The following is a 288,358-nucleotide window of genomic DNA, read 5'->3' on the forward strand; positions in this document are numbered from 1 at the left end:
GGGCTGCCCCTCTCCCTGTCCTATAACAGTTTCACAATCAGGAGATACACATCTCTCTAAAAAAACATTTGCAACAACAAAACGCTTCCTTTGAGGGCTCTGGATCTTGGAAAATAGGGATTTGAGACAACTTTGTTCCATTTGCACATACCTTTGAAACAAAAAAAAAAAGCTAACCTAGGATTCGGCATAAGATACACGAGAAAGGTGGCTTCTCTGCGCGGTTTAGCGACCACCCCTCAAGCCCTCGATTGCATATCAAAAGATCTCTAAACATCATGCCACGCTGCAAGGTTGTGCGAATTCACGGTAATGTGCTTTTGCCTTGGGACGTGGCAACAAGAGAGCCGGGTTTCTCGTGGGGTCCAAATAAAGAGGGTGCATTTCATCAGCCTGTCTCTACCTCAAACTAAGTGTTTCCGAATCAGCAGACCCTGGACCGGGGCTCTGGTCCTGCTCCGCGCCCGACACCCGCCCGCAGCTGGACTACTCTTGGGGTCCCGGCGGCGCCCCGGGAGTGGGAACTACAGCTCCCAGGGCGCCCCAGGGCGGAGGGTGCCCACTCGGATTGGCCAGGGGTGGGTGACGCTCAGTGTTTTGGCCGGGACGGTCACATGTTTCCTTTGTTGTGAGCTGCGGCTGCGGCTGGAGCCCGGGGAGCCGCCGGCGCTGCAGAGTGCGCTGCGCCGCGGGCCGCAGAGGGACCGAGCGGGCCGCCGCTGCTGGCCGCGTCCAGCCCTCGCCGCGAGGTACCCGGGGGTGGCAGCTCGGGCCCAGCCGAAAGGCGAGGCGGCGGCCGGAGCCGAGGGCGGGGGGGCGGCCGAGTTCCTGAGCGCCGGGGTGTCTGCGGGAGGGGGGCCAGCGGCGATCGGCCTCTCGGGACAAAACGAGGGGTCGGCGGAGAGATTGCGCCTGGGGCTGCAGGGCCCTTGTCGGAGGCGGGGGGCCTCCCGGCGCCCCTCGGCGGTCTGCACCCCCGCTGGGTGGCGGCAGCCCTGGAGGGAGGGCGCCCCCGCCTCCTGGCACGACCGCCCCGGAACCCTGGCGCTGCCGGCGCGCCCCGCCCGGGCGGGTTGGGAGGGGGTGGCCGCAGGGTGGGGGGAGCAGGTGCGAGTCCCCCGCCGCCTCGGGGGTGGCAGCCGCTGCGGGCGGGCGGGGTGGGGTGGGGTGGGGTGTGGAGACGGTGCCTGCGCGCTGGCGGCGGGCTCGGAAAGGGCGCTGCTCTCTTCGTACTCGGAAGCGCAGCCTGCGAGCGCCTCGAACCAAAAGCCTTCCCGTTTTGTGGGGGCGAACGTTGGTCCAATCGGGAAGGACGGACGGGGTCAAGGTAGGGTCCCCGGGCTGTGGGCCAGAGGAGCCCCATTAAAGCGATTGCGAAATGTCCCCGGCGCCGTCACCTGACCGCTACCCCGCCCCACCCCCCGCGAGCCTTTGTTTACCGCGGAGCGCAGCGGGGCGCGCGCCGGGAACCGGGCCCCGGCGCGTGCGTCCCCGGGGAGGGGCGGGCGCCCGGGCCCGACCTCCCACTTCCGAGCACTCCGGGACTCCATTTCTTAATTTAGGTCCTCATGCCGCCGCCCCCAAGTTCTGGACACTCGGGGCGAAGACTTCACCCGGCGGCGATTGGGCGCCTGAGGCGGCCGCGGGCGGGACGGCCGGGCGGGTCCCGAGCGCACATTGGCGAGCCTGGTCGTGAGGGGGACCTGCCCGCGGCGCTTCCCCGCCCGCTGAAGGTGATCTGGAGGACGCGCGGGGGCGCGCGCCTTCGCGTCTGGCTGCGGCGGCCCGAGCGGAGCCGGCGGCGCGCTCCTGCCCCGAAGGGCCCGGGCTGCAGGCCCCGCGCTGCCCGCTGCCCCTCCGGAGGCGCCGCGCTGCGGGGCGGGCCTGGACCCGCCCCCCGGGGACGGGAAAATCAGGCCCGTCACGGTGTCGCCTTCTCTGCGCGCACGTTGGGAAGGAAATCCTTCGGCGAGTTCGCTGCGCCGGCTCTGTAAATAAACAAGGTTTAAATAGCTAAGTATGGGCCTTAACACCACATTTTACGGTGCTTTACAGTCATCCTTGAGGCGGAGGCTAGTCACTTCCTTGTAGAGAATTTTAATGATTAGTCGCTTGCTTTGTTGAGCGGCTTTTTAAAAGTCACACTTAGTATTCGACACTTAAGAGTGCTCACCCCCCGCTGAAACTGATGCGACATGGATTTAAAATCTGCTTCTTTTCAATGAGGTTAAAGAATGAGAATTATATGAGTTCCTAAGTTACAGGTTTTCTATTTTCCTTGTTTGGGGAATTATAGTTCATGCTTCTATGTATTTAACCCCAGGCTAATTCAAAATCCGTGAGTGGGTTGCAAATGTTGCAAATTTTTTTTTTTTTTTTAAGATTTATTTATTTATGCAAGAAGGGGTACAGGCCAGAGGCTCGGGAGGGTGAGAGGATTCACCAGAGACTGAGTGGGGAGCAGAACAGGTAGACTGACTGAAATACACTGCTGAGGGGAGCAGTGGGCGAGACAGGAGAGGTCTGCCTCGCCATGTGGGTCTCGCCCTAACCGCCCGGGAATCGAACCCGCGCTGCAAAGGCTGTGGACAGCTTCACAGTGCGGCGCTCAACCGCCTACGCCACCAAGGAGGCCCTCAAATGTGTTGTTTTAAACTTCTAAACTGAGAAGGTAGTAATAAAATGTACAAAAATCATTTTGCCTTAGAGCGTTGAAGATGCATTTTTTTCTCATTTTAACAGATTTTCTTTTCCTGTAAATCAGTAGTTCACCCAAGACTTAGTGCGTTTCTGTAAGCAGAAAATTGAGCTCCCTGGATGAAGCAGAAATTGAACAAGAACAGTGCCTTTTTGGTTGTGCATTCTTTATTATTGTTATTATTCATTTGCCATTTACATGTCTATATAACTTAGGGGTTAATTTTTACACCTGATATATACACAAGCTTCACTCATCCTCCACCAAAGGCATTATCCCATCCCTTCCCCACTTCCCTCCTTCCCCTTTCCTCTGGTAACCAATATATTCTTTACAGTTTAAGAATCATTTTTTGCTGTGCTTTGCCAGTGTTAAGTTTTTTGGTTATATTCCACAAATAAGTGAAACCATCCCATATCTGTATTTCACTTTTTCACTTATTTCAGTTAGCATAATCGCCTCAAGGTCCATTCATTCTTTCCCCAAAGGCACTATTTCATTTTTTTTTAATTAGGTGAACAGTACTCTAATACTATTCAGTATTATGAGCTTATATTCCAATACTTGTCCACTCATACTGAGTATATATTACAAGCTATGCACTCTTTTTAAAATTCTAGTGGAGATGACTACACCCAGAAGGAGCAATTTCTGTGATCCTGAACTGCCTCCTCATTTGTGCATTGAGGGCATTTAATATCTCTAAGTACAAAATGCAAACCCCTAACTTTAAAAAAAACAAAAAATGAAATCACTCAAAAGCCTGCTGATTCATGACAAAGCCTGCAACTTAATCTCTGTAAACAAAAGGAAGAAATAATATTCTGAGCTAAGGATGATTATCAGCTTTAATTTAAACTTTCCTGGCTTTTGTCCTAGCTGCTAAAGCCTTAATGCTTTTTCAAATACCTTTGTCTTAACTTCCTTGTTTTTCTACCATTTCATTAAAACCCAAAGCTCAAACCTATGAAAAATAAATACTATTTATTAAATAAGTGGCTGCAGTTATTTTTGTGTATACTTTTATCTACAAATTTGGGACATCTATTTCAATAAATAAGTGTGAACTATGCAGTGATAAATGTAAATAAAATATCCTCATAAGTATACATATGAAAAATACATTTTGTATGCATTTATGTCCCTTGTGACTGTAACATGAGTATGTGGCTTAAAGAGTATGTGGCTACTTGGCAACTGTTCATTATTTACTTACTTATTTCTGTTATACTTTTATATTAGAAAAAAATTATTAATGAAGTACCATTGTTCTGCATCCTTGTTAATATTTTGAAGTATAGAATTTCTCCCGTTGGGTGTGGTCACCATGCTTCTCCCACCACCAAAGCATCCATAGCTCTCCACCATAGTCTATTGTGCTCTCCCCTGCCCCTTCCTCTGTACTTTTGGATGCCTTAAATCTATGGTCTGCTTTCAGGTGTTATTTTTAAAGTTTTTCTTTGTCTGACCCTTTGTTTAATTTCTCTTATTTTGCACACATAGGTGACACCATCTGGTATTTATCTTTTTTCGTTCTGGCTTATTTCACTTAACATAATCCTCCCTTCATGTTAATCACAAAAAATGGCATGATTGCTGAGAAGATGTGTGTGTGTGTGTGTGTGTGTACACGTACCACATCGTCTTGATCTACTTATCTTCCTTCGGATATTTAGGTTGTTTCCATAATCTAGCTATTATAGGTAGTACTGCATTTAACATAGGAGTGCACACTTCCTTTTGAATTAGTGTTTTTGTATTCTTTGGGAAGATTCCGAAGAGTGGAATTGCTGTATTATATATGGCAGATCTGTTTTTAGTCTTTTGCAAAATTTCCACACTGCTTCCCATAGCGGCTGGACCAGTCTATATTCCCACCAACAGTATTAAGAGGGTTCTTTTTTTTTCCACCCTTTCACTAACACCTATTTCTGGGGGGGGGAGGCTTTGGGTTTTTTTGTTTGTTTGTTTGTTTTTTTGTGGCCTGGGATCGAACTGGCACTGCAGAGGCTGTGGGCTGCCTTGCAGCCCAGTGCTCAACCGCTGAGCCACCAGGGGAGGCCCTTTGTTTGTTTGTTTTTAAACTGTGGGCCATTCTTATTGCTGTGAAGTGGTATCTCTTGTGGCTTTGATTTGCATTTCCCTTATAATAAGTAATGATCATTTTTTCATGAACCTCTTGGCCATCTGTCTTCTTTGGAGAAGAGCCTATTTAGCTCTTCTGCCCATTTTTATTGGGTTGTTTATTTCTGCTTGAGTTGTATGAGCTCTCTGTAGGGGTTCTGTGTCGGTCCCTTGTCAAATATATGGTGCGCAAATATTTTCTCCCAGGGAGTAGGGTGTCTCTTCATTTTGGTTAGTGTCTCCTTTGCTGTACAGATGCTTCTCATTTTTATGTAGCCCCGGGTGTTTATATACTCCTTTGTTTTCCTTGCTAATGAGGATGAATCTATAAAAATATTTGTGAAATTTATATCATGGAGTATTTTGCCTATGTTTTTCTTACTTGTATTTTATGGTTTCAGGTCTTATGTCCATGTCTTTTATCCATTTCAAGTTGGTTTTTGTGTATGGTGTGAGATAGTGGTCTAGTTTCATTCTTTTGCATGTGGCAACACCATTTATTGAAGAAGCTTTCCTTGTTCCTGTGTATGTTCTTCACTCCTTTGTCATAAATTGGCTATCCATGTGTGTGTGGCCTTATTTCTGGGCTCTCAATTCTATTCCATTGGTCTGTGTGTATGTTTTGTTCCCGTACTATGCTGTTTTAATTTTTGTAGCTTTATAGTACAGTTTGAAGCCTGGAAGCATAATACTACCATTTTCTCCCTTCTTAATGAGTAGAGCATTGGCTAATCAGGGTCTTCTGTGTTTCCATATGAATTTCAGTAATATTGGTTCCATTTCTTTGAAGAATGCCATTGAGATTTTTTTATTGGGATTGTATTGAATCTGTAAATTGCTTTGGGTAGGATGACCATTTTGACAGTGGAAAACTGTTGGCATTTTAAAATCTTTATTCTTTCTTTTAAGAATATCTTAGTTTTTTTTTTTAATAAAGAGTTTATCACTGCCTAAATTCATCACCCAAACACTGTAGTTTTTTGGCATTTGGTATATTTTAAAGGATACTAAATTGATGTTTAAAAGTGATTAGCCTTTACTTCTTATTGAATGTTTTCTAAGTTATTTCTGAAAATAAGTTGTTACCACTAAGATAAATAAAAATTACTTACTATGAAGTGCTTTTATACATAGAGAAATCATCTAAAATATTGGACAAGTAACTGAGTACCAGATAGTGTCCTTGCAGATATAACTAATTCTTAAGAGAACCAAAACCAGTTTTGCTAACAGAAAAACAACTATTTTATAAACCTATAGGTTTTGCAATTTAAAAATGAAAGAGTATTCAGTATCTAAAAGAAAAATGTTGCCAGCATAAAACCAAATGTTACTAAGTTTGCATGTTAAGTCTAGAGGAAAGCATGAAGTAGACTCAATAGGGCAATTTGATGCCAGGTGTGATGTCTGGTGACTAACAATTCTATTTTCTTCCTTGGGTGTTGGGAACTAATAGTAACAAAAAATTTCAAGAGAGTGGAAACATTGAGTGGATAATTGAGATTTTTTTTGTTGTTCTTGACTTCAGAGAAGATAGTATTCCTTTTAGTTATTGAGCACACTGCTTAAGCACTCCTAAGTTTCTCATCATCAGATATTTCTTATTTCTCTCTCATTATTCAAGGTCATCATGTACTGACCATATGCAGCTCTAGTGAATATGGGATAGTACTATCATTAGTTGCTATAATTCTAGACAAAATAATTAAACTTCTTAGCTAACTTCTAATATCTTATGTTGGGTAAATATTTTCTTGGTGATTCCATTGAAAAATTAGAAATATTGAAAATGCAGTTTAAAGATTAGACTTTACATACTACATTTGTAAAACTACCATCAGAAAACACTACTCCAAGAGTAAAGCTTTAAATTGAAAATTTAGGAGTGCAAATTTATAACATTTGAAATTATAAGTAGAATGGTACAATTAAAACTCTGAAGAATATGCCTAAATGAATTGCCTTGTCTTTCTGATTCTTAAGCTATAATTCTAGACCAGATTAGTTAAGAGTTTGCCACATTTGTATTCTGCTAGAAACACTGAGAAAATGAATCTATTTTAGTGTCAGTTTTGGAGTTTTTGTTCAGTTTTAATCTAAACCAACTTCACAGAATCTAAACTTGAATTTGAATCCATTATTTGCCACTCCAATGACATACAGTAAGTTCTTTATAAACACTTCTTCAGTGGCCGTGAATCCCTATGTTGGTTGAGGATTTTAGTGCATATTGGGAAGAAACACTTAGCTAGCACTAACGATCCCCTAATTTGGCAATATTGAAATATTCTTTATCCAGGGGTACATGTGAGTTACATTCATATCTGAAAATAAGGAATATGCAAGATAACATTCACCTCACAATCACAATATGGGTGTAGAGATGTTTATTTGTGTCTGTATAAAGAAAAAAAATAGGCCATATCATGGCTTCTGGGATAAACTTTCAAATTTGCCTCAACTTGTTAAGAATTTATGAATTCTGCTTATAGATGTGGGGACCAGAATACAGAACCACTAGTGTGTTTAATTACTGTTGCCATTCTGTACATTGTTTAAATTTCTAGTATTTTCTCTTAAGCATTCCTCTCCTCCCCTTCCACTTAAAAAAAAAGGAATTGTGGGCCTCCCCGGTGGCGCAGCGGTTGAGCGCTGGGTTGCGAAGCTGCCTGCAGCCTCTGCAGCGCCGGTTCGATCCCCGGCTGCTCCCCGGCCACCAGAGGAGGGTCCCACATGGCGCGCAGACCTCTCCTGCCGCCCGCTGCTCCCCTCAGCAGTGTACTTCGGTCCTTCTGCCTGCTCTGCTCCCCGCTCTGGCTCTGGTGAATTCTCTCACCCTCCTGCGCTTCTAACTGTACCCAGTGCTTGTATAAATAAATAAATCTTTAAAAAAAAATAAAAAAAAAAATAAAAAAATAAAAAAATAAAAAAAGGAATTGTGGTAAATTCATTGGTTGGTTTCTACAGGTGTTCAGTCTGTAAGGTTCAACAAATCAGAATATGCATTTATATTGTAAAACCTAATAAGATATTTGATAAGCTTGGAGATTTTATATGGATAATCTAGATAACTTAAGTATTAAAAATAAATCTTTTCCTGAATTACCCAGAATGCTTGAGATTTTCTCAAATTGATTCCACAGTAATAGCTAATGATTAAGCTTTGCATTTGGTAATATTGATAGAACAACTCTTAGAATTATTTAATTGGCCCCAAACTCAGATGAAACATCAGTTATCAGATACTCTTCGAATATCTAATGCAGAATAATCACAGGATATATACCTTCTCATCTCAATCCCATTATTATGTTGATGTGAATATTTGTTTACCCATCTTTTCACTCAAGAAACCTTATTGCAGGATAAAGTTATCAAGTAAGGGAGTTAATAAAAAGGGAAACTCACTTGTATGTAAAATAACAGTTATTAATTCGCTTTAAGCAATTATTACTTGGTAATGATTTTCTATCCAAAACTGAACTTTCAGTCAAATTGAAATCTAAAACTAATTATTTAAACAATTAGCAAATGCCAACTCTACAAGAAGTGACTAGTATCTGACTTATATGTTGCTGTTCTCCATTTATTTTAGGTGTGGAAATTAAAACAACACAAATATTTTCACTGGGACTTTGATCAAGCAAATGCTAACAAGGTATTTATAATAATGATTATAAACTCTTAAACATTGTTATTAAAATTACTAAACCATTTTCCTTTCTTGAACAGGAGTCTCTTAAGCCAAACTGAGTAACAGGGAACAATTCTGTTTTCAGTATTATAACGGAAGGCAGCATCACAGTCATTTCTGTTACCAGATGAAATATTTACCCACTTCTTTCTGATCTTCTCCATGCCTTTTCTACATTTTTCTCCAGTCTTAGAGATACTAAAATAAGTTATCTACATTCATTTTTCTGGTGGGACATAGGCCAAAACCACGTAATTTAAAAACTGAGGAATCAGAAACTAGGTCTGCAATGTTTGTAAGTTCTGCAAGTTGGTAATAAACCTTCAAGTACCTTAATCAGAAGAATCTCTCTTTTTTAAAGAATCTCTTTAAGAAAAGCCTTCTTTTAAGCGTAGTTCTAGAAATAAAACTTATAGAGAAATGAAGGAAAAAAAGAAGGGGACACTAGTTTTTCTAGACAAATCATTTGACGGTGGCAGTCAGCAATTGACATGACAGTCTGATCACCCGTGCATCCAGTAACTTGTCTAGATATAGCTTTCAATCCTTATATGCCTTTAGAACAAATATTTTCTTCTTGTTTTGTCTAGAGGTGCCTACTTAGTTGCTTTTCCTAATGGAAATATTTATGTTTTGATATTTGCTGAATTTTTAGAATTCAATTTATAATTTTGTTTGCTTGATTATGAGTAAGTTCACTTATGGTAAATATTAAACCTATATTAGATTTAGTACTGAAGATGTGATTGAACTTTTCTGTATATTTTTAACCATTATAAATTAAAACACTTGAATTAGTGTAAATGGAAAAGTCAAGGCTAGTAAATTATATCCAGAAGCCCAAAAACTACATTTTGGAATGCATCTCATTCTTAAGACCTTGTTGTGTTAAATCATTTACCCTGTCACTAATATTTGGTAATGTATAGACACTGGTTAATGGGAGCAGTTTCACAGAGTGAGCATGTTCTACCAGCCAGGTCAAAGCTGCTTGGAAGGAAACAAGCCAAATTTATAAGATAGTCTCTTTCCATAAAAATAAATGAAGATTTTTGCTGTTGTTGAATACTTTGTAATATGAAGTAATTTTATAGTTGTTCTAATCTAGGATTTTCACTTTTACATGGGGTGAAAAACAATGTCAGTCAACAATCAAGGAACCAGCTAGAAAAATAAGAGGCAAAAATTAGCATAAAGAGACAGACCCTTAACTCCTATAAAGTTTTAATCAGCCTTATGTTGATACTTAATACTTAATATAGTATTCCCAAATTTATCTTACAAATACCAGATACAAAAATGAATAATGAAGCATATTAAACTCAGATGCAATTTTATTCATTTTAGAATTAAAATGATCTGCTACTTAAAACCGCCAAAGTATAATTAGACTACACTTCAAAATCTAACTTGCTTGAGCCAAAACATGTGTAGACAAATGTGTCCACAAATTTAAGAGAAATTAATTTTACTGATTGTGATACTTTGCTGACATTAGCCCAAAACAAACAAACAAAAACACAGCTTTTGTAAGCATTCTTTTGGGTTTATTATTACTTTGTGTGTTCATTTAAGTCGTCCTTCTACACATGCTTCCACTGCCATGTTTTATTACATTAGATACCTTTGTTATGCATTCAGAAAATAAATTGCATGTTTATTTGTATACTTGGCATCTGTTGTTGTTTTCAATTTAGAAATGAGGGAAAAGTTTATCCCTGTCAGTCTTTCACTTCCTTTAATAGTTCCTGCTTATTTAGAAAAATCTCTTAATCCTGTATATAAAGTCCTAAAGCTATAATTCAACTTTTTCATTAATTGTACCATTAACCTCATGGGGTTATTAGGAGGATTAAGTTAAATAATCCATATGAGCAGTTTGGAAAGTTCCAGGCACATGGTAAGTGGTCAAAAAAAAAAAAAAATTAGTGTTGTTGATATTGTTCTGTTTGTGTTTTAATATAAGAAAAGCTAGCCTCCATGGCTTCATCAAACTAGTTCATACACAGATTTGACTCTTTATAGTTTCTAAAGCCTTACCTGGTAGGGTTTTTTTTTTTAATTTTTAATTTTTAAACAATATTTGCTCCCCCCCCCACCAGGTATAGTCCCCATAGAATTTCCTTCACCAGTGCACCCGTGCACCATCACCTCAGTCCCTTGTGCTCCTTCTTCCCTCCCTGTTATTCCTCTCCTTCTTCCGCCCCTTCAGCTTAAGTGGTAGATTTTTAAGAACTTCAACAGTTTTGCCAGGATTTCATCCACAGCAGGCATTTCCATATCAGTTTAGTGCCTCTGAATCCCCATCTAGTGATCCCAGATGAAAATAGAATTTGTTTTACTTAGTCTTTATTCTGTTGGATTGATAAAATTGCCTGAATTTTTTCTGACCATACCTGTAAAACTGGGGGAAAGAGAGGAATTTAAGAGAAAAGATTCTATATGGAATGCAACCTTTTAGATGTCCTTCAGATGTTGTTATAACCTGGTACTTTTCCCTGGGCAATTCAAATTACCTGTACACATACGTCTAGGGAAAATTTTGTCACCTAGAATCGAGCAAAGTAAAGTACTAATTTATGTGAAGAAGTAAAAGTACAGAAAATTAAATAGGAACTCTGCCATGTATACCAGTGTATTATATTGCCTGTGCTATCTTGTGTTATCTTTTCATGAATATGCTTTGTCTCAACTAAATTTTACAAAATCTGAACAGCAAAACATCTCTATAAAATTAGGGCTAGCACAATATCTGACATAGTAGGTACACAATTTTAGTGAAGTATTTTTAATGATGATAGTGATATAAGTGACAAAATTAAGTGAACTCAGTAAGGGAAGTGATAAAAGTTGGTAGTATCTAGAGAATATAGTCACTGACTGATTAGAACTATTGAGAAAACACAACAAAGATAAGAAAAAGATATGAAAAAAATAATATATATAATAAAAGGTGGCTTCTTGATTTTAATGTTTCATAATTGCTTACACATTATGTCATATAAAGACTTAAAATAGGGTACAATTTAATGTGTGATAGGGAATACAAAATCCAATCTTAATTGAGATTGTTAACACTCAAGCCTAGGTTGTGTTTGTGACTTGAATGTGGGATGACTGTCTACATCCTCTGTAGATTATCTGTAATATTCTTAAGCTTTTTCTTTTTGTTGACATAGTTAGGCCTGAATGTCTGACTATTGTAATATTTCAGGAAGAAGTTGAGACATTTAGAAGAAATTGTACATGAGATCCTGAGAGCATGAGAATAGATGAGTTACTCTGAGTGCTCTTAAGCCAATACAAATAAATTTTTGATCACATACTGACATTTGGAGTTTGAATAAAAGATTAGGATCCAAGAAGCCTCTTAAAATCAGAATTTAAGAGCACTGGTAACTGTAGCCAAATGTCTCAATGTATTACCTATTCATAGTCATTTTTGAAGGAGTTTTGGAGATGTTCCCTTTTTTTAATTAATTAAATTTTTTTCTTCCATCATTGTAGTACCAATAGTTCTCCTACCACCATATCACCCATATTCCCTTGTGTTCATTTCTCCCCTGTTTTGCCCCCTCCTGCCCCCTCCTTTGCTGTATGCTTTAGTTGTACCCATCAGTTTGCTAGCTTTGACTTTTTCTTGACCTTTTGTTTGGTTTCACATATAAGTGAGACAATCCAGTGTTGATCTGTTTTCTTCTAATTTTGGCTAGCATAATCCCAGCTCCATCCATGTTCCTGCAAACTGCATGAGTTTGTCTTTTTTGATTGCTGAGTAATATTCCATTGTATAAATGTACCACAACTTTGTGATCCATTTGTCTATTTTGAGGCTTTTTTTTTTTTTTTAAAGATTTATTTATTTATTTATTTATTTATACAAGCACTGGGTACAGTCAGAAGGGAGGAGAGTGAGAGAATTCACCAGAGCCAGAGCAGGGAGCAGAGCAGGCAGAAGGACCGAAGTACACTGCTGAGGGGCGCAGCGGGCGGCAGGAGAGGTCTGCGCGCCATGTGGGACCCTCCTCCGGTGGCCTGGGAGCAGCTGGGGATCGAACCGGCGCTGCAGAGGCTGCGGGCAGCTTCGCAACCAAGCGCTCAACCGCTGCGCCACCGGGGAGGCCCTATTTTGAGGCATTTGGATTGTTTCCATATCTTGGCTACTGCAAACAATGCTGCAATAAACATAGGAGTGCAGGTTTCCTTTCAAATTAGTGTTTTTGTGCCCTTTGTGTAGATTCCTAGAAGTAGAATCACTGGATCATATGGTAGATCCATTGTTAGTTTCTGAAGAATCTCCACACAGCTTTCCATAGTGGCTGGACCAGATTACATTCCCACCAACACTATAAGAGGATTCCTTTATGGAGATGTTTCTTATTAATGACTCCATAGACTATGTTCCACTACTTAAGATGTACTATGGTCTGACTAATCTCCTATTTAGGGGATTTAGGCTGTCTTAAATATTACCTAGTAATGATACAGCATTGAACATATCTATAGATAAATCTTCCCACGTATTCCTGATAATTTCCTTAGGACAGTTGCTAGAAAACGACTTCCTGGTGAAATAATACACATATTAAAAGACTATTGATAGATATAAATTAATTCCACTCTAGCAATACTATATTAAGATAATAACCATTTATATTAGGATTCTGAATCTATCAAATTTCTTGTCTTACAGCATTCTGACTTCACTTCTCTGTCAATAGATGAAACCTAGCTGTGTAAAAGGGGAGACAGGGTTATTAGTAATTCACAGAGTGAATTACTTTGGGGAGGGAGCTTAAGAGGTACTGTTGCAGATTACCCCTAATTTCTATTTGTGCAAGTTCAAAATTTTCGTTTGTAAGTTATTAAAATGAGAAAGAGTTCTAGGCCCTATATGAAATATATGTTATATTGTTGTATTTACAACAAAATGAAATGTACTTTGAATACTGAATTTTTTCATATTCAGATATTTTTGTTTCGTTTTTTGCTTTAGCCACATAAAGAAGATAATTTCTCAACAATTATATAGTCAACTGATGTAACAATGGTACTAATATTGGGACGAAGACTAAACAGAGAGGATCTTGGGGTGCGTGATTCCCCAGCAACTAAGCGTAAAGTTTTTGAAATGGACCCTAAATCTCTGACAGCTCATGAGTTTTTAGAGTTCTCTTCAGAATCATCCCATGCTGAAAACATACTCCAGATATTTAATGAATTCCGAGATAGCCGCTTATTCACAGACGTTATCATTTGTGTGGAAGGAAAGGAATTTCCTTGCCATAGAGCTGTTCTCTCAGCCTGCAGTAGCTACTTCAGAGCAATGTTTTGTAATGACCACAGAGAAAGCCGAGAAATGTTAGTGGAGATCAATGGAATTTTAGCTGAAGCTATGGAATGTTTCTTGCAGTATGTTTATACAGGAAAGGTGAAGATCACTACAGAAAATGTGCAGTATCTCTTTGAGACATCAAGCCTCTTTCAGATCAGTGTTCTCCGTGATGTGTGTGCCAAGTTCTTGGAGGAGCAACTTGATCCTTGTAACTGCTTAGGAATCCAGCGCTTTGCTGACACCCATTCACTCAAGACACTATTCACAAAATGCAAGAATTTTGCATTACAGACTTTTGAGGATGTGTCCCAGCATGAAGAATTTCTTGAGCTTGACAAAGATGAACTTATTGATTATATTTGTAGCGATGAACTTGTTATTGGTAAAGAGGAAATGGTTTTTGAAGCCGTCATGCGTTGGGTCTATCATGCTGTCGATCTGAGAAGACCACTGTTGCATGAGCTCTTAACACATGTGAGACTTCCTCTGTTACATCCCAACTACTTTGTTCAAACAGTTGAGGTGGACCAATTGATCCAGAATTCTCCTGAGTGTTACCAGTTGTTACATGAAGCAAGACGGTACCACATACTTGGAAATGAAATGATGTCCCCACGCACTAGGCCACGAAGGTGAGATGACAGCAAATTAACTACAATTAAAATTAACAAAAACTTTTTCTTTAAAAATACCATTAAACCTCCTGAATGTAATCTCATTGTAGTCATTTATGTATATTGTGTACATGTGTTTTTATATAACTTGATGTTTGTTATGAATTATGCAGTTCATTAGGATGTCTTGCCCAGTGAAGATTAGATTCAATAATAGCATTTTTTATTCTTGTTCTGACTTGTCAGAGGGTGTTGGCAAAGGATCTTCACGACTGTGCATATCTTAATGTATTTCTACTCATTTCTCTTAACCTTTGTAGGGTCCCAGAATATTCTACTTTCTTTTCAAAGGGTCTTTGCATATAAAGTAGCCAAAGACCTTGGTAGAACTCTTTGGACTGCCAGTACTTAGGTACTTATATAAAACAACGTGTGCATTACAGACTTGCCTTCTTCCTATCAGACAACTCGAGATATAAAAGTACAGTAATAAATAAGCTGGTAAATACTGAGTGGATTCTCAGATGTAAAATCCAATTCTCAAATCTTTCCTCATTGCCACAGTTACTATATTTAATGTCAATCTAAATTTTAAATTTTTGTTCTGTTTATAAAAATTATATCATTATTAAAGAGAATTTGGAAAGCATGTTTAGGAGTAGGAATGCAATAAATATAGTACTATATTTATATAACTTCTTAAAATGAGTTACTTCTATAAAACATCTATATACTTTATGATTTATAGAAAAACACTCTCCATGCCTTCAAAATGAAAGGAATAATAGTAAATGTAATTTACCATGAATCATTAAGAAATGGCTAGTGTAAGAAATATTACAGTAACACATCATCTTAATTTTAACAGATACAATCTTTTCTAACAAAGCTTATGTCCTTATTGTGGAAAAAACATAAAATTTACTGTCTTAACCATTTTTTAAGTTCAGTAGTGTTACATTCATTTGTTGTGAAACTAGTGCTTATTTTTATTTTTTCATGCTCTCTAATTTTTCTATAATTTGCTATTGCATAGTTTTCAAAGCACATTTTTTAATTTTAATTTTGATTATTATTTAGGGATGTGATTCAAATACAGCATAGTATGACATTATATGTCTTTTAAGTCAGCACTAGTTTGAATTAGCAAGATGTAGTCTGCTCATCTGAATGGAATGATGAAATTGAAATGAAGATGATGATAAATACTACTTACTTCACAGGTTTTACCATTGAACCTATTAAGTGAAACAATTCTTAAGGTACTCATCATGGAAAGTGGTACATAGAAAGTGGTTAAAAATAACTAGCTATTTAGATAGTATAGTATAGGTACTTAAACTCACACACACACACACACACACACACACACACAGTATAGCTATTATTTATAAAGTCTGACCCACTTTAAGAGAACTCCTAGTACTGAACACTCTGAACTTTTTAAAGTAGAATACAATATTGAGTAACTATTATTACAAAATATTAATGTGATATTTCTGTGTATTGAAATTGGGGTGTTTTTTTTTTCTTAAAATCAGTGACTTTAGTTAAATTTGTTTATAAAAAAGAAATATGAAATATTTTATTCCTAGACTTTAATAAAGGGCAAAAAAATACACTTTTGCTCTATAAATATTCTGATAGCTTCTTTTTAAAATTCTTTTTTTTAATTTACTATAAAGAGACTTGAACTAAGGATAAGAATATGAAAATAACACATTTTTTAAAGTATTAATTAGGAAAGCTAAACAACTTTGGGGCTATTGGAGATCTTTTCTGTATACCCAGTATCCTTTCAAGGGAAAAATCATATATTGTTCCTTATAGCAGATAGTTTTGGAGGCAAATAAGGCTAATAATAACTATCCCATATATCTCATAGATTTAGAATAGGGACCAAGGAATTTGCATTGTAAAATAAAAATAAGTCCTTTATAATTAATGTTACTTATAAATATATAACCTGAATGGAATCAGATTGCAGCCTAAGTTAGGTTTAGAGGATAATTTTCCTGATTCATTTACTGATTTAATTTATAGAAATTTATTGTACATTTAATTTTTAAGGGAATTGATGCATTTCATACACTGAAACATCTATGTATAGGACTGCAATATCACCTTTCCTTAGGAAACAAGTAGGGAAAACAAACTTAGTTATACTGAAATTTTAAAATAACAGTTATACTGTTATTTTAATAGCAGATATTTATATAGGGGTTGCATGAGGAATTTAAAGAGGAAACCTTTATTATGTATACAACTCTGCCATTATCTTTATAGTATGTCTTTTGCTTACCTATTATTGCATGTTAGTACCAACAATCACTAAGTATTTCATTATCTGAACTCTGTCTATTATTTGTACAGGTTCTCATCTTTCTGAAACTCCAAACTTCTTTGAAAAAGGAGTGATGTCTCCACTTCTTCAACTGCAGTTCACTCCTCTGACTTCCGCTCCAGTCATTCACTGAAACTCCTCTCCATCAGGTCATCACTGACCAGATTCTATTTGTAACTTGTAGCCTCTTCTCAGTCTTTGTCCAGCTTGATCTCTCTTGAGTATTTGACATTAATCCCTCTTGAAACTCTCTCTCCATTGGCTTCTGTGGTACTATTTCTTCATGATCCTCTTACTTCTCCAGTTGCTCTTTATCAATTTGATGGTTACGTGTCTGGTCTTTGAAATGTTGATGATCATCTTGGTTCACATCTCTTTGCCTTTCCTTATATATTTTCCTGGATGATCTCATCTGTTCTCATGGTCTTAATTACCATGCATGCTTTTGACTATCAAACCTCTATCCTTAATCCATTCTTTTCTCATTTGTTCATTCAACCAGTGTTTCTGGGTTGTTGTTTTTTAATTTTATGTGTATATATACACATGTTTTCGTATATTTTTTTAACTTGAGGGTGCATATTTTAAAAAGTAATATAGATGAAGTGGCATCAGACATAAATTTCTTTCATATTACCTAATTCCAATCCATATTTAGATTTCCCCAATCTTTTCTAAACTGTTCTTTAATGAACCTGAATCCAATCCAGGACCACTCGCAGTGATCTGGTTATTTACATGAATTCTCTTTTATTCTAAAAAGTTTCTTTTCTTGATTCTGACTTATCGATGGACAAGTTGTTCAGAAAAATATTCCACTTTCTATGTTAGTCTGATTGCTTCCTTACAGTGTCATTCCTATATGTTTCCTGGAAATCAAAAAATGGCTCTCCAAGCTTCATTCAAATTAGTGGAGACAAGTTAAATAACTTTGGCTAGAATTTGTCTTAGGCAATGCTTTAGTTTAGGAAAGACCGTATAGCTGGTCGTCCCACTGTTAGTGATAGAAAGAGTAACTCTGGATTAGAATGTTGACAGTCCTTTCCTACCACTGTACAATTGGATTACATGCCTAGCATCAACCAGTTTTGTTTTTTTTTTTTATTGTTTATCCTGGCCACTTATCCACCAGAGCTCAACCCATACTGGATAATCTGCTTGTATAAACCCACATGTTTTTTAAATGACAGGGAAAATCCCAAGATGCATTCTATTAATTAAAAACAGTGTGTGGGGCCTCCCTGGTGGTGCAGGGGATTGAGCACAGCTCTGTGAAGCTGTCCGCAGCCTCTGCAGCATGGGTTTGATCCCAGGCTGACCAGGGACATACCCACATGGCACGGCAGATCTCTCCTGTCTTGCCTGCTGCTCCCCTCAGTAGTGTTTTCAGTCCCTCTGCCATTCTGCTCCCTACTCTGTCTCTGGTGGATCCTCTCACTCTCCTCACCTCTGGCCTGTACCCCAGTTATTGTATGCATAAATAAATAAATCTTAAAAAAAAATAAAACACTTTGTGATAGCAGTTTCCTGGAAAGAAGATATATATAGAGAGGGAGAGAGAGAGGGAGAGAAAGAGAAAGAGAGAGAGAGACCGACCCAATATAAGAGCATAAGAACTGATAATCTGCACCACCAATTATAACCTGTATCAATCCTCTCTTTGCTATATAGCTCTAGCTTTAGATAAATTAATACCTTGAATTTAGTAACTATATCTTACAGAGTAGAAAGCCATTGGTCTTTTTAGGGCTTAAAATCTCATATCTCTATTTTAATTTATTATTTTTGTTTGATGACTTGGCTTTCAGCTATATTTGCATCTCGGAATGGTGGGTAGACTATATATCACTAACATCTCTCTTCTCTCCCTTAAACTTCTCACCGTGTGGAAACACTTTTTCTATATTTGGTTATTCTTCCCATTTGCCAGGATCACTTTCAACCCCTTTTTGGTGACGAAAGTTAGTTTGGCAGTTCAACTGTCTCTGGCATACTTGGAATTCATAATAAGTAAGTCTGTTATTTCAGCCAACAAATCTTGTATTTCACTTTTTGAGATTCTTAACTGAACCTGGTCATTTTTATACATTTTATTGATTTGATTTAGAATATCTTTTGGATTTTTATTTTTCTTTCACATAAGTCAAAGTATCCAATCTTTTAATTTTGTCTTTTCTCAAATTTGTGACAATGTTTTTTTTTTAACTTACTGTTATGAGAAGATAGTTTGGTCGTCCTACTTTTCTAGGACAAATGGGCAGACTTAATACCAAAGCAGCTGATATTTGTTATATTTTGCCACAGCAGAAAATCAGAATGTTTACTTTAAAAGATTAATAAATTAACATTCACTCTCAAAATTGGTTGTGTGGGTATTCTAAATTTTGTTCATCCCATACTATCACCTTGACTACTACTACCTTTTTGTTCTAGTTTCCATGTCAGCTAGAATTACTTATTTCCTTTAAGGCATTCAGCTCTCTGGCTGAGATGAATATTTTTCCAGATAAATTCCAAATTATTTTTCAAGAAATAAGAATTATGTTTATTGGGTTAACTGTATGGAAACACCAGAACTTTAAAAAGTCATTTGGTCGTCAACCCTTAGTGCAAGCAAAACTACTACAGTAGACTGCCCCCCCCACCCCCGCCCCATCCCCACTTTATTATAGGTCCATTCACCTTACCAGATTCCATCCTATTAAAATATAAGTCACTTTACAATTTAACATTCAGGGCCTCCCTGGTGGTGCAACATTCAGGGCCTCCCTGGTGGTGCAGGCGGTTGAGATGCAACCTATGAAGCTATCCGCAGCCGTTGCAGCACGAGTTTGATCCCCAGCCAGCCAGGGAGCTGCCCACAAGGCGCAGCAGACCTCTCCTGTCTCATCCGGTGCTCCCTTCAACAGTGTATTTCAGTCAGTCTGCCTGTTCTGTTCCCCACGCTGTCTCTGGTGAATCCTCTCAACCCCCACACCTGTGACCTGTACCCCAGCTCTTATATGCATAAATAAATGAATCTTTTTAAAAAAACAATTTAATATTCATATTACCATTGCCACCAATTAGGCCATGTGGGTGGGATATTTGAATAATTTAGTATGTGAACTAATTGTGTTTATCAGTGTGATGATTTGTCACACATGGTCAATAAAAATCATCACAGTAATAAACAAATGTTTTGGTTTTTAATCTATGTATCCTTTCATACAAGTGGTTATTAAATTGTGTAAATATTGTGCTGAATTGTAAATTGGTATAAAGCACATTAAAAAAAATTTCAGTTAAAATAAGTATTAAAAAATAAGTATTGAAAGCACAATTGGAACAAGAATTTGGTTTTTCCTACCCTCTCCATTAGCAAACTAAGTGATTTTGAGATTACTTTTCCAAATTAAGTTACTTGTTTGTTTTTTAAGATTTATTTTTATTTATTTATGCATACAAGAACTGGGGTGTATGCCAGAGGTGTGGGGAGGTGAGAGGACCCACCAGAGACAGAGTGGGGAGCAGAACAGGAATATCCACTGAAATACACTGCTGAAGGGAGCAGCAGGCGAAATAAGAGAGGTCATTTCTGCATGCAGTAACTGCATGCAGTGATACCCTGCATGCAGTGACTGGCAATAGCTTGATAGTGCTTAGACCTTCCCTGTGCCACTAGGGAGGCCTAAGTTACTTGTTTTTTTTTTTTTTTTAATTATGGAAGAAGTACTTTTTTTTTTTTTTTTTTAAGATTTATTTATTTATTTATACAAGCACTGGGTACAGTCAGAAGCGTGGGAGGGTGAGAGAATTCACCAGAGCCAGAGTAGGGAGCAGAACAGGCAGATGGACGAAGTACACTGCTGAGGGGAGCAGCGGGCAGCAGGAGAGGTCTGCGCGCCATGTGGGACCCTCCTCTGGTGGCGGTGGCCGGGGAGCAGCCGGGGATCGAACCGGCGCTGCAGAGGCTGCGGGCAGCTTCATAACGCAGCGCTCAACCGCTGCGCCACCGGGGAGGCCCAAATTACTTGTTTTTAATGTCATCTTTTTTAATGTCAATAGAATGAAATTCTCAGTATTTTTGTTGTTTTATTATCTAAATCACAATGAATTTATTTGTTATAAAATTTTCTAAGTATGCCATCTTAGAACGAATTATGCAATGTCAGTGTATTATTGGGTTCACATTATGACATTTTCTTTTTTAATTGAGTCTGTGGAACCGATTAATATGGTAAATCAGGGTTCTGTAGTAGTTTGCTGATCCTTTCAGGTAAATACACATTCCAGCAAACATTGAAATGATCCTTTATTCTGTTGTTTTCCCACTAATTTTTTGTGCCATTTTCTCTTCTTGTTTCAAGATACCAAAACAAATAATATATTCATTGGACTTGAAAAAGGCAAGCAAGTTAAAGCAAAAGAAAAGTATAAAATAATTAAATGTTGGTGTATAAAGCAAAATTCTCTTATATTTAATAATTGCCTTGATTATCACATGGATTTGTCTTACAGTATTTTAAGTATGATTTTAGGAAGTGGTACTTATATGGAAAGTAGGATGATTTAGACTACTAAGTATCTGGTGCTATTTACTTTTAATATTTTCATTTTGAAATATTTACAAAGTAGAATATACTATTGATATTTGAGTCCTCTCGAAGATAGTATGTCCTACATATACTAGTTAGGCTTATATAATTTGCTGAATTCCTAAAAGTAATTTCATGAACAAAATTATTTTCTACAATTTGTTTTTCTGATTTATAATGGAACGGTATGGCTGGCATAGAATGGTGGTGAGTAATTCAGTTGTAATAGCTGTGAGTAAATGTAGCTAGACTATAGCAGCTCTGTTAAAGGGACATCCCACTTTAATTTTTTTCCCAACTGTAATTGTGAAACATCACACTGTCTAAAACTAAAATCAGTGTTCTGATCTGGTTTTTTTCTCCTCCACATTTAAGTAAGAGAAAATGGATTGTTCTTATTTTTGCTTGTGATACTTAAAATTATAACAACCAGTGCTCACTTCAGCAACACATGTACTGAAATTGGAAAATTATAGCAACCACAAAATGCAGTTTTAAGACTTTTTCATTTAGATTATATTCATGAAAAAATAAAGGCCAAATGAACTTTAAAATTCCAAAACTATCTACTGAGCCTTTTGAACAACAGCAATGGGTTGATAAGCTTTTAGTTTTTCTGCCTCTATCTTAGATTTAAACTACAAATTAAAAGAAGCCAGTGATTATAACATAAATCTCAGTATTCTCTCAGTTCTCATAAAAGTTGATTTTCCACTCTAAAAATTGCCCAGTCTCACTATCATTTTCAAATTTTGTGTTGCTAGGAAGTGGGAAGTCATAGAATCCAGAGGCAAACATCGTTAGTATTTTGATATATTCTTTCCGACCAGTTTTTTACATGTTCATTGTACTTTAGGTACAGTTTTTCATCTTGCTTTTTTTCCTTTGACACTCTTTGTTACAAATTTTGTTGACATATTTAGTGACTATGCAATAGTTTGTGTTGGATTACCTTCATTTACTTAACTTTTTAAAATTTATTTTAAAAAATAATTTCTGAACAAATGCATACACTCCTTTAAAGGGTACTCAGATTACACTATGACTCAGCTTTTTTAGAATTGACAATCTCAGGAAAACACCATTTTCCTACATTTAGAAAAAATGTATTATCTTACCTTGTATGGATATGCGCATTTGAACCACTGCAAAACTGCATTTGAAAGTCATCCTAAATATTTCCAGGTTTACAATTGAGTTAAGTAGGATTTTTGGACTGTTTTGCAATTTATAAGGCAAATATATAAGGCAAAACTCATAGGAAAAAATACAAAGTTTTTGTGGTAAAAAAATGATGTCATTAAATCCCTTATATATGTCTCAAAGTAAGTGATTAGCGTCCTGTATTATTTGGCACATACACAGAGAATAAACTTAACTGTTTATAATAATGGTATGTTTTTAGGATTTTAAACAGTCTTGAGTATATTTTATTATTCATGCATTCTTTTATAATAAATATTTTAGGTCAACTGGCTATTCTGAGGTGATAGTTGTCGTTGGAGGCTGTGAACGAGTTGGAGGGTTTAATCTTCCATACACTGAGTGCTATGATCCTGTGACAGGAGAATGGAAGTCTTTGGCTAAGCTTCCAGAATTTACCAAATCAGAATATGCAGTCTGTGCTCTAAGGAATGACATTCTTGTTTCAGGTAAATAAAGAATTATCATAGTAGCTTCTTTAAATTGAACACAGCTTAGCTGTTTTAAGTGGTAAATTTAAATGTCTTAAAAGAAAACAGTGAAAGTAGAGGTGCCCCCCCCTTTTTTTAAATCAAGGTAATATTAGTTGGCAGTGGTCTGTAGGTCCCAAGACTGTATTTTCCCACTATGTTACCAAATGTACATTCACGATCCCTGACAAACCAGTTGGCCTTCTACCCATTATTACCTCCCTTCTTCCCCTGTGGTAACCAACATTCTGTTTTCAGAGTCTAAAATTTTGTTTTGTTTTCTTTATAGTCCACAATGAGTGAAATCATATACAGTTTTTTTGTTTGTTTTTTAATGGTAAATAGTTTTATTTTTTATTTTTTTCTTATGTGCCAATCTAAAACATACACAGTTTTTGTCTTTCCCCTCCTGACTTTTTTCTGAATGTGCCTATTAGGCAGATTAGTTTATACAACAAATAAAATGGACAGTGACTTTTTTGCTCTTAAAAACAGGCAGAAGATGGTGCAGAACAATTTACAAAAAAAATCTACTAGAAAGTGCCTTTAATCATATCATATTTCAAATGCTCTCAAATGCAAAGAAAATATGGTATAAATTTTAGAACTTTCACCTATTTATTTTAAAAAGATTTTAAAAAGTCTATTTTAAGGAACACAGTTAAGTGTGCAACATCAAAAGTACTCAAAGAATTAAGCACCTCTAATCTGCCCATATTTTCTGAAAATTTCCCCAAAGTTTATTAGATAGGTTTTTCTTGAAAATTCTTTAATTTTTTATATAATATGTGATATCAAAAATCAAACATACTAAAATGACAATCATACCAAATGTAACATACAAATATAACCAAATATGTTCTAAAGTCAGTTAATTGTTTAATTTTACCAATCTTACAAAATTATTACCACACATCAAACAATATATAACAATACATACTTTATTTTGTACAAATGGTATGCTTCTAGAAAGATGACTTTTTAAAATCTTTTTAGAAGATTTTCTGTTGTTTAGGTGCTTCTGATACCCACTCCTAAATCAGCAACCTACACATTTATAAAATTCATGTCCTGCATCTTATTATTTTGAGGCATATAATCATTATTTTTCTGGATAACAATTGTCCAGGTTTAAGTATGATCTATAGAGCTATTTCTAGTAAGTTTTCAGAGGGTCCTTGTTTTATTTATTGAACTGAATTCTCAAGTTCTTATATACTGGGTAAATAAATTCCATGTTTTCATTATTCTATACCTTGGTGGCATATATCCCTTGATGGCATATATCCCTTGATGAGATACATACACATATATATATATAATTGTATGTACTTTATTTTGCATTTAAAGGTGGACGAATCAATGGCCGTGATGTCTGGATTTATAATTCACAATTAAATATTTGGATCAGAGTTGCTTCTCTAAATAAAGGCAGGTGGCGTCACAAAATGGCTGTCCTTCTTGGTAAAGTAAGAGAAACCACTTTTTATTACTATTGGTACATTTCCAAAATAAATACCACATTAAATCCTTCATTTTACTCTCCCTGTGGGTATTTTGAATTCAAATTGTGTATTCCTTCTACATCTAACCTCAATAGATAAGCTGAAAATATAAACAATTTGACACTGTACTCTTCAATGGATATTTTGTTCTCCCACTTTGGAATTTGTGGCAATGTAGCACATTTCTCTTCTCATGCTCCGCTAGGTTTTAAATGCCTAAGAACATTAGGAAATAAGGTTGTTACACCAAGTACAAAAGCAGGCCAATGTCTAATCCAAGCAATCTTTTACCTTTTGCTGACTTTGGCAGCCAGACAGAGATATGTTTATCTAAGTAATGCTATTTTATCTGTTTTATTTGTACAAGTAAAGACAAAATAAATTTTAAAAAAATTAAGATAAACTCACCAGTATGTTTTAAAGAAAACTTACTAATGACTGCAGCTAATAAACATTATAAAATATATATGTAAAATTTGGATTTGAACCCTTCATTGCCATTAGGAATTTTAGAATCTAAAATTTAGAGCAAGAACTATCTAAATTTAGAATAAGAACTATCTCATCTTTTTAAATGTTAAATCTATTATAATACTGCATTACACAGAAACAAATAAAACTATAGCAGCTTTACCAAAGGCTAACTTGGTCTAATAGTTTTTCTTGCCTCCATCTCTTATCACTTCCTCTAAAGCCACCTCATTAATGAACAATTTAAGTAAGAGTTGGATGCATTGCTTGCACATGTATTTTTGACTGGTTCCCTAGTACCCCTCTCTAAAAATATTGCTGTCTTTTAGGTCCTCTAATGGAGATATTTTAGAACCACCAATGAGAAAACAAATCTGCTAATTGAAACAAAGATGGCACTAGGAACCTTCCCAGCCCCCTATTAGTTGTCTTCCCCTTTCCCCATCTCCCCACAAAGGCTTCTTGAAATCTCTATGCTGTAGAATACTAAAGCTTCCCAAAGAACAGTAGAAAGCTGCTATTATTATACCCGAGGATATTCATCTAGTATGCTGCTGTAAACAAGGCCAATGAAGTAAGGAGGACCTTGTGACATATGCAGTGGACATAAAATATTAATAGAATATTTCCCAATAGTTTGTTAGTCCCTGGTTTGTTATATATAGTTTTTGTTCTTTTTGGTTATGTATAGTCTTTTCAATGGTTTGTTATATAGTTTTTGTAGCTATGGCAAAACATTACTGGAAAGGGACAGCAACATTAAGAGACAGGAAGAGATAAGGCCTAATTCAAAATATATAATTATTGTGGACATAGAAAAGCAAATGAAAATGCTATCTCTAATACCATGTATGAGTTAGTGGACACAAATTTATTTGACAAATATTAGTATACTTGATTTGAAAGTATCCAAAAGGGAGATTTTTGTCTAGTTTATGCAAATACTCAATTGACATGGAAGTCACTATCCTAAAAATGATAACAGACTGAATTCGAACTTAGACTATTATTTAAATTTATACTCTGTTAAAAATATCTAGGATAGTTTGGAAAATAGAACTTTAGAACAAAGAGGAATCTTAGAGAATATTTAATGTAGATTTTTCAGCTTATTAAGAAATTAAATCCAAAGATATCAAGTTACTTGCCCAAGCTTATAAAGAAAAATTGATAAGGTGCTTAGAAAGATAATATAATCTGTGCTTTAGAGAACACAAGAGGGAAGACTAGGAGATTAATTGTGAAGTATGAAGTGATAAGGACCCTGAGGTAGGATACTGGCAGTAGGAAACAAAAGGAAGGGACAGATATGAGAGATACTGTTAAAGGAGACACATGAGAATTAATAATTAAGATGTGGAGGGAAGGATTAATCCATTAAAGGAATTGTAAATGTTGAACTGGAGAATTTCTTTACGTTCAAGATTACTTATATAGCTCATGATGCTTAATGGATTACTCTGCACATAAGTCATGTAATAAGTAGCTTGTTACTTCACCTGTCATGTAAAGATGTTAATTTGCCTCACATTTGTGAAAAGAAAATGTACGTGAAAACCCTTTGAAATATATAGTTCATTATGTGTCGGTATTTTGCTAGGTATTTGTAGGGAATAAAATGAGTAAGAAGGTAAGCCCTGACTCCAAAGATCTCACAGTCTGGTAATCTTTACCTAATATTTAAGTTCATGGCTTTATTACTTTGTAATAATCAAATATTTTCATCATCCACGAGTGTGAACATTTAACTTAAATCATGTACAGATCTTCCTTGACTTATGATGAGATTCTATCCCAATAAATCCTTTAGAAGTTAAAAATATCATGAATTCAAACTCCATTAGTACACCTAACCTATCAAACATCAACATCATAGCTTAAGTCTATCTTAAATATGCTCAAAACATTTCTGTTATTATCCTACAATTGAGCAGAATCATCTAACGTCAAGCCTATTTTATAATAAAGTGTCAAGTATCTCAAGTACTTTATTGAATACTGCAATGAAAGTGAAAAATGAAATGGTAGTTTGCCCTCATGACTAACTAGGAGCTTTGGCATCCTCCAGCTGCCCAGCGTCAGAGTATTGTACTGCATATGATTGGCTGGGAAAAGATCAGAATCAAATGTATATCAAAGTGATGCATGTCACTTTGGCACCATCATAAAATCAAAAAACTGTTAGACCATCATAAGTCAGGGACCATCTATAATTCTCAATTTGAGATGTGTCATCATTGAAGAGATGGAAGTTGGTTCTTAGGGGGGTGGAAAAAATTGTACTGTTTCATGTAAAAAGCACATATATATGCATATATTATCTAAACAGATATACAATATCTGTTGTATATATGGCATTACATTTTCTTTGGAGGGGGCTATTATGAAAAAAATGTAGAGAAAGACTCCTTTGTGGTGGTAAGGGCATGATTAAAAAATATTTTCAGAAACTGAGCTAAATCTATTGCAGTTGTAGTTATCAAGAGCTTTTCAAAGGGGAGAGATCCCTTAATTTTTTAGCTCATGTTCAAAAATCCAGACTTTTGATAAAATTAAGATTTTTTTCCCCCATATATTTTATGTATAGGTGTATGTTGTCGGAGGCTATGATGGGCAAAACAGACTTAGCAGCGTAGAATGTTATGACTCCTTTTCAAATCGATGGACTGAAGTTGCTCCCCTTAAGGAAGCAGTGAGTTCTCCTGCTGTGACTAGCTGTGTAGGCAAATTGTTTGTGATTGGTGGAGGACCTGATGATAATACTTGTTCTGATAAGGTAAGCCATGTTCTGTTTTAGAAATTACCACTGATTTATATAGGTACAGAAATACAGAAAGCTTATCATTTAAGGAGCTAAGTTCCTTAATGTTGGGGACTTTTTAAAAATGGTCTGGTACTTTGTATGTCGAGGAAACAGTGAATTTCAAGTTACTAAAGTTCCTAATATATCTGACAATTTGCTATAAAAAACATGATTCAATCTTTTTTGAAACCATTAATAGACTAGTCTCAAAATGTTGAGATCTGGTACTAAATTTTTATCCTTTTATGTTGTAGTCTACAGAGTCAAAAAATTACCCACACAAATCATGGTGGGAATTAAATTTGCAAAGGATAGAACACAGTAACTGATTTTACTGCTTCCAACGAGGTCATTTTCTGCATACTTTAAAAGTATTTTTTAGAACAAAGAAGAGGAAAGAAAATCTCTGTAATGTAAATAGAGCGCTGTTCCTACTTGATGTAGTTCATTGAACTCCTGGGACAAAAGGACATGTGCCATTTTCAGGAAATACCATGTTTATTCTGGAAACAAGTGTCTAATACTTAATTAGTTAAGCTGAATTTTACCCAAATAGTTACCTGAATTTTGTTAATAAATTATTTTTCTAAACTAAATTTTAACATGTTGTCAAATGTAAGATATTTAGAATTCATTTATTCAACATGTGTGGTATTTCAAAGTTTGCTAAATTAAAATTTACATGTGTTCCTTTGAAAAAAGAACTTCCTAAAAATGTAAAAAGAAGTTATATTCAGATTGAGGCATAGTTCTATATGACACAGCTTTAACTGTTAATTTTAATGGAAATAAGTAAAGCAAACCTGGTCATCCTTTTTCCTGGAAGCTATCTGTATTTGGTACTCTATTCTGTTTGATAGAAATAAATTTGTCTGTCTTTTGAGGATTTAGTAATCAAAATATTTCACTATCAAACTAACCTCCCTTAATTCTGTGAATTAATGGGATTTGGTTTTTAATGATGATACTATATATCAGCAGAGTTTAAGTAAATTTGCGTTTTTATTAGAAATTTTAATTAAATATTTCTATATATTATTAGGTTCAATCTTACGATCCAGAAACCAATTCTTGGCTACTTCGTGCAGCTATCCCAATTGCCAAGAGATGTATTACAGCTGTATCCTTAAACAACCTGATATATGTTGCTGGTGGACTGACCAAGGCAATATACTGTTATGACCCAGTTGAAGATTACTGGATGCATGTACAGAATACATTCAGTCGACAGGTAATAACAAAAAATCAGTCCAAAAGAAATTTATCTAGGAGGGGCTAAGAACATGACTATTATGAATATATTGCAATTTCACTATTAAAATATTTCATATATGCTAGAATTATTTCATAATTTTTAAAAACTCCACATAAAGTATATGGTATACCTATTTTGAACTCTTTCCAAAGAATTGTTTTCTTGAAATACCTTACTTTTACCATCCCATGGTGAAGTAGCTGTTACATGTGGACTGTTGTTTTTTTTTTTTGTTGATCTTTTCCAGGATCTTGCAGTCCTTTCCCCTTTTCTTGCCTATTTCAAGAGAAAAAAAGTTGCGTTGGTTTTTGTTATAACAGAAATAACTGTGTTCAGGTATCCTTCATTCACACTTTACACCTGACACTCCGCCCCTCCTAGATTTCTTGACCTCCTTTAAAAGGTCTCCCTGCAGGCTTTTGATTTATAACCTGACTTTCCTCTCTACCATCATTGAATGTTTGGTGGTTCTCATGCTGGAAATCTGACTCTACCTATCGCACTCTGGAGATGCTGTACTCCCCTGGGCGTTATTACTAATTATCTCCTTGATGTCATTCATATTCTCTTATTTTCTCCACCCAGCATTTGAACATGGATATTTCTTGGGTGTCTTTCCCCTACTCTCTTCCCTGCTTAAAAGCTTGTTGACTGATATCATCTACTACTCCGTAGTGATGACTTCAAGTGTTCATATCCATTGAAGCCTCTAGAGTCCTGTGCTCCAGAATCAAATTTCCAACTATCTATGAATGGAATTTGACATTTTCCATGGATGTTCCATGACTTCAAACTTAGAATTTACCTCTTTCCAAACCTACATTTGCTGTTTCTAAACAACCTAATCAATGAAAAAACTCTGTTTCTCCCTTACACTCAACATTTCTGACACCACATATGTGGGTACCTTAGAATTCAATTTGATTCTAACACTATCTATTAAATAGTTATTCAAGTTAAGAATTGTGGTAACATATACACAATGGAATATTCAGCAATCAAAAAGGATAAACTCATGAAATTTGCAGCAACATGGATGGAGCTAGAAGGGATCATGCTCAGTGAAATAAGCCAGAAAGAAAAAGAAAAATACCGGATAGTCTCGCTCATAGCAGGAATTTAGAAAACCTAAATAAAGGACCAGGAAAAAGACTAATTATAATAAAGTAAAAATCAAAATCAACAAGCAACTATAAACCAGAGACACACCTGGGGGGGGTGGGGGAAGGAGGGAATAGGATCAAAACAAGGGGGGTGGGAATTGTATGGGGACTATAACAAAGAAGAAAATGCATACATTGTGCAAAAATGAAAAATGAAGTAAAAAATATAAAAAATTAAAAAAAGTGAAAAAAATGCTAAAAAAAAGAATTATTCAAGTTAAGAATTCAGTTTCACTATAAACCAGAGACACACTGGGGTGGGGGGAAGGGGAGAGGAAAGACTAGGGTCAAAATAAGGGGGGGTGCAATTGTATGGGGAATATAACCAAAACGATAATGCATACATTGTGCAAAAATGAAAAATGATGTAAGAATTATATAAAATATTAATTAAAAAAAAAAGAATTCAGTTTCACAGGACTGCTGCTGCTTCCAACGCCAGTTACATGTCCCAGGTTGTATCCCCAATACTTCTAACCAACAGGCTGTAAATCAGCCTCCCACAACCCTTCCTTGGGTTAGATAATTTGCTAGAGCAGTTCACAGAAGTCAGGGAAACTGCATATGTTTCCATTTATAATACATAAAGCATACAGCCGATGAACAGCCAGATGAAAAGGTACATAGGATGAGGTCCAGAAGGCTCACAAGCACAGGAGCTTCACTACAGAAGATTTCCACATCCCATACTTCTGTGAATTTTATGGTGGTTTGCATTTAATTTATAGATCATCTATGTCCTTGCCTTGACCAGTGCTGTCCTCATAGTCTCCAATGCCTTTTCTCCCTTTCCTTGTAATTCTCTTCTCTTTCAAGGACTAATTCATATTTGTAACAAACTGAGGTTATCCTGTTCAGAATTGATTTCTTTTTTCCTTATCTTTCACTATATTTACATATCTATTTATACCTTGTAGGTATAAATGTTTATTTCTGTACTAGAATGCAATCTTCTTGAAGACAGGGTTTTTTCTCTAATTCATCTCTTATGTAACTTACATTTTTTGATGTTCTGTACATTTTTATTGAGCAATTAAAAAATTAGAAACTGAAGTAAAAGGTTCTAATTTTAAAGTATTCTTATGCAAGATATAAAATGTAAAGGTAATGAATAGAGCTGAATATAATGCCATTTTTCTAAAATTGTTGACATTGAGATATAGTGTCCAATTCATTTTAGAATAACATTGCTTCAGCTGATGAAAGGGGAATGATAGGACCTTCAGCTTCATAGTACAGAGGATATACTGTTCATAGCACATTTAAGTAAACTGAACCACATTTCTCTAGCTCACTGGCCTCTTCTGGAAAGGACAGACTCCAACCCTGTATTGGTGAGAATATGCCCTACCACATAAGATGCACATTATAGTCCAGTGTAGCAAGCATTTACACTTCTAAATGTTTTAGTCTAAGCTAGTCTTTATTATAGTGACTATTTAAATAATTCAAAAAATTTTAATTTAATGAATTAATCTTCATTAGAACTTGTCTCTACTTTATGAAATGGTAACAGCTTAGGAAAGTAATTGCCAACATCTAGTATAATGCAGGGCATACAATGAATATGTTTTTAACTAAATGATGAAGTAAAGCTAAGAAGAAAACAACAAGTTGCACATGACACATTTATTTTTTTTTTTTTATTAGATAATAAATTTTATTGTTATATTCCCCATACAATTGCAGCGCCCCCATTCTGACCCCAATCCCTCCCCTCCCGCCCCTGCCCCCCTAAAAGTGTCTCTGGTTCATAGTTTTTTGTTGATTTTGATTTTCACTTTCTTATAGTTATTCATTTTCCTGGTCCCTTATTTAAGTTTTCTAGATTCCTGCTATGAGTGAGACCATCCAGTATTTTCTTTTTCTTTTTGGCTTATTTCGCTGAGCATGATCCCTTCCAGCGCCATCCATGTTGCTGCAAATTGCATGTGTTTATCTTTTTTGAATGCTGAGTAATATTCCATGGTATATATGTACCACATCTTCTTGATCCAGTCATCTATTTTTGGGCATTTGGGTTGTTTCCAAAGCTTAGCTATTGTAAACAGTGCTGCTATAAACATAGGGGTGCAGGTGTTCTTTGGAATTGATGTTTCTGTGTCCTTTGGGAAAATACCTAGGAGTGGAATTGCTGGATCATATGGAAGCTCTATGTTTAGTAGGTCCAGAAATCTCCACACAGCTTTCCACAGTGGTTGGACCAGTTTGCACTCCCACCAACAGTGCAGAAGAGTTCCTTTTTCTCCACACCCTCGCCAACATTTGTTGTTGCTAGTTTTTTTAATATGTGCCATTCTCACTGGTGTAAGATGGTATCTCATGGTAGTTTTGATTTGCATTTCCCTGATGACAAGTGATGTTGAACATTTTTTCATATGCCTGTTGGCCATTTGCGTTTCCTCTTCAGAGAAGTTTCTTTTTAGCTCTTCTGCCCATTTTTTGACTGGATTATTTTCTTTGTTGTTGTTGAGTCTCATCAGCTCTTTGCAGATTTTTGTGATCAGTCCTTTATCATTAGTGTTGGGTGCAAAAATGTTCTCCCAGTTGGTGGGGTTTCTCTTTGTTTTTTTATTGTCTCTTTTGCTGTGCAGAAGCTCTTTAATTTGATGTAGTCCCAGCTGTTTATCTTCGCCTTCACTATCACTGCTTTGGGTGATGTGTCTGTAAAGATGTCTTTGATGTGCAAATCACGTAGTGTTTCGCCTATATTTCCTTCTATATATTTTATGGTTTCAGGTCTTATGTCTAATTCTTTAATCCATTTTGAGTTGATTTTTGTGTATGGTGTGAGGTAGTGGTCAAGCTTCATTCTTTTGCATGTAGCGACCCAGTTTTCCCAGCACCATTTATTGAACAAACTTTCTTTGCTCCAATGCATAGTGTTTGCTCCTTTGTCAAAGATTAGTTGACCATAAATCTGTGGGTTTATTTCTGGATTTTCTATTCGATTCCATTGGTCTGTATGTCTGTTCTTGTTCCAATACCATGCAGTTTTGATGATTATGGCTTTGTAGTATAGTTTGAAGTCTGGGAGTCTGATGCCTCCATTCCCTTCTTTTTTTTCAGGAGAGCTTTGGCTATTCGGGGTTTTTTGTGATTCCATATGAATTTCATCAATAATTGTTCTATTTCTTTGAAGAATGACATTGAAATTTTGATTGGAATACCATTGAATCTGTATATTGCTTTTGGAAGGATGGCCATTTTAATAATGTTTATTCTTCCAATCCATGAGCAGGGGATGTCTCTCCATTTCTTTGTGTCTTCTTCTATTTCTTTTAACAGTGTTTTATAGTTTTCTTTGTATAGGTCCTTTACCTCTTTTGTTAGATTTATTCCCAAATATTTGATTTTTTTTGTTTCAATAACGAAAGGGATGGTTTTTTTGATTTCTTCTTCTTCAGATTTATTGTTTGTGTATAGGAAGGCTACTGACTTTTGCGTGTTGATTTTGTATCCTGCCACTTTACTGAACTGATTGATGAGTTGAATTAGCTTTTCTGTGGAGTTTTTGGGGTTCTCTATGTATAATATCATATCGTCTGCAAATAGTGATAGTTTGACTTCTTCTTTTCCAATTTGGATTCCTTGGATGTCTTTCTCTTGTCTTATTGCCCTGGCTAGGACTTCCAGTATTATATTGAAAAGCAATGGTGAGAGTGGACATCCTTGTCTTGTTCCAGATCTTAATGGAATTGCTTTCAGCTTTTCACCATTGAGAATGATACTGGCTGTTGGCTTGTCATAGATGGCCTTTATGATGTTGAGGTATGTTCCTTGTATCCCCAGAATTTCAAGGGCTTTTATCATGAATGGGTGTTGCACTTTGTCGAAAGCTTTCTCAGCATCTATTGATATTATCATATGGTTTTTATATTTCTTTTGTTGATGTGTTGGATAACGTTGATTGATTTTCGGATGTTAAACCATCCTTGTGCCCCTGGAATGAATCCAACTTGGTCGTGGTGAATTATCTTATGGATACATTGTTGGATTCTGATAGCTAAAATTTTATTGAGGATTTTTGCATCAGTGTTCATTAGGGAGATTGGCCTGTAGTTTTCTTTTTTTGTGTTGTCCTTGTTCGGTTTTGGTATTAGTGTAATGTTGGCTTCATAAAACGTGTTTGGTATTGTCCCTTCCTTCTCAATTTTTTGGAAGAGTTTGTGAAGGATAGGCACTAATTCGTCTCTGAATGTTTGGTAGAATTCATTTGTAAATCCATCAGGTCCTGGGCTTTTGTTTTTGGGGAGGTTTTTGATTACCATTTCAATTTCGCTAATTGTAATTGGTCTGTTTAGGTGTTCTATTTCTTCTTTATCTAGCTTTGGGTGATTGTAGAGTTGTAGGAATTTGTCCATCTCCTCTAGATTGTTAAACTTGTTTCCATATAACTGTTCATAGTAGTTACTGATTATTCTTTTGATTTCTGCTGTGTCCGTTGTGATTTCTCCTCTTTCATTGATGATCCTGTTTATTTGTGCTTTCTCCCTTTTTTCCTTTGTGAGCCTGGCTAGGGGTTTGTCTATTTTATTGATTTTTTCAAAGAACCAGCTCTTGGTTTCATTGATCTTTTGGATTGTTTTTTTAGTTTCAATTTCATTTATTTCTGCTTTGGTTTTTATTATTTCTTTTCTTCTACTGGTTTTGGGGTTTTTTGTTGTTCTTTTTCTAGATCTTTGAGCTTCGAGATGAGGTTGTTTCTTTGCGTTCTTTCTTGTTTCTTGATGTGAGCTTCTATTGCTATATATTTTCCTCTTATTACTGCTTTTGCTGCATCCCATACATTTAGGATATTAGTGTCCTCCTTGTCGTTCAATTCAAAAAATTTTTTAATTTCTTCTTTGATCTCCTCATTAGTCCAATGGTCTTCCAGTAGTGTGGTTTTTAATCTCCATGAGGTAGGAAAGTTCCTTGCCTTCTTTTTATGGTTTATTTCTAGTTTGATGCCTTCATGGTCAGAAAAGATGGTTGATATGATTTCAATCTTGGTGTATCTGTTGATGTTTGTCTTGTGCCCCAGTATGTGATCGATCCTGGAGAATGATCCGTGTGCGCTTGAGAAAAATGTGTACTCCGTTTTTTGGGGTTTAGTGTTCTATAGATGTCTGTTAAGCCCAATTGCTCTAGGTCCTTATTTAGAGCTTTGGTTTCTTTACTTATTTTTTGTCTTGTTGATCTATCCATTGTTGATAGTGGTGTGTTGAAGTCTCCCACTACGTATGTGTTTTCTCTGATGTCTGTTTTCAGAGAGGACAACAGTTGTCTGATATATTTTGGTGCTCCTTCGTTGGGTGAGTATATGTTAATGAGTGTTATTTCTTCTTGAAGTATTGTCCCCTTGATCATAATGTAGTGACCATTGGGGTCTCTTTTTATCTTTTTGAGTTTGAAATCTGTTTTATCTGATATAAGTATAGCTGTTCCTGCTTTCTTTTTTGGTCCATTTGCTTGTAGGATTGTTTTCCATCCTTTAACTTTGAGCCTATTTTTATCTTTTGTAGCTAAATGTGTTTCCTGGAGACAGCAAAAGGTTGGGTTTTGTTTCTTAATCCAGGCTGCCACTCTGTGTCTTTTTATTGAAGAGTTTAGTCCATTTACATTTAGAGTTAATATCGATATGTTAACATCTGTATTTGCCATTGTGTTTGTCTTTCCTTTGATTTTATTTATTTATTCTTTTAATAACTTTTTTTTTTTTTGGCCTTCTTTCATTGTTATTCGTCCCTCTGAGGTTCTGGCTTTAGGACTCCTTGTAGTATTTTTTGGAGTGGGGGTTTAGTTGCAATGAAATTCCGGAGTTTCTGTTTGTCTGGGAAGGTCCATATTCTTTCTTCAAAGAGGAAGGAGAGCTTTGCGGGATAGAGTATTCTTGGTTGGCATCTGTTTTCTTGGAGTCTGTTGACTATGTCCCTCCACTCTCTCCTTGCCCGTAGTGTTTCTTCGGAGAAGTCTGATGTCAGCCTGATTGGTTTTCCTTTGAATGTTATCTGTTTCTTCCCTCTTGCCAGCTTCATTATTTTTTCCTTGTCCTGGATTCTTGGGAGCTTTACTATTATGTGTCTTGCTGTATTTTTCCTTTCGTCGTGGAAGTTTGGTGTTCTTCTTGCTTCTTGTATATCAATTTTCAGCTCCTTCTTCACATTTGGGAAGTTCTCTTCAATTATCTCTTTGAATATTTTCTCTGTTCCTACATCTCTCTCCTCTCCTTCTGGTATTCCTATAACTCTTATATTTCCTTTCCTCATGGAGTCAGATAGTTCCCGAAGTCTTTCTTCGTTCTTTTTCCTTCGTACTTCTCTTTCCTTTTCTGTTTTGGTTCTTTTTATTTCTGTGTCTTCAAGATTACTTATTCGTTCTTCCATTTCATCTATTCTGCTTTCATTGCTTTTCCCAGAATTCTTTAGTTCTTCCATTAATTCTTTGATCTCCTGCATTTCTTTTACTTCCCTCTTTAGGGACTCAATTTCTTTCTTCTGACCATTGTTTTCCCTCTCTAGGGACTCAATTGCATTCTTCTGATCGTTGATTATTTTTCCCTTATCATTGTTTTCCTTTATGACTTCTGTCAGTTTTTTAATCACGGCAATTTTAAATTCTCTTTCTGGAAGGCTCAGAAATTCTTCCAAGTTATTGTCTTTGCAATCTGGGGGCTGGCTTTCTTTTTGTGGTGTGCTTTTTCTCTGGAGAGTTGCTAGGTTGCGTGTGGTTCTTCTCCTCCCTACTGTCTGTTTTCTAATTTGCCGTATGCGTTGGGACACTGTGTTGTTGGGACTGGCCGGCATCTTGGGTGGGCTTCTCTGTTCCCCTCTGGTTCTTCCAGGAGTCATCTGTCAGTTTCAAGCAGCCTTTAATGGAGAAAGGTCCCTGTTCTAAAATGCCGATGTGGGGACACACTCCCCTGTGCGACTGGTCTGCCCCGGCGGTGGGTTCCTGCTCCCCTCTGGGCTTGGACTGCAGGCCAGAGGGGGTCTGGCGTGGGCGAACTTCCCCCGCTCACCTCTGGCTCCTGAGGAAGCCTTCTGCAGGTAGTCTTTACTGAAGAAATGTCCCTGTTCTAAAATGGTGATGTGGGACACACTCCCTGCGCGTCTGGTCTCAGGCACACTCTTCTGCGCGCCTGGTCTGCCCCGGCTGTGGGTGCTTGCTCTCCCTGTGGGCTCAGACTACTTGTTCGGAAGGAGCCAGGTGTGGGCTCACTCCCCAGCTGGCCACTAGCTCCTTCAGTAGCCTGTGCTGGGGTCAAGTCGCTAGGTGGCGCCAGAGATCTCTCCTAGAGCCCTTGGGGAGCTGATTTTCCACCCCGTGGGACAGGGAGCAGAGCGGGGATGGTAGGGTACACCTCAACGGCTTTGGGGTGCTGTGTCTGCCTTGTGCCCCACCGTCGTGGGGAACCCACGCCCCGAAATTTCGTGCCCCGGGTCTCAGTTCCAAAGCCCTCAGTTCCAGGACTCAGGCTGTAGCCCAGATCAGTGGCGCGGGAATGGCGCCTTTTGAATCCCGCTCCCCTGTCTGGGCGCCTTGTTCCTGCTCACTCTGGGAGGGCCTCCGCCGTCTCCCCGCAAGCCTAGGTCGCAGGCGCGGGGACCTGGGCAGCTGCGATCCGGTCTGGATCCGCGCCACTTTCCGCGCAAGCTTACCGGGCGGCCGGGGCTGTGTGCTGGTGCTGTTCTCCTCCTGGGGGGCGGGGCTCTCTTTAATGGCGCCTGGAGCTCACCTCCGCGGCGGATCCTGCAGGGTTCGCCTCAGCTCCCGTTCACTGGGTGTGGTGGCTGCAATAGTTCCTTTCCACTCACAGTCCCGCTTGCTGTGTCCGTTTTTCTTGTTGGCCGTTTTGGTTTGTTGTTTCCTCCCCTCTGCCGGTCGGAGAGTGCCGCCTCTGTGGGCGGGGGAGGGGAGCAGGGTTCTGCGCTTCCCTCCCTTCTAGTCCTCTTTTATGGCCACTTTCTTCTTCGGGCAGTTTGCTGGAGTCGTCCGTTTATCTTCCGTGTCCCAGTTCTCACTGGGACCTGCCGCTTTTCCTCCCTATTAACTTTTTTTAATGGGAGATCTTACTCGCAGCGTCTCCTCGCCGCCAACATGACACATTTAATGCAGTCAATGAGTAACTGACTTTTAAAATTTCAGAGAAAAATATTTATAGCATATCAAATCTATTATAACAAAGACAAATAATTTATATTCAAATCTATATTAAATGTTTTAAAGCAAAAGTACTGAAATTTTTAGAATTACCTTACTCCCTTGCTCTGTACTTATATAGTATCTCTGAGTGTATCTATGTATGCATTATTAATGACAGTTTTTGAACTGTCTGCACTTGCCCTTTTAATGCTGATCAATGATAAATCAAATATTTAGTTATTTGAATCCAAAGCTGTCTTTTAAATGCTTAGAATATTGATAATTCTGTGGTTTTTTAAAAAGTCAATGATGAAGCATTTTTATTACTTCGGCACCAGACAAGGTATTTAAAATGTCATTAAAGTTAAGAATAATAAATGTAAAGAAACTTGATTCTTTTTATTTATTGGTGGCATTTTAATATGTAAACCTAAAGCATTATAAAAGTAAGAGTTAAGGGAAGTGGTATTTTTTGTGATATTTCAGTGCTTCATTTCAGTCTTGAAAAAAAACATTAAAGCTTCATGTATTGATCAATTATTTTTCTTACTAGTGCCATCACTCTTGAGAGTCATAGAGTACAGTAAACTATATCTAGCAAAGTCACTTCCTAATGAATAAATAACCATTTTCAAGATTGCTTACTTCATTTAATTCTGAGCATTATTACCAGCATCAGTGTGACTGACTTTAAGGTTTAACAGTGTGAGCTAGCTTGTGCCTAAAAGCTAAGGGTACTTTTTTTGTATTCAGAACTTTTGGAATTTATTTTAAAAAATTGATTGTGCTTTAGATGAAAAATGTTATTGTTTGGCCCATAATTGGTACTATTCATGGGTGATATTACGGAGAAGTTTGTCAGAGCCAGGTCATTCTGGATATATACAGACTCTTAATATATACAGGCATCTTAAGTGCTCACTAATTGTTGTAAACCTCTGAAGATACCAAATTCCATTACATCAATTCATCAAGATTTAATTTCTTCTAAAAAAGCAAAAATTATATATAGCAAATCTAATCAAGTAAAAATGCTTATTGTACTTATTGGTAAACCCATCTCATTATTGGCTATAAGGATCCAGGATAATAATATGCAGTAAGTTTCTGAATTAAAGTAAACTATAAATAAAAGAATATTTGACCTGCAGAATAACTAACCAGATGCATATAATAGTGAGACAATTTTAGTATCCTTTTTTTCTTTAAAGAATCACTTTATCCTTGCAAGAATATTTGTCTTGTATAGTATTATATTATATTATTGACAGAGAAGAATCCCACCATGTGGAAAAGTAACTGTAAAATGTTATTTATGGTGTTTCTATGACCCAGCCAAAGTCCCTAATAACAGTGCTTTGTTAATTTGATTATAGTTCTTCCATTCATTCCATATGGGTATTTCAATAAAATGAATATGGGTAATTCCATATAATGAATCATGTCCTGCTTTGTGGTCATGTAATAGCCATTCTCTATAATAAAGGACCTTCCTTAATGGGAGAAGCAAGTCAAGCTCTCAAAAATGTTTTTGTGTAACAATCATTATTAAAACCTTTCTCTCAGTCCACCAAAGGGGAGCTTATTTCCTGTCTCTTTTTTTTTTGACTGTATTATAGTATGTCTCATTTTACTTTTCAGTTTGCTACCAAATCCCTTACCTTCAACAGTTAATTATTTTTTTTTATCTATTTGGTTAAACAGGAAAACTGTGGTATGTCTGTGTGTAATGGTAAAATATACATCCTGGGTGGAAGACGGGAAAATGGAGATGCAACAGACACTATTCTCTGTTATGATCCCTCGACGAGTATCATCACGGGGGTAGCTGCAATGCCCAGGCCAGTGTCCTATCATGGCTGTGTGACTATTCATAGATATAATGAGAAATTCTTTAAGCTCTAAAACCAGGATACCTCACCCAAGAAGCCGCACCAATCCAAGATGGAGAGGTTTTTGAAACTCCAGAGTGGGAACTTGACTTATCTCCTTTGTGCTATAGGCACAAAAAAATAAAATAAAATAAAAATAATAATTGTGGTGCCTTTCTCCCCAAAATATCAATCTTTTAAATGGTAATAAAGCCTTTATTGTATTTGAAAAAATAGTTTGTTCATTGAAGGTGATAGTGGTTGTTGCTTGGGCTTTGAGAGTGTACCTTTGTAAGTATTTGTTAAAAAAAAACCTATGTGGCATCGGAAGTAATGTCTCCCTGCATACCTTTTAGGAATATGTGAATGGTCTCTTTATATATGTATGTGTATCTCTGCAAGACTGTATATTCCTTATTTTCTCATATGTATATAGAAAATTACATGATTTAAGGCTTCATTTAGGTTGAATCTTAAAAAGCTTAGTATGCATCCTAAAATGAAAAATCAGTTTAAAAAATATTTCTCATTAAAAATATGTACAAACTGATTAATTTTATTGAAGGTTATTTCTATAATTGATAAAATTATAATGACAACAATTTGAGTATCATAAAACACTGGATTTTTATGACTTCTTTGAATTGCTGTCTTACATTAAACATTTTTTGGGGAGGAGATTGGGTAGGAGCTATAAATAGCAAGTGCCCTTGAAATGAGGATTAAAATTTTAGATTAGTTCTTAAGAAATAACTATCTAACACCATTGAAGGAAAAATAACCTGTTGTGGCTCTCAAAGTATTTACGTATCATCTCTAAATTATATAGGAAAGCTCCTTGTCTTGAACCTAGCTAAGGAGTTAAATCCATTTTGTAATATTATCTTATGAAAAACAGGGACAGATTTTCTCCCTAGCCCAATAGGATTTGAGCTCATAAATGTGGTGCTTTGGGTGAGGATCTTTTTCCTGGTTATCCTCCTTTCTTGTGAACAGCTGAAAATTCTGGGAGTCTTTACTGTTAGGTTGCCTTTAAAGGATAAAGCAGGGACCACATATCTCAGTGGGTCCATTTTTCTTTTTAAAAGATATAGCTATCTAAAAAAAAAAACTCAACAGCAGTAGTTATAATAGTCTTCTAAGATAAATCTTTCATTTGATATCCATTATGTAAACTATTGATCATTATTCTCAAGCTTCTATCAGCAAATTACCTTTGTCTAGATTTTTCAGTTCCAGTTTATAAAGTTTACTAGTTTTCAGAGAGTAATGTAAAAATTCTTTTTAAGGCAAATGAGATGGCAGTAACTACAGCATACGTGGTTATTGTTATTCCTGGGTGGACAGAGAGAGTTCACATTTTAAGGATGTTCTAGGTAGCCTACATTTCTATTTCCCAGGCACTGTTGTTGTCTCACATTATAATTGTATACTTCTTGTCATAATAGAGATGATGCAGATATTTGATTATCATGTAACCAGGTTTCTGTTTAAACCAAAGTGATTGAACAGAAGACCTAACATTGGTGAATTACTTTTTTTCCTCATCTTAGAGTGATGCAGAGATTTTAAGAAAAACATACAGAATCAACTTTAATGCTTATCTGGAATCTGAATGCTGAGGAAAACTTTGGAAATCTTACAAAGTTTTGGGGAGGTTTTTTTTGAAATCATAATTTAAAAGGGTACGGATACATTTTTGTGACAGTTACCAGAACACTTCAGGAAACAATCTTTTCTCATTTTCGTTGAAAGGTATATTGGGATACTTGTACTTTAAAGTAAACATCTACTTCTGCATTATACTTTTTGTAGATAATGGAACATATTTAGTTCAGAAATTCTTTGCAGTAAATGAGATTATGTATAAGTATAGTGTTTTGTAATGCTGAGAATTATGCAAATGATACTTGTTATTTTCATGTGTATCTGTAAGATCATGCTCATCCATAAATACAGACATCACACAAAAAAAAAACTTTGTTAAGATAACTTGTATTCTTGTATTTTGTTGTTGTAAACTATTAACTATCTACTTGTATTTTAGTATACATTTATCTATGTGTTTATTGTAGTAAATTTGAGTTGAAATTCTATAAAAGAGTTTTGTTTAAACATAGACCTTGTACCAATATTGCTTAATTCTTTTTCCTCTACCTAATTTAAAACTGCATAAATTAAGCAGGCCACCATGAACTTACCTTGAATCCTAGGAAACTAAAGTAACTTTTTAAAGTTACCCAACTGGTATTTTAATTTCATTATCTTCCTTTACTGATTTTTGATAAATAAATTTTAGCCTTGATAAAATAATTTTAGCATATAACTAGTATATCAAAAGAGATATATCAATGAAATTGGTGTTAGAGTATATCCATACTGTCACCACCATACAGTTGACAGATTTTCTTTTGATAGGTCATGTTCATATAAGCCTTTTGTGTCATGTACATATAGATATATGTAGATACATAGTATGGTCATGTACACATACATACAAACACCAAGAATTTTATCAGTTTGTGATGATCAGAGAGAAGCACATTAAGTAAACATTCATAGACCTTATTAAATTCCGTTCCAGAAGGTGTTTTTATTTGGGCATTTCTAGAATTTTTTTTTATGCTTGAAAGTACATGATGAGTATTATTAGTATGATGACTTGTATACAGTCAGACTCTATATAGTACATACAGTTTTATAAGATCAGAAAACAAATTGGAAGTAGACATGAGTTTGCTAAATAAACCCAACTGTGATACCTCAGTGGAAGGAAATTCAAGAGCATATTTTGTGGATCAACAGAAAAGTACCTTTTTTCCTGTGAACTTAAATCCTTCAGGTTTTCCTATATGTGAGTGATCTATAAATTGATTTTTACAACAGAAGACCTTCGTTTCCTACTCTAATCTTCAACTCACTTTACTGCACAGGTATGAATATGGTAGCCTATTGGATTTTCAGTAACCTTTTTTCCTAAATGACTGAAATATAGCTCTTTACTCCATTTAAACCAGGTGTTAAGGGAAAATGATGTAAATACTCAGGGAGGGTATTAACATTTTGCCTATTGGGGGTGTTTAAAGTGCCATAACTAAAACTTCAGTTATGATTCTAGAGTAAATTTAATTTGATAAAGGGGCTTCACACATGAAGGTGTTTGAACATTCATTCTTCTATATTTAGAAAGATGAAAATGTTTTATGGACTGAAACATTTTTCTCTTAGTGAATATGAACTATTTATGTATCTCTACTGTCAAATACCCTTTTGAAACTCAGGAAAGACAAAGGTTCAAATATACAACTTTTGTCACTATGCAAACCAGGTATTTTTTTTTTTCCTGTTGTCTGGACATGACAATAGATTTTTTTTTGATTTTTTTTTTTTTTTTTTTTTAAGAACTGCTGTGAGAACCCATCATGAAAAGAGCAGGGTTGAATTGTTTGTGTGTGCATTTTGTGTCTTGAGACTTAATGTGTGGAAAAGACATCTTTCTACTCTAGACTGATTTTCAAAGAAGAGAGATTGCTACATGGTGTGAAGTGATCAGATAATGTCTCTTGAAGGCTTCCTATGGATTGCCTTATTTTACTAAACTCAAGACACCAGTAAACCTCAATGTAATTTTGGCCTTATTAGGATTTGTTGTGCATTATATTGAAAGCCAGGTTTACATCACCTCAGCCCATTATTCTTTAGTTAAACAATCTCACCATACCGAGTAACCAGAATGGGGCAATTTGGTTGACCTTTGAAGCAGTAGGTTTGACTAGCGAACTATACATATTGTCACATCCAGTCTCAGGCACCAGAAACCACTTGAGCCAGGAGTGTGAACTGATAATTCCAGAGACACTTGCAACAAACTTCAAACATTTTTAAATGTTTTATATGAATGTTTTACATTTGTGTGATTGCCTTAGATATTAAATTTACTTAGTGCTAAAGATGATCATCATAATTTTTTAAAATAGCAATTGTCATAACTTATTTTATATATTGTTCCAAAGAATTTGTTTCAATGTTTTCAAAAAGACATCATCTGAATTTATGTGCCTTAAGTTCTCTAGTGCTATTTCAACTTTTTTTCTGATCTAAATACTCTATTTAGAGTAAATAAAATTCTCTTCTTAAACTTTTTAATGAGCACCAACCATGTGGTTGCTTGGCGGAATGAGAATGCTAAGAGAGGTTGTTGGGTGTTTGGAGTTTTATTACAATGTTTGGTTTGTTTTTGATACCAAGGTGCTTTTTAAGATACTGAGAAAAACACCTATCTTACATTGTAACCATCGTTTGCCATATCTACATCTGATATCAAAAAAGTAAATGTACTTACTTTGTTCTATTTGTATGTACTATTTTTTTTAATTTAACTTTCTTGAAAAAGTTCTTACTCTTTCCCAACACCCTTCCTTGCAGCTTCTTTATTTAAATTTTTGTTGAGTTTCTGGAGCTAAAATAACAGTTACAGAGTTAAACAAAAGTATACTGTTTTACAACTTACATAGACCCTTGGCTGCCAAATGTCATTGGCTTTCAATTAGTCTCCAGAGTTTTCACAGTTAAAAAGAAAATGCTTTGTACTTGTTCCCAATTCAATTTGTAACACATTAACTTAAATGTTTTGTTTAAATATACTCTGTGCATAGTTATCTTTACTTTTTTAAAACTTGTGTCTAATAAAATGTCTTTTAACCGTTATTACTTGACTATATGGTTGTATTAAATTTTGTTTACCAAAAATTTGATGATCTGTTTTATTTTAAATATATTCACTTGATTGTATGAAAAAAGAATGGGGGCAATATATATTAATACATTTGTGGTTATAGGTATGTCAGTAAAGTAACTGGAAGAATAAACAAGAAACCAAAGGCATTGGTGTGTATGAGGAGAGGAATGGGAGACGTGAAAAGGAAACCTCACTGCATAATAATTTATAATTATATATGTGTATATATATGTAGTTATATACAAATATATATAATCAATTTTATAGTGTAAGCTAAACATGGAAATGTTACCTATTTAAAAAATAATAACTAGGACATGATCTATAACACTTGCACTCTAGTGTTCTTTTGATTTGGTTCTCAAAATACCCCTATAATAAAATAATACTGAGGTTAAATCAGTTAGGAAATTCTATTTCAGGTGTCAAAGAGAAGGCAGTTGTCTAATAAAATTTTGAAAACATAAAAGGATTATAGAAGCACAGGCAATGCATAGATTTTTTATACTCGGCTTTTCAATTATGCTACCAAAATTAAATGTGAAGTTAGAGTTCTTAAATAATAAATGTTAAAGCTGTTTGCATTTGGGGCCTCCCCAGTGGCACGGCGGTTGAACGCTGGGTTGCGAAGCTGCCTGTGGCCTCTGCGGCGCCGGTTCGATCCCCGGCTGCTCCCCGGCCCCCGGAGGAGGGTCCCACATGGCGCGCAGACCTCTCCTGCCGCCCGCTGCTCCCCTCAGCAGTGTACTTCGGTCCTTCTGCCTGCTCTGCTCCCCGCTCTGGCTCTGGTGAATTCTCTCACCCTCCCGTGCTTCTGACTGTACCCAGTGCATGTATAAACAAAACAAACAAACAAACAAACAAATAAATAAAAACATGCCTCTGTATATAAAAAAAAAACAAACTTAAAAAAAAAAAAAAAAGCTGTTTGCATTTGACCTAATTCTTCTGCAGCCACACCTGGAAAGTGCATGGGCTTCATCAGACCTGACTCCATTCATCGCTCAGCTGAAAAGCCATTTAACACTGAGTCATGCTTTTCTTCCTTTAGGGAACGCAGTCATAATACTCACCTTACAGGCTTGTTGTAAGGAGGTGAGGTCATGCGATGTATGTTGAAGGTCAACACTATTCTGGCACAGAAGAAAAATCCGTAAATGTTGATTCCTTCTCATGCAGCTGGTTCAAGACAAAATTGCAAGGAAGGACATGAAAGAATTAAACATTTGTTAACATTTGGAAAACAGAAGGCAATGGGGGAAGAATAGGACCCTCTTGTATTTTAAATTTTCTCCCAAAAAAAGCACCTGCACTCTTAATGGAATGTGGGGAGAAATGGGCTATACCTGTCTTGTGTTCCTCTACTCTTTATTAGCTGTTAATGGAGACGGGAAATGAAACGGAATGGTTTCCTCCTAATTATGTTGGGGTCTTTATTTTCTATATTTTATGATTTTTTGTCATCTTTGGGGAACCTTGCTGGCTGAAGAGAGACTGTCCCTTCCAGAATTATTTATTTCTTAGAACAGTAGACAACTTGCCAGTGAACCCACCTTTTTGAGGTAAACCCTTGTCCATACTCCCAACCACCTCGTTTTAAGTCTCACATACCATGCCAGTATTTTCCCTGCCCTATAGTACTTTGAAACCAGGTACCAGATAACTAAGAGCAGCCTCTGTACCCCATGGAATTATTCCCACTAGCCAGTCCTATGCTTTTTACCTTGCCCTACCTTGAGTTTCCCACGGAAAAGTAGAGGCTGTGGCCTATGTTCTCCAGTTATTCCTGTCTGCCTCCTCACTGACACTGGCTCTTCCCCTGCAGCCCTGCACGGCCATGCTGTGTCTCTTGTTTCTAGGAGAATGATAAGTAACAAACTCTTTCAATGGCATTGACCTCTTCATATTCTCAGTAACCTTTAAAAATTCAGACTCCATTCACTTGACCACTCTCATGTTTTAGTACTGCATTCAGTACAGAGGTGTTTAATGTTTCACTGATGAAAGCACCACTTCTGGTTCTTATGACTACAAGAATCTGTTCAAAATAGACCTTAAAACAGGACTTTTGAGTCCTGATTTGATAACTAAAAATCCATACATATGTACTAAGACCAAAATGCTAAAGAAGGAAGCCTCCCTGGTGGCCCAGGGGTTAAAGACACAGTGCGAACAAGCTATCACCAGCCACTGTGACATGAGTTCGATCCCCAGCCAGGGAGCTACCGACATGGCGCAACAGACCTCTCCTGACTCACCTGCTTCTCCCCTCAGCAGTGTATTCAGTAGATCTGCCTGCTCTGCTCCCCACTGTCTCTGGTGAATCCTCTCGCCCTCCCACACCTTTGGCCTACACCCCTGTTCTTATATGCATAAAGAAAACCTTTAAAAATAAAAGGCTATGATAGGAGAAGCAGGCTTTCTAAACAGATAAATTCCACATAGTGCAAAAGAGGAAGTCATAGGCATTCTAGGTACTGAGAACTGTGTAAATGGGAATAAAGCATTACTAGAGATTTTATGGTCTTTTATTTCCAGTTGTTGCCAAGCACTGGGCCAGGTACTGTGGGATGAATACATCAAATGAGACAGGCCCAGATGTCCAAAAGCTTTCTGTCAAGTCAGAAAGTACATAGCAATCAGAGAGGGCTATTTGCTGGAAATACGGAAATAACATTTCACTAATGTCCTAATGCTGCATTTTCTGCTTCTCAACTTGTGGTGTCTTTATACCTACAGTTCACAATGTTGTTTATCAGCAAATTTCACAATCTGACTCATCACCAATTCTTTAATTTTTATTTCTGCCATCATGCCTGGGTCATGTCAGTATACAGGACCCATCCTTTTGCTCTAGTGTCACATTATTTTCAACTCTAGATTACAGACCTCCACCCCTCACTCACTCTAGTAACACATAAAGTCATGCCTTCAATTGTTTCATCACCCAAAATTAGTCTTCCTATAAAACCTTAGCTCTAAACCCTTCTGTCTTTTGCCAACACCTTCCTTTCCTTGCATCTTTCTTTCTTATTCCATGACTTTCCTTGTGACCTTATCCAGGTTTCCTCTCTAACACCTCTTCATGCAGGCCCCTGACTCTCATTATCCCTTCCCAACCTGCATTCCATCATTATAATGTCATTCAGCCACTCTCACCAGCACTCAGACTTTGCTCCTCCTTTGATCTCCCATTCCAGTTATTCTGCTGTCCAGGCAGGTAGCAAACAGATTGTTGACCTTCTCTAAAATTACTGCCAAGCTCTTAAAGAGCAGTAGAGAAAAGAAATTAGCTGCAAATTGACACCTCTAAAAGTTTGTGATCTCCATCCTCAACTAAGCGAGGTGTTCTTGGCAAGCCTTCAGTGTGCTCCTGCTCCTGCCTTTTCCCTTTCTCTATGACAACTTACTCACTGATCTCCAGAAGTGCTCCACTGCCTTCTCTTGTTTTCAGCAGTTTATCTTTTCTTCTCCTTCAAAGGCTTAAAGTAAAAGACTTGAGTAGAATGTCTCTGCACATCTTGCCCTCTCATACTTATGTCTTCTCTCCTCCCTCCTTGGAGATGGAGGTCTCCTTCCTCCATCCAAACTCTAAAACCTGCTCATCCAGCATCTTAGGGACTCTCTTCTCTCTCTGGCTCTGATTTTCAACCTCTCTCTGTCCCATGGCATTTAAACATGCTCCCACCTTTCCATTCTTTAAAATTCATTCTGCAACCTTAAGTTCCCATTTAACTCCACCTTTTTTTAATTATTTGAAATTTTTTCTCCTCTCTCTCCCCTCGCCCCTGCAAACTTAAGATTATTCTGACATATCATGTCTGCTCAGTCAGGAAACACCAAACTTGGAGGAGTTTACTCTGACCATATATGAATAAGATGATTTAAAAGCGTAGATGGAAAAGTATAATGGTCATACAAAGGGGGAGAGTTTGGAGATGTTAGTAAAAATAAAAGTGATTACACACATGGTATGTCTCACTGCCAAAGTCGGCTTATAGAAGCCAACTCTTCCCAGCTAAAATGCCCTTGTTTGCTTGCATTAGAGGAAAGAGATCTGATTACAGGGACAACATCCCATAATCAGCCATTGGATGTCCCATTGTAAGGGCAGAATAAGAAGCCTTCTAACATCAGGTGAACAGGATATACTCTGAGCAGTAGTTAATTCTTGAAACCTGATAGAGGCAACCTTATTTGCTTTGGCTCAGTCCGGGCCACCAGAGAACTCTTCTTATATTTGAGAATAAGTTATATTTACAGTTAGGACTATACATCTGCACTAAGGACATTTGGAGGCCTTTCTAGAGTAGATGGCCCATAAAATAGGATGCCAGGAAGCCATCATGATAAAAGCTGGCAGAAGAAAATAAAGTAAATGCCATAAGGATATTAAAGATTATTTAAAATTCAGTCAGCAAAGAAAGAAACTCAGCATTAATGCCATTATTTATCTTTCACAATAGCTATACTGCAGAGACTCAATTTAAAAACAATAAATAAATGAAAAATCTCAGTGTTGCATTAACTGGACACTTAAAATTTAATTAAGGATATAAGGAAATGTAACCAAATTAAAGTCAGAAGTCTTCAGTCTTTCAAAATTTGGCTGGGAAGTTTAAGTAGAACTATTTTTTTACATTCCTCTTTACATTGTCTAGATTCCTCAACTCATGGTATAGCTAAAGTTTTATATCTAAGTTACTTAACCTTTACAAGTAATTCACAGACATGTTTAGCTTATGCTCAGAAGTTGTTTTTCTTAAACAAGTTTATTTAGACATACGTTTTTGCTGCAAACCTCCATGCACAAATTTTGTGTAAACACGCACATTCATTTCTCCTGAATATTTTTTTAGGAGTGTAACTGCTGGGTAGTATGGGTTGACATGTTGAAGAACTGCCGAGCTATTTGCCAAAGAGACTACATCATTTACATTCTCATCGGCAATGTATGAGAGTTCCAATTTCTCCACATCTAGCGCCTTCCTTTTTATAAGAAACAAAATTCAGAACCCAGTCACACCAGGGACAAAAAGAACAAATATCTATGTTTGCATGTCTTGCATCATTTCTCCCATTCCCAAAGTTTGTAGTCTGTGGTTATTGAATAATCCAAGGGGAAGCATAATGCACCAGTTATTTAGGGTTATAACCGGGACCAATAAGAGCTGCAAGGCTGGAATATGATTTTACCAAAACCTAAACATTCATTTTCTTGTTTGGACTTTGCTGTGAGGTTGAGCAGAAATTTAGCAGAGGCTGCAACGCACCATGCCCGGCCCATCTAACAAGTCTGAAAAAAAAGTTTGCACATTCCAGAGCAAAGCTACCCAAACCCTTTTAGTTTATACCCTTTATCTCACACTGGGTTCCAGTGATTGTAAAACCTCTTCTATCTTACTTAACAGGGAGGGAGGGCTGTTATGGCCCAGTGGTCTTGTTAAACAATACAGGTCAAAACCAGTTCAGGGGCCTCCCCGGTGGGTGGCGCAGCGGTTGAGCGATGGGTTGCGAAGCTGTCCGCAGCCTCTGAGCGCCGGTTCGATCCCTGGCTGCTCCCCGGCCACTGCAGGAGGGTCCCACATGGCGCGCAGACCTCTCCTGCCGCCGCTGCTCCCCTCAGCAGTGTACTTCGGTCTTTCTGCCTGCTCTGCTCCCTGCTCTGGCTTTGGTGAATTCTCTTACCCTCCTGCGCTTCTGACTGTACCCAGTGCTGTATAAAGAAATAAATAAATCTTTAAAAAAAAATAAAAATAAATAAAGTCTCAGCACTATCAAGGAAAATAAAAAGAAAAAAAAACCAAAACCACTTCAGAACCCCATCTGTAAACCCCCACCCACTCTTGCTAAACACACTAATCAGAACCCATCCAGTACTCCAACTCTGAGTCCTTCCCCTTACCCACTCAAAGTAAGCAAGTATTTATGTCAGCAGCCTTAAGACATATGGTGCAATTCTCCTTTGAATCTGCCTGCACACACTCTGAGCATGTACTCTCACCTGCAGTAAAGCTGCACTTTTAAGTCACCTACTCTGACTCCTGCATGAATTCTTTCCTGGGCCTAAGTTAAGAACTCCCCCAGATTCCATCAGTTGGGGACAATTATTCATTTTTAATTGCCTGAGTATAGTTCTAGGCACTAACTAAGAGTTTGTTTGGGACTGTAACATGAGCTTCTCATTTTATAAGTCTAATCAGTATCTGCATCCTGGTGGAGAAAGTCCATCGCCCTAAGGACTCCTTTAATCTTAAGAAGGGTGGCTGGTTTTCCCGAGAGAAAGCCAGACACTTGGGACCTGGGTATCTCTGCACCTGAGATTAGCCACAATTTTCCACCCCCACCCCAGACCAAAGAGATCCAAGACACCAAGAACTACAAATCCCACAATGTCATCACCACAGAAGGGAGGGTTGCTGGGACGTGAGGGTGGACCTAAGCAGCCAGGTTTGGTATATAACCAGACATGTGGGCCTTGGAGGTCCTTGGTTTTTCACCAGCTTTCAGGGTGCTATTGGACTCCCAGCTCAGCATAACTGGTAGGACACATTCACCCATGTATCTCTCTTTCTCCCTGAGTTTTTCTTTTCTCATTTTCCCTTTTTGTAAATAAACCCTTTATTAACCTTTTTGTGTGTGTCTACAGTTGAGTCTCATTATAAGTCCCATTTTAAATGTGCAGGTGATGACCCACAGTCAGGCAACCCATTTCACAAAGGGGTTGCCCTGTAACAATTCTTAATAGGAGAAAGCAGCAGTGTGAGTTAAACAATAAACAGCAACTGAAGCTCAGACTGGGATGAGGGAGATGGGGAAACAACAGAGAGCAGGGAGGGTCCCCTGAAGGCAATGGGACTGCCTTGAGTAGGATGACAGCTTCCTAGCAGCATCCCCAGCCTCCTGGTACAGATCTAAACTTTTAGATCCTGGAGTCAGAATACTTCCATCTGTCACTTCACTCTATCACTTAGCTGTTACTCTACCTTTTTATTGTACTGTACCTTTTTGTAATCAAAGTAATCTTTGTGAAGTGCTTGGAATGCTAGACTGGTACATAGTAAGTGGTAGCTAATATCCAATATTAGCAATTGGGTCCAGATTAACACAGCTCCTGATTTTTCATAGAAAGAAAAGCTGATTATTATGCAAAATTTCTCATTATTTGAAACGTTGGCTTGTTTTTTTAAAGATGTATTTATTATTATTTATTTATTATTTATTAAGTAAATAAATTTATGCATACAAGAATTGGGGTGTAGGCCAGAGGTGTGGGGGGTGAGAGGATTCACTAGAGACAAAGTGGGGAGCAGAACAGACAGATCCACTGAAATGTACTGCTGAGGGGAGCAGGGGGTAAAACAGGAGAGATCTGCTGTGCTATGTGGGTCAGCTCCCTGGCAGGCATCAAACACATCAAACACATGTGGCAGTGGCTGGTGATGGCTTGATAGTGCTGAGACTTTAACCCCTGTGCCACCAGGGATGGCCACGTTGGGTCATGTTTAAAGCAAGGTGGGACTTTGGAGCTTGTGGCCGTACCATCACTCTGATCTGCAGTGTCTTCCACTGTACCCTCACAGCCTTGTTGACAATAGAATGTTGGCCTCACCACCTATCCCTTCTCCTCTGAGCCCCAGAGCCCTGTATACAACGGCTGTATAATCTTTACAGACAAATGTACCAGAGCAACTGCTCGATTTACCCACCCCTCAACTTACAAAATATTCTTCCTTCTGACTCCCTTCTCTCAGGAAATGGCACCACCATACACCATCTTACACCATCTGCTAATGCCAGAGACCTGGCAGTCACCCTCAGTTCTTCTCAACCCTAGTCTCCTTCTTCCAGGGACACCTCCAGTGGTTGTATAGGTGGTTAATGCCCAAGCAGACCTGGTCAAGGAGGGTACTAAAACCCAACTTCTAGTCACCGAGTGCCCCAGTGCAGGGCTGTGTCTGCTTGAAGGATCGGTTGGCTTTTTCTCACTGCCACTTGACTTGCCAGGTCTCAGTCCCTTTCCCTCCTCTCCCCAGTCTACTCCCAGTTCATTACTAAGTCTCTAGGTATCTTCTCTACAATTCTTGCATCTAGCCACATCCTTCCACCTCCACTGTCCTGGCAAAGCCACCCTCATTTTTCATCTGGGTCACTCAAGTTGCTTTCCCAGCTGTCTTGCCGTTTCTTTGTTCACACATACGTCCAGTCATTCCCCACCTATTTTGCCAGGGTAAGTAATCCTTTTAAAAGGGCAAATCATGCACATTATTCCCCTGCTTAAAAACCTTCCATGACTTCCTGTTGTTCTTAGGGTAAAGATAAAAATCTTAACTCATCCCCCTGTGTGCTCTTGCTCCACCTAACTCCTAGCCGCACCCCCAGTCACTCTACTCTTGTTAGGGTGACTATGGGCTTCCCTTGCCTGTCTTAGACTTTACTGTGCCTCAACAGCACCTGCTGCATTCTAATTTCATTCAATATATTTTCAGGGGAGATTTTTCTACCTCCAATTTAAATATGGTCTCCCTGTATTGTGCTTTCTTAGCACCATACCTATTTCCTTCATAGAGTTTGTATCTTTGTTACAGAAATTTACACACTGTGTACATATGTATAAAAATCTGTAGCTATGCTAGTTCTCTTTACGTAATCCAAACTGGGCTCAGTGGTGCTGCCATGGGCACACGATCGTTGAAGGAGACCACTGGCCTTATGGGACTGGACGTATGTGACTCTCCATGGGCTAGGCTATGAATATTGTATGCAAAGATTCTTGATGTTGTTGAGCAAATTCCTTAAGAATGCAGCATAGAGGGGGCCTCCCTGATGGTGTAAGGAGTTAAGATGCAACCTACGAAGCTATCTGCAGCCACTGCACACAAGTTCGATCCGCAGCCAGGGAGCTACCCACATGGTGCAGCAGACCTCTCCTGACTCGCCCACTACTCCCCTCAGCAGTGTATTTCAGTCAATCTGCCTGTTCTGTTTCCCAACTCTGTCTCTGATGAATCCTCTCACTCCCCACACCTCTGGCCTGTACCCCAGTTCTTGTATGCATAAGTAATCTTTAAAAAAAAAAGGAAAGAATGCAGCATATAGGAAGTATATAGAACAGATTACAAATGAAAAGTTGGGCATGGTTAAAGAGGAAACAGATGTTAAAAAATAAGAATATCTTGGGGTAGTGAAATAAAAGCAGTAACTCTTCAGCCTGAAAATGAGCTAAGTCTGGTGAGAAAAATTATACAATGGAAACAATGGGAGCCTTTAGTGGCAAGCCCCTGCCAGCCAATGGAAATAGCCAATATGATGACTTGTGCGCTGATGGGAAACAGATGCAAGTAATGTTCTGTTAAATTTAAAATGTTTCCATGTTATTGACTTTTTATAATAAAAAAATTCAAACGGAAAACATTCAGGAGACATGTTAATGTTGGATATTATGGTAATAGGGACATGAAAATCAATTTTTGATTTGTAAAGTATACATTCAAATTACTTCAAAGATGATATTTCTTTAAGGAGTTTATGGGAAGCTCTGAAAGTTAACTGGAAAAATTCCTATAGATTTTCAATGCAGAGGCCATATTCAAAAGAGGAAGTAACTTTCAGTGGCATCTTCAACACACTTCATTTTTTAATTCTGAATAAAACAGAAAAGGTATTTTATTATTTAAACAAATTTATAGGTCACCGTTTCAAGTTCAAATAGTAAGTAGTAAGAATAAAAGTCATCAAGTTAGAATTCATTGTAACACTTAAGGAACTTGATTTGGTATTTAAAAGAAAGATTTCTTGTTTATAGTGGTAGTTGGGAAAACATTTTGACTCATTTAAGGAAGTTAGCTTTGGGATCCCTAACCCCAATTTTCTTGATTGGTAAAACCGCATCAGGATAGAAGTAGAATTTCTGTAAATAAAAAAAAGTCACATTAAGATTCCTAAAATTTATCAGGTAGACTATATAGAAACATATTATTTGTATAGTTATAACTTCAAAGTAGAATCACTAAGTGGTTTTCACTAAGTCTCCAATATCAGTGCAACTGTGTGTGAAAAAGAAGGTAAATGTTCAAGCAAAGATGCAGTTGGCATGCTCAAGGTTAAGCAAAAAATAAAATTACTTTTCATATGTTCTCAATAAAATAAAATATATTAAAATAAAATCAAATAAATGATCCATACTTTCTCATGGGCTCTCATTCTCACTAGGGACAGGGTTAAACAAACTTGCCAATCAAAGTTACCCGGTTTTAAGCAGTCTCAGTTTGGGTAAATATTTAGTCAATTTCAGTTTACAGTCCCATCAGAACTTTCTTCTCCCCCAGTCTGGATTTCCCAAGATGGCCAATGGGATCAAAGAGAAGTTTTGAGATAGCGGCTGGAGAAGTCACAGACTGTGTGCAGAGCTGTGAGCTGGAGTATGGGTCCTCAGTGCCCTCAGCTGCCATGTCCCTAGTCATCCTAGGTCATCTCGGCCCTGCTGGCATTGTAACCAAACTCAATGGGTCTTTTCTCATGATGGGCATCTGGACTGAATGAAAGATACCACCAAAATGGAGTGCACAAAGGACAAGTATTTACATCCTTGTGACAAGAAAAAGAGACAGCCAGACCAGTGTTTCCAAAGAAACTGTCTCATAGATGAGAAAATGAGGTGGTTATATGGTATTGTTCAGTGTGGGAAGGGGTCTTCAGCAATGTCTTTGTTCCCTATGCTGGATGGTAGCATCATCTGGACCTTATCTTTAGTCAGGGAGATCTGCAAAAATATACTTTCATGCAAACCTGAAAGCTTGTCACATATGATTCTTATCTCAATTAGGTTTTATTTATGATCAAGGAGCTAGTGTACAAGGTGACCTATGCCTGGTGGCTTGGGCCAACAGGGAAAGTTCCCTAATTCTTACTACTGTGTGCTCACAGCATCTGCTGCTGAGGTTGTTGGCTAGCGTGCTCATGATCATTGCTTCAGTACCTTCAGAGTCTGATGTCTCAATTTCGCACTCCCTCCACATCATCCCTGATCCCAGCTGACGTGGGAGCATTCTAACTTTTGCTGGGGTCTTCAGTTCTCCACACCCTTATGTTCTTAGCCACATTCTCCAGCCATTCTCTGAAAACCAATCCAGTACAAAGTCTCTGGTTTAGGATAATCTGCGTCCTGGCATTGTGCCCACTGGCCTAGCTATGGCTTCCTAGCTTGCTACTTTCTGGTTGCCTGGCAGACAGCATACAGAGAAACCCAAGTTTCTGGTATACTAGCTGCAAATTGTGGCTACCCAACAGCATTACCTCAAACTCCTCTTCCTTCCCAATGCCACCACCTCTTCCTGAGCCCTGCTTGATGAGAGAGTCTACCAGACTGGGTCTTTCAAGCTAAGGAAGTGGGCTTCCCACAAGCTTAGCTGGATATTTCTCAGGGTTAGAACCCCAAACTGATAACATTGAGTCACTCATCATGATCTTTTACTCTCCCTCTTTCTCCATGAAATGTACTCCTATCTTTCCAGTGCTTATTCTCTGTTGGCTCGTAGATTTAAGGTTCATGGAAGCTTTTCCTGGTCTTTCAGATTAGATTGACAACAAATTGCACAAGGGAAGGAACTGTTTTATTTCTACACCCTCACTTCCTACCACAGCATTTGGCACACAGTGTCAGAACACAGACTAGAAATGCAATAAAAATTTGTGCAGTAAGTATTGTTAATATCTTTACCTCTAGTAGACCTTAAGGTCAGGAGGCCATGGGTGACATATTATAAATCCCTTGATTCCCTCATCATGCAGGATTTTGGAGTCAGCTCCTGGACCTACTATTTAGTCATTCTTCGTTCAACAAATACTTTTTGAGTGCAAATACTGTGTACAGTGTAAGGCACTTGCTACTGGAGATATAAATAAATCATTTAAAACATTTATATTAAATACATCAAAAAATCATAAAACATAAGCAATTATATATAAAACATAAGCAATTATAAAGTAAGCCTCTTCTAAACCTACCATTAAGCTCCCATGGTAAATCTTTACATAGTGAGAAGAAATGATTAAAGAAGGAGACAAATATATCCTGGGAGACCAGCTGGAGCCTACAACGATATTATACATATGGATGATGGGGTCTGGGGCAAAGTGTTATAGGAAGAAGAGGGAAGACTAGGCTCAAGAGGTGTTTGGGGGCCTCCCCTGGTGGCACAGCGGTTGAGCGCTGGGCTGTGAGGGGTTCGATCCCCGGCCGCTGGCGAAGGTCACACACACACACACAAAAAAAAAAAAAAAAAAAAGCTTTTTGGGGGGAATGCTGGACTTGCTGGCTTGTCACTAAGTAGTTGTGACCTAGGTAAGTCTCAACCTTTCCATGCCTCTGTTTCTGCATCTGCAACATAGATTAGGAACAGTTATTTCTATTCTGAACACCAAGCTTGTTACAAGTTTTCTCTCCCTTTCCCTCCACCCGCCCATCACACACACACACACACACACACACACACACGCACACACACACAGAGTAACTATTGTTATTACGAGGTTGCTTCAGAAATCCAGGAGGAATGAATACTCTGCCACACTTGGGCCAGGACCTCCCCATTTTCTTCCAGGGGGTAACCGACACGTGAAGCGCTCGCCTGGAGACGCCACCGTCCCTCGCAGCTGCAGTAGGTTCGCAACCGCGGCGGCCCGGCCTGGCCCCGCCCACCCTGCGAGCCCCGCCCCCTGCGAGCCCCGCCCCCTGCGAGCCCCGCCCCCGGCCGCGCGCGCCGCCTCCGCCGCTGCGCGCGCCCGCCCCGCCCCCGCTGCTGACGTGAGGGGCCGAGCGGGCCGGGCGGGCTCCGCCGAGCCGTGTGCTTCCGCGGGCTGCGGGGTCGCTGGGGCCTCGTGGCGGGGCGGCTCGGCCGGGCTTCGCCCGTTCCGCCGCCTCCCCCGTGCGCTCCCGCGGCGCCAGGCGGGGCCCGCGCCTCGGCGGGAGATCCGGAGAGCGGGTGAGAGCCGGCGGGAGCGGGATGGGACCGGCAGGGCGCGCGCGCCGCTCTCCGGGGCATTGTCTGGGCGGGGGCGGCGCGGGCACGTGCGCGCCCCTCCCCCCCCCCGGCGCCCCGACCCCCCCCCCCGGGGCCGGCGAGGTGGGGACGGGGCCTGCAGAGGGGAGACGATCGGGAGAGGAGGCTGGGTCGCGGGTGGATGTGTCTGTCGGGGAGTCTCGGAAGCGGGAACCCGGAATTTGGGGGGGGGGGGTGTATTGGGGGGCCTTTTCTAAGCGCTCTCTGAGCGGGGTGCGAGTCCCTTGGGCCTCAGAGCTCAGCTTTCTGCATGTTAGTGAAGCTTGGGGGCCTGTGATGGGATTGGAGGCGAGATTTGGCCCCAGCACCAGCAAGTTGTGGGTTTACCACCAAGAATCCTGGAATCTCCCTCCAACCTGTCGCCATCCCTACCGCCCCTCCCCGGTGGAGGATGAGTCGGATCCAGCAGGTTGGAGGATATTCCAGGAGCAGTGTCCTACCTAATTAAAACACCAGAGGTGTGAGACAGTGTGGGGTCGGAGTGGAAGCTTGGGAAAGTGAGTACTTGGAAGAAAGGCTGGCTGGGTGGATTGTGGCCAGATTGCAGAAGACAATGAGGTTTAAATCATAACCTTGTTATTTCTATCCTGAAAGTAATTATGTTCAAAAATAGAAAGTAGAGGAGGAAAATATCACCAATAACCCTGCAGCCCCGACACATCATTGTTTTAGTGTTTTGCTAGATTTAATTCTAATATTTTTAGGTAAACTTTTAAGATTCTCTGCAGTTTTCCATCCCCTTTCCTCCTCAACATGTAACAGTGCGATGTGATTTGATACAGTATTCAGCAATGTCGTTTCCTCTTAATAAACGAGGAGAAAGTATTCATTAGAGAAAAATGTAAAGAATAGAGGCACGATTAAAAATACCCTTAGTTTTGCTGTCTAGAGATATTATGGAGCGTATATTTTGGTTGTGTACATTCTTTGAAAGATAGGAGCAGCTGATGCCCTGATTAGGAATTTGGAATTTAGTTTTTAAGAGGACCCTTTGAAAGTTTTAAGTAAGGCATGAAGCCTTAAATCGACTGTGTGAAGGAAGGGGGCTGGAGTGGAAGCTGGGAGATCATTAGGATGCTTTTTGCAGGACCTTGGACCAGGACCATGGCCATAGAGATGGAGAAGACTACAAAAGTTAAAATATTTTGGCTATAGCATGAAAAACACTTGGCAGTGAACTGGTGAGGGAAGAACTTTTGATAGTTTGATGCCACTCACTGAGAAGAAGAATGGGAGAGAAATTTGAGGGGGGAATAATCATGAATTCTCTTTTGTATGTTTACATTTGAGATGCACATTAGATGTGAAATGGGTATGTTGAGGAAGTAGTTGGATGTTGTGGATGAGATTTTAGAAACGGAGATTAAAAAAATTGAGAGATTCAGTTCATAGATGATATTTAACAGTATGGGGCTATATGAGATAATTTAGAGAAAGTGTAAATAGAGAAGTGAAAATCAAGGCTCAAGCTCTGGAAGGCAAAGGAAGTGTCAACATAGGAGGGAAGAAACAGCCCGTGAGATGGGAGAAAAAGCAGGAGACTAGGTGTCATGGAAGCCAAGAGAGATACATTTCTGGAAAATGGAGAATTGGATTTGGCAAAGTGGAGGTTACTGTCCAAAGTTCTAGTAGAAGTGGAAGGTGGAAACTGCATTGAAATAGTTGAATGGCACTAAATCTAAATGACCAAGTCAATATGAAGTGAGTATGGATTAGAGAAAAGTAACAGAGTTTCAAGACATCTTATTTCCATCTGCCCCCAAACTAAGTTTGACAGCTGAAAAGTGGTGTCTAGTTTATTTTTCCATTTGTTACTGGCATGTTTGAACCTATTTTATGTTTATTGGCCATCTGTGAATTTATATTCTTGTCCTTTGTGCTTCTTTTTATTTGTGTTTATCATTTTCTGATTGTCAAAAATTCTTTAGATATTAAAAATATGTAGCCTGATATAGAGCTTGCAGAGTTTCCCCCTTTGATTCCTACCCATCTGCTAAGATATGCATGAGTTTATTACAAATACTTTGTCAGAAAGGACATGGTTAATAATGGAAAAACCATGCTTATTTAACTCCTATGTATATTTTGTTTTTCAATTGTGGTAAGATACATGTAACAAAATTTACCACCTTAAGTACTTTTAAGTGTAAATTTTAGTGGTATTAAATACATTCATAACATCGTGCAACCATCTCCACTGTCCATAACTTTTTTCATCTTGTAAAACTGAAACCTTAAAATTCTCAGTTCCTCTTCTCTCTCCACACCCCGCCCCCCAAGCCCCTGGCAGTCTCCATTTTACTATCTCTGATTTTGACTACCTCATATAATTGGCATCATGTGATATTTGTCTTTTTGTGGCTGATGTATTTCATTTAGCATGAAGTCTTCAAGGTTCATCCATGTTGTGGCATGTGTCAAAATTTCCTTCCTTTTAAAGGCTGAATAGTTGTTGCACATAGGTATATGTCACATTTTGTTTATTCATTCATCTGTCAATGAACACTTGGGTTGCATTCATCTTCTGACATGAATAAAGCTAATTCAAATATCTTTTTGAATCCTTGCATTTCTTTGGGGTATGTACCCAGAAATAGAATTGCTGGGCCATATAGTAATTCCATTTATAATTTTTTGAGAAACTGATACACTTTTCCCTAACAACTGCACCATTTTACATCCCCACCAACAGTACACACTGGTTTCAGTTTCTCTGCTGCAGCAGCACTTGTTTTCTGTTTGGGGAATAGTAGACTTCCTAATGGGTGTAAAATTGATAACTCGTAGCAGTTTTGATTTGTCCTTTCCTAATATTGGTGATGTTGAGTATTTTTTCATGTGCTTATATCATCTTTGTATATCATCTTTGAAGAAATGTCTATTCAGATCCTTTGCCCATTTAATTGAGTTGTTTGGCTTTTGTTGAATTTAGGAGTTCTCTCTATTCTAGATATTATCCTTCAGCAGATACATGATTTGCAAATATTTTCTCCATTCTGAGTATGCCTTTTTACTCTGTGGAGCATGTCTTTTGATGCACAAAATTTACAAGTTTTCATCAGGTCCGTTTTGTCTATTTTTTTGATCATCTGTGCCTTTGGTATTATATTTAATAGATCATTGCCAAATCCAATGTTGTGACTCTTTTTGTTACAAGTTTTCTTTTAAGAGTTTTATTATTTTAGGTCTTACATTTAGGTCTTTGATTCATTTTTAGTTAATTTTTGTTCGTGGTTGTTAGTAAGAGTCCAACTTTAATCTTTTGCGTGTCAGCATCTAATTTTTTTAGCACCATTTGGTGAACACTCTCCTTTCATTATTGAATGGTCTTGGCATCCTTGTCAAAAATCATTTAACTCTATGCTGTGATTTATTTCTGGACTCTATTCTAGCTTTTTGGTGAATACATTGTCTTTATGACAGTTCCATATTGTTTTGATTACTGTAGCTCTGAAGTAAGTTTTGAAATCAGGAAGTGTGAGTCCTCCAGTTTAGTTGTTCTTTTTCAGGGTTGTTTTGGTTATTTAGGGTTCCTTGAGATTCTATATGATTTATAGTAGGGGTTTTTTCCTAAATGTTTTTTTCTAAAAGTTTCATTGGGTTTTGACAGGAACTGCACTGAATGTTTCGATGGCTTTGTGATATATTGACCTTTTAATAATACTAGCTTTTACAGTCCATAAACATAGATGCGTTTTATTTATGTCTTTAATTTCTTTCACCAATATTTTGTAGTTTTCATTGTGTAGAACATTCACTTCTCTTGGTCTAAGTTAATCCCTATGTATTTTATTCTTTCTGATGCTATTTTTTTTTTTTTTAAAATTTTTTTTTTTTTTTTAAAGATTTATTTATTTATTTATACAAGCACTGGGTACAGTCAGAAGCGCGGGAGGGTGAGAGAATTCACCGGAGTCAGAGCGGGGAGCAGAGCAGGCAGAAGGACCGAAGAACACTGCTGAGGGGAGCAGCGGGCGGCAGGAGAGGTCTGCGCGCCATGTGGGACCCTCCTCAGGTGGCTGGGGAGCAGCCGGGGATCGAACCGGCGCTGCAGAGGCTGCAGGCAGCTTCGCAACCCAGCGCTCAATCGCTGCGCCACCGGGGAGGCCCTTCTTTCTGATGCTATTATAAGTGGAATTGTTTTTGCCATTTCCTTTTCAGATTGTTTATTGTTTGTATGGAAATGGTAGCGATTTTTGTCTATTTACTTTCTATACTGTTAGTTTGCTGAATTCATTCATTCTAGCATTTGTTTAGCGGACTCTAGGATTTTCTACATATATCACCTCATATTAAAATGCCTTCATTCATTGGATGAATGCATCCATTTGGGTGATTATATAATTTGCTATAGACTACTTCACATTTATAAAGCATATAGGAAGCATAGAATTAATATTTATACTGTAGTTCAGCCCACATGTGATGTGCATCATCCAGTCTTGAGTGTACTTCCTTAGAAATTTTAGAAATGTTTTCTTTTTTTCATTGAACCACAGATTTTCATTTGAGCCTTCACTGCCAGTTTCTCAAGTTGGCCTGCATCTCTCTGCTTTTAACCCTGCCTCCTTTCATTAAGTTTGCTGCACTACTTTCCAATGGAGGGTGAAGGTTGATTTGCTTTTCCCTCGTAAAAAACAAGAGTTATGAGGCAGATTGTTTCTACATCATCTGCTCTGTGGGAGTTTTTGAAGGTTGGAGTGTACTTAATGGATGAGTCAGAATATAATTTGATTCTTGAAGGATAAATAGCAAGCATTTCAGTAAGTAGAGAGAAGGTAGAGGTAAAATGAGAACCATTGGAAGGTAGTTGTGAGATGTTCAGGCATGTGAACTCTGATGACCGCAGACAAGGAGCCATAGAAGAACTAGTTCTCCTCGCCAAAGATTGTTTACTCTGCTTGTCTGAAGAGTGAGCTGTGGGGGTATTTGTGCGGGACACTTGCTATATGGTAATAAAGAAAGCTGTGGATGCATTGGTCATTATCTGTTTTGTTTTTTTAAAGTTACTTTATTTGAGGGCATATATGTATGCTTTTTATTGAGATATAGTCATATAATGTAAAATTCACTATTTAAGAGTGTATATATAATTCATTGGTTTTTAGTATATTCACAGGGCTGTACAACTGTCACTACTGTCTGATTCCATGTTTGCAACGCTTGATAAAGAAGCCCCATACCTTCAATAGTCAATGCCAGCTCCCTTCCCTCTCTCATCTCCTGGAGACCACTTTCCCAATGGATTTTTGGACATTTTCTGTGAATAGAATCATATAATATGAGGCTTTAATATCTGACTTGTTTACTTAGCAAAATACAAAATTCATCCACATTGTTGTGTATATCAGTACTTCATTCCCTTTTATTACTTAATAATTATTCATTTACATGATTATACCACATTTTGTTTTCCAGTCATCAATTAATAGATATTTGCGTTGTTTCTACTTTTCTGAATTTATGAATAATGCTGTTTTAAACATCTGCATGTGAGTTTTTACATGGACATATGTTTTCAATTCTCTTAGATATGTGCCAGGAGTACAATTGCTAGGTCATATAGGAACGACCAAATGGTTTTCCATAGCACCAAGGAGTCCTATTTTGTATTGTTTATACATTTTGGGGGCAGGCTTTATTTAATAGCTATGTGTATATGTTTTTAACAAATGAACTGAGATAAATTGGCATACCACAAACTGCACACATATAAAATACACAGTTTGAAAAGTTTTGACATTGATACCCTCTGAAACCATCACCACAATCAAGATAGTAAACATATCCATCATACTTTCAGATTTTCGTATGTCCTTTCATAATCCCTTCCTGCCTCTCAATTGTTGTGTTCCCCCCCCACCACCACTGATCAGCTTTCTGTCACTATAGACTAGTTTGCCTCTTATGTTAATGGAATCATTGTAGTATATACATTTTTCTTAAGTTGGTTTCTTTCATTTGGCATCATTTTGAGATTAACTTTTATTGTTGCATGTATCATTTTATTCCTTTTTATTAATATCATATGGCTATATTACAACTTTATCCAGTCACCTGTTAATGGGCATTTGGGTTATTTCTTGGTGTTGCCTAGTACAAATAAAGTTGCTGTGAACATTTGTGTACAAGTTTTTTATAAATATCCTTTTTTCTTGAGTAAATACCTAGGGGGTGGGATGACTGGATTAATAGTAAGGTATATTTAACTTTTTAAAAAACTGCTAATCTGTTTTTGAAAGTGGTTGTGCCATATTATATTGAGTATGAAAATTTCAGTTATTCCACATTCTCTGTAGTTCTGTTCTTTTTAACATAAAGAGGAAAAAAAACAGAAAGACACCTATAAACCATCTCCCAGATTAGTCATTTTGGCATTTTCCTCCCTAAAATAATAAATGTATGTGATTAGAAAATTCAAACATTATTGTAAGGAATAAAATGAATGATAACATCTCAACCCAGAAGTGTTAATTTGTTTTAATCATTTCTTCCAAGGAGGCCTACACAAACAACTGAGAACATTCCTTTGGTCTCTTTTCTCTCCTTTAATTTACAAAAGACTCATGTTCTTAACTCTGGGTTGTTTTTATTTGTTTCTTTTTACATTTTATTTTAGAGGTGTCTCTATATTAACACGTTCTTTTTTTCCTCCTTAAATATATCAACACATCCTCTTTCGTGACTGCATTACAGTCTTACAGAAATGTAATCTGTTCTGCTATAAGAAAACACAAATGTGTCCCAATCTGATTGATAAATTAGGGATCTATTTGAGTATAATGTGCGTTTCACATTTGCTCGTGGGTGATTTCTCCTGCAAGAAATACTAGTGAAATACTGAAAACTACCCTGCTGGACTGAACCACAGAAAGAATACACAAGCCACCTAGTCATAAACCTCAGACATCTTCTCGCTACCTCGATTTACTGCTGTGATATGAGCCACACCCTTCCACAGCTTCTCTTGATTTCAGATTGCCTGCCTTCCTTCTGAAACTTGACAGTAACTCACAAACTAACATTTCAGTGCCACTTCCACAAGCAAACTTGGTCTTTTTCAAGAGAAAGTATCATTTGTGTAATTCTTAATCACTTCACATGTGTAACAACTCTGCTACCATTTTTTATTAGATTCCCTTTTTTAAATGTCACTGGTGAAAATTTCAAGTTGTCCCCCAGTCCCATTTCCTGTAGAAGCCTTATGGCTTTTATTATGCAATTTTACACGGCATGGCATGGTGATTTTAAAATGCACACATTATAGCAGAAATTATTTATTCCATAGTATGAATATGTTGTAATTATTTTTACATTTTCTAAGTTGTAAAATACATGGTATATAATAAAGAGCACACATAAGAAGTAGTATTTAAAGAATAATAAAGCAACAAATACCTACTTTGTTACTCCCCATCTTAAGAAATAGAAAATTACCAATACTTTTGAATCTCCTTATATTCTCCTCACTGGTCATTTTATACATTTTTGCATGTCTGAAATATTTGATGTTATAATTAAATTAAATTTAATTTAATTATTAACGACTAATGCCCTCCTCATCCACTAACTGGTCTTTCTAACTGGTTTCCCTGCTAATTGCCCCACTCCGCAAGTATACACAAAGCATGCTATGTATACATACTTGGGGGAGGATAATGTTTAAATAGATTTGCTTAAGATTGCTATAGATTGGATTTATCATTGAGACTTCTTGTAACAGCTTTGTTGAGCTGTAAATCACATACTGTAGAATTCATTCTTTTCAAGTATAAAATTGTGTTTTTTAAAGTATATTCACAAAGTTGTACAACCATCACTATAGCTGATTCCAGAAAAATTTCATCATTGGGTAAATTTTTGTAAATTGGTATATTTTCTAGATTAGATCATGCTGCTCTAAATAAAACAATTTTCTTTTTAAAAATGTTTTATGTTCAAAGGTGCTTACTTCTTTTCTAGACACTCAGCCCAAGATGGAAAGGAAAGTTAGGCCATAGGATTTAATGTCAGTTTAAAAGTGCCCTTTTAGTAAATTGTACAAGATTTTGCCTCAATGTATATATTTTCCCTGACTGTGTTCCAGAGTTTGGCAAAATTGTGATTTGGTCCAATATACCTCTCTTTTCCTTTCCAGTCTGGATTTGTAGACGTTTTGTTTCCTTTTTGCTTCTCTTGGAAAGAGAAATTTTATGGCTTCAACAGCAGAAACAAGAAGACTCATATGAATCAGGTTTGGTTTTAGACAATTGTAGTGGTCTTTGTCTGAAAGTGGCTCCAAGGAAGTCACTGGAAGTTATATGGCACCTCTTCTGCCACTTAGGAAGAATTTATTTTAAATATCTCCAAACCTCTAAATAGCATATAACACTCTGTCCAGAAAAAAGTACATTGAAGTGTTAGGGTAAAAGAAGGGGAAACTTGCCTAAAGTCTGCTTTAGGCAGTTGTTACACTACAGGATAGAAAAGCTGTGGCGTGGATAATTCAGGATAGCTGTTTTTATCCTAAACTTATTTTCATGTTACTTTGCAAGATTGGAGACAGAGTACTGGCTTGAATAGATCCTAGGACTGACCTTATATAGAAACTGTATAATCTTAAGCAATTTTACTTACAAGAGGAAAGTAGGTATTTTTTGGCCTGAATGGTTCCTGGGGCTGATTTTACAGAATACCAACTTGTGTAGTCTTAAGCAATTTTACTTAAGTAGTTTTGTTTGTATGGGAAGTAGGTATGTTTGACTTAGAATATATAATAGTTAATGAAACATTTTTATGAGTTCAGCTTTTCTATCTAGATCTGTTCTTTACAGGTCATTTTGGCATAAAGCGTGATGCCAATGAATAGCCTCTGTCTGCTTCCACCATTCTGGTTCAGTGTAAAATTGTAATTTTTTTTAATTGAAACATAACAGAGGACTTGAAGAAACAGTGATTGACCAGCAAATGAGAGCCTATTTAAATGGTTTGTGTATAACAGCTGACTTAGAATAGTTTTGTTAGTACCAACTTCAATGAAAATAGACCAGAACCTTCTATTTCCCCTTTTAGATTTCCCTTGAGCTAAGTCTTTCTTATAATAGGTTACTTTAAATTGCTTGTACTATTAAAAAAGAAACATAATTTGGGGAGAAAATTAGCTGAGTGTATTTTCAGTTATCTTTATCAGTGGGAGGAATACATGAGTACTCTTCAAATAGAGGGGAAAATTTTAATTGGCTGATATTTTAAAAATTCTTTTGATAGGATTTCTTTATGCCTAATAATGTTATCCAGTATAATATTAAAATGAATATATATTCATAGAGTACATACTGAGTGATCTTTGGGGAGCCTATTTTTAATTTAAAAAATTAATTTATGAAATGGATTACTGAAAATCAGTTGCACCAATATATTCCTAAAGGTTCAGTATTAAATGTATAAATATACAGTGTGAATCACCTTGCTTCTGGATCTCCTCAGTGCTTTTTTATTGCTGGCAGTAAAACTTTCTACTTCTGTTGCACTATTTTAATACCCTGTCAGATTTGATTTGTATCTGTATTCACAGATGAAAACTGGTCTGTCATTTTTCTCTAGGGATACCTTTTGCCACATCTTCATAGGTTTAGATATTATGTTCAATTATTGTTAATTTTTAAGTAGTTTGTTATTTTGAATTGTTTAGAAAGAGTATCATACTTTCCATATCAAAATGAATTTTTGTTTCATATTTCATTTTATTAAGATTGGAATAGGAGTATAACATTTCCACATTTTGCAAAAATTTCTTATCCTATTACAATTTAGAAATGAGTTTTTTATATATATATCTCAAATGGATTCTCTGTTGGGTTCAGAGTTTATGTATCTGTTAAATGTGGCTTCTTAATTGCATCTGTACTTTTATCTGTTGTCTTCTAGGTCTTAAATTTTTCAGAGATGTGTTCAAATTCTCTTACATGCTATTTTCTTAAATTTTTGTATTTCTGGTTTGTTTTGTATTTTGTATATTTTGATGTCTAGTTTCCAACTTTATAATGTGTCTTTTTTAAATAATGTGTCTTTTAACAGTAACAATCTTTATATGTTAAATGTTTTTTTTTAAAAATGTTTTTTTGCCTTATTATGTCTGTTAATGTTATGCTTGCTGTTTATTTGTATCTGTGTATAGTAACTGCATATCTCTTTATTTTATACATTTAGCTATAGTGCCTTTGAATATAGCAAAATCAACATAGATTTTTAAGTATTTTGGAAAAAATGTTGTAAACTAATTGTTATATTCACTTTGGATATTTTGGCTTATATTTTAGTCATTCATTCATTCATTCAGCAGTCATTTATTGATAGCTTCCAGGAACTTTGAAGAGGGAAGTTGGGGATAGCTATGTTGAATAGGGTGATCAAGGAAGGCTTTCTCTGATAAAGTGATATTTGAGCTGGGATCTGATAAAGCTATCTGAGGGGAGGCATTCCATGCATAGGGATTTGTAAGTCCATAAACCCTAAGGAAAGATTGAGGTGTACTTGAGGAACAGAAAGAAAAGCAGTATATCTGGGTCTTAATTATTGAGGATGGAGAGGGAGGTGGGACCTAATTCACCTAAGACTTGTATGTCATTTTAAGGAATGGGATTTTATTGTGTTATGGAAAACAGTTGGAAGATTTCATGCAGGAGATTACATGGTCAGATAGATTTGTGCAATCCTTTTGTAAATTGAAGTAATAGTTTAAATACAGTGAAATACAAAGGTAATAAGTTGGGTGAGTTTTCATAATTGCATATACCCAATGTATTATCTCAAAAAGATCCTTTATTTCCCTTCCCAGTCAGTCCCCACCACCAGCCTCCCCAACCACTATTCATATTTCTTCACCAAAGATTAACTTACCTGTTCTAGACCTTCTATAAATAGAATCATTAGTATGTGTACTTTTTGAGACTCATCCCTGTTGCTTGGATCAGGAGTTCAGTGGGTATACCACACTTTGTTTATCTATTTTCCTGTTTTGTTTTCTGTAGAAGTTTTTGAAATGTTTCTTTGGCTAACAGGAGAATGGATTCTGTCATCCAGATATTTAATAAAGGAACACTGGTTATCCCATTTACAAAAGGGAACTTAGTTTTGTTTGAAAGCAAGATATAGAAAGGACAGGGCAAAAGAATTGACATCTTAGGAACATCTATCTATATGGAAGCAAATGGAAAATAATGTGCTGTCCTCTTCATCTGCCCTGTAAAATTAGATGGGCAAAATTGTCTTGAATGAGAGCACAGAATGCAGTGGTTCTAATGAAATTTAAATGCTGTGAGGGTCATGGAATTTTATATTGAGAAGATACCTCAAATAATACATGGCAGATTGTTCGAGTGCCTTACTTGTCAGATTTTACTTATTCCCCAGCAATTGTCCACATTTTGTAAGATGTGGTATTTGCAAAACAGGATTCTGAATCTTCTTTGTGCACTCAGACCTTTTACCAAGAATTTCTTGTGACTGTATTACTTAATTTTTGGGTTTTTAATTAAGTAATTTCTTTTTTAAATTATTTTTCTTTTGTGGTTCATTTCAATGTTTAAAGCATTAAAAGATTTTGAATTTTGGTTTTTAACATTGTCAAGAACACAGACTTGTTATTTGAACAAAGCAGGTTTTGCTTTCTTACATGATATGTGACAAAACATGTGATTTCTAAATTTGAATCAACAGCATTTACTTTTTTGTAATAAGGCTGTTTTCAGATGAAAACTTTAACTTGGAGGATTTACATTTTTATGTATTTCTGTACTTGAATTTCATCCCACGGAGAAAATCCTTTCTCACGGACAGATTGTAAACAGTAACAGACTTTTAAAAATAGTTTATATTATTACCTCAGTATTTTCAATTTCATCTAATTCAAAATATGAAGTGAATTAGTAGGACATTCTGTTTAAAAGTTTGATATGACAGGACTTAATGACAACTCACATATCTCTTTCATAAATCGCAGATAAGAAGAATCCAAAACTTAACATTATACCATGGGTCTTTGTTACACATTCCATATACTTGTTTATTACATCATGATGAGAGTATGCCTCAGCAGATGTGCTTAGCCTTAGCTAGCATATGCCTAAATGTTCCATGGGTGTACTTTAGAGTTGTTCTTAGTAGACATAAACAAATGTGAATTAGTTTAAAATGCTCAATACAGGACCTCCCTGGTGGCGCAGAGGTTAGAGTCTCAGCACTAACAAGCTATTGCCAGCCACTGTGGCATGAGTTTGATTCCCGGCCAGGGAGCTAACCCATATGGCACAACAGACCTCTCCTATTTCCCTTGCTGTTCTCAGCAGTGTATTTCAGTAGATTTGCCTGTTCTGCTCCCCACTCTGTCTCTGGTGAATCCGCTTACCCCCTGCATCTCTGGCCTACACACCCAGGTCTTGTATGCATAAATAAATAAAAATAATTCTTTGAAAAAGAAATAAAAAAATAAAATGCTCAATACACCTACATCTTCCTATGTTTATCTGAATCTCAAATCTTTAGTCCAAAGGTGACCAAAAAGCATGAAATAAGAATTTTCTTGGCAGCGTAAGTTACCTCATTGATGGTTTCTTCCATTACCCCCACATCCCAATGTACAGCAGATTTCTTTTTTTCCCATTCTGTTTCTTCAGTTATAGAGCCAAAGTCAGAAGAGAGTTTTGCTTCATCCCATAAGTAAGAGTGAAATAAAATGCTGTTCCCTACTAGCATTGTCAACATTTTGGGGGAAGGAACTTACTCATAATCCCCTAAGACTCTTGGAAAACTATAGAGGACAGGTGTGGGCAGGAACAGAGGGCATAGGAATGCATCTGGGTGCAGTCAAAAGAATGTATGTACCTCTGATTCTAATTTTATCTGATAATAGGAGGTAGTTTTTCCCCCCTGCTGCATTAAAGGAAGATTGAGGTTCGTTGATTTTTAAGAATGTGTTCTTTATATAACTGCCCAAGAATTTCTTAAGTTGTCTAAAACTAATTGCAGACCAAATGGAGGTTAAAAGAACAAGACCTTACCTTTCATAAGCTTTATTTTATTTTTTTTAAAGATTTATTTATTTATTTATATAAGCATTGGGTACAGTCAGAAGCGCGGGAGGGTGAGAGAATTCACCAGAGCCAGAGCGGGGAGCAGAGCAGGCAGAAGGACCAAAGTACACTGCTGAGGGGAGCAGCGGGCGGCAGGAGAGGTCTGCGTGCCATGCGGGACCCTCACCCGGTGGCCGGGGAGCAGCCAGGGATCAAACTAGCGCTGCAGAGGCTGAGGGCAGCTTCGCAACCCAGCGCTCAACCGCTGCACCACCTGGGAGGCCCACCTTTCATAAGCTTTAAAAACAGAAAATAGTATTTGAATTTAGAGTCTCTCCAAAATCATGGCAGATAAACGATTATAAACAAACAATACATAGCTTAATTTTGATTAAGAATGCTTATAAATGCTTAGCTTCTTTTAAAAAATTTTTAAGCTTAGGAATATTGTACAAAATAGCAATTATAGGAAAAATGTTCTTTCAGATCTAGGATTTACATATGTCCTTACATGATGAGTCTCTCTCCCAGTTGAGTCAAATAAGTCTTGGAGATGTGAAAGAAGTAAACTAAGAACCAATAGTCTTTTAAATTCTTCCTGTTTTAACTTTGATAAAAAATACTTTGAGTTTACATTTTCATTAATTTTAAAACTTTAACTACCTACCTTTAGGTAGGTAAATAATCTGTCAGTGATAGCAGAGGTTTGGAAATCAGGGAGTACTTCTAGTCTCGTCTGTGTCATACATGAATGCATGTAAATACCCTGGCCAGTGTTTTTCATAGCTGTGTATCAGTATGCCCTCGTGGTGATTGAGTTTTTGAAATGTTGGTATTCCAAATTAAGATATGCTGTAGATATAAAATACCCACTAGATTTCAGTGACTGTACAAAGATAAGGATATGAACTGACTGCTAATTTATTTATATTGATGAATGATAATATTTTGGTTACAGTAATTAAATATATTATGAAAATGAATTTCAACTACTTTTTCCTTTTTAAAAATGTAAAATTTTAAATATACTACATGACTCAAATTATATTTCAGGAACTGCTGGTATGAACAGTGTTTTCTGAATTGCCTCACAAGAAATTAACAGGTGCTCAGTGAGGCATTTTTTGGAAGAGTACTGTGCTGTCCAATATAGTAGCTGCTACCACTGATGGCTGTTAAGTACTTGAAATACAGCTAGCTCTGAAATGTGAAAGATTGAAATATGAAGAAAAGGATCTTTTATTTGATTTTAGCTAACTTTAAATAGCCACAGGTGGAGCAGTGCAGATCTAACGGATTTCTGGGATTGCTTTAGTCAGACATTCATAACTAGGACTTGTTTACCTGTTGCAAATTTGTTTAATATTAATAAAGTTTGTACACTTTGTCTATTATGAATAATAATAAATGATCAGTTGTGATATTTATTGAGTACTTATTAATGTGGTAATATACTATCTGAGTACCAGAGAGATTTGCATAAGTATTTATTGAGACGAACTAATTTGCTTATATTTTGTAATATACTTGATACATTGTGAATTCCAATTCCAATTCTACACTATGTAGACTTACTATGTTTTCATTAAAGTCTGGTTTCTTTCCTTTCCTTAGACAGTCTTTTTTTTTTTTTTTAAAGATTTTATTTATTTATTTATTTATACAAGCACTAGGTACAGTCAGAAGTGCGGGAGGGTGAGAGAATTCACCAGCAACAGAGGAGAGAGCAGAACAGGCAGAAAGGCAAAGTCTGCTGCTGAGGGGAGCAGCGGGAGGCAGAAGAGGTCTGCGTGCCATGTGGGACCCTCGTCCGGTGGCCGGGGATCGAACCGGTGCTGCAGAGGCTGCGGGCAGCTTCGCAACCCAGCGCTCAACTGCTGCGCCACCGGGGAGGCCCTAGACAGTCTTTTCTGAAAAAGCCTGACTCCTTTTCAGACGTATGAACAATGTGCTGTTGCCCTGTTAAAGGATTTTCTTTTGACAGGGAAAGCCATGTTTTTTAACAGGTGGCGGTGGTGGTGGTGGTGGTGGTGATGATTTTTTCTAATAAACATTTGAAGTTAGTACTTTGGTTTTAAAAGGGGTGTGTGCATATTTACACTACTTACAGTATTTTGTAATATTCCCTTTATACATGTGTACACATGAATTTATAATTACTAGTGTCAAGCACTATTATTAATTAATTTCTTGTTGTTTCACAGTGAAAAACAAATGTCACCATGTCTGGAGTCAAGCGAACAATCAAAGAAACTGACCCTGATTATGAGGATGTATCTGTGGCCCTTCCAAATAAACGACATAAAGCAATTGAGAATTCAGGTAGAAATTCACCTGCCTTACGAGATTTTTTTCTTGGTTGACATATTCTTCCCTGTAAGATTTATAAGAACTAATATGAATTATATTTCCCCTATTGTGTGTAATTTTAAGGTTTATCTTAAGTATTTAATGGCGAGGTACCATAAATCACACAAAAGGCAGGTACACAATCAGCGAGTGAAAATGTCAGCAGTGAAAGAGGGTAAAAGTTTTAGCTCTCATTATTTGTTAGGTTTAATCATGAAGTCTGATGTCTGCTTCAGTGTTGTAGCATTGAGGTCATAATAGGTGGTACAAGGATTAGGTTTTCATATTTTAATACTTACATATTATTTTAATGAGTATATAGGAAAAGATAATGATCTTATCAAACTTGTAGTTTCATGACTAGTATTGGGATAAGGTCAGATTATTTAGAAAATTATTATTTAATTGTGTTAATTAGATGTTTCACATGGTTCTCAGATGTTATAGGTATCTTAAGAGGGTGTATGAATGACAGAAATTTGGGAAATAGTGACTTAATTCAGTCCCTGCATTTTGCTCCTGGTGGTTAAGTTGAGGCTCAGAGGAGTTAAATTACTTGCCCAAGATCATATAATTAATTGAAGAGCAAATCATCAACTGTGTCTATAGTTACCAAAGATTATTTTAAGCTAACTCAGAAAAAAAAGTTGCTAAATCTGAGTGTTTTAAGCAAATTATTGTTGAATTCATTACTATTTATTTATAAAACTGTAAATCTTCAGGCTTGTTTATTTAAAAAAATCATTTTCAGGCTTTCAGCTCTTTTCTGTTCTCTGGTATCCAGCTACATTTCATATTGATATTTTTAACTCTTTGAGTTTCATATTACTTTGAGTAATTATCTGAATTATAGCCTCTTCAGAGCCATTTTTTTTCCTGGTGATCAGAAACCACTTATAGCATGGTAAAGAAGGCTTCAAAGTCATGGATAAGATACTGCAGATTAGGATCCTTACAGTTTAAGTGGTGATGAGGAAAATTCCTTTCTGTAAACAGTCAACTCATATATACCCTCCAAAAGTCACTGTGGACTGAAAATTTTCGAGTCCAGTTCCAAATGATAATAGCATTTCACTGCAGCTTTCCCCCTCATTCAGTTGTAATTTTATTTGGTAGGAAGTGTTATTTCCTTTCACTAATAAGCTAAATAAATGTGAAAATATAAAATTTAAATCCATTAATTACTCAAATGCACCACTTGGTATAACTTTTTTTTAAATAAAAATGAGAATGTAGAAAACTGTTCTAATAAACATCATAATTTCAGTTTAAATCTAAGTTCCTAAAGACTCAGCCTAAGTGGGGACAGTTACTGAATGACAATTTGCTATTCTTCCTCTTGGTGTCCATATTGTACCTAACACCAAACCAGATTTTACGTATCAGAATTTTTCTTTTTTTTTTTTTATTTTAAAGATTTATTTACATAAGAACTAGGGTATAGGACAGATGTGCAGGAGGGTGAGAGGATTTACCAGAGAGAGAGTGGGAGCAGAACAGAGGCAGACAGACCAAAGACACTGCTGAGGGGAGCAGCAGACGTGACAGGAGAGGTCTGCCGCGCCATGTGGGTTTCTCCCCAGCTGGCTGGAAATCGAACCAGTGCTGCAGATGCTGCGGACAGCTTCACAGCGCTGTGCTCAACCCACTGCGCCACCTGGGAGGCCCTTATCAGAATTATTCTCAGAGTATATTTGATGAACTGTTTCCCTTGATTTACAGTGTTTGTTGTTTTTACTTATTCCATAACAGATAATTTAAAAATGTATAAGGAAAGTCAGTCTTTTGCCTGTGTGCAGACATATCCATGAGAATGCTTACACCATTACTAGTTTTAATTGTTATTCTAATGGCTTTTTAGCAGGGGAGAACATGGGTGATTAAAGAGTCCAAATTTTCTGTGCAGTTTTTCATATACTCCACAGCATTAGTAGTGATTTTTTTTTTCATATTACAATACAAACACAGGAACATTTTACAGAATCACAGGTTTTTAAAGTAATCATTCTGCTCTTCATTTTTTTATTCTCTTATATCCAGCTCCATTTCATACACTAGATTTGCTGTTTGTGTTGCATATTAATTTGAATAGTTATCATCTGAATTGTATTAACTTCATTGGTATTTTCTTTCCTTTTGAATTAATTCTTTGTCCATTCCTTTTGGTTGTTGTGATCAGAAATGTTGAATTTCTTGCTTGATCCTTTTCTCTCGAAAGAGAACACTTCTCCCTTCTATGAGTTGCTTTCGTGTCGTAGACTACTTCTCCTCAGCTAACTCTTTACCTTCTCCTTGGGGGTGTGGTTTTTGAAAAATCACAATCCTCGTGGATTTCTTTTTTCGTTTTTGGTAATTTAATTTTGATAAAATTTCAATTGGAAAAATTTCAAGGAGCGTACTGGTCATATGTCTACTCTTCGGAGTAGTTCATCATCATCATTTGTTTACATTTTGCCTCATTTCGTTTATCATTCTCCCCTGCCTCCAAATGCACATACACACACCACACAGACACAGATGTGTATGCATGCATGCCTGCAGATTTATGTGCACATTATTCTTTCTAAATTAATACTGAAAAATAAATTGGACACTTATATAAGCATTTCTGATTATTTCCTAAGGACACTGTCTTGTGTAACCACAATGCACTTATCAAAAGCAGGAAACTTTCAACATTTACATTACCTTACCTATGCAAGTTTTACCAGTTGTCCCAGTATTATATTTTATAAGTATTTCCTCCTTTCCATTGCAGTCTAGGATCACACACAGTACATTTAATTGTTATAGCTCTACAGTTTCTTTTAACCTCCTCAACCTTTCTTTGTCATTCTTGACTTCAATACTTCAGTAGTACAGGCCAATTATTTTCAGTTTATGTTTGTCTGATGTTTCTGGTGATTAGAATCTGCATTAATGGCAGGAGTGCTTTGGGGTGATGTAGTCTTCTCTAAACATTATATTAGAAAATTCAAGGTTAGTTTGACCCAGTGTTAGTGATGTTAGCTTCACAGGTTACAGTAATGGCCACTAGGTTTCATCACTTCCCTGAGTTTCTTTTTTTCCTTGTGGACTTCAAGCAAAGTCTAATCCAAGTCTTAATTAGACTTTGAATTATTTTCTATTCTTTGTACAGCTCGAGATGCTGCTGTGCAGAAGATTGAGACTATTATCAAGGAACAATTTGCGCTTGAAATGAAGAATAAGGAACATGAAATTGAAGTCATTGACCAGGTATAATAATAAAATAAAATAAAATAAATTAAAAGGCTTTGAAAAAAATCTGTGCATAATGTAATGAAAAAATATTGACATAGAGTCATGGTTTGTAGTTCCTTCTTTTGCTTTACTTATTTATAAAGAGAGCTTTCTCCTTTTTGGGGGGGAGAACCATGCTTTTTTTTTCTTTAAATGAAATTGCAGAAAAAGAGTGGGAAAAATCACCTAAAACTCCATCTCAGAAGAAAATTCACCTGTGTTGTGTTCAGTGTCTACATTGTGGACATTTCTCAGTACGCATATATATATATACACATAAATAAATATTAATAAATCTATATACTCTTGCAAACATTGATCGATTTCTTTTGTTTTTTCATTTATTATTAGAGAAGTTGAGCTTTGTCATTTGCATTTCTTATTTTGTGAATTGTTTATATCTCGTTAACATTTGTTTTTAGCGACTGATTGAGGCAAGAAGGATGATGGATAAACTTCGTGCCTGTATTGTTGCAAACTACTATGCTTCTGCAGGCCTTCTAAAAGTTACTGAGGTAAGTTTTCTTCAAATGTAGTCATTCTGACCACCCGTATTGATTGTGTGAAAGGGAAATTAGTATTGATATAGAGTCCCCGCCTTTGAAACTTTCTTATAATGGCCTTTTGTACTCAAGAAGCCTACCCTCCTGGGAAGCCTACCTTCCATGAATTTATATTTATCATCATGTTCAACCATAATTCTTACATCATAGCTCTGTAATACTAAGTAGCTTTTTTTCCTTTTTACGTGATCCTCCTCCTGGTTATTAGCATTGTTGCTAAGCTTTGCAGATACAAAGGTGAGTAAGGACCCTGTTGTAATTTGTCATATTCCTTTTTATTTAATTATTGTAGGTTTTTGAGGGAGTTATTATCACTTCTAAACTAAATAGCAGTTGATTTTCCTCTCAAGTTTTAATGTTAATAAATGGCAATTTTTAGTTTAAGATTTAACCTATTAAGAATCCCTGACTTTTTCCCCCTACATTTTATGAAAAATTTCAACTATACAGAAAAGGTGAAATATGCACCTGTTTATGAATCACTTAGATTCACAATTTTGCGCTGCCATATTTACTTTATCTATGTTACTTTTTTCCTAAAACAATTGAAAATAGGTTCTAGCATCATGACACTTCGCCACTAAATACTAATGTATTCCCTAAAAGGATTCCTCTATGTAGTCACAGTACTTAAGAGAATTATTCTTTTATATTGTCTGATAACCACCCCATGTTTAAATTTTCCCAATTGTTTCCAAAATATCTTTTCAGGCTGGTTTGTTTGAAATCAGGACTCTTAGATACCTAGGAGTGGAATTGCTGGATCATATGGAAACTCCATTTTTAGCAGGTTGAGGAAACTCCACACAACTTTCCATAGTGGTTGCACCAGTTTGCACTCCCACCAGCAGTGCAGTAGAGTTCCTTTTTCTCTACATCCTCGCAGACATAACATATCCCTTTTTTAAGCATTATCTAGTTAGAACTGATGCTCCTTTTGTATTCAATGAGTGCTGGCTCAGTAAGAATGGTCGATGATCTTGAGGGAAGGGAGTATGGTGGCCAATTACTTTGCATCATTCCCTGTGGTTTTTGCAGATAAAAGGTACCTGTCATGTTTATTAGGTTTTCCAATCATCTCATCGAGCTTTAGGGTAGTTGGTATTGATTCTCCTCATCTCTTAGAGAAACTGGAGCAATATTTGAGTTGAGTCTTAGATGGTAGATAAATGCTTCTATTGCAAGCGTTTCCAAATACATACTAGAGTCTGACTGCTTTTCTAGAGCTACCTTAACAAATTATCACATCTTGGTAACTTAAAACAATAGGAATTTTCCATCTCATCAATCTGGAGACCAGCGTTCCAAAATCAGGGTGTGGGACTATGAATTCTTCTTCTAGGAATCTTGTCTTCTCTAGCTTCTTGTGGTTGTTGGCGACCTTTGGTCTGTAGCTGCATCACTTTCAGTTTTTGCCTCCATCTGCTGCACCTCCCCCTGCAGTGACCCTCAGGGCTAATGGCTGTTGCCATGGTCCCTGAGGTCCGGCGTGGGCAAGGAACCATGTGCGCAGGGGGAGAACAGCAAACTCCCTAAGATGCAGAGAAGCCGAATGCCTGCCAAGAGATAACGACCACCAGAAGCTGCCACAAAGATGATTAAAAGAAATGCTGACCACCTGGAACCTTATCTCGCTTTCTCAAGGCCCACAAACTTTATTCTGCTACAACTATCTTTCTAAAATCTTTCCTTTTTCTGTCATTGATTGCTAATTAAAAAACATATGTAATTTAATAATTAGGCTAATGCAAATGAAACATTACTAAACACTGTGTTATAATAGAATTATTAGTTTAATAATCTTTCTATTATGTGCTTGACTTTAGTACCTTTGATATTAACTGCATTATAATATAAATTCACCCATGACAATTAATTATGAGTAAACATAAGTAGGTAATAGTAGTAGTAATTAGTACAAGAATATAGAAAGAGTTAATAGCCTGTCTACTTAGGAATGCAGCTAGGTCCAGATGTATTTTGGACATAAATCACTGCCCTGTCAATGATAAGCTAAACCTATGAGCAAACTGATTTCTTTGATGTTCACTGTTCTATGCCTTTAGAAAAAACATATATACTGACCACCGACTCAAATAAAAGTGCACTCAGATTTACACTCTCTCTTGAAGTGTGTCTGTTTGTCATTTCTTTAACCGAATCCCTGACCACCCTGCGCAGTCTCTCAACCCTGAGACGGCCTCATCGTCTACTGCTGTGCTGGTCCGCGGCATCCATCTTCATGTGGACTTTTTCCCTTTAATTTGTTACTTTAATTTTGAAACACACAGCTGGCTCCTTTTTGCTTGCTAAAGCATAGTATTTTAATAGCACAATTTTTAAAAGCTGAGCTTCCTTCTAAGTATAATATATCCTGTTAGAACAGAATACATTTTATTTTGTATGCAAGTTATAAGATACATAAAAACACCCTAGGCTTCAATATTGGACAGGGCAAGCTTTATATATCAGTGTTAATCATTTCTAAGCATATATCCTGCATGTTATAGCTATGTGGGAATCATTTTACATATCTTTAATTTACATTTCCTATAGAAATATTTTGTTTAGAGCAGTTGATGTGTTTGTACAAAGCATGTGAGACATTTTTTAAGTAAAATATTATTTTCCATATGTTTCTACATATTTTTATTTTTCATTTACCTCCATCTTTAGCTTTTAGTGTTAGGACCTTTGCATAATAATTTACCATTTTCTAGTTTTTGTTTTCTTGGATCAGACTACGTTAGGGCATTTAGACTTCATTTTGTGGATGTAGAGAGGTTTGAAATATTTTAAACATGATCCTGAAATAGATACAGGTTTGGGAAAGAAATAATTTTGCCAACTTCCGATGATTTTGATTAAAAGTTTGTTTTTGTTTGTTTGCTTTTTCAGGGATCAAAGACATGTGATACAATGGTTTTTAATCATCCTGCTATCAAGAAATTTTTAGAATCACCATCTAGGTCATCATCTCCTGCTAATCAGAGATCAGAAACACCATCAGCCAATCATTCAGAAAGTGATTCTCTGTCTCAACACAATGACTTCTTGTCTGATAAAGACAATAGTAGCAGTATGGATATAGAGGAAAGACTCTCAAACAACATGGAGCAGAGACCTACCCGAAATACTGGAAGGGTACAGTTGGATTGATGGGAGGGAGTCAAAGGAAAAGGGAACTAATAGTTTTGGGTTTTTTGCTTTTTTTTTTTTTTTTTTTTGCTGTCATAAAATAGTTTTATTAATAACTTTTTTCCTTTTTTTATTTAAATTTTATTTTTATATTCCCCATACAATTACAACCCCCTTATTTTGACCCCTATGTCTCCTTTCCCTGTCCCCCACCCTCCATAGAGTGTCTCTGGTTCATAGTTGTTGGTTGATTTTGATATTTTCTTTCTTATAGTTATTTTTTTTTCCTGGTCCCTTATTTAAGTTTTCTAGATTCCTTCTATGAGTGAGCCCATCCGGTATTTTTCTTTTTCTTTCTGGCTTATTTCGCTGAGCATGATCCCTTCCAGCTCCATCCATGTTGCTGCAAATTGCATGTGTTTATCTTTTTTGAATGCTGAGTAATATTCCATGGTGTATATATACATCTTCTTGATCCAGTTGTTAGGGGGAAAAAAATGCCCTAAAACTAATTCCATACAGGCTTTGTGGACTCCACCCCCACCCCAGGCCAAAGCCAGAGACACTAAAAACTCCAAATCCCATCACCACCAAAAAAAAAGTAACTGAGACCTAAGAGTAAGGTTAAGCAGCCAGGTTGATATAAAAGACAGACACATGAGCTTTAGAGGATCCCCATTTTGGCTCTCCACCAGCTCACAACGTCCGGCCAGCTCTGTGTGTAAAAACCCACAACCAAAAACCCGTTCAATATCAAGACTGTTCTATAACACAGTCATCTATTTTTGGGCATTTGGGTTGTTTCCAAAGCTTAGCTATTGTAAATAGTGCTACTATAAACATAGGCGTGCAGGTGCTCTTTGGAATTGATGTTTCTGTGTCCTTTGGGTAAATACCTAGGAGTGGAATTGCTGGATCATATGGAAGCTCTATGTTTAGTAGGTCAAGAAGTCTCCATGCAGCTCTCCATAGTGGTTGGATCAGTTTGCACTCCCACCAACAGTGCAGGAGAGTTCCTTTTTCTCCACAACCTCGCCAACATTTGTTGTTGCTAGTTTTTTTAATATGTGCCATTCTCATTGGTGTAAGATGGTATCTCATTGTAGTTTTGATTTGCATTTCCCTGATTACAAGTGATGTTGAACATTTTTTCATATGCCTGTTGGCCATTTGCATTTCCTCTTCAGAGAAGTTTCTTTGTAGCTCTTCTGCCCATTTTTTGACAAGATTATTTTCTTTGTTTTTGTTGAGTCTCATCAGCTCTTTGTAGATTTTTGTGATCAGTCCTTTATCATTAGTGTTGGGTGCAAAAATGTTCTCCTAGTCGGTGGGGGGGAACTAATACTTATTAAGTATGCGTATGTTGTCTTGTTTAATCTTTGTAGAAACCTTAGGGAACAAGCTAATTATAGTTCCCTTTTAGAAATGGGGAAAATGGTGCCTCCCTGGTGGTGTACAGGTTAAGTCTCAGTGCCATCACGATTGTGGCCTGAGTTAGTGGCCAGGGAGCAAACCCGCATGTAGCACAACAGACCTCTCCTGTCTCACCTGCTGCTCATCTTGGCAGTGTGTTCCATGGGTCTGCCTGTTCTGCTCCCTACTCTGTCTCTGGTGAATCCTCTCAACCCCTATACTTCTGGCCTACACTCCAGTTCTTCTATGAATAAATAAATCTTATAAAAAAAACGAAATGGGGCAACTTAATCTCAGTGAGTTTATATTTGACCAACAGTATCAGAACCTAGAATTAAATCTGGGCCTTCTCTAATTTCAGGATTCACATCTCTTGTGCATGGCACAACCCTTAAATGCCGTTAATGTAGATATAAAAGACACCTTCACGAGCTGACAGTGCTATGAACTTGCCCAAGCTCTACCTACTCTGTCATGTTTTTTCTCTCAAGGGCAATGGCTTTTTAGCACTTTTTTCTTAAACTTTACATTCTAAAATGCTTTAGTAATTGGTGCAAGTTTGACAAATAATGGAATTAAAAAACATTTATTATTATTCTGTCCTGCCAGTTTGTTGGTTGAGTTTCCATCTCAAGTGAACTTCTTGTTACATTTTGCTATAAACTCCTTTTTGGATGAGACCAGTGTTTTTACTGATAGAGGAAATTGGCAGGTTGCTTGCCACCTACTTGGACATCAAGAATTTGAATTTGATTTACTTTTGATAAATTCCTGATTATAAGTTCATATGTGTTCATTGTTGAAAATTATGAAATACAAAAAATTAAAAGTGATTCATAATGCCACAACCTCCAAAATCAGAACTCAATGTTTGGGTTTACTTATCTCTTTCTAGTGTTATTTCTGGGCAAATACTGCATCTGGTTTTCTTTTTTTTAAATATATAAAGCATTTAGATCATACTGGCCATAGGATTCAGAAACGTGCCATCTCTTATGTAATATGCTTGCTGATGTTTATATCACAAATAATTTAGCACTTACTTTATACGAGGCACTTTTGTAAGAACTGTACAAAACAACAAAACAGATTCTGTGAGATAGGTACTATTATCCTTTTTTTTCTAGATGAGGAAAATGAGACAGAGAAGTTAAGTAATTACCCAAATTACACATGTACTAAATGGAAGAGCCAGGATTTGGACTCTGGCTGTCTGTCTCCATAATGAAACTTTTAATTTATCATCATGTGTTTATAGTCTCACTGAAAAATTTTAAATAGTACAAAAGATTGAGAAAAGAGTAAATTCTTTCAACTCCTTTCCCTATTCCTATTTCCCAGAGATAACCATTATAATAGTTTTTTTTAAATCCTTCCACATTTTGTTTGCATATAAGAAATAGATAGGTGACTATTAAGAGCTCACCCACCTGCAAAGGGAATTGTAGTATACAAGCTCATTATATTAACTAGTATAGAAATTAGAGTAAAATTATTTTTCCATGCTCTGAGACGTACCATAAGGCCAGAGAATTTTGTAATAAAAACAACACATTTCTGAGTTAATCTGTTATACGTAGATGATTTTATGGTATCTGCCTATTGAAAATATTCCAAAATGAAAATGGATTGTGATTTCTTTCAGGACACTTCTAGTATTACCGGCTCCCATAAAACAGAGCAGCGGAATGCTGATCTCACAGGCGATGAGACGTCACGACTTTTTGTAAAGAAAACAATAGTAGTGGGTAATGTGTCTAAGTGAGTATCCTACTGAATTGCCTCATTTTCACTCATACATTTATGTGACTATTTTTGCATACTCTTAACATAGTATTACAGTAAAGTGACCAAAGGGGTTGTTTTCCCCAAACTTTCAGCTGTCGCAAAGATATAGCTAGGTCCAGAGACTTGAGACTCTCTCTCAGTGTTTCTGCTGATTTTTGATGTAGAGTAGAATTGTATTTGATGAGAATATTTTAAGACATGAGCTTTTACACAAATGGTGTATTTCATTAAGCATGTCAGTATGAATAAGTTTGGAGGAGCTGTTTGATTTCTTCTGACCTGGTTCTATTCCTAGGGACCTTACCTAATTTCTAAAAATGTTTATTTGGTTTCCTAAACTGAAAAGTTTTTAATTTGTAATAACAGATTGCAGAGCAGATCTTAAGCAGAATTCCTGCAAGCTAGAGGACTATTTCTTTAATAATATAAACTCATGTCATTTTTGTGGGTACAGCATCATTTTTGTGAAGTGCCTAGGAATGGATAAAGATATTATGTCTTCAAAAAGCACCCAATATTTTCCTCATAGTCTTTATTTGCTTTTTTCCTTCCTCATTAGGTATATTTTCTCTGTTCTTTTGTCATTTTTATCCTATTTTATAGTCATTACCTATTTTCATATATATTTTCCAGATCACACTAGAATCTCTTCAGGGTAGAAAGTGTATCTTGTTTTTGTACCTTACATTGCTTGATATTCAGTAAATATTTGATTGATGAATAAATTGATATATTTATGAAAATTGTAACTAGATCCAATTGTTGAAAATGAAGTTTTGGGATTACAGTATTTATTTGGAGGTATGGTGGAATCAGAATGGAAAAGTAAGCCACAGTTAATGAACAACTAATAACAAACAAGAAATGCATGAAAAATTTCAGGATATTAAAAATAAAGATTCTTAATGGTTTACATGATATATTTAAATAGTAACAAGAAATATGATTAAAGCAATTATTTTTTTCTATAGATTATTTCAGAGTTAGTGTACGTTCTGCTAAAAAGACTAATAGTTCATGTGAAGTATTAGAATATTGGGGTCTTAACTACAGTACAAGACAGGTCAGTCCAGAAAAGGTGCAAAATTAGGTATCCAGGTAGATGCACAAGGGCACAAGATGATTAAGAAGACATAACCATTAATATTTTCAAACCACTTGGCCTAGAGTTTTTTGCTTTTTGGGTTTTTAAAAAAACAAATAGGTCTAAAATATTTGTTAAGCATAGATTTTAAGTGAAGGGGGAATGATTGACTTGACAGTTTTCCAAGGTGTTGTGTTGTGTTTTGTTTTGTTTCATTTTGGGAGGAGTAAATACTGGTTTACTTTAGATTTTAAGAATGCTTATATAGAGATTTTAAGAATGCAATACAGCATATCTGAGATAACTGAGATAGATAGAGATTAAAACTTGCAAGGGGTTACAAATTGAATAAAAATTGATTTCAAAATAAGGTAAGCAGGCACTAAAGGTGAGATTTAGAGAAGAGAAAATAACAAGACAAATACTGTAAAATAATTTAGTAGCAGATCCAAATATATCAACATTGATAAAATTGTATATGAAGTTAACTAGTGAAAGATGAAAATTGTTAGACTGAGATAAGGCAACCTAAAATTCAGCTTCCCATTGTTTGTTCTTGACACATCAAAATGCAAAAAAAGATTAAAAGTAAGCAGAGAGGTAAAAAAAAGAGCTGTCAGACACTAATTTAAAGAAAGTCAAATAATTTTTGTTGAGCATCCTTTCATGAACCTGTTGGCCATCAATAGGAAGACTCAGTATTGTAAAGACAACATTTCTCCCCAAATTGATATGTAGATATTTTAATTCAAATCCCATTAGGGTTCATGAAATTCACAAGTAAGTTCTTATATATGGAAGTTCAAAGGGTCAATATTAGAAAAGAACACACCTGAAGGGCCTCCCTGGTGGTGCAGGCAGTTGAGTGCAACACTGTGAAGCTGTCTGCAGCCTCTGCAGTGCTGGTTTGATCCCTGCCGGCCGCGAAGCAACCCATATGGTGAGGCAGACCTCTCCTGTCTCGCCCGCTGCTCCCCGCAGCAGTGTATTTCAGTCATTCTGCCTTTTCTGTTCCCCACTCTGTCTCTGGTGAATCCTCTCACCCTCCCGCACATCTGGCCTGTACCCCGGTTCCTGTATAAATAAATAAAATAAATCTTAGAAAAAAAGAAAATGTCTCTTTTTCTTAAAAAAATAAATAAAAGAACAACCTGAAGAAGAATACGTTGGGCAGCTTGACCCACTGCATTACAAAGAATGATAATTATAGCCATAGGTGATGTATAGAAGGCCATGGCCATCTTTTCCAAGAGAATGTAATAAGGGAGCTTCATCAAATAAAGTTAGAGCCTTTTAGTTTTTTCATGGTTGGTACTCTTAGAGCTTTTAAAAAGCAAGAGACGAGTTGTGATCTTACTGGCAAAATGAGTAGGACCCAGAAGAGTTCAGAGTTCTAGAACCTTGAAACTTGAATAAATGAAGTCTACCCAAAGGCTGTCATTTCCCTAACTTATGAATAAAATGTTAGCTTATTTCTACCTTCTATATCCACTTGGCTGAAAAAACTAGATTTTTTAAAAAAAAAATTAATTGCATGCTAATAATCAGATAAGAAACTTTAAGGGAAAGTCCCTTAGACCAAATAGAGGTATTAAGAAAAAGGATTAACTGCAAAGACTGGTTAGCTGTTAAGTACTGCTGCAATTTTAATCTTTTTTTAATTAAAAGTTTGTTTTCCATTTTATTTTTGTGTATTTGACAAAACTGTAAGGTCTCTAAAGTAGACATGATGATTTGATATGCTTATACACTATCCCATTAGTGAGTTAACTCATACATTACCTCAATTATTTTTTTGTTTTGATCAGAACATTTTAAGTTTTCCTCTCTTAGCAAGTTTCAGTTGTACAGTATAGTTGTGAATTATAGTTACCATGTCATATATTAGATCCTTAGACCTTACTGAGAAATGTTGTACTGTTACTAGCTCCCTATTTGTCCCATCCTCTGTCCCCTGAAAACCACTTCTTTTTTTTTTTTCAGTCTAAACACTTTTATGGTTATGTAAGCAATTAACAAACATATCCCCAATCTCAAAGAGAGGATAGTCAGGTTCCACATTTTTAAAGGAAGACTGTAAAACATTGTCTATATACTATAAAAACATCTTGCATATACGATCTATCTTTATTGACACAAATTAAGTACAAAAAAGCCCATATTTTCCTCCTTAATTTGTTTTACATAATATATTTTGGATTTAATGCTAAATCAACAATAAGAGATAAATTTGTTTGTTTTGTTTTAGACTGACATAGTACTCCCTTGTAAGGATAAATATACCATTATTTAACTAGCATTATCATTTTGGCTATATTCCCCATACAATTGTACCCCCCCTTATTTTGACCCTAGTCCTTCCTCTTCTCTTCCCTCCCCCTCCCCCACAGTGTGTCTCTGGTTTATAGTTGTGTGTTGATTTTGATTTTTACTTTCTATTAATTAAGTCTTTTGGAAACCACTTCTTTACTCCCTTTTTCTATGGGTTTGGTAGTTTTTAGTAGATTCTATATATACTGATAAAATACAGTATTTGTCTTTTTCTGTTAGGCTTATTTCTCTTAGCATAATTTCCTCAAGGTCCATCCATGTTTTCATGAGTGTGTGTGTGTGTGTGTGTGTGTGTTTTACCTTTATCTATTCATTCATTGACAAACACTTAGGTTGTCTCCATATCTTAACTGCTGTGAATAATGCTGGATTGAACATAGGAATGCAGCTGGTTCCTTCATAATCCTGTTTTCATTTGCTTTGGATATAGGCTCAGTAATGGGGAAGTTCTACTTTTAATTTGTTTTGGAAGTGCTATACTGTTTTTCATATAAACTACACCAATTTTCATTCCCACCAGTTGTATACAAAATGTTCCATTTCCTCCACATCCTATAAACACTTGCTACCTCTTGTCTTGTAGATCATAGCCATTCTAACAGGTATAAGGTGATCTCATTTTAGTTTTGATTTTGCATTTTCCTGGTGATTACTTTTGTTGAGCATCCTTTCATTACCTGCTGGCCATTTGTATGTCTTTGGGAAAATGTCCAGTTTTGGTTTTTTTTATTTAAAGATTTATTCAGGGCCTCCCCGGTGGCGCAGCGGTTGAGCGCTGGGTTGCGAAGCTGCCCGCAGCCTCTGCAGCGCCGGTTTGATCCCCGGATGCTCCCCGGCCACCGGAGGAGGGTCCCACATGGCGCTCAGACCTCTCCTGCCACCCGCTGCTCCCCTCAGCAGTGTACTTCGGTCCTTCTGTCTGCTCTGCTCCCTGCTCTGGCTCTGGTGAATTCTCTCACCCTCCTGCGCTTCTGACTGTACCCAGTGCTTGCATAAATAAATAAATAAATCTTAAAAATAAAATAAAATAAATCTTAAAAAAAAAGATTTATTCATATAAGAGCTGGGGTACAGGCCAGAGGTGCAAGAGAATGAGAGGGTTTACCAGAGACAGAGCCAGGAGCAGAACAGGCAGATGACTGAAAGCGCTGCTGAGGGGAACAGCGGGTGAGATAGGAGAGGTCTGCCGTGCCGTGTGGGTATCTCCCTGGCCGGCTGGGGATCGAACCTGCCCTGCAGAGGCTGCAGACAGCTTCATAGTGCTGTGCTCAACTCCACTGCGCCACCTGGGAGGCCCAAAATGTCCAGTTTTTTTATCATCTCTTAATCCAGTTGTTTTTTTTTTTTTTTCTTTCCTTTATTGCTATTGAATTTTTTTTTTTTTTTTTTTTTTTTTTTGGTGGGACCCTTGCTGGTGGCTGGGGATTGAACTGGCGCTACAGAGGCTGTGGGCAGCCTCGCAACCCAGCGCTCAACCACTGCGCCACTGGGGGAGGCCCTGAATTTTGTTTATTCTTTATATATTTTGGATATTAACCCTTTAATCAGATAAATGTTTTGCAAATATTTTCTCCCATTCCATAGGTTGCCTTTTCATTTTGTTGATGGCTTCCTTTGCTATGCAGAAGCTTTTGAGTTTATGTATTCTCACTTGTCTGTGTTGCCTTTGCTTTTGTTATCAAATCCAAAAAACATTATCAAGACCAACATCAAGTAGCTTATTACTCCCTGTGTTTTCTTCCAGAAGTTTTATGGCTTCAGGTCTTACTTTTAAGCCTTTAATCCATTTTCAGTTATATTTTAATGTGTTTGGTGTAGATAGAGGTGTGATTTCATTCTTGTGTGCGTGTGTTGTCCAGTTTTCTCAGTGCCATTATTAAAGAAACTGTCCTTTCCCCAATATATATTCTTGGCTCCTTTTTTTGTAAATGAATTGACTATATAAATGTGGGTCTATTTCTGAACTCAGTTCTTTTCTACTAATCTGTATGTCTGTTTGTTTTTTAAAGATTTATTTATTTATACAAGCATTGGGTACAGTCAGAAGCGCAGGAGGGTGAGAGAATTCACCAGAGCCAGAGCAGGGAGCAGAACAGGCAGACTGATGAAATACACTGCTGAGGGGAGCGGTGGGTGCCACAGGAGAGGTCTGCACACCATGTGGGACCCTCGCCGGAGCCAGGGATTGAACCGGCTCTGCAGAGGCTGCAGGCAGCTTCACAGCCCAACGCTCAACTGCTGCGCCACTGGGGAGGCCCTATTTGTTTGTTTTTAAGATTTATTTATGTATGCATACAAGAACTGGGGTATAGGCCAGAGGTGTGGGGAGTGAGAAGATTCATCAGAGACAGAGTGGGGAACAGAACTGCTGAGGGGAGCAGTGGACAAGCCAGGAGAGGTCTGCTGCACCATGTGGGTAGCTCCCTGGCTATGGATCAAACTTGTGCTGCAATGGCTGCAGATAGCTTCATAGGTTGCGTCTTAACCCCTTGCGCCACCAGGGAGGCCCTGTATGTCTGTTTTATGTCAATACCATACTGTTTTTGATTTCTCTAGCTTTGTGAAATAGTTTGAAATCAGAAAATATGATGTTTCTACTTTGTTCTTATTTGTCAAGATTGCTTTGGCTGAATTATTCAGTGTTTTGAATTCAGTGTTTTGAATTCCATATTAATTTTAAGGTTCTACATTTGTGGGAAAAAAATACTTTTGGAATCTTGATAGGAATTGCCTTTAAACTGTAGATCACTTTGGGTAATATGGACATTTTAACTAGTCTTCCAATCCATGGACACAGATACCTTTACATTTGTGTTCATCAGTGTCTTGCAGTTTTCTGTGTACAGATCTTTGAGATCCTTGGTTATTTATTCTGAATTATTTTACTCTTTTTGATGCAATTGTAAATAGGATTGTTAAATTTTCCTTCTGATAGCTGATTGTTAATGTATAGAAGCACAACTGAGTTTTGTGTTCAGATTTTATATCCTGCTTCGTTACTGAATTTGCTTCTTCTCAATCTTTTGGTGGGTTTTTCAAGGTTTTCTATATATAATACCCTGTCGTAAGCAAATAGCAACAGTTTTCTGATGTTTTCTCTTCTGATATTGATGCCTTTTCCTTTTCTTGCTGAATAGCTTTGGCCAGGACTTCCAGTACTGTGTTGAATAAAAACGATGAGAGTATGCATCCTTGTCTTGTTCTTGATCTAAAAGGAAAAACTTTCAGCTTTTACCATTGTGTATGATATTAGCTGTGGGCTTGTCATATTTGACCTCTGTTATGTTGGGACATTCTACCCCATTTGTTGACTTTCATCATGAATGATTGTTAAATTTTGTCAGATGCTTTTGTGTGTCTACTGAGATGATAATTTCATTTTCATTGTTTGTTTTGTTAATGTGTTATATCACATCAGTTGGTTTACAGATGTGGAACCATCCTTGTAGCCCTGTAGTGATCCTTCTTGAACATGGTGTGCAGACCTTTTAATGTACTTTTGAATCTCTTAAGATTATGCTGACGGTTTTTGTATCTATGGTCATTGGGGGTATTGGCCTCTATTTTTTTTTCTTGCAGTGTCCTATTTAGTTTTGGTATTATTGTAGTGTTGGCCTCATAAGTTGAATTTGAAAGTGTTCACTCTTTATTTTTTGAAATAGTTTGCAGAGGATTGGTATTAATTTTTCTTTAAATGTTTGATAGACTTCATCAGTGATGCCATCTGGTCCTGGACTTTCATTAGTTGGGAGGCTTTTGATAACTGATTAACTGTCCTTACTAATAGTTGTCCGTTCAGATATGCTATTTTTTGCTAGGTTTTGTGTTTATAAGAATTTATCCCTTTCTTCTGCATTGTCTAATTTGTTGGCATATAGTTACTCAGTCTCTAAGGATCCTTTGCTTTTGTGTGCTATCAGTTGTAATGTCTTCTGTTTCACTTATACTTTTATTTATTTTAAGCCTCTTCTTTTTCTTGGTAAGGCTTGCTGTAGGTTTAACAATTTTATCTTTTTTAAAAAACCAGGTCTCAGTTTCATTGATCTTTTTACTCTTTCATTTATTTCCATTCTGATCTTTTATTTCCTTCCATCATTAACTTTTAGCTTAGTTTGTTCTTTTTCTGTTCCTCAAAGTATAGTTATGTTGCTTGAGAGCTTTCTTTTTTCTTTTTTTAAAGGACATCCTCAGGTTTTTTTTTTTTTGTTTGTTTTGTTATTTTTTAAAGATTTTATTTATTTATTTATACAAGTATTGGGTACAGTCAGAAGCGCAGGAGGGTGAGAGAATTCACCAGAGCCAGAGCGGGGAGCAGAACAGGCAGAAGGACTGAAGTACACTGTTGAGAGGAGCAGCAGGCGGCCTGAGAGGTCTGCGCACCATGTGGGACCCTCCTCCGGTGGCCAGGGAGCAGCCAGGGATCGAACTGGTGCTGCAGAGGCTGCGGGCAGCTTCGCAACCCAGCGCTCAAACGCTGCGCCACTGGGGAGGCCCGCTTTCTTTTTTCTTAACATAGTTATTTACTGATATAAACTTCTCTTTGACAATTGCTTTTGCTGCTTATCATAAGTTTTGGTATGTTGTATTTTCATTTTCATTTGTCACAAGATAATTTTTGATTTCCCTTTTTGATTTCTTCTTTGAGCCATTGTTATTCTGTAGTATGTTGTTTAATCTCCATATATTTGTGAATTTCACAGTTTTGTTCTTATAGTTAATGTTTAATCATCTTAAATAGCAGTTAATTGTTTTTGTTAGGTTTTTTGAAGAAAAAAATAATTCAAGGTTTTTTTTTTTCTCCTCTAGGTATATTCCTCCTGATAAGAGAGAAGAAAATGACCAGTCGACTCATAAGTGGATGGTATATGTCCGAGGGTCTCGTAGAGAACCCAGTATTAATCATTTTGTCAAGAAAGTTTGGTTCTTTCTTCATCCCAGCTATAAACCAAATGACCTTGTAGAAGTTAGGTAAGCACTCTTGAGTTATTTTACCTAAAGAGTAAAGATTTATTGAAGTGGAAAAAAGGTGATTTAAATTAGGAACACTCCTTGGGAATTATTCTATTAATAATTTACCCAGTTTTGGCTCTTAGTCACAATGTAGTTTTAGCTGTGTTTCCCTTTGCTATATTACTATCTCAATGAACAGGTATTGTCCCCCTGTTCAGAGTGTTACCATGTTACCATAAAAAATTATATTTGTTCCTTCTGCTCCTGTCTGGAAATAGCTAAAACTGTTGATGTGGTTAAAGATAAATATTAAAATGTTGTTTCTTTATGAATGAGAACATAACAGAATTATAATATTCCAGAAATATTTAATATTGAGGTTTCCCATGATCTCATTCTCAAAGTAACCCCAAGTGATTTTTTTTTTTTAAAGATTTATTTACTTATGCTTACAAGTACTGGGGTATAGGCCAGAGGTGTGGAGGTGAGAGGATTCACCAGAGACAGAGTGGAGAATAGAACAGGCAGATTTACTGAAATACACTGCTGAGGGGAGCAGTGGGCGAGTCAGGAGAGGTCTGCTGCACCATGTGGGTTGCTCCCTGGCCAGCCAGGAATCGAACTCGTGCTGCAGAGGCTGTGGATTTCTCCACAGTGTGGTGCTCAACCCCTTGCACCACCAGGGAGGCCCCATTCTGTATTTTTCTAGTAAAGTTTTTTAAAGCCCTCTATTATGTGATTTTTTTCTTCTTGGCTGTCATACATTTCACATTCTTTGAGGAATCTAGATGTACAGAAGTCTGTTTAGGGGAGGCAGTCATTTTTTTTGTGTGAAATACATCTCTTGGGGTATAATATTTCCATTGGTGATAGCTTATCTGTTGGTAGACCTTACATTCCTCTTTCACCTCCAAATATATGGTCATAGAAGAATTTCCTGCTGAAAAGCTTCGTTCCTTGTCCTGAATATGGAGTGTATTAGTCTGTCTTCCTGGCAGCAATCTACTATGTCCATTCACTCAAGTTTAGACTATGTACATAAATTGAATACAGCTAATCTGCTATATTCATTGTGAAAGAAATTTAGCATACAAGTAGTATATTTGGTGCATATTGCATAATGAATTCTAGACTATTTATTTAGCTTTACTGGAATTAAAGAAACTAAACTTCTCATCAGTATAATTTCCTTTAATTAAGTGTTCCATACCCATAAACCCCAATGCTTTGGATCCCTTTTCAAATTCCTATCTCAGATTGCCTTTTCATTTGACCCCAAGCCTATTATTTAGTTTCTGCTGAATCTGTGTTAACATCTTCTGGGACCTTCTCTTAGTAACTCAGCCTGGTATTCAACTCTTTCTTGGATCCAGGGCACTCCTAATTTTCTTTTTTCTTTTCTTTTCTTTCTTTTTTTTTTTTTTTTTTTGTTGTTGCTTTCTCTAATTTGCAAGCTACTCTCAAACTCAGGGATGATCACCTCACTCACTAGTCTGTCTTGGTCTTGGGCACTCCTGTAGTCTCTGACTCTGTGTTGTTAGACTTCTCTCTGGCTGTGCTCCTAAACCTGCCATTACTGAATTCATGATTCTCCTTCGTTTTCCAGAAGCATCCTACTGAAAATTCCTTTCTTCCTGCAATCTTGGCTTCTCTCATTACAGTGATTCCAAGGGAATGATTCATATGAACAATTTCATTTTAAAGGCATTCTCTCTTCCCCCATTAGCTTAAACCATATTATTTTGGAGTACTTAAATGTCTTACAGTTAAATGTTAGCAGTATACATTATGGAAAATTTCAAACATGTACAAAAGCCCAGCATATTGAATCCACATGTACCCAGCACCAAATACTAAGTTTGCCAGTCTTTCTTAATCACTTTTCCTTTTCTTCCTTTCTCAAATTACGTTTTGAATGAAATTTTTTCAGTCCAGCTAGCATCTACACACAATCCTCTCTATCCACTAAAATTTTTGTCACTGTTTAGCAAACATCTAACCGTGAATATAAGGTCTTTTAAGTCCTTTAGGCAGACAGTTTCAAATAAATTGTCTCTTTCACATTGAGCAATCACGATTTAGTTTTTTTCCAGATTAGAGGAATATGTATGAGTGTCTGGGACAGGGAATATATACATCACAACATGTATCTGTCAAGTGCCAGTCAAGGATTCTGGCTCTATTACTGTGACAGGCATCCAACTAACATATTCCCTGTCTGAAAATAATGACATTGGATTATGTGGTATAAGTTTCTTAGCTCCAAGTATTAAGAAATTTGAAGTTTAATATAGATTTAAGTTTAATTTTTATAGTTCAGCATTTTACCAAAACTTCAGTATGTTGAGCTTCAAATAAGGAAACCTAAAAGGATTGTAGGAGGGATGTGAATTTCTAACTTACCCATTATAAAGGAACTTTTCCTCTTTAGAATGAGAGAGTGTGGGCTAATGTATAAGTATGTTTTTTCCTAGAGAGCCACCTTTTCACCTGACCAGAAGAGGCTGGGGTGAGTTTCCTGTCAGAGTTCAAGTTCACTTTAAGGACAGCCAGAACAAGCGGATAGATATCATACATAACCTGAAGGTATTGTAACAAAACACTGCTCACCAGAAATGAAGTGTCTCTTTCACATGCTACTGATAGCAGGAGTGTTAGGTGCTCTTAGAGAAGTGGCCAAGGAGAGTGAAGCAGGATAAATCCTTTTGAATGTGTTCTGCATACAGCCATACCACTCCTTTGTCCTTTGAACATTAGCAGAGGGGTCACTTCACAGCACAATGTCTGTTTGCCAGATAATAAGAAAACTTAGATCTGTGGTTAGGCCTTATGGTTGTTGTATACTTGGGGCTATGTAACTGAAATCTTTTATTTTTCACTCTATTTACTTTCCTAAAATATAAATAGATATTAAGAAATACATATATTTCTTAATATAACTAAGACAATTACAAACCTTGTCTGTTTATCTCATGAGGGTGAAGAATTTGTTTATCTCCTAAAGCTAAAGATAGAAGTGAACATGTTTTAGAAAATATTAAGTACTATACAAGGTTGTAATACTGCAGTATTGTAAAAAATTCTTCACTGATTTGTCTACGTGGTTTATTATGTTGCCATTAGTAATTGTATTTTATGAAGTGCTTTCAATGAAGAAAACTACTATTATGCTATTTGAAAAATACAGGATATAAAACTATAATATGAAGTCAACTATGACAGTAAATAGGTGGAAAAGCCAACAGAAGTATACCAAAATGTTAGAGTAATTAAATATTGACATTGTGGGCAATTTTCCCTGTCCTTTTTGTTTGCTTTCTTTTAATATTTTTACAATTTTATATGGTAAACATAATTAACTTCCATAGTTGAACAATTGATTTTTTTTTTAAGTTCCCCTAAACCTTTCTGTAGTGGTCTTATGTACATTTTTCCTATATAAGATAGAATCCTAATATTGAACTTTTCCCAGACTGCCCTTATTTTGTGGATTACTATACTGTTCCCATTAATGGCTTCCAAACTGAACTGAGTACATCTGCAGAATTTTTTTGTTCTCTTTGTCCTGTAGTTGCTCTGTTTCAACCTTAAGGTATGCTGAAATGTGCCCCCCACTGGCAATAGGCAGCACTGCCTATTGAATTCATGTTTGTTATTTTTTAGAGATTACTGTAATGCTATATTGCAATATGACTTCAGAGAAGAACTGAAACCAAATAAAGAACATACAGCTACCTTGTTCAGAGGGGCAGAATATGGTCCCACTTATTTAGAGGAAGATCTAAAATAGTTTCACTTTCCTTTAATTTTACTTCAGCACTACACATCTTATGTTACAGTGGGCCCAGTTCTAATCCCTAAAATAAAGGAAACTATCGATTAAGTTTTTGCATGTCTTTTTATTTATATAACAGGGTTGTTGGTGGAAAATTGAGATAAATTGTTTTTAAATTACAGTATTTAAAATACAGGTTTTCTGGAAAACTTAATATTTCTGTTTTGAACTGGTTGAACCCAAGACTGTAGACACCTGGGCTGTGACCACATGATCTTTATTTGTACTGGAGTATCATTCTCTATTATTTCTATGTTAACTCTCAGGGCCATTTTTGATTCTTACCCCTGTTGTATTCTTTTAGTTGCAAACCATTAATTTTTCTTCATGATCTTTGTAATATTCTACTGCTTGCCCTCGCTCACTCTTTTTAGGCCGTTCTACTCTGTCTCCTCATTACTTTCTTTAGTTCTAACCTGTCACTTTTCCCCTCCATCCAGTCTAATGACCTCAGATTAGTCTTAAAGAAGGACAACCTCACGGCTGTTCCTGTCTGAGAAACCTTGATTGAATTCCTCTTATTCAAATTCAAACTCCTCTTCCTACCTACATTTTGATTCAGCATACTTCCCCCTAAATTACTTTTTACTGATCCACTGTATGAACATCCTCCTCCAGCCAAATCAGTCTGTTCATGTCCCAGAAATTCATGTCCTCCTCTTTATTCATGTTCTTTCCTACCTCAAATCTATATTTGATTTTTTCCATTTGTCAAGTTCCTGTGTAACATTCCCTGACTATGTAACCCTGGCTATGTAACCCCCGCAGTAGTCTCTATATTCTGAAATTCCATTGTATATAACAATTTATATTTGATACTATAATAATTATATTAAATAGTAAATACTCTTAAGTATTAGATTATATGAAATTCAAAGTTACCAGGGTGTATAAAATTCTTGTTTCCAGTTTCCCTGACTCTCAGCTACCACCATGAAGCACAGTAATTCCCCAAACAACTCATTTATCCATTTAGTAAATATCCTTTCAGAAGGTTCTTTCATAAATTTCAATAAATTTACCTAAAACTGCCGCCTCTCCTTCTTTAAGAAAAAAAAACTTGATCTCATTTGTCCTACTTTGAGTTCTGGAATTGAACAGAATAAGATTTTGTTTTGTTCTTAAGGACTGTAAAAGTGTTTAATGGTTGCCTTCACCTCTCTCCTTAAATTGTTTCTTTTCCAAGCAAAACCTGTTGTTGTTTTTTTTTTTTTTTTTTTAGTATTTCCAAACTTTATTAATTAAAATACATAAAGGACATGCAGAGAGAGGATTTTATTTTAATGAACATACAGACTTAATCCTTTGTCATATAGAATCAAATCTATCTGTATCTGGAGTGAAGTATAATTTTGGTTTGCTTTATATGCAGCATGATTCAGGAGTTTTTATTATATACGAATTTTATGGTGATGGAATTAAAATGAAAGTGACTAATCTTTTTTAAACATGGCAACTGATGTTTTGTGCATTATTTTTATTCTTTTTTTAATTTAAATTTTATTTTTATATTCCCCATACAATTACAACCCCCTTATTTTTACCCTAAGCCCTCCTTTCCCCGCCTCCCACCCCCCATATAGTGTCTCTTGTTCATAGTTATTTGTTGATTTTGATATTTTCTTTCTTATAGTTATTCTTTTTCCTGGTCCCTTATTTAAGTTTTCTAGATACCTGCTATGAGTGAGACCATCCGGTATTTTTCTTTTTCTTTCTGGCTTATTTCGCTGAGCATGATCCCTTCCAGCGCCATCCATGTTGCTGCAAATTGCATGTGTTTATCTTTTTTGAATGCTGAGTAATATTCCATGGTATATATGTACCACATCTTCTTGATCCAGTCATCTATTTTGGGGCATTTGGGCTGTTTCCAAAGCTTAGCTATTGTAAATAGTGCTGCTATAAACATAGGGGTGCAGGTGCTCTTTGGAATTGATGTTTCTGTGTCCTTTGGGTAAATACCTAGGAGTGGAATGGCTGGATCCTATGGAAGCTCTATGTTTAGTAGGTCAATAAATCTCCACACAGCTCTCCATAGTGGTTGGACCAGTTTGCACTCCCACCAACAGTGCAGGAGAGTTCCTTTTTCTCCACAACCTCGCCAACATTTGTTGTTGCTATTTTTTTTAATATGTGCCATTCTCACTGGTGTAAGATGGTATCACATAGTAGTTTTGATTTGCATTTCCCTGATTACAAGTGATCAAAACCTGTTCTTATAACATTTCCTGTATATGATGCTTTCCAGTGTCTCTTAATGTTTTGATAATAGTTCTGTTTATCAACATTCCTTGTCTATGTGGTTCTAAGAATGAAAGGTGGGCCGGTACAGGTTACAGAAAAACGTTATTTTTCTGTGCTCTGGAGGATATGAAAATGAATGTGACTGTAAATTACCTTTTTAACAGGTTTCTATTGGCTAGGTTTCTATTGAATAGTAATATTGGCTCAAGTTTCTGTTGAAGTGATGAATTGATAGTTCACATTTGGAAAAAACAGATACTATGTTATGAAGACTTGTGGAGAAAGGGGTGTTAGATAAGGTTGTAGCCTAAGTTTTGTAAGTAGACATTGTGAAACTTACCACTTTTCCTTTTGTCTTTCAATAGCTGGATAGAACTTACACTGGCTTGCAAACTCTTGGAGCAGAAACGGTAGGTTTTTTTCCTATTATTTGGGAACAAGTAGAATGAAAATTGATCTTCATTTTTAATTAGGAAGGGGAAAAAATGCTAAAATTTTTTAGAAGTTTATCTGCACGATTTTTTTTTAAGAATTGTGATAAAGTATACATAATATTTGGCACCTTAGCTATTTTTAAGTATATAGTTAAGTGTATTAAATATATTTTCGTTTGTGTAGCCATTGCTACCATCTATGTCTAGAATTCTTTTCATATTAGAAAACCAAAATTCTATACTTTAACAATAAATAACTCCATTCATATCTGCATTCTTACAAATTTGACTCCTCTAAGTACCATGTAAGTGGAATCACAGTGTTTGTCTCCTTGTGACCGGCATATATTTCACTTAGTATAATGCTGTCAAGGTTTATCAGTGTTGTAGCATGCATCAGGATTTCCTTCCTTAAAAGGCTGAATAATATTCTGTTGCATATATTTATCACATTTTGTTTGTTTATCCATCAGTGAGTACTTGAGTTGCTTACATCTTTTGACTTGTGTAAATAATAATGCTCACATCATAGTTGTGCAAATATCTGTTTGAATTCCAGATTTTAGTTCTTTGGGTATATCCCCAGAAGTGGAATTTATAAATCATGTGTTTTTTTTTTTAATTTTGAGAAGCCGTCACATAACAGCTGAACCATTTTTACATTCCTGTCAGTGGTGCACAAGAGTTCCAATGCCAGGCGCCTCCCAGGTGGCCTAGGGTTAAGTCTTAGCTCTATCACCAATATGGCCTGAGTTCGAAAACCAGACAGGGAGCTAACCCACATATGGCACAGCAGACCTCTACTTTCTTGTCTGCTACTCCCCTCAGCAGTGAATTTCAATCAATCTGCCTGTTCTGCTCCCCACTCTGTCTCTGGTGAATCCTCCCACCCCAACACCTCTGGCCTACACCTTAGTTCTTCTATGCAAAAATTAAAACAATTTAAAAAAAAAAAAACCTTTAAAAAAAAGTTCCAGTGTCTCTACATCTTTGCCAAACACTTGTCACCTTGTTTTGTTTTGTTTTGTTTTGTTTTGTTTTTTCTGATAAGAGCCAGCCTAATGAGTGTGGTGGTTTGGGTTTACATTTCCCTAGTAGTTATTGATGCTGAGCATCTTGTCATTTGTATATCTTCTTTGGAGCAATCAATGTCTGTTTGAATCATTTGCCCATTTTTAAATTGGGTTGTGTGGGGTTTTTGGTTGAGTTATAGTTCTTTCTGTTTTCTCTTTATTAATCCCTTATCAGAGATACTATGAGCAAATTATTTTCTCCCATTTTGTGCCTTGCCTTTTTACTCTGTTGATTGTGTTCTGAGGCACAGAAGTTTTAATTTTTGATGTAGTCCAATTTATCTATTTTTTCCTTTTGTAGCCTGTGCTTTTAGTGTCATATCTAAGAAATCATTGCTGAATCCTGAGTCATGAAGCTTTGCCCTATATCTTCTTCTATGAGTTGTATTGTTTTAGTCTTGGGTTTAGGTCTTTGATTCATTTTGAAAAGTTAAAATTCGTATATGGTATATGGTAATGGTCCAGCTTCATTCTAATGCAAGTGGATATCTAGTTTTCCAGCACCATTTGTTGAACAAACTGTCCTATTCCCATTGAATGGTCTTAGCACCTTTTTCAAAATTAATTTGACCATATATATGAGGACACATGCATTCTGTTCCAGTGGTCTATATTTCTTGGTGCTTCTATCACACAGTTTTGACTACTATAGCTTTGTAATAAGGTTTTGAAACCAGAAAGTGTGAGTCTTTCAACTTTGATGTTCCTCCCCACCCCTTTTTTTAGGGGGGGTGTATTGATGATATATCAGCATTAGTCATTCTTATTAGAATTAGTTAAACTTTACTTGGAGAAATATGATTATACTGTAACTATTAAAGTTATTTATTAAACATATACAATATGCTAGACATTGGTCCAAGTGTTGGGGATAATAAATGAATAAAATTGGGCCTCCCCTGGTGGCACAGGTGGTTGAGCGCCACGCTGTGAAGCTGTCCGCAGCCTCTGCAGCACTGGTTCGATCCCCGCTGGTCAGCAAGGGTCCCACATGGCACGACAGACCTTTCCTCTTGCTCCCGCTGCTCCCCTCAGCAGTGTATTTCATCAGTCTGCCTGTTCTGTTCCCTGCTCTGTCTCTGGTGAATCCTCTCACCCTCCCACACATATGGACTGTACCCTGGTTCTTGTATAAATAAATAAATAAATCTTTAAAAAAATAAATGAATGAATAAAATCGTTACTATACTTAAAGAGTTCATTTCTTGGTTGTGTTGAGAATGAAAAGAAAGATGAACGGTAAACATAAAAGAAAAAAAGGTAATTTCTGTTATAGATAAGAAAGGGGCAGTCAGGCAAAGATTTGAAGTAATGTTCTAAGGTATAGAAGTAGCAAATGAAAAGATCCCAAATTTGTATTGAGTTATCTATTAAGCCAGACTAGATTCCAATTCTAGGATAATTTCTTTAGATTTTGAGATTGAAGTTGCCTTTGGAGAATGATTAGAAATAATTTGTCACATCCCTTAGAGTACCCCATTCTTAGACAGCTTTTAGGCTTTCTCTGACATCAATGATGGATTCATGAGCCCAATTGTTGCCTGGTTGTGTAGGTAGTGGATGTTGAGCTCCACCGGCATTCTCTTGGAGAAGACTCCGTTTATCCTCAGTCCTCTGAGTCAGACATTTCTGATGCCCCGCCATCTTTGCCTTTAACCATTCCAGCACCAGTGAAAGCCTCCTCACCAATAAAGCAGTCACATGAGCCAGTACCTGATACCTCTGTAGAGAAAGGTAATATCCTTTTCCTTGTATGGAAATGCAATTTTTTTTATGGAGGTACGCCATAAAAAATGGAGGCATTCCTTTCTCCCATTTTTATAATATGATACTGAGCTGCTTCCTTCAGAGATTTAGATTATATGGAAAGCAAAGTTTGCTTAAGTAGGCATGTTGCTTCTGCTGCACAGTCCTATTATGAAAATAATCAAATCCTTACTTTTATCAGAAAAAAGGTTTTCTTAAAGTCCTGACATTTTATAGAAAGAAAACTTAGTAAGAGTCATTTCTCATTTTTTTAATGATCGTAATGGTTTTTTACAGTTTACAGGAAGGTTTTCCTAGTTCAATCCTTAAATGTATGAATGAGAAGTTGAATATTATCTAGTCTTATTTAAAATACAATCTAAGATTCATCATCAACACATTATTTGACTATGGCATGTTTTCCATTCAATAAATATACAAGTATAAAATCAGTCTTATATACTTGTAGGTATATAAGATGCAAAACCAATTCTGACTTGTATTAATTTTATATGAGTACCATATAATGTGTTATTAATATCTTAGTTCTTTTAAAAGTCTCAGCTTTATTCCTCTATAAATTTCAATTGCATCTTCTTTATGGACATCTAATAAGATAGGATATCACTAGAGTAAGTGAATGGTATCTTTTGAGGGTCTTCTTTCTTTAAACAGTTTTTCAGTTCATCTATAAAAATGGGAGAGTGTAAGGAACTTGTATACCTTTTAATACTTGGTTAATAGTTTTATGATCTCTAATTTTCTGAAAGAAACATTTTGATAAAATAGGATTCTAGGCATATTTATATTTCACCACCAAAAATCTATAAAGGAGTAAAAACTGCTGTCAATTGTATTTATTTTGTTACTAGTAAATGGTTTAAATGGTTGAGAAATAAGGGATTTTCATTCTTTTCCCACAATGATGAGATTTTATTATTTCAAAGTGATTAATGAATTATCATTTGGCCATTTCATTTCAAGCAGGATTCCCAGCCAACACTGAAGTTGAGAGACATACTACATTTTATTCATTACCATCTTCATTGGAAAGAACACCCACCAAAATAACAGCATCCCAGAAAGTTACCTTTTGTTCTCATGGCAATTCAGCTTTTCAGCCAATAGCATCAAGCTGCAAAATTGTGCCACAAAGTCAGGTTCCTAATCCCGAGTCACCTGGAAAGTCCTTCCAGCCTATCACCATGAGCTGCAAGATTGTTTCAGGTATGATTATGTCTGTGAAGTTGTGTGTAAAAATTGCTGGCTGACGAAATTGCAGTGTGCTTTTTATTCCTCCTTAGCAGAATTTGTTTTGTTTTGCTTTTTTTTTTAATTTAAAAAGATATCAGTGGGCCTCCCCGGTGGCGCAGCGGTTGAGCGCTGGGTTGCGAAGCTGCCCGCGGCCTCTGCGGCGCCGGTTCGATCCCTGGCTGCTCCCCGGCCACCGGAGGAGGGTCCCACATGGTGCGCAGACCCCTCCTGCCGCCCGCTGCTCCCCTCAGCAGTGTACTTCGGTCCTTCTGCCTGCTCTGCTCCCCGCTCTGGCTCTGGTGAATTCTCTCACCCTCCCGCGCTTCTGACTGTACCCAGTGCATGTATAAACAAAACAAACAAACAAACCAGCAAACAAATAAATAAAGCATGCCTCTATAAAAAAAAAAAAATAAAAATAAAAAGATATCAGTATTGGTTAACAAGCAAAGCTGTCACAAAACAAAAACAAAAGTCATTCATATAGAAGCAGTTTTTGAGTAAAGGAGGAAATGAAGTTCAAAGTGGTCAAATTGTGTCACCTAAATCAGCACAGGTAAAATTCCTAAAGTAGAAATTAAGTTTTGGGATTTTATATGAAAACCAGTGTGACTAACAATAGAACAAATTCAGAGGCCTTTTGTTTTGGAGTTAGGTTTCAAGTGTTGGAATTGTTTTGGGAATAAAGTCCCTTTTATACTCTTAACCTACACTAAGAAATTATTCCTGTTTGTTGTAGGTAGTTCTGAACCTTCATTTTCAGTTTGAATTGCCCATTTCCTCACCAACAGTTTTGTGTTTATGTTGAGCATACTTTTATTAAAAATATACTTTCTGGTTTTGGCTGTACTACCTCAAAAAAGACATAAAAGACCGTCAATAAAAGTGGCAAGGGGAGGTTTATATGCAAAACTTAGTAAAGTATTGGGGGAAGTCTTTGATGCTAAAAGTAGACAGTTAAGCAGAAATAGGACCCAGGTGTCTGAAGTTGATAAAAGATGAAGAATGTGTACTTTTACCTACCAGTTAGAAGAGTTTTGGAACTTACCATTTCAGAGGTGGAATAGGCTGAATGTATAAATTGATTTGATATTTATAGAGAAATTTGTGGATGACAGATTTGATCAATAAGACAGTTGATGTTTAATGATACATTGGTAACTCTCTGAGAGTAGTATGTAGGAATGTGAGCCGCTGGATAGTGGCTGACATAATTCTGATAGACTTTGGTTGTGCTAGGTGAATTCCATATTTTTCTATTAGAAATTCATTTCAAATCAAGACTCCTGGTTCCTGAGTCTGGTCATTTACTAGTGTTCCTCCCTAATTTTAGTGTCTATGGACGTACTAGTGTTATAACTCCTGCCTAAATTGTTAGATTTATTATCTAGGTAATCAGATGTTTCATTAATGATGTAAAGCCCTGCTTTTTTGAAATTTCATGTGTCCATTGAAGGATCTTGTTAAAATGCAGATTTATGTTCAGTGGATCTGGGGTGACATCTCAGAATCTGTTGTCTACCAAGCTCCCCAGTGGTGCTGATGCAAATGCTGCCTGTCAGGGGATAAGGGAGTCCCTGTCCTAGCTGCACTGCTGTACTGCTCACACCTGAAACACCCAGTCCTGCTCTCTGCCCTGGTGTCCCTGCCATTCTTTTTCTTCAGTGTCGTCTTAGACAGATTGAATCTATCTATCTTATTTCTCTTTTCTCCTTTTTTAATTAATAAAGGTTCCCCTATATCAACTCCAAGTCCATCACCATTGCCTCGAACCCCAACTTCCACCCCAGTCCATGTGAAGCAAGCCACTACCAGCTCCGTTATTAATAATCCTTATGTCATTATGGACAAGCCTGGACAGGTTATTGGCGCTACTGCTCCCACTACAGGTGTGTACTTGATGATCAACATTTATGCAATCCAAAAGATTTTATCTTTTTTAAATATGAAATCCTAGCATGTTGTAATAGACATGTAGGGGGAAATGAATTCTTTATCCATGAACAAGAGGAGGGAATATGTAAGAATAACCTCGGTGCTTTTTCTCTGAGGGAGGATTTACTCTTCGTAAAAGTTGAGATTTTAGGAATTTACTTTTTTCTTTTTAATGTATAAAGATTAAAAGTGAGTCATTATTTTCTTTTTTAAAAAACTTGATTTTACCTTCATTTGAAATGCATTCTTATGGGATATGTTAGCAATGTGTTTAATTTTCCAAATTAAACTTTAGGGCCAGAATAGCTTTGTGAGCAATTTATACTTCTCCTCAGTCAAATAAAAAGTGATCTTTTCTGTAAATACAATAAATTTTATGTGTGGGAGGAAAATACCCATGCAGTTAAAAAATACTGCTTTGCTAGAAAGAATAAGTCTTTTGGGGGAGCCTCCCAAGTGGTGCTTCATAGCACCGCACTATGAAGCAATCCGTAGCCTCTGCAGCATGAGTTCAATCCCCGGCCAGCCAGGGAGCAACCCACATGGTGCAGCAGACCTCTCCTGTCTATCCTGCTGCTCCCCTTGGCAGTGTATTTCAGTCAGTCTGCCTGTTCCCCACTCTGTCTCTGGTGAATCCTCTCACCCCCAGCACCTCTAACCCTAACCCTAACCCTGTACCTCAGCTCTTGTATGCGTAAATAAATCAATCTTAAAAAAAAAAAAAATTCTTTTGGGCCTCCCTGGTGTCACAGGGGTTAAAGTCTCAGCACTATTAAGCTATCGCCAGCCACTGCGACCTGTGTTCAATCCCCAGCCAGGGAGCTGACCCACCATACTCATAACTGCAGAGTACTTTTAGGTTTGTTGTTCCATTAAGATTATTTTATTTATTCCCTCTCTAAGCACATGCTACTTTAGTGTAGACTTCTCTCACTTGTAATTTAGAGAACTAGCGAAAAGAAATGACAGATGACTTTAAGGTAATTAGATTATTTTTCAGGCACATTAATTTATTTTGGATCTTTCCAAGTATTTTTTGGGAAAAAATATATACTTTAACGATGATTAAAAATGGAAATTTCCTTTAAAATGCTGCTTTCAGAGATTACCTAATAGAATAGCATTTTCGATAGATTTAAGGATGCCATATAGATGTCTTTTGAGTTTTAAGAATCAGCCAAATGCCTTTGTGGACTAGCTTAGTAAATGGAGTATTTGATCAAATACTGTTTTTGGTCTTGACTTACTATAGGTAGGGTGGTTTACCTTCATCAGACCCTAAAGGCAGTTAGTAGTGTACAGTATAAGATGTCTGATGTAGACAGCATTTTAGAATGGATGTAACCTTCTAGTGAAAGTACTTTGGAGGAGCTAGCATTCATTTGAATGCATACATTTTTGGCACATTGTTCAATAACCAATCCCATTATTTTAGTATCTCTTTTGATTTAATTAGCTGAGTTTATAGTGTTTGCTTACTAATTTATTCTTCTGTATTTCCTTACTAGCTTCGTCTCTTTTCAGGTTAATAAAATGGTCAGCTTCTGAATCTTTGACTTTTTTTTTCTATGATAATTTCAGGGTTATGAAGTTTTCAGCCCTTAAAAATGAAAAATGCTTTAGAATTCCATTTTATAAGTTTTATTTTCTATTTTATTTTTAAATTTGTCTTGCTCATTAGGAAGTCCTACAAACAAACTCTCCACTGCCTCTCAGGCCTCCCAAGGAACGGGTTCCCCTATTCCTAAAATTCATGGAAGTAGTTTTGTAACATCTACTGTCAAGGTAAGGTTTGCATTATTGTGCTTTGCTAGTTTCTAAAGACTGTTCAAGCTCAGTAAGAATTTGTAAGTTGACAATGCAAGTTTCATAAAGTATAATCTTCAAGCTAACAAGTACATATAAGATCTAGCCCAGACTTCCTTGATTTCTGCCTAGTGTAGATAATGCTCCTTAACATTTCTATCAGTCTCCCAGAATCTATTTGAAAACTCACTGTTATAAGGAGATGTCTCTTTTGTTGAATAGTTTTGTTATAAATTTTACCTTAAAAACAATTCATATGGCAATACATCCTTTTTTGCCTACATTTGCACCCAAAGAAGTAAATGTAATTTCTTTTCCACATTTAGTTACTTGAAACTATCAGCCATTTAGTTACTTGAAAGTAATTCTTATCTCATCACAATGTTGTTGGGGTTTTTGTTTTTCCTCCTGTAAGGTAAGAAATCCTTTGAAATTTAGAACTCCAAGGTGATCTGACTTGTTCAGATTAGAGTGCTAGATATCCTTTTCACTATTCGGCAGAGATGATCTCTACTGTTTGGTTTGTTATTTGGTGTATTTTATACTATCATGACTGTCTTATGACAAACTTTTGCGTTATAAACTGAAAACTCATGAAATTTCAAAGATCATCTCTTCTGTGATGAGTGCTTAACATAGCATTTCCTATATTTAGGCACTTAGTAGTGGTAAGTTTCCTGATCAAAAGCAAGCCTTGTCTCTAAATTTAGTGCAATATGTATGCACACTGTATTATATGAAAGACTGACTTGTAATAATTCCCTGAAGGTCTTAATTCTCTGTTTACTTAAGCAGTGTTCTTAACTTTGTTTCTTGCCCCTAACAACAATTTATGGCAAATTTCCTCTCAGATTTGCATTTTGTATTTGAAAATGAGAGACAAACAGTAATAATTCTAAATATTGACCTTTGGTATCTTTGTATTTTTAATTTCTTTTTGTTTTGTTTTTTAAATCTGTCTTGAGAATTTTCCTCTGTAACCTGGAATATTTATTCAGCAAAACATGTTTTGAATACTGGTTGGTTTGTTTTAGTTGGTTTGTTTTTGCTTGTTTTAGTGCCCAATATTTTATTTTACTTTTATTTATTTTTCATTTTCTTACAGTATTGTTCATTTTTGTACATATTTGATTTCTCCCTTCAGGTGTAGTCCCCCTAAATACCTACCACCACATCACCTGTGAACCATCACCATGGTCCCTTGTGCTCGTACCACCCCTGTTTTGATCTTCTCTCTCCCCCTCCCCTGCTGTAAACCTCAGATCTAAAGTTGCCTACAAGTTTTGTCTTTTTTTTTAACCCTTTGTTCGATTTCCCTGTATTTCCCCTATAAGTGAAACCGTCTGATTTTTTCCTTTTTCTTTCTGACTTATTTCACTGAGAATAATTCCTTCCAGTGCATGCAAATGGCATGAGTTTATCTTTTTTGATTGCTTAGTAGTGTTCCATTCTGTAAGCAGTGTTCATCTTCTTGATCCAGTGATCTGTTTTGGGGCATTTAGATTGTTTCCATATATTAGCTATTGTAGGTAGTGCTGCAATAAACATACCAGTGCACATTTATGTTTTAAACATCATTAAAGAGGTGTGTACTAAAACACAATAACTGCCTATTTCATTTATTTATTTATCAAGTGCCTAGGCTCTAGGAATATAAAACAAATAAGATACAGTACCTACCCTGTCGTAGCTTTTCATCTGGCAGTGTAGACATGCAAACCAGTGAGTCAACTAAATATTAGAGATAGGATGATAGGAGTCTTTCCAGCATACGGTGGGATAAGGAGAAGTAGGTCCTTCCCAAGCTACAACTTTTGCTTGCATTTTGTTTTTAAACATTAAAATGAAGGTATGATTTGGACAACCCCAAAGAGTTTTGGGCTTTTTTGTTTTGGTTTGGTTTTATGGTTATTTATGTTGCTGAGAATGTCACAAGTTTATATTAAATATAAGTGACTAGACTGCCTGAAGTCACTCATCTTATACTAATTGTATAATATCTTTTTTATTATAGCAGGAGGATTCTCTGTTTGCATCTATGCCACCTCTTTGCCCAATTGGGAGTCATCCTAAGGTTCAGAGTCCCAAACCTATAACTGGAGGACTTGGAGCTTTCACAAAAGTGAGTTTTTATTAGGGGATTACTACAATAGTCAATATGGTATTGTTATATAACTTTTTCTGTAGTGTCATGTAGTTGATTGAACTATCCCCTGATATGTAACTTTTCAGTATATTCAAGTTCTAAAATTAGATCCTACTTCAGAGACATGCTTTTATTTATTTAGTGGTATCTTGTAGGGCAGCCCTTGGAGTCCCACAAGACGGAGACTTCAGAGAACACAAATGTGTTTGTTGCTCTTTGTACCACCTTAGTCACATGTCCAGGTCGAGCTTACAGATAAACAGGATCAAAATCAGATCTTACTTTTTGGTCCCGTTAATAGATGTTTTGGGCTGTATTTTGCTTTCCCCATTCTGGTGGAATCATTCCTTGCAGACCAAGTTTCACTAATTCCTGCAAACAAAAGATTCAGATGTTGATAGTTTTTTTCATGGGGTATTTATTCAGAGTCATTATCATGTTTGTTGCAAGGTAATCATCAAACAGGAGCCTGGCGAAACTTCTCACATACCCACAACAGGAGCTGCCAGCCAGTCACCACTCCCTCAGTATGTGGCTGTAAAAGGAGGTCACATGATAGCTGTATCCCCTCAAAAACAGGTCATAACTGCTGGAGAAGGAACTGCCCAGTCACCAAAGATTCAGCCATCTAAGGTTTGTGTTGGGTAGAGATGGGAAGATCAACATGTAAATGAATACATTTGTCTAAATAATTGACAAGTGCTGACAAGATTCAGGGTGACATGGTTGCTGGTCCCAGAGAAGTCTATAAATTAAAGCCCTTTTGGAAGAGCAGGTCAGTTGATATAAAATTACCATTTGTCCTTGTAGTAATCTTTGACAAGAGCAGGGACATGTAATGGCAAGTCCACAGACAGTCAAAGAGGCAGCAGGATGTGATGTTATCTTATCTCTCTGGCAGTAAATGTGACTGACTTCATGGACACAACTTTCCACTTGATTCAAGTTGGGTAGACTTGAGGTCTTCTGTTTCACTTGTTATTTCTGGTAGAAGAGTGCTGTGGTTTACACCTCTTGATATCCAGGCTTGTGATCTGTTTAATGATTCTTGGTTCTTCAGAGTTTATTTTCTTTTTGTTAGTAAGTGTGGGGAATTAATGTATTGAGAAAACTGTAAAATGGCACATAGCCCTGTGTTTTCCTGTATCAATTCAGTACTTATAAGTGCCTGTGTATGCCATGTTCTTATTTATACATTATTTATAATCTTCAAACAGCCTTTCATAGTGAGAACTTAAGTAGCTTCCTTGAGAGCATGTAGCTAATACGTGACCTGAACCCAGGTCTACTAACTCTAAAACTCTCTGTTCTAGAAATATTTATGTTATGAGCCTTTGTCTATAACTCAGGCCTGCTTTTATAACATCCAGTTAAATGATCTTACTTTTTTGGACAGATATATTCTAAAACTATTAAGAATATTATATAAGGTGTTAATAATTATATTATATAAGGTGTTAATAATTGTTAAGTTATTTAATTTTAAGTTAATAATTTTTTAATTTTTTAGTTTTAAGTTAATAATTTTAAAAATTAACCTGAGAGAGTGCATTGTTATAAGAGAATTAATATAAAAATAGAAGAGGGATTTAGATATTTTGATTAACCTAGATAATTACATAATGATTGAGATAAAAATTCATATATTATGGATGATTTTGCCATCTGTAAGAGTTCATTGACGACTTTCCCAAACTTATCTGATCATAGGAATCGTGATTTAAAATATAAAACTGCCGGGCCTCCATAGTAGTGCAAGGGATTAAGATGTAACTATGAAGCTATCCACAGCCACTGCAGCACGAGTTCTCTTCCCGCCCAGGGAGCTACCCATATGGTGCAGCAGGCCTCTCCTGACTCACCCGCTGCACCCCTCAGCAGTGTATTTCAGTCAATCCACCTGTTCTGTTCCCCACTCTGTCTCTGGTGAATCCTCTCACCCCTCATACTTCTAACCTGTACCCCAGTTCTTATATGTATAAATAAATAAATCTTTAAAATAAAATAAAATAAAACCTGTAACTGCCTAGGCTCCCATCTCAAATTTACCGAATCATCTTGGGGGCCCTGGGAATCAGGATTTTTAACAAGCTCCCCTAGTGTCTCATGATTTGGTAAATTTAGAAACCATAGAGCTATAGCATCAAATTTGACTTTGGGACTTCCATAGCCAGAATCCCTAAGATAGGCACCCCCCACTTGCTTCCTAATGCTCCCTGTGTTGTCTGGTGTCTGTAGTAAGCATTTTATCATTATCAGTGAGTCTTTTAGTGTCATGTGACCTTCATTTTTAGACACATTCTACATGTTCCTCAATATGTCTTGCTTTGCTTTGAAGTACATACTATTGCTGATTTAGGTTTTTGTATCAATATAGCATTGCTGTTTATACTCAGAAGTTCTGTATAACTTAGTTTCCACTTTTTCCCACTTTGCATTTTGTAAATCCTCTCCTCCAGTAATGCAGAGTATTTATATCAGCTTTCTTATCATGCTGCCACCTATGTAGTGGTAATGTAAGACTAAGAGAAGTAAATGGGTTTGTGTTGGAATTCCCTGAATAAAGTTTAATGGCACCCGAACAGGGGCGACAGAAGAACTGCAGGAACTGCAGAGAAGTAGTAGAGCATGAGAAAACGCATTGCTATTTATCCAGGAAATTCAGCACATGCTTTGGATTCAAGATAAGAAGCTGTCTGAAAGTACAAACTGTTCCTACTCAAGTGCATTCCTAGAAACTCTGCCAGAAAACAGGAGGGTGAAAAAAAAGATACTGTTTTATCTTCCATACTATTTTGCCACATTAGAAACACAGCTTATCTATTTCATAAAAGTGGAAAAAGGCACTGCTCTTGACATCAAAAGGGACAACTGAGGAATCAGTGGGCTCATGGAGGAAAGCAGTGTATATAGTGAAAAGAGCATGAGCTTTGGAGTTAGAGCTTGTTACAAACCTCACGTGTCACCCAAGCATTTTTTGTGATTTGGGCAAGTTTATCTCTGTAGACCTTGTTCTTGTTGTTTAATAAAAGGGAATAATGCCCTCTGTCTTTCAGAATTGTAGAGTTAGAAATTATAGTATATAAAGGACCCAGCTAGCACAGAGCAGTTACTCAGTAAATTTGCTACTACTCAGTAGTAGCTAATATTATGTAACTGAGGACAAATCCTTTGTATAAGTGCCTGAGTACCATGGTAACATTTATTATTGAGAGCTAAGTTGTAAATGAATGTTTTTTAGTATGTGGAGAGGGAAATCATATGCTGAATCCGCACCTTCAGGTTGATAATGAAATAAATTCTGACTTGTGCAGGTTTTTCTTTATAGGGCACTGGGAAGGCAGAAATAGAAACATTAAGGCATGAATCAAAGTTAAGTATTTATAGCAATACAGAACAAAAGGTTTCTGTTTTATGAAGCTAGAAAGAAATTAGGGATAGAGAGAAGTACAGAATGGGAAGAGAAGAATTGGTAGTTGAATTCAGGTTCTAGGTCATGTTCTATTCTTAAAAAAGGAAAAACAGTTTAGGGTTACAGTGTCCTACTTAAGAACCTCACTTATGGTGTCCATAGACAGTTGTGCTTGGAGTTTGCCCCAGTAGATGCCACACTTATAAATTCTCAGGGTTGAGGGGTTGGGGAGTTGTTAACTTTGTGAATGGCCTGCTCCTAGAAGATAAGCTCTGCTAATAAAGACTGCCCTCCCGTGGTCAGCTTTGTGATTTGGGCAAGTTTATCTCTGTAGACCTTGTTCTTGTTGTTAAATCTAATAAAAGGGAATAATGCTTTCTGTCTTTCATCTTGTGGAGATTAATGTGTGTCATATTATGGAAATTTTTTCTGTCCCAATCTGGTGACAAGAAAGTACTTCCTACTTTATCTTTATTGCCTTCAAAAGGCATATCTTTTGTATTTCTTACAGCTTTATACAAGTGTTTTTCATCTAATTTCTGCTAAGAAGCAAATGAATATGAGGATATAGAGGGAAAACAGATCTCTTTGGGAAGGAAATTTAAATACATCTAATAATATGTGTTGTGTTTAACTTTGTGAAGTTTCCTTTAAGATTTTTGCTTTTTTGGGGGTTATTTTAGGAATATGGAAATAGATTATATATAACTTAGCTTATGTAATGGGTTATTAAATTTGATATACTTAGGAAGGAAATATGAAGATTTCTTGTCTTGGAAAAAAAAGTTCAACTATTATAAAAGATCCAAACACCAGAGGCTTAAATAAGCTTATTTCCATCACACAAAAAAGACCAATAGGCAGTTCTGTTGTGTTGGTTCTATTAACAGATAGGGGAGAGGATCCAGGGACACCTCAGCCTGACCCCACCCCCACCAACACAAGGTAGAAAAGCTGGGCATGAACCTACCATTGCCCCCTGCTTCACCTGCTGGAAATCAGGGATGGAAAGGACACTTGAGACCTTATGGTTAGGATTGAAAAGAGGATTCCCCAGATATGAGTGAGGGCAGGCAAGGAATCAGTGTTTTTTGATTACCAAAAGAGGCAAGGAGAGAGCTCCAGGGAGACTTCTGCTCCAAGGTGCCAGAGCTAGGGGTTTATATAGGTTTTAGGACTGGGGGTTGAGAACAGCGGTGTTAAGCTTTATTGACTAAGAAAGCGAAGAAAGTGGATTTGGCTAAAGTCCATTTATTATTGCTGATTGTGGGCACCAGGCACTGCAGCTTAGTGGTCATTCAGGGCTTGTGACCGTCTCCAGGTGAACATCTCATGGAACGCCTGTGCCTGCAGCTCCAGGTTGAACTGGTCTGGTCTCAAGGTCTGTAGCTCCCTTCCATGTTGCCTACAGAATGAGGCCCATCTAGTCAGAATAAGGAGATTTAGATAATCATAGGGATTGTTTAAAACAAATGGGATTGGGCCTCACTGGTGGTGCAAGGGGTTAAGCACCACACTGTGAGGCAAATCACAGCCTCTACAGCACGAGTTCGATCCCCGGCTGGCCAGAGAGAAACCCACATGGCAAAACAGACCTCTCCTGTCTCGCCCGCTGCTCTGCTCAGCAGTGTATTTCAGTCAGTCTGCCTATTCTGTTCCCTGCGCTGTCTCTGTTGAATCCTCTCATCCCCGGCATCTCTGGCCTGTAACCCAGCTCTTGTATGCATAAATAAATAAATCTTTAAAAAAAAAAAAAGGATAGCTGGGAGAATTTTTTTTCTTCATTCTAGCTTAACCTGCTTTTTTCCCTTAAATTGATTCTTTGTTTCTTCTTTCCTCCACTACTTCACCTTACATAACAGTGGAAGGAATATTTGAATGACTCCACTGTACTCACTACCTGCTGTTAACAATTATCAGCATTTTGCTAATTTATTTCTAGAATATTATAAAGTAGAAACCAGATGTCATATACTTAAATTTCTATTGAATGACTGAATCTAGGGTTTAAGATCAAGTTCCTCTGCTCTAGCCTAATGCTGATGACAGACATAAATGTTTATCCTTTGACTCTGTCCTTAGGAGTCCGTGTGGCCTGCAGATTACCATTCCTCAGTCCTAGCAAGTGTCGTGGCTGGCAGCGGCCATCACTTACTGTACATATCACATTAGCTGGGCGTTTTTTAAACTTCCTCTCATGTATGACTCATGATCTTATGAGATAAATAATATACATATTTTATAGATGAAGCATCTCTAAAGCTTAAAGAGGTTAGGTTACTAATTGGTAGAACTGAACTGAGGAACCTGTTTCACTGCTTATAAAAGCCCATATTCTTTCCTCTGTATTATACTGTTGTTTTTTAACAGTCGATTAGGAAATCGTTTTCTTTATATCAGCCATATAATGTTTTTGAGTGATCTGAAGATTTACAGAAAAGATACTCGTGTATTTTCCTGCAACTCCTCTTTCACTCAATGTTGGAACTTCCAGTACCAGTTCATATGAAGATCTATAGTTGTAGTGCATTTACTTTTACTCGTTTATGCTATTCCATTGTCTATTTTATACCACAGTTTATTTATTTCTCTATCTTTAGACATGAGGTATGTTATCACATGTTGCAGACATTAAGATTGTTTACAGCACTAAAAATAGTGCTGCTTTGGACATGCTTGTATGTGTATGTTCTCTTGAGCAAATGTCCAAAATCTCTCTAGGACATATTCCTAGCAGCACAATTGTTTTCAGTATGAGGTACATGAATTTTCAAGTTTAATAGATATGCCAGTGTCTCTCTGGATGACTACAAATTTACCTTTCAACCAGCAGTGACCAAAAATACCTGTTTCGGGCCTCCCCAGTGGCGCAGCAGTTGAGCGCTGGGTTGCGAAGCTGCCCGCAGCCTCTGCAGCGCCGGTTCAATCCCCAGCTGCTCCCCGGCCACTGGAGGAGGGTCCCACATGGTGCGCAGACCTCTCCTGCCGTCCGCTGCTCCCCTCTGCCTGCTCTGATCCCCGCTCTGGCTCTGGTGAATTCTCTCACCCTCCCACGCTTCTGACTGTACCCAGTGCTTGTATAAATAAACAAACAAACAAACAAATAAATAAATAAATCTTCAAAAAAAAAAAAAATACCTGTTTCCCCATGTCCTCTAGCTAATTCTTGGTGTTACTGCACTTTAATTTTTTTTCCTTCTCCAATTTGATGGGTAAGTGGTACTTCCTACGTTATCTTTTTTGCCTTTAGGAGGCATTTCTTAATAACCTTATAAAAAGTCTTTTCATGACTGGTGAGCTCTTTTTATAAAATAAAGAACACAACCCCAATTTACCATTAAATTGTTTCTTCTTATTTACCATCCTTATATTGAGTTTATGTTAATAGAGATCCATAGTATTTTCTTCACATTATATTATTTTCAGAGCTAGATATTTCTAACTTTGGTTATTGGAGTCCTTTATTTTTTTTTTATTTAAAAGATTTATTTATTTATGCATACAAGAACTAGGATATAAGCCAGAGGTGCAGGGGAGTGAGAGGATTCACCAGAGAGAATGTGGAGCAGAACAGATCTACTGAAATACACTGCTGAGGGGAGCAGTGAGCGAAGCAGGAGAGGTCTGCTGTGCCATGTGGGTTGCTCCCTGGTGGGCTGGGGATTGAACTTATGCTGCAGTGGCTAGAGATAGCTTGATAGTGCTTTCTTTAACCCCTGTGCCGCCAGGGAGGCCCTGGAGTCTTCTATTTTTAATTCAATTTTTCTTCTTCCTCACGCTTTTTTTTTTTTTTTTTTTTAAAACCAAATAACCCTAGTCAAGGAAAGGAAAGATTAGCAATGTTCAGAAAGAGGTAACTTCTTAAAAAATCAGTTGGAAGAGATGTCACATTATACTAGTAACATCAGTTATTAGAGGTCTAGAGATGAAGGAATAATTGTTTCAAATGGGAAATTATAATGGGGTTTCCTGAAAAGGTGATATTTAAAAGTATATAGTGGAGCTCATAGTTCCTGTATGAGAATGTTTATTGCAGTTTTTCATAATGTAATGTTCCCAGTTGTCTAAATAACCAACAATAGTGAAAATTTATAAAGATTATGTTATGTCTATTCTAATGTATTATTTGGTCATCTAAAGATTTTTTTATATATATATAAGTAACAATGCAAAGGATCTCCTTGGTGGCACACGGGTTAAAGTCTCAGCACTTGAGCTGTCAAGCTATTGCCAGCTGCTGGGCCAAGAATTCTATCCCCTGCTAGGGAACTAACCCACATTGCACAGCAGACCCGCTCCTGTCTTGCCTGCTACTCCCCTCAGCAGTGTATTTCAGTTGATCCGCCTATTCTGCTCCCCACTTTGTCTCTGGTGATTCCTCTCACCTCCCACACCTCTGGCCTACACCCCAGTTGTTATATGCATAAATAAATGAAATAAATCTTTAAAAAAATAATAGCAATGGCAAATGCTTATATATTAGTTGCAAACAATGTGCATTGTAATATGCATTAAATCTAGATAACATTCGTGGATGATTGAATTAGACGCGTATATTTTGTTGAGGCCTTTGATTTATTTTGTGCTAGAACATAGTGCCAGTTCTATTCCAAGAGTTCTGAAAGGGCTATGAGAAGCTGCACTGCTGGACTCTCTTCTGTCTTAAACAGGTTGTTGGTGTGCCAGTTGGGTCTACATTACCTTCGACAGTGAAACAGGCTGTGGCAATCAGTGGGGGCCAAATCCTTGTAGCCAAGGCCAGCTCTTCTGTCGCCAAAGCAGTTGGTCCAAAGCAAGTTGTGACCCAAGGAGTTGCCAAAGCAATTGTGAGTGGAGGTGGAGGAACCATTGTTGCTCAGCCCGTGCAGACCTTAACCAAGGCTCAGGTCACTGCTGCTGGCCCTCAGAAGAGTGGATCCCAGGGCTCAGGTAACAGTGTTAATTGGGGGCCCTTTTAGCAACAGCCCTATACAGAATGTTTTTTGCTGGTTACTTTATTTGGTATTTGGTTTGTCTAGGAAAAAACTAGTTAGTTGGTACTGTAAGAAGGGTATAGAAACATTTGCTATTTTTCATGTAACATTCTATATAGATAAGCTTCAAGTGTGTGTATGTGTGTTAGCAAGAATAATAAAAATAGAGAATATTGCTTGATACTATTTTCAGGTCTGCAAAAGGATTCTCATTTCACCTTCTCTCTGCTTTGGGCTGTATTTCACATTTAAAATCTTGCTATGATTATTTGCCAGGAGCATTTTAAGATACTTGACTAATGAATTCTCTACCAAACAAGATTTTAAACACTTTCACTACATTTCAGGCCTTTTTCTGTGAGGGTATGAAAATGTAAATCATCTAAAGGCATTAGATGTCTGCTAATTTTTGAAGACCTGAAAAGACTAAAGAATTGTTGCAGTGAGTTGGAAGGATAGAACATAGTAGATGTTTCCAGTGAAGATTTCAGAAATGATAGTGCTAGTTGTGACAAAATTCATTTGTGTATTTAAAAATGAGTTCTTGAGATTGATTAGAAATAATCTTTGGCAGTTAGGTGATCATGCAGCTGAGAAGCCAGAGAATTAAGTAAGTTATTTATAGTGCCGTTGCTGAGAATGACGTTCTTTATAACAGAGAGCAAGACTTTGAGTCACGAGTCAGCCTTTAGCAAATAAGGGGAGTGGAAGGGAGCAATGAAGAGAGGGGTAAGATGGGATAGCCATGCAGGAGCCTTAGCATAACCAGGGTTGTTTTGTAGAGTGAGAGGTGATAATGTCCCGGAAACCAAACTGGAGATCAGAAAGGCCCCCGCTCCTAGCCCTGGCCCTCAGATATTGAGGTCAAATAAAATGGCCCAGGATGCCGGGGAAGTCATATCTTCTTCAGAAGACTACAGATTTAATTACCACAAAAAGAAATAACAAAGAAATTGAGGATGTAGAAGGTATTGTGATCACAGAGGAAATTCTTGGGGACCATTGTGAAGCATTTGGGAAGGAGGAAGAAATGTCGGATGGATTAGATGAGGAGCTGTGTAGTGTGGAAGTGGGACTCTGGGGTGGGTTGATGACCGGAAAGGCCTGCTCTTCTGGTGGTGGCTGAGACACACAGAGGACTAGGATAGGGTTAGTTCTAGTAAAAATGGAGAGGAATGGCACTTAATTTTAATATCAGCCCCTGATATTTTGGGGCAGTTTCCAGGGTTCCTCCTTCCCAAAGCTTTTACAGTGATGTGGTAATGAGGAGAAGGACTGCTCCACAGGAGATCCTTTTCCTGCGGGGACTCACTCTGTAGGCTTCATTTCATGGAGATTTGAATTCAAAGTAACTACTGAAAATTTGGTATCTAAGTTCCTTTAAGATGCATTTTAGAATTTTGTAAGTATTAGAGTGCTTTAGAAATCTATTGTAAGGAATAAGTGAAAGCTTTTTGACATAAATAAGACTCAAAGTATTATAGTTTAATATTGTATGTGCCAGTTGTTGACAACTGTTGGTACTTAGAAAAGTGAGGGAGACTAGAAGTTCTGTTTCAAATTAATAGATTCAGCTACTGCTTAAAATTGATTAAAGGGACTTAAAACAAATGAGAGGGTAAGTGCATATTCACCCATAAATAAGATGAGTACTTGTTTGTCTAAATCACAGTACTTTTGAGAGTAAGAGACACTATCAGAAATTACAGTAGGAAATGGGTTAAAACTAGAGCTATTCTGGGTAAATCAGGACATATGGCCACCCTATTTATATACAGATATAAATTATTTTGAGTTGTAGCAGGGTCTTCCGGTGTATAAATTGTTAATTAGTAAAATAAGTGTCAGTCTTTATTGCATTTTATTTCTAGGAAACACAGTAGTATTTACTGTTTGTTCATGTTTTTTTAATAGTATTTTATTACTCTATTTTAATTTTAGAGATAGCATTGCCTTAGTTCCAATGTATCTTACTATTTTTCCACTTTTTTTTTCTTTTTCCCTTTACCATTTTAGTAATGGCAACATTACAGCTACCAGCCACTAATTTGGCCAACTTGGCAAACTTGCCTCCTGGCACTAAACTCTACCTTACAACAAACAGCAAGAACCCTTCAGGAAAAGGCAAACTGCTGCTGATCCCTCAAGGAGCCATCCTGCGAGCTACCAACAATGCCAGTTAGTCTACCATTAAGTCATTGGGCTCTTGGGTGTTGGGGTATGTTCTTTCATCCACCTGAGGGAAAGTTCTTTACTGTTTCAGGTAGCATTTCCGTTGCTCTGTTTGATGATCTAATTTGCCCAAATGGATTTAAAACATACACATAATTTAATTAGAAGTGGATTTAAATAATCACAGTCTTAGGAGGTAGCACTGTTATGTTAGGTTTATCTACTCGATGTTTGGAATCAGGGACAAACTACAGTGGAGAGGTGTGGCTATTGAGGCTGTGTTCAGAGAAAACTGTCCATTGAACTGACAGTTTTCAGTGAACTGAAAATAAAAAAGTCACCTTCCATTCTTCAGTGGTATCTGAAAAGTGGTGACATCTGAGGAGAAGATCTGTGTGCTTCCAATTGACAAAAGCCTGTTTTTATTTTGAAAAGGATTAGACACAAGTATCTCGGCTTACCATTATTTAGATATGCTTCTTAATGAAGTTTACTATATTTGGAGATGGAAAAAGTACTACAGATTGAACCTTAATGTGAAGGTCATAAAGCCCCAAGGAAATTAGATAGCTTATCTAAACTTACATAAAAACTTTTGACATGGGGGCCTCCCTGGTGGCACAAGTCTCAGCACTCTGAAGCAATCCGCAGCTACTGCAGCACTGCTGCACAAGTTCAATCACCAGCAGGGAGGTGACCCACATGGCGCAGCAAACCATTCCCATCTTTTCTGCTGCTCCCCCCAGCAGTGTATTTCCATAGATCCTCCTGTTCTGCTCCCCACTCTGTCTCTGGTGAATCCTCTCACACCTCCCCTCGCCCCCCACACACACACCTCTGGCCTACACCCCAGCTCTTGTATGCATAAATAAATACATCTTTGTAAAAAAAAAAAACTTTTGACATGTAGAGAAAAACCATTTGAGTGGTGTTGGAAAGGAAAGGATAACAGGAATTATTCCCCCTGAATCAGAATCAGAAATATAATTGGTACAGCAATTGCTTTCATTGGAAATTAGCCATGCCCGCCAAAATGCAGTATGTAATGTAATCACTGTTTTGCTTGCTAACTGTAGTAAGACATGGGTCATTTCTTTTTTTTTTTTTAAATAAATTTTATTTTTATATTCCCCATACAACTGCAACCCCCGTATTTTGATTTTGATTTTCACTTTCTTTTTTTTTTTTTTAACTTTTCATACTTCTTCTTCTTCTTTTTTTTTTTTTTTAAATATATATTTATTTATTTATCCAAGCACTGGGTACAGTCAGAAGCGCGGGAGGGTGAGAGAATTCGCCAGAGCAGGGAGCAGAACAGGCAGAAGGACCGAAGTACACTGCTGAGGGGAGCAGCGGGCGGCAGGAGAGGTCTGCGCACCATGCGGTACCCTCCTCCGGTGGCCGGGGAGCAGCGGGGGATTGAACCGGCGCCGCAGAGGCTGAGGGCAGCCTTGCAACCCAGCGCTTAACCGCTGCGCCACCGGGGAGGCCCAGATTTTCACTTTCTTATATTTATTCATTTTCCTGGTCCCTTATTTAAGTTTTCTAGATTCCTGCTATGAGTGAGACCATCCGGTATTTTTCTTTTTCTTTCTGGCTTATTTCGCTGAGCATGATCCCTTCCAGAGCCATCCATGTTGCTGCAAATTGCATGTGTTTATCTTTTTTGAATGCTGAGTAATATTCCATGGTGTATATGTACCACATCTTCTTGATCCAGTCATCTATTTTTGGGCATTTGGGTTGTTTCCAAATCTTAGCTATTGTAAACAGCGCTGCTATAAACATAGGGGTGCAGGTGCTCTTTGGAATTGATGTTTCTGTGTCCTTTGGGTAAATACCTAGGAGTGGAATTGCTGGATCATATGGAAGCTCTATGTTTAGTAGGTCCAGAAATCTCCACACAGCTCCCCATAGTGGTTGGACCAGTTTGCACTCCCACCAACAGTGCAGGAGAGTTCCTTTTTCTCCACACCCTATGTGCCATTCTCACTGGTGTAAGATGGTATGTCATGGTAGTTTTGATTTGCATTTCCCTGATTACAAGTGATGTTGAACATTTTTTCATATACCTGTTGGCCATTTGCATTTCTTCTTCAGAGAAGTTTCTTTTTAGCTCTTCTGCCCATTTTTTCACTGGATTATTTTCTTTGTTGTTGTTGAGTCTCATCAGCTCTTTGCAGATTTTTGTGGTCAGTCCTTTATCATTAGTGTTGTGTGCAAAAATGTTCTCCCAGTCGGTGGGGTTTCTCTTTGTTTTTGTTATTGTCTCTTTTGTTGTGCAGAAGCTCTTTAATTTGATGTAGTCCCAGCTGTTTATCTTTGCCTTCACTATCACTGCTTTGGGTGATGTGTCTGTAAAGATGTCTTTGATGTGCATATCACGTAGTGTTTCGCCTATATTTCCTTCTATGTATTTTATGGTTTCAGGTCTTATGTCCAGTTCTTTAATCCATTTTGAGTTGATTTTTGTGTATGGTGTGAGGTAGTAGTCAAGCTTCATTCTTTTGCATGTAGCGACCCAGTTTTCCCAGCACCATTTATTGAACAAACTTTCTTTGCTCCAATGCATATTCTTTGCTCCTTTGTCAAAGATTAGTTGACCATAAATCTGTGGGTTTATTTCTGGATTTTCTATTTGGTTCCATTGGTCTGTGTGTCTGTTCTTGTTCCAATACCATGCAGTTTTGATGATTATGGCTTTGTATAGTTTGAAGTCTGGGAGTGTGATGCCTCCATTCCCTTCTTTTTCTTTGGGAAGAGCTTTGGCCATTTGGGGTTTTTGGTGATTCCATATGAATTTCATCAATAATTGTTCAATTTCTTTGAAGAATGACATTGAAATTTTGATTGGAATAGCATTGAATCTGTAGATTGCTTTTGGTAGGATGGCCATTTTAATAACATTTATTCTTCCAATCCATGAGCAGGGGATGTCTTTCCATTTTTTTGTGTCTTCTTCTATTTCTTTTAACAGTGTTTTATATTTTCTTTGTATAGGTCCTTTACCTCTTTTGTTAGATTTATTCCCAAGTATTTGATTTTTTTTGTTTTGATAATAAAAGGGATTTTTTTTTTTATTTCTTCTTCTTCATATTTATTGTTTGTGTATAGGAAGGCTACTGACTTTTGCATGTTGATTTTGTATCCTGCCACTTTACTGAACTGATTGATCAGTTGAATTAGTTTTCTGTGGAGTTTTTGGGGTTCTCTCTGTATATTATCATATCATCTGCAAATAGTGATAGTTTGACTTCTTCTTTTCCTATTTGGATTCCTTGTAAGACATGGATCATTTCTGTTCTGTATTGTTTTCTTATACCTAAGCAATGGTATATAAGATGTGTGTGTATATGTGTGAGCAAAGAGAGAAAATAATGATGTAAGTATTCCAAAATTCTTCCAGAGAGTGACATAGATTTTAGTTTATATACATTAATGTCACCACAGGGTAGATACAAAGAGTCCAAATGCTTTAAAGTGGAGTTTGAAAAACAAAGAGGAATGGAACCTTGGAGTCATAAATATAAGAGAAGTCTTAATTTTTCAGGGTGGTGGGAGAGAGTACTGTAAACTTACGCTAGATTCCAGCAGTTTTTCACTGAAATTGAATCAGATGCCAAAGAGTTTGAAAGCACTACCCTGCGCACAATGAAATATTGACTAAAATCAACAATTGGTTAGAAAATGTGTCAGACTCTCTTGATCTACCAGAATTAATTCAAAACACTTGTCAAAGATAAGTTCTGAAGATAAGTTCTTCATTGTAGTCAGAGCTGAATTAGTCAGCTGTCATTCAGTTGAAAGTAAACAGATTTCAGTCTTCAACTCTAGGAAGTCCTCACTTGACAGAGAATAAGTTTATTACAGAAGAAAAGAACAGGAAAGGAAAGGAATGGGGCCATAAAGGAAACCTCTCTCTAGGCTAGACGTTTCTGCTTTTATGATGTTCTGTCTTCATTGTATTTTCAGACCTCCAGTCTGGCTCTGCTGCCAGTGGAGGGGGTGGCAGTGGAGGCAGTGCTGGCAGTGGCAGCGGCAGCAGTGGTGGAGGAGGAGCGGCAGCAGGAACAGCAGCAGGAGGCACCCAAAGCCCTGCGGGCCCTGGAGGAATATCCCAGCACCTGACATACACCTCTTACATCCTCAAACAAACTCCTCAGGTCTGGGCATTTCTACCTGGTATCTTTTTAATCACTTAGTTATATTAACTGGCTTTAATATGTAAAAGTAAATTACAGGATTTAGCTTTACAGCTCTGGGATCAGGGGTCACTACTAACATTTTGCATGTCAAAAGGACTTTTTTTGTGTATTTTGTATTGGAAAGAAAAGGAAATCGAGATTCAAAAAAACTTAAGTGACTTATCCAAGATTTCTCTGCTAAACTTGTGGTAGAGTTTCTATTTAAGCCCAGATCTTTTAGACTCAAAGAAAGACTTTCACTATGCTGTCCCCTTTTTAATCAATGGAGTAATAAATAGTATTAATGTGCAGTTGATATGCATTTATTTATTTTATTTTTTAAAGATTTCTTTATTTATACAAGCACTGGGTACAGTCAGAAGCGCGGGAGGGTGAGAGAATTCACCAGCGCCAGAGCGGGGAGCAGAGCAGGCAGAAGGACCGAGGTACACTGCTGAGGGGAGCAGCGGGCAGCAGGAGAGGTCTGTGCGCCATGTAGGACCCACCTCTGGTGGCCGGGGAGCAGCCGGGGATTGAACCGGCACTGCAGAGGCTGCAGGCAGCTTCGCAACCCAGCACTCAACTGCTGCGCCACCGGGGAGGCCCTGATATGCATTTAGATATATAAGCATTAGTAATCTTGTATAATCTTATAAGAGAGTAACCAAAGAGACAATATCAAGTATTAAGTTACACTGTTTGAAGTTAGGTTGGATTTAAGATTAGGAACAAGTGTCCACCTTCTTTCTCCTTGCCACTAACGTGTTGGCTCTCCTCTAAGGAAGGTAATGAAATTTTGGTCCCAAATTTTATTAAGAAGGATGGACAATTTTCAGCCCAAATGATTAAATCCAGCTTTGAGGAGTAGATTGCACAAGTTGAATTTCAGCAGCCCACTGCAAAGTGTAAGATGTGGGAAAAGCTAGTGGTATCAGAGCTAGCTGATCAGAGCTATTCTTTTCCATTATTCTAATTGAGTCACAGAATTGAAGGAGCTTGTAGCTTGTAATGTGGAACCTTGTGATTTTAAAGAGAGCAGTTCATTTGAGTTTAATAAATTACTGATTAGGTCTTTATTTATTCTAACTTAGGGCACATTTTTAGTTGGCCAGCCATCACCCCAGGCATCTGGAAAACAACTGACTACTGGGTCAGTCGTCCAAGGAACGCTGGGAGTCAGCACATCTTCTGCACAAGGACAGCAAACATTGAAAGTTATCTCTGGACAAAAAACCACTTTGTTTACACAGGTAAACACTGCTCCTCCTCCCTCCCCAAATACATGGTGTGACATTTATTCACATATCTACAGCGGATCTCTTTCCACAAAGAAATTAAGGTTACTTAAGAAAATGAACAATAAAATAATATAGAAAAAATAAGTATGAAATCTTGAGATTAGGTAAAATACAAATAGAATGAGAAGACCAGAGTATCATTTAGATATGCAAACATTAATAATCTTGTTTATTAAATCTGCCAAAACAAAATGTGAAGCATGATCAGTTATGCAGTTCTTTGTGTATAAAATAACCACATGAAAATATTTCCTTAGGCTAAACAAATAATTATTTGACACTTCAATCTAAAATTTCTGTACAGGGACTTTAGATAGTAGATTCTAAACAGCGTGATAGGTGATTATGGCCAGTTTACACACTGTGAGTAAATGATGTGGGAGGTTTGAGCCCATTTCCACAGCATTCTTTGTAGTATAAACCAAAGAAAAATGACAGGAATTTTAACTGGGTGAGGGCTGTCGGCCATCTATAGGGGGATATCTGTAGCTGGATCTCAAGAGTGTAGTTAGTAGAGCAGATAAGGTCCAGAAGGATGCAGAGGGATAAACAATGCATTTTCTATAACTATATATAGATCAGCAGTTCTTAAAATCATGAAATGGGTATTAGGTTTTTGTCAATGCTTTTTCTGTGCCTGTTGATGATCATATTGTTTTTATTTTTTAGTTTTTCAATATAATGAACTATATTGATTTTTCTCAAATATTAAAACAACCCTTAATTCCTAGAATAAACCCCACTTGTTTGTAATATGTTGATTTTTAAGATATGTTCAGTTAAATTTGATAAAATTTTATATAGAATTTTTCAAGGGATATTGGTCAGTTTTCTTTGTAATTTCTGTCTCTGGAATCAGGGTAATGCTGAATTCATAAAATGAGTTGGAAACTTTTGCTTCTTTCTCATTTGGAGGAGTTTATGTAGAATTAGTGTTAATTTCTTCCTTAACTCTTTAGAATATGCTAGTGAAGCCATATGACCTAGGGTTTTCCTAATTTGTAAGGAAATTAGGAAACTACAGTTTCAACTCAGTGAATTTTGACAAATGTACATACTCATGCAGTCTATCCCAATCAAGATACAGACATTGTTGTCACCATAAAACATTGCCTTCATATCCTTTTCTAATTGTTGGGGTTTTTTTTTTTTACTATTTTTCCTATTATCATAGGTTAGTTTTTGTCTGTTCTTAAACTGCCTGTCCATAAAATTACATAGTATATATACACTTTTATGTTTAGTTTCTGTTGTTCAACATGGTTTTTTTTTTTTTTTTTTAAGATTTATTTATTTATTTATACAAGCACTGGGTACAGTCAGAAGCGCGGGAGGGTGAGAGAATTCACCAGAGCCAGAGTGGGGAGCAGAGCAGGCAGAAGGACCGAAGTATACTGCTGAGGGGAGCAGCAGGCGGCAGGAGAGGTCTGCGCGCCATGCGGGACCCTCCTCCCGTGACCAGGGAGCAGCTGGGGATCGAACCCACGCTGCAGTGGCTGCGGGCAGCTTCGCAACCCAGCGCTCAACTGCTGCGCCACTGGGGAGGCCCTGTTCAACATGTTTTTGAGATTTATCCATATATGTATTGGTGGTTTAGTCTTACTTATCCCTGATTGGTATTTTGTTGCATGATTCTATTCTCTTGTTAATGGACATGGATTATTTCCACATTTTGACTTAAGAATGATACTGTTTAAACATTCTTGTAAAGATCGTCTTGTACAGAAGAATAGTGCATGGTTTGTCATAGGGAAAGTATATATTTATAAGAAACCTTGCAAAATAGTTATAACATTTGACTCTCCCATAAGTAATGTGGGAGAATTTCAGTTGTTCCACATTCTCACCAGCATGAAAGATAATCATTCTTTGTTTAGCTGTTATAATGAGTGTGGTGTGACACCTCATTGTGGTTTTAATTTGCATACAAATCCAATGCGTATTATGTCATGGTTACTATTTCTGGATTCTGATTATGGCTCTTCCAGTCACTAGCTGTGTGACTAAACTTAGTCTCTTCATCCATAAACTGGAACTATAATATACCTATAAAAGTTCATGAAATTGATACAAGATATGCAAAAGTGCTTTCTGCCATTCCTGACACATAGTAAACCTGCAGAGACTGATAAATGCATCTACTTTGGGGTGCATTAATTTTGGACACTAAGCAGTCATTTTGGCTGGAGATCAGCCCAAGACATCCTTTCTTTATAAGTAACATTTTATTGGAATACAACCACGCCCATCTCTTGCTTTCACAGTAGCTGTGTTGCTGCAGTAGAGAGACCTGATGTTCTGTGAAGCTGGAAATGCTTACTTAGGACATTTACAGATAAAAATTTGCAGACCCTTTATTTAAACCACTGAAACTCTTAATTTGTTAAGTGATACCAAAATGCTGAGCCTATACTACTCTATGGCACCATGAACTTACCCATTTAAATCTGACCTGTCTCAATTTTTCAGTGTTCAAAGATTATATATATTCATTTAAAAGCACTTTGGATTCAATAATTTTGATAACAATTGGCCTGTCTTTGAAGGCACTGCTGCCAATAGTGATTTGCAAATGCATTCATTTACTTGTTTTGTGTTAGGGGTAAAGGAACATATTTGTAGGTAAAAGGTTGTAAACATGAGAGCTTGTTAGAAAGGTACATAAACACCTCATATAGTTTTGATTAGTAAGACTTTTCATGTATGTGCTCTTAATTCATGGCATAAGTAGTTTGTAAGGAATAAATTATGCCTGTTAAGCAAGGCAGCATTATTATTTCAACCCATTTCCTTATGCAGGCAGCCCCTGGGGGACAGGCGTCTCTAATGAAAATATCTGATAACACATTGAAGTCTGTGCCAGCCACCTCACAACTCTCAAAGCCTGGAACCACAATGCTGAGAGTGGCAGGAGGGGTTATCACAACTTCCACTTCACCAGCTGTGGCCCTCTCAGCAAATGGTCCTGCACAACAGGTGAGAATTTGGCCATTTGTAGAAAATTACAATGAAACATAAAACATTATTTTTAAGATTTTATTGATTTATGCATCAAGAGCTGGGGTGCAGGCCAGAGGTGGAGGGGGGTAAGAGGATTCACCAGAGACAGAGTGAGGAACAGAACAGACAGGTTGACTGAAAAACACTGCTGAGGGGAGCAGCGGGCGAGCCAGGAGAGGTCTGTTGCACCATGTGGGTAGCTCCCTGGCCAGGGATCAAACTCGTGTAGCTTCATAGGCTGCATCTTAACCCCTTGCGCCACCAGGGAGGCCCTGGAGCAGCCTTTTTAAATGGCATGATCTTTTGGTGTTAATCATAGATAATGCAGGTGATAAAGATAATATTTATAGACTATACTATGTGGCAGCTATTTTTCTATATAAGTTACACTGCTTTCTTCTTCATTTTGTTTATTTCTGGTCCTGTGGATGAGCAGTCAGAAGGAGCAGCTCCCAGTTCATCATCTACTATGGGGTCTGTAATGAAAACTTCTGGGCAGCAACAAGTGTGTGTGACCCAGGCCACCATGGGAACCTGCAAAGCTCCCACCCCCTCTGTCATCAGTGCCACATCACTGGTGCCCACACCAGGCCCCATCTCTGGGAAAGCCACAGTATCAGGTCAGTTGTGTCATAATAATAATGTTATTCTCCCTTTGGGCTAGAATATTTTTGGAATGTCTTAAAAAGTATTTTGTATAAATTAAAAATAATTAACCCAGTAACATTTTCCACATAGCTGCTTTTTTAGATAAACTAATTTTTATTTTACATCTATAAATTTTAAGTCTGAGATGGTTTTGTAGTGTGGTTAATAGTTTTTAAATAACACAATAGAACTATAGCCATTTGTTACCAATTGGGCATTTAGCTGTTTCATCGTGTAATTTTGTAGAGAGCTAAGAGTTTATTCTCCTTTTTAAGTACCATTTTTTTTTAAACAGTTTGGAATAGAACTCATAAAACTCATACATTTCTTTTCATAAACAGAATGTATAAAACAGATTAGCCTTGTTGACTCCATGTCTTAAGTTTCAACATTAGTTATCACATTGGGTAGTGTTCAAGCAATGTCCTTGAGATCTGGTAAGATGTGTATCTTTGTACCTATACTAAATGAAACCAAAAAAGTATGCCTTTTACTTCTATAGGTAATATAGAGCCCAGGTTGTCCTAGTTAAAATTAATTTGTTTCATTTTCCTCAGCTGTAAAATGAGGTATATAGGGCCTCCCTCGTGGCACAGGGGTTAAAGTCTCAGCAGTAACAAGCTATAGCCAGCTACTGCAGCATGAGTTCAGTCTCCATCCAGGGAGCAGACCCACATGGCTCAGCAGACCTCTCCTGGCTTGCCCACTGCTCCTCTCAGCAGTGTGTTTCAGTAGATTCACCTGTTCTGCTCCCCACTCTGTCTCTGAATCCTCTTAATCCCCCGCACCTCTGGCCTACACCCCAGTTCTTATACGTATAAAACTAAGCAAATGAAAAAGGAGGAAACTCTTAATACCAAAAAATAAAATGGAGTCATAATATCATATTATTCTTTTGGGGTCAGTGGCTATAGGATTGTCTGTTAGAGTAAATCCAACAAATAGTGAAGCATAGGGAAGAAAAGATATCAGTGCTTCAAAAATGCCTATCTGCCCTAATAGTAGTAAATCATTATGTAACATCAGACTCTTCATCAAAATTGATCAGGACCTGGACTCCCTGGTGGCGCAAGGGGGTAAGACACAACCTATGGAGCTACCCACAGCCTCTGCAGCATGAGTTCGATCCCTGGCCAGGGAGTTAACCCACATGGCACAGCAAACCTCTCCTATCTCACCCGCTGCTCCCCTCAGCAGTGTATTTCAGTCAGTCTGCCTGTTCTGTTCCCTACTCTGTCTCTGGTGAATCCTCTGGCCTGTACCCCAGTTACTGTATGCGTAAATAAATAAATCTTTTTTTTTTTTTTTTTAAAGATTTATTTATTTATTTATTTATTTATTTATTTATACAAGCACTGGGTACAGTCAGAAGCACGGGAGGGTGAGAGAATTCACCAGAGCCAGAGCAGGGAGCAGAACAGGCAGAAGGACCGAAGTACACTGCTGAGGGGAGCAGCGGGCGGCAGGACAGGTCTGCGCGCCATGTGGGACTCTCCGCCAGTGGCTGGGGAGCAGCCGGGGAATCGAACCGGCACTGCAGAGGCTGCGGTCAGCTTCGCAACCCAGCGCTCAACTGCTGCACCACCGAGGAGGCCCCATAAATAAATAAATCTTTAAAAAAAAAACAAGAGCAAAAAAACACAAAATAGGGCGCCAAGATATTTTAAGGTCTTAGGAAGAAGTTGGTTTTAATGAAGGAAAAAACTTTCTAGATCAAAAGTTTAACAAACAATAAAATCTTTCTTTGGAATAGATGAGTGTTACATCAATCAGGCAGTAAGTAATTACTGAGAGTGTCCTTGGGCAGTACGATGGTGATCTGGTGTTTTCATATTTTTATTTTTACCAAAAAATTACATGCTTATCAGTTAAAAAAAAGTACTAGAAGGCTTGTAACTGAAAATAGCCATTTTTTGCCCCACTTCTCTAACCCCACCTCTAACCTTTTTTTTGCCATGTGGGCTTCTCTCTGGCCAGCAAGTGAGGGAGATAGATACGATGTGACCAGATTAAAATGGACTCTGAATTGCTTTGAAACTATCTTTGAAAACAGTTCTTCAGCCAGTCAGGAGCCAGGGAAGGTTTTAAAAGTGACAATTACCAAATCAAAATAAAAAATTTTACATCCAGTTTGTACATATCATAGCTTTATACAAAACAAATAAATTGTCAGAGAGTGAAAATACAGTAAAGAGCTGTATCAAAAGTTAATATTGGTTGTCTCTGTAGTAGGACTTTTTTTTTTTTTTTACATTTATTTATTTATGCATACAAGAACTGGGATTCAGGCTAGAGGTGCAGGGGGTGAGAGGAGTCACCAGAGACAGGGTGGGGAACAGAACAGGCAGATTGACTGAAGTATACTGCTGAGGGGAGCAGTGGGTGAGTCAGGAGAGGTCTGCTGCGCCATGTGGGTTGCTCCCTGTCCGGGGATCGAACTTGTGCTACAGTGACTGCGGACAGCTTCATAGGTTGTGTCTTAACCCCTTGCGCCACCAGGGAGGCCCTGTAGTAGCACTTTGAAAAACCTTTTCTCCTTCCTCTTAGCTCTACTCTACCAAGAGTTTATGGATTGCTTTATGATTTATGATTTTGAGATAAAGACACTTTAAAAATAAATCATTATTGTCACTTCATTGTTTTATTGTGAAATCTGACACATTCATTGTTTCAGGCTTCCAGCTCTTTGTTTCTTGAAAGGGTAAATTTCCCTTCCTCCTGTGAGAAAAGTGAATGCTAAAGAGGGCAGGAATTTTAAGGAAGTGTCCGATTTTCAGCTCAGCCTTCTCTTCCCACTTACTTTAGGATTGTTAAAGATTCACTCCAGTCAGTCCAACCCCCAGCAGGCTGTCCTGACGATCCCCAGCCAGCTCAAGCCACTCAGTGTAAATACATCTGGAGGTGTGCAGACAATACTGATGCCTGTGAATAAGGGTAAGTTCTTCCCCCACCAGCTTGTCATGTGGTTGTCTCCTTGTTTGTCTTGGGGGGAATGTCTCTATTCTGTCCTCCTGTGATTGCTCCTCTTCTGGACAGCCTGCCCTGTAGCTGTCATCATTCTTCCTAGCACCTTGAACTCGAGAGCATTGTTCCTAGTACTGGAAGTACAACCCAGGTTATCCATTACTGACTTCTAAATAGTTGCCCATCAAAGGGGAACATTGTAAACATTGAGAGAGTTCTGGTTAGTTTGACTTTTATTTTCTTCATTTAGTAACAGAGCCCCATTTCTAGCTGGAAGATGGTAGTTCATTTACCCTGATACTAACCACCCACTTTGTCAACTCACTGTTTTAAGGAAAGACCAAGGACCTTATCGTTTCTGTTGCATTGACCTTTTTTTGTTACTAGCCTACTATGGGGCTGTCACCTGGATGTTCGATCATCCTTATTAAAATAATTTCTTTATTTGTTATATTCTCCCCTTCTTTTTCAGTGGTTCAGTCATTTTCTACCAACAAATCACCTACCATTCTGCCTGTGGCTACGCCAGCTCCAGTTGTCCCCAGCTCTGCTCCAGCAGCTGTTGCAAAAGGTATATAGTTTCTTACGGTATTTTTGCCAAAATCTTATGCACTATTACTGTAATCTGAGTCACTTGAATTTTCAGCATCTGAACCAATCAGTGCCTATGTACGGAGTGTTTTATAGTAGGCTTGACATTGCGGGAAATAGATGTATAAAGCATCTTTTCTGTCTTCCAACAACTTATATTCAGTTTGAAGAGAGTTGAAGTCGACAACAATGATTAATAAATGCAAGATAAATCTGGAAAATGAATACCAAAATATTTAGGAAGCCTGATCAGGGTTGGTGGAAATATAGGATAGGACTTTGTGTGGGACATGGAATCAAACCTACACTTTTTTTTTTTTTTAAGATTTATTTATTTATTTATTTATACAAGCACTGGGTATAGTCAGAAGCGCGGGAGGGTGAGAGAATTTACCAGAGCCAGAGTGGGGAACAGAACAGGCAGACTGATGAAGTACACTGCTGAGGGGAGCAGCGGGTGGCAGGAGAGGTCTGTGGGCCATGTGGGACCCTCACCGGCGGCTGCAGAAGGCTCAAACCTGCGCTGTAAAGGCTGTGGGCCGCTTGGCAGCCCAGCGCTCAACTGCTGCACCACCAGGCGAGGCCCCAAACCTGAACTTTAAAATAGTGAAGCGTTTTTACTGTGCAGAAGTGGTGCGGCATGGCTGATTAAGGGAATAGTCAAGACTCAAAGGGCTTGTTTGGAGAAGTAGACCAATAGAGAAACTTATCCAGGGGGTATAGTATTGGTTAAGGAATTTTAAGTAGGATCATACTTTGGCATGTATTAAAAGCCTAAAACGTACCAGGCACCATGCCAGCTGCTTCATAGGTGTATGTACACACACATGCAACTAATTATCACAGTGCTTCGGATGACTATATGCCTGCTTTGTAAATGATGAAACTGAAGAATGGAGATACGGAGTATATATGATTAGTGTCAATCCCCTGTATCTACAGGTTTTGAATCCACAGATTTAAACAGTCATGGATTGAAAATTCATATTATATAGTTAGGCCTACAATGATTGCATCTGTAGTAAACATGTCAGACTTTTTTATTGTCACTATTCCCTAAGCAATACCGTATACCAACTATTTACATAGCATTTACATCAAATAAGTACTCTAGAGATAAAGTACATGAGAGAATTGCAGAGGTGTTAAGCAAATACTGCACCAGTTTACATAAGGAACTTGATTATTTGCAGATTTTGGTATCCTTGGGGGCTGGAGGATATCCTAAAACCAATTCCCCATAGATATTTCCCAGAACTAGAAAGCAATGCACTGGCGTTTGAAATATATCTGCTTTTCCAGGCATGCCAAGATCATCTCTCTAATAGTCTTGAATAGAGGTGGATTTGTAACTTGAATCTAAGGAAGGATTGACTGACTACATTCTCTGCCTATTTTTTAAGTGATGTTTTATTGGCATACACCCATACTCATTCATTTACAAATTTTCTATGGATGCCTCAAAGTTGAGTAGCTCCAACCAAGATCATATGATCATATGATAAAAGCCTAAAATATCTACTGGATAGTTCTTTATAGAAAAAGTTTGCCAACCCCAGATCAAAAGATAATTGATGAAAGAATTGTATTAGTCTGGACCAACATTTCTCCAATAGTAGGTATAAATCATAGACCCTCCTCATTTAGATTCTGATTCAATTAATTTCGAGCCCAAGCATCTCTGTTTTGATTTTTTATTTTTTTATTTTAGTGGAATTAAAATTTTGTGGATGAAATGCAGAGATACTAAGCATACTACATGTTAGATTAGTTGTATCTGTTTTTTAACTTTATATGAGTGGAAGTACATGCATTCTTCTATGACTGATTTCATTCATTTCGTATTTTTGAGATTCATAAGTGTTGTTGCTGAGTAGCATTTTACATTGTACAAATATATCATAATTTGTTTATCCTTTCTCCTTTTGGTGGACATTACAGTTGCTTCTGAGTTTGCTTTCTGTCTTGTGTCTCAGAACATTATGATACTGCTGAAAGTTGATATACTTAGCCAGACCGTTGCTCTCCAAAGAATATTAGAACTTAGAACATAGCAGCACTGTACTTTTACGTGGCATTGATTAACTGTGTGCGTGTGTGCATGTATGTGTGTGCGTGTGTGAGAGGGATCTCACAAAATGGTGTTGTGGCCCCTTAAGAAATATCTGTACAGCCATTTTATTACCCTGAGTTGTCATGAGCCTGGAATTTTCCAGCCTCCACCCCCACCTCCCACTCACCCCCAGGCTACAACTCTTCCCTTGCCTGCTGACCCTTTGATGATAGGCACTCTCTCCATTTCCTGGCTGTGTCCCCACAACAGCTGGAGTGGCAGTTTTCTCACTGAGTTTCGTTGGAAGAGCTTTTGTTTCTGGCTACATGTGTCCTTCCATCACGAACCCTAACAGCTCCCTTTTTTGCCCTTCCCTTTTAGTGAAGACTGAACCAGAAGCTCCTGGGCCAAGCTGCCTCTCTCAGGAGGGTCAGACAGCAGTGAAAACAGAAGAAAGTTCTGAGCTGGGAAACTATGTCATTAAGTAATTATTTCAGTCTTTTTTAAAAACCATATCCATGGCTCCTGAGTGTGTAGAGCTGATGGGTAGAAACCTGTTATCTCTTTGGGGGTTTTTGTTCCTGGGTGGTAAACTGTATTAACATTGATGCACAGCTTGAGTCTTCATTTTATACATCGATGTGGCTCGAGCAGCACAGCCTCACAGTCCTCTGGTGGAACTGTGTACCTCTCTCAGTTCAACTTAGCCACATGTACTTTCTTTGCTGAGTCCTTGGGTATGAAATTTCTCGTGGGAAGTGTTCTGTATGCTTTGAGAGTGGAGACAACCTTCTTCATAAAGTATGAAATAAAATTTGCTTAGATCAAAGGAAAAAAAAAACAAAAAGAAAGTGCTCATGGTTATTCAGGTGTGTACACATTTTGTGTCATACAACCACCTAATCTTACACAGATACCTTCACATGGTACACACATGCTCAGTTGCTTCTTCTACAAATATTCCCTCAGATTTTATAATTTTCATGTTAGGAACTCAACTCTGGCTATATATTTTGAAGTACTTCAAACTGCTGGAAGCAGAGGAATCTCAGACATTTTCACATCATACAGCATGGATTATAATAACCCTAAAATAGGTATTTGTGTGATAGGATTTTTCTGCTCCAGTGGCAATGACACTGCAAAAAAAAAAAAAAATAGATAGCTATTGTATTTTAAAATATAGGAAGGTAAAACAAATGTGACATTTATATAATTTGCTACTCCTGGAAGTCTAATCTGTTTATTTAGTCTTGACACTTTCTTCTTAAGCATAAAATGTGCTTCATTTTTAAAGAAGGCTGTCTATGTATGGAAGGAAAGATACTAAGTTCTGATATCTTTATTAAAAGGAGAGAATGTGCATAAGGTCAGATTGAAACTGCTACATGTATTGACTACCTTGATTTATTTTCTTTTGTCCTTTTTAGGATAGACCATTTAGAGACTATCCAACAGCTCTTAACTGCAGTAGTAAAGAAGATCCCGTTAATCACAGCACAAAGTAAGATGATTATACTAAATATAGGGATGCATTTTTTTTAAGCTGTGAATAGAGATATTGAGTCAACTTAATCACTTGGTATAATAAATTAATACTGATGTGGTAGTTACCTTATGTTTTAGCTGAAGTTCATTTGCAAGGTTTATAATTCACAATATCTTAGTCAACAACCAGTTAGTTTTACTGTTGAGCTGCAGAAGGAAATTTTTACATGTATGTATATATGTTATGTGTATAATTAAAGCTGCATTTGTTTTCAATGTCTATTAATAAGGAAAGACATTTGCCTAGATTGTGCCAGCCACTGTGCAGGCTCATTACATTTTCTGTTTAATTTAATCAGTCTTTTTGTGCTATAGGTCTTTTTTTTGCAAATGAGAAATTTAAAAATAAGCATGGTTAAATAATTTGGCCCAGATTACTAGTTGTGGGTGTTGAGGCAGAAGACAAATCCAGTTCTGTTTGACTCCAAAGATGTTACTCTTCGGTCTGACACTGTCAGTCACTCTGTAGAACTACAGGATTGTAAAGCCCTCCAGCAGTGAAGTCTGCTCTGTCACTACCCATTGTTGGCAGGATGAAATAATTTGCTTCTCAGCTGCAGTTATTCTAACAGAATCCATGGCCCTTACTGGGGGGAGCAGCAGCCTATGGAGACTTAGGTGTCTGCTCTTGGGCAACATCCCAGTGAACATTTAAGAGAGAAGGGATGAAGCAAATTTCATAGCACATTCATGGGAATATGAAGGAAAGGTCAGGTACAGACTACCCCGCTTATTTTTTTTCTCAGCTATAATAGCAAATCAGTTATCTTTTTTTCATAGTTGAATCTCAGGGATTCAGTGTAAGGAACTTCAAAGTATCCTTTTAAGTGATTATTTTCCCAGCCTAGCAGAAAGAATTTCAGAAACTTTGTTTTAAATTTAGATACAAATATAAACTACTTGGACTGGAAGGAAGTTCAGAAAACCATCTTCCCCAATGTTCTCATTTTACAGATGAGGTAACTGAAGCTCAGAGTGGCGGTGGAGTTTGAGACCATTTAGTGAGTTAGTGACGAGGCCGCCTGTCCTGTCCTTGGCTAGGAAACCCCTGGCCCCTAATAGAGCGCCTGTCCCACTTCCCCTACCAAAGAGCTTTATTTCCCAAAGAAGAGTTGTTTTCACTATACTCAAATGAGAGGCCTTCACTTTTAAGGAGAAGCCCTTCTATTTACACTAAATCTGAAGTTGCCCAGTAAGGAATATATATCCAATAAAAGGTTTAAAGAAGCTATTGGCTATGCCTCTACAGATATGGTTTGATTTAAATCATAACATCATTCAGAGAGTACCAAACATGTACATTCTAGGTATAGACGCCAGCTGTTTTTCTGCAAAGTCTGTGGAGCAATATTATGGCTGGAACATTGGAAAAAGGAGAGCTGCTGAGGTAATCTTACGTCTGCCTGCTGAGAACCTGTGGGGAGAAGAGAATCAAAACACGTGTTCTTTCGGGCTACTTTCCTAAACCCATCACATGGAGCAGTGATGCCACTTACAGCATATTAAGTATTTGATGGGGAAATTTTTTCCTCAGTTAAAAATTTCATTCTTCAAAGGCTAGCCTTTGAAAAATCTATTTTATTTTCTTATATTGGTAAAACACCCCTTACATTTTCTAAAAAATAATTTTTAGAATTCCTGTATACTGAACGTGTAGTCATATATTGAATTTCAGTATGTTAGAATTAAATCTATGTTATGGTATAAAGAAAGTATTATATCAACTTGCAGCACTGCTTGTAAATACCATTTTTAAAAAAGGAATTTTGAGATTTTACCTCCTTTCCTACATTAATGCTTGTGCCAGTAATTTTGTTTTTGGGTAAATTAAAATCAAAATTCTAAAACTTGAAAAAATTAAATCAAGTGTTACTGAATGCTAACAGTGTGACAATTTCTATGCCAGACAGAGAGGGATTATGAGAGGAAGTGGGCTGTACAACGGTGTGCTCAGGAAGCTGTGGGAAAGCATGAGGGTTTGGGGAAGACTGGAAAGAAGTGGGGGATCATAGCTTGAGACTGGGTGAAAAACCTGATAGGGCAGACCTTAAGTGGAAGTTGTTCTACTTTGTTTTTAAGTTGAGGAGTAATAGAGATTGTTTTAGATTGGAAAAAATTATTCTAACAATTTAACATGGTGATTGACAATTGGCTGACATGTTTAAACATGCAGCTAAATTGAAGAATTTGATTATGGTTCCAAAATTTCTTTTTTTCAAGTGGCAAAGAGCAATGACAATGAGGAAAGTCTTACAAGAAATACTGGAGAAGAATCCACGATTTCACCACCTGACTCCCCTTAAAACTAAGCACATTGCTCACTGGTGTCGCTGCCATGGCTACACGCCCCCTGATCCTGAGAGCCTGAGGAGCGACGGGGACTCAATTGAGGATGTACTGACCCAGATTGACAGCGAGCCGGGTGAGCCTTCAGAGGGGCTTCCGTGGAGCACACTCCCCTCAGCCTTTCAGCCTCCATGCTTTTGTGACCCTGTCAGCCTTTGCAGTGTCCAGGGTTCCTTCCTTGCTGAGGTCATGGGACCTGAGGATGTGGAAGAAGTTGCCATAGAGAACAAGAACCTCTGGCATGTTGTTCCCTTATGTCCCTGTCAACCCCCATATAAGCTATATTGGACGTCTGTGCCTGAGCATTTCAGGTGTTGTGCCCTGACCAGGAATGTTTGTTCAGGAGCCCCCCTCCTTAGCATCATTCTCTCCAGACCTCTTTAGGAAGTAACTTCCCAGTGTTGGAGGTACAGATGTAAACAACCAATAATGTTGCAGATAAGTGAATTGTTTTATGATAAAGACACAGATGGCTGTGCTGTATGGGAGTAGGGGCATGAAATAGGGAGAAGAATATTTTGAGTTGCACCTTTAACAATGGTTGTTTCATACTCCCAATCCCGTTTTTGGAAGAAAACAGCCTCCTCTTCCCAGCGTGAAGGAACCTGGAATACAACAGAGTGGGGTGTCTTTTAAAGCATTAGCCTCTTGTTTTTTATACTTTGCAGGCATCTCTTCTCCCTGTTCTCCAGGGCCATCTACTATGAGAAGTTTGAGGGTTTGTCTGATTTATATAAGTTCTTAGGAGAGCAGAGACCATATTGACTACTTCTGTGCTCCACTAGTAGTGTATGTACAAAGCATAGGATTTTACATATACTAGACTTTCTGCTAATGTGACTGATTAATTTGTGAGCAGTAGTGGATATGGCAGTAGAAGCCAGGAGCTGGATCTTCCTCCCCCACCCTGCTGGGTGCCTGGTGCCCTTACCCCATCTTGTACCTGGTGTGGACCTCACTAAGTCATCCATAAAGTCAGTACATACACTGAGATGCCCAGAGTCCCTGCTGCCTTTAGAGCTAATAATCTTTTTTTTTTTTTTTCACAATTTATTTATTTATATGTATAAGAACTGGGGTGTAGACCAGAGGTGCAGGGGATGAGAGGATTCACCAGCGAGATTGGGGAGCAGAATAGGCAGATCCACTGAAATACACTGCTGAGGGGAGCAGTGGGCGAGACAGGAGAGGTCTGCAGTGCCATGTGGGTTGCTCCCTGGCCGCTGGGGATCAAACTCGTGCTGCAGTGGTTGGCGATAGCTTGATAGCACTGTCTTTAACCTCTGCGCCACCAGGGAGGCCCTAGAGCTAATACTCTTTGATATGATTTATATAAATCAGCTTATAAGGCTGGATGCACAGTGTACATTAAAATAATGTGAGAATATGGGTAGTTTTATCTTAACACAAAATGCCTGTCTCTGTCAAATGCATGAGTTACTAATTCTCATAATTATAGATCCATAGAATTTTAGAACCAGAAGAAAGGTCCTCCCTTGAAATTTATACATTCTTCTCTGGATCTCAGACTGTTGATCTTATGAGGATGGAAAGTCCTTTTCTGTTGTCATCCCAGCGGTCATAAGACTGATGACCTCTCTTTTAGAGTGCCCGTCGTCGTTCTCCTCTGCTGACAACCTCTGCCGGAAGCTGGAGGACCTGCAGCAGTTTCAGAAAAGAGAGCCGGAGACTGAGGAGGAGGTGGATATCCTCAACCTCTCAGAGCCATTAAAGATAAGCATCAAAAAAGAACAGGAGGAGAAACAGGAAGAAATGAAATTCTACCTGCCACCAACCCCAGGGTCTGAATTTATTGGTGACGTCACACAAAAGGTAGGGGGCTGTGGCCTGAGGTGTTGCTAGACCACAAGCCAGGTGCATGATGGTCAGGTGTTCCCTTCACAAGGTGACACCAGGCTTGTGGAGTGATGTGCGTGTCTGATTTCCTCCTGCTGGTCAACTTGGGGCTCATTCTCTGCTCACCCACCTTCCCACATCAGGGCTTTTGGGCAACAGAATTAATTGCATGTGAAAGGTTGCTGGTTGAACATGGAATTGAAGCAGAAGCAACTCATCCCAGACAGTGTTACTCTCGTGCTTTTTTCTCATTTGCCTCTGTGGTAGCCCCTTTTCCTCATGCGACATACCACAATATTTCCAAGTCATGCTTCAGAGGGTGTGCTCTCCCTGACACTTCTAGGGCTCCCAAGAGCCGTGCCTGTGGTGTGATGTGGCACACACTACCCTTGTCATACAGGAGCGCGTGTGTCCTCCGGTGGAGCTCAGCAGCTCTTAAGCGTCTGCCACCTACATAGCTGCTAAGGACCCAAAGTGAAAGACAGTGTTTTCACTTACAGGAGGAAATGAAAATAGGGCAAGATGAAGATGTATCTTCACCTTCGGCCCGTGGGTACTTAGGAGCTGATTCCACACTTTCCAGTGTGCTCATCCCGCTGTGAGAATTCATGGCAAATCTCCCATGAAGGGGATTTGAGAATAAAAGCAACACTTCAATAGCACTTTTAAGCAATCACTTTGAGAAACATGGAGAAATTGGATAACAGATTCTTTCAGTTGTTATTTTCTGTATTGCTTTCCCATGAATTTTGTAAGAACATTTGTCAAGTTAGTTCATTCACCTGGTCATTTCTCTGGGCATCAGAGAAGTTTGCTTGTTTGGAGAGAGCTTGGTTTTAGCATAGACGGAGAAACAAATGACTTTCTTCTGCTTTTCTAGATTGGCATCACCCTGCAACCAGTGGCACTTCACAAGAATGTGTATGCGTCAGTGGTGGAGGACATGATTTTAAAGGTTGGTACTTGCTGGGAGCAGATGGGTCAGGAGCTGCCTACGGGGCGGAAGAACCGAGGGGCCAGGCAAGCTGGACCTCAGGCTGATTTAAGTAATGAACAGGGGCAGAAAAGGAACAGAAATGACAGGTTTGAAGATTTCTCATCCAGATTTAAAAGTCATCTCCTCTTTTTTCCTTCTGAATTTTAAATGAACCAAATCATGGTTCCTCTGAGTTTTGAAGCATTTACAAGATATCTGTGCTAATGTCACACGAATGATAGTTTTAGTGCCATTTGAAGTGATTTTTAAGTAGTCTGAGATGAAAGTCAGTGCTATCATTGCTTTAGGAGGTGACAGAGTTGTAAGGGTCTGGGTTTTCTCCAGCAGATCACAACAGCAAAAGAAAGTCACAGCTGTCCATCCCTGAGCAAGGGAATGACAAGACCGGCTTCCTTACTCAGACCAATCCTGGATGCTTTACAAATAACCTTATCTTTTTTCATTAAAAACATCTAATTGTTGAAGATTACCCTGATTCATGATTTCTCAGAAACACGACAACTGTGGCCTGTTAGTCATCATCTCCTATTTGGGCCTTTAATTTCTCCTTAAGGACTGTTGATCCCTCAGAGCTGATAAAGTTGTGTCTAAAGTTTCTGATGAAGGATGGGGTCAGATGAATCCCGTCTTGCCAGCAAGCAGGTGGTTTTGTTTTGTTTAGTTTTGTTTTGTTTTGTTTGAGAGTAACAGCATCTTCTGTCATAGGCTACGGAGCAGCTGGTGAATGACATCCTGAGACAGGCGCTGGCAGTTGGATACCAGACAGCACCTCACAACAGGTACCCTCATCTCTTTAGTCAGCATTATCAGGCTTACAGGTATTTCCTAACAGTTTAGCTGCCCGTCGAGATGTTTTATGCTTAATCAGCGCAGTAGGAGATAGAGGTGCTGGTGCTTAGGACATTCTCAATGTGAGGCAAACTCACGGGTAGCTTGGTCATTTTGAACGAATCTCTCGATTGGGAAGACTCAACTTTACCCGGGGACACCGAGGACTCTGTTATGTTAGAATGGAACAAACACCAGCTCTTTGCATTTAAAGATAACAGTAGTGCCTTTTACCTAATTTATTTTTCATTGCAGAATTCTTATTCCCTTTCTAGAAGTTGGGAAGCTGGGATTTTAAAGTTAATGTTACTTGACTTGACCAGCAAATACCTGATAGGACCTCAGTTCACACTCAGATCTCCTTGACCCTAAAACCCATAGCTCTCCACTCACTCCCTTTGCTGCCTCTCTAATTGTCAGTGATTGGGACGCTGAATTTTTTTCTTTTCTTGGGCCCTGAAACTATGGTTAAAGGTCTTTGTTCCAGTTCCTGACATTTTTTTCAATTGCAGCAAATATTTTCTTTCTCCCTTAAAGGCTGTCATAAATTCATAAAGTTGTAACAAAGTATTGGAGGACATGAAGGAGCCTGATTCAGAGAAATGTTTGGTCAGACTTAGCAGGAATATGACACATTGGGCAGTGCAGAAGAGAAAAGGAAGGGAAATTAGTCCAGTGATGCTGTTTCTTGTCCTGTTTGAAAGCCTAGAGCGGGTCAGTTGCCTTCTGTGGCCCCTGCTTGTCTCCGGGGTCCTTATTCTGGAGCCACAGAGTGACCAAAGCCCTTTTGATGAAACATTTACCATCCAGCTTGCCTAGCGACGGGAAATAGAGTCCCAGAGTCCCGTGGTGCTTTGACTCAGCTTTTAGTTGGCTAAGACTGAATCCTAAAAATAACACTATTCTGCCCTCTACGTTACTTCACTTCTCTTTCCTTGATCCTCATAGTCTTTTTTCTTTTTTTAAAGATTTATTTATTTATGCATACAAAACTGGGTGCAGGCCAGAGGTGCAGGGGCCAGGGGTGAGAGGATTCACCACAGACAGAGTGGGGAGCAGAACAGGCAGATTCATTGAAGTACACTGCTGAGGGGAGCAGCGGATGAGACAGGAGAGGTCTGCTGCACCATGTGGGTCATCTCCCTGGCCGGGGATGGAACTCATGCCACAGTGGCTGCGGACAGCTTCATAGTGCTGAGACTTAACCCCTTGCGCCACAAGGGAGTCTCCATAGTCTTTTTTTCCTAATCATGCTACAACTTCTTGAAATTCATCTCATGTCTGTGACTGGGAGTCAGATCTGAGTCCTGAATAGGACTTACTGTGATTGCACGTAGGCCAGATCTCCACCAAAGTTGAAAGGAATTAATGTGAAAAAGAGAAAATCACCTGGCCACTGCCTGTCCCCAGAGTGACCCTGAACCTTGTCACTCATTGTTACCCCTTTCTGTTAGGGCAAGGGGTGGATGGTGCCTCTGATAACTTGATTGATTAAATTATTAGATGCTTGAGAAAATTGCACATGTTAACACCTTTTGTTTTTTTGGACCAGGATTCCTAAGGAAATTACAGTGAGTAATATTCACCAGGCCATTTGCAACATTCCTTTTCTGGACTTCCTCACAAACAAACACATGGGGATATTGAATGAGGACCAGTGAATGGAATGAAGATGCCCCTAGAGAAGCAAGATTTGATGTTGTATCTGAAGCCTTGAACTATGACAGCTCCTGTTTGGAGAAGGAGGTTGTTTTGTGTGCCTCAGAATGTCATGGCTACCAAGTCATTGCCTCCACTTAATTCAGTGTTTAGTCCAGATCAAAGCCCTTTAGGACAGAAGTATCTTGCCCGATGATAGAGTGAAGCTGTGAATGGGTGCATGTGCTCTCGGCTTGCATTTACTTGCCCGCTGTGAAGGCCCCACAAGAGGGTCTCAGAGTTGAGTTGACCAGGCTGTGTATCCTCCTCTCTTGAGTGTGCCCAAGGGGGCACCAGGGACCTAGCCTCCAGGAGGCAGAAAATGAGACCAGCAGCTTTTTGAGATTCTGCCCATTTGTGGGCTAGGCTTACCCAATAGTTACCCACTAGCATGTGGAGGGGGATTGGGCCTCAGCACTCGGCAGGTACCATGGTGTGGAAGAGCCACACTCAGCTCTTGAGGCAGTGAGGCAGCTACGGGAAGTGGTGATGCTGTGCAGAACATCACAGAGGCCTGGGAGGCTGCAAACCGAGCGGAGATCTGAGCACAGGGACATACTGCAGCCAGTGTCAGAGGATTGTCAAAGGATAGACAGATCCCAGCGTAGGTCAGAAAACTTTGTCTACAGCCAAGAAGCTCTTCATGTGTTAGTAACAGGCAGCCTTCACAAAGCCCTGGCACTTGGCAGGCTTAGCAGCTTACTTCGTGTGCTTGCTGGGCAGAGCTGGGTCTGCACCGTCGCATGGTCTGCAGGAACTTCTGCTGAATCCATGCTGAGTGGCCATTGGGGAGCAGCCTCTGGGACAGGCTCTGCTGGGATTATTTGTCCCACCAGTGGACTTAGTGTCCTGTTCTTTGTCAAGTTTTTCCCAAGAAAAGTGTTTCAAAGAAACACTTGTGAGTGCCTTAAAGGTAGAGAGATAACTGCTGAAGCCAAGAGACAGGGATGTCGGTGCTCAGAAGCAATGACAGTGACAGTGGATTGTGTTCATAACCAGAGACCCTCTCCGTGGGAAGGAGAAGTGAATAAACACAGGATGGTTAGCAGTGCCCATGTGATGTCCAATTTCATTAAAGATACTCTGTACCAAGTCTCATAACATAGTCTGTGTGGAAGAAAGAAGACACACTCAGTTAGGAATCTGCTCAAAGAAACTTTGAAACCTATGAGTCATAGAGAAACTTATCCAAGCAGCATAATTCATGTTCTTTACGTGTCCTTCAGAAGTTTGAGTCAGGAAAAGTAGTCAGGGAGGTGATATGAGAAATCTGCCTTTTCTTTATTCAGCATCTGTGGGTTGCAAACACAGAAGAAAGTATTTGGTAAGGCGTAGGGCATGCCCTGGCTTTGTAGTAAAACCATATCGTATGCAAAGGCTCAGATATTCTAGATGGAACTTCTGCAAGCGAGGTTAATAGTGTATAGATTCATTCAGCAGTGGACTGTGACAGATCTACAGGATGGAAGATTCAGTCCAAGTGACAACAGATTCACTTATTTACAGGTATGAACGCTTAAAAGAAATTATCTTTTTGCAAAAGAAATATTAAATGATTTAACAATCCCCATATGTGTTAATGTTTCAGATGTATTTGTATCATAATGTGTAACATAACTGTGTAACAAAAATATCTACAATAAACCTTTTAGTATTTGTGATGTGTTTTGCAGACTTTGAAGCACCACACTCTGGTGGGGTTCCTCATTAGGCCAAAAAGAACTGGCATGGGACAAAGGCATAATATTTATTTGTATATATAAATTGATTCTACTTCTTTCCAAAAAGAATTTGTAGCTGCACAAGATGACAGTTACATAAGGATTACTTTACATAAAAGTCTAAAAAAAATTTGGAAAATACAAGCTGACCCTGAACATGGTTTCGGACCCCTTGAGACCAAGGAACCACATAGTTGAGCACAGAGCTGCTTCAAAGCCCAGCAAGGTGGGAGATAGCTTCTGCCAATAGAGCAGCATGCTGGTTTCTCTCCAGAATAGAAGTGGTCGGTGCTGATGTCCCAAGGAAGGACTCCCGTGACAGTCCTGCTGTGACCATCTGCTGTCACAGTGGCTGAAAAATTAGAAGCATTTCAGAAGTGACTGCTTTTTACATCAGCCCTTCATGAGAGCTAACAGCTTTGAAGGCTTTTGACTCATGAAAGGCAAGAATTTTTGCAAGGAGAAGGAACTGAGCTACCACCCAAGTAACTGCCTCGGGACCCAACTCCACTTCGTGTCAGCCTGTAGGGAGTTGAGTTTGGAAGAAAGAGCGGCGGCGTTGTGTAGACCCCTCTCCTGAATGTTAATTGTCTCAGCCGGGGTTTTGACAGGAGCCCCAGAATGGGCAGTTATCAGAGTCGGGCATTGTGAGTGGGTCCTGTTTGGAGGGAAAGTAACCCCATCTGCTCGGGAGGGGCTGCAGGGATGGGGTTTCCCCAAAAAACATTTTGGAGTTTGGCCTGACACACTGGAGCTGTGCACTGCAGCACACAGTACTGGTACTTGAGTCTGAATGACTACAGGTCACCCCAGGGAAGGGACGGCGTGCGTCCGAGTACAGCGCCGTGGCTGAGGGAGGCAGCTACGGGCAGTGCTGACTCTGGTTACAGAACAACACTGTACTTTCTTTTGACTGAAATCAGTGAACAGATTAAACTGCTTTTTATTTTTTAAAAACTTCTCTTTACAAAATTAATACAAAAATGTTTATTATATAGGAACTTTATCAAATATAGTAAGGTGTAAAACCTTAAACTACCCGTAATTCCCTTCTCAAAGCTCACCGCCGTCAGTATTCCCGGGCATGTCCTTGCGCGTGTCACACACGTGCCGTGTATGGGCTGGGACCTCAAGGCTGAGGCTTGTCTCAGCTGTTTCTTAAGGCCAATAACACGATGGAAGCGTTATTAAGCTCTCGAGAGAGAGGAAAGGTGGTTTCTTCAGAACTCGGCTTTCCCAGGAGGTAATGAAATCTACCAAGGAAGGTTATGACTGGGTTGGCACCTCGTGTGCCATCCAGGGAAGGTTGCTGCCCACCATGCGGTGTGATGCGGGCCTGCTGAGAGCGACCGCAGATGGAGCAGTGCTCAGAGGAGAAGAGAGCCTGTCCCCTGTCCCCTGGGCCGGGCAGGCGGGCCGGGTGGGGAGGGTAATTTTAAGGGCGCGTGGCAGCCAGCACAGAAGCGTGAATCCTCTCAGGGGCGTGGGGGGCGGGGGGGTGTCACCCTCACTTTGCCGAGGAGAAATGGAAGCTCAGCCTGCACACGGCTAGTGAGGGAGGAGGGACCTGAGCCCGACTACCTTCCAACACAGCCCCTTTGCTGTAGGGGAGGAAAGGGGGAGATGCGCCCGGGAACACCATGTGAGCTGCAGCCCAGAGTCAGGACTTCCGCGCCTCCAAGGGATGCGAGCAGCAGCCATGACACAGTTAATCCTCGTTACCAAGAGACAGGATAAAGGAAGACGTAGGAGAAGGCGCTCGTGTTTATAGTTAATTTAAGGAAATAAGTTAACAAATTGAAATAGTACATTTTTGCATTTTAGTAAAATCTGAGCTTGTACCGTTAATCTGTTCATTTCCCACGGAATGCCCAGCAGGCAGCCTCTCTTCCCTCAGAAACATCTAACATGCAAACCAGGGACATCTGAAATAATAGAACCTTTGTGTAAGCATATGGTTTTTGTTTTCCTTTAAATTATTCTCAGAGCATTTTCTTTGCCAGAATGAGGGAAGGTCTGTCTACAGTGCTAGCACCTCTGAGGGGGCGCCCCCTTTGCAGCCTGAGCTGGAAATGTGGCCCTGCCACCTTAAGTGGGTCTGAAGCCAAGAGGCCCCTTTGTTCTCACCAGGCAGGAGCCACTGTGACTGTGAGTTGCAAGCGAGCGAGAAGGATCCAGAGAGATACTGGAATGACCTGATCAAAAACTGCCTAGACCTGTGCCTCTGATTTGTAAAAAGGGACAGAAACTCAACTGTTTGAAGGGCCCTGTGCAGAGTGGTGACCAGGCTTGTTCCACAGACCCCCCCCCCACTGGCCGGAATTGATCGAGAAAGTGGAGAAAGCTTTCCAAAGACAAGTGGGTTGTGCTACCACGGCGGGCAGCGAGGTTCCGGAACAGGCAGGGTGCAGCCCAGGCAGGGTGGTATACAGGACGTTTTAAGATCTTTCAGGGAATGAGGCAAATGCCACCTTCCAAAATACACTCCCAATTCTTAGCCAGGGGGCCTGGGAGCTCCCTTCCAGTCATCTGTATGCTGGGGGTGGGGAGCTGGAATTAGTAATAAAATGGGGACTTCAACACCCACCGAGGTAACCTCACCCATGCACTCAGTACTTGCAGCGCTCACCCCAGGGGACATGTTAAAACAGGTCATTTTGACCATCAGGTGTCTCTGAAATGGAAACCTACGGCTGACATCACTGTTTCCTTGGGACACTTCTTCCTCCTGCTCAGCATCTTGAGTCACATGCAGGTGAGAACCTAAGGTTTCTTGAACATAGACGTGTGGGGCCGTGTGTGTCCAAGGACATGGTCTTGGGCGGGTCACACACTCATCATGCAGCCCGGGAGAACAACAAAGTGGACATCACTGCTTCTTCCAAGGGCCTGTTAGTCCATGTTCAGCCCCGATGCACCTGTACAGTTTACAGCAGAATTCCTCTCCGGGTTCTTCAGCCTTAAAAACTTGAGAGGTGGCCAGAGCGCAATTCCAAAAGCGATCCGAAGCCTCCACACGCTCCTCGAGGAAGAAGTGGACGGTGGGGCGGGGAGTCGAGCAGGGTGGTGCGCGTCCATCTGCCCCTGCTGCGCCAGGCCCCGTGCAGCTAGGAGAGGAGCCCTCAGAGAGCGAAGGGCCCTCTGGCGGCAGGGAACCTCCCTGATCTCACCCCAACCCCCGGCAGTCTCCCCTCTTCGTGGCTGTCACACATTGAGGATCCGCGGAGCTGACGCCTGAAAGATGGCAGAGGGGTTAGGAGCAAACTTCTTTCTCACCTCGGGGACCTGAAAAATGACATTATGGACTATCAGTGGGGCATTTTCCTGAGCTGCTCCCATCCCCCATGTCCAGGAAAGAATTCCCTCCTCCCTTCCTGTCTTCCTGGGGCTGAGACTACTAACCTGAAGGGTCTGGGCGGAGTATCCGCAGGGGGCAGGGTCACTGTACTAGAAGGTCAGATACACAGTGAACCTGCCTTCCAGTCGGCCCCTCGTCCTGCCCCTGCCCTGCCTCCTTTGAAATGGAGTCAGGAAGCTGAACAGCCCCCACCTCCCTCTGTGTTACCACAAAGCCAGGCACACAGGCTGAGTGGTCAAGGGTAAGAGTGGGGCTTATGAGGAAGGACACGCTTTGCTCATCAGAGGAGCCAGCTCTGGGTTGGGGGGTGGGGGGGCAAGCCCACTGGCTAATGACAGCCCCGTAGCTTTCTGTTGAGGGACTTCAGTTTGGGTGCTCAGACGCTGCCGTCCCTGGGCATTTTACACCATCAAAAATCTGGCATCTGGACCCTAACCTGGGGCAAGAGCTCTGCCTCTGCACCCCCATAACCGTGGTCCGGCCCTGTAGGGTAAGGAAAAATGTCAGGCTTTCCTGCCCTCCCGCCATCAGGATAGATGGTGGATCCTTGCGGTCCTGAATGCATGCCTGATGGCGGGCACCTGGAGTAGGGTGTGGGCCTAGGTAGATGGGATTCAGCTGGGCTGAGACTGGGCTTTTTAAGGGCGGCGTCACGGGGACGCCAGGAGAAGCCGAAAGAGAAGCCGAGAGAGAAGCAGAGAGAAGGCCGGAGATCCCAGATAGAGGGAAGACTTGCTGGGGGCTGGGAGGCCCGCCAGCCTCCGGGCCCCCCAGAACCCCTGCCTGCCGTGCACCTGGTAATCTAAATAAAAAACCTGCAAAAGCTACTGAGGACTCTGACGACTCCTTCACCAGGTCTGCTGGATCAGAAAACCTGCACTGTGGTCCTTCCTGCCCCTACCGGCCCTCTGCCCGCAGCACCGCTGACCTGGAAGCTGGCCCCAGGGTTGCTGTCCCATCTGGAGGAATGGGTTGTGATGACGGTGGCGGGTTTCGCCTTTGTGGGTCTCGATGGCTTCACTGCAGTCCAGGCCTGGAATTCCTGCCTGAAACGGAGAACATGGTTGCAGCCTGGCACAGATCAGCTGTCCTGGCCCAGCGCTTCCCACAATGGCCTTGCGTGTCCACCGCTGGAGCCTGCTTCTGCGCCAGGTGCGCCTCTCCCCTTCAAAGGCTGAAACACCGGGGGAAATGCACTCCCCAAAACACCCAGCTCCAGGGAGACCGGGTCTGTCTGCAGCTGACCTGCTCTTCACTTCTGAGCGCCCACTGTGAAGTCAGCTCACCTGAACCCCCGAGGGAGCGGGAGCAGAAACACCTTCAGGTGCAGATGAGCCAGGCCCGGGCTGTGCTGAAAGCAAGGGCCGAGCTCAGTCAGCAGCTGGACCTTGTTCACCCCAAACTACAATCACTTGCTACACAGGTCTCCAGCATCCCGTTTTGTCTCTAGGCCACTTCAAAGGGCCCTAAAGACCTAGTGAAGATCGGCTGCCTCCAGCCCAGGGCACTGGTGACCCTTATGCCCAGAGGACGGGGGTGCCGGCCTGGACAGCTCCCACACAGCAGAGGGCCTTCATGCCTGCTTGACTGAGAAGGAAAAAACAAGGTTCAGTATTGGGTTTTTTTGTTCGTTTGTTTTGTTTTTAAAGATTGATTTATTTATGCATGCAAGAACGGGGTGCAGGCCAGAGGTGTCGGGGTGAGAGGATTCACCAGAGACAGAGTGGGGAACAGAACAGGCAGACTGACTGAAATACACTGCTGAGGGGAGCAGCAGGCAAGTCAGGAGAGGTCTGCTGCGCCGTGTGGGTATCTTCCTGGGTGGGGATGCACTCGTGCTGCAGTGACTGCGGACAGCTTCACAGGCTGCGTCTTAACCCCTTGCGCCACCAGGGAGGCCTGACAAGGTTCAGTATTGTTTAGTTTTTTTATCTTAATTCTGCAAAAGAATCAGTCATGGTAACCGTCTCAAAAACTCCAAGCTGGCCTGCTTTCACGTGGCTCTGTGCCCGTGAGCAAGGGAGTGGGGAGGACCAGTGGTCTGCAGAGGGGAGCTGGCTCCCTGGAGAGAAAGGTGGGCAGCACCCAGTTCCAAGTCCCGGAAGAAGCATTCTTTTGTCAATAAGATTTAATTCCTCTCACTGGTAAAAACCTACTTCTTTTGACTCTGCCAATTCCCCTGCCAGACAGTAGGCTCGGGGAGGCAGATACCTGTGTCCACAGGAGCCCTGCGCCGGGCAGCAGGAGTGTGTCCGCTGCCTGGGGGCACCCACGTGTGGGCTGGGTCCTCTCATCTCATCCTGCTTATCGCACTAGCTGCACATGGCCCGGCCCCAAGCTCAACAAAGCCGTCCTTTCTCCTTGGCGGCAGCACAGCTGGCACCACTGGGCGGGCGGCGTGTGTGGGAGCAGCTGTGTCTGTCCGTGGTCAGCACTCGGTACCAGGAGGCGAGGCAGGCCAGGCCCTAGCAGATCACTTCTGCCCTGACGCTGCAAGGTCCCAGCGACCGGCTGCCCAAACCATCTGCCGCTCCATTTCTCCTGGGGAGGCAGGAGGGCCTCCCTGGGAGTGCCCGTCTGTCCCCAAACTGCCGCTCAGGCCGGAGCCCAGCCTTGCACCTGGCAGCCCGGGCTTGCTGCCCCCAGGATGGCCACAGGGTGCCAGAGCCAGGGCTGAGCAGCACTGGCCGAGGCTGCCCCTGGGACCTCAGGTGATGCCGGAGGGGGCTGTGGGGGGATGGAGTGAGAAGGACCCGGGCACTGCCTGGGAGAGGACAAGGCGGCTTAGCGGTTCTGGCCAAGATCATAAAGATGCAGGACCAGCCAGGTCTACGTGCCTCCCCCTCCACCTCACATGGACCTCAGCTGGACTGGGGCTGCAGTCCCTCCCACCCAGGAGTAGGGGCCGGATTCAAATCCCCAAGCCCTCTGAACCTGTTTCCCCTGCTGAGAAGTGGGCTCCACGGGTTAGGTGCTTTGGGGGGGGTAGGGGGGAGTGGGGAGTGAAGTCTTAATCGTTAACCCTTCTCTGACCACCAGGCAGATGGCTAAGGACAGAGTGGAGAGGGAGGAGCTGGTCAGTGGCGGGCCCGCTGCGCTGCGCACACGACCAAGCCAGGGCTTTTCAGGTTGGTTCTGGAGACCAGGGCCAGGAGAGACTCCTTCGGTAGAGTAGTGGCAGCCACGACTGCGCCCCTATCTTGGCTTCCTCAGATGTGTGCATTTTCTGTGCTTTGTGAATTTCTTTAAACGGGTCACTTAGATAATGTGCCTCTTGCAGGAAGGCAGGCAGGGTAGAGATGCTCGTGCCAAGTCCCAGGACTGGGAGGCGGAGGGCCCAGAGGGCAGGTGGCATGGCACTGGGGGAGCCACAGTCAGCCGCGGGTGCAGGGCCCCAGGCTGCCACGCTGCTGCTGTTTCCCTTACAAATGAGGAAAGGGTCAGAGAAGCGGAGTGAGAAACCAAGTTTCTACCCCAGGAAGTGAGAGCTCCAGAATCCCAACCCCTGTTCCGCCACTGAAGGCAGAACCCAGGTCAAGAGAGTAAGTGGCTGCTAACCTGGGGGGTACAGGTGTGGTCTCTGAAATGAGACAAACAGGCATGTGCAGAAAGGGGACGGCAAGAATTCAGCTGATTCCAGAGGGTGCAGTCCTGGTGGTGTTGGGGGGTGGGGGACAGTGATAATCCCCAGCAAGCCGTGAGCCTAGTTCTTGGTACTTGATAAGCAGGGAGTAGTAACGAGTCCCCTCAACATCGCTAGAGTTGGGAGGACCTAGGAAGACTTCGAAGCAACCACCAGCTCAACATGATGAGGGACAGCTTCTAAGGGCCAGTCTCTGCTAGATCATTCCAGCCAGGAAAGCTCAGCCCCACACATGCAGCTCACTCCTGGCTAGCAGCTCTTCATTACAAAGTGCTCCCTTCCCTGAGCCGTAGCCGCTCCCTGCAAACTCCACCACCGGGCCTGACGGGGCCAGAGCTGTGGCTCAGCCTCTGCCAGGCCCCAGCACGCTGTCCACGGTCAGGCAGCGTGGCCTGAGCACCTGCGTGCTAGACACCCCACAACCAACACCCACTCAGGGTCAAGTGCCGTAAACACCACACACCCATGAAGGAACAGGGGGGGACAGGGGATGTTCTGCGAGTCCTGATCATGGCAGTGGCACCCAGGTACATACAAAAGTCAGCCGCACACACGATGGATGGATTTTACTGTGTGGAAATTATATCTCAATACAGTTGACTTGCAAATAATAAAATTGAGGCAGAACATTCATGCCTTTGGTCCCTTTAATTCCACAGGTAGGAATTTATACTAGAAAAATTATGAGCAAAGATTTAGCTGTAAGGATGATTATCGTAGTTTTCTCTCTATAAATTATGTTTAAATGGTAGCACATGTGCATGGTTTTTTTAAGGCAAATGATCTGAAAGAGTGAAAAGTCGGTGTCCTTCCACATCTATCCCACCCCCTTCTCTCCCCAAAGTTTACCATTTTCTCATCCATCCACGCAGAGATATCCTAACATGTGCTTGTCAGTACCCCTTTTAAAAACACAAGTGGCAGTGTGCTTGCGTGCTTGTGTGTGTGTGTGTGTGTGTGCGTGAGAGAGAGAGAGAGAGAGAGAGAGAGAGAGAGAGAGAGAGAGAGAGAGGGAGGGGTGTAGCTATCAAAGATTATCAGTACATCTGGGCTTCCCAGCAGCCCATCCTACAGCCTGGACAGGTCACCAGTCCTGTCCAGAAGGCCGTGGGACTGTTCCCTCTGCACTGTACAGTGTTGCAGTGAGCCTCACACTCCAGCCAGCTCCCTTCCCTAGTTCACCGCACCTTGTAGGGAAAAATCCTGGAAGTGAAGTAACTGGACCAAAGGAACAATGTTTTTAATGGCCCCAACTCCTGTTAGTACCCAAATTAGAAACAGGGACCCTAAGTATTCAATGCTAGGAGTAATTAATGTCTGGCCATATACTAACATATGAATAAATATCCATAGGATGAAATAAAATGCTGCAAATCTATTAAAATTCACATTGCAAAAGAACATCTAGTAACATGGACACACACCCAAAACAGGTGAAGAAATAACAGCACATGCAAGCCTTAAACCCAGACGCACGCTGCCATAAATCAAGGATTAGGAAGAACCAGCTTGGAGTGGAGTGACAAGGGGACAATCAAATTTTCTGTTGTAATTTCCAATTTTTCTACAGAGTAGCTATCACTTTTGGGATGAGAACAAGGGAGAAAGCACTCAGTTGTCCCGGGGACAGAACTGAGGAAGGGGTGTGCCAGGGGAGGACCCCAAGACCTGTCCGTCCTCAGGAAGGCCGGGTCAGCCGCCCTCAGTCAGGGGGAACCCCAGTGGCCCACCCCCTTGAAGTGCGGCGCTGGGTCCTCCCCACCAAGCCCCCAGCAGGGGTACCCCACCGGAGGGAGGCGGGGCGGTGGGCGTGGGCGTACCCCACCTACGGTTAGGTTAGGCCCCCCTGGAGGAAGCTGACGGGGAGCAGCTTCACCTCAGTGGGAGGCAGCCTTCCGCGCGGGGCTGCCCGGGGGAGCGGCTGTGAGCGAGGGAGTGAGCTCCCCGTCGGCGGAGGCGCTCCTCGCTGAGTCCCGAGCCGCGGAGGGACGCCCCGAAATCAAAGGGGAACCTCCGAAGGCGCCCGCGGCTCTCGAGGGGGTGTGGGGTGGGCGCTCCAGGCGCCTCCCCTGTCCGACCCACCGCGGCCCTCCCGGCTCCGGCCTCAGTTGCCCGCGGCCGCGGGGTCCGGCGCGCGCTCCCCGCCCGCAGCCCGTACCTGTAGGACGTGGTGGCCGCGGCAGGCGCGTCCGCGTCGCCGACGGGGAGCACGGGGAGCACGTAGACCCCGCCGCCCCGCCGCGCCGGGGGCTTGCCCCGCCGGCCCCCGCCCCCGGCCCCGGCCCGCGCCCCGGCCGCGCATCTCTGGGGCCCGCGGGCGCCGTCCACACGCCGAAGTCCCGCTGGTACTGCGTGAGCGGCACGGCCCGGCCCGGGGCCCGCGCGCCTGCGGGGGACGCGCCCCTGCGCGAGGCGGCGCCGCCCGGGCCCGGCTCCTCGCTCTCGAGGTCCGAGTAGCTGTGCAGGGTCAGCGGCACCGCCACGTCGGAGCGGTCCAGCTGGTTCCAGCGCCGCGCCAGGCAGCACAGGCGGCTGATGCAGGGCCACGCCATGCCGGCCCGGCGCCCGCCGCGCGGCTCCCCGCGCTCCCGGCCGCCCGCCCCCGCCCCCGCCCGGCGGCCCCGCCCCCGCGGCCCTCCCCGCGCCGCCGCAGCGCCGCCCCTGGCTTGGGGGTGGCCGTCCGGGAGGGGGGCTGGGGACAGTCCTGAGGCTCAAGGCTGGAGGGGGCGCCGGGCGGGGGAGAGCCGGGGCTGGAGGGGCGCAGAAGCGGGAGTGCCCAGGCGGGGAGGGGGGAGGGTTGGAGCCGCCTAGAGGGATTCACAAGTGTCCAACTTGAAGAATATTTTATTAATTGAATCCAAAGTTCCCTGAATGCTCTTATAAACCGGTTCTGGCTTCGAGAGGCCGAGGGCCGGGCGAGGAGAATTCCTGGCTGATCGCTCTCAGCACCCAGGCGCAGGGGTTGTGCCAGGCTGCACCGCAGGGGCTCGCGCGCACCGGGGGCACAGAGGGGAGGTGCAGTGATGAGGGGGTCAAAGGGATCCCCGAGAACACGTGTTAGAATCTGACTGCGAGTCACAGACTCTCTGCCTTTACTGTGCTAAATTTGTGATAACCAATCCAGTTTTCGTTGAGAATTGGCATTATCTTTCAATCGACTTTCCCCTAATTTTAAAATTTCCAGTTTTAAAGCATGACCACAAAGGCTTTAAAAAGTCACTTGGGGGGGGGGGGAATTCAGTTAGCTTTAGAAAGGTGCTACAAATCTTTGGCCACTGTGCTATGCAAGCCCCCCAGCCTCTGTGCATGCATTTGCATTCACTGCAGAGCAAAGCCTGGTTAATCATCCAGGGAAAGGTCAGTTTAGTGCATGACAAAGCATCAGCAACAACTTCCTGGTTACTGTCAAAAAGCTCCCTGAATATTTGACAAATGTGTTTGGTGTGCTTTGCAGATCAATTACTAATAATGCTGTTGAGACAGCATTAATTATCCAGCGCTCAGTATCAAGCACATTCTTGGCCTCTCCCATCTGCATTTCAGAGGACTGCAGCACAGCTCCCGCCAGTGAGAATCCAGATTCCTCTCCCAAACCATTGCCTGTCTTAGCCAGAGTCACAGCCCCGCACCCACAAAGAATCCCTGATTACATACCTCTGAGGTACCTTTGTGAAAACACCCTGAACCAGGGTCCTGCACCCAGAAAATATGATGACTAAAATATCCTGCAGAAAACAAAATGCAGTTCTCGGTTTTACTTCAAACAACAAAGAAGTAAAACCTCCCTCTGTGCTTGGACATTGCTGGCACGGAGCTGTGAGCTGGAATCGGGAACAGCAGGAAGTAGGAGGCAGACTGCCCACCTGGAGTGAAGGAGGGTGGCTGGGATGGGGAAGGGTACACCAGAGGCAGCAGAGGCTGGACCATGGGGGGCTTTAGTGGCACCACTAAGGAGATTGAAGTTTTCCTAGGCAGCAGCAGAGAATGACTGGTGTTTATAGCACTCTGTGGCCATAAAGAGACATTTTAGAGATCAGCTGGAGAAGAGTCTCACAGACCAGGTTAGAGATGAGGGACTGAAGTAAAGCAGGCACTGGGAGCAGAGAGGAGCTGGATTGTATAAATAAGCCAGGAGTGACATTTGGGGGGCTTACACAGTACCTAAAACCATGCCTAGCATGCCAAAGACACATTTACTAGGTACTGAGATATTCAGTGAGTGCCATGCTCAGAAGACATCTTCTTGAAGGTAACAAGCCCCAAGTGCACTCACTCAAGAAGTGTATATAGAATGAGAGAAAACTGCAACTAGGGGGTGCATTCCAGGGGACCCCACACTTAAGCAGTGGAGATGCACAGCCTGAGAGGCACATGCGCCTGGCAGAGTATTGTGGGGTGATCTGTGTCAGCAGAGAAGTGGAGATGACCAGGTACAATATCCCAGTGGGCAAAGGAGGGAGAACAACCACACAGGATGACACTAATGCTTGGGCTTCCAGAGCTGGGTGGTCTCTGACTTTCAAGGTCCCTCCAGAAAACACTACACTCTTCAAAGTCTCCAGCATCAAGGGGTATTATGAACAAGGAAATGCTTTGGGGATTTGACCTTCTAAATTTTCCTTCCCTAACCACCCCAAAGCAGGCAGAGAAATGTGTCTTCATCTGTTTTCCTGGCCTGCCCACGGTAAGACATGAATTTCATTTTGGACTCCATATGGACGTCCATGTGATCTCAGCCTCCCATCTCTGCAAAACACTTCTTGCCGCATCTGTATGTCACAGGATTAGCATTAGTATTCAGAAATGTGAAAACACATCAGCGTGACCTTGGGCAGCACATGTTCGTGCTCTCTCTCTCTCTCTCTCTCTCTCTCTCTCTCACACACACACACACACACACACACACACACACACACACCTGCCTGCCCTAGATCCTTACTGGCAAAATGAGGGCTGGCTCAAAAAATTCTCTCCCCAAAAGGAAAAAAAAAAAATCCTCTCCTATAAATGACAGTTTAGAATAGAATCCTCTGCCTGTAATAGCTGGTACTTCACAGTAGGAAAATCTGGTTTGGTGGAAAAAGGAACTGCCAGATCCTGGACAGTCCCTGTGGGCCGGGCACAGGGTGAGGGGGCGAGGCTCCGGCTCCTTTCCCTAGAGCTGATGCTCAGTGCCCGCGCCGCCCAGCCAGAGCCTCCCCAGAGCAGAGGCTTGAGATTTCGCAAAAACTTTTGAAATGACCATAAGACTAAAATCTCTTCTGGAAATCCTTTCAAGAAAAACTTAATTCTCAATTACGTTTCCTAGAATTTCAACTACAAGGTTAAGAAGTGGGCGGCGCCCTGACGCTGGCCACTATCTGTTTCAGCAAGACGCTTCGATTCCTAAGATGCAATTAGGCTCAGACTCCAGTCTGAATTTATCCAAGATACTTCCTTCTGACTCTTAATTTAGCTACAATTTTAACCTAGAAAGCAAATCCTAAAAATAGCTTGTTGTATATGCCACTCACTGCCAGAAAACATTACCTTTCTTGGGAAAATTTAGAAAATACCGCAGTTATTTCAGGCCATGCCAGAGAGGAGATGTTCTCAGCGTTTATCTGTCAGCGGAGGAAAGCCAGGGGTGGGCAAGTCAGTAAAAGGAGCAGAGACGCGCGAGCCAACGCACAACACAAGCAGGTCTCTCCCCATGGGCCCTGCCCTGGCTCCCGGCTCTGACCGTGTAGGCGTAACGGCAGCAAGGTGCTCTTCAAAACAAGATGCACACCCTTTGTTTACAAACTAGAGATATAAACCTTTATTTCACAACTTTGTCATAATTCACTTTCGAGAAAGACATGCAGGGGAGACTGGGTGCTGGCTATCTTCCAGGCAGGAGCGAAGATGAGGTCGCTCCGGGGCTGAGGCTTCCGGGGTTTCAGGCCGCGCAAAGCAGATGCGCAGGTGCTGACCAACTCCAGTTACTTAGAGCCGCCACCTCCTTTTTTGGGGCCATTCGTTCTCATTTCATGCCAAATTTTCACTAGAGGCTCCCTGTTCTTCCAGATGAGTTCATGACCATAAGTAATATACCATCTGGGGGAAAGAAAAACAAACCAACATTCAAACAGTATGACATACAAATTGGAGTGCTGTGGTGAAATCAGGTTGACATTTTAAAAATGGAATGCCACTGCCAATTACTATCTACCTTATTATAATAGCTGGCTAACTGATTTAATGTAACTCAATGATTTACAGAGTACGGCTTACCTCTCACATACATAGTATGTAAAGGGACAAAGTCAGATGGGCCCGCCTGTGAACGCTGACAGGTGTGGGTACTTCACACACGCTACACTTTTGACTCACATGGGTTACCACAGACTTGAAGAACCCAAGTCTGAGAGGAAGTCATTTGCCTGAGGTGCTAACAGCTTCTAAGTGGTCAATTAAGGACTCACGAGTCTGAGTGATGCTATACTCTGACTCCTTTTACTAAGGATAAGAAATGTCAGCATGAGAGACTACTGAGGATGGCTATCATAGCTTAAATGCCATTTGTCATCTCTTGCAGGGCTATACCAAGGTGGTCTGCTGATCCCAAGCTCTGCCCGCCCTTTAAAATACAGCTCAAATCCCCACCTTCCTGTTAAAAACGGCCTAAAAGTTACCAGCAGTAATGAGGTGAGGAAGCTGAATCACTGAGAGATTTATAACTTAACTTGCTCAGCGTGCACAACTAGGAACTGCCAGAACAGAGACTAGAACCCAAATCTGATCCCAAAGCCTGTACTCTGAGCAGCAACCACAGGCAAGGAAAAGAGCGAGCACAAATGAGAGCAGCCCACAGGTCCCAGCTACTGAGGCCGGGTGCGCTACTCAAAGGGCCGCACAGACCCCAAGGAGAACTCAGAGAAGGCACCTAGCTCCCCCTTCCAGGGCTGGCGGAAGGCTGGGAGGGTTTCTGGAGGAGGTAGGGGTGATTTGGAATGTCTGTTAATCAAAATTTTTATTATTGAAACCTTTATTTTGGCCCTGATTGTTCCCAAACAGATTTCATGTTCCCTGAGGCAGAGACCATATTTTGTTGATCTTTGCATCTCCCAGACACCTAACTAAAAAAAACCAAAACACAAAACGAACAAACAAAAAAATCACTGCTCTATCTGGCTCCAATTCACATAAGAATAGCAGTTTAGTGTTTTAACATATTTAACGTTCTTAACGTGTGTTTTTCTATAATAAAGGGCTTGAATTATACCTGAATCTAAATATTCACCACAGTTAATCTATACATGTATACAGTTAAATTTTAGTTAAAATCAGAGTCACCTTTAAAATTTTAAAAGTTAAAGAAAAAACAGTAAATTTATAGAAAATGGCTTTTTAAAAGCATGCAAATTCATAGGCATCTAACAAAATTCTTTTGAGTTAAATTCTCTGGTGAACTTAGAACAAGAGATTCAAATGCAATTGTAAAACTCTCACAAGAAATGAATCACTTGTTGGGAACTGCCCATTAATAAAGAGACTCTGAAATAAGCTGATTTAAAAGATCTGGGGAGACACTTTATTTTACAGGTACACTGTTCTGAGTATACTCATCAGTCCAAATGTAACTGGTCATTGGGCTAAATTAAAATTAGAACACCTCAAAGTGACCACTTCTGAGGTATTGTTTTGCTGCTGCAGCAGCCGCACAGTTAGTGCTCTGTCTGCAACTCCAGGGCTCATGTGAGCTCTGTGACCTTGGACAAGTTCCCTTCTTTTAAACAGTTTCCTTTGTGTAAAAGTATTAAATTTTAAGAGGACTTTAAGAGTATTAGTCCAGAAAGTGCAAACTTTCAGTTGAAAGAGAGTAAGTGCCAGGAAGGCGCTGTACAGCTGGTGATCATAACAATACTGTATCACACACTTGAAAGTTATGAGTAAATCTTAAAAGATTTCATCACGAGAATAAAAACTGTAGCTGTGCGGTGATGGATGCTGCCTAGACTTGTGGTGATCCTTCACAACCATAGATCATTATGCCAAACACCTAAGATGAATACAATGTCATGTTGTCAGTTAGACAGCAAATAAATCAAATCCTTAGAAGAATATTACAAGGGACAGAAGCAGGGGCAGCCCTTAGCTTAGTTAGGCACAGAGAAAATATCCAGTGTATGTTTACGTTAGCTACAAACATTGTCGCAGGCCAGCATGAAGACTGTACAGCTTGGTTGAGGATATTAAGTCAAGGATATGTGCAGTAGGACACCAGTGGGAGCTTTACCATCAGCAAAAACTAAAAAAATAAAAGTTCAGATTACTAAATCTATATTAAAGATGTTAGAAAAGATGAAGTCTGGGTTTGACTGCGATCTAGAGTAAAGGAAAAATAGCTGAAATCAGAAATAGCAAAGAGAAATGATACCTGTTAGATCCTAAACTTCAAAATTCATTTGATCCAATTATTTTCAAAATGGAAAAAGGTCATCTAACTATAGTTCAGAAGAATAAAATCCCGCTGGGGAGAAGACCCTTTATACTTGGAAGGAGCCAGATAAATTTAGAGTTCATAAAACAGAACCCCTTTTCGTAAGTCTTTGTGTTTCTCATACTGTAATATCAGGTCAGTTTCTACTATTTATAATGTGCTGCTGTTAAAGCTAGAACTCACATATGCTATTCTTTAATCATCACTGAAAATTATAAAAGGCATAATGGCATTTAGTTCCACCGCCTACTGGGCAAAACTGCTCCATTTAGAATAGATTTTTCTACCTTTTTTTTAAAATTAAGAAACTTAAGTTTTCATTGTCATTAAACAAAGCAAAAACCAAGTGAGGGCAAAGGCAACATCTATGGAAGAAGAAACAAGTCACCACAGGACCTAGCACGTCAGAGGAGTGAAAACTCTGCTGAAGGGACACTGTGGTCAGCTGGGCTCTAGGCGTCCTGAGGACGTGCCATGACAGAACTGCGAGGGCACTGAACAACCACAATGCAGCTAGTTATACTCAATATAGTGTGACGGGGGCAGGAAGGGCTTTGGATGTGGGTTTAAATCTCTGCTCTAGCAGCTTTTCTGCCCACCTGCGACTATGCAGGTGCCTCTCTCTTTCTCTCTCCTTTTCCTAATAAACCTGTCCTTTTAAAATGTAAAAAAAAAAATCTCTGTTCTGCTACTTAAGAGCTGTTTGAGCTGGGAAAGATCATTTCCTATCAGTAATCAGAGGTGATGATAGTATAATGTAAGATCATTGCCTGTGTGGGCCTACCTGGCGGTGCAAGGGGTTAAGACACAACCTACGGGGCCTCCCTGGTAGCACAAGGGCTTAGTTAAGACACAACCTATGAAGCCGTCCGCAGCCTCTGCAGTATGAGTTCAACCCCCGGCTGGCCAGGGAGCAACCCACATGGTGCAGTAGACCTCCCCTGTCTCGTCCACTGCTCCCCTTAGCAGTGTACTTCAGTCAATCTGCCTGTTCTGTTCCCCACTCTGTCTCTGGTGAATCCTCTCACCCCCCCCACACCTCTGGTCTGTAAAAAAAAGATTATTGGCAGTGTGGCATATAACAGATGTTTGGGAAGTGGTCACTACTGGTTGTTGGCCATACTCTAGTCCCACAGCGAAGATGCACATTCACTGTGCACACTCGCTATGTGCAGGGAACAGCTCCGCCCAACAGCTCTGGTATATCTGCCTGGTGAGTTGGAGGTCAGTGAAGTAGTTGGGTAGAGGACGGCAATAAGGCCTGAAAGGAGGGACAGAACAGATTGGGGTGCTGGGAACCATTTCTAAGAGGGGCTAGGGACCATGTCAGATCAGGTGATGGGGTGACTTGAGGTTAGAGCTAGTCTCTCCCTACAAAAGACCGAAGTAGGGGCAGGGCTGACATCACATGGGGAAACTGAGCAAAGCCTAAAGAAAGCATGCTAAGGTTTCCTCCCCCTCAAAACTCCATTTGCTCCTTCTTCTACCACAGAGCTAACTGCCTTCCTTGGGGGGCAAGGAAGATGACCCCAGAAAGCAGCTTAGCAATGGATTACATTCAAACTTACATTCCAAAGAGAGCTCCCCCGAGATGCGCTGCATGATCAAAAAATTTCCATCCTAGGATCATTCCTGCTGTATCCATGGCGATAATGGCTTTTAGGGCCTGAAAGCCAGCAAAAGAGAACAGAACCGGTACAACTTTGATTCCTCTAGCACTGACATTTCTAATATAAGGGCAAGAATTCGGTCAATACAAAAACATCACCACTGTCCCCAGCATTTCTACTCACATTCCCTGCTGTGAATGTGAACATTGGAAGGAAGATAATGGCGAGCCTCCCATCTGGGATCTTAGTGCAGACAGCTGCAAGGACGGTCATGATCGCGCCCGACTGCAAGTGAACACATGGGGGGAAACGTGAAAAACTCAACATGCAAGTGCTTAGTAATTACAATGTCTAAAATAGCAGTACTTGCTCCAGAAAGTCTCTGCGCCACAAATTTCTAGGTAAGCACAGAGCTTCCTTTCCAGATTTCTCATTACAAATACCATTATACTAAGTAAATTGTTTTCTTTAGATTTAATCATGGATGAATTAAAGTACTGGGGGATGATAATTTTATCCTGCCATGCCACTTACAAGATACTGATGGTTGAACTTCCTTTTCCACATTTCTTCCTACATGTGCCTTGCTGTAGTAAGCATTCTAAACATACTTGCACTGCCAATCAGAAATAGGTGTGTTATCACCATTTTATATGGGGAAAATAGGGTTCAGAGAGGTAATGTAATACTTCTAGGAATCACAGAGAAGTGGTAGAGCTAAGATTCAAACCCAATCTAATTCCAAATACATGCTGCCATACTCTCTTGGACTTCAGTTTCATACCTGTGAAATATAAGCAACAATTGTCTGAGGGCATATAAAAATGCCCAGATCCTCTTAGCTACTGAGAAAAGTCTCCTCTGTCTCAGAACCCCTAGTCTTCTAGAGCATACTCAACTCTTTCAGTATATACTTCTTATTCATTCTAGTGTTCCTCACTGCCTTCATATAACAGGTGATTAGTTGACAAATAAGGTAGAGAATATGATTTAAAATATATAAATTATACCAACACCAAATTTTACACAGAAGACAAGATAGTCCATAAAAACAGGGAGCATTTAAGTTAAGAAAGCATGCTAGTCATAGACAAGATATAGGCAAAAAAATAAAGTATATATAAATCTGAAGAGCACGCAAGTTAGGGGATGATTATTTTACATAAGGATTCTTTTTCAAAATTGAAACTTTTAAGAATTCCTTTCACTAAGAAATTCCCTATTTGAATGCATTTAAGTCCACTAGAATTTAAATATGTAGAACTTGAAGTGTACTTTATTATTATTTTTTAAAGATTTATGTATGCATACAAGAACTGGGGTACAGGCCAGAGGTGTGGGGGGCGGTGAGAGGATTCACCAGAGACAAAGCGGGGAACAGAACAGCAGACTGACTGAAATATACTGCTGTGGGGAGCAGAGGGCAAGGCACTGAGGTCTGCTGCGCCATGTGGGTTGATCCCTATAGTGCTGAGACTTAACTCCTTGTGCCACCAGGGAGGCCCTGAAGTGTACTCTTTAAAGAAATATTATGTAAAGATTTCCATGTGCCTAGAAATCTGCCATTAAACTCAAAAGAAAACATATTTGCAGTTTTTTAAAGTACCCAGAACATAAGTTCCAGAGGGCAGAGATTTTGATCATCTTGCTCACTGGCAGCATCCCCAGTCTCTAGCAGTGTCTAGTAGTCTAGTCTCATAGCAGATGCTAAAATATTGTCTAAATAGGACAGAGTGCCAGATTCAAATGTGTAATTGGTTAGAATTTTCCAATGCTAGTTTAGTCTCTCTGGTTTATGGGGATTGGATACCCACTGTCCTTGACTACTCCCTCTGACAGATAATAATCTGTTCCAGTAAGTATATATAAATAACCCATGGTTGAAAGCTATCATCTAAAATTTACAGAGGTCTACAAATGTATAAAATCTAAATTAGACAGTGAGCAGTTAAAAGTACTGATATAATGTTAATTTCCTGGCTTTGGTAATTGTAGCATAGTTTTGTATTTAACAGTAGTGGAGGGTACATGAATGGGAACTCTTTTTGGGCAAGTTTTTTGTACATTTGAAATTATTTCAAATGAAGTAAAAAGTAAATTTAAAATACTTATATTTAAAATACTTACCGCACCAAGTGATGGTCCATATCTTCCTGTGGCGACTTTACATACATAACTGACAAAATTAGAAATAACACCTGAAAAATAAGTCACATTTTAACAATTTTAGTGAGAGGTAAAAATAGTTCCCACGGAGACTGTCAGATTTCTTCCTAGATCACTGGAAGTGTGCAGGCACAGATACTTATCCTACCTATAAATTCAGCAGTATTAGATGAGCAGGCGAGACAGGAGAGGTCTGCTGCACCATGTGGGTATCTCCCTGGCAAGGCCAGGCATCAAACTCATGCTGCAGTGGCTGGCAATAGCTTGACAGTGCTGTCTTTAACCCCTGCACCACCAGGGAGGCCCCCCCTATGTTGTTTTAAATGAATTGGTTTTAGGAATAAATTTTTATGCCTTGTAGTTTTCATTAGGTAAAGCTTGTAAGCAGAGAGTTAAGTAAAATTTGACCAACCATTGCCCACTTAGCAGCCACTAAGAACCTAGAAAAGTACACCACCACTTTCTAGTTGAAATAAGGAAATAACATTTCCAGGCTCATGACCAGGATGGCTCTATGCTAACATTTACACATGCAATAAAGGCTCAAAATAAATTCATTCTCAACAAGCTTATTGGATAGCTCTGATCTAAAGTGTTCTGGAAACGAAACACACCAGAGGGAATGGGGCTGAAGATACAGATAACTGAGACAGCTGGGAAGTCTGGGAACCACTTATATATAAACAGGCAGCCCTGAGCTAAAAAAACCATGCCTTGTGAGATACAAATGATGTTTAAATTCTACACTAAACCTTAACTCTTACCTAACCTGACTAATTCAAAACTAAATAGCCTAAATAATTCATATAAGAGGAAATCAGTTTAATGAGAGGAAGGAAAGACAACGGCTTCACCAAGTCTGTGGTACACTTCTCTTTATACAATTTGAAACACATATGTACTTACTATATATACAGCGAGGCTATAATCACTACCTTTGTCCTTTCTCCAGAGAATGTCTCTATTTTTCAAGGCCCAAGAATAAAGCTTATTACCTGCAGATAAGTACACTGCCATGAACTGCTCTTGACCCAGAATGTTTACTATGCTGGAAGAGAAGCTCCACAAAACATACATGTTTGCTGCCATGTGAAATAAGGAGAAATGACTGAATGTTGACAGCAGCATTGGAGAACAAAGGACCTCTACAAGAGAAAGAAAAAAGGTCTGATCATTGTGAAACACACAGCCAGTAAAAATTTTCTATTTTAGACTTTTTTCATTATTATTATGAACAAATCAAACATGGAAAACAGAATCAGTTATCACGTTTACATAAAATGACTTAGAAATTTTTCACAGTGGTAACAAGCTATCTTATGTATTTTTAAAAGATCTATTTATTTATTTATGCATACAAGAATTGGGGTACAGGCCAGAGGTTTGGGGGGTGATTAACCAGAGACAGAGTGGGGAACAGAACAGGTAGACTGAAATACACTGCTGAGGGGAGCAGCGGGTGAGACAGGAGAGGTCTGCTGCGCCATGTGAGTTGCTCCCTGGCTGTGGATGCGAATAGCTTCATAGGTTGTGCCTTAACCCCTTGAGCCAACAGGGAGGTACAGTAATAAGCTATCTTAAATCTCATTTCTATTAAGTAAATAAACAATAAAATTCTCAGTTCAATGAAAACAAGTTGTTCCTGTGCAAAAGTAGAAAATTTATATATCTACTACATGCAAGGCACATTTAGGCACTATGGCATATCAGTAAGAGATGAGGTCCCTGTTCTCAGGAGCTTTCAGCTTACCCTCTGGATTTTGCTTAAAATTGTTGATAACTCATTTTTCTAGTGGAAAATTAACATACAGCATATTTCTTTCATATTACCTCTATGTCAAAATCCAAGTCAGACTTACTTGACGCTGGATTGGAAGTGAAGTATCTGATCATTGTCCGCTGCAGAGAAGGTACTCTCCATAAACAGAACACAAAGACATTTGCAGCTATGATTCCTACAAAATAAATACCTGTAATTAGGGAAGTAAAAACAAGAACTGAGTCTGATCTAAAGCACACCTGAATACATTCTTCCCACAATTACATAAAGGTACTATGTATATTGGATTGTCGGAAAAGTCATGACATATTTTTGCTTGAAAAACATAGGAAAAATACATCAAAACTTTTCTGACAACCCAGTATCTGGAGGGGAAAGTGAGTAAGGGAGTAAGTAAAATGAATGTTTTTTAAAGTACCAAAATTGCCATGGATGGTAGAATCAAAGAATTCCTGGAAACTTGCAAATGTTCAAGGAGTTAACTTCCTTCACTCAGACCCATATTTTTTTTACTTCTTTAGAGCAGTTTACTCTTCTCAATAAGCAATCACATCTACCGTTACTTTTAATGGTGGTTAAAATCAGAGACAGAAGTGTGCGGAATTATGTTCTTTAGCCAAGAGCATGAAAGCTTTACAATCACTTATTTGATAAGTTAGTTATCCACCTATGGATAACTTATGGAAACATCTACTGATCATCTCTGTAGATGGTCAAATGTTTGAGAAAAAGACTTATTTAATAAGAATTCGGGAATAAAGTGCAATATTTTTGTAACTTATTTTGAAAATGTTTACACATGGGAGTTGAGTTACTGTTTCATTTTTCTGCGAGAGTTGGTATTTTGAGAACTACCATTAAATTGAGTATGTTTGTTTAAAAGTAAAATTAACTAGTCACATTTTATGAAATGTGAACTTAATTAACTGTTATTAAAAACTACAAACTTTTAAAAAATACATTAATATTTTTAATCACTGTAACTCCTTGCACATAATAAACTCTCACCTACTTGTTGAATTAAAGGAATTTAAACCTTCATTCATTCTTCCAATATCTTTTTTTTTTTTTTGTGGGACCCTTACTGGAGGCCGGGGTTCGAACTGGCGCTGCAGAGGCTGCGGGCAGCCTCACAACCCAGCGCTCAACCCCTGCGCCACCAGGGTAGGCCCACTCCTCCAATATCTTTAGGTAACCTCTTCAATAACAAATTCCTGTCCATTGCTTCACCTTGAAGTTACCTTCAATGTCCTTCTTTGCTTATTTCTAGGTTCTCGGGTATCTCCTGGCATTCTTAGTCTTTTAAATCTTAGCTCTCCCCCTTGAGAGGTAGGAAAGAATACTACCATTTTTAATAGGTATTAATACACTTTTCCCATTTTAATATATGAAATGAATACGCATCTTACAATTGCTAGTGTCACAGATAACTGGCAGCACATGTTTCTCTCCATAGCGCATTAAATGGTGTTGTACTGCATTTAAATGAATTAATTCCATCAATTTTGTTAGATATCTTACTAGTAGGACCTTTAACAGCTATTATATAAAATCTTTGGTAAATAGCTAACTAGAAATCTTTCAAAGGCGGTGACAAAGTGTTTATAGAAAAAGGGGTCTTAAGCAAGGCAAGTGAAAGCACCATGTATTATTTCCCACCAAGGAAGGGCCTGGAAAGTTGGACAGGGGAGGACAATAGAGCCCCCTCAGATGGAAGGAGTGTATCATCAGGAAGTTTATCCTAAAGAAAACAAGTTGGCTCCGGTTTTTTAGATTCTTTTAGGAGCGTGAAACATCCTGAGTTTGGCTTCAGGTTTCCATGACCATAAAGATAATCAGTCAGAAAGTCTTGCCACTTTCTCCAATTGTGAGTCATCACAAAGAGAATAGGATGGGGCCCTTGACCCTGCCTGCTAGGTTGTAAATAAGCAATAACTACTCCACCTACTCTGTCAGTTCCACAAGCTACTTTCTGAAAAACAGCACACACTCTGGAAACTGCAGACCACAGCACTGCTGAGAAGCAGGGGCATATCTGGCTGAAGAGATTACAACTAAGTGAAATACTTGAAAAAGGGAAAGATAACCAAAGATATTAAGGCTAACAGTAGTCAGAGTTAACACTGCCAGGTTTCTAAACCAAATGCAAAAAGCCTTCTGGTAAATTGTGACAGAATGTTGGCAATGGAACACACAGCAGCCAAACCCCTCGTTTCACAGACCAATGATCATCAAACTTCCTTGATTAGGTATTCCATCAGTAAACAACTAACATACGTACCCAAAGTATGTATTAACACATGAACCACCATAACTCATTAAAAAACACATTAAAAAGGGCCTCCCCTGGTGGTGCAGTGGTTGAGCACTGGGCTGCGAAGCTGCCCGCAGCCTCTGCAGCGCCGGTTCGATCCCCGGTCACCGGCGAGGGTCCCATCATGGCCCTCAGACCTCTCCTGCAGTGCCCACTGCTTCCCTCAGCAGTGTATTTCATCAGTCTGCCTATTCTGTTCCCTGCTCTGCTCTGGTGAAATCTCTCACCCTCCCGCGCTTCTGACTGTACCCAGTGCTTGTATAAATAAATAAAATCTTTAAAAAAAAAAAAAACACATTAAAAAATTCAAGTAAAATGCAGGCATTTTATTCCTTGCATAATCATCTCATAACCCAGTCACAGAAGAGAAAATGAAAGTGCTAAGAGGTACAAGTTTTCAGAGAGCTGAATTCAGGGGCCAAGCCAAAATTCTTACTCTAGTGTTCTTTCTACTAGCAGAGACATGGGTAATCAGGACTTTGGTCACTTCAGGACTTCAGACACCAGAAGGTTCCTTATCTGAGAAATAGCACTGGTTGGTCCCCTGCAGCAGTTGAGCAGGAGAGGATGTGTGGTACTTACCACAAATAACTTGGCAGTGGATATAAAAAGGTTGCGGTTACCTTAGTGCATCTTTACCAAAAGGATGCATTAGTCCTAGGCAACACTGCACATCCTTTGCTGGTATGGGTGAAAGAGTGCAGCAGAAGTGACTCTGATAGCCTGGGCAAGAGGCCTATCCTCTCAACCTCTCTTCAATTATTTTTTTTTACTTGATTATAGTTTTATTTATTTTTTTAATTTAAATATTTTATTTTATATAATTCTTACATCTTTTTTCATCTTTGCACAATGTATGCATTATATTGGTTATATTCCCCATGCAATTACACCTCCCCCCCTTATTTTGACTCGTCTTTCCTTTCCCTGCGTGCCCCCACCGCCCCCCGTAGTGTGTCTCTAGTTTATAGTTGCTTGTTGATTTTGATTTATACTTTGTATTGATTAGTCTTTTTCCTGGCCTCTTATTTAGGTTTTCTAAATTCCTGCTATGAGTGAGACCATCCAGTATTTTTCTTTTTCTTTCTGACTTATTTCGCTGAGCTTGATCCCTTCTAGCTCCATCCATGTTGCTGCAAACTGCATGTGTTTATTTTTTTGATTGCTGAGTAATATTCCATGGTGTATATGTACCACATCTTCTTGATTCAGTCATCTATTTTGGGGCATTTGGGTTGCTTCCATAGCTTAGCTATTGTAAATTGTGCTGCTATAAACATAGGGGCGCAGGTGCCCTTTGGAATTACTGTTTCTGTGTCATTTGGGTAAATACCTAGCAGTGGAATTGTTGGATCATATGGAAGCTTTATGTTTAGTAGTTCAAGAAACCTCCATACAGTTCTCCATAGTTCAACCTCTCTTCAATTAAATGGAGTAATAGAATCTACCATAAAGAGTTGACTGATACTTAAATAACAAGAACAATTAAAAGTAGCAGTCGCATGGTGACAACCCAATAAATGAAAAATATGGTAGAAAGGAATGCCTTTCCAGGTCTGCCACTTAGTAGCTTTGGGGGTCTGTGGCATTTCATCCCTATCACTTCAGATTCTTCATTTTAAAAATGAAGATAGTATTTCCTACCTCACAGCCATTGTGAGACTTAGATCAGAGAGTACATGTACAATGTATCTAGTATGCAGATGCTCAAAAAATAATGGTTCCCTCTCCCTCCTTTCCCTTGAAAAGAACAGCTTAGGGTCTATGCTTGCATCCTCATTTGGGAAGAGTGTTACTTGCCTCCTCTGACTCAGTAACTTCTTGAACAAGCTTGGCATTATTGATTTGGGAAGTTGCTGCTGTCAGGGGATAGCTTTGCCAAAGAGCTACACTGGATTGATTATATCAGCAAAAATAATGAATCTCGAAAACTCTCTCCTTCTCCAAAGTAATGAAAAAATTGCCAGATCAATTTTTTCAGAACTCTGGAAACTAGTCAAGGGCTTGGAGAAAGGCAGCATTTATTTAAGAAAAATGGCTTAATCTCAATATGAACAGTGAAGTTTGAAGCATTTTAACTTGCCCTAGTTCTAGCTCCTGCTTTACAGCTATGAGACAATCATGAAAACAATCCCCATTCCCGGCGCAGTCTGGCAACTACCAGGGGTAGCAGAAAGGAAGCTAGACATGACCAGTCCAGACTCTGAACAACCACAGCGGCCAAAGGACTAAATTCAAGTGGTCCTGACCTCAGGTTCCTTAGGAACCAAAAATACAGGTAGGGGGCATCCTGTCAGCCTCAGAGAGTGGCTACAACTTCCTTCCCAGGTAACATCTACATAACTAGTTAAGGGCCTGTCCCACAGCTTCCTGGAATCAAGAGGAAATCCAGAAAGACTATCCATCTATCCTTCCATGGGAATGGAGACAAAAGTTCATAACTATTATGGGAAAATGGAAAGGATGGGGCAAATTCACAAGGAAGGCAAAGAGTTTTATAGTAATCAATAACCACAAAAAGAGGTTATTATTTCCCTGCACCATTCCTACAGATGAGAATCTCTCTCTCTCCTGTTAGCAACTTTTAGAAATCAGTAAGACTTATTTACACTTCACACATTGTTTGGAGGGTGTTTAAATTGGCATACAACTTCTTTTAAAACATCTTGACAAAATACAAAATTTTAAATTACATATTCTTTGACACTTTAACTCTATTTCCAGTAACTTACCCTAAAAATACAATTGTACAAGGTGCAAAGATCTATATGAAAGGATATTCACTGCAATGTTATCTATAAGGCAAAAGACTGAAAACACCCTAAATGTCCATTTATAGAAGACGTGTTAACATATCTGTTACTACCTGGATTTCCCTTTTTTTTAACCTGCATGCTAGTTACATAGTTATGTTCAGTTTATAAAAATTAGTTACACAGGGCCTCCCCGGTGGCACAGCGGTTGAGCGCTGGGTTGCGAAGCTGCCTCGCAGCCTCTGCAGCGCCGGTTCGATCCCCAGCTGCTCCCCGGCCACCGGAGGAGGGTCCCACATGGCGCGCAGACCTCTCCTGCCGCCCGCTGCTCCCCTCAGCAGTGTACTTCGGTCCTTCTGCCTGCTCTGCTCCCCTCTCTGGCTCTGGTGAATTCTCTCACCCTCCTGCGCTTCTGACTGTACTCAGTGCTTGTATAAATAAGTAAATAAATAAAAATAAATCTTAAAAAAAAAAGTACCTTCTTATAAAAAAAAATAAAAATACATTGTCTAAAAAAAAAATTAGTTACACATTTGACATGTGCATATTTTTTTACACATATTATGTCAATAAAATATTTTAAAAGACTACAATAGGTCTGCTTTTATAGATATAGAATGTCATTTAAAATATTAAGTAAAAAAAAATCAGGGAACAGGAGTATGCACTGCATGCTGTCATCTGTGTTTAAACAACAGATATAAATGCTTATATCTAGATAGATGCCTTGGGAGAATACACACGTGATTGAAAAGACAATGGCTATTATGGGGAAGGAAACTGCAGAATTGTGAGTTTACAATGAGAGAAATTTATTTTTCACTTTATATACCCTTCAACACTATTTTAAACTGTTACCATGCACATCTATTCATTTTACGTTATTATACTTCATAGCTACTACTAACCTAAGTAGCCAAAAAAGGTTCCCTTTCTTTCCCAAGTGCCAGACTACTGTCCTGGGGCATTTTGCTACAATTTAGACTACGAATCAGCACCCAGGTACTGGGAGGCAGCATGGTTTACCTAAAGGTGTTTGCTAGAGTAGAAAATGAAAGGATGTAACAAAAAGCTTATTATTTAACTAAGAAGTGAGTCTGTTTCCCACCTCCACCCCTTTCTAGCTGTGTAATCTCAGACACGTTATTTGATCTCTCTGAGCCCCAACTGCCCCCCAATCTATTGGGTAACTGAGGATACCACTAACAGAGCTCTCATAATTAAGATTTTTTTTTTGTTATTGTTTTGTTTTTACTTTTTCTTCTTCATAATTAAGATTAATGACATAACAATAGCATGTATATGTAAAGTACCTAGCATAATACTTAAAATCTCATTGGCATTCAAGCATTAGTTGTGTTACTTTCTCCCCTTCCCCAGGATATAACTTGTCTGAAAACTGGAAGACAGAGGAGTTATAGGCAAAAACAGTGACAGATTTAAAAGTCAAGATGAGCTAGAACACTAAGTGAAACACTGCCTTACCAGCACATCAGGAAGAGAGAAGACCTTAGCCTGGGAGGCATAGATCAAACCTTTGAAAGGCAAAAGGGGAGAGAAAATTTGAAAATAAAAAAAATAAATAAACAAATCTTGGTAGAAAGAGAATAACAAAGAAAAAAGAATAGAGGTTTGAAGAAGGGTCAAGTGCTAACTGGCAACTCTGAAAAGAGACAAGATATAACCAAAGCACAAATTTATTTACCTTAAGAATCTTCATATCTAGTTAACTGATTAACAGATGTTGTGAAGCTAGAGTCACTACTACCAGGGTAATGATTTCCTATAAGATAGGTGACATTGTTTGAGGGGACAGTGCAGTGAATAGATCAAAGAGCATTTCCTTTAAAAGTCAAAAAGCCTTTAAAAGTCACTTGAATAACCTGACAATGATTTAAGATTTTCAGCATGATCATTTGCATTTATGTGGTTCGATGCACCTCACATCAAGTTGCTAGAACACATGTTTTATTCTCTAGTGCCATGTCCTTAAAGCAAAATGACTGATTTAACTTAGAAAAAAGCACTAGGGGAAAGAATTCAAATTTTAAAAATTATCTCCAACAGCCAACATCTCTGAATAAGAATAAGCCATTTACTGACATGAGAAAGGTTTCTAATTCTCAGATTTCTTGTGAGAAACACTGAAAATATCAAAATTAATGAAACTTTGCTACCCTAAAGAAATGTTTATTTTCTTTTCTGTCAGAAAGCAAGCAACAAACCAAAAAGCCTCTCTTAATCCCCGTGGAAAGTGATGTACTATTACAGAGCTATCTTTGAAGTTAGCATATTTATTAACCCCTCTCTGATAAATCAATTCTATAGTATGGCAATATACTTTGAAATATCTGTCCTTTTTAAGATGCCCTGTAAAGTCAACATTCATTACTCAACAGATTTTAATTAAATGACTTTACTGTGTATAAGATATGCATGAAGTACTGTAACAAAACATTTGCTCATTATTGTCAAGGATTCTACATGCACTTATATAAGGCAGGCCTTGTTAAAATCATTAAAAAGTGCCTTGAGTTCAAGAAAAAGAAAGCACTCCCTAAAGGAAGCAATATCTGAACCACTGCTTCAACACTGCATCACGTTCCAACAAGGAGACAAAGGAAACAGCTTGAAGAAAAAGGTAAGCAACTTTTCTCCACCAAAATAGTTAAAGAAAATAAGAATACCATTAATTTTAAGGATATTTGAGAAAAAGCAATATTCTGCTATTCCTCTAGGAAGATTTTTTTTCCTACCTGCACAATTGTGAAAGAACTTACAAACACATTCCTCAAATTCATCAATTGACAAAGTCCACAAAGCTTTATACAAGTGTTATTTTGAATAACCGGATCTGTTTTCCATCAAAATTACAAAGAACAAAAATAAAGTTATGGCGATATGCATGGCATGCTCACATCTAAAGATTTTATAAAACAGCATGGTGTAGTAAAGAGAAAATTGGCTTTAGAATGAGACAGACCTGGGTTTTGAAACTTGTGACCTTCGAAAAGTTCCTTCTCTGAAAGCCAGTTTCCTTATCTGTAAAAAGGGAGATAACTACCCTGTAAGCAACCCTGTGAGTTAGGGAGAGAATGTGCATAAAGCATTCTTCATGAAGAAGGTATTTAGTCAATGTCCCCTTTAATTTCTTTAACACATGAAGTAACAATTATTTATACCCTATTTTACAAACTAGGATTCTTCAGCAAAGATAGAGCATTTGATCAGCATCACAATAGATCAAATTAGAAAATAACAGACTCAGGGCATTATGCATACCTTTATGCCACATTACTTTTTATACTATTACTTTAGCCTGAAGGTACAGAGATTTTCTATGTCTTCCAAACCACTGAGGAGCATGGTACAAAAGCCATTGACTGTGACATACTGTACCTTTTGGTTTGATTTCTCTTCCCTTGAATGGCTAAAACGTGTAAGCTAACACAAACCTGTCACAGTCCGCTGGCCATCACTTAGGTTATTCCACCACTTGTTAATCTAAAACAGAAGTAAATTGCATATTACTATATGGTAAATGCTTTCAGGCTAGAAAAGCGCAGTCAGGAAGCAGATGCTTTGTGTATAAGGGATTGCTCATTTGTAAAAATCAGCAGGAAACCACACACACACACACATACAAATACACAATAAATACATGGTACAATGGAAAGCACAGGTATTTTATAGTCAGCCTACATTCTCTAGGTAATCAGAGCCACTGACTAGATGTGTGACTTCCAATAAATAACTTCCAAACTTCAGTTTCCTGATAAAATGACTAACAAAAACCTAGCAGTACAAAAACCTAGTCATGAGGACTATCACATGCATATAGCATCCACCACACTATCAGATATATACATATACACAGATATCAAGTAAATGGTTATTCACCATAGTTTTAAAATTCCATAGTTTTAAAATTCTGAGAATATTTTCTACTAATATCACCCCATTTTTTAAGGTTTAATAGTATTAAAGTTTGGAAAATAAGAGATGGAAAGACAATCTTAAACCTCTAAGGATACACACTAAAATTTTTATGGGTAAAATATGCCTAGAATTTGCTTTACAGTAACTAGTGGTGGGGAGACACAGGGAAAGGGGACAAAATGAAACAAAGTTGGCCACATATTTGTCAATCAGTGTTGAAGCTGGATGTTTAAAATTTTCTGTGATCAAAGTTTTTGAATAAAAAACATCTGAACTATGAAACTAAATCAGACTTTATAAACTAATGTGGAAAAAACAGTGTAAAAAACTTACAAAGCAATATGTGCATTGACCCATAAACAATGACTGGCTTTTGTAATTATACTTACACTGCGTATGAGCGCTCAGATCTCACTCGCTGCCTATGTAGGGGTGTGTCAGGGGTCTAGTGCTTTCACTCCCCATGTCATAGTTACATATTGTTTCAATTTTCTTTAATAGACACAGATTTTCTAATTTATAACCTACCATTTAATTATTATAAAAAATTCATGTCCAGATGAAGACTGTGAATAATGCTTGTGTCATTTTTCACCATACTTATGAAACATTTGGGTATCAAAACTTCACACAGACATGTGCTGGAAACCCGTGGCTTTCTAAGGGACCCAGGATTATGGAATAGAAGAGTTTTCCTAGTTTCTCAAACACACTGTACTGAATGAAAATCACTACTAGTCACAGTTTTGGAACACTGTCAGACATAACTTTGTGAATACTTATTATAATGTAATACCTAAAGAAGAATATTAAAGTGCACTGACTTAACACCTATTGATCTAACATTAACTAAAAACTAAACTAAAAACACATCGCAATCAGATTTCAAATATGATAAACTAGAAGAAAGCCATGTTTATCTTTACCTCCTTTCTGAAGTCACCTTCTTTTTGTGGTCTTATACTATCCAACCAATCAGCTTTTATGCCATCAAAATAACTCTGGACCCTAGATTTCAGTGATTCATATTGCCAAATAGCAGCTGATCCAAATGCACAACCTGTAAACTATATAAAATTAATATTATAAAATAACTGTATACATACTTCCAAGAAAAATAGTTCATTTTTCATTGCTTTTTACAAACCAACAGAAGGACTATCTGGCACAGTGAAAACTATTAGGTAAAAGAACATTTATTTCCCACTTTTTTAACTTTACAGTACCCTAGGAACTGTTTGTAACTAGAAATTTTCAAATAAAGGCCTCCTTGGTGGCACAGGAGTAAGTCTTAGCGCTATCAAGCTATTGCCTGTCACTGCGCCCTGAGTTCAGCCTGAGTTCGATCCCAAGCCAGGGAGCTGACCCACATGGTGCAGCAGACCTTTCCTGTCTCACCCACTGCTCCCCTCAGCAGTGTGTTTCAGTGGATCCACCTGTTCTGCTCCCCACTGTCACTGAGGAGTCCTCTCACCCCTCCACATCTCTGGCCTATACCCCAGATCTTGTGTGCATAAATAAAACAAATCTTTAAAAAAAATGAAATTTCAAACAAGATTCAAAATACCACTTATTATCACTTGAAAGGGTACACCAAATAAGACGTTCATAAATTTCTTCTGCAGGGTTTATATAAGTGAACCAGATTCTAATAGCAATTATTAAACTCATGTTCTCCTATGATCATTCATACCCAGATACCCAGATGCTTTTCATTCTCCTCTACTTGTCTTTCATTTAAGGGAACCCATGTAAGACAAACAGTACTTTAACACTGCACCTGCATCAAGGCAGGTAACTCCTAGTGATGTAAGCTCTTACCCCAACAGTAAAAAACAAAGGTTTTACAAGAGTCCTTATAGGGTAGGGAGAAGGATAAAAGACTGTTTCTTCTACAGGAGGAATCAAAGCACTTCTCTTGTATGCTTCACCACTTGTTCCTGTGTCTGATCTTCGAGGTTCAACCTTCCTGGGTGCTTTTCTGAATCCACATTTTTGCTGAATAAAAAAGTCAAACCTGTAGGGGAAAATAACAGATTACAACAGAGCTTCATCTTATACACATTAACCTCTATGAGCCTCCCCACTTGCCTGCATCATCACCACATCAGTTTATCACTCTATAGCCCCAAAGAAATTAAGTTTCCTACTCCCTGATAGGGTACAAAGCCAAAACTTTGAATGGTACTAGAGAAACAAACAACAGGAAATTTAGAGGACTCTTTTGGGAGCTGTTACTGTCTAACAATCAACAAAATAATGTGCATCGATATCCACTCAGAGTTTGCAGTCCGGTAAACAGCTGCAGGAATTCCAAGTTGTTCCTTTGATTTAGGACAGAATGGCTGCTGTTCTGTTTGAACTTCGTTATCTGGTCAATTTCCAGAACAAACATTTAAATGTAAGTATTATCCTTGAAGTCATTCCAAATTCAAACAATTATTTCCTTTCATAAGTAGTGAACATTATAAACTGATGGATTCTTCCCACTTCTCCCGCTATTTATTTCACTACCAGTTTTGGGAATGCTCAACAAAATGTTTGATGAGGGGTTTTATCACCTGATAAAGGTCATAATTATTTGTTAGAGGAATGAAGGTTGAGTCCTTACATAACTTGAGTTCCTCAAAACATATGCTACTGTGATCACACCTGCCAACCCTAACTAACTCCTTTAAAAAGATTGTACTCTGCAAATTCACTCTCCTGATGGCTCCCTTATTCTATTCCTTATTGACAGAAACTTTCAGGGCTCTCAAGGTGCCACACACTCTCCATTCTAACTCAACCATTATATACACATGAAACTTTTTCCTTTTGTAAAATTGTAACTTCACCAGGTAGACAATGTAGAGGCCTCACGCTTCCTTGTTCTCATTGTACTCTATACATACACTATCCTTCAGACAAAACTGGTTGGCAGCAGAAATTAGGCCTTCTCATCTTTGTAAACCAAGCCCTGAAACACTTTGGATTAAAAAAAAAATTCATTTCTGTGGCCCGCATGATTTATAAGTAAATGATTCAGCACACTTCTTTAGTCCTAATTTCAATGTTCTTGTCCTGCATTTCCAACTATATACTGAGTATTTTCTCCCTCCTCCTTTAAAAGGGTATATGCACAAGGGATACTTCCTCTATAAAAAAGCCCCATTTTCTGACTTCCTTATTCTCTCAGGTCCACAGTTCTCTCAGTCTTTGGGGTTAACAATCTAGAAGTCACTTTGGACTTCTCTCTTTCCTTTATTCTTACCATCCAATTAAACAAGGCTATCAAATAAAAAAAAAATGTTTTTTCATTCCTAATCTAGGATTTACTCATGCCCAAATTACAACAATGGTTTACTTAACCTTTTTTTTTTTTAAGATTTATTTATTTTATTTATACATGCACTGGGTACAGTCAGAAGTGCGGGGGGGTGAGAGAATTCACCAGAGCCAGAGCGGGGAGCAGAGCAGAGCAGGCAGAGGGACCGAGGTACACTGCTGAGGGGAGCAGCGGGCGGCAGGGGGGGGGTCTGCGCGCCAGGTGGGACCCTCGCCCGGTGGCCGGGGAGCAGCCGGGATCGAACCGGCGCTGCGGAGACTGCAGGCAGCTTCACAACCCAGCGCTCAACCACTGCGCCACCAGGGAGGCCCCGGTTTACTTAACTTTAAACGTCTTAACATGCTGCATGTTCTTCTTTCCGCATACCACTTTTCCTCAAAATTTAATAGTTCCTCAAATGCTCTCTCAAAGGGGAAAAAAAAAATCTCTCTTTAACTCTAATACAGTTCCTAGACACCTTCTCTGGCCTGGAACATTGGCATTTTCTAACAGATCACATTGTTTCCAATAATTCTCTATTCATTTTCATGTTCCATATTTTGTTAATGTGTCCCTGCTTTTTTTTTTTTTTTAAAGATTTATTGATTGATTGATTGATTTATACATACATACATACATACAAGCACTGGGTACAGTCAGAAGCGTGGGAGGGTGAGAGAATTCACCAGAGCCAGAGCGGGGAGCAGAGCAGGCAGAAGGACCGAAGTACACTGCTGAGGGGAGCAGCGGGCGGCAGGAGAGGTCTGCGCGCCATGTGGGACCCTCCTCCGGTGGCCGGGGAGCAGCCGGGGATCGAACTGGCGCTGCAGAGGCTGCGGGCAGCTTCGCAACCCAGCGCTGAACCGCTGTGCCACTGGGGAGGCCCAATGTGTCCCTGCTTTAACCTGTTTTTCATCACCCTATCAAACTCCATGTTAGTTTGGCACATACTTCCTTTTGTAACTTTTTTATTCCCTTCAAAATTTAATTCATTTAACTCCACCTCCAGGAACCCTTCCTAACTTCCCCAGACTGGGTATTTTTTTTTGTACTCCTAGAATCCCAAAGCCTTCTGTAGCTACTCTTATATTTACCTCCATTATTGCCTGCACCACAACTAGATCATCACATCTGTATTCATTATATCTCTACCACCAAGCCCAGTCCCTGATAAAGGTCTTAATTATCCATTAGAGGAAAGAAGGGGGCAAGAATGATTGTTAGTTTTATTCTGACTAACAGGCCATACTATTCAATAACAAGGAAAATCAGAGGCACCAAAATAGGAAAATAGAAGATAAGAGGTGAACAATTTCATTTTGGGCACTGCTGAAAATGCTTGAAGTCACACCAGCTTTATTCTTATAACTAAAAACTGGAACTTAAATTTCCATCAATGGGGGGAACTGATCCTCTGTGGTATGGTCATACAATAAAGAACTAGCAAAAAAACTAGCCATACAACATGGGTGAAACTGAAGACACTGTTGAGCAAAGTAAGTCAAACATTAAAGGATATATAATGTGTGACTGTGTCATTGCACTTTATGTACATGAAGCTAAGGAACAGGCAAAATAATCTGTGGTGATAAAAATCAGTAGTTTACCTCAAGTGGAAGGGATTTCACTAGAAAGGAGGGAACCTGGACTGATGGAATGCTCTTTATCTTCATTTACTGATGGTTGCACAGGTGTGTACATCTGAAAGAACTCATGGTATATACTCTTATTTCATTTTTACATTTGCTATATGTAAATTATGTCACAATAAAGCATTTTTAGCATCTGTAGGAGATCCAAATGGTATGTAGCAGACATCTAGAAACAAATGAATCACAGAAAAATGATAACTGCTACTACCACTTGCTTAAAAGGCACTTTCTTCAACATTGAGTCCACTCCACAGTTCAACTTCTCAGAAACCAGATGGTGAGGATGGGTAGTGGTGATAAAATAATTTGCCTTGAAACTTTTAATAATCCAGAATATACACTTCGATATAAACACTATTCTTTTCCAAAAAACTCTATTTTGGCAAGTGATGAACTTATTGAAACAATGCCAATGTTGTTACCAGTCTTATGAATATCCTTTAGCAAAAACAGTTAACCCAAATCTATTTCTATTTGTTTCCTCTTGCCTGCCACTTCTGCACAGGCTAGGAAAGATAAACATGTTCAGGTTTTCAACCTCTCCTATAGCCAGGGATGACCATATTACACAGAGTTCTAACAATATGAGATTTAAGAACTTGTAGGTGCCCTTTGAAAAGGTTCTGCTTACCTAATATAATGTATTTGTCACTGATGTCATCCCCTGCTCTCTTCTTTTGTCCCTTGAATAAGGATGTATAGGCTAGAGCTGGGGTAACCACTTACATGTATGAATATTTCTGAGCCACCGAGCAAAGAGTAACCTGTCTCCAATCATCTAATGCTAAGTTCTTCACTGATTTAAATAATATATTCACTTACAGTCAAAAGCATTCCTAATTTAAAGTAGCAGGTAGTAACCCTTTGCAATTGGATTTTTTATTGAATATACATATTTTGTGCACTTATGTTTTTAAAGATTTATTTATGCATAGAAGAGCTGGGGTACAGGTCAGAGACGCAGGGGGTGAAAGGATTCACCAGAGACAGAGTGGGGAACAGAACAGGCAGACTGACTGAAATACACTGCTGAGGGGAGCAGCGGGCGAGACAGGAGAGGTCTGTTTCACCATGTGGGTTTCTCTCTGGCAGGCCGGGGATCGAATCTGCAGATTGCTTCATAGTGCGGTGCTTACCCCCTTGAGCCACCAGGGAGGCCTGAATATATTTTTTATTGAATATTCCAAAGTAACCTGGAGCTAGGTCTAATAAATAAACTAACACATTACACCACACTCCCTCTCCCCCTAAAGATATGCCATACAATAAGGGTAACATGCTTCTTTTAAAGATCCTTTAAATTTTATAACCCAATGTTGTTGATTTATGAGCTTTTTCTTTTTAATTAGACCAAGAAACTGAAGGGTGAGGTTCCTTTAAATTTCCAACAGCTTAATACTACAGTATATATACTCAATCATTCTAATGAAAGTTACTTCAATAGCTCATGTATTCATTGAAGCACAATGTTTGAAAAGGCACACACACACACACCAGGGTGGGAATCTGATCTGCAACAAAGCCAGACCTTTTTGCCTAAAATAATATTTACCTTGAGAATCTCACCGTAAGTGTGAGAACACAAATAACATGTTATACAGCTTGGCCCCAGCATTGAGTTCAGATATAGAATATATTTATGTTAAGAGTGTGTATATACACATACATACACATATATAAACTTAACAGTTGACATACAGAATTTGTTGGACACAATTAAATACTAAATTTTGGCTAATTGAACATATATTCCTATTACCTAGGGTACATTCATATGCAGCAGGGACTGCAAGCTAAAAACCAGTTTATATTTCTGGTTAGGGATCCAGATATGCTCAGGGTCGGCTGATCAGATGGCACAAGAACTGAATTCGAGCAGAATTTATTGAGAAGGTAAGAAACAAGGCATCAATTATGCTAGTGAAAATGGCTGAAGCAGTGCAGTTCTCTCTTTGGTCAGCAGATCCCGATCTGGCAGCAGCTTCCCCAGCTGTCTCACTTATTACTGAATAACAAACTACCCCAAAACTTATTGTCCTATACCACAATTTATTATTTCTCATGATTCTGTAAGAAAGATATCCTCAGCTGGTCAGTGCCTGTGCTAGTCACATCTGCAATCACTCATGCAGCCAGGCATTTAACTGCCTAACTAGTGCTGGAGAGGCAAAGCTGACCTGACTCTCATATGGGAGGGAGTCTTAGAACTGGCTTCTCAGTATTCAATCATCTTGCAGGGGCTTCTCCCATGGCAATGAGTATTCTAAGAGGAACTTGCAAAGTCACTTGAGGCCAAGATTCTGGACCTTGCACTTTAATTCTGCCACAGTACTGGTAAAAGCAAATGGCAAGGCCAGTCAGCTTCAAAGAATAAGGAAATAGATTCCAACTCTGGATGAAAGGTGCTGCAAATTATTGTGGCCATGTTTTTAAACATACTACATCAGTTGGGCAGAGGCAGTTATGAGTGAAAGCTTAATATAGAATAGTAATTCTCAATTCTGGCTGCTGAAAAGTAGAATATGCCACCTCAAACTATGCCCTTGGATGTAGGGATTACTTAAACTGAAGGCAAAGAGAGGCAGGTGTTTTTAAAAAGCTCTCTGTCCTTTCCTAAAAACAGGACATAAATTTGTATAGATTTACCCCTTCTCCATACTCTCCCAGGAAAGATAAGTTAAACACAAGGTCAGATATGTCACTGGAGAATCTACATAACAAACTTTACTAACAAGTCCTGATCATCAACCTGTCCCCTCATATTCACCTTCCCACAATTTGCTGCCCCATAAAGTTCATTGTCTTGTCAATTCTCTAAAACTTTGTTCTTTTGCTAAAATGCCTTAATTCTAACCACCCCATGGGTTACTCCCATATTACATGTGCACTGCACATGTTCAAAAACTTGCCTCTTTTATTAATCTATCTTTTGTCAGCCTAATTTACAAGGCCCCAGTCTAGGAATTTAACATTTTCTTCCCCTACACTACACCTTAAAATTACCTGGTGAGCCCTTGAAAGCACTATTTAACATGTCTCCATTTCATGCCAAATAAATCAGAATCTCTAGGGGTGCAGCAAAGCCATCAGTCTAAGAGTTTCCCAGATGAGTTTCATGTACAGCCAGGGTTATCTACCAGTGTATGGAAGGTCCTTGAATAATATTGTTCTGTAATGTTGGTGAAAAAAAAAAAGATGGACTCCTGGCCAGGGCCACTGTCCATGTAGTCTGCACATCTTCCCCATGCTTGCGTGGATTTACACAGGTACTCAGGGGCCCTCCTGCATCCCAAAGATATACATGGTAGCTTCACTGGCATGACTAAATTGTGCCAGTCTGAGTGTGGGTGTGTACTCTGCAATGGATGGGTGTCCTGTCCAGTGTTGGTACCCACCTTGCACCCTAAGTTACCAGGATAGGCTCCAGTCACCTGCCACCCTAAACTGTAATAAGCAAGTAGGAAAATAAATTACTGTATAATATCATAAGCGTTTGGGATCTTTACTGAAAACTTTGATGAGTTTGTGTGTGAGTGTATGTGACAAGAAATGTCTAAGAACTTTTGTTTCTAAGAATTAGCCTATGGTGGGCCTCCCCTGGTGGCTCAGCAGTTGAGCGCTGGGCTGCAAAGCTGCCCACAGCCTTCGCAGCGCCGGTTCCATCCCCGGCTGCTGGCGAGTGTCCCACAAGGCACGCAGACCTCTCCTGCCACGCCCACTGCTCCCTTCAGCAGTATGTTTCGTCAGTCTGCCTGTTCTGTTCCCTGCTCTGGCTCTGGTGAATTCTCTCACCCTCCCGCGCTTCTGACTGTACCCAGTGCTTGTATAAATAAATAAATAAATCTTTAAAAAAAAAAAAAAAAAAGAATTAGCCTATGTTAAGATAGGTCTTGTTACAGTTTGTTTCCCGTGAAGTTGCTGTTTACAAGAACTTAAACAGGATGTCATTGAGTACTTACTATATATAAAAATCACCTGGGGAACTTGTTATAATCAGACTATAATTCAGTAGGTCTGGGATGGGATACATCAGATATTCAGCATTCCAAACAGGCTCCTAAATTATGAATTGACAAACTGTAGGTGGCACGGTGGATTTCTGGCTAAGCATGGTTTTTGCACTTTTTAAAGAGTTAAAGAAAAAATGTGACAGATGTGTGGCTCTATTTTCTAGGGGGCCTTTTACAAAGCTGTTTGCCAGCCAGTCCTAGATGCCTAAACTGCTAGTTCAATAACTACCTTGAATAGAAACAGCTATAACCTAATTCCCCAATCTCTCACTCATTATTTCTACTTAAGTTAGAATGGTTATCTACAGGTTAATTTTATCTGGCTAGGATTAACAAAAATTAGGATTTAACAATTAAGATCTGTAACAAGAATTTCACTAAAAAAGTTTCCACAAGAATTGATAATGATCCCTTCCAGCGCTATCCATGTTGCTGCAAATTGCACGTGTTTATCTTTTTTGAATGCTGAGTAATATTCCATGGTGTATATGTACCACATCTTCTTGATCCAGTCATCTATTTTTGGGCATTTGGGTTGTTTCCAAAGCTTAGCTATTGTAAACAGTGCTGCTATAAACATAGGGGTGCAGGTGCTCTTTGGAATTGATGTTTCTGTGTCCTTTGGGTAAATACCTAGCAGTGGAATTGCTGGATCATATGGAAGCTCTATGTTTAGTAGGTCAAGAAATCTCCACACAGCTCTCCATAGTGGTTGGAGCAACATGGATGGCACTGGAAGGGATCATGCTCAGCAAAATAAGCCAGAAAGAAAAAGAAAAATACCGGATGGTCTCACTCATAGCAGGAATCTAGAAAACTTAAATAAGGGACCAGGAAAATGAATAACTATAAGAAAGTGAAAATCAAAATCAACAAAAAACTATGAACCAGAGACACTCTATGGGGGGTGGAGGGTGGGGAGGGGAGGGATTGGGGTCAAAATAAGGGGGTTGCAATTGTATGGGGAATATAAAAATAAAATTTATTATAAAAAAAAGAATTGATAATGAACATTTTTCACTGATACCAGCACCCATGTCCTCTTTCACTCTCCTATTATGGAATTCCCAGCCACTTGGTTTGGGGTAGTACACCAAACTTTCGACTGGTTTAAGCCATTTTACAAGTTTCATTCCCTAGTAATTGCAAGAGACTGAAGGATGGACAAGTGCCCAGAGTTAGAACATTCCAGTACATTGAAACTCAATTTTTAGGATTTTGGTAGTAATACTGAAGAGAAATTTTTTCTACTGGAGTGGAACCCTAAAGATACACCCACAAGAGCTGCTAACGGCCATCTAACACAGGATAGCTTGCTGAGAGAAAAAGTCAACTTTAGGTAGCAGAGCCAAGCCATGGAGAAAAATGGAGGCCTCATAACAATCTGAAAACACTGGATTTTGCCTCACAAGAAGTCAGTCCTACCTCTGAACTTTTTTTTTTAAAGATTTATTTATTCATGCATATTAGAACGGGGGTACAGGCCAGAGGTGTGGGCGGTGAGAGGATCCTCCAGAGACAGAGTGGGGAACAGGACAGGCAGACTGACTGAAATACACTGCTGAGGGGAGCAGCGGGTGAGATAGGAGAGGTCTGCTGCACCATGTGGGCTGCTCCCAGGCTGGGGATCGAACTCATGCTATGGTGGCTGCAGTCAGCTTCATAGGTTGCGCCTCAACCCCTGTGCCACCACGGAGACCCTATCTCTGAACTTTTTAACTGCATAGACTAATATATTCCCCTACTTGCTTAGGTTGGTTACAGTCAGTTTTTTGTTCAATGTTGCTTCTAAGATGTAATAAGAACTATCATATATTCTGTCCTTAGGAAGATTTTGTCTAAGATTTTTTAAACTGCAAAATCAACCGAGAAAAACTCGATAAAAGCCTCTAACTGCAAATGTTTATGATCATATTTACAGTTTTAGGTTAACTCTACTATTCGAATGGGTATTTAAGATGGAAAAACAAATTACTTACTCCAAATAGAAAAACAAAGTAAAGCAACACAATAAAATGAATAGGTGAGGGCCTCCCCAGTGGTGCAGTGGTTGAGCGCTGGGCTGCAAAGCTGCCCACAGCCTCTGCAGTGCCGGTTCGATCCCTGGCCGCTGGCGAGGGTGCCACATGGTGCGCAGACCTCTCCTGCCACTCCCGCTGCTCCCCTTAGCAGTGTACTTCATCAGTCTGCCTGTTCTGCTCCCCGCTCTGGCGAATTCTCTCACCCTTCTGCGCTTCTGACTGTACCCAGTGCTTGCATAAATAAATAAATATTAAAAAAAATAAAATAAAATGAATAGGTGAGATGGGAGAACAGGATTACTAGAGACACACCTACAGCAACTTGTGAAGTCCTTTTGGCTCTGCTTCTTTGGTCCTTCTACCAATATCTAGTGATTTGTGGAGGCAATCTGATGTGCTCAGAGTACACACAGAAGTTCTCATGAATACCTGAGTCACCACTAGTCACACAATTGTTAATGATTCAGTTGTTTAATATAATCCCATAATTTTTAAATAAAGTCGTATGTTTTGTTGGCTTTAGAGTCTTGTGAATGTTTTTTAATAGTCTGTGGATGGCAGTGCAACTTAAATAAATGTACAATTCAGCACTAACATGCCATTACACATCTGTACGAATAAATTGAGTCAAAATGGCTTGGTGTTCAAATGAGGCAAGATGTGCCCAAGCATACACACAACAGATTCATTCCACTTAAAAAATAGATGTGTTTACAGGAGGGGGGGAAATTCTCCATAACTCTTGACTGTCAATTATTTTCTTAAAACCCACCTTGAGATAACAGAGGGGCAGGAAAAATAACTGTATAAAACTGATTTGCAAATCTGTCCAGTGGTTTAACCAAATACATCTTAGGACTATAATCATAACCTAAGAACAAGCTCATGCTACAATTAATCTTTTCTTCTCTTAGGTAGTTCCATATAATTGACAAATTTTGCAGGTTTCTTTCAGCACTTTTCAGAAGTGCTGCCAGAGCTTTGAAAATAGTTGTTTTTGAAATGCCTAAGAGAGGGTTTTTTTTTTTCTGCAAAGGACTAAACACCAAGTATCGGTAGTCTTTGTGAATGTTGAGTACTACTGTTTTACAACCTTTTAAAAATGTAGAAACCATTCTTGGTTGGCAGGCTGCCTTAGCGTCTGGTGGGACTCTAGTAGCACCACCTACAGTCCTTGTAAAAATGCAAATTCTCAGTCACACTTCAAGCCTATAACATCAATCACAGGACTGGGCACAGAAGTCTGCTTTTTAACCATGTCCCTGCATTCACTTTTCTACACACTAATTTCAGAACCACAGGAAATGAAAGTGCACAAAATAAAGTTATATTCAAGGTAACTTGTGCTTCCTATTAACTTTAAGTGCTTTTTTCCCCTAGAGGCAAGTAAGCATATTTCAGGTTTACCAGCATTTCCTGTAATTCACATTTCCCTGCCAACTACAAAAATGTCATCTTCAAATTCTGCATATAAATGGTAGATCAGAAAAAGAAAAAACCTAGATGCTAACATTCACCATCACTTGTTTCTTGTTGATTTGTTTTCAAATGGCCTCTGACATTTCCTGGAGGCGCCTCATTAAACAATCTTTCTTTTACTTTCCCTATCACATAATCACAGTTTAACACACGTGTTATTTCATAATTGCCATATTCTTTTTTCTCAACTCGCACGATTAATATAAATGGAATCTATCACTACTTCTTCCTGATCTCATTCTCCACCTTCCCAGGAGTTTTAGATTAGTCCCTGAACCTGCATGTTACACTGAATCAAGAAGGTAAGAAACAATGTATGCAAGTTTTCCACAACACTTAGACTCCCTTTTCTAGGAGTACTTGTTGGAACTACAGGTTCTTCCACTCCTATCCCTACCCTAATTCCAAACTGGTAGGCCTGGTGTGGGGGCTGGGAAATACAGTCTACAAACACTCCCAGTGGTTAGTACTAGAGCTTCAATTATTTACAACTATTACCAATTATTATCAACAGGTTAGCCCTGTTCATAAAACACTTCATGTTCCTTGCTACCATCAATCAAGTAAACTCCAGGCACCCATCAAACCAAGCCAGAAATCGGTAACTTTGAAACTGGATTAAAGCACAGAAACAAATTTCAGAGCCAAAAACACAGTAAAATTTTTAGCAGCTGAGAGCGTTCTTGTCGCTCAATTTAAAATTATTCTATGCAAAAGCCGCGATTATTGATAAACCAGACTCTTCACAAAGCTTTTACTCAGGAAGATTGGAGTAGAAGTTCTCTTCCCAAATCACCTGGAAACCAAATATCCCACTGTCTCTAATCGTCAACAAGGTCTTTCGTTACTATGGGTGCTTTGGTGATGGGTGCGGTGTGCTACCACCACCAGAACGGTGTGATCCTATAACTCTCAATCCTAAACAGCTTTGTCAACCAATGTCCCCTCAACCATAAAACAAGAGTGGGCTCCCATGATTTTGCCAGAGGCAAATGATGCTCTGTGGCTCCCCTAAGTTCTCTACACGCCAAAGAAAGTAATCACCAGTCGGACATCAGGTAAAGACTGGGAAAATCTCAGCTCTGCCACTTTACCAGCTGTGTAGCTGCTTTAATTTAAAAAATGGGTCCAAAACCTTCCTCGCGTGGCATGCAGTCACACCGGAGACCAGTTCCCCTTCCCGTCACGTCCGCCTCGGGGAAAGCTGGCAGCGCGGGCTCAAGCGGGCCGGGCCGGCCCCCGTGTCCCGGACACCGCGGAGGGGCGAGAAGCGCGGGCTGGAGGGGGCGCCCGGCGGCGGGAGGGGGAGGGGAAGCGGAGAGCGTGGACCCGTCCGGGCACCAGGGGCCGCACGGTCCCTGCGCCTGGGGATGCGCGGCCAGAGCCCAGGTGCTGAGAGGCAAGGAGCCCGGAGCGGCGGTCGTTACCTGCGTCCGAGCAGCCGCGGCGGGGCCAGCTCCTCGAAGCTGCGGCCGCCCGCCGGCGGAACACACGCCTGGCCACAACCCCAGCCTCTCTGCACCCAGCCTCGCCACGCCATCTTCCCAACCTCTGCCCCACCATGGCCCGACCTTCTCAACCCCTGCCGCCGGAACCACTTCCGGGGCAAAGGGAAGCCCATAGAGCGAGGCGGGCGCTGCCTAGCGCGCCCCCGCGCGGCCGAGCGGAGATGCGACCAGACAGAGGGCCCGGATGCCACTGGCTGGCCTTTGTCATTTATCCTGCCACGGGAAACCAGGACTTGGGAAGGGTGTGGGAGAACCGCCCCTGAGGGAAAGCTGACAAGAAGAGGGAATGCTCCTGTAGCGTAAGGTAAAAGGTATCAGGCTTTTCTGCCCTCCCGCCATCAGGATAGATGAGGGAACCCCGTGATCCTGAATGCATGCCTGATGGCGGGCACCTTAACTGGGTACACCTGCGCTAAGACTGTGCTTTTAAGGGCGGTGTCACGGGGACGCCAGTAGAAGCTGAAAGAGAAGAAGCCCGAAGCAGAGAAGGCCAGAGGACCCAGATAGAGTGAGGATTTGCTGGGGGCTGGGAGGCCTGCCAGCCTCCCGGCCCCCCAGCACCCCTGCCTGCCATATGCCTGGTGAACCCCAATTAAAGACCTGCAAAAAACCACTGAGGACTCTGACTCCTCCTTTACCCGGTCTGCATGGGATCAGAAAACCTGCACTGTGTCCTGTCCTGCCCTACAGCTCCCTAATACGTTGTGGGGTACATGAGTTAATCAGGCTTTTTACACCCTCCCGCTGCTGGGTCAATGGGTACCACCTGCTGCCTTGATGGTGTTAATGCAGAAGGCCCTTGGGGGTGCGGCCTGTTTGTGGTTGTGGACAGCTGTGCTGGGAGGAAAGGAGTGAAAGGGCAGCCTCAATCTGAGGCAAGACTACCAGAGGACACCAGAGGAGAGGGAGAATGCCGGAGGGGACGTTAGAGACAGGAGAGAGCAGAGATTCACCCTGCTTCCTGCTTGGCCGCCTTGCCTGGTGTGCTGTGTACCTGGTTTCCTGATTCAACATTAAAAGCCTGTAAAAATCACACCAAGGGCTGTCTCCATCTGTCTGCCAGAATCGACAGTGAACCTGCTGGCCCTGGGCATGCTTGCACTACAAAATTTAGTAATGCTATTACCCAAATATAAAAATCAGACAAAGCCAGAACAATGGAACAGAATCAAAAGCCCAGAAGTAAATCCATATACATATCAGTGACCAATCTATAATAATAGTAACTATGCCCTTACAATGGGAACAGCACCATCTCTTTAATAAATGGTGCTGGGGAAATTGGAAATCCATACGTGTAAAAATGAATTTGGATCATTTGCTAACCCTAAACACAAAAATAAACTCCAAATGGATTAAAGATTTAGCTAAAAGACCCATGTATAAAGTACATAGAAAAAATGGTGATATTCCATGACATCAATGATAAAGATGTTTTTGGTGACTTAACCTCCATGGCAAGAGAAAGAAAAATAAACAATTGGGACTACTTCAAGTTAAAAAGCAAAAGAAAATTCAAGACGATTAAAAAAACACTCTATTGAATAGGAGAAAATATTCACACAATATAAAACTAATAAGGGGTTGATATCCAAGATACAATAAAAACTCACACAATTCAATAATTAAAAACCAAACCATTTAATAAATAGGCAGCAGGTAAGAACAGATGAGTTACCAGAGAGGATATCCAGAAGGCTAATAGACATGAAAAAATGTTTATCATTGCTTCCAAAAAGAGAGATGCAGGTTAAAACCACAGTGAGAGACCATCTTACCTCTGTGAGAATGGCATATTTCAAAAAGACCTCCAACAAGTGTTAGAAAGGATTTGGAGAAAGAAGAAGCCTGCTACACTGTTGGTGAGAATGTAAACTGGTACAACCATTATGGAAAGCAGTCTGGATTTAATGGAAATATCATATCACCCAGCAATCCCACTTCTGGGCATATATCCAAAGAATATGAAACATTAATGCAAAACAAGCTGTCTGCTCCACAATGTTCACAGTATCATTATTTACAATAACTGGGATACAGAAGTAGCCTAAATATCTGCTGATGGACAATTGGATCATAAGATAGTATATCTACACTATGGAGAACTACTCAGTTTTAAGACAGGATGAAAGGTAGCCATTTTCAACAAAATGGAGGGAGTTTGAGATAACTATGCACAGTAAAACAAGTCAGAACAATAAAAACAAGTATTAGGTATGTATATAGCAGATAATTTGATAATGTAAAACACTTTCGAAAACCAGTGGACATTGGGCCTCCCTGGTGGTGCAAGGGTTAAGAAGCAACCTATAAAGCTATCCGCAGCCCCTGAAGCACAAGAGTTCGATTCCCCCAGCCAGCCAGGGAGCAACCTACATGGCGCAGCAGACCTCTCCTGACTCGCCTGCTGTTCCCCTCAGCAGTTTACTTCAATCAATCAAGCAGTGTACTTCTGCTCCCCACTCTGTCTCTGGTGAATCCTCTCACCACCCCTGCACACACACCTCTCGCCTGTACCCCAGCTCTTGTATGCATAAATAAATAAATCTTAAAAAAAAAAAAACAGTGGACATCAATGAACACTGTGAGGGCTCTGAGGTTAATAGGGAGGGGGAGAGTACCGGACAAGGAGATATAAGGATGATGGGGGGAGGGAGAAATAAGTGAAAAAAATGTGGGTTGGTATATATAATGAAAATACTTTTAAATAACTCAAAATGCAAATGACATAGTAATATCTGACCTGAATGTTGAGTGATTATTTTCTTATTCATGCTTTTTTGAAAATCTACTTTCTTTTTTTTTTCTTTTGAAAATCTAACTTCTTTTTTTTTTTAAATGCTCGCCATCTCTTTTTTTTTTTTCTTTTTAATATTTATTTATTTATTTATACAAGCACTGGGTACAGTCAGAAGCGCGGGAGGGTGGGAGAATTCACCAGAGCCAGAGCGGGAAGCAGAGCAGGCAGAAGGACCAAAGTACACTGCTGAGGGGAGCAGCGGGCGGCAGGAGAGGTCTGCGCGCCATGTGGGACCCTCCTCTGGTGGCCGGGGAGCAGCCGGGGATCGAACTGGCGCTGCAGAGGCTGCGGGCAGCTTCGGAACCCAGCGCTCAACCGCTGCGCCACCGGGGAGGCCCTGAAAATCTAATTTCTTTAAAGAAAAAACACAAAGTTCACATTGGGGAACAAAATCAAATGCAAGCAAAGTAATACTTTTGAAAGCAAATGTTCTTATGCTGAATTATAAATCTAAGTTCTTTTCTATTTGCTATCATTCTATGATAATTTAAATATTATACCTAATTTAAATAATGGATTCATCTGGATTTGATTATACCATCTTTATTTTAAAATTGCAGTATTTATAATTCATACTTTGTTAAAAAGTAAACATATGCAGATACTTTTTTTTAAAATTTATTTATTTATGCATACAAGAGCTGAGGTGCAGGCCAGAGGTGTGGGGGGTGAGAGGATTCACCAGAGACAGAGTGGGAAGCAGAACAGGTGGATCTACTGAAATACACTGCTGAGAGGAGCAGCGAGTGAGACAGGAGAGGTCTGCTGCACCATGTGGGTCAGCTCCCTGGCTGGGGATTGAACATGTGCTTCACTGGCTGCTGATAGCTTCATAGTGCTGAGACTTAACTCCTTGCGCCACCAGGGCGGTCCCTATGCAGATACTTTTTTTTTAATTAATTTTTTAAATTTTTTACATCATTGTTCATTTTTAAACAATATTTGCTTCCCCCCCCCCTCAGATGTAGTCCCCATAGAGTTTCCTTCACCAGTGCACCCGTGCACCATCACCTCAGTCCCCTGTGCTCCTCCTTCCCTCCCTCTGATATATGCAGATATTTTTGTCAATATTTTAATCTTTTTTAAAGATTTATTTCTTTATTTATACAAGCACTGGGTACAGTCAGAAGCGCGGGAGGGTGAGAGAATTCACCAGAGCCAGAGCGGGAAGCAGAGCAGGCAGAAGGACCGAAGTACACTGCTGAGGGGAGCAGCGGGCGGCAGGAGAGGTCTGCGCGCCATGCGGGACCCTCCTCCGGTGGCCGGGGAGCAGCCGGGGATCGAACCGGCGCTGCAGAGGCTGCGGGCAGCTTCGCAACCCAGCGCTCAACCGCTGCGCCACCAGGGAGGCCCCAATATTTGAATTTTTAATAAGGCAATTTCTTCAAATCATATCTTGTAAAATATATCAAATTTCTCCCTCCTCTCTTATCCCCTCCCCTTCCCCCCTTCTTTTTTGACACTTTCCTCATCACTATCAATTCCGTGACTGTCTCGTGATTCATTAAGTACACAAAGAATTTCTAAATTTAGTTAATGAAGATTCTGAAATTGTCAATTTTTGTGTGAGCAAATCAAGAATAAAATAGTTACAAACCATGTATGTCTGTGGAATGTGGGGAGAAAAATAAAAAAACATCCAACATGTGCTGGAGAGGATGCTGAGAAAGAGGAACCCTGTTACATCAACACGGTTGATAGGACGTAACCGATGCAGCCATTTTGGAAAGGGATCTCGATTTACCTTAAAAAACTCAAACTAGAAATGTCATATGGCATAGCAATCCCACTCCCGGGCATATGTCCAAAGAACATAAAACTATCAACTCAAAAAGTTATATGTTCTACAATCTTTATTGCAGCATTATTACAATAGCTAGGGCATGGAAACAACTTATGTGCCCACTGATAGAGGGTTGGATCAAGAAGATGTTTACAGGGGCCTCCCCGGTGGCGCAGTGGTTGAGCGCTGGGTTGCGATGCTGACTGTGGCCTCTGCGGCGCCGGTTCGATCCCCAGCTGCTCCCCGGCCACCAGAGGAGGGTCCCACATGGCGCGCAGACCTCTCCTGCCACCCGCTGCTCCCCTCAGCAGTGTACTTCGGTCCTTCTGCCTGCTCTGCTCCCTGCTCTGGCTCTGGTGAATTCTCTCACCCTCCCGCGCTTCTGACTGTACCCAGTGCTTGTATAAATAAATAAATCTTTAAAAAAAAAAAAAAAGATGCTTACAGACACACAACAGGATACTGTTCAGCTATCAGGAAAGACAAAATGTTGTCATGTACAGCAAAATAGGAGTTGGGGGGAATTATGTGTAGTAAGGCAAGTCAAAACAATAAAGACAAATATTCAATGTCTACATAGTGGACAACAGGACAAAGCAAGATACTTATAAAAACTAGCACACATTAATAAACAAAATGTGGTTTCTGATGTTAAGGAGGAGGAGAGATGAGGTATAAAGATGGTAATGGGGAAAAAAGAATATCATAGATCATGTAGTATGTTTTGGTGAGAATATATTTCTTTTTTTTTTAGAAGGTATTTATTTTTACATATTTTTGTATTTATTTATGCAAGCACTGGGTACAGTCAGAAGCGCGGGAGGGTGAGAGGATTCACCAGAGCTAGAGCGGGGAGCAGAGCAGGCAGAAGGACCGAAGTGCACTGCTGAGGGGAGCAGCGGGCGGCAGGAGAGGTCTGCGCGCCATGCGGGACCCTCCTCCGGTGGCCGGGGAGCAGCCGGGGATCGAACCGGCGCTGCAGAGGCTGCAGGCAGCTTTGCAACCCAGCGCTCAACCGCTGCGCCACCGGGGAGGCCCTATATTTCTTTTTTTTTAAGATTTATTTATTTATGCATGCAAGAACTGGGGTACAGGCCAGAGATGCAGGAGGGTGAGAGGATTCACCAGAGACAGAGTGAGAAGCAGAACAGGCAGACTGACCGAAATACACTGCTGAGGAAAGCAGCGGGCTAGTCAGGAGAGGTCTGCTGAGCCATGTGGCTTGCTCTCTGGCCCACCAGGGATCGAACTTGTTCTGCAGAGGCTGCAGATTGCTTCATAGTGCGGTGCTTAACCCCTTGAGCCACCAGGGAGGCCCGAAAATATATATTTTCATAGCAGTGAATCAGCTGGGTTATATGGTGTAATGTTTAATTGATCAATACATCACTGAATTGCTTTCTAAAGCGGTTGCACTGCTTTGCATACCCACCACCAGAGAAGGATAGTTACTGCTCTGCATCATGTCCAGTGCTTGGGGATTGTCAGTGTTTGTCTTTAGTAATTCTAATAGGTGTGCAGTGGTATCTCATTTTGATTTCCTTAATACAAACTATTACTTTTTAATAAATAAGACTTGTCTGGAGACGCAATGTGTTGAAATTTGGGGCTGCTTGGGGGAAAGTGGAGGAAGTCCTTGCTGCATAACTTGTCAGGAACAGTTGTGCAGGCTGCTGACCTTGCCTGACACACTCTCCCAGTCCTAGATCTGCAGGGAACTGCATTTCTTTCTTCTAGCCAGGAGAGGGAAGAAGAGGGCAGAAAATAAGCTGCTGGGTTTTTGACTTAACAGGCACCAACATGAGAAGTTATTTGCATGCATTGTTTTATATACAGTTTTGCTCCAACACCTTTTCAGAACCTACTTAGCCGCTACTTTGTTAGGCTTGACTCCTCAAAATTTTTTAAAAATATTTTATTTATTTTGTACAAGAACTGGGGTACAGGTCAGAAGCACCGGAGGGTGAGAGAATTCACCAGAGCCAGAGCAGGGAGCAGAACAGGCAGAAGGACCAAAGACACTGCTGAGGGGAGCAGCGGGGGAAGCAGGAGAGGTCTGTTGCGCCATGTGGGGTTCTCCTTGGTCGGCAGGGAATCGAACCGGCGCTGCGGAGGCTGCGGACACCTTCGCAGTGCAGCGCTCAACCACTGCGCCACCAGGGAGGCCCTTAACTCCTCAAATTAATCTTGAGAAATGATTCACTGCTGAACCTTCACCAGCCTTGTAAAATACTTTCAAAATTCAATACCGAAGTGTAACTATCCTAACCTAAAATCTGAGCTACTAAAGCTAAGCTACACTTGTAGAATCCTTAATAACTCTACTTTTCAGTGTTGCTCTGCAGAGCTTATGGTAGGGGAACTCCTGAGCAGATGAGCTGGGTGAACCCCTGTTCTTCCTTTTCTCCAACTTTGCAAGAAAGGACTTTGTGGGGTATAGGTCTCCAGAACCACAGCCGACAACAGGCCCTCTTCTCTAGGACCTGGGCAGGGGAATCTCAGAGGGGCATGATACAGATTACTGTACCTGCAGAGTGCTTCCCAAATACACTTCCTGTCCGAGCTCCTGGCTCCTCTCTGGCAAATGGAAAGGAAAGGTCCTGAGGAGCCAAAGGTCCTGTTGGCCAACATCAGGAAGAGCTGCGTGTGAGCCAGCAGATCTGCTGGGCACACTTAATGTCCTGAAAAGAGAGGGAGAGGTCAGAGGGTGGCAGCTTTCCCTGTGTCTGTCTCCCCACCCATGGCAGTGCTGTGTCCAGAACCTGCCTCCTTGCCCATGAAGTTTCCATCCTTGTTGGAAAAGGCAATCAGGAGAAAGTGACTGTTATGTTGACCCTTGAACTAGACCTGGACAATTAGATGCTCCTCACCCATCCCCCTCCCGAATATGTGTTTTATTTGCCTTTCCAGGTCCCAGAAGTTGCACAAGGACATATCCTTGAGATAAAACACATTGTTGTGACTATCTGAGCTATATCTACGACTAAGTCCCATATTAAAAGCCTCTGTATACAGTTTTTAAGATTTGGCAGGCAGATGAGGAAAACTAGTCATCATGTGGTCACATGAGACATAGCCTCTTAACTAAGTTCCCTTGGGAATAAAAATGTTACCTACCAGGGCCTCCCCGGTGGCGCAGCGGTTGAGTGCTGGGTTGCGAAGCTGCCCGCAGCCTCTGCAGCACCAGTTCAATCCCCGGCTGCTCCCTGGCCACCAGAGGAGGGTCCCACATGGTGCCCAGAATTCTCCTGCGGCCTGCTGCTCCCCTCAGCAGTGTACTTCGGTCCTTCTGCCTGCTCTGCTCCCCGCTCTGGCTCTGATGAATTCTCTCACCCTCCTGTGCCTCTGACTATACCCAGAGCTTGTATAAATAAATAAATAAATCTTAAAAAAAAAAAAAAAAAAGAAAATGCTACCTACCAATATGGAAATGATTTGCCTTTTTTATTATTTTATTATTATTTTTTAAAAATTTATTTATTTATGCATACAAGAACTGGGGTATAGGCCAGAAGTTTGGTGGGGGGAGTAGTGAGAGGATTCACCAGAGACAGAGTGGGGAACAGAACAGGCAGATTGACTGAAATACACTGCTAAGGGGAGCAGTGGGCGAGTCAGGAGAGGTCTGCTGCACCATGTGGGTATCTCTCTGGCCGGGGATAGAACTCATGACGCAGTGGCTGTGGACAGCTTCATAGGTTGTATCTTAACTCCTTGTGCCACCAGGGAGGCCTGGTCCTATTATTTTTTTAAAGATTTACCTATATTTTATTTAAGCATACAAGAGCTGGGGGGTAGGCCACAGTTGCAGGAGGTGAGAGGATTCACCAGAGATAGAGTGGGGTGCAGAACAGGCAGAGCTACTGAAATACACTGCTGAGGGAGCAGCAGGCAAAACAGGAGAGGTCTACTGCACCATGTGAGTCAGCTCCCTGGCCAGGGATCGAACTCGTGCTGCAGTGGCTGGTGATCGCTTGATAGCACTATGACTTAACCCCTGCACCATCAGGGAGGCCCTGATTTGCCTTTTTTTTGGTCTCTTCTTGCTTCCCCTATGCAGGGCCAATTTCATAATACACCTGGAAAACACCTGAGGTTGGACCCCAACAGTCCTTATCTAGGAAGTGAATGGTTGAACTGTTGGGAGGTTTCTAATACTCAAGTGTATTGGAACGTGGAGACAAGGTAGGCATAATGACAGTGCTCTGCAGAGAGCAACCCACTCCCAAAATAAGCTATACAGAAAAGAGAGTGTTAATCAGTAGTGGGATCACTCCCAGATGTGCATAAAGGCCAATATACCATGACACCAGGTTTTGAGAAAAGAAAGAAGTTTTATTGCAAATCGAATGGCAAGGAGGTTGGAGGTAAACTCAAATCTGCCTCCCTGGTTAAAGAAGAGAATGAGTTTATGTAGGTTTTGGGGACCAGGGTTGAGAACAAAGGAGTTAAATCTTACTGGCTAAGGAGTGGACTAGGGCAAAGAAATGTGAACTTGGCTGAAGTTCATTGGCTGGTTACAGGGCGGTTTGTACAAGGAGAAGTGTAAAGTGGCCCCTTCACCTCAGGGCAGCCTCCCTCATCTGTGTTTGTTCAAAGTTAGTTGCTTCTGTTTACACTGGCTGTGATAGATGAATTGCATCTGTGAATACAAACCTTAAAGAGAAACTTACACAAGTGTTTTGTTTTTCTATTTGTGCTCTAGAGTCTGAGAATAATCTAATATTTTTCCTTGGTTACAAGAGCAGCATTAGCGAAGGTTATGCCTAGGGCTCAGCCAGGATGGTGCAGGCGCAGAAAACTATGTTAAGGGAATATAACTTGCCCACACATCTCTGCTGAACCACAACAAACAAGGCTTGATGCTGTGGATCTTCGACTTGCTAAGCAGAAGCCACCTAAAGAACCCTGAATCAGACCCAGTGGCCTTACTTTTGCCCACCTTGCATCCTCCCTATCGTCACGGCGCCCTCAGCTGCCCCATGGCTCACACACCTGCCTCTCTAAAAGCCAATTTACCCAGCACCTAACAGTGCTGACAAAAGCCAGGCCAACGACAAGGGGGTGAAGGAGTCCTCCAAGAGGAAGTGGTGGCTGAACATGAGGTCCCCAGTTACTCTGGCCATGGTCCTGGCAATGGGTACCTGAGAGCTGAATGGTCTATCTGAGAGCAGAAGGGGAGGACTCAGGGTGAGGAGGTAAAAATCACCGCCCTGAGCACTTACCCAAACTTACACAGTCACTCGTTGACTCATTCATTTATTCTCACTCCTCTTTTATTCACTCAGTAAATGCATCAGGTTGTGACAGATACACAGTTTGCAGAGAGAAGAGGGGGAGGGAAACAGATGCCATTTAAATGACTATGGAATGTGGGCCATCCTTTGTCCTAACTGGAAACAAAGGGGGGAGGTACTGACTGTTCCTGGGATTCAGAAAGGACTTCTTAGGTCAGATGACCTGAGGTAGATCTTAAAGGAGCAGTGGTTTTCCACCAAAGGAAAATGGTGTGGATTCAACTATTCCACAGGGGAACAGCATATACAAAAGGTTGATGGCATAGAAGGTCTAAGATGTTGGGGGAGCACATTTCCTCACCTGGAGAGCAGAAGGGCTTCTGTTGGACTCACAAAGGGTCCGTTGTACATCATATAAACATACATATGCATATGTGCACACATGCACACACACCAAGGCTCAGCCTTCTCTACAGGGATATGCGAATGTATTGTGGCGGGGGTCAGGGTAGGCCTGCTCTTGACCCTGCCCTGGTGGAGGCCTCAGCCAGTCTGCTGCCTTGTTCTGCAGCTGCAGCTCCAGTGTCAGCTTGCCTAAGCCAGGCCCCAAAACACTGGCACAGATGCCTAGTGCTGCAGATGACCCTTGACCCGAGTGGGGGTAGGTGGGGACAGCAGCTTCTCCAAGCCTTCTGAGACAAGACCACCTGATTCTCACCAAAGTCTGGAGGACAGCCCTCAGGGTGGTTTTCCCAATCAGCTGGGCTGGTGCTCTGACTGCTGTTGAGGGGAATTTGGGGGTGTGAATCAGTGAGCCTGATGCCCTCAAGGTGGGCTTGGCTATTCTGTCCTCCCAGTAAGTCAACTTGATTTTACCTTGAAGAGTTCCCACAAGAAATGGAGAACATAAAGAAGAGAAGGGGGATGTCATCTGGGGAGGAAAGCAAAGGACAAGGGCAATTGCTGGGCCAGGTACTGCACAGGGTACTCTCAGGTACTCGGCCCACTTAAGCTCCCTCACATTCCCAGAGGTGAGAATAGTCGTCATCCCCACCTAAAAGATGAGGACATTGAGAATTGAGAGTGAGGCTGACTTGTCTACAGGCACAGCGCTGTCAAGGGGCAGAGCTGCAACTTGGACACAAGTTTGTTGTTGTTTTTTTAAAGATTTATTTATGCACACAAGAACTGGGGTGTAAGCCAGAGGCGGGGGGGGGGTTAGGGGTGAGAGAATTCACCAGAAAGAGTGGGGAGCAGAACAGGAAGATCTACTGAAATACACTGCTGAGGGGAGCAGTGGAAGAGACAGGAGAGGTCTGCTGTGCCATGTGGGTCACCTCGTGCTGCAGTGATTGATGATAGCTTGAGAGCACTGTCTTTAACCCCTGCACCACTAGGGAGGCCCAACACAGGTTGTTTTGACTCACAGAGCTGGTTCCTTTTCATGCCATGGCCCCTCTCACTCTCCTACCCACCCCTTTGCACAGATGCATTTGAGGAGATGGGAGTCCTCCTGGCAGTTTCTCTCTTTGAACAGTTCTAGGCCAGCCCTGACTCGACTACCCAAGTGCAGTCACATGTAGTTACCCTCTTTCTCCAAACAGACACCAGAAAAGTGGGGTGTGGGCTGGCTGGAGAGTCACCCTTCTTTACCACTAGCAGCTGCTCATCACCACCAAAGGCCCTGGGCCCACCCATAAGGTGAACATACTGTGCTATGGACAGACAGGGGCCCAGGGCTGCAGGGAAACTCAGCTGGCTCCATGCCCTGGGACCTGTTTCTTGGCATAGGTCTCCCACCTGTTCATATGCAATCCTTACTTCAGAGCACCCCCTCCACTCTAGTCCTCAGACAAGCCAAGCCCTAACCTCCCACAGCCAGCACTGGTGCCAGCAGTCACAGGTCTGTGTGTACCTGGCAGGGTCAGGGCCCAGCCCTTACATACACAGGGTCTTGTTCAGACCCCAAAGGTCCTAGGAGAAGCAGTGAAGAAGGTGTGCCCATCACAGCCCTAGTCAGCCTGCTTTGGGTTCATTATAACTGTGCCTACTTTTACTCTCCAAAGTATTCATTTTATTGTTCCCCGAAAACACTTTACAAGTGCTGACTCTGGGCCTCCAGGCTTTGAGATGATGATGTCACACCTAATATCAATAATTTGCCACGAACTAAGCATCTTGAATTCTGCTGAGCATTCCAGTTGGGTTCACACAGGGAGCAGTTTTCTTTCAACTTCTGCCTTGAAGAAGGGGTGTGGAGCAATAAATCACACTCCCAAATGGTTGCTGTACCCCTGGGAGTATAACCCCAGGGCATGGGAGGTGGATTGCTGTTTGAACAGCTTGACACAGGGCAGCCAACACCCTCCCCACAAGCATGCACACAGGTACGCCCACACCACAGTGAGTTGTACCTTCCAATAGCTCCAGGGGCTGTGAATTATTCATCAAACCAGAATAAGGTTTTTATTATACTCAGTCTATGCCCTTTATCCAAACAACATTTATGGCAAATATTAAATACATTCAAAATAGTCAAATACCTTAAGAAAAATAAGGGGAATTAACTGAGATAAACATACTGAGAGTGCCTGAGCTTCCTATCAGTCAAAATAAGCAGATAGAGTCAATGTGTTCCACAATCCTCATTGAAAAGCAAAGAATTTTCCAACCAAATTTGGAACAGGATTTATTGTATGGACTATTGTGGAATAGAAGATGTCACAGTAACTTTCCTCAAGTGCCCATTTCTGAATGACTTCAATCCTGGCCAAGGATAAATTTTAAAACCAAAGGAGGGGTGGTGTCTGTGAGAGCGGCCTGGCTCGGCTGGGGTGGAGCAATTGAAGGGCAGAAACTAATTGACCTCGGGATGGGTGATGGCATTTATCTTCCCAGGGTATCACTTCTCTTCACCATTGTTTTGCTATTTTTTTTTTTAAAAAGATTTATTTATTGATGCATTCAAGAACTGGGGTGCAGGCCAGAGGTGTGGGGTGTGTGTGAGCGGATTCACCAGAGACAGAGTGGGGAACAGAACAGGCAGATTAACTGAAATACACTGCTGAGGGTGTTACAGGGCAGCCCCGATACAAAACGGGGTGCCTGACTGTGGGTCCTCACCCGCGCGCTTACAAGGACTTATCAATGCTCTACTGCAGGCACACACGAAAGGTTAATAAAAGGTTTGTTTACAAGGGAAGGGCAAATGAGGAAATGTACAACTCAGGGAGAAAAGTGGGAGACAAAGTTTTAAATGCGTCCTACCCAATCCGCGGATCTGGAATCCCAAATGGCGCTCTGAGAGCTGGCCGCGAGCCACCAGCCGTGAAGCCAGGAGACGAGGGAGAGAGCGAGAGACCCCAAGGACCACGTGTTTAGTTTTTATACCACCCCTGGCTGCTTAACTCCACCCTCAGGTCCCAGCCACCTTCCCTTTGGTGGTGATGGGATTTGTCTTTCCCAATGTCTTGATGGCTTTGGTCTGGAGTGGGGGTGGAGTCCACAAAGCCTGCATGGAATTAGCTCAGGACATCTTTTCCCCCTAACAAGGGGAGCAGCGGGTGAGACAGGAGAAGTCTGCTGCGCCATGTGGGTAGCTCCTGGCCAGGGATCGAACTTGTGCTGCAGTGGCTGCGGATAGCTTCATGGGCTGCATCTTCACCCCTTGCGCCACCAGGGAAGCCCTGATTTGCTTTTTAAAATATGAATGCCAGGCGATATACCACAGGGCATGCAGCCAATCTTAACTAGCTGCTGGGTTCCAAAAGGAAATAACCACCACAGCTGCTCTAGGCCAAACCCTGCTGTTGAGTCCATCAAGGCTCTGGACCATGCCTCTGAGAGGCAGCTTGGTGGACTTTGCTGGATACTCCTGTGCCTGGTCTGCAGGAGACCCAAGGCCCAGAGACTATTTTGGCACCAGCTCCTGGGCCCACACTTATCTATTAGACCTTAGATGTTAATACACTCAGGGTGAGAACAGGTGACCACAGATAGAAAACTTGGACAGAAAACTGTGCACTTGGACAGAACTGGCCCAGCAGCCACCCCAGTGAGGAGGTCCTGGCTGCTCTCAACATCGTGGGCACATGGAGCCAGACAGTCACAGAGGAGAGGAATGGAGAAAATCAGATGCAGGGAGTACTTAAAGTCTCCTTTGGGTTGTAAACACTGTGTCAGCATTTGGTCTCAAGTGCCCAGCATAGGGACTTAAAGGATTCACAAAACAATTTTTTTTTTTAAACACTCTAGGGGACTAGAGTCCAGGTACTGGGAAGCTGGAGGGGAAGAGATGGGTTGGGGCAATACGATGGGAAGAAATGGTTGCTACAGCTCCTTGAGGTCTCGCAGGGCAGGCCACTTTCACAGGCTTGTAGGGATGAGGAAGGGAGGATCAGAGGTGGGCCTGTTGACACAGTTTCTCTCACCAGTGGTCAGACTGGCCCCAGCACCTCTACCGACCAGAAGAAACTGTAGAAATCATCTAGTCTACCACATGCATTTACTCTGGAAGCAACCAGAGCTAAGGCCCAGAGATAAGAGAGAACTGCCAGGAGTCTGGAATCATGTTGTCTGGGTTTGAATTCTGTGATTTACTACCTCTTTTCCCAATAGAATGTAAACACTGTGAGGATAAGGATGTTTCCTGTTTTATTTTCATCAGTACGGTACTATCAGTTCCTGCAACGGTGCCTGACATATACCCAATGCTCAATAAATATGGCACAAGACAGTGCACGCAACCATCAGCGAAAGAAGGCTGCAATTAGCTGAGGTTTTCTGTGTCACCTGTGGCTCATTTACTTTCAATGCAAGGTCTCAGTTCTAGGGAGTCCATCAGGAAAGAGGTAGGAAAGGAGCTGTCGCATTACTAGGTCAGTCCCCAAATGCCAGGCATTCTTATTTTCTGGCTTTCCAGAAGTTATTCCACATAAAGGTCTCTTTTCCTCAATGCTACATTTTTGTCTCTTTGAAGCAATCATGTTCCTTTTTTGCCATAGTCTTGCAATGAAAGCCACAACACTGATTTCTATTAGCAAATACTCACCAACCATCCATGTATAAGGCACCACTTAAGAGTCAGCAGGACAATGTGATACTTAAGCATGTACTACATATAAAACATAATACTTAAGCCAGGAGTTAGAAGGTATACAAAAATAAGATGGCTTGCTAACTTCAAACATAGTCATGGGCAGAAAAATGAAGACATAACCAAGTATAATATGCAAGGCAAAAGGAAAAACCTTAAAATAGATGATGTGAGCAAAGTGGTGTAGAAACTCAGGGAAATCTGATTTGGATGAAGGCTTTGTGGAGGAGACAGTATTTGAACTGAGTATTAAAAGAAATGCTTGGCTTTGTTTGAACAAGAAGGGAAAGCTGAGAAAACAGCAAACTTAAGGGTATGAAAACACTGAGCCAATGTTACCTCATTAAAAAAAGAAAACATCGGCATGTTTCCGGGAGTAGAAAGGGAGGGTTGGAGCCTGTTAACAGATACTCTTGACTGTTAAGCTAAGGAACATGGGCCATGCCACAGGCACCTGTCTCCTGAAGATTTTTTGAGGGTTAAGTATTTCACCAACTTGCATTTTTGGTCTGCATTTTGGCAGTAGCATATACAACAGTTCAGAGAGGGAAACTGAGGCAAGGAAGACCAGTTATGAGACTGCAGCTACACGATGAAAAAAGGAAGTGGGTCTTCATTAGGGCAGAGGATGTGAGAAAGGGGTGGTGTGGGGGGTGAGGCATGGGGCCTGGAAGCAACTGAATTTATTAGGAAAGGAAGGAAATTTAAAATGAATTTAAGGCTTCTGGCTTAAAAATGTAAGGAGGTCAGTGGTACTACTACCTAAGACAAGGAACACTGTCTGATTTTCCAGAGATTGTCTGAGGTGCCTAGGAGACCCCAATGGAAGCACTCAGCAGGCAGCTGGAGACTGGTACTATAGAGAGGCCAAGAGTACAGTTGAAGTTATGCACCGCTGGGAGTGAAAGGATCCAAGCAAGGAGAGAAAGGTGGGTGGGCAGAAAACTGGAAGGAGAGACCAGAACTGATGGGGGAAAAGTTAGGGTCATAAGCATCAGAGAGCTGAACAGGACCACGTAGGGGCTCTTTCTGCTGATTCTATTACTCTCTCATAAGGTAAATCCAGTGCATCATTGAAGGTGATTGTGTAATCAGTGCTGCCAAATGGAATTTTCTGCAATGACTGAAAAGTTCTATGTCTGTGCTGTCCCACACAGAGGACACCAGCCACATGTGTGTATTGAGCACTTGAAGTGGGATACCCGAAGAACTGAATCTTTAACTTTAGCGCCAAGCTCCTGGGTTTTCAACAGCATTTACATATAAGTCTATGTTTCAGATGTGACTTGTGCTGAGGGTCAGCAGAACGAATACCAAATAGTTTAAAAGCTTTCTTGGCTGCATGCAATATATTGAAATTTTTTAAATGAATACCATTTTGAATGGGTACTTAATTCTCAGTGACTACTCTGAATGAATTGGCTGAAAGGACAACTGTTTGTTGCTGCGAACCCCCAACAAACTGTTTATTTTAAATGCATTTCACCATCACCCACCTCACTGTAACCATTCACGTTTGCCATCCCCCTCCCATCTGAGATCAGTGCAGGAACTTGCTTTGCTGAGGCCAGGAACATGGGCTGTAGGGACTATCCCAGGCATGTTGGCTCCCTTGCCCTGTGCAACCAGCCGACTCTGCTGTCCTCAGATGTAAATCCACCACTGGATGTTCAGATCCCAGGCTCCGGTACTCTGAAGCCATTGAAAGGTCTCTTGCTTCCTTCCCAGAGAACTATTTTATACACCAAGAGTTTTACAAAATCCAAAATAATTTTATTCACTTTTTCAGAGTTTTGCTTCCACAAGGTGTTCAGCAAACATGCTAAGGCGACAGAATGTCTAGTTGGTCACGACATGCAACGCTGACCATTCGACTGATGACAGCAGCGACCACGCCCACCTGAGCTACTGGCCCCACAGCACAAAGGGGGTTTGCGGGAACACACTGAACCACACGGCGATCAGCAACCTGAGGTAGGTCTCTTTACAGTACAAAAAAAAACTTCTACACCAGTGTGAGACACTGATTAGCAAGAGCTGCTAAAAGTTGCAGACTTTGGAGAGAGGAAGAGACTGTGCGACATTGCAGTGAGAAGGGAGAAGAGATCCACGAAGTCCTGAGCCCTGTCACTGAACTGTGGAGGTGTGGGGCCAGGCCAACGAGAAAGTACCACCAGAAGAAGCAGCAGCTGGCTCCAGGACGCGGAACCCACAGTTTAGGAGCTGGAGAGCTCGGTGCAGTGGCCAGCGTTAGGAACCTGAGGCAGTGGGACACTCTGTGAATAGACTTGATTCTTGTTTATAAACAACAGCAAAAAAGAGAAAGAAGGCAGGAAAGAAACTCCTCCCAGCCAAGGAATGGTTCTGAGATTCTCATTCCTGACGGAGGGAGTGGACAGGGGGCTGGGGCTCGGCCCCACTATTCTCCTGACAGAAACAGTGAAGTGACAACAGGACAGAAGGCAGGAGCCCTGAGAATTCACGGCGCTCCGCGTGGCCTCCGGGGCACCCGACCCCACTGCCCGGGAGCGGCTGTGGAGACTCGGCAGAGGGGGCCGAGGAGGGCCCACTATTGCCACAAGTCTTCCTTTTGGACATCCAGAAAACCTGGCACCGTGAAACAACCAGCTAGAGGACAATAAGCTACCCTTTCTACAGTCTAATAGCAAAACCAGATCTCTAGTACAGCAAACTGTACAAAAATGATAGAAAGGAATTTGCACTGTTATTAGCGCAGTGCTGATTTTAATATAAAATAAACGGCTTACATTTTCACTGTAAATATAGGCTATGTACAGAATTATATATAGAGCTACACGTATAAAGCTTCATTATAGGCCTCTGATACATTTATAATAACGGTTCCCTGAACCTTTGAGAGTGCAATTAAGGACAAAAACTAAATTTTGTTTACATGAATATGGAATAAATACAATAATCAAAATATGACTCTCCCTAAAAGTGAAACACACAAGCCAATCCTGAACTGCTGTGCGAAAGATAAAGTTGGGAAAGGCAAGGTTTCGGCAGGAGGACAGGGCGAGGGCCTGCCCCAGGCAGGGAATGGCGATGCTCCAAAGAAAAGACCTGGGCGGCGGGGAGGAGTTAGCCCTTGACAGCGACCTTGTTCTCTGAAGCAGCAAACATGGCATAGAACCGGGAGCTGTCGTTGGACAGAAGGACGGATGGGGTGTCAAACTCCACCACCTGCAAAGGAAGGAGACAACATCAGACAGTGACTCAGGGATACGAGGGGTGATTCAGAGGACCTGCTGCTCAGGAAATGAGGAGTCTGGGGGTGGAGAAAACCTAAAGCACCCCAAAGATGGATCAGGGTAACAATTCAATTAGCCCTGACACATCCAAATGGATCCTTTATTTTATTTTTTTAAAGATTTATTTATTTATGCATACAAGAACTGGGGTACAGGCCAGAGGTGCGGGGGTGAGAGGATTCACCAGAGACAGAGTGGGGAGCAGAACAGGCAGACTGACTGAAATACACTGCTGAGGGGAGCAGCGGGCGAGTCAGGAGAGGTCTGCTGTGCCATGTGGGTTGCTCCCTGGCTGGGGATTGCACTTGTGCTGCAGAGGCTGTGGAAAGCTTCATAATGCTGCATCTTAACCCCTTGTACCACCAGAGAGGCCCCCTTTTTTTTAAAACTAACCAGGACATAAGGGAAAGGGAAAAGTTAGGGAGAAAGACTGCTGACTTTCTTCACATAAAACTCAATTTTTTCAGACTTGGATATGAAGGAAACAATGAACAAGGTCCTATCAACTGTAGGGACGAGAAAACCACAGCTCAAGTCAAAGGCAGGCAGACAAATGTCATTTTGCTGTGCAAGCAGATCTAGACCTATAGATGGAAAAACTCAGGGAACCTAGTCGACAAAAAAACAAACCAACAAACAAAAAGGGAAGTAGGAAATGGAGTGATGTCCTGGCAGTACCTGCCTCCATGGTAAAGGCTGAAACACCAACCCTCACTTTCCCAGCCTCTGTGCACCACAGCAAAGGCAAGGGACACATCCTTGGCCAAGGAGATGTCAGAAGTCTCCTGGGGGCTTCTAGGAAAGGCTGCCTCACACATAAAAACAGAGGGTCCTTCCCCTGACGGGCTGGTGAAGCAGGCTATATTGTGCTAGAGCAGGCACCCAGTGCCAGGAGGGGAAAAGCGGGCACTGGCTGGAAGCTGATGCAGAGCCTGACACTGCTGATCTGCTGAATAACCAACCCTCGGGCTTCCTGCCATGCAGATAATAAACTCCTACTGTCAGAGCCTCTTTCAGTCGGGTGCTGTATGTCCTACTGTGTGCAGCTTAGCTGTTGGAGTCTGTGCCCCAGAGGCATGAAACACCCAGCAGGGGTAAATAGATGTGTCACCAATGCTTATCTCAGGGGGCTAAGTGACTTGTGATCTCGTTTTTTGGCCTTTATGCTCCTTTTGTGTGTGTATTTTTAGGCTTCTCTAAAATTACAAGGAAATTTTAATTAGCAAGAGAAATAAAGGAAGGGAAAGAGGGAGCCCCCCCATAAAAAGCCAATCATTCCCCATTCTAAAACATCAAGGCACCACCCAAGGAATGAAGTGGACTGAATGTGCGTCTTTAAGAAAGAATTTTCCAAAAGGGTTTCTTTCTGTCTTTCTTAAGTCAAAAGAAAATGGTGAATTTAATGTAATATATACATATGTTGATTTATAATGATGTTCACCTGAAATTTACATAATATTAAAATGCAGTTGCTTTATTTTTTTATAGATTTATTTATATATGCATACAAGAACTGGGGTTCAGGCCAGAGGTGTGAGGGGTGAGAAGATTCACCAGAGACAGAGCGGGGAACAGAACAGGCAGACTGAGGAAATACATTGCTGAGGGGAGCAGCAGGTGAGACAGGAGAGGTCTGCTGCGCCATATGGGTATCTCCCTGGCTGGGGATCGAACTCAAGCTGCAGCGGCTGCATATAGCTTCATAGGTTGCGTCCTAACCCCTTGCGCCACCAGGGAGGCCTTTATATACTTTTTTAAAAAAAGGTATTTTCTTACATCATTGTTTGTTTTTGTACAATATTTGATTTCTCCTCTCAGGTGTGCTCCCACCACCATGGCACCTATGACCTATCACCATAGTCCCAGAAGGGTTTCATAGTGCCACTATGTTCTCTTTTATAGCTACGTGCAGGTATTACATATAGCTCTGTGTATCTAATATATAACAGAATCTCAGTAAACAGGAAAATGCAAACAAAGATAAAAACCACTAATGATAAAATAATTTTAAGATGAGAAAAGTCACTAACTGCTCTGTTCTCTCAAACTCAGCTTTGAAGCCCAGCCTGAATGTTCCATGTTAAATGCTTTTCTCTGTTTCTCTACGTACGCAGGGAGAGTGCAGTATGGCAGCTAGAGGCACAGGTGCTGGAGTCACTGGTGTGAGCTGGGCCCCAACTCTCACTTCCTGTGGGCATAAGTGTATGATTTAAGTTCCCTGAGCCTTAGTCTCCTCTTCTGTACAGCAGAGTTAATATCTGTATCTTCCTTAGTTGCTAATAAATTACATGTAAAGCATTCAGCACAGTGCCTGACAGATAAAAAATACTCAATTAAAGTAGCTGTTATGCTAACCATTATGATTAACAACAGAAAACAAGCTATCCATCATCACTGGCTTGTTATAAAAGTAATTTACTTCTATGCTCGGGTACAAAAAGAAGGTATTTGTTCAACATAAATTTACTTAACATCTACCATGTGCAAGAAACTGCAGTACTGAGTCCTGCTGGGGGCCTAAAGCTGGGACTGCTTCCAGCCTAATAGGGGTTGGGGGATTGCACAACTACTCTCAGGTGAGGCAGAAGAGCTACAAGACAGGAACAGAAAAAGCTTAAAACAGCTGAGGAATGGCATTTGAGCCACATCTTTCTTGAAGGAGAAGTGAATTGTAAGCAGATGGATGTGGGAGAGTAAGCAAAAGGAAAGGACATTTTAGGTAGATGGAAATGTGTGAGTAAAGACACAAAGGTAAAGAAGCTTAGTGGACGCAATTGTCTATGGCCAATGGCACTGCAAGTTAAGAATGGGAAAAGAAGAAGGGTAGGCCGGGCAAGTTTGAACAGCAAGAAGTCTGATACCACTATCTGATTGCACAGAATAAGAGGTGGCTGGCCTCAACATGACCTGGGCAATTCCTATGTGTGAGTGAATTACTAAGTACACATGCTCTCTGACCTAAGTCAAAGTACACCTACTGGCTGTTCACAAGCAACAAAGGAACAGATAGTAAAGCCAAGAGAGCTTTGACTTAATCTCTTAATTGTCTCAAGTTGCTACGGCAACTTGAATGCTCCCAACTGCACTAATATGGCAATCAGACCATCCCTGCCGGGGCCAATTTTCCTCCCAGACAAGACTATAATGCCAAGCCAAGTCCCTCGGGGTGCAGTACCTGTCCCTGGGCCAGCACCATAATCCTATCGGAGCCTAGGACAGTATGTAGGCGATGGGCAATTGTGAGCATGGTGCAGTCGGCAAACGCTTCTCGGATGGTCTCTTGGATCAGTAAGTCTGTCTCTGTGTCCATGGCAGCTGTAGCTTCGTCTAGAATCAGAATCTAGGGAAGAGGGATCCAACCAATTCTGTAAGCATTCTGAAATCTCTAGGTTTCACTGAAAGATATTATAGTATTTAAATACTAGGCCATCTATTGTTTTTCTCTAACTGGTACACACATATAAAAACACCATTTTGGTTAGAATAGATATAATTTCAAACCCATATTCTTGCCTTGATTTCTACAAATAGAAGGATATGTGTGCAATTTTCACTTAGTAAAATACTTGTCCTTACTTGTTCTGGGACAACACATCATCAATCATTCTTTTCTAGTTTATAAAATGAGGGGATTGGACTTGATGACTAGCTGTCTCCTGAGGTTTTAAAATCTTTTAAGACTATGATTTCCAGTACTATAACTATTGACTGGTCAGAAACAAAAGTTGGCCTTGGGAACTGAAGGCTCAGAGAAGTTAAAAATAAAAACAAAAGATCAAAATCAGCCAGATAGCCAAAATCATGTGAAGGCTAATTTAGAAACATCTCTGGGCATGCTCTTAAGAAAGTGCCACTGGGTCCAGAGCCAGGAATGCTGATGGATCTCATGCCACAGGGCCGCTCTCCCCTCCCCTGCCGCACCCCATTCTGCACTACCTTACAGTGACGGAGCAAGGCTCTCGCTATGCACAAGAGCTGCCGTTCCCCCACTGAGAAGTTATCCCCATTCTCCATCACTTCAGATTCAAGTTTCAGAGGTAGCTGAGCAATCTAGGATAAAAGGAATTGACATTAGAAGGGGGAAAAAAATAATAAACATTGAATAAATCTCCAAATCTAAATTGTTACCAAAAACTCAGTGACAAAAGTAAACTATTCCGAAACAAATGAAATGATTCTTCACTCAGAACCTGGCTGAGCTAGGGAGAAGACATGGGTGTAACAATCATGTGCACTAAGATCCACATTTTCTAGGACATTTCATATTTTTAGGTGCCTCCTACCATCAAAATGTCCTTATAATTCCAATATTTTCATGTCCCTAAATTCTGTCAGACAGAGGCCTTAGATTTTGGTTCTGAAGATACTGCCATGCAATAAAAGATAGGGTGAACAAAGTTACTCTTTCTCAAATCCAAAGCTGTGGGCCCATGGCTGCTTTTTATAAGCTCTAGAGCCTGTTCTTTGAATGAAATTGCTTGAGAAAGCCCAGTAAGAGATAAAAGCACAGTTGATCTAGTTGAATTAGGGCAGGGGATCCTGACCCTGATTCAACCAGGGGCACCAGAGAACCTACCACAGACTAGGAGTGTCATTTGGTGGCCTATGGTCCCTGAGGGGGCTGCTGAGTCACCCTCAGAGGCATCTGAATCCATAGGCATACTGCATGTTCTCTGCAGACTCAAAAAAATGCACTTGTAGAAATGCTCCAAAAGCAAATTATACTGTTTATGATTAATAAAAACAGAAATTGAAAAGCATTACTTGAATTGTGAGTGGTTGTCATTAAAATCTCAATCAATAGATAGTAAAAAGGGCCATCTGAACACGGGTGGTGGAGGAGGAGGGGAGATTGCAACTTCTTTTTTTTTTTAAAGACTTTTTTTTTAAGATTTATTTTTATTTATTTATACAAGCACTGGGTATAGTCAGAAGCGCGGGAGGGTGAGAGAATTCACCAGAGCCAGAGCAGGGAGCAGAGCAGGCAGAAGGACCGAAGTACACTGCTGAGGGGAGCAGCGGGCTGCAAGAGAGGTCTGCGCGCCATGTGGGACCCTCCTCCGGTGGCCGGGGAGCAGCCAGGGATCAAACAGGCGCCGCAGAGGCTGTGGGCAGCTTCGCAACCCAGCGCTCAACCGATGTGCCACAGGGGAGGCCCAGATAGCAACTTTTTTAAAAAAAGATTTATTTATTTATGCATACAAGAGTTGGGGTACAGGCCAGAGCTGTGGGGGGTGAGAGGATTCACCAGAGACAGAGTGGGGAACAGAACAGGTGGATTGACTGAAATACACTGCTGAAGTGAGCAGTGGGCAAGACAGGAGAAGTCTGCTTTGCCATGTGGGTCACCTCCCTGGCTGGCAGGAAATTGGGAATTGAACTCACTGCAGTGGCAAGCTGTAGCTTGACAGCGCTGTCTTTAACCTTCATGCCACGAGGGAGGCCCCAAGATAGCAACTTTTATGCCCTTTCTGAAATGCTCCTCTTACAGAAGTAGAGGGAAAGGCTGGACCTAGGCAGCCAGAGCAGGTTGGGGAGTGACAGAGGCATCTGTGTTTCCGCCTCTGAAATTCCAGCACAGCTCGCCCTCAGCTCTTTACTTACACATTCTTTCATGTGTGTCCTTTCTAGGGCATCCCAAATCTGGTCTTCTCTGTACTGGTTGAAAGGATCCAAATTTGATCTAGGGAAAAAAACAACAGGAAGTTCTCAGTCATCCAACACGTAAGCAATCAGGTTGCAAAGACTAAGGTGACAGCTGAGAACAACCAGTCTCACTGAGGGGTGGTTTATCTGCTCCTGCAGACAGTCCACAAGGATGAAAAACACTCCAGCAGGGGCTGGTTAGGCAGAGGCAAGGAAGGGGCACTCTGGGGAGAGGAAATTATTCCCAGGACCATGAAAGAAGGAAAACTGGCAAAAATGTTTAGGGCCCAGAGATGAGGAAGAACCTCGCTTGTCAATTACCAGGGCCAAAGGTGGAGGAAAGGGCCTGGCCACAGAAACAGGCCTGAGTCAAACCCAGACAGCTGATGTGAGGGCTGAGTGCAGCTACTGCAATGGCCTGAAAGGGATGTGGCCCCTAACTATCTCGTCTATGATTTAGATTATATTTGCACATTGCTTTTATTTACAAAACAAATCAGAGATCTTTACCTATTGACTTTCCCTGAGTTTCGTTGGTATGATTCTGTTTTCACCTTGCTCTCTAAGAGTTCAAGTCTGAATTTGCTTGTTGGTGTCTTAAGATGATGTGCCCACCCCCAAGGCTGATTAATGGCCATGGGGATAGTTTCCAAATTCAGTGTCTCTCAGAAGCAACTAAGGACACAGCTGATCTATCCTTAGGAAACTCATTACAGACTTTCTCATTTTCTAAGCAAAGCAAAAGAACACCAAAGCTAAATGTTCTTTGGGATCTGTAAGAAACCTGAGATAATAAAAGGAGGAAGATAGAGAGTCTGGGATTTAATTTGTCCCCAGACTCTACTAGTGGCTTAAAAAGTGAAAATGACAGCTGGCAGAAAATGAAATTTATATGATTTTCTGAGTGTGCTCAGCTGACTGCCCACACAGCACTGAGCTCAATGACTGACATCCGGGACAGCGGTCCTGAGCCATTGTGCCTGTCCACAATGTGACGGCGTCTCTGGAGTGTATGACAAACACCCTAACTTCCAAATAAGTCATGTGTCTATCACCTTCTGTAAACCCCAGCTGCACGTGTTAGCAGGTCATTCTTCACCATGAACTCAAGAAGTTCAATTCACAGACCCAAAGGAAGAGCTATAAAATTTTGTAATAAAAACAGGTTTCTTGGAGGAAGCATATTCAAGAGAAGTCTAAAGTTTAACATGCCTTATTTCCTAAATCTCTTCAAAATAATGATTTTAAAAAATGATTTAATGATTTAAAAATAATGATTTATAAAAGTTTTATAGACGAGGGCCTCCCCTGGTGGCGCAGGCAGTTGAGCGTTGCACTGTGAAGCTGTCCGCAGCCTCTGCAGTGCCAGTGTGATCCTGGGCGGCTGGCGAGGGTCCCACATGGCACAATAGACCTCTCCTGTCTTGCCCGCTGCTCCCAGCAGCAGTTTATTTCGTCAGTCTGCCTGTTCTGTTTCCCGCTCTGTCTCTGGTGAATCCTCTCACCCTCCTCCACATCTGTACCCCAGTTCTTGTATAAATAAATAAATCTTAAAAAAAAAAAATTTATAAATGATTCTCTGTCCCGAGTCAAAAATTACAAGACCCATTTTATTCTCAAAGGCATTCCTTATGGCACCTAAAAATAGAGAATTATGGGAAAGGAGAGCAGATTTGGAAACACCACTCAATTTCTTATTTTTTTTTTTAATTTATTTTTGCATAGAAGAACTAGGCTATAGGACAGAGGTGTGGGGGGGGTGAGAGGATTCATTAGAGACAGACTAGGGGGCAGATTAGGCGGATTTACTGAAATACACTGCTAAGGGGAGCAGCAGGAGAGACAGGAAAGGTCTGCTGTGCCAGATGGGTCAGCTCCCTGGCTGGGGATTGAACAAAGGCTGCTGCAGCTATAGTGCTGAGACTTAACCCTTAGGCCACCAGGGGCTAATTTTAGACCTGTGTCTAATTCTCTGATGTAGCTTAGTTCACCTTGCTATCACAATACCCAAAAGGAAATATTTATCATAATAGAGCCAGTCGAAGCTGTCCAAATTGCCTAGTGTTTTAGACAAACACCAAAACGAACCTACCCAAGAGTGTTGACCACACATGAATGTAGGTGAGAACTCAGTTAACCTACTAAACCTTGGGTCAATGAATTCAAATGTCATTTCTGGAGGAAAAAAGGGGGCATGCCCAGTTTTAAGTTTACCAATATTTTTGGAAACTGCTAAAAATTAAAGAGAAAATGGCAATATTACTTTTAGACGAATTTTTTAAAGAGGTAGTCCAATCTAAGTCAACTATCTACTTAAGGCTGTTTTTATTTCCAAAGAGAGGCAATCTAAGTAGAAATAGTTATGAATTGTGGAAAGCCTAGGAGGTAAAAGCTTCAGGCTTAAGGTAGAATAAGTATAAGAAAAGATACTGGTTAAATATATTTCGTTCTATTTTAACAGATCAAGAAGAGAAATTTTATCTTGGCATGCTGGCAGATTGTAGCGAGAGGCATCATTTCAGAGTTAAGTATCAAAGGTGGGGAAGATATTAGAAATGAAAAAAACGTAAGTACTGGTAACGCCCGAAAACGTCACTGAATTGCAATTAGGAGAGAGGACAGTGTGGAGCAGGGGGTGACGGAGGACAGTAGGAGGCTGATGAGAGCAGCAACTGTCTATTGAATACAGTTTACCATCACCAGCCTCTGGGCTTGCAAAAACTTCAAAAATTTATTAGTAGGTCTTAAGGTCTTAAGAACATCCCCATTTTGTGGATGAGAAAGCAACTTGGTGAAGCCATGGAGCAGAGATCTGAGCCCAAATCCCTCTGACTTCCTTTTTATCATGTCACCGGGCCTCTAGGCCCCACACAGTTAAAGAAGTGGTGGGACAGTGGAGCTGCCCTTATCTCCGCTACAGGAAGCATTTGGTATAGTGGGGCAAGCTCTAGACACAGGCCGTTAGATCTCAGTCCCGGATGGAGGCTCAGCCATACCCACCTGGCCTCAAAAGGAAGCCTGAAGCACGTGGTGCTCAGGCGCTCACCTGACAGTGCCACTGAATAGCACTGGCTCTTGAGGAATGATGGAGAGTTTGCTTCGGAGGTCAGCAAGGCCAATGTCGCTGATTCTCACCCCATCGATCTTGATGCAGCCTCCACATAACTCCACCAGACGGAAGAGGGCCATCCCCAGAGAGGATTTCCCTGAGGAGGCAGAAGACATGTAGGAAAGTAGCTCAGTTAACAAGTTCTGTTAAGACTATTTCTAGTCAATCATTATTCTCACTGATTAGCTGAGAGAATGTATGATAGCGAGAAAGGGAAAAAAAGATGAACTTTCCCAAGCTACCAAGCTCTGATCTCCAGTACAGTTTTTGAACTAGTTCCTTAGCTGGATGTCTGGTTCCTGACTCTCCTATCCTCTCTTGCCTCCATGTTCTGAAAGACTTCTTCTGAAAGCTTCATGATATTGTCTATTCAGCTGAGGGTACAAATACCTGTCTTGCCTCAGGGTCTGCAGCTGCATCCCTGCTGCTGGAATTTCTCCTTTGTCGGACTGCTGTCAAACACCTAACGGGGACCTCAATTAATGTCCACCTCCTGAAAGCTTTATTTAGGGCTGGGGATCGGGTAACTGTTCCATGCTCAGATGGGAGGAAGAGGGAAGAGTCTCCCACAGAGGCAAGAGAAAATGCGTTGCTTTAAGCTATAAGCTAAGGAAGGAATGGTGCGCGAATAAATAAGTTGTTTCCCATTAACAAAAGGTTTGAGCCACTGAGACTACAAGAGGTTACAGATCTCTGATTCTAGACTACTTTTGGACTGATGGAATGTGCTGGCAAAAAGGTAATAACGTCCTAACATGGTGTCCTTGATGAAGACCATGGAAGACCTGGGTCTATGAGCCTTGGAAGAAACTTAATAGGATTAGAGTAAAACTTTGTAAGTCAGGTTACTTATTATTATTTCTTTTTCTAGCTTATTTATATTCTGTCTCTTATAGTCTTTGTGACAGACTTTCAGTCTATCCTACTTATGTTAAAAGAAAGTCACGGGAAGGGGCATTAGTCCACAGTTTCAGGAGGGAGTGTTCTCAGGAGAGCAGAGTGTCCCTGGGAACCAACGTAGCAGAGGAGATTTGGGGATGAGCAAAGTAAGATGTCCTTGACTGACATCAGAGACTTTTGTCTTTTTAATGGCAAGAATAAAAGCTAAAAGAGTTCTGATGCCAAAAAACATGGAGACCAGAAAACCAATGAGAACTGGAACAGAGAACCCTTCTAGACAAGGGTACACAGGCTAGTATCAGAAGACAAGACTCAGTGTTTGAAAGGTTGTTCAGGAAGGAAAGAAGGCAAGGAAGAAATTACCCAATTCTTTACCCTAGAAATCTAAAGGGCATAATAGTAATATACTTCTAAGAATAAGAGTAAAGTAAAACACTTAAAACAAAGGCCAATTCTCTATTTCTTTTCTTTTTTTTCTAAAGCTTTATTTTATTTATGCACACCAGAACTGGGGTATAGGCCAGAGGTGCAGGGGATGAGAGATTCACCAGAGACAGAGTAGGGAGCAGAACAGGCAGATCTACTGAAATACACTGCTGAGGGGAGCAGCAGATGAGACAGGAGATGTCTGCTGTGCCATGTGGGTTAGCTCCCTGACCAGGGATCGAACTCACGCTGCAGTGGCTGGTGATAGCTTGATAGCAATAAGACTTTAACCCCCTGTGCCACCAGGGAAGCCCCCAATTCCCTATTTCTTTACAACTGATCAGATGAAAAAATTGTGGTCTTTGAAGAAACAAGGAGTCCTTATTTATAGTTGTTTTAGCATCTGAATAATGTGGGGCTACACCAGCAATGTATCACAAAGATAATTTTTTTTTATTATTTTTTAAAGATTTATTTATTTATGCATATAAGAACTGGGGTATAGGCCAGAGGTGTGGGGGGCAAGAGGATTTACCAGAGACAGAGTGGGGAACAGAACAGGCAGACTGACTGAAATACACTGCTGGGGGGAGCAGCAGGTGAGACAGGAGAGGTCTGCTGTGCCATGTGGGTAGCTTCCTGGCCAGCTGGGGATTGAATTCGTGCTGCAGAGGCTGTGGATAACTTCACAGTGATGTGCTTAACCCCTTGTGCCTCTAGGGAGGCCCCGTTTTATATTTTTGACTTAAAAAAAAAATAAGGATGATCACTATGGTGTTACTGATAATAGTGAAAAATTGATAATCCATCCGAATGCTCTACAATTGGGGACTGGTTAAATAGGAATCATGACTCATCCATCATAAAATAGAATTTTATAACATGCTGCATAGAAATCCTATCATAAAACATTCACTGACATGGAAATACACTTGGTAGTTCTAAAAGCAGGTCAGGAAACTGTGTGTGAATGAATCCATTTTTGTGAACATAGTTGTTGAGAGAATATTCGAAAAAGATACCCACCATAATGTTAACAGTAATTATCTCTGTTGGAGTTATGGGTGGTTTTCCTCATTTTCATTCTACTTTATGTTCCAAGAGCTCTATATTGAATATATACTTCTATCACTAGAAAAAGTACTGGATGTTATAAAAACAGACTTAAAAATAGACTTGAAAGTTGGTTTCACAAAAACCCGAAACAATCACCCATCAAACAGAAATCTGGTTTGAAGGGATGAGAGTGATAGTCAATTAACAGCAAATCATAGGTTGCAAACGTTCCTCAGAGAAGTTTCAGTGTTTCTCCAGAAAGGCTTTGCAAAGCCTTACCTGATCCTGTCCGCCCCACAATTCCAATCTTCTCCTTAGGCTTGATGGTAAAGGACACTTTCTTCAGGACCAGAGGGAGATTTTCTTGGTACCTCATCTCTGCATTCTCAAAAGTCACCTCTCCTTGCTGGGGCCAGTCAGGGGAGGGAGCCTTGTTCTTAATCCTGGCAGGTGCTTCCAAAGAGAGAGTCTGGGAAGATAGAAATGGCCAGTACAGACTGAGTGCAGCAGTTCCTGGATCAACTTCAAGGCTCTGTCATGGAGATGGAGCTCCCTCTGCCCCTTGCTGTGAAAGACCACCTCGGCAGGGATGCTTGTCACCACCAAGCTAGACAGAGCACAGAAGCTACTATGTTGACACTTGGCAGTTTACCACAGCTACTGAACAGCAGCTTGAGGACAACAGCAGTTTCTAAACCACCTTCTGCCTTAAAGAATTGTTCCATGAAACTGCGGGTAGCCAAGGGTGGGGCATGAGGCCTCCCATCTCTCTTCAATAGCAGTTTTTACTAGAATTCTTTGAAAACATTCCACTTGTGACAGGATCCCACTATTTAAAATCCATTAGCGTAAATCCAAGAGAAGGAAACTAACATTGGTTCACTATTTTATCAACTCAAGAGACCTGGACTCTAATCCCAATTCCGCCATTAGTAGTAGTTGTGTGACTGGTATATCACTTTTTCTTTCCAAATCTTAGTTTCTCACATGCAAATTGTGAGGATTAGACTGAATAATCTTGGAAATCTACTCCAGTTTTAAGATGCGGTGTTTAACACAATTGGTTGGATAATTGCTGTCACCAACAGAGACACCTCACAAAGCTTTAAAAATCTCTGGTGACTAGCTATGGGGCTTACAGCCTTAGAGGGAAGTACGGATCAAAGACTAAGGTGTTTTGCTGGGGTATAGGTGAAGCTAAAACTCCGAGCTGGAAGGTTCGGTGTCAGCACAGGTATCCAGGTTGGGGACTGGAAGGGGAGCCAGTTCTTAGAAGTATGACTGGTTTACGTATGTTCAGCTATGTGTCACAGTTGGTTACCATCCTGATCTCTCCAACAGGACACTCACCAACACTACCGGTGCATGATACACCCACATGTCACTCAGATGCCAGAGCACTTTAGCAGCTATAGCAGATACCCATCTTCCATTCTTCCTGAGTTTAATTATTACTAAGTTTGAGAAATATCTTAAAGAGGGTCAAGAGGTACAAATTTCCAGATCTATAATAAATAAGTCTTGGAGATGTAAAATACAGCATGAAAACTACAGTGAATATATCTCTGAATATTTGAAAGTTGCCGAGAGAGTAAATCTTAAAAATTCTCATCACCAAAAAGAAAAAAAGAAAATACTTGGATATTTGTATGGGGATGGGTGGTAACTAAAATTATGGTGGTGATCACTAACAGTGTAGACAAATAACAAACTACTATATTGTACACTGGAAATGACTAAGCTGTGATATGTAGATTTTACCTCAAAAAATTTTATATATTCTATGACTAATGAGGCTCACTGTCAAACCAATTAGTCAAAACTCTACTAGAAAACAACTTACATAGGCCACTTATTCTCAACTGAATGGGTTGTTTTTCAAAACTGAAGTCAATTATTTGGAACTTGAAATGTATTCCTTCTATACCATCAGTGACATAAATGTTGATGAGGTCTGTGATAAGTTCACAGAATAGGTAACTCTTCAGAACTGATTTAAATTTGCAAATCCTAATGACTATCATAATTCTATTTCTCTTTCAAGAAAATTATTTTCAGAGTTCCAACTAGGACACCAGCAAGCTGCTGTCCTACAGCAAGACTGCAGGGAACTCCAAGGGGAGGTGGGAAGTGTTATATAGTGTTAGTATCAACCAAATCAACAGCTTTCAAAACCGTAAGTGCAGTTTAGAATTAGCTATGGAGCTTTTAAAGCTTTGGAAGCCTGGGTCCCACTCCAGACCTACTGCATCACAATCTCCAGGGACGGAGCCCATGTTTGCCTCTGCTTACAGCTTAAGAGCAGATCCTGATGGCCACCCCTGGTTAAGAACAAGTGAACTAGACTAAGATTTAAAAACAATACATGGTTTTAAACAGTAGGAGATAAATATTACATTAGTTTAACTGAACTAACAAGATTTATAAACATGTTGGAAATTAGCTCATGAATATAAGTTCTCAATCAGATACAATTCATAAATGTATTTAGAAAGTCTTATCATCTCTTTTCCACTACACTGTGCTGGAGAGACTGGGAGATAAGATAAGGCAGGACCTTGCACAATCAGGACCCTATGAAGGGTCAAACTGCAGGAAAAGGCCTGAAGCAGTCTGACCTTGATATAGTGGTTGATCCTCTCCACGGAGGTGAAGCGAGCTTCTGTCTCAGATGCCAGTCTGACAGTAAACTGGAAGAGCCCCGTTAACTGTTAACAGAAAGCAAAAATCCAAGAGAGAACTCATTATCAATATACCCCAGGTGAATGCTAGAAAATGTCCTTCTTCGAGGGACCACAACTCAATTATTAAAACTAACTGCACAGAAATAAGCCAAAACGAAAAAGAAAAATACCGGATGGTCTCACTCATAGCAGGAATCTAGAAAACTTAAATAAGGGACCAAGAAAATGAATATAAGAAAGTGAAAATCAAAATCAACAAAAAACTATGAACCAGAAACACTTTTTGGGGGGTGGGGGGCGGGAGGGGAAGGATTGGGGTCAGAATGGGGCGTTTGCAATTGTATGGGGGAATATAAAAATAAAATTTAATATTAAAAAAAAAAAAAAACACTAACTGCACAGACACCAGACTGGGCCATTCTCCAAGGATGTGAGACAATGCCAATTATCCCCTAGTCAACTGGAATGCTCAATGAACACAGTTGGCACGTGTCTCACTGGCACTCATCTTCCTGCATCCTAAGCCTTTCCACCCACCTCTACCTATCTATCTGCAGCTGAATAACTTCTGGCTTCATACTTGTACCTGCACCTGTTGTGGCAGTCACAACAAATGGAAATATATATCAACCTGTAAACAACCAATGGGAGTGCTTCCAGGAAGGTCTAATAAGAAAAATAAGACTGGCCAAAAATGAGCACAGAGCCCTGTGCACCTCAGACTGAGGACTCTGAGACACAGCATATGGACCACAGATTCTTCCCCATCCAATAATCAAGTCAGTCTACATAATGTGGAGAGATACCTCTGGGAATCTGTGAAGACACTACCTCTCAGTTGCCTTTGGCTACTTATTTATTTTTATCTTTTTTACCTTTCCAATACGGAAAAATGTCAAACAAACACACCTGCACATAACATCCACCTTAAAAAATTGCCAACTTATAATCAATATTGTTTTATCTGTACTACTTCCCCTCCATATTATTTGGAAGCAAATTTTAGTTATTCTACCTTTTCATTCATAAATATTATAGCTTGTATATCTCTAAAATATAAAGATTCCTTAAAAACATAATACTATTCTCTAATTTCATTATCACATCTAAAGAAATTTATATTAATTCCTTAACATTCACTATTTAGTCATTGCTCAAGTTCCCAATTGTTCTTTTTTTTTTTTTTTAGGTAAAAAAAATTTTTTTTACTGAAGCTGCAGCATCTGCTTTTGTGTTACATTTGGCAAAAGCAAAACAAAAAACACCCCCCAAAGCCCTAAATTGTTCTTTGAGCTATTTAAAGATCATCAACCATCTCTAGGAACCAAATGGTTTACACAAGTAACAGTACTTGGAAAATCTGGGCCTGAAAATAAAATACATATAAGAAGCATTTGGAGGATACAAAATGCTTCTCTGAGGAGATTAGGAAGAGGCCAGAAGTGAAAGGATGGTGATCACAGTAATCTACACTCAAGAGACTATTCTCAAAATCATGTCCATGAAGAAAACAGCACCAATTTCTTGAACATGTACAACAGTTAAATCCTTTTATTCCTACACACCACTCCTACCTGTCTTCTATCCTTCCCACTCCAGCCAAGTCCCTATTGCTACAACCAAAGCAAAGGAGCAGAAGTGCAGGAGTCATAGTTCACCGACTGCTTAGGGCAGAGCCTACTACAGTGATTCTCCTAGGTCAACAAAGGAAGGACTCAAACGGATAGAGGATGTCCCCACTGCAGAGACCGACCTGGACAGCATATGAGATGGCAAGGCCCGAGTAGGCTGGGGGGATCTGCCCGTGCATGAGAACAATCATCAGCCCAGTAGTGGTGATCAGGGCAATGCTGATGAGGTCCAGGCGCACAGCCAGCCACCGCATCGCACAGGTAAACAAGAAGAAAGGACCTTGGTTGTTATCCAGTAGTTCCTGGTACCTGTGTATTAAACAAAACACTTAATAAGGCAAGTAAAATAAACCCTGGTCATGGATGAGCAAAGCTTTGGTGAATTTGGATGGAGGGCTAACATTTAAGTACTTCCTTTTTGTATGGACAAGAACAATATGGAAATTTTAAAAGTGCCAGGTATTTCAGGCCCCATGCAGGGGAGAGTATGGAATTTCCCAGTTTTACCCTTTCAAAGAAATATTTAAGATGTCAGGGAAAATATCTACTTTAATAAAGATATAGCGGCTGTGTTAAGCTTAAGAAAAATGTCTTAGGTCAGAGGTCATTTTCTCAAAGAAAGAGAGGCTGTAAAGGCTAATGGTGGAAATGGTGTAAGATGAGGAAAAAGGAACTTTCAGATTGAATATAGGAAAGCTGGAATTGTTGGCTGACATGATCACTGGGCAGAATGGTGCTTGTTGGGGACTACGATGATGGAAGAAAAAAAAATTCGCTTAATAAAAAAATTTATTAAAAAAAAAAAAAAGGAATGGTGCTTGTTTACCAAGGCCATGGAACAAACAACCAGGAGCTGAACCACAGCAAAAAAGACTTAGACTTTGACATCAAAGGAGCAAGACACTGCTGACTTGAGCAATCCTATAGCACGGATTGGCCTCCATCCAGCGCTTAGACTCCTGCTCAGAGGTTTAGAGCTTCCTGCTCAGAATCTAAAGCAGGAAGTGTTGCTGGGCAAATTGGTTTCACTTTTCCTTACAGTAAGATATATACTTTTCAGAGAATATTTAGAAAATGCAATAAAGGGGAAAATGCAAACATGCAGTTAAAACTGAATCCAATATTCTGCTGCATTGCTTCCCAGCATTTTCCCAATGCACTGACATCTATGTGTCCATGTCTACATGAACACAGTAATTTTTAATTTGTACTTAAGGTTAGGCATGGATTTTTCTGAGTTGTTTAATCTAACTTTTCAGTTTCAGATTTTCTTTGAAAAAAAGTACTTAATTTTTGGAATAGACAATAGATATCCAGAATAAAATATTTTTAAGTTACAAAAGATTATACCATGAAAAGGTCTTTCTCCTACCTTTCTCCAGCAAGTCAGTTCCCCTTTCCAGTGGCAACTATTAGTTTCTGTGAATCTTTTCAGAGATATTCTAAATGTTCTATGTATACCAAAAATTAACAATGTAAGATAATAAATTTGATAAAAAATACTAGATGAGTGAATCACTGAAAAAAATGTTATATGTATAAACACACACTTAAAAGGTAATATACCACACACACACCCCTACACTTGCTCTGTCACTAACAGATCATGGAGATCAGTCCACATCAGTACCTCCAGAGCTGCCTTGTTCTTTCTTGCATTCTATTATATAGATATAGTATAGTTTATTTAACCAGTTCTCTACTGAAGGACATTTAAGTTTGTCCTAATCTCTTGCTAATACTACTCTCCACAATGACTACCTTGGTACATAAATTTCTCAAATAAAAATATTCAACAACTAAATAAATGTTAGTCTAATGCCAATGGCTTTTATTTTTTTTTTTAAAGAAGATTTATTTATTTATTCAAGCACTGGGTACAGTCAGAAATACAGGAGGGTGAGAGAATTCACCAGAGCCAGGGCGGAGAGCAGAACAGGCAGAAGGACTGTAAACACTGCTGAGGGGAGCAGCGGGCGGCAGGAGAGGTCTGCACACCATGTGGGAGCCTCACTGGTGGCCGGGGATCGAACCGGCGCTGCAGAGGCTGCGGGCAGCTTCGCAGCCCAGTGCTCAACCACTGCGCCACCAGGGGAGGCCCTAATGACAATGACTTTTACTGTTCAAAAAACATATAAAATTCCATAAAATATAGTCATTCAGGGTTGAATATCAATAGATGGTAAACCCATGCTTTTGTTTTCTGATTTGCTCAGAGGGAGTTTTACCCAGCAAATGACTTTCAATCGGAGACCAATACATCACTGATAATCTCAGTAATGTATTTTATTATCCCTAATCCTGACCCTCGAAAGGCCTCTTAGACTCTCATTACATGCTGGGATGCTGGCTGCCCTTGAGTCCTCTCAACCTCATCAACACTAACCTGTGCAGAAAGTCCTGCCCTTTGTTGTAGGCGTGGATGGTGGCCAGGCCCTGTATGCTGGACGTGATGTGGGAGAGGAAAGGGGACTGCGTGATATTATCCAGTCGCTTTAGCTCTCGAATCAGGACCCTGGAGAGAGAATGAGTTCTGTGTCAGAGTGGTGGGCTAGTAAATCTGGCTTCATCCTTTGCCCTGGAAGACATGACCACTTCCTATTTACCTGGAGACAATGTGAAGAACTGAAAAGAGGATGATGAGGGGCCCCACCGCCACCAGGAACCATGGGAAAACTCCAGCGATCATTCCAACACAGAAGAAGACCAGGAAAACATTTTGGATGAACATTTCAGCCTGGAAAGGCAGGCGCACATCAACTGGGAAAACCATAAAGGAACAGTGTCAGATTGAGGGGATCCACAGACAGGGTATGGAATCAAAAATTTAAAAAAAGGGGTTCCACAAAATCCCTACCTGAATTTTGTGATGTTTTCTTTTTAAACAATCTGATCAAAGAAAAATCTAGAAATCTGGTGGTTCTAATTTTTCTTGTCCCAAGAAAATTTAAGTGATCTTTCTTTCCTGTGGCCTCTGAGTGGGCTCACTGTGAGGCCCACCCCCTTTAAACATCTCCTCCCCTTTACAAAGTAATACATGTTTCTTGGAAAATATATATGCAAAAAAGAGAATAAACATAATAGTAAACATAATCTGTATTCATAATCTTAATGAACTGTTGATAATATTTAAGAAACTTTGCATCATGGAAAATTTTCAACACACAAAAGTTGAGAGACTCCAACAGTTATCCACATTTTTCTTCATGTCCTTTTATTTCCTTCCCTCTTCCCCCCCAGTTTTTTTGTGGGGGTAGTATTGAGTATTTTCATGCAAATCCCAGATTCATTGATACCACAGATTTTTTTCTTTCAGTCTTTATTCTCTCTGTGTGTATGTGTGCATGTGCATATGTGTGTGCATGTGTGTGTAACAGAAGTGGGATCATGTGATGCATCAGTTCTGTGTTTCAGAGATAGTTTTAATCCCTTGTTACCTCTGGCTGTGACTTTCCACTGGCCTATCAACACCTGAAACAAACTCCTTCCATGAAGGCAGCACAGTGTAGTAGTTAAAAATAATGGGATTGAACAGATCTGGGCTTGATTCCCAGCTTTATTATCTAATAGCTGTGCAGTCCTGGGCAAGTTCTTTAACTGTCCCAGACATGGGCTTTCTAGTGTATTCAGTGGGTGAAATAATACCTACCTCACAGGGCTGCAGTGAGGATCAGAACATTCAGCTCACTGAGTGCAGTAAGCTGGGTAACACTGCTTGTTAGTGCTATATCCTAAGTCCCCAGAAGTGTCAGGTGGCGATATTGTCATCCTGGGGTGTGAGGAGCTGGCACAGCCTATGCAACAACTAGAAAACCTGCCAGAGGTTACAGGTGTCCAGAAATCAATGTGCTTCCTGCAAGTAAATCTGTGTTTTGGAATCTAAGTTAATACTATCCAAATTCTTTATGCTAATTAAGTATCTGAACTTGTTTTCAGGTTAAAAAAGATTGCACGGGAACTTAAATGAATGGTGAAAAACCAGATGGGTCCTTTACTTAAATACAAGTGGCACCATGGACAAAATGTCAACACTAAGGCATTTCTAATACACATACCAGAAGCCACTGTGCTTCAGGATCTAAGGCTGGAGAGAGAGCCACACACGTTAGGAGCTATCAAGAAGGCTTGTGCTTGGGAGCCTAAATGCAAGAAGCAGTGAGCAATACCTTCATCCATGTCTTTGGAAAACCTGTTCAGAATCCTCCCTGTGGGGGTAGTGTCGAAAAACTTCATAGGGCTTCGCAGGATCCTTCGGAAGAGCTCATCATGGAGCTGGGAGGAGGCTCGCAGTGTGCCCTATGGAGCAGAGCACAGAGTGATCAGGGCCCAGAGCCCCGGGAATGAGGTGCGCTGCTTCCACTCACACAGATCACAGCTCTGTGCACAGGCATCCCCAAAGCTGGAGAAGGGTGAATGGTCATGGGGGAAGGAGGTGACTAAGAAAAGACTGAGGCCAATGAGATCCGGGTCAATTCAGTTAGGGCCATCCTGCTTCCCACAGCCAGGGAGATGCCATGCTGAGGTCTGATACCCTGTCACCCAGAGAGAGAAGGAGCAGTGATACCCCACCTACCTTGACAAAAACAACACCTCGAATGGCTTTCAGGATCAGCATGACTACCATGGAGAGGGCGTAGATGCTGACATAGTACTGCATGAAAGGGTTGTCCTTCATGCTGCTGCTCACAGAGGTCTTGTTCCCGTGAATCACTGTGGTATTCTGTTGGGAGGCAAGGCTCTATGAGGCAGGACCCCTGAGGACTGCCAGGAAATCCCACCCCACTCAGGACCACTCTCAGCTCAAGGAGGATAACTCTGCTGGGTAAACACTGGCGAGCTTTGCCCCCTCCTTCTCTCTCAGTGGAAGTCTATTGGTAAGCTCTACTGCTCCATGAATTGGTCAAGGACAAACTGTCTTGTGAGGTTACATTAGGGACTCATAGTTTTGATTCTGGGTAATCCTCGTGCATTACTTCTTTTAACTGAAAACTAAACAGTTTCCCTAACAACAGCTGGGGATATGAGAAATGGCCACATTCTTAGACATATAATTTTCCCACTAGTGAGTAACCTTACCCCACTTCCTTGCTTGATCCAGTAACTCAACCACCAGGTGCTGAAGGCGGTGCTGCCCACATTTAACATGAAAAGGGACAGAATGAACAGGAATGCCAAGGGGCCCCCCGCAGCCTGGATGTAGACACCATATACCGACCAGGGCACTGAGCCCTGCCCCTTCTCTTCCAGCTGCACCAGCTGCCCTAGGTAAGAAAGAAACATAGACTCAAGAGAGGGGTTTTTCCAAAAGGAAGTCACCCCGTAGAGCATTAGAATCAAAGAGCCTAGAGCTTCACAGGGCTCTAGATTAGAACTACTTCTCCTTTATCAAAAGCATCCATAATCCATTTAATATTTACTAAGCACCTCTATGAACCAGGCCTTGGATAAGGCCTGAGGCAGTAAAAAGGATTAAGACCAGGTCCCTGCCCTTGAAATCTGGCTGAAAATCCTTCCATGGCTAGTAAGACAGGTAAATAAGCACATAATTATCATAAAATATTTTCAATGCAAAGCTAGTGCTATATGCAGAGAGGCTAGGGAACATCCTATCATGGAGGTATACCTAACCCAACTGGGGGAGCTGTGGGAGGGAGATTAGCAGTAAGGGTTCAGGGAATACTTTTGGGGTAGTCCTCACTGCATCTCAAAAGGTAAACTCGAGTAGAAGAGATGAGGAAACAATTGGCAGAGGAAATAAGTGTAGGTACAGAAGTGAGAAATCAGCTAAACAACATGTACAGACAACCAACTCAGCATAACTGGAACATTTTGTGTGCCAAGGAGTGGCAAAAGATAATGTTGGTTGAGTATATTGTGGTGAGAAGATAAATGGTTTTGAACTTCATCCTTCACATAAATACTTCTCAAGGGAATGAGGTAGAGATTTGACTCCCACCCCCAGGGTAGGTGGGCTGGAGATGACCAAGCAATCACCCCTGGCAGGGAGCAGGCACTTCCAGTGTCCCATACAGTGTTTTCCATATGTGCAGTATTGGGGGAAAACACTAGAAAACACTGCCTTGAACATGGGAGGCCACTGAGTCTTCGTACAGGAGAGTTGGCTGGTGGTCTTTTTTTTTTTTTTTTAAAGATTTATTTATTTATCTATACAAGAACTGGGGTACAGACCAGATGCGCAGGAGGGTGAGAGGATTCACCAGAGGCAGAGTGGGGAACAGAACAGGCAGACTGACGAAACACACTGCTGAGAAGAGCAGCAGGCGAGACAGCAGAGGTCTGCCATGCCATGTGGGACCCTCGCCAGCCGGCCGGGATCAAACCGGCGCTGCAGAGGCTGCAGACAGCTACACAGAGCTGCACTCAACTGCCTGAGCCACCAGGGGAGGCCCGGCTGGTCTTCTATTTTGTGTTAGATTTCTTGATCATCTGCATGAAGAGCAGATTTCAATGAAAGCAGCTTTAATGCTTTAGCTAAGAGGTGACAAGGGCGAGAATCAGGGTTGTGACAACAGAGGATGAAGTTTCAGGAAGCAAATTCAAGAGGACATGGTGACTGGCTGCAGGAGGAAAGAAATGGTTCCAGGTTCACCCCCAGGATCTCCCTGCTGTGCTCAGGTGCTATACCAACACTGGAACACAGGGAACCAGCCCTACATGAAACCTCGGCTTCATCATCTGTAATACCTAATTATCTTGGAACAACCACACATGGAGCACACTAAGAACTGTGAGCACCCAGGTGAGAGTGGTTATATAGATGAGAACAAATGTTCCCCAAGGTGTTCTGCTTTTCATACTGAAAAGCAAGAGCTGTGGCAAGAACTGACAGGTTTCTCAGTCTTCTGGGCTATTTGTTTTGTGTGTTTAAGTAAGGTGTCTTAAATCAAAATCTCATACGTGATTTACTAACAGGAAAGAGGCAAATGATGGTCAAGTCCTAACAAACGTCTGCTGCAGATTTCAGAACAAGGACATGAAAACAGGCCCATCTCCAAAGAAGAGGCAAGCCAGGAAAGGTGGAAGCTCCAAAAATCTGGGGTGAGGAAGTGCCACAAGAAGAGAGCTTTGAAAACAGGATGCTTTTTCGCACCCCCCCCCTCCCCGGCCCAAGTAAACTGATCTGCTGCTTAAAATTCACAGGGTAAAAATGCCTAAGGTATTACAAATAGCTTTTCCAGCTCCCAAGATTTGTTTCGGTTGATAGGATAAAGGATTTTTAAAAAGAGGACAAAGGACTCTGGATAGGGACAGCTAAGTAGGAAAAATCCTAGCTGTCACTCTTCGCAAGGCCCTGCTGCCATCTCCTGCGGACGGGCTGAGGAGTCACTGTCCTCTCCGGGAGTCACTAAGGGCATACACATTTTCAGAGCTAAAACACCTCTGCCATGGTGAGCACTGACTTGTAAAGAGCAGAGGTGAATCATATCTCCACCCATCATTCAATTTTTCTTATTCCAGGTGACTCAACTCTGATTAGGAAGAGAGGGCATAGGATTAAAAGTCATTCTTTTGCCTTGATTTGTTTAAGCAAAGAGAAGTTGTCTCATGGTCTCCTGCTTTTACACAAGAATTCTGTTATTCTAGAAATAAAAGGCAAGGTACTCTACAACACAAATGTCATCAAACAAGTAAAACTGTCGTACGATTTCTGATAAGCTACAATGACAAATCGAAAATCTCCAGAAAAGTCATTACCTTCCTCTGGCTTTGGTACTTTCTCCTTCTTGACAGACCCCGTTTTAGGACCTTTGTCTTGTGATTTCTTCTGTGAACTACTGGTTTCTTTTTTTGAATTAATCTAATATTTTAAAAAAAGGATGTTAACTTAGGGTGGTGAGCATTTCACAATACATACAAATATTTAATCATTATGCTGTGCACCTGAAAACAATATAATGTTGTATGTCAACTATAGCTCAATTTTAAAAAAAGTCTCCAGTCACGTGGCTTTTTAAATTGGTAGTGAAAAAAAATCAGAAAATAATAAAAAAATTAGAGCCCTATCCAGAATACAAGATAGGGCTCTAAAGTGTATATTTACCATAATGCATGACAAAGGCACTATCTCCAGAGAAAACTACCATTTGCTCACCACTTACTAGTGTAAGAACATCACATATTTATTGCATGTGTAACAACTCTAAGAGGGAGTTACCACCTCTACTTCTAAGATGAGGAAACTGAAACTCAAGAAAATTAAGTGACATATTGAAAACAGGCTCCCTCCACTACACCACAGTTCTCAATATTCTTTTGCTCCTTGGCCATTTCATATTTTAGCTTCTCTTCCTCTCATTTTCTCCTCCATGTCTACAGGGTTGAGGATATAATGTGAACGGTCCAAAGTACGCTGAGAGTCACTGAGATCATAAACCCAAATCTGGATCAGTGTGTCTAAGGAAGTTGCTGATAATACCTGGAATGTCTTAATGTCTTAGTTATATCTCTGAACCTTATTAACATATATAAAATCCTATCTAAATGAGGTTGGGAGGCTGGAAAGAGAATGCCCACACGTGCGCAACTGCAGCCAGCCAACCGTAGGACCCGAGAGGCCTTGTATCTCCCGGGGGGACTCGGGGGGGCGGGGGAGTGTTGCTGCTTCCCCTTCCCTCAGACCTGAGGGGAGGTACTCCAGAGATCCCAGGGGTGACCAGTCTTGGATTCGGGAAAGCACCCTTGGGTCTCACCATGAACACACTCTCAGATGTGCCCTCTCTTCTGTCATTTGTTTCTGAAGAAAACCATTTTGTTGTTGGAATAACCGATTGTTTTTGTTTCAGGTCAACATCCCTAAAGACCTGAAACACAGTGGTCATGAACAGTTAGTTGTATTGCCCCAAAATCAAACAGGATGACACCCAAAGACTGAAAAGACTCCCTGAAAAGGTCCCAGTAACTTTCTGCTTTCCTCCCTCTGAGACATAGAAAAATCTAGCAGCTGAGAAGCAGCCCTTAGCCCAGGCCGAGTGCACATACAGGACCCTATGTGACCACTGAACAAGGACTTTCATACAGACAGGCTGGAGAGGAGGAAACACCAGCTCGTTGGCAAGTTCTAAGCACAACCTATAATTTGCCTAACTCAGAGCCCTGAGTCTGCAAAGCTGCCGAGTACTCTGAGTAAGTGTCTTGTTGCCACAAGAGACAGGGCGGCAGGACAGAAAAGGCGCTTTGGAGTTAAACCATCCTTGTTAGCAAGCTGCTTAACTTTTCGGAGCTTCCGTTTCCTCAGCTGTCAAAGTGAGGGATAATCAGATTCTGCCACAGAGCTCTGCTAAAGTGACTAAATAGGATGACATCTAAAATGTCTAATCTGGCAATCAGGATACAGTGGATGTTAGTGGGTGTCAAGTCAGCAGCCAGGATCCCATGGACCATTTTCAAATGTACACATTCGTTTCATTTCTCTTCCCTGGCATCTTATTCACTTATTTATTAAGAAAGACGCCTCACAATGCCTCAGTTAGGACAGATGAAGCTTATGAATATGAGCAATGCCTGAACAACAGCCCACATGGGGCTATACCCTCCTCCTTGTCATTGCCTTATTAATAAGCTCTTGGTGACAGAAGGCCTCAGCACACCAGCCCCCCATTTCTGCTCTTCTAGAGTAGAACCAGGATGCACAACAGTCTGGTCTCCAGAAGCACAACAGTCTGGTCCCCAGAAAATAGGATCCCTGCTGTAAGGCATAGATACTGAGTCCAGCTGAGACCTCTCCACACTCCACCCATGGGTCCCTTCCTCAGACAGGAGGAGACACACAAAACTTACCTCAACTGGGGGTGTCTCTCCTAGCAACAGGTTATTGAAAATGGTAGCATAATCCCCATTTAGATTCATCAGTTCTTCATGGGTGCCTCTTTCTGTAATGCAGCCTTCTTTCATGAATATCACTTCATCACAATCAGCCAGGTACTGGAGACAAAGGTAGGGACAACACAGTGTTGCTGGGTTTGTGCAAATACATTCAAACACCTCCGCAGGCACACTTCGCTTTATTGTGCCTCACAGATATGGCACTTTTTATAAATTGGAGGTTTGTGGTGACCCTGTGTGGGGTAAGTCTATCAGCCTCATTCTTCCAGGAGCATGTGATGATGGTGAGTATTTTTTGGCAATAAACTAAGGTATGTATGTTATTTTTTTCAGACACAATGTTATTGCATACTTAATAGACTACATCGTAGCGTAAACTTTTATTTGTCCTGAGAAACCAAAAACTGTATGTGCTTTAATTGTGATATTTGCTATATTGCAGTGTCAGGAACCACACCTGCAATATCTTCAAGGTGTGCCTATACCTTAGTCCAGTGGGTCACATCTGTAGGCAATTCTCCCAGAGTCATCTGGCAATATCTGGGGACCTTTTGGGTAGCTATAATTGGGGGGAGGGGTACTAATGCCATCCATCTAGCAGAAGCCAGGGATGCATAAACAGCGCCCCCCACTCCACATAACAAAGAGCTATCTGGCCCCAAACGTCAACAGTCCCAAGACTGAGAACCCGTGCTTTAGTTTACTACAATGTAGTTCAGAGAGCAGTGCCTCCAGCTTTGGATATAAATCTGCTGACAGAGCCACCAAGCCTTGCCTTAAACTTCACATCCTTTCACTATATTCAAAATTACACATCATTAAAGACTTTCTGTGGTAGAATGGGGAGTTAGCCCCTCAAACTTGAGGACATATGCCAAGCAGATGGCAGCATCCTTGAGCTGCTCTCCGAAGAGGCTGCTTGTCACAAAATGACAGAGGGAGAAGAGCTTGTTTTCCCGAAACAGTTCCCACTTACATATAGATCTTAACACAATGTTTTCCAAACTATCTCAGACCCCCAACTCCACTCCACCCGCCTCCTCTCAGGCTTTGTATGCACTGATTTATACACTGAATCCAACATGCTTCCAGGATCTCTGTTCAGATGGCCACCTGGTATACTGGTACAAGATTTACTGGTACAATGGGCCAGAGGGATTTTTGCTGAAATGAATACTCGTGACTCCAGGAACCTCGAGAGGCCCCATGAAGTTACCTCAACCACCCCCACCTCCCTACTGCCTGAAGTGGGCATCTCGGGGAAGAAAGCACCATACCTGTAACTGGTGGGTGACAAACAGAACTGTTTTGGACTTGAGGTGCTTCTGGATAGCACTGCTGAAGATGTGGTTGCCCACATGGGCATCTAAGGCACTGAGGGGGTCATCCAAGATGTAGATGTCCCGGTCACTGTACAAGGCTCGCGCAAGGCTGATTCTTTGGCGCTGCCCACCACTCAGGTTGGCTCCTCGCTCACCAATCTGCAGGAACACAGAAAGCACAGTTAAGACTCCAGCTCAATTCTGAAACTGAGTTTAGTGGTCACGCCAGTCACCTCTTGATTCTCTTCCATCCAAACCAGTTTCTTCTCTTGAATCCCCCACCTAGAGGAAAGGTTATTCTGTTCCTCATGGAACCACATCAGATCTGGGGGAGTCGGTGCCGAGGCCTCCTCCTCTCTCACAACCATCTGGTTACCATCATGCCTACATCTGGCCTTGCTACTCCACCCTGCAGCCCATCCCAATTCATTCTCCCTGGGCAGAAAGGTCTTTCCAAATCAGAAAGCTGGTCACATCCCACCCTTCTCTTCAAGAATCCCTAAAGAATAGACTAAAGAATAGATTATCCTTTGCCCCCTGGCTCCCCAGCAGCTCTCGGCTGCCACTGGGTATCCCTCGTCTATATGCTAAGCCATTTAAAACTGTGTATATTATAAACACACACAACTACTGCTGTTGTCATGCCTTCTCTGTATTTTATTTGCTCAGTTCTGCATCTCCAGTGTGAAAACTCCCCCACCTACTCCTCTACTAATATCGAACAGAAAGGGGACTCGCTCATCAGTTTATATGGTACTTATTTGGGTGTCTCACCCTCTCAACTGTAAGGTTTTTAAGGGCGCAGATTATTGCCCTATTCCTTATAATTCCAGAGCCCAGCATTTTCGGCACACATAGCTGGCATCAACATGCACCTGATAACAGTGACTAAATGAACAGAAGAAATAAATCAATTGTCAAATATCAAAACACTATACTAAAGTCTTGTCCTTAAAGAAACACACAATTAATTCAGTGGTTTTCAATTCTGAGTATGTATCAGAATGACTGCTGAGTTTGTTCACAGATTGTTGGGTCCCATGCTTAGAGTTTCTGATTCAATAGGTCTGGCATGGGGCCTAGAAACTTGCATTTTTGATAAGTTCCCAGGTAAAGCAGAAGCTATTGAATTCTGCTGATCTGAAGCCACTGAGAACTAGTGAACTAATGAAACCATTCACCAAATCTGGACCGAGGTGTTTTTTTTTTGTAAATAGTGTTGCTATGTACAAAGGTGCGGATAGATATTTTCATGACAAATTTTTCACATTATTTGGATAGGCAACTAATAGCAGTATGATACTTCTCTAAAGAAGAAATTTGAATGGCCTATAGGCATATGAAAAATTTTGCAATTTCACTTATTATAAGAGAAATGTAAATTAAAACCATACTGAGATACCACCTCACTCCTGTGGGAATGGCTTATATAAAAGACAATGGAATTAACAAATATTGGTAAGGTTGTGGTGAAAAAGAAACTCTCATTCACCATTGGTGGGAATGCAAACTGGTACAGCACCTGTGGAAAATGTTAGGGAGATGTCTCAAGAAAATAAAAATGGACCGAGGTTTTAACTGAAGTCAGCTGAGTAAAAGTGACCCAGAGACTTCTGGAGCAGCTGTTGGGAGCTCATCATCAACACTGAACAGCAGAAGCACAGAGTTCCAAAGATGCCTCTGGAAACTGCTCCAGAGAGCCAAAGAGGACTTGTGCTAAAGCCACTTTCTTTTTTTTTTTTTTTAAAGATTTATTTATTTATGCATACAAGAACTGGGGTATAGGTCAGAGGTGTGGGGGTGAGAGGTTTCACCAAAGACAGTGGGGAACAGAACAGGCAGATCAACCAAAGTACACTGCCGAGGGGAGCAACGGGTGAGTCAGGAGAGGTCTGCTGCGCCATGTGGGCAGCTCCCGGACTGGGGATCTAACTCATGCTACAGTGGCTGCGGACAGTTTCATAGGTTGTGTCTTAACCCTTTGTGCCACCAGGGAGGCCTTAAAGCCACTTTCTTTCTTGGAAAAGGGCTCTCTACAGACTGTATCCAGTAAGGAAGTTGGCAGAGAGGGGAAATTCAATATGCACATGCTTGTCTTACAGTTTTAAAAATGAAAAGTGTTGAAAATATTAAATTGGAACCAATTGTGGGACTTGCTCAAAAACAACAGGATATGTGAAATATTTATATACTTCAAGCAGATAATGTGGTCACCTGTGCCCTAATGAAAAATGCTTTCCTAATATAAAATCCTAGTGAAAGCAAAATTTCCTTTGTGGTTCTTCTCCCATACATTTAGGATGCACTCCTAGGAGATGGCTTGGGTACAGCCCTGCCACCCCATATTCCAGAATCCTCTCTGCTAAACACATAGTCCCTTCAGGGACAGGCTATACCTCAGTCAGGTCACTGTTGGGAAGAATGGCCAGGTCAGGCCTCAGGCAGCAGCTGTTCAGCACAGAGTTGTATCTGAAGGACACAAAGAGACCGAGCATCAGTGCTTGGGTTGGAGCAAAAGGGGCTGTTGAGTCAGGCTGCCTTGCGTCTCACATGGCCACGATGGAAAGCATGACAGAAACCAAACATTTCTTGCCTTTCTTCATCAAATTCCTTCCCAAAGAGGATGTTATCTCTCAGAGTGGCATTGAGGATCCAAGCCTGCTGGGCCACATAAGCGAAGGTTCCATTGACTGCAATGCTGCCCTCTAGAAGTGTCATCTAGGAGACAGATAACCTCCAATGGCATCACAACTCACAACCATTACCCTATGCCAACACAACTCCCCACAGTCCACATGGAGTTGAAAGTCTCTGCAATTTCCCTGGATGCGTTTTGGACCCAAATTCAGACCCTCTTTGTTCATGGAGAGCGACAGCAGCAAAGAAAATCAAAGTTCTCCTTGCTTATGTGTTATGGGAGCCCAATGTCATCCATGACATGAATGAACAAATACCTCATTTAGCAACCCATAGGCTACTTGATATCCTCTCTTGCTAATTGCAAACTGCTTTAATTAAAGGAAGTACATGTGGAAGGCTCTTTCAGGATCCCCTGAGGAGGATACTGGAAGGGCTTTGTGTTAGTCCCTGCCTCAAGATGAGGGCAGACCAGCTCATCTCCAGAATTAATCCAGGCTGCCTCCTGTAAAGTGAGGACCAAAGGCTGGGGGTGGGGATGGGAAGGGGGTAGAGCACAGGGGTGGGGTGGGATAGAAATCCAGGTTAGACATCAACTAGTATTATAAAGCATCTATACAGTGAGGATGGAGATGTCCTCCAATGTGAAGAGAGTGCATGATGAGATTCAAGTTGTGTTTTCAGTCAGAGTGACAGATAGGAATTGATTGATTCATTTTACCCTTTTTCATGGTTCCTTTTGGGAGCAAAAGTTGGCCTCTGTCTCAGTTAGAGATGCTACAGCTTCTGTTAACCAATCTGTGTAGGACTTGCACATGCAAGCATGTCCGGTCAAACACTGTAACACAGTGTACACACACAGTGCACCCGCCCTAGACCATAATACAACAGTACACACCTTACTAGTACTACCCACAGACTGGTAAGTTCTCTGAATACCCTCAAATGTGCACAGAAACCCGCAGAGGGTCTCTCTGCTGCTGTACAGGCACCCATGCTCCAGACCAGCAACAGAGTTAAACTCCAGAGAAGCCGACCTGACCAGCAGCACCAGCCTCCGGGTCTGATAGAGGGCTGTCAGGATTTGATCCAGAAGCTAAGGCCCACTCAGTTTTCAACCCAACCATGGCCTACCCTTTACAAAGGCACATCTTGCTGGATTGCCCAGTAGCACTTAGAAACTGACCTCGTCTTTGTTTCCCCCACTTCATGCCCCCTCTGTATCTCATCATGGTTCATTCAATCTGACTGAATATTAGAAATTACTTTGAGGTGTTTGGTTTTTCACAAAGGCCAGCAGTTGGGCCACTGAAGAGTCTCATAAAGCAGAAGTAGGGGGAGACGCCCCTCAATCATCTGAACGCAGACTACCGTGGGTACCACCACTCCACTAAGTGACAGTGATGCTGCTGAACAAGTGTTGCTACAAAACACCCTCCACTTGTTTCAATTTCCTCAACATAGATAAATGATCCAGAGAATCCTGTCCATCTGGAGGTCAGAATAAGCTCAACCACCTAATCAAGTTTAAAAGCAGGTGGGAATATTACGGCGGTGCTTTTTCTTCTGATGATTTGGTTCTAAAATAGTAAAAGGTAGTTTGTTTTAGCTAGATGATGCTAAATGCTGACAGCCCTCTGCTGGCCCTTCTGTGTGCCAGTCATTTGCTGCCTGTGCTATGCTTGTGTGTCACAAGGCCTTGCTCCCTACGAGCCCATGAATTCCTGCAGTGCATAATTTTGTCAAGTGCTTCTAGATCAAGTCTTGACAGCTCTCTCTCTGACAAGGAGGCTGCTAGTGCTGAGCAGCTCTGCGTCTTCAGTGGTTTTTTTTGCACTGGGGGTGTCTGTCCAACTCTTATCTCTGACATTTCCCAACAGGCATATCTATGGCACTCGATAAACACACGATGAACACAAGAAAGCATAAGAAACAAATGATTTCACTGGGCATCAATCAGTCTTTAGTCAGGTGTCCACTGAGACCCTTTCTGGACTCTGCTGTTGCTGGGGATGTGGAGGTGGCGGGTGGAAGGTGAGGGGCTTGATTAGACCAAGAGTTCATTTTGTTTGCCCTTTCCCAACTCTCTTCAGGAAATAAGTTCATTTTTCCTGAGATTCTTGCTAAGCAGAGTCCAGAAAAAGAAGTAGAAAAAAAGCCAAGGACAGTAACAAAATCTTACCTGGCCTAAAATGGCTGAAATGAGAGAGGTTTTTCCACTTCCTACGCTGCCACAGATTCCAACCAGTTTCCCCTGGACAAAACACAGAGCAGAGGAAGGTTAGTCAGGTCGTACGGAGGACACAGCTCGAGGGACTCATGATCTCTTTGCAGAAAACACCACCTTAACTATTGTCCATTAATACGGGCACTGTGATCCTGACACCCACGAGTCACTTGCCTCTGTCTTCTCCCTTGTCAACCACCTACTTCACAGGGTTTCTGTGGGGATGCACTGAGGAACAGATGTGTAAGCCTTTTGGAAAAGTAAATATGCCATACGCCTTTAAGTGTCCCACATCACTTTATTTTTTTAAAGATTTGTTTATTTATGCATACAAGAACCAGGGCACAGGCCAGAGGTGTGGGGGGTGGGGGGGGGTGAGAGGACTCACCAGAGACAGAGTGGGGAGCAGAACAGGCACAGATCTACTGAAATACACTGCTGAGGGGAGCAGCGGGCGAGAAAGGAGAGGTCTGCTGCACCATGTGGGTAGCTCCCTGGCCAGCCAGGGATCGAAATCATGCTGCATAGGCTGCGAATAGCTTCACAGCACTGTGCTTATCCCTCTGTGCCACCAGAGAGGCCCCCATATCACTTTAGAATGACCTGGTTCCTTTCCTACCTTGGTGGTAATCCATGTTTTGAGATTATTTCTTTTTGTGTGTAGCTGTTTTTGAAAGAGAGAGCAGGACTCTTGATTATTATTTTATCATGATTGTGTTCCTGAGGTCTAATTATTTTCAATAAAAACTATGTGCACTGTTGGTTCTGTTTTTCTACAACACATTTCCAAGAATGTGACGCATAGCTATACCAGCAATCCCACATGAAAGTAGAAAATCAAGCCTGTGATTAACTGTGTCCTCAAGCAAAACAATGAATTCTCAATAGGCGGTGTTAAAAAGTTCTCAAGAACAGACAGATGATTTTCAAAGGCTCATATTAAAATGGGTGTTTAGCAACCCTGCATTGGCTCAAGGCTCTCAGGGAAGGCAGGCAGGAAGCGTGGTGGTGATGACAGAGCACAGATTCTGGAGGCAGATGGGTCACTGCACTTGCCAATTGTGTGATCTTGGCTTTGTTCCTTATACCAATATTGTGTCTCTCACTGGGCTTGAGTTACGTGAGGGAAGCAGTTATCCTTGGAGAATCAAATGCACTGGCTGGTACGTAATGAAAGTACATTGGACAAAGTTTTTGATATTGTTCCGGAGTTCAAAAGATTACAGCCTGGTGTTGAGGGGAAGATGAGTCACGGGTTCACACTGCACAGGCTGGCTAGGTTTATGCAGAGAAAAACGTTTGAGGTAAACAGTGACTAAAGGGGATAACAGCGAAATCAGTGCCCAGGGCACAGGTTTTGGCAAACATTAACTTCTCTCCCCTTCTCTGAGGAAAGGGATGAGGGAGAATCTTTGCATCTCTCCTCAAATCATGTGAATGTGGGCTCTAACAGTCAGAGTGAGGATCCAAAGATGGGATTAGAAGAGCAAATTTCAGCTGAATCTGAGGAATAATCCTCAATGGAGCAGATCAGTAATGTAAGACAGCTAGCTGCCTCAGTTGTCAAGATAATGTGATCTGTTGTTAAGAGTTAAGAGAAGTCAAAATTGACTTGAGTGTCTGATGATCAATGACCAACTACACCAGTTCTTTCAAGTAGTCTCCTAAGGACCAGCTTCCCCTCTTGTTCATAGCTTTCAAGAGCTGAGAGTTCCAGTTCTCTCTTCAGTCTAGCTCTGGGTCTGTGTAACAGTCCTCTCCTCAGCTCGTTTTGATATACATCCACTGGAACCTACTACTCCCTACTTCCAGTTATGTAGGTCAAAACCTTTCTTACCACCTCCATCATCATCTTTGGTTCAAGATATCTTTCTCTCTCTCCTGGGTTAACAATTCTTGCTTGCATCCTTATTTTCTTATACACTTTTCTAAACCCAAAAGCTAGAATGATTCTCTTTATACATAGAATGATCACATTGCTTTTCTGATCCAACCCCTTCAATGGCTTCTCTTCCCACTCGGGAGAAAGTCAAGGTCATCAGACTCTGACCCCCCAACAGCCTCCCTCTTATGCTTACTCTGCTCCAGAATAGGCACCCCGCAGACTCTGGGTTGCTGGGTTGCTGTTCCTTCTGCCAGGAATGTTCCAGAACAGCAACTCAGGTATCCAGGTACCACCTCCTTCAGCACTTTGCTCACAGACAACTGTTTAAATGAAGCTTTCCCATAGGCAACTTATTTGAATTGCAATTGCTCATGGCTCCCCACCCCACACTCTATCTTTGTAACTTTTTTTATCTCCATCTGATAATATATTTTACTTGTCCATCTTTGCCCAAGTATGTTCCAAGAAGAATATAAGTTCCAAGAAGGCAGGGATTCTTTATCTGTTTGATTTTTTTGCTGCTATATCCCCAGTCTTACAACAACAGTGTCTGCTACAGAGCTGGCACTCAAAAGGTGGCTGTTGAATGAACTGACCTACTGTTCATCCTTGGAACGACATAGTTTGAATTCAGTGGGTCTACTTATCCTCAGATTTTTTTCAACTTTTCCGCTTCCCGCTACTCCTCAGCCTACTCAACAGGAAGACAATGAGGATGAAGACGTTTATGATGATCCACTTAAGATTTTCATTTTTTTTAGCTTACTTTATAAGAACCAGTTTATACTACATACAGCATGTGTTAATTGACAGTGTTATCAGTAAGGCTTCTAGTCAGCAGCAGGTTATTTTAAGTTTTGGCCTTTTGGAGGGTCAAAGGTTATATGTGGATTTTTGACTGCATGGATATCAGTGCTTCTAACCCCCATATTGCTCAAGAATCAACCGTATAAAGCATCTGGGATTCTCTGGATGCTTCAGTCCTCAACACGGTGCCAGTTCCCTGTCATATTATTTATCTTAAGAGCCTTGAATTTGTATTTTCTGTTCCAGCCACTCCCTAGTGGAGGGTGTCTGAGAGCCTCCAGTCCTGTGCTACCTGGGCTATGACATCATCTACCATAATGGTCCTTTACTTACATCAAAAATAAACAATTACAATAGAACCAATGATAACAGCAGCACTGAGAGGCCCTATTAAGAGGTATGTTCTGTGCTATGCACTGGGTAATGATAACGGGAGGCTCACACAGAGACACAATACCTGGGAAGAATTTTTACAGCTTGCATACAATTAGGATAACCAGAAATCTATTCAGGGCAAACTCCGCTTGAGCGTTCCATCTCCTAGCTTGTACAAAGAGCATCTCATGAGACCAACAGTTATTCATTTGTACTGTTTAAGGCCCAAATATTCCTTTCAGAGGTGGAGCTGGCTCAGATTTAATCTTTGGCTCAAAAAATCTCTCTTAGTCTCAAAGTACTTTGCTACAAGGGATAGTAGCTGCCTACTCTTGTCAGAGTGGACATGAAGTAGACAGATGGGGTGCAGGTGGGAGCGGGGGGAGACAGAAGGGTTACCTCTCCAATTTCCAAGTCGATGTTGTACAGTGTCCTCTGCAAGCGGAGGCTCCCCAAGTGGATGTGCTTGCCCTCCTCTTCCTCGGGGCTGGGCCGCTCTTCACTGTCCAGGAGGAGGTGGCCCTTCTGCTCTGCCAGCACCTCCTGATGCTCAGTGTGCTGCAGCTGCCTTGCCTTCTCTTTCTTGCCCCTGGCAGCCCTCTTGTCTTTTTTCATTTTGGGGGTCAGCTTGGGCGAATTCTGGATACTGGAGTGGGAGGAGTCCCATGCCAAGGTGGCATTTTTCACCTCTATCGTGATGTGAGGACTGGCTGGTTTTTTCTTTATCATGTGAACCTCTTCCATTAGAAACAAACTCTGATAGGAGTTGTGAGAGAGGTGCAAAGATGAGACACTGGATCAAGACCAGGGAGACAAGCCTAGGGCGCACACTCACGTAGCAAAACACATCAGGCTATACAGTGGAAGGAAGCTGAAGGGCAAAAGGTAGCTCATTAGTGTAGCCCAGCCTCAGGTCCATGGAGAGGTCATGGGAGTGTGGGGACACCCTCAGGGGGGACAGAGCCTTGTCCATGGCCCAATATTCTACCCTACTGATTAGGTGCTAAACTGCCTTTTCCTAGTCTAGTGTGACCAAAGGACATTTAACTAACCTGCAAGCAACCTTCTCACCCCCAAGTTGCTGAGTCATGGGCAGTAAAACGCAAACAGTAAAACCAAAGGACAGGCCTCTTCTACTACACAGATCTTTATCATTCTATTTCCCTTACAGACCATTCCTGCAGAACCTACAGCCTGTGCATGTCCCCACCCACACGGAGCACATGTCTAAATGTGCTTCTTCAAAGTCCTGCCTTAGAAACATGAGAATTCAAAACTACTAAAGGAACAGACTCACAAAAGGTGAAGGGTGCCTCCCCCTCCCGGAAACATGCTCAGGAAGAGAACAAGATTCTTCCTCCTCATTCCCAGAATCCCTCCTAGTTATGTTAGGGAAGAAAAATGGAATGCTTGAAAGGGTGGTGCTTCTGAAATTAGACCTGCAACACTGGTGGTAATAAATCACAGCCCAGGTCTTAATATGTTCATGACTTTCAACCTACTTCTGACAACTTTCTTCAGCCAGTGATTTTCTCTACAGAATGTTATCTCAGTTGGATTTCCAATGTGATAAAAGACATTTTTTAATAAAAAAATTAACATTAGAAAGTATTAGAGGACTTCGCTTACTGAGAAACTCCAACTCTTCGCTTAGTTACTATAAACTCCAATATTTTAAAGGCTGTTGGTGCAAGTAAGTGTGACATACAGTCAAGCCCAAGAGCAGGCCCTTTCTCCTGAACCCTAAACTTAGAAGTTCTAACTTCTAAACTTCTAAGTTTAGCCATGGGGAAGAAAATAGAAAAGGGCTTAGGTCATGTAACAGCTGTGGGTGATTTTGTTCCTCTTATTAACTCTAAGGCTTCCTGAACAGAAGAAGGAGCTACCTGCCGATACAAGTCCTCATTAGTAAGTGAAGAGACAAGAGCTCTCAAGAAACAAGAGGAGAACAAATCTATACTGCAAGTCCTTAGCCCTTCATCCAAAATGCCACAAAGTCTGTTCATACTAACTGCAACAGGGGGACAAACATATAGTCAAAACATTTGATTTCTTCCATGACTGCATACTGTGAGTTCAGCAAGATACAGCTCTGGTTACAATCAAACTGCTTCTTTCCATTTAGCTCTGCTCTTGGCCTTGTAGCAGCCAGGCCTGGATGAGAGAGGGCATAGGGCTGGGGAAGCACTCTTGGCTTTCTCGACCAAAAGAAAATTCACCTGGTTAACTAAACAAGTAGAATATACATAAATTTTATAAGCAAATAAATCTCCATTCTTCTTAAGAGGAAAATCCAATTTGTTTTCTCCCAAACATCTAAGGTGATATTTATCTTGCAAACATTGGGTTTCAAGCTTAAACTTAAGTCACCAGCACTGCTTCTGTACTGTTCTCACTGGCCAAGAAGGATTAGCGCACAGGAGCTACCTGGTATGAAGAAGTGTGAAGGCATTCCCGCCCACTCAACTGCTGCTCCTTTTTTGGGTAAACATTGACCACTTTCAAATATCTATCTCCCTTATAATCCCCCAACTACAGCTCCCTCTTATATCACATGTTTGTGTTATTCTGTAGACACAGAATAATAGTCAAGGTATGACCCAATTAACCACTTGCAAGAGAAAACTCACTTAACTGTGATTCTCAACATGATCTAGTTTTAGAACTATTCCCACATCATTCATTCCTAGTATCATGAGTGGCAACCTCAGAGCAAGATAAAGAAATTATGGAAAATGGCTTAGCATGTGGACCAATCAAAATGATACCATTATGGTAGTAGTAGATGGTAGTTCAAGGTGGGAAAAGCTGACAGTCACCTGACACTTCCGATCTTCTAGGTAAGCCATTGACAAAGGGCAAAAATCTATATTTATTTGAAAAGATAACTAGTCTCAACCCTTAACTCAATTTCCTACACTGTTGCTGCCTTTCATGCCCAAGGTGAATAAAAGCCAAAGCATCCAGCCTTGTGTGGCTCATTAGAATAAAAGTAGCAGTTAGTTTACCAGCCACAACTCCTGACATGGAGGCAGGGAGCCAAGCCACTTACCTTAAATCTGTCAACAGCAACTGATGCTTCAGAGAGGGATTTTACTGAGAACGGTGTTACTTTCAAAGCAAAAGTCATGGAGTTGAAGACAGTTACCACTGTGAAAGCCTAAGAATTGGAAAAGAGGAGAAACTGAGCCTGGTTGAGTTATGCACCTAAAATAACAGGACATTGTCAATTTTCTTTCAGGTTTAAGGAAAGTTGAAAATGTTGGTATGAGCCAGATACATTTTTCTGAAGGTAAAGTTTTTAAAGATTTATTTATTTATTTATTCAAGCACTGGGTACAGTCAGAAGCGTGGGAGGGTGAGAGAATTCACCAGAGCCAGAGCGGGGAGCAGAACAGGCAGACTGAAGCAGAAGTACACTGCTGAGGGGAGCAGCGGGCGGCAGAAGTCTGCGCGCCATGTGGGACCCTCGCCAGTGGCCGGGGATCGAACTGGCGCGCCAAAGGCTGCGGGCAGCTTCGCAGCCCAGCGCTCAACCGCTGCGCCACCGGGGGAGGCCCTGAAGGTAAAGTTTTTATGAGACCTTTAATTAAAATTCTCAGTAAATCTGAACCAAGGATAATCCTTATTTTCAGAATTAAATCCAAAGTTGGGTAGACTTACAAAGAAACCATATACTGTTTACATATTAGGATTGAACCCCTACTCTTCCACTTGTTGGTTTAATCACATGGATGAAAATGCCTTTTGATTACATCTTGAGGAAGCCTCCAAATCTGGTACCAAGAGCATTAGAGTGTCTCTGTTTGTGGTACTTCCACAATGTCCCCACTTCTCGAGAACTCACTGACCTGTGCAGCCGTCAGATCGAAGCCAAGGTTCATGTGAACAGAGAAGGTCACCACGCTGGCAATAACCATCACAATAGGAGCCACGCCGACCGTGATGCTCTGAAAGTACCCTGCTTTCTCCAATATCCTGTGCTCCTCCTCTCGGATCTCTAAGAATAAAAAGCAAGTCAATTTCTATGAAGCAACCCAATCACAGCAACTCAAAGAAACCACAGAATAGTACTCCTCTGCCACCAAACCAAACCTGGTAGGTCGTTAGCCATACAAACGTTTTAAAACGACCCCCTAAATGCCTCTGATGCAAAAATTAGGTACACATGACAATCAGTGCCACCACTAGTCAACCAAAACTGCATTAACTTTCAACTGCAGCATATTTAAGTTAGCACAGTGATGACTTTATGGTCAATTATAGTTTACATCTTTTATACTTAAATTAAGTTTAAATGAATTATATCTTATTTTTTAGATTCTACAAAGTGCCTTGAAACACAGTCACCTTTTTAATGTTCCAACTTTTGATAAGATCTTTTCGACTGTCCAACCAGCCTGTGATTTATTCCTCCAAGCTCTGTGATGTTTATGGTTTATCTTTGTGTTGAATTTATGGATCAGAATAGGGCTAGCCACTGAGAACTTTGTAACTCAACATAAATCATTATTTGAAAAAGTTACAAAAGCCAGCCTGCAGTGCAGAAATGGCTGAGCTAGGCTCAGAGGTCAGTTGTCCTGATTCCTAATTCAGGGCACACCCACAACCTCCCCCACCTCCTCTCCCACCTCTCAACCCCTACTCCATCCTCCCTACCTCACCCCTGGATCTCATGCTTAACCACCTTCGGGGCACATGAACCCAGAGTGAGGGCAGAAGTGAGACTCTCAGCAGTCACGTGATGCTGTTTACTGTGATGTCCTCATAGCCAGACCAGAAAATTATGGGCAGGATGAGAGAATGACAGGGGGGTTTGAAATCATAACTGGCTAAATTATCATGGGAAACAGTCACAATTTTGTTGGGTCTCAATTTCTTCATCATAAGCTGTTAAAAGAACATCAGCTATTAGATACTATGATCCCATGACATTAGGATTCCTGGCAGTTAATGTGCTCAGGAAGCAACGATAAACTCCTTCTACTGCATGAACATAGGAAGTAGTTAAACTTACTTTGAACAATCTGAGAAAATGCCTTGACCCAGGCATACATTTTAATAAATTTAATGTAGGTGACGACTTCACTCATCTTTTGGACACGGTCATCTGTTGTGGCCACACATTTTCTCCTGAAATAGGCAGTGATCCGTGATGCAAACATCTGGGAGGAAAAGCAACGTCACGCCAAATCAGAGCTCACACAAACTTAAGAACCGCCTACTTTTTCAAGGATGTAAAGCTATTTAAGATGACTGTAAATAAAATGAACATCGTGTACCTGTACTTTCTGTTTTTTTAAAAAGGGGTCTTTTAAATTATTATTTTTTATTTTTTACATCATTGTTCATTTTTAAACAATATTTGCTTCCCCCCACCTCCTCAGGTGTAGTCCCCATAGAGTTTCCTTTCCCAATGCACCCGTGCACCATCACCTCAGTCCCCTGTGCTCCTCCCTCCCTCCCTCTGATCTTTTAAATAATAACAAAATCTCATTAGGAACTGCTGCCTTTACTTAAGTGATACTTTACTACCTCTCATGTGAAAATTCTGCCTGTATAGACTGAGCACTATCAAGCTTTTTCTAGGCTTTTCCAAACCAAGAACCTGCTTTGAGGAAATTTCCACTGGAGCGGTGAAACTTCGGGGATGCCTATTATATATAACCCAGTGAAAACACCTCATCTAAGGTGAAGCTGTGAAAATACAGCAGAGAGGCTTACTCACCATTGCTGGATAAAAGAGGATAAAAACAGCTGATCCCAGGAAGCCTGTAGGTCCCAGAATAATTACATTATAAATCATGCCCAAGATGGCAACAACGGGTCCTCCAGCCAACAAGCTGCCAACAGCAGCTGCCTCAAACATCCTCTGCCCGTCATTGGAGCACAAGTTTATGAGCTACGAGACACAAAGCGCAGTGAGGGGCCCTGTGAGGACGCAGGCCACTGTCTCAGGGGGAAGATGAAGGACAAAGCAGGGCCCAGTGGAAAGTGTTCAAGCTGGGAGCTTTCCCTTCACCCCTTACTCACCTCACCCATGGACTTCTCTTTAATGTTTTTCAACTTAAGGATCTTCTTAAATGCCATGGTTAGGATGGCCCCCCGCAAGCGGACACCGGTTCGGTAATTCAATGCCCAAGTCAGTGCAAGTGACCAAGAGCGCACGATCTCTGTCAGGAGGAGGCCCAGGACCAACAGCAAGCTGTACTTGAGGTTGGAGTCTGCGACCTGGGCGTACTCCAAGAGGTGCTTCACCACGAAGGCCTACAGGAAGAAACACACACCACCGTCAGCACCGCCACCACACTCACACACCACGCCACAGTTTTATGTTAAGTTAGAAAGAGGAGGCAGGTCCAACGCACAGTGACAGGCGCATAAGCAGAGAAAACCTTCCTGGGGGACCAGCTACTACTGACAACCTGCTGCAGCGATTTTACAGGACATTCTGCAGGAGGAAGGTCTACTTGGAAACGCTCTTCCTTGAGGATACCACCAAAGCCTTTACTCTTTCTAATGTAACATAAACCTGTCCATGAGCTGAAATTAATTCTAAACACCATCATTAAAAAGTATATATTTGACCTTACTCCGGTATCGCCACACATTGGTATATTTCTTTAAATGAAATTAAGACCTTTTGGGGGGACTGTTTCAAACGTGCTTATTTGATAAAAAGGAACAGTGTACCTACAGTTGTACTGGGGAAGAGTGAGAAGTGCATTTGCAAAACATTCCTGAAAATAAACATCAGCAGTTTAATAGTACAGAAGACAGCAAACAAAGCAGACTATCAAAAATCCAGAGACCCTCCCTCAGGCCCTCCCCTCGCCCCACTCCCTCCCAAAAACAAAAACATGTTACCTCAGGAGGCATATGTCTAACACCACCTGCAGTGAGGAAAGGCAGCCAGCCCCCAAGAACCACCGAGTGCCACCTCCAGCTCTGAGGTCCTGCAACGCCGGAGCACACACTCACACAAGGCACATTCAACAACAGGATTGAATACCAGGAAGTGGGAGGTAATGTACTTTTATTGAAAATGAAAAAAATAAATAAATAAAAGTACCATCTTCAAAGAGCATCTCACAGAGACTGTACAACAGGAGGTGCATTGCGGTAACATACATGGGAACATACAGAGTCGAGTTATACAGGGCTCGCCATCTAACAGGTCATCTGGCCTCCGACTGTTGTTTTAACTACACACAGTGGAAATACAGAATAGAACCCATATCTGTTCCCAGAGTCCGGAGCAGTACATCAAGCTGTCAGCACTTAATCAGTTAGGGCTTTTGAGGTTGCTGTGAGTCTACGGTGGAGTAGATTCTCCAGGAATAGACCTTGCTGCTAAGGAAAGAGAATTTAAAAACAAAACAAAACTGAAAACTCTCCAAAGAGGTAACTGCTTAAAATTGCTGGTGCTATTGGTTCACTAGGCTGAGGAATGACCTCTGTTCAGGACAGAATACAAAAATCTAGGCCTCAAGGAAAAACGGAAGGCATCTTTCAGAGTCTTTTCAAGTCCTTGAAGCTAAAATCGATCTTGTCGAAAATGAAACAAAACGAACCACAAGAAAAGAAAGCCAAACCAAACCCCCACTCTGAAGGAAGAAAAAAAAATTAACCAGAAGCCCATCCATCCATCTGCCCCATCCTCAGAGCAGAGAGGCTGTAGCTGGAATCCAGCGCTGAGTGACAGACAAAAATGGAGGCCAGACACAACTGTCCGGAGGCAGCTAACTCTGAATTCCAGAACCCAGATTCTCTCTGGGTTCATTGGTATTTCTCATTTTTCCTGAGAGAAAATGAATACCAGATGTCCACTAGATCCTAAGAGATCCCCACCCAATCAGCTTTATGTCAAGTCTCAGTAAATAACCTGATCAAGTAAATATGAGATTTCAGATTCCAAGAACTATTGTATTCCGTATCTCCCCTCCCTCAGATTTTTTAGGTTTATATCCATTGTTTGGGTCACCACTGTATACAGCTGGGTTGTTGGTTTACTAGCAAGAAGATTGGCTTCTTTTCCAGTATGCAATCCAAAATGTGGAACTGAGTCACTGAGTGGCAGGGTCAAAACCCCATTTTCCTCACGTGAAGCAACTCAGTAAGATGGCGGTGCAGTAAAGCATTTTCTCACACACCTCGGCACTGATGGAACAGTCTCCAAAGGAAGGCGTGAAAAGACAGCAGGTTGTAGTTTGGGATTCCTTCCTTCCCATACCTTTACAGTGCCATTTTCAGCACTGGGGTAAGAACATTAGCACCTCCCAGAGGGCAGGAGCAGAGGGAAGGTAAAGACATAATGAATGCTTACACTATGCAAAACTTGCAAAAGGGGGGAAAAGAGGAAACAGCAGATTAAAGAATTTCCAACACAGAGGGTTTTAAAAAAAGAAGACAATTACATTTCAAACCATTGTGCATGGGATAAAGAAAAAAAGTTTTCATGAAAAATCCAAACAAAATTTAGTTTTATAAAGTTACAAATGTATCATTTAAATTTAAACTAACTGGGAGAAAAACTCGAGATTGTCAGCATAGCTGTCTGGCTGTGGAAAGCATTCCCAGTGAATAAACATTACCTTACCTGAACTCTTGGCGAGAGATTCTGCCCAGCTTGACTCTCTCATTCTGACCGCAGAATACAGCCATCCTGAAAATTCTAAAGAACAGCTTCTGTCACTGGTTCCACTACAGAGAGACTCCCCCCAAATCCAGATCCTGACAGCAACAAGCAAGCTGCAGCTGGAGAGAGGTTGGAGGGGTGGGTAACTTACCTCTCTAAAGATTTTTCTCTGTCCTGGCCCCAATAGGCTCTTAGGTAGAATTAGCATTCACCCAGAGACAGCACTGCAGGAGGGAGCCTTCTCTTGCAGATCTACAGGGCGGATGCTAATTCTTTACACACAAATAATAGGTCAGGCCTGGTCTTTGAAAACTGTCTTACTCCAAGAAGGTCAAAACTCATCTCTATAAATTTAGCCATCTGGTCACCCATCTGGCCAATTCGGCCACCCAATCCGACCACTCATATAGGAGGACCATACCCCTATATAGATTCTGGAACTCCCATTATCATTATGTGATCCCAGAAAGCCCTGCACAGAGTGCCAGGCCACTGGCATCACAGAAACCTTGGATCATCTGGATGTAGGAATGTTTAGCTGGCTAGCAGCTTTAAAAAAGCAAGTACATACAATAACTTGACTGTTTCATTTGTTCTGCATAGGGGCTAGCAAGGTTCAGTGAGGCCTGAGAGGAAAGGAAATCTGGGGAGTCAGTTCTTAAGTACATTTCTGTGAGAACAGACAAATAAGCCAGTTCGAAAGTGGTGCCATATTAGCAAATGTACAAAAAATCCAAAATGGATGTTCCTCAAAAGGATTTAAATCCACATAGAAGGTATGCTCATTGCTAGTACGCATCTCCAAACCAGCCTGAGTGTTCAATTTCCAATTAAACAGAAATTTATTAGAATTGGAGGGCCAAAAGAAGTTGTCTTTCTTGCTTACAATTTTAAAACTTTTTGTCAATTAGAGACTCTGGACAGGACCATTTGCTTTCTCGAGTGTTCTAGGACAGGATCTCATGAAATAACAGGTCTGAAGGCGCTTCCCCACGAGGGTTAACAGAAGGAAAAGCGTGCTGCTGTTTTCCTATTTAAGGATGGCTCTCGGCTTTCCCTGGCTTCTAGAAGAGTTTACTAGAGATTAGTATTCCAGTGTACTGCACCCTAAAAGAGAGATTAAGGAATATGCAGGCCCTCAAGGGAGTGACTGTAGCCCCCAAGCTGAACATGCAAAGGGAACTTTTTTCCCTACGTAAAAAAATTAAAATCAAATCCCAGCAACCTCTGGAATTTGGGGTGGGGGGAGTCAATGAAGTTCTTTCATTGGCCAAATGGAATCAGGAAAGTCTGTGCACCTCACTACCCAGCTGAAAGAATTCTATAAAAGATGAAAGCGGCCACCAGCCCTGTAGTGAAACAATGACAGAAGCTCTTCTTGGGGGAAGCTGGTCCTACAAAAACGTTTGCCATTTTGGTCAATAACATAACATTTAGTTACATGGTCCCTATGACTTAAAACTCATACAAAAGTTTGTTAGTTGTCAACAAATATCGAAACCCAGTATCAGACAAGTAGTGTTTTCTGCTTCAGAAGAGAGATAAAGTATTTTTTTTAAAGTTCATTAAACATTTTTAAAAAATGAACAGAAAAACTGCAAATTAGTTTTACCTAATCACCATGCATCTTAGGCACATACTTACCAAAACCATGAACCTCCAGCTTACCCACACACGGAAAATGCATAGTATAAGTAGTACTACTGCTCCAATGCCTCAAGGCAAATATGCAGAGAATAGATTTAATCAAAGTCTTAAGTACAAGGCAGCACAGCAGGTGTAAGAAACAGGTGTCTGGAAACCAGTGTGAACATCACTCTTACCTACTCTGCTTCAGTACAGACTAGGAACAAACCACAACTGCCTCCCAGACAACTTGCCACACAGCTTATACTATAAACCAAGACTGAAAATGAACTTCAGGTTAGACTCTAAAAACCTCAACAGTCTTCTAGTTTCTTCGGGGCTCATCTGCCACAGAACGTCTACATGTGACGACGCTGCCTCCAGTCACCACGTGTCACCAGCACTCGCGCTCAGCAGCCTGAGCCACACCGCGCCGCTGTGGCCCATGGGAAGCGCTGTGAGACACATCTTCCCGAACCAAGATGTCATTTCATGTCAACGCACAGCAGCGAAGCGCGGTCCTATGCAGAGCTAGAATCATTGCTTTGCCCCCACCCCAGGAAAGCAAGCCAGTTCCATTTCTTCCCTGGCAAACACAGCCCCCTTTATCCTTCCAGTCACCATTCACTCCAAAACCAACTCTTCCTTTCAACAGACCCGAAAGGCATCGCTAAGGCTGCTAACTAGCCCAAAGGTGAGCACAACCCCTGCAACAAAACAAGAGTGTTAGCGCTGGCCATGGGCGGGCCCCTGGAGACTGTCAGAAAGGATGGTTAGAACTTACTGGTCCACTGAAGCCAGCCAGCTGTGTGATCATCAGGCACACGATGGAGAGGATGAGCCTGGTGCGGCAGAAGATCCACACAACCCTTCGCAGGGAAGCAGCGTCTGGCCCAACTTCAGTCAGCTCTTCTTGCCACAGTCTCTCTAGTCTTAACAAGGGCACATGTCCTCCGTTACACATCTCCCCACTGAAGGCACACACCCTCGCTTCCCTCCTGCCATCGCTTTCTGTCTCCAGGCCCGGACACCACTCACACAAGTTTCTCCTTTAATAGTATGTACATAGTCTTCACCTTCTGGAAAAAAATGCCCTTCCTGGGTAACTACATATTTACCCTGTACAGGGAGCCTCTCAGGATACAGAAAATGATGAGACCAAAAGTATGTCCTTCCACCCAGAAAAATTACCCCCACATAGAATTTGTGGATAAGAACTTCCTTCCTCAAGGGTCCCCCCACCCTTTCTGAAGGATCCTGTGGTAAAAATGTAAAGTTGTAAACTAGGTTTTAACCATGACAATCAGCTACCACAAAAAATGTATTCTGTCACAAGGCAGCAACATAATCTCCCTGCAGACTCAGGAAGGGAAGCGGGGCTGAGAGAGAGAGAGAAAGCCCGTGGTTAAAACAGGGTTAAAGGTGAAATAGGAGGTAAAACAGAAGAGCAAAGAGAAAGTCATCCCCAGGCTACCCTCCCTCCACAGGAAAGCTCAGATCTGAAAAGGACACAGAGCTGCGGGCCTCACGCTGACGGACCCACACTCCCAGCTCAGGCCTCACACAGCCCGTATGTGGGAGGCCAGGGCGAACTGGAGACGCCTACCTTCTGCAGTTCACATCAGAAGACTCGTACTTGGACAAAGACCACACGTCATCCATCGAGAGCTCCCCTTTCCTGTGGGCCATGCGGGCCAGAGGAGACAGCCAAGAAAAAGTCATACAGGAGAAGAGCCCAGCATTGTCCACTGGGTGCTGGTGTCTGAGGAGAGAAAACCCACAGCACAGAACTGTCAACACATGGAGACACTAGCCAGCATTTATAACATGCTATTTAGTAAACAGAGCTCCTGATTAATAACAGGTCTGTCTAAAGGATCTAATCTTAACCCACACTTTCAAAAACGCTTTGGAGCTTTGTGGACAAGTCTTGAACTGCAAGGCCTCTTACTTGGAAGTGTTCCGGATAGGCTTCAGAGCACTTAAGCTATGATGGTACTTTCCCTTGGGATGGTCCTCATCCAGGATTCTGAGCTGAGAATGCACAGAGACATCCATGGAAAGGCCCTCGGCTCGGGCTGCTGTTTCCAAGGCATCTTGGCATTCCAGCTGTTTCAACAGAAAGGGAGAAAAGAACATGGTCTAAGCACATCAGAAAAGCAAATCTACCTGATTTAACAGAGCAAAGTGCAACCCAGACTCATCTTAACTGAGAAATCCCCAGGGTCAGGGGGATAAACACTAATCGTATAACAGGAACTTGCTGAGGAACATTAAACCAGATACTTAGGGCCTCCCTGGTGGCACAGCAGTTGAGCGCTGGGTTGCGACGCTGCCCGCAGCCTCTGCAGCGCCGGTTCGATCCCCAGCTGCTCCCCGGCCACCGGAGGAGGGTCCCACATGGCGCGCAGACCTCTCCTGCCGCCCGCTGCTCCCCTCAGCCGTGTACTTCGGTCCTTCTGCCTGCTCTGCTCCCTGATCTGGCTCTGGTGAATTCTCTTACCCTCCCGCACTTCTGACTGTACCCAGTGCTTGTATAAATAAATAAATAAATCTTTTTAAAAAACCAAACAAACAAAAAAAACCAGATACTTAAACTTTGAAACTGACAGACTTCATTTGGGGGGCACTTTCAGGTTCAAAAATATTAAACCGAAAGCACAGAGAGTACTCTCCTACCTCCTCATCTCCATTCCCCCGCCATCTGATTCTTCTTTCATCAACATCTTGCACGAATGTAGTACATTTGTTACAAGTGATGAGCCGAAACTTGTATATTAACATTAACTAAAAGCCATGGTTTACACTAGGATTCACTGTGTTATACACTGAAAGATTTGTGTTTTTATTTATTCTTTTAATTGAATTTTTAAAATTATTCTTCTAATTGAATTTTTTAAAGATTTATTTTATTTATTCATGCATACAAGAGCTGGGGGATAGGACAGAGGATTCATCAGAGACAGAGTGGGGCAGAGAACTGGCAGATTGACTGAAATGCACTGCTGAGGGAAGCAGAGGGTGAGAAAGGAGAGGTTTGCTGTGCCATGTGGGTAGCTTCCAGGCTGGAGATCGAACTCATGCCACAGTGGCTGCTAGTAGCTTCATAGTGTTGAGACTTAACCCCTTGCACCACCAGGGAGGCCCCAAATTTGTGTTTTTAATCATCAAAATGTTTTTCATTTTCCAATGTGGACAGAGAGTCAGTACTTAACTACTATCTGCAAATTCTATTGCCCATTTTCTATGATGAAATTAATTGCCAATTAAACAGCCCTGTCAGGCAGAAAAAGTCAGATGTACACATACCACCTCCCTCTGCTTCATCCTGCCTACACAGCTCACAGGTATCAATGTCCAGATTTCTGCCCCATGAAACCAAGGGTCTCATACGTTGAAATACAAAGTTACACATATTCACTACAGAGTTTATGAATACCAGTTACTCACATTAATAAAAATGCATGGCACTCAAAGTTTGACTATGGCAGAAGTGGGTAGGCCAACAATCTGGACACAGCTATCTCCCTATACTCTTTTTTTTTTTTTTTTAAGATTTACTTATTTATTTATTTATACAAGCACTGGGTACAGTCAGAAGCACGGGAGGGTGAGAGAATTCACCAGAGCCAGAGCGGGGAGCAGAGCAGGCAGAAGGACCGAAGTACACTGCTGAGGGGAGCAGCGGGCGGCAGGAGAGGTCTGTGCGCCATGTGGGACCCTCCTCCAGTGGCCGGGGAGCAACCTGGGATTGAACCAACGTTGCAGAGGCTGCGGGCAGCTTCGCAACCCAGCGCTCAACCGCTGCGCCACCAGGGAGGCCCTATCCCCCTATACTCTTAAAAGTAACTTAGTTTATACTTTCTTGTGGTAGAGGCAAAGGCATTATTTTCCTCATATAAGAAATAAGCACTATCATCCCTTCCTCACATTTTCACAAATATTTCTAGCAATCAGAATGAAATAGCAAGAAAGAATAGATCTCCAAGCCAAGGAAAAGTTCAGTGATGCAACACCTAATACACTGCCTTACACACAGCAGTCTTGGTTTTATGTGGCTTTCCATGCAAAAGAGACAATTCAAATATTAGCTGAACTAAAAAGGCAGAATTCACGTACAAGGGTGACCTAGGTCCCTCAAATACAATAGCTTTAGTTCTAGCAGCCGTCAGTCTTCACCTATGATAAAGCACTGCTGGTCAGGAGACCCCCAGTCCTGGCAACTGGGAAGCATATTCTTTTCCTTTTGTCAAAGGCAAAGAAGACCCATTTCAAGAGAATAACAACACAATGACAAATGAGTCAACACCAAGAATAAACTCACATCAGGTCCTTGGGTATAAGGTAAACTCTTTTTAGTGAGTATGATCTGTGGTGCCTTATCACACACTAAAGGTGGCTGAGATTCGAGTCCCCAACAAAGGTTTTTCTTAGTTTAAGCTCTCTATAGCCACAAGGGGAAGAACAGGGCTGAGATACACTAAAAATACAAACATATCTACTATAAGTAAGTAGAAACTGGGAATATGTACAAGGTGGATACAGAAAAGTACACAGGCCAGCATTATTTGGATATTCAAAGCTTCTGAAGAAGACAAAAAATTAAAATAATGCCACATTATGTATATCTGTCCAAATGGACTATGTCCTGGGCCATAACCTCAACAAATTTCAGAAGACTGACATCATACAAGTGGATTTACTCTGACCACTTCACTTTGGGATTTAATTAGAATTCAGTAGCAAAGAACATGAGAATCTCCTATATTCTGAAATTATGTAACTTAACTTCTAAATAATATGAGTTAAAGAAGATAATTAATGGAAAGCAGTAAATATTCTGAGCTAAGAAACTATAACACATCAAAATTTGCTGGATGGAGCTGAAGAGGAGCACAGAGTAAAATATGAATGCTTTCCAAGGGCACATTAGAAAAGAAGAAGGAATGATAAATCATTGTTCTAAGCTAGGCATTAGCAACATTTTCTAATAAGGGCCAGAGAGTAAATATTTCAGGCTTTGTGAGCTAAGAGGTAAAAATGAGGATGTTATGTAGGTACATACATTACAAAAGAAAACATTTCCACAAAATATTTATTGACAACATTCAAAATTTAGTAATGGTAATCGAGTACAAGTTTTTTTAATACAGGTCTACTATTGAGAAGAATGGTATTCTTTCATGAGAGAATAACATTTCACACCTAATTAAGCCAGGAAGTTTAAAATAGTTTTTTTCTTTCATCAAAATCAATTACAAATCTCTCTTTCTGTTAATGCTGATTTGTAATGGAGATTTTACAACTGCATCTTTGAAAATGTCTTTGCATACTGCTAGGTACTGCCAAATACTGAAAATCAATCCATGAGTATCTGATTTTAATTGACCATATTCATCTCTTGGAAGGCACTATAGAACTCTATTAGATTTTTTTCTCTTGACATTTGCCTTTATCATATCATTACATGACAGATTAGTCACTTACAACTGAAAGTTGAGTGGAAGCTACTGAATGGTACAACTAAACATTCTTTTATTGTGGCAAAATAAATGTAATAAAATTTGCCTTTTTTTTTTTTTACCATTTTTAAGTGTACAATTCAGGAGCATTAATCATATTCACGATGTTGTACAACTATGATCACTATTTCTAAAATAAATGGATTTTGAAGTATGGAGTTTCCTTTGTATTTCATTGAAGGTCTGAGACACGCTGCTGGAACTGTAATTTAAGCTCAGAAAATACACCCACTACAAATTTGTATGGCAATAAATATCTCACTTCTTATTTCAACTTTCGACAGCATGAGAAGCACATAAACAGCCTGACATTACTTATGATTCAAACATTAGTTATCATTAAAATTACTTTTTCACAGCACCATGTGACATTTCCACTAGCAATGTGTGAGAGATGCAGTTTCTCTACATCCATCATCACCTGGTATTATCATTTTTTTATTGGCCACTAAAATAGGTGTGGTTTGGTATCTCATCCTACACCAAATTTTTATTTACATTATGTTAGTGGTTAATGTTGTCTGACTTTGTTGCCCATGCTTACTTGCCACCCTTAAAACTTTTTTGGTGAACAGAATTTTTTGCCCATTTTTTTAATTAACATGTAATGGATTTAGCTAAAGATTTCATTCTGATATTTCTATCCACTTTCTAAGTGAATTGTTTTCTTAGTATTAAGTTTAGAGAGTTCTTTGTTATGAATTCAGGTCCTTTATCAGATGACTTGCAAATACTTTCTCTCAGTTTATGGTATATATTTATCCTCTTAATAGGGTCATTCACAGAGCAAACGTTTTAAATTTTAATCAAGTTTAATTTATTAATTTTTATTCTTTTAAGGAATGTGCTTTTAGTGCCATGTCTAAGAACTCTTCGTGTAACCCTATTTCATGAATATTTTCTCTTTTCCTCTAGAAGTTTGATGGCTTTACACTTGTACCTATCATTTACCCTAAATAATTTGTGTATGATATATTAAGATTTAGGTAAAGGTTCAATTTTTTTGTTTTTGCAGACAGATAACTAATTGTTCTAATACTATCTGTTGAAAAGACTATCATCTCACCATTCAACTGCTTATGGCACCTATGTGAAAAACAATCAAACATACCTGTATGGGTCTATTTCTAAACTCTATCCCATTGACTTATTTGTCTGTCCCTTCACTGATACCACTAATTTGATTACTGTAGCTATATTAAGCCTTAAAAGAGGATAGTGTGGTATCTCCAACTTTATTCTTCCTTTCCAAATCAGTTTTGCTACTGCAGTTCTTTTTTCCAGGATAACCAAATTTTATAACATCTTTTGACATTGGAGCAACAGAAAAGGAAAACTTGGTATACCTTTGATTATTCTTACATGAGAATAGCATAACTGCATTAAGAGAAAACTGAGATTTTCACACCTCCTTTCATTCATTCTTTCAACAAATAAACTATACTTGTACTTACATGCAAGACTGTTCTAGATGCTAGAAATATTTGCTACTGGAGTATTCTATGTATGGAGTACAATGATTTCATTTTTTTCATCTTTAAGATGCCTAGTCACAGTTTTCATGAAAGTAAATGAACAGAAGAGTAAATAATTTAACAACAACAAGAAAATCCTCTTATTGCAAGAACTTTGCTCCTCCGACCATATATGATATCATGTCCCTCCACCTGGTGGGCAATTAGTTACTTTCTGTATTGGAGAATGCCAAACTCATTAAAAAGATTCAGATAAGAGTTTGCAAGGTTTCATCCCCCCAAGCTTATCATGAGCAGGACACCAGCATTATCAAATGACTGTAACATAACAGAGCCTGAGGGCTCTTGTACCTTCTGATTTTAGAACAAGGCACTCAGTATTTTATCCTCACAAAGATAAACCCCCATGAAAGTGGCTAAAACAGCATTCATCCTCAAATTTTCACATAACAATGAAACATGGAACAGGAATGTCCACCACAATAAAGATATGGAAGTGCCTACATTGTTGGTAAGAAAAAACTGTTCCTCTAAGATAAATAACAAAAAATTGTTCCTCTAAGAGACCCACTTTGCAGCTCATATCCCATTTCTTTTTTTTTTTTTAAGATTTATTTATTTATGCATACAAGAGCTGGGGTACAGGCCAGAGGTGTGGGGGGTAAGAGGATTCATCAGAGACAGAGTGGGGAGCAGAACAGGCAGACTGACTGAAACATACTGCTGAGGGGAGCAGTGGACGAGACAGGAGAGGTCTGCTTCCCTACTGTTTCCTAAACTACTTCCCAAATTGTGAGTCCTGCTATCATATCTTACTTCTATGCGAGCATGCTGAAATATACGAAGGGGACAAAAGGATGTGTACAGGAGTCTCTGTTTTAAAGGAAAGTCTTGCATTGAGCTCCTTCAGAGATAATCTTTCAGAGTGATAAGCAACAGATGTCTAACCGTCAGCAAGAAGTGTTGAATGTTAAAATAACATTATAAGAAAATCAAGAGAAAATCCTCTGATACCAATAAACCTACTTTCTCCATGGCTTTAAAGCACTAATAACTCCACAGGCAGAATTGGCCCACAGTTGGGGGCTCTCATGAAGCACTATGGTGAATTTGAGCTCAGATTTTAGAACAGACATGAGTGCGCATGCTGATTCTGCCACCAACCTTCAGCATGTTACCTGGTCATTTTGAAGCTTCAGAGGTTACTCATTTTTATAGTGGTGCATGAACCTACCACACAGTGCTGAGAGGAATGAATGGATAATAAAGTGCACTCAGCAAAGTATTGTGAATACAATAAACATTTACTTCATGTTAACCACATTACCATTGTATCCACCTGATAAATCTTACAGCTTATCTCAACAAATTTCTTTCCTTTAGCTCTCCCTGACTATTGAGAGATCAGGGCATTTATCTCCTTCCTCCTGTGTCTTCCCGTCACCTGTACCCCTACTGTGGGATGCTGGTGGGAGGAGTTTTTAGAGGCAGGAGGTTTGACTCTTGCTTGCAGCCCTGGCCCTCAGCACAGTCTGCAGCCTGTGGTACCTATTATCAAACACCAACTAAAACATCAACTAAATATCTTTGTGCTGCCTCACAATCTGCATTATTATTATCATTTAATGCCGCACAATATAACAGGAAGGAACTCTTCTTTACCATTCTACTTCTGTTTAGATCCTCCACTATTTTGCTTACCATTAATACCAATAAACTATTAGAGCTGATTTTTCTTTCTAGCTTATTTAGAATAAATTGCATCAGTGAAATTATAGGATTAAAGAGGGTTGCTCCTAGCAACTAAGAATCTATCCAGATTGTTCAATTAGCTTTATTATAGGGCATGTATTGCTGCAAAAGAAAACTGCTATCAGCTTGAGTACTACCTGTTCTATTTTGTTGACCTGAGGCTGTCTGCCTCCTCTGCCTTGGGACATTAGCAAGAAATAGAGGAAGCTAGGACACACTTTTCCTTGTTCATAGTCAAAACTCATGTATCTGGTAAAAGCAAAATGCTTACCTGAAGGAGACAGGAAAATGTGTACAGACTACATAGCATTTGCTATGTGGCGGGCACTGTCTTAATGCTTTCCAGACACTAACTCATTTAATCCTCAAAACAACCTTTTGATGTTAGTGCTATTATTTCTCCTATTTTATAGCTGTGGAAACTAAGGCACATAGATGTTATGTAGCAGCAGGGATTTGAATCCAGGTTCTAGAGTTGAGGCTCTTAGTCACCATGCTATGTTCCTTTCAAAGAAAAAAAAATCATCAGTATACAAGACAATCTCAGATGTAGCTTTAGAAATGGCTTTCCTCTCTTCTCCAGGGCGAGTACCAGATTAAGGTAAACTATGACTCTCTCACTCTGACTCTCCTAACTAACCTCATTATAAGCAAACAGTATGCAAAGTCAAGGTCATCCATACATGATTAACACTAGACCCAAGCAAACTACTTAATTGCCAAATGCACCTCTTGATTGTTTTTAAACTAAAGGTGAACAGATGATAAAAGGCAGAGACATTATAAATTGAAACTTGCATATAAACACATCTTTATATACCCAGCCAATGACTGCACAGATGTCTCATACTTATCACACTGGTGGGACGCCCAACTCCTCTTCCTTGCTAGGCTCCCTAAATAAGCTTACCTGGCCCACCATGCCGGGGGGAAAATATGTCTGTTTAAAGGTAAAAATAAAGTTACTCTATCACATTAAAGTGAATTATCAACACTCCAAGGTTGAATGAGTTGAAAATGGAAATGAACCAAGAGAAAAAGTTATTTAGGCTTACTATATGAAAGAAGAAATAACAAGGCAGAGAAACATAAATCAGTGATTATTGACTGTTAGGACCAAAATGACCAGATTAGAGAGGAAGTGAGAGCCAGGTGTCACACCACACATTAATCCATCTGGAATTAACACCAAGCAGTTATATTAAAATAGTGAAATAAACATTGATAGTCTCCACTTGCCCTGAAGACAGAAACTTAGCAAAGGCAAGGTGGGTAATTCTTAAATACAAAGAGGAAAACTTTTTGCATAATGAAGTTAGCATTAAGGCAAAGGAGAATAAAATTAAAGAAGCGACCAAGTAACTAATATAATAATAAATTTGAATAGTCGATCTTTACTAATGCAATCATTCAAAAAGTGTTTCTTGAGGGATGTACTGCACACCAAGCACTGCTCTGGATGTGCAGCTACAGTGGGAAACAAATAGCCTGCACTCAAAATCACTGCCTCCATGCAGGTTACATCCTAGTACTTAGAAAAGGTCAGCAACCAGAATAATCTATTATACTGAGGGGGTTTAAAGCTTCTCTCTCTTAGTCTCTAAACTCAATGTCATCAATCAAGAAAAGGAAGTTAAAATTAAGATACCACTATATATACACCTCAATAAAAAAAGAGTTAAAATCCAATATGAGGGCCTCCCTGGTGACGCAAGGGGTTAAGACGCAACCTATGAAGCTATCCGCAGCCACTGTAGCACAAGTTCGATCCCTGGCTGGCCAGGAAGCAACCCACATGGCACAGCAGACCTCTCTTGGCTCGCCCGCTGCTCCCCTCAGCAGTGTATTTCAGTCAATCTGCCTGTTTTATTCCCCACTCTGTCTCTGGTGAATCCTCTCCCCCTCTCCCCCCCCCCCACACACCTCTGGCCTGTACCCCAGCTCTTGCATAAATAAATAAATCTTTAAAAAAAAATCCAACATGAGGTGAAAATATAAAACATACATCATCTGAACATTAAATAGATTTTTAATATGCCACAAGCGGGTACTCAGGAGAGCAAACCTATAATTGTAATGTTTTATATACTTTTTGTCTCTATAACTCTACTACAGGAAGGAAAATTTTCCAAAGTAAAAATATAATTTAAATCCAATGATTTATTGGGAACTAAATGTCTAAAAAAAGATTAATGATTACACTACAGTACATCAACTCCCCAGCTCAGTGCCGTCTAACAGAAATATAACATTAGGCCACAAATATAAGTTTTCAATGGCTACATTAAAAAAGTAAAAAAAAAAAAAAAAAAACAGGAGAAATGAATAATATATTTACCTTAATCCAAGATCTACCAAATATTACTGTAACTTTTTAACATGCAATCATTAAAATAAATTAGATATTTTACATTTTTATATTAAGTCTTAGAAATATGGTGAGATATATATCTATATATAGAGAGAGACACAGACATACAGATCTATATCTATATAGAGAGCACATCTCAAATCAGACTGGCCATTCAAATGCCCAAGAAGTACATATGGCTGGTGGCTCTCGTACCGCATAGTGGAGCCCCGTAGTTCTCAAGTGAGATTGATTTTGCTTGTCAAGGGAACATGTGGCGATACTTAGAGACATTATTAGTTGCCACAACTGGGAGGGAAGTTACAAGCATCTAGAAGGTAGAGGCAACATCTTATAAAGCACAGGACAGAAGATCCCACAACAAAGAACTACCGGGCCCCCAGTAGTGCTTAGGCAGCCCTAGCTGATCTAACAACGTACCTGATATGTGCTGGACCAGGAGTTTGTATTTTATGAGGCCTGTTTGATTTTTAGAGTACAATACTTTAAATCCTTTTCAGAAGCAACTTTTTAAAGTCTCTCCTGAGATACGGAGGGGGTGCCGTTTTGTCCTTATTTTAACTCTTAAGGGGCACTACAAACTGAAAGGCCCTTCATAGCCAGAGGACACCACCAAAGAGAGGCATCAGCTGCAGCATAATTACTCCATTGGGGAAAATACTGCTTATCCAGGAATTGGGAGAAGATTAAATGAGAAAATTCAGCTGCCATTTGTACCTTCCAAGGAGTATGTGGCTAGGAGACATTAGCTTTTTTCCTACCAAGGTGACAGCAAGGGGGTAGGCTGGGAACATGGGGAGGTAAAAATGACAACACAACTTACATTTTGCCATGGTTCAAACAAAGGTCAGGGAACATACTGCCACATGTGTGCCTGTCTGGTGAGGGAAACAAGGAATGCTGGGCCCATTAGCAGACAGAGATGCTTACACAAGAGACTTCCCCTCCTCTGGGCAAAGTAGCACTTTGCCCATGGTTGTGACAATCAGGGCACCTATCACACCACATGGCCACAGCTTCTTTCACTCATCCCATCTCATTTTAACAGGCACAGTGGAGTGTCTGCTGACAGGGCCCCCTGCACTTTTCCCTGCTTGGAGGCCACTGGGACAAGACACCAAGGGCCAGAAATCGTTCCCTGGGCTGAACATCCCTTCCTGACAGAACAATAGCAGGATGGTCATGCTTAGCCTGGGAGCTGAGGATTCAGTCAAGTTGTTCCTGAATGCAGAGCTGGCAGGCACCAACTAGCACCTTTCAACTTCCACCAGGATCTGAGGCCATTCTGCTCCTGCTCTGGCACAGCCCATTAAGAGAACACTATCTCGGGTAAGATCCATCCACAGGTCTCAGTATATTCTTTCTCTCCTCTCCTCAAGTCATGAGTTCTTAACACAAACATGGAATTGGCAGCCTCGTCTTAGAAACCCTTCTGGTCCAACTAAAAGCCTGTGCTGAAGTCCCAGTCCCACAGCTGCCTTTATGACAAAGATCCAGGAAGATGAACTCTAAAGGGGAACTGCTATACAATCAGATACAGGTTTCAAGAGACTCAGAATGGTAAAAATTAAATTAAAAAGAAATTAAATTTTTCTTTCAAATTAAAAAAGAAATTACAAAGCTGATTCCCTCCCAAGATCAGCTGACTTCGGATTTTCCCATCCTTCCTGTCCTCAACAAGTTCAAAAACCCATCAAGGGTACTTCCTCTCCCAATTCTCATCATATCCCTACTCCAGTGGGTTATTAACATGATCCTGATCATTTCAAGCTCCTCCTTTAAGAACTTTTAAATAGCAGCCACTTTAGTCAAGAAGGTCAGCAAAATTCTACAATGCAGCTTTCATGGGGAGGAAGCAAAATACAATTGGAAGAGGTTACCATTTAAAGTCAGGGGAACTGCTCATCTCAGCCCTACTGCTCAGCTATTATGAATTAGCTTGGGTATCAATTCACTTATGTGTAGCTATGCCATGTCACCCTCACGCTGAGGACGGGCTCGTAATGCAATTCACAAAGGTGAAAATATAAAACCAATGGCTATGACTTAACACCTCCACTAGGGTAAAACAGGTGTTTTTCTGCAGTTCATAGCCTAGCATTACCCCATAATCAGAAGGAATTTGAGGGTTTTCAGTTATTTCATAAGCTGAATTCCAAGGAACTTATTCAAAGTTCTTATTACAATCTGTGTGAGATTAACTTTATTAATGCACCGATAAGGCTTCAAAGGATTAAACCGAAAATCATAGGGGCCAAAAGGCTTATAGCAATCATTTGGATCCCCACTGGCTGAGGGAACAGATGAGATTTTATTCCATAAGATCTAGAACACAGGTTCTCAGCACTGGCTACACATTAGCCTCACCTTCGGAGAACCAGAAACCAACACTGACGCCTGAGCCTTCCACCTACTGGTGTAACTGGACTGGCAATGTTCTTCAAGTGATTTTAATATGCATTGTGGGCTGAGAACCATTGATTTAAATACTAGGATGATGGTCTTTTGCCTTTGACAAAAGTCTCTTCAATAAGATCTTTAGGCTGGGGCCTCCCCTAGTGGCACAGCGGTTGAGTGCTGGGCTGCAAAGCTGCCCACAGCCTCTGCAGCGCCGGTTCGATCCCCGGCTGGCCGCAGGCGAGGTTCCCACATGGCATGACAGATCTCTCCTGCCGCACCCCGCTGCTCCCCCAAGCAGTGTGTTTTGTCAATCTGCCTGTTCTGTTTCCCGCTGTCTCTGGTGAATTCTCTCACCCTCCCATGCTTCTGATTGTATCCAGTGCTTGTATAAATAAATAAATAAATCTTAAAAAAAAAAAAAAAGATCTTTAGGCTGTAGCTTTATAAAATGCCAAAATAAAAATTTTAAATAAAACTTTTTTCAGTGCCTCATCCAACATGTGTGACTATGTGAAATGCTTAGGACAAAACATCAGTGGTTTCATCATGTGACCTCTGGACTGCAAAGCAGGTCACAAGTGCTGACAAGGGTGAGGTGCAAGCACAAAGAAAGGTGAAGGGCCAGGCAGTCTGGCTGTTTTTTGTTGTGGGAATACAAAGTGCTCTGGTTAATGGAAGTTTTCACCTGATATCTAATGACAAGGTTAGCCTGAGACTTTGAATTGCTAATTCAGAAAATCTTAAATAATTGAAACATATACAACATTTAATTATCTAGGTAGCCTAAATTCCTAAATAGGGGGACCAGTTAGGGACTAATTAGTGGACTTCAGTGTACCAAATTCACAGCCGTCTGTAATTTCACCATTGACAGGTTTGACCACTGCAAAGACTTCCGGAGGTCCTGTTTCCTGTCCCTGGTAATGACAATTCTTTTTTTTATTAAGAGAGAGGGAAAAGAATGATGAAACATTAAAGAAAGCATGAGTGGAAGAAGTACTGGGATTTTACTGAAAATGTTCTCATTAACCATTTGTAACTTCCAAGTTATCTATCTTAAGCTTAAAAAGGCTTAAAAAACAGGAACTGTTCCACCACCTTCCTATTCCTTTAACTCAGTTCCTTTAACAGTTCCTTTAACTCAGACCAAAGGCTATATATATTTCCCTTAAGCAGCATTTCCTAGGAGAGCAACAGCAGACCTGCTGCAGATGGCACAAAAGAGCTCCTGTTCACGGCAGCAGCCAGGCTGGGGAGACCGCTGTGCAGGAGCTTCAGTCACCAAGTACCAAGGCCACCTGGACGCTGCACCAATAGCAGCACTGTTGTCAACTCCACCAGGAAGCTCTGGGCTGCTATTGGAGACCAACACCTGGCACCGGGCCAGACACCGTATCACACGCATACTGAGCTTTCTAAAGCCCTATGAATGCCTACAGGAAAAATAAAGAAAAAAAAAAGCAGGAGTTCTTACTTCTATCACTGTCTGTCCAGAAAATCTGCTGAGTCACTGAGAACGAATCATAAGAAAAATAATGCAGAGACTGTAAATACTAATCTCCTTCAAACTGCTCTTTGCTCTCCTTCCTTATAGCAAATAGACTCATTAGTAATATTCTGGGCTCTGAAAACACAAGGGTGTAGACAGTAGCACGTACCCTTGGTCCATAATGAAAAATTTTCAGAGTTAAATTCTCTCAAAGTGTTATAAATTAGACACAACTATTTTATAATAACAATAGCTGTCATAAGGTAAGGGGGTTAAGGCTGGTTTTTTTCTGCTATAATCTACAATTGGCAGCTTTTCCTACAGTGAGACCACAATTCTTTCATAACACCATATCCCAGAGTCAAAATTCTTGGTAAGAGATTAGACCTACATCCCTGGTCCCTAGGCTATAACTGCAGCTCACCAAAATATTATTTCATATCACTAATTAAGAAGATTGCAGGCAAGGTTAAAGGGTCAGCCTAACATGGAACTAAAGGAACACTAGATGACGGTCATTAGACTACTTGCTTTGTTATTTTTCCTAGAGGGAGAATATTCCAACCTCATAGAAAGAAAATTCCACCAATTGTACACTGTCAAGAAAACGGGAAAAAAGAGTGACAGTCATAATGACACATGAATGTTAGTTGACTTCTGCTTATTTTCCATGCTTCTCCTTTCATAGATAAAATGTACTGGTAAAAATAAAATAAGCCACTTTTGGGTTATGGCCTGAGAACACTAAGAAAATCTTATAGTACCAATAGGTAATCTTTTGCTTTTGCCTAAATTACAACTTTTAAAGCAACTGAAATCCAAACATCCTGACCTATTCTTCAAGAACACACATCACGTAAAACTCACTGATGACCGTGTCTTCACAATTTATATAAGACAACAGGGCTTGGCTGTCCCTAGCCACAGTTCTGTCTTCTGTCAGGCACGTTCTTCATGTCTCCAAATTCTACCTATTCCTCAAGTCTACAATTAAATGCTACCTCTTCCTGCAGTCTTCCCTGATCTCAAAGACTGAAACACTCTCTCATTCATTGCCATAGCAACTAAGTTACAGTAATGAATGTGCCTGCCCATGAATTCAAGCTTCTGTTGTCAGCATCAATTTATCTTCATCTGTACTGGGCCACTTTGTTCAGGACTGTGTACGCAATTTGAAGGGTGCTCAAATATTTGCTGAATTAAAATAAAAAGGATAAACACCTTATCTTAAAACCAGTCAACCAGGGCTCATGGAATTTTGTGAACTACATGGGCTTGTATGAATGAAATTATAAGAAGAGGAGCTGTGTCTAGAGAATCAGGCCTCAGCCACAGTGAGTGTCAAGAGCGGTATAGACACACAGCTTGATGTTAACTGAAATGTCAGCCTAACCTCGGCCAAGGTCAGAGCTTAGGTTCAAAGAAGTAACAGCAACAGAAGTGGTCAATTAGCACTTCAGGGTTAAAGGATGTCTTCTGAGGATCAAACTGTCCCTGGCCACAAATATTAACTTAATAGTCCTAAACAAAGGTGTGAAAATGTATGATGTTTATCTTAATTAAGGGGGGAGGGGCTACAAATATTTGACTCCCAAAGAGTATTCCAAAATGCCAAGAAATGGGAACAATACCACAATACCAAGAAATGGGAAACTATGTACTCTGTAACTTGGCTTACAGCTTGAGAAAAAAAGAAAAATCACTGGTCTGTTTAAAATCAGAATTTGCCCCTTGGTGCTTTGCTTCTGATTTCTGTTTCACAGGGTTTCATGTTCAATGTCAAATGGCCCTATCAAAGACTAATGGTGGTGAGTAAGGCCTGCTTTTCTAATTAAGAGCCACCAGTGTATTCTCAATCTCTTGTTACTTGGACGTAGTTTTTAATTTCTGGTGAATAGCAGGCATACCTGGCATTGGGGAGGTCCTATCGCAGATATCCTCTCTTGTAACTAATACAGAAATCAGGGTTATGATCATGTGACAGGAAATTGTAATCTCACCCCAATTAGCTGCTTACATTTTAAAAAACTGTAAGCTCAGATAGCTGTCCTGCTTCCCAACTGCTTAAAGCATTCATTTTTATCCATTCTTTGAACGAGAAATTCTTTGTCACTTTTCTGGTTCCCTCCATTAGCAAATTATTAACACATGGGATAAATTCAAGTTAAATAGATCTAAGAAATTTTGGGTTTTGACAGGTCATATGCAAGAAGATTCTAGGCAGCATGTAAAAAACACCAGATAGTTATGAACTTTTGTATGAAAAACAGTTTGTGTAAACCTATGACTTTATTGCTTAGGTCAAATCTGAGCAAAAACGAAACAAAAAACCTCAGCAGATTAAAAGACATAGTGTTAAGTAAAAAAAAGTTCAGTGGTTACAATGATAGGGTAAAGTCAGGAAAATGGGATACAAATTTAAAAGTTTAGGAAACATGAAAAAAGAATGAAGATGAAATTCATGTGGACTCCTGAAATTTTATAAAAGTGAGATTAGTCTTCTTGTTTTCAAGGCTCAGTCACATGAAAGAAGTTTATTGTCTGGCTCCTGACTTAATAATTTATGCGACAAAAGGCACAGCAGTAACTCTACTTCCGGTTCTCCACCAGCAGAGGAAGAGCTTGCTGCACCTCTGTGTGTCCTAATGTCAACTGCACTTTAACCAACAGGACAGGGACTGGTCCCCAGAAATTTCACAAGACCACACTGGAGCTTCCCAAGGCTCTAGCTCTTCCTGCTCTACAAGTTAGCCCTCAGCGAGCTTGTTCCCTCCCAAGGCTTCAGCTCCACGGATGCTTGCTAAATGACTCCTAACACTTTTCCCTACTCTGTTTTTCCCCTGTTCTCTATCCATCAATTATTTAACCTGGAAGCACTTCAAATACAACATGTCCAAAATCAAACTCGTTCTTGCCTCTTGAATCTTCTCTTTCTCTTCCTGTATGTCCATAAAAGTTTTGAATTCTTACCACCAATCCCAGGTATCCCAACGCTTCCCTTCCCTTCCAGAGATGCCCCTAAACTTCTCCCCTCTCTTCCACCTTCTTGGTGCTTGAGAATGCAGACCTCATTTTTCCCACATGACTGGTACTGGAGCTCCCTGACTGCTCCCTATATTTTGTCTCCCTGTCTCCGCTACAAATTTTTTCTCACATTGCCTCAAAACTAATATTCCTAAGATAAAAACTGAGTCTTAAAAGTCCTTACTCAGTTCAATATTATTAGCCACCAGAGAATAGAAATGAAAATTATAATGATATATCAAAGCACCAATCAGGGTGGCTAAAATAACAATAACACTAAATACTGGCAAGAATGCAGAAAAACTGGATCACTCGTATATTGCTGATGTACGAGTATAAAATATAAAACTGTACAGTCACTCTAGAAAAAAGTATTGATGTTTCTTGTAAAATTAAACATGCATTTATCATATGACATATGGGCACTTATTCACAGAAATGTAAATTTATATTCACGTGAAATCCTAAATACAAATGTTCAAAGCAGCTTTATGGTTATAGTTACAAACTAGAAATAACCCAAATGTCCCTCAACAGGTGAATGGTTAAACAATGATGGTTTATGGGGTTACCAATCACATGGAATACTACTCACAATAAAAAGAACTACTGATACAACAAATTAGATGAACCTCAGCAGAATTAGGCTGAGTGAAACAAGCTAGTCTCAAAGGTTATGTACATGATACCATTTATATAACAGCATTCTTAAGATGATGAAATTACAGCAATTGAGAGCAGATTTGAGGTTGCCAGAGATTGGGGAGTAGGGGAGGGAGGCACCATGGCTGTAACAGGTAGCATGAGAGATCTTTGTGATGGATCTGCTTCGTGTCTTGACTGCGATGGTGGTGACAACATGGAAAAAAAATGCACAGAAAACACACCACACAGAAATGCGTGCACATCAAACTGGTGAAATCTTAATAAGGTGGAGGGATTGCATCAATGCCAATCAATATTACATTGTGAAACTGTACTATTGTTATGCAAGATCCTACCATCAGAAGGAAGCTGGATAAAGTGCATATGGAATCACTGTGCTATTTTTTACAACTGCATATAGATCTAGAGTTATGTCAAAATAAAGTTTTAAAAAAAAATAATTCTAATCTTTCCCTAGTCTCCATAGGGAAGATTCTTCATACACGTCTTCTCTGCATATCCTGTACTACAGACAACAATTTCTAAGAGCTAACCTTTGCTGAGCACAGGGTCCATGTGGCAGCCACCCTTCTAAGCATTTGATATAAATTATTCATTTAATCCTGTGAGTTAGGTTGTAGTGTTAACACTATTTTATTCATAAACCAAGGCACAGATGTTATAAGTAGGCTGAAAGCTTCCTTATTTATTCTTCAAAACCCTGCTCCATTGTTAACTTCGTGACTTTTCCAGATTGAAGTATATTAACAAGTGTCTAGCACTCACAGGTATTCAATAAATATTTAGTTAACATAAGGTCTAGACAAAAGGACACAAACAAGTTGTTGCCCAACTTAGGAATCTGACACTGATTACACTTAAGTTACGTTTCTCCAAAACTAAGCCCTCAAAGGAAAGCATTCTATAATACACAGCAGGAACAGAAACACCCATTAGTGAGAAAGTGTTGATTAATAAAGCAAACAGCTTTCACTAGTCAAAGAGGAACAGGCAAGGTCCAGCTTGTGAAAACCTTGTGCCAACTGCCATGCCCACATCTTTCTCAGGTTTTCACCGAACAGATATGTGAACACAAGCCGCAGCTTCCTAAACCCCACCCCCCTCATCCTTCCCTATTAGTTAGGTTTATAATTCAAGTAAAAGCATAATGTTTATTTTAGAAGAAAATACTGCCTCCTGTTGAAAATATATACACACTATTTCCCCTGGAGGAAACAAGATTATCATCAAAAGGCTCCTTTAGATCTCAGGTAAATCAGTACATTTACCTGAAAAATGTACTGATTACCCTACCACGACTGACTTGCTCCAAGCACTCTCAGAACTCTGAAGAAGGCTCTCCAAAGGATTCGCATTTTCAGCACAGCCAAGAGAGACAGCGGGAAAAGCACTTTTGTTTAAGTACACGGATGAAGTTTAATGGTTCATATTTCCTCTGCTCCCTCCCAACCCATCTCTCACCCTCAACTTGGCTTCAGCAGGCACCAAAGGGGATTGTATAAGAGAACATAAAAAGAGAAACAGGGGTGGGGGATGACTGAGAGCCAATTTCTCCTCCTACATAAGTAACCGTCAATTTTTAAGAGTGACCTAAAGCCAGTCAAGAAAATAAATTTTCGGGCCTCCCTGGAGGCGCAAGGGGTTAAGCACCGCACTGTGAAGCAATCCACAGCCTCTGCAGCACAAGTTCGATCCCAGCCGGCCAGGGAGCTACCCACATGGTGCGGCAGACCTCTCCTGTCTCACCCACTGCTCCCCTCAGCAGTGTATTTCAGTCAGTCTGTCTGTTCTGCTCCCCACTCTGTCTCTGGTGAGTCCTCTCGCCCCACCCCGCATCTCTGGCCTGTGCCCCAGCTCTTGTATGCATAAATAAATAAATCTTTGAAAAAAAGAAAAGAAAAGAAAATTTCTTTATGTCTTTTCAATTATGTATCAAATGGAAAAAAGGAGTGGTGGAGCACAAGGAGATAAGAGAAGGGACCAAGAAAGGAAATACTAACCGGCCGAGTTCTCTTGTATCGGGAGTTCCCACCGTCCCTGTGCTGCCCCGGAGTGCTGGTTCTCTCTCTGGAACTTCTGTAGCCAGGACTGGGAATGATGTACTCTTTCCCTATGTCGATATCCTTCATTGTCTCTGGCTGGAGGTGCCAGGGGCTCACAGACTTTTGGCTTTACTTGAAAATTTCTGAAATTAAAAATTGATTAGGAACAGGTATTTCCTAATTCATGCTCAATCATATGTGTAAGAGCTTTAAAATAAGAAAAGGTGAAAAAATACTAAAGTTTCTGACTGTTAGAATTATAAAAATGTTTTTCAAAAACCATTTCACTTTTTAAAGAAAAAAAAATCCCATGTAATATAATCACCTCCTCCCAACCCAAAGGAAAAAAAGAGAGATTAGAAAAATAAATATGCTGGTAAACACCCTTTCAACCCAATGTACAGAGAATTTAGTTTTTAAAAAAGACTTTCTGAAAACAAGTCAGAACCAAGTATTACAAACCCCACAATTTTAAAATGGAATGTGATTTCTCCCATTAAATTTTACTAAATGAAAACTTAGAAAACACTTATTCTACCAATGATATATTCTTTTCCTGAATTTTTATAACTAGGTATGGGGTTAGCTGATGTTATTTTGAAGCTCCTCAAAGTTGCATAGCTAAAATAGAAAACCACATTATACCTTAACTTTAAAAGCAAATTCTCTTTGGGGCGCTCAAAGTGTTCTAAAGTTAGACAGTGGTGATGGGCACACGAGGTAACTACACAAACAAAGCACTAAATTTACACTATAAAAGGGTGAATTTTGAGGTATATAAACTGTGTCTCAATAAAGCTACTATTAAAAACCAATTACACAAACAAATTGCCCATGCTGTACTATTAAGTCCTATGTAGCATCTACCTGAAACTATTTGGCACCCCTGCTTGCCAGGCTAACTCTAGTCAATACCCTGTATCGACTGTGGTTGCTTTTGAGAAAATAGAACACATACACACACCTCTCACAAACATTTCTCCAACTCTAAGATGGCTCAGTTTCCCAGATCAGGCTAAAACAACACCTTTCATATCAGCTTCACCAGAAATTAAAGAAGTGTAGCTGTGCTGCCTTTTGGATTCCATAAATTCCTGGCTATCTCTGTGACTTAAAAGTACTACTTCTGCAAACAAAATTCTGATAGCTACAATTCTCCTATTTGAGGTGTCAGAGAAAAAGTATCAGAGAAAACTATTCCTCTAGATAAAAAGAACTAAATGTCCTCTGTATAGATGTGTTTCCAGCAGAAGGAAAGGGTAGTTTCTTGCATTTCTTTCTACTGGGTTGAAATACCCAGAAATGATTCTGCTAAATTACTTTTTAAAAGTCACCTTGTTCAATGACAAACTGCACCATAAACACAGGCTTACAACCAAGAGCACAGCAATCGCGTCATTGAGACCTCATTAAGCCTAAACTATAAACAGACCTGGCATCTGCCAGTGCTCTAAATGTCAGGGATTTAGCTGCAGAGCAGGACAATCCTTGTTGTTACAGGGATCGCAGGCACCCAACCTTCCCCTCCAAAGGTTCCCTGGCCAAGTTGATTATCTAGAAGTGGGAAAAATGAGTCCTACTTTGAAAAAGGCAGCAGGAGGAAAGAGGGAGTTTGAAGGGAAAGAGGGGGTTGAAGGTAACTCATTCATGTTACCAGATGCCACATCAAGCACATAAAGATCTTCTCAGTTGTCTAGGAACTCATGAAAATCAAAGTTTCTTTCACCCCCCTTATTTCAAGTTTATTCTATGCATGAAGGGTGTGAGCAGTTTTCCATTTCTTCTAACATTCCTGCTTCTTTAATTTCCTGGGAAAAGGGACACAGCCATGAGAGCAGGAAGGTCTTGAGCAGGCACACAGTTACTATCTCTTGGCCTTGAACACAAGGAAGATTCCTCTTTTGTGTATCAGAAATAAGAAAAGGCACCCAACACAGAGGTTGGCTGAGAGCTAGGAAGCTAGATAAGTTTTAGAAAAAACCAAGACCCAAATATGAAACAAGTCAACTAAAGAAGGATCACTGGATCCGACTTTTTTAGGTTACTCTTTGTATTTCCCTATTTTCTTCTGTTATCTCTTAAGCTCTCTTAAAAATTCTTTTTTAAATGTTTACTTGTCCCACTACCAAGAGAGTGATGAAAGGGAGGGCTTTTTCCTCCTCTTTGAGTCAGGGCTGCACCATGGCACTAGCAAGGTAATCAAAGCGAGAGAAGCCCAAAGAAGTGCTTCTCCTGTACCTGCATGGGGGAGGGAGGCTGCACAGAATTACAAGTACTACAACTAGCTAGACTGGTGTTTCTAAATTGCCTTCATGATAACGTTCCTTAGTAGGTTTCCAAGATCTCAGGAATCACCTTCCAGGCCCGCAAGCTGCAGGAGCAGACCTGAAGATAAAAGGGCAGTATTTACCTACGATCCACTTGTTGGGTCTCCAACCTTCTGCACCTTTCACTCAATGCAGGCGACGCCTGCATGACCTATTCATCCTCTCCTTTAAAATCTTCTAAAACTTTGCCTATGCCCTTCTGCCTCCCCACCTGTGCAGAAAGCAAACGACCACTGCCTAGTAACATGCAGCTGTGTGGTGAAAGTGAAGGACACTCACTGATGAAGTCGACAGAGCTGGGTTCCATTCCAGGTTCTGCCAAGGGTTTGCAGTTGCTGCTTATGTCACGACCTCCATTTACCCATTTGCAAAACGAAAGAATGACTTCTAAGTCATTGGCGGCTCCTTCCAGTGTGCAACTTGGGCAGAGGTGCCCCAGACTGTCCGCCCCATCACCTTGAGGATGGGAGCTTATCTCGGGCCACCTTTGCCTGGCATGCCCTGGCCCTAGGGCGTTCCCACCGCCAGTTAGGGCCTGGAGACGCGATAGAGACACACACCCATGGGCCGCGGGCGCAGCGCCCCCTGGTGGTCGAAGCCGGTAAAGTCGCCAGCACCTCCGCACCTCTCTGCACACGCACCTACCCCACCTGCCCTCTGAGGTCGGGACCTCACCGGAGATCACAAGGCTCCAATTACCAGGAGGGGGCTGCGGGACCCTAGAGGGAGGCCAAGCCGGGTTTCTCAGATCTCCGATCCCCCAAAATGTTCTTATCCCGGATCGCAGCCCGCCAGCCCAGGAGGAAACACATGGAGGTGAGCCCCCTGGCAACCCAGGGAGAAGGAAGGTGTGCGGCGATCGCAGCTACCTACCTGTGCCCCAGCTCTAGGACGGCCGCGCAGGCCACTCGACCACGCTTGCGAGCATCAGCCCGGGAGCAAAACAAGCCTTTATAGCGGCATTGGCCGCCAGACTACGCAGGCGTGCTGCACAAAGGCTCCCCAGGACTGCAGGGAATTGTAGTTCTGCGTCCAGGAGCCCGAGGCTCCATGCTAGGCAAAGGACTCTATTTCCCAGAAACGCTGTAGAGGCCCTGGAGGAGGTGCAGGCGGCTGCTTTCCAGCCGGCTCCTGCCTCTGCACCATCCTTCCCGGGGCTTCCACCCGCACTGTCTGGAAAATTCTGTGAGGCCGCGTGTCCCAGTAGGTGAATGGGGGGTGACAGTTGCCCTGTGTGAGGGGGCAGCCCTGTGGCGGGGTGGTCCCGACGGTCCCGACGGTGCGTGGCGGTTTATGCACCAGAAAACACCGTAAAGGTCACCCCAACTTCTACTTCCCTGAGACCAGGCGGCGCCACATCTTATCTGTTACAGAGCTTGACATTTTACGATTGCTTGCTCGGGACTCTGCATTCTGGGCTGATAACACCTTTCTCACTTTTATTCCACTACCCATTACATAATGGCATGCTCCCTGGTTTCCAGATAATAAAATGCTAGTGTCAGAGTTTCAGAGTGACAGAAAGCCTTAGAAATGGCTTACCAACTCATCCCTTTCTTTTTAATAAATGAATCCAACGTTTCCAAAGAGATTAAGTATTTTATTTATCTGTGTTTCATCTGTATCTTCATTGTGATCATGACATTACTACTCTGTTGAGTACCTACCTACTCTGTGGGTGGTGCTTTGCGTACAATTGTTTCTTTTAATCTCCATAACAAACCTATGTAGGTATGATAATTATCCATTTCAGAGATTTTTTTAGACCTGTATCATTTATACACACACACACATAATGCACCATCATTCATTTTCGTACAATGCATGCTTGTATACTTTCTCCTCTCAGGTGTAGTCCCCATAAAATTCCCACCACAATTCTTTCATGAGCCATCATCATAGTCCCTTGTGCTCTTCTCTCCCATTTTGATTCCTTTACCTCCACCTCCTTTGCAGAATGTCTCTGACTTATAGTTGCCTAATTTTGTTTTTTTATTATTGGTTTTTGCCCCCTAACCTCTTATTTGATTCCCCTATATTCCTCCTATAAGTGAAACCATCCAATATTTTCTTTTTTTTTTTCTGGCTTATTTCAGTGAGCATAATCCCTTCTGGCTCCATCCATGTGGCTTTGAATGGCATGAGTTTATCTTTTTTGATTGCTGAGAAACATTCCATTGTGTATATATACCACATCTTCTTAATCCAGTCATCTGTTTGGGGGCATTTTGGTTGTTTCCATAGTTTACCTATTGTAAATAGTGCCGCAATAGACATAGGGGTGCAGGTATCCTTTTGAATTAATGATTTTGTATCCTTTAGATAGATTCCTAGGAGTGGAATTGCTGGGTCATGTGGTAGCTCCATTTTCAGTAGTTTTGAGGAAACTCATCACAGCTTTCCATAGTGGTTGGGCCAGTTTGCACTCCCACAAATTAAAGAACAATTTGTCCATATTTAGTGGATTGGAAATAGGCTGTATTGTTAGACCCAACTAGATCCCTAAAATTCAGTGGTTTGAAGTCAAGAAGTTTGCCTCTCTCATACAAACAAGTCCCAAGTGAGTATACCAAGTCAACAGTGCAGTGTTGTTTCTGGCAGTAAATCAGAGACCCAGGATGATTGGTGTCTCAGCCAGATATGGCTTCCAAAGCTACTCCACCCATCACCTCCACCAGTCACCCAAGCAGAAGGAAGAAAAGAGACAGTATGGACAAGGTATGGCCTGGACTTAAGGTACTAGCCGGGGAGCAGCATACATCATTCACATTCTTTTTTTTTTTTAATAATTAAATGTATTTATTTTCTTACATCAGTGTTTATTTTTGTACAGGTGTAGTCCCCATAGTTCTCCCACCACCATAGCCCCCATGATCCATCACCATAGTCCTTTGCGCTCTTCCTTCCCCTGTTTTCACCCCTCTTCCTCCCTCTCCCCTGCTGTATGCCTCAGATCTATGATCACCTTGCAAGTTTTGTCTTTTTTCTGACCCTTTGTTTGGTTTCTATATATTCCACATGTAAGTGAACCCATATGATATTTATCTTTCTCCTTCTGGCTTATTTCACTTATTACAATCCCTTCTAGCTCCATCCACGTTGGTGCAAATGGCATTAGCTTGTCTTTTTTGATTGCTGAGTAGTATTCCATTGTGGATACATACCACATCTTGATTCATTCCTCTATTTTGGAGCATTTGGGTGGTTTCCATATCTTAGCTATTGTATGTAAATAGTGCTGCAATAAAAATTGGAGTGCAGTTTTCCTTTGGATTTGGTGTTTTTGTGTTCTTTGGGTAGATTCCTAGGAGTGGAATTGCTAGATCATAAGGTAGATCCATTGTTAGTGTGTTGAGGAAACTCCACACAGCTTTCCATAGAGGCTGGACCAGTTTACATTCCCACCAGCATGCACTCACATTCTTTTGGTGATCATGTAATCAGATGGACACATCTAACTGAGAGGGAAACCAGGAAGTATAGCCTTCAGCTGAGCAACTCTCAGTCACCTGCAACTTGCTACAATGAAAGAAGGAAAGAATGAATAGTGGTGGCAGCTCAAGGTGTCTACCACATATGCCTGCTCTCAAACCGAACGGTTCCCCTTCTCAAGTTAGGCTTTCAAGTGACCTTTCTCAAGGGGAGTTTCTGAAAGTGAATTTAGCCCTACACAAACTTATTTGAAAACTAGCTTCTCAATGCTCCCAAGGATAACACACAGTATCATTCTAGATGCCCCCAAGAGCAGTTATTCCATTACGTACAACGAGTACCTTAGGGTTAATGCCACCAGCGGAGATAAACTGCCTTAAGGGGCCTCCCACACATGTACACAAGGAGATATAATTTTTGTGAGTTATCTGTAATAGTGGAAAGAATCTGAATTCTATTCATGAAAGAATATAAAATAAAATAACAGTATTTGTACAATGGGATACTATATAATAGAGAACAAGAGCTGTAAGTCTCAGAAGCAGCAGTGAACAAAATGTGTTGTTTATGGACACATGCATATGCTTTTATTTTTATTTTTTTAATTTTATTTTATATATTTTTTACATCTTTTTCATTTTTGCACAATGTATGCATTTTCATCTTGGATATAGTCCCTATACAATTCCCACCCCCCCTTGTTTTGATCCTACTTCCTTCTCCACCCCTTGTAGGACACACGCATATATTTTTAAAAATATGAAACCACTCTGGGCGTGATAAACAACAAGTTCAAGGTGAAGTTACCTCCGGTGGGGGGAGAGTATAAGATCAGAGAGGAATACATAGGGATTTCATCTGTTTCTGTACAATTTTATTTCTTTAAAAAGTATAGCTTTTTATAACTTAAAACAGCAAAGCTTGGAGGTAGATACATGGGTACTTCTATCATTCACTATACTTTTTGGTAGCTTTTAGGTATTTCATAATAAAAAAGTTTAATATCATAGCAATAAACCATTTGTCCTCTTAAAGGGGATATGTATAATTTATGAGAGAATCTTGCATAGATAGATAGATATATAGACTTGTTCTTTAACTGCTATGTAGTATCCCACTGTAAAAATACCATAATCTAGTAATCTCTTCTATGGCATATATATATGTTTGTATATATATGTAAATGATATATATAAAATATAGGATATCAGTCTCTACTGATTAGAATTCCTAATGTGCCTTTGGCCATCCAAAAGGATAAGGATAATTTTTCCTCATCACACCTCAAACTGAAACATACTAGTACTTCCCAAGTACCCCCAAAAGCTGCATGTATGATGGCTTCATATAAAGTTAAGAGCTTTAAAATTCTACTTGAAACACTTCAAATATATCGATTATAGATTTAAGGGGAAAAATAGGATGCACAAACACCATGTGGCCCTGGCACAAGGCTTCCGCACTATGACACTGTCCCTGGCTGTCCAAGGATGACCTGGGCCAGTGACTTTCACTTAATTTATTTACATGATACTTACTGCAAAGTATCTCCTTGAAATGTGCTCATGTTGTGAAGTGTTTTGAAGGTGATATTCTCCAACCCTCAAGCAAGGGACTAGAAAATCTATATTGCAAAGCAGAGCTGTATGTATTTTAATGTAATACTTACATTGTCTAACTATACTCATTCCTTCCATGTTTGATGGAGGGACAATGGAACTAAATCAGACAAATTTTGTTTCCTCTTGGGGCTTGAGTCCCAGAGACACATTCATCCAGATTTAAATTATAATTGTGACAAGCTCTAGAGAAGGAAGGTGCTTGTTTCATCTGAAGGAGAGCAGAAGCAGGCAAGGTGAAAGAGGTGGAGATGACAAAAGTGGGCAAAGGAGAGCAACAAGCAGAGGGGTCCACAAAGTCCAGATGGTGGGAGAAGGTAGAGAACATCTCCAAAGGCCTTGGAGACTATGGTGCAGATTTTTAGAGTAAAAGTAAGATTTTATTTTTTTTAATAATTTTATTTTTTTAAATAAATTTTATTTTTATATTCCCCATACAATTGCAACCTCCTTATTTTGACCCCAATCCCTCCCCTCCCCGCCCCCCCCACCTCCCATAGAGTGTCTCTGGTTCATAGTTTTTTGTTGATTTTGATTTTCACTTTCTTATAGTTATTCATTTTCCTGGTCCCTTATTTAAGTTTTCTAGATTCCTGCTATGAGTGAGACCATCCGGTATTTTTCTTTTTCTTTCTGGCTTATTTCGCTGAGCATGATCCCTTCCAGGACCATCCATGTTGCTGCAAATTGCATGTGTTTATCTTTTTTGAATGCTGAGTAATATTCCATGGTGTATATGTACCACATCTTCTTGATCCAGTGATCTATTTTGGGCATTTGGGTTGTTTCCAAAGCTTAGCTGTTGTAGTAAAAGTGAGATTTTAAAAGGTGAAATGGGTTGAAGATTGAGAAACAGAAGTTGTGTTTTGCATATTAAAAAAAACTGGCACTATTTATAATAGTTAAGACTTGGAAACAACCCAAATGCCCAAAAACAGATGACTGGATCAAGAAGATGTGGTATAGATACACAATGAATACTATTCAGCAATCAAAAATGCCATTTACAGCAACATGGATAGAGCTAGAAGGGGTTATGTTCAGTGAAACAAGTCAGAAGGAAAAAGAAAAATGATGGTTTCACTTACAGAAGAATATAGGGGAACCAAATAAAGGACCAAGAAAAAAATAATAACAATAAAAAAATAACTAAACAAAACAAAGACAGAAGACAACTATAAATCAAAACAAAGACAAGTATAAATCAGAGACATTCTGCAGGAGAGCAGGGAGAGGGATCAAAACGAGGGAAGGAAGAGCACAAGGGACAATGATGATGGTGCACGGGTGAACTGGTAGTGGGAATTCTATGGGGACTAGACCTGAGAAAAGAAAACAAACATTGTGAAAAAATGAATAATGATGTAAAATAAATATAAATAAATATAAAGTTTTAAAAAATGGCAACAACAATTGTTGATGAGGATATGGAGAAAAAGGAACTCTCCTACACTGCTGGTGGGAATGTAAACTGGTCCAATTGGACCAGTTTGGAAAGCTGTGTGGAGGTTCCCCAGACTACTATAAATGAAGCTACCCTATGACCTGGCAATTCCACTCCTAGGAATCTACCCAAAGGACACAAAATCATTAATTCAAAAGAATACCTGCACCCCTATGTTTATTGCAGCACTGTTTACAATAGTTAAGATATGGAAACAATCTAAATGCCCAAAAACAGATGCCTGGATTAAGAAGATGTGGTACATATACACAATGGAATACTACTCAGCAATCAAAAAAGATAAACTCATGCCATTTGAAGTGACATGGATGGAACTAGAATGGTTTATGCTCACTGAAATAAGCCAGAGGGAAAAAGAAAAATATCTGATGGTTTCACTTATAGGAGGAAGATGGGGGAAATAACTAAGGGGTCAGGAAAAAATAAATTTTAACAAATTAGCAGGCAACTATAAATCATTCTGTAGGGGAGGGGGAGAAAGGAAAAAAGAAGGAAGGAAGAGCACAAGGGACTATGGTGATGTGATGATTCATGAGGGAATTTGTGGTGAGAATTTTACAGGGCTACGCCTGAGAGGAGAAGAAAACACTGTACAAAAGTGAACAATGAAAAAAAATGAACAATGATGTAATATATATAAATATTTTTTAAAAAGTCGTGTTTGGAAAATTGCACTATGGCTGGCAGATTAAAAGGAGAATTAGGGGCAGCTAGTATAGAAGAGAAAAAATCTATCAAGGAGGGACTCTTGTCCAAGAAAGAGATGATGGTGGCTTAGAGTAGGATAGTGGTAGAAAAAGAAATAGATGGGTGTGAAAGAAATTTAAGAAGTAAAATTAACAGAACTTGTTGCTGGATAGAAAGGTGGTATAAGAAGGAAAGGTATCAAAGGTAACACCTTGGTTTCTGGTGGCAGAGCTGGATGGATGGCACCGCCCTTCAGTAAAATGAGCAGTGGGATACTGTGATGACCCCCCAACAGTCTCCTCAGTCCAGCTTGTCAGAGCTGATGTCAAATGGAAATGATCGCCCCACATCTGCTGTGGCATTCATGTTGTTGGCTATAAAGACAACAGTGTCACTTTTGCATATCAAATTTGCAATGAAAGTCACTTTCATGGAATGAGACTCTTAAAAAAAGTTAATAAATTGAATTTTTTATTTGACAGCATGGAAACAACATAGTGTGTTAAAATAGAGCACCTCTTTCATGATTTCAGGCAAATTAGAAAAGGATTTAAGATGTAAACAGCCAATGTCAAATCACATCATAGCATGTTAGACAAAGGTATCACTCAGTATTTTCATTAGAGAACTGCAGGCAGAGAAGCTGTGTTCAGACAATGCACAGCTGTCTAGCCACATTATGATAAATCATATCAAATATTCGCTTTAGGAAATAAAGGGTTACACACTTTCCACTTTTGTTATAACAATTTCCCAAATTCATTAGTGGTAAGGATAGTAGTTGAATAAAATGAGGAATTGCTTTAAAAAATTTAAAGTACTGTCATATTGAGATGTACTATCAAGTTAGCCAACCAAATAACAGGGGCTTAAAAGTCAGCTCCTTGTTCAAGAAGAGGGAAAATTGATAGCAATGATCTAATTTTAGCAAAACAATATTATCCATCACATTAAATTAGTATTGTGTTGATTCTGTAGTCTTGTGTGCACATCACTTATAAATTTATTTTAACTTTATAGTGTTATAAAAGCATAAGCATAAGAACTTTATGCATGGTTTTATGAACACACATATTGAAGCAATATGTATAAGTTAGCATCAGGGGTTTAGGAGAAGACTTAAAAGAAGTCTGAACTTATTCCAGTTTAGGAAACAGCAGGCTAAGAGAAATAAACCAAACTTTAGCTTGGTATACAGGACCTTCCGTGATCTTGCCCCACATAAAACCACAGCTTCATTTCCTGCCACTCTTACTCAAATTTGAGGTCCTGACAGCACTATAATTTCCATGTTTTGACTCTAGCTGTTCCCTTCACCTGAAACCACCCTCTAAATCGACTCAGTTAAAATAACACGCATCACAGCCCATAGACAGACATGGGATTTAAATCCTCCCAGAATGACAATTAAGGATAACTTACTCAACTGAATAAAACAGATACAGGATATCTACCATCTCTAAGGGTAAAATGTACATGAAAGATTCTCCCACATTGCTGAAAGGTATGGCCAGGACTCCTGTCTGGCCACAGACAGGAGGTTGTGGGATCCTGCTAAGCTGAAAACGCCCAAAACAATAGACCTGGCTCAGGGAGTCTTCTTGCTCAAAAAGCCTAGGCAGGCTGGAGAATGGCCATTCCCAGTCATTTTCCCAAACTGCTCAAGTTTTTGCATTATTAATATGGGCTTTTGATCAGAAGAGACCAAAAAAACAAACAAACAAAAAAAAAACAAACCCTTTGGTCTACATTGATAAACTTTTTGGCAAGGATGTCAGTTCAGGGAGGTGGTGGAGGGGTGGAAACTCTGTAGACTGTATTTATTTTGATTCAAAATTATTCATTTGTTAAGTTCCAAAATGAAAAAAATAGGTATTCTTAAAGCACAAATAAGATACTTCACTGATTATAAGACCACCAATGAGAAAGAGCAGCAGCACTCTCAGCTATTAAAATGTTACTGACTGAGCATTTTGAGAAGTAATACCATCAAAGCATCTTTTTAAACTCTCTTCCTAAAATTCAGTGTAGATGGATAACATGGGCCTGTGGCTGACAAGCCATTGATCTAAAGGAAAAGAGAAAAAAAAAAAAGCTTCCTCCTTCAGTCAGTCTAGATTTATACTGCTCGGGGATTCAGAAACAGCTTGAAATTCATATTTTACTTTCTATTTACTTGTAGGCTCTTCAGGTTCTACCCAAACTCCAGATTTTTAAATATTTATCTAGTTTACTTTTTTAAAGTTCTCAGTTTGTTTATACATAATGTTGCTTGAATTCTACATTCTATCTGTAGCAAGCTTAGGACAAAATTTTCAAGCTTTTTCCACCCAAATTTATTTTATTTACTTAAAGTCGTGTTTCCCACAAATAATCCATGGAGTACTCGTCTTGCAAGATATTCTGAGAAATGGAAATTTCCAAAGTCAACTTAATTTGGGAAATTATACATATGATATTCAAGTCGTATTAACATTCTGGCTAAATACTCTGAGAAATCCTGCAATAATAAAATATGTTTAGACATGTTTAACATTTCTCAGACTTCTTAGAACTTGAAATTACAAAAATAATTTTTTATTTTTTTAAAGATTTATTTATTCATTTATACAAGCACTGGGTACAGTCAGAAGCATGGGAGGGTGAGAGAATTCACCAGAGGCAGAGCAGAGAGCAGAGCAGGCAGAAGGACCGAAGTACACTGCTGAGGGGAGCAGCGGGCGGCAGGAGAGGTCTGCGCGCCATGTGGGACCCTCACCCGGCGGCCAGGGATCGAACCGGCGCTGCAGAGGCTGCAGGCAGCATCCCAACCCAGCGCTCAACCACTGTGCCACCAGGGACGCCCTACAAAAATATTTTTTTAGAAGCAGCATTCAACATCCTACAGAACTAGTATTCTGCAGAAAATACTTTGAATAAACTAATAACAAACCCTAAATAAACCTGACTGTAGAATTGTGGCTACAGGGTGGTAATGGTGGGAGCAGGGGGAGATTAAGAGAGCAAGATGTGGAGGGGTCCAATGGACTATGGTGGAGGACTATGGGTTTTTGGTGGTGGGTGTGGAGAGGAAACATACATCTGAAGAGGTAGGAAATTATATACAGTGTTGTACCTCTGAATTATATACAGTGTTGTAAACCAATATTACCTCAATTAAAAAAAAAAAAAGGAAGAAGAAAAGACTTTGAGTAATGCTGACTTAACCTACCTTTAAAAAAAGAAAAAGGGGCCTCGCTGGTGGCAAAAAGGGTTAAGACAGCAACACTATGAAGCAGTCAGCAGCCACTGTAGCACAAGTTTGAGCCCTGGCCAGGGAGGTGACCCACATGGCACAGCAGACCTCTCCTGACTCGCCCGCTGCGCCTCTCAGCAGTGTATTTCAGTAGATCTGATTGTTCTGCTTCCCCCCCCCCTTTGTTTCTGGTGAATCCTCTCACCCCCCACACCTCTGGCCTGTACCCCGGTTCTTGTATGCATAAATAAATAAATCTTTAAAAAAGAAAAAAACTTTCCTAGAAGGGAAGGTATTTTCAAATGAGGCAGAGTGATGCTGAGGAGATGCTGAGGGATGATAGTTATCTCTATCTAATGCTGCTCACTGGAATGGGGGTGTCTTCAGTCACCAGACATTTTAAGTCCAGAAAATTCCGTTCTGGATGAAGCAATCCAGGCAATTGTAGGCAAGCCAGGATAACAATAATGACTATTACTGCCATTTTTACTGTTATTTCTGCTTCAGTTTTATTAACTGCTTTTTATGGGGAAGACCTCATACATATATTATCTTTAACCACATAAAAATCTCTGAAAGAGGTTTTATCCTTCTAATTGGAGAGCGGAGGAAACTGAAGCCAAAAGTTGTTGATGTGATTCTAGTAGAAACAGGATTTAGTCTTTAGATCTTTCTTTTTTTTTTTTTTTTTTTTTAATAGAGGCATGCTTTATTTATTTGTTTGCTGGTTTGTTTGTTTGTTTTGTTTATACATGCACTGGGTACAGTCAGAAGCGCGGGAGGGTGAGAGAATTCACCAGAGCCAGAGCGGGGAGCAGAGCAGGCAGAAGGACCGAAGTACACTGCTGAGGGGAGCAGCGGGCGGCAGGAGAGGTCTGCGCGCCATGTGGGACCCTCCTCTGGTGGCCGGGGAGCAGCCGGGGATCGAACCGGCGCCGCAGAGGCCGCGGGCAGCTTCGCAACCCAGCGCTCAACCGCTGCGCCACCGGGGAGGCCCTAGTCTTTAGATCTTTCTGACTGCATCATACCAACTCAGTCTGGAAAACATCTTCATTGAAGCAGTGCTCTTCTTTGTTCTTTCAGCCAGTGATTACTCTCTCTGGAAACTTCCCCAACCAAAATAATTCTATAATAAAACAGGTTAAGTCACGGGTGACTTGGGTCCATTTGCCATACTATGTCTGGTTTCCACCATGAACCAAATACTTGCGTACTCTGAATCTGACCAGACCTATAACATGATATTTTTAAATTACTTCCCAAGACTTCTTAAGCCTCACACAAGAAAAGCAATTTTAATACTCAAAGGCAAACTCAAACATCTACCAAGACCAAGAAGTAACATAAATGGGAGGAGCTGGTGGGGAATAAGACAGAACTTCTTGTTGATGACAGAGACTGGTATAATTTAGAGAGAATATGCTCCATTCAAAGGGCTTAACTATTTCTTAGTTTTTCTTTATTATTATTATTATTTTTTAATTATATATATTTTTACACCATTTTTCATTTTTGCACAATGTATGCATTTTCGTCTTGGTTATAGTCCCCATTCAACTGTTAAGTGGAAATGTGAGCCCATTATTGTTTGATTTTATTTTTCAAATGAAGCCAGAAACTATTTTTACATGAAATGTCCCAATTTTTAACCTGTGAACAGCTAATTTCTTTAAAGCACTAGCAGGGTCAAAAGCAACATAAACTTGTAGGCTGCTAGCTCAGGATCTCATAAATCAACTTCTACTAAAGCCAGTATTACCTCTGCTACCTCCCCTCTGTCCTACTAACCACTTCCTCCCTTCAATAGACCTAAGTCCAAATTGCTTTGGACACAGTCCAAAAATCAAAAGTTAAGATTCAACAGTAGCAAAATCATGTTAAAACCTCAGAGCTTGAAGTGTATTATAAAACAAGAGACCTCCAATTTAGGGGGAGATGGAAGCAAGGTTAAAATAAGTGCCTGTGCCTCTCTCATGCAATGCAGTCATCATGTGCCCTTTCTATCATGCATTACATGCCAGAGTGGCTCTAAAGTATGAGGAGGCCATTAGCATTGCTCCAGTGACCAAATATTTTTACTCCCTCCTCTCCAAACTGATTTGCCAGATTCCTTTCGGAGATTAGATTCAGGCCCAGTGAAAGCAAAGAACGAGGTAGTTTTTGTGATTCTCTTGTCACCAGGGATGCCTATTAGAGGTGGTTAGAGCCATCTGACACCTGTATTATTCAAAGCCAGGGCACAAGGTGTGGCCTGTGGTCTTTTAAGACCAATATCATCCCTAAATCCCTATAGAAGAACCAAGTAAAGGAAGATGGAAAGAGGTTGGCTTCCTGGGGAAGGACACCTCTTCTGTTTCATTCTCCACCTGCTGCTTCAAGGTAAGATGGGACAAGACTAAGATGAAGACATGTGACATCTGGAAACAGAAACTAGGTTCATTCTTGTTAGACCTAGACAGACAATGACAGGGTACTCATTTGGGTAAAAATGGAAACTCAGACACTGACAGCTTTGTACCTTTTTCTAAGATCCTGACCTCAGTTGACTCTTCTCCAGCTGCTTCTCCACTCCCCATGCTTCTTTTTTTTTCTTTTTTTTCTTTTTTATACAAGCACTGGGTACAGTCAGAAGCGCAGGAGAGTGAGAGAATTCACCAGAGCCAGAGCGGGGAACAGAACAGGCAGAACGAGGAAATACACTGCTGAGGGGAGCAGTGGGAGGGGCAGGAGAGGTCTGCACGCCATGTGAGACCCTCACCAGCAACCAGGGATTGAACTGGCGCTGCAGAGGCTGCAGCAGCTTCGCAGCCCAGCGCTCAACTGCTGCGCCACCAGGGGAGGCCCTCTCCATGCTTCTTTTGCCTCTTCTTTCCCATGTCTTTCTCTTTTCAGGCACATTATCTATCCCCTTGGTTTTTGACTATCAATTGATGTAAAGAAGAAAATTCTTTCTCAGCTCTCTTGAAACTAGCAAATGAAACAAGGAAGCTATTGGGAGGATGAGAAAGAGAACCTTTTCCAGCACATTTTCTCAAATTAGGTTTTTATTGTTCATTATTGAAAATGAGCAATGAGTGATGGTACATTCTCTGAGATAGGTAAAA

At 40.5% G+C, this 288,358-nt stretch overlaps 6 protein-coding genes and 1 long non-coding RNA gene across 17 annotated transcripts in view; 3 read left to right on the forward strand and 4 right to left on the reverse strand.

The window, feature by feature from the left end:
* The first annotated feature begins 692 nt into the window (after nucleotides 1-692).
* On the forward strand, nucleotides 693-40,488 carry KLHL24 (kelch like family member 24). Its single transcript, XM_037525180.2, has 8 exons — nucleotides 693-749; nucleotides 8,418-8,480; nucleotides 13,513-14,483; nucleotides 22,854-23,038; nucleotides 24,410-24,528; nucleotides 27,623-27,811; nucleotides 28,881-29,069; nucleotides 40,088-40,488. The coding sequence occupies exons 3-8, from the start codon at nucleotides 13,564-13,566 to the stop codon at nucleotides 40,286-40,288; spliced, it is 1,803 nt and encodes a 600-aa protein (XP_037381077.1). The 5' UTR covers nucleotides 693-749; nucleotides 8,418-8,480; nucleotides 13,513-13,563; the 3' UTR covers nucleotides 40,289-40,488.
* Nucleotides 40,489-54,651: 14,163 nt separating this feature from the next.
* On the reverse strand, nucleotides 54,652-57,665 carry LOC119256770 (uncharacterized). Of its 2 annotated transcripts, XR_005127884.2 has the most exons (5): nucleotides 57,521-57,665; nucleotides 56,999-57,371; nucleotides 56,712-56,880; nucleotides 55,971-56,108; nucleotides 54,652-54,902 (listed from the first exon to the last, which is right to left on the reverse strand). It is a non-coding gene; the product is annotated as an uncharacterized LOC119256770 (long non-coding RNA). The 2 variants fall into 2 exon arrangements; XR_008553822.1 differs by having other exon boundaries at nucleotides 56,712-57,371.
* Nucleotides 57,666-57,903: 238 nt separating this feature from the next.
* On the forward strand, nucleotides 57,904-144,764 carry YEATS2 (YEATS domain containing 2). Of its 4 annotated transcripts, none has more exons than XM_054700409.1 (31): nucleotides 57,904-57,975; nucleotides 73,307-73,424; nucleotides 76,591-76,688; nucleotides 77,135-77,227; nucleotides 80,174-80,419; nucleotides 83,472-83,587; nucleotides 91,836-91,997; nucleotides 94,454-94,565; nucleotides 98,424-98,468; nucleotides 101,119-101,299; nucleotides 102,296-102,538; nucleotides 104,296-104,454; nucleotides 106,182-106,285; nucleotides 108,321-108,428; nucleotides 108,903-109,085; nucleotides 116,535-116,793; nucleotides 118,854-119,015; nucleotides 122,982-123,172; nucleotides 124,285-124,443; nucleotides 127,291-127,467; nucleotides 127,928-128,111; nucleotides 130,945-131,073; nucleotides 131,576-131,674; nucleotides 134,129-134,231; nucleotides 135,178-135,251; nucleotides 136,603-136,682; nucleotides 137,516-137,717; nucleotides 139,248-139,474; nucleotides 140,379-140,453; nucleotides 141,201-141,274; nucleotides 142,876-144,764. In XM_054700409.1, exons 2-31 carry the CDS (start codon nucleotides 73,325-73,327, stop codon nucleotides 142,982-142,984), a joined length of 4,254 nt encoding a protein of 1,417 aa, XP_054556384.1. In that variant the 5' UTR covers nucleotides 57,904-57,975; nucleotides 73,307-73,324; the 3' UTR covers nucleotides 142,985-144,764. The 4 variants fall into 4 exon arrangements, with proteins under 4 accessions (XP_054556384.1, XP_037381078.1, XP_054556386.1 ...); XM_037525181.2 differs by having other exon boundaries at nucleotides 102,299-102,538; XM_054700410.1 differs by lacking the exon at nucleotides 57,904-57,975 and adding an exon at nucleotides 66,012-66,286.
* On the reverse strand, nucleotides 143,788-154,295 carry MAP6D1 (MAP6 domain containing 1). Its single transcript, XM_037525182.2, is given in 4 exon segments — nucleotides 143,788-148,027; nucleotides 149,029-149,146; nucleotides 153,902-154,017; nucleotides 154,020-154,295. Coding segments are annotated over 4 exon segments (591 nt in total). The 3' UTR covers nucleotides 143,788-147,946.
* Nucleotides 154,296-157,524: 3,229 nt separating this feature from the next.
* On the reverse strand, nucleotides 157,525-188,807 carry PARL (presenilin associated rhomboid like). The gene is made up of 10 exons (XM_037525183.2): nucleotides 188,666-188,807; nucleotides 176,591-176,786; nucleotides 175,696-175,836; nucleotides 174,286-174,334; nucleotides 165,843-165,938; nucleotides 164,979-165,128; nucleotides 163,945-164,015; nucleotides 162,001-162,102; nucleotides 161,776-161,873; nucleotides 157,525-157,821 (listed from the first exon to the last, which is right to left on the reverse strand). The coding sequence occupies exons 1-10, from the start codon at nucleotides 188,776-188,778 to the stop codon at nucleotides 157,707-157,709; spliced, it is 1,131 nt and encodes a 376-aa protein (XP_037381080.1). The 5' UTR covers nucleotides 188,779-188,807; the 3' UTR covers nucleotides 157,525-157,706.
* Nucleotides 188,808-195,929: 7,122 nt separating this feature from the next.
* Nucleotides 195,930-275,812, reverse strand: ABCC5 (ATP binding cassette subfamily C member 5). Of its 7 annotated transcripts, none has more exons than XM_054700408.1 (31): nucleotides 275,690-275,812; nucleotides 272,448-272,632; nucleotides 253,700-253,857; nucleotides 253,355-253,510; nucleotides 252,533-252,680; nucleotides 247,518-247,751; nucleotides 247,213-247,386; nucleotides 246,502-246,649; nucleotides 245,336-245,484; nucleotides 244,537-244,644; nucleotides 241,884-242,240; nucleotides 238,373-238,444; nucleotides 236,147-236,271; nucleotides 235,950-236,022; nucleotides 233,509-233,712; nucleotides 232,187-232,330; nucleotides 231,100-231,210; nucleotides 230,105-230,207; nucleotides 227,465-227,649; nucleotides 226,962-227,108; nucleotides 226,555-226,684; nucleotides 224,995-225,148; nucleotides 224,775-224,903; nucleotides 222,511-222,697; nucleotides 220,692-220,781; nucleotides 218,353-218,542; nucleotides 215,629-215,788; nucleotides 212,541-212,619; nucleotides 210,873-210,986; nucleotides 210,112-210,276; nucleotides 195,930-196,010 (listed from the first exon to the last, which is right to left on the reverse strand). In XM_054700408.1, exons 2-31 carry the CDS (start codon nucleotides 272,574-272,576, stop codon nucleotides 195,960-195,962), a joined length of 4,374 nt encoding a protein of 1,457 aa, XP_054556383.1. In that variant the 5' UTR covers nucleotides 272,577-272,632; nucleotides 275,690-275,812; the 3' UTR covers nucleotides 195,930-195,959. The 7 variants fall into 7 exon arrangements, with proteins under 7 accessions (XP_054556383.1, XP_054556381.1, XP_054556382.1 ...); XM_054700406.1 differs by lacking the exon at nucleotides 195,930-196,010 and adding an exon at nucleotides 205,413-206,868; XM_054700407.1 differs by lacking the exons at nucleotides 195,930-196,010; nucleotides 275,690-275,812 and adding exons at nucleotides 205,413-206,868; nucleotides 275,096-275,675.
* An 11,754-nt stretch (nucleotides 275,813-287,566) lies between these two features.
* The window catches only part of HTR3D (5-hydroxytryptamine receptor 3D), a 5,416-nt gene continuing 4,624 nt past the window's right edge, over nucleotides 287,567-288,358 (forward strand). Inside the window, 1 exon segment of the mRNA XM_037526576.1 lies at nucleotides 287,567-287,633. Within this exon segment, the coding sequence (XP_037382473.1) occupies nucleotides 287,567-287,633 (67 nt within the window).

The sequence above is a fragment of the Talpa occidentalis genome, unplaced genomic scaffold (genome assembly GCF_014898055.3).
Source record: "Talpa occidentalis isolate TD23 unplaced genomic scaffold, MPIMG_talOcc4v2.1 talOcc4.4, whole genome shotgun sequence".
Classification (NCBI taxonomy): domain Eukaryota; kingdom Metazoa; phylum Chordata; class Mammalia; order Eulipotyphla; family Talpidae; genus Talpa; species Talpa occidentalis.

Excerpts from the sequence above, each read along its gene's own strand:
- KLHL24 (XM_037525180.2), top strand. The coding sequence starts at position 13,564 with ATGGTACTAATATTGGGACGAAGACTAAACAGAGAGGATCTTGGGGTG. Across the intron at positions 24,529-27,622 it reads TGGCTGTCCTTCTTGGTAAA|GTGTATGTTGTCGGAGGCTA; the intron begins GTAAGAGAAACC and ends TTTTATGTATAG. Across the intron at positions 29,070-40,087 it reads AGAATACATTCAGTCGACAG|GAAAACTGTGGTATGTCTGT; the intron begins GTAATAACAAAA and ends TTGGTTAAACAG.
- YEATS2 (XM_054700409.1), top strand. The coding sequence starts at position 73,325 with ATGTCTGGAGTCAAGCGAACAATCAAAGAAACTGACCCTGATTATGAG. Across the intron at positions 127,468-127,927 it reads CAAATGGTCCTGCACAACAG|TCAGAAGGAGCAGCTCCCAG; the intron begins GTGAGAATTTGG and ends GTGGATGAGCAG. Across the intron at positions 137,718-139,247 it reads CCAGATTGACAGCGAGCCGG|AGTGCCCGTCGTCGTTCTCC; the intron begins GTGAGCCTTCAG and ends CCTCTCTTTTAG.
- PARL (XM_037525183.2), bottom strand. The coding sequence starts at position 188,778 with ATGGCGTGGCGAGGCTGGGTGCAGAGAGGCTGGGGTTGTGGCCAGGCG. Across the intron at positions 165,939-174,285 it reads TGGCCAGCGGACTGTGACAG|GAATCATAGCTGCAAATGTC; the intron begins GTTTGTGTTAGC and ends TTTATTTTGTAG. Across the intron at positions 165,129-165,842 it reads CACTTCCAATCCAGCGTCAA|AGGTCCTTTGTTCTCCAATG; the intron begins GTAAGTCTGACT and ends TTTCTCTTGTAG.
- ABCC5 (XM_054700406.1), bottom strand. The coding sequence starts at position 272,576 with ATGAAGGATATCGACATAGGGAAAGAGTACATCATTCCCAGTCCTGGC. Across the intron at positions 212,620-215,628 it reads CTATTCAGTGGCACTGTCAG|ATCAAATTTGGATCCTTTCA; the intron begins GTGAGCGCCTGA and ends TTTTTTCCCTAG. Across the intron at positions 210,987-212,540 it reads GGACACACATGAAAGAATGT|ATTGCTCAGCTACCTCTGAA; the intron begins GTAAGTAAAGAG and ends CTTTTATCCTAG.